The following is a 267,925-nucleotide window of genomic DNA, read 5'->3' on the forward strand; positions in this document are numbered from 1 at the left end:
GCACGCACATACACATACTCACCCACATACAAAAAAAAAATATATATATATATATAAATAAATAAAATAAAAAAGGAGAGCAATGATGACATGTCAAATCGAATGAACAATACTGAGCTATTCATAGAAAAAGAAAAAAAAATGTGAAAGAGCTGCTTCAGGGGCTGCAGAGGAAGTGGTGGACAGATAGGAGGAACCTGTTTCACTCACTTGCCAAATTCTACCTAGCAACCAACAATCTAATCTCTTTGACCTAATGGCCTGTCCGCACAGATAAGAGAGCAAAAGAGCAGAGCGTGTGACAAAGGCAGGCTCCTTACATAACCTGTTGTTGGAGTTCTTGTCATAGAATAACAAGCAGAAATGTATTACACAAGTTAAAATCCATGGGGGAGAAAAAACGGTCCAAACCAGATTGCATATGTACCACGGCGTATTAGGGCCATGTATAGTTTATAAAGTGGTAGATTTGCGTGAAAAAAACTCAAACATACGATGAAAACATGTAGCGTACTACTCAGATGTTTGTGCCAATACTTTCCGGTTGGGTTTTCAAATAAGGACATAATAATTGCTTTAGCAGAGATGAACCATTTGATGTTAAGCATTCGCTCTTGGAGGGTATGGCCAGCGACAAAGACACGTCACTTTGCGAAGGTCCACATCCATGTAAATTCAATTTATTAAATGGTATATTTATTAGTACATTTATGTTTCAAGAATTATTATTTACACATTCATACATTTTGGTATTTTATTTTGTACAAGTATCTAAAGTTGATGTGTCGAAACTGCTGCTCGCCGTCATTCACTTGCATTTACCTCAAGTATGCTAGCTTCTGATTGGTTCGTGTTAGTCAGCTGATAGGGGATCAGGAAGTGTTGTCGCTCTAGCTGCCTTGTATGACGACGAGTAAAGTTTAAATTAAGAATGAATCTGTCTCCATCCTGCCTTTTCATTTTATAAACAGTGTCCCATTAACCACCAACGAATCCTCACATTAGACTATAGCTACGCTACGTGATTTGTCTTAAGTTTTTGAGTTTTTGTCTCGTAAATTTGCCACTTTATAAAGTCGCATTTTTGCAACTTTTTTTTCCGGAATATTACACACTGAAAAACAAATATATATATATATATATATATATATATATATATATATATATATACACACACGTAGCTCTAATAAGCCGTCGTACAAATGAAAAGAGTCAGTTTGTTGCAGACATCACAATAATAGTTATTTTGAAGTCAGCTTCTAAATCAATACGATCCTTGCCCTGATAGAGAACAATAAAACCTAAAAATGATCCGAAAATTGTGCAGAGAAGACTACATGTATTTAAGACACCGTCTTTGTAATATCAATCCCAATAGTATTTTAACTTTGACAGAGAATGTTTCGAAGAAGCTCATCTGGATTAATGTGCCAGGAAGAGCAAAAATTCAAAAGCGGTCTTTCTGTGACATAAAATAACAATTACTGTTTTGTTTTTTCCCCCCTTTTTTTCTTTCTTTTTTTTGTAAAAAAAAACTGAAAAAAAAAACCCAAAAAACAAAAACCTATTACTGGTTTAAAGAACTGACCTTTAAGAATGCAGGTGCAAATAACCCTAAATAATGATAAATATACAATTACCCTTTGAAGATAGAATATTTATTATAAAGTGCTAATGGATAATGTCAATATAATCTCAATGTTTATTTCTTCAATCATTCAAAATCAAAAGTCAAAATTAAGAATCTTAATCAAAAGGTCAGCTTTAACATTTAAAATAAATCTTAATAGTCACAAACTGCTGCTTTTTGTGGCTCCCGCATCAAACAGCCAAACCAGAAATATGAACATTATTACAAGCAGAAAGCCAGCGTGATAGCATCAGGCTACATTTGGAGTTATTCTCCAGCAAGGCCCTGTTTATACCTTGTCATAAACATTTCAACATCCATGATAATTGTATCCATCTGGCCCTCCTTCTTTGATGCAAAAACGGTAGACGCGCGCAACCGCACGACGACGTATCGGCCTCACGACGCCAAAACGTGGCCTTGCGGTTGCGTTCCAGATCGCGCCGATCTGAGTGAGCTTCAAGTATGGCCTCCGCCGCCGCCTTCGGGCAGGTAAACATAGTAATAGGAAACTGTCACAATTGATTTTAGGGGCACGCAGCCCATGATGGCAATCTGTTGCGTTGGAGGGAGTGGATGGAGAAGAATAAAACAATAATGGTGGAAATGGAGAAGTCGGCAGTAGATGACAGGAAGAAAAAGAGCGCGAGGAGGAGGCTGGCAGCGAGGAAGAAAGCAAAGGTGTCAGGGTGAGTGCGGTACAGTGATAATAGGGGTTCCTTTCAGCCGCTGCACAAGGGTAAGGTGAGACTCGCTCACAAACTGTGCTTTCTGGGCAGCGGCCCAAGCCCGGGGCTGCCTCATTGATTTGCGCTGTAGAAAGGTCCGATTGTGCAGCTGTGCCAGAGTGCTTAGTTTGCACCCAAAAAACTGCTCAACCGACTTTCGCTGCAGCGCTGGAAACATGCGCTATAACTTCCAGCGGCAACAAATGATGCATACACACACACAAGCCAGAAGAAAATACTACATTTTATATATCCAGCAAGAACGTGTAAATTTTTATAGGTCAGGCTTCAGCGGCTACAATTGCAAGAGCAAACATGTCAAACTAAGTTCAGCTGTTAGACCACAAAACAGGATGTGTGGTATACAGTTTTTGATGTTACACATTTTGTCATATATGACAAAACTGTCTGCATGAAATGACAGTAGAACATAATTTAAAAAATGTCTTCTTTTTTTTAAAATTGTTTCTCTCTGTTTCCACCTTATGCCTTTAAATTGATCAAAATACTGTTTTAAAACCCACTGTGCCTTGACAAGAATATCCAATCAGAGGCTGGCAATATGGGCGTGGCGGCGTGGCATAACGAGTGTCGTTTGAGATGCAGCTGGTGGAGTTATGGTGGCAAGTTGATCTAAACTTTCGGCCTGCCTATGTCTAAGTACTGGCACATGGTAGACAGATGGGAAATGCGACTTATTTCATTCATAAATACGTGAACAGCGGGCATCAAAACCTCACTGTAGAAATTAATGTATTCAATCGTTACTATTATTATCATTAATATGATATTTTTCATTCAATAATTTTTAAAATTATAATAAAATAAATACGATTAAATTGTATTATTATTATTTTTATTTAATTTGGCACAGCAACACAAATGATTGGGGCTTAATTCTCTAAGTGCCCACTTAACGCAGATGTGCGCCTCTGCTATTTTAATTGCTAGTTCTCCCTTAAAAAAGTTGTATTTGAAATATGAATACACACACTCAAAATTTTTGTTTTTACATTTATAAAATCATACATTTAAAGGACCCTTCTAAATTATACATTTACCCCTTTGGATACGCATGTATTGAAAAAGGGTATGAAAAATGTAAAAAATAAAATAAAAAATAAAAATGAATGGCCTGCTTGAATATAACAACACATGATGGCACATTTTAACTGAACAACATATACAATAAAGGACTAAATAATATGCACTATTTAGGACCAGCATTCTTTTATATTCTATCACAGGCATATGAATCAAACCCTGTTTGATTAGTCAATTCAGGGTGGACAGGATAAGGCAGGCCCCAGGTGGCCCCCTCTATTAAATGACAGATTAGGCAGGGTCCAACTAATTTCTTTAGCCTAATCTTATTAAAGGCAAAACAGCTGTCAACTGTCACCATGTGACTCCAGGAGAGAACCCAAGTGCGTCTGCGTGGCAAGGATAGATGCGACCACTTCATATTCGCCTCCTTCTTTCATTTGTCTCTATAGTGGTCTGTAGTAGCATTTCAGTTCTACACAACTGAGATGTCATTGAAGACAAAATATCCACTGAAGGGTACAAATGTGCGTCATGGTCATTCTACAATCAGAAGCTGGCGTATCTTTATCGTCACTCACCAGACCAACAACCAATCACGGCCCACCTGTTTTCTGAAGCTGAGCCGTGATTGGTCGTTTCCTGAGCAACAGTGATGTCATTTTCAAGCAAGTGGCAAAATGGCTACCCCCTAAAATTGATTAAAAAAAAAAAAAAAAGAAAAGTTTAGATTTTGCTTCTTAATTCATATTCCACAAACTCAATATTAATCAGAATACTGTGTTTAGACTACTGGGGCTGAACATGTTATTGTAAAGAAAATTTGGGTTGACTTCCCTTCTCATCACCGTACTGTAATAAATTTGAGGGAATTGTTTATGTGTGCATATGCCGTATTGTACATGCTTAACTGTAAGCCCTTTATTTTCGACAGCGACGTTGTAGCGTTTGTAAGAGATTCAAGAAGGAGGCTGAGGGTGCCAAGAAAAAGGAAAGCAAAGTGGAACTTGTGGGGTATAACACTGCGGCGTCCAAAACTAAGGCATGGCAACAGGCTGCCGTTCACACTTATTTTTGTCATTGGCTCAGCAACAAATGTGCTCATGCAATCCATGACCAGCAGAGGTTTACACTTCGAATCTGCAAACAGTACCTTTTGGTGAGTAGGGTAGTTGTTGCTGGCTGTATTTGAACCGCTAATTTCATTGGATAAATGTTTGGTTTATGTCACAGGAGATTGTAGTACCCGAGTACAGTACAACCACACACAGTACACACAAATCTTGCCATCAGCACTTTTTGATTGCTCCTCCTCCCTCATAATTGCCAGTGACTGACCCTGGCAAGAGACAAGCCTGGTGAGGGTCCCTCCGCCCTATTTGCTGACAATCCTTGTCAGTGGGCTTGAGGGGCAATTTGGCCGCTGACAAGCCTTCCTCGGTCTCCGGTTACCGGGGGAAGTATACCCCGCATTCAGCCCAGCCATGCGAGACAATCAGAGGTGGCTGAATTCCTTTCTCTTTCTCTTTCTGGTTGTCTTTCCATTTGGCTTATAATTCTCTGGGAGTATCTTCCTCTCTTAACTCTTCTTTTTCCACAATGGACAACGCTGCCTGCTCGCAAGGCTGCAAGGGGCCAGCAAACAATGGGCATATTGTTAATCTGTCCGTAAGAAAGCCTTATCTTGTTGTAGACGTGGTATTAAATTTCGTAGAGGCCCCATGCGGCCAAGCCAGGGGAGGCAGGCGCCGAGAGAGAGAGAGAGAGAGAGAGAGAGAGAGAGAGAGAGAGAGAGAGAGAGAGAGAGAGAGAGAGAGAGAGAGAGATGTAGATAATAAACTGCATAATCTCTTCACCTACTCTTAAAGAGCTTAACCCCATCAGTGGCTGCTGGTCCAGTGGTACCCCGGAATGAGGCAACAAAGGGTTAACATCAACTCATGTAGCTCGTCCTATGCAAGAAGAAGACAGGACTGGATGTTAGAAGGGTTGGAAATAGGAAGTGATGAGGTCACAATTAAGGGAAAACAAGTAGGTGGAATATTGTATCAGGGTTGGGGGCTGTTTAAGATATTATAGTTCGAGGGTCAGAGATGTTATGTTGAAAACGAGATGTTTATTATTGTGTGACGTCTGGGGCCTTCACACCTACATTATTCTACACCTTCAACTTTATTGCTATTTTGAAATTTTATTCCTCACACTTTATTGACGTGCTAATCCTTCAACGATTCTCATCATTCCAACTTCATCATGTTCCAAAAATTCACGGCAGGTGTGCGTGTATTTTTCTCATTCCAAATATTCACGGTTTTCCCAAAATTGCATGTTTTTTTTTTTTTCGATAAAAAATCTCCATTCATTTCCAATGGACTGCTGAACTATTTGCTGTCATTCGAAATTCCAAATGTTCAGATCATTCAATTAACCTTGCAATTCAATCTTATATATACACATTCCATTTAATTCTACATTTTTTACCCAAAAATTCCCCATTCATTTTCATCAATTTAAACAATTTGCTCATATTCTGCATTCAAAAGGTTTATTTAGCTCATTCAGTTCACCTTGGGTATAATGTCCAACATTCCCACATACCAAAATATTGCAAATTTTTCACCAACAGCATTTCACCTAATTCTATATAATAAAATAAATATCATTCAACATCATTGCATATCATTCAAAGTCTTTCAATATTATTCCATATCCTTCAATACCATTCTAAAATGTTATCCAACATATTGCACGTTCTCAATAGTATCATTCAAACTTGTTCTATAATAATGTTCAATATCATTCCAAATCATTTAATATCATTCCACATGTTTGCATAATTTTTCGTTCAGCCACTCAGCTTTCACATGTAATTTCTCCAGAAAGAGAGCTTTTTAATTTTTAACATCAGATCAAATGGTTTCACAATTCCTCACTAGATCATATTAATACCAGCAACTATTAAAATTACTTATGTTTTCAGGAATTAAGCTTTTTTCATTTTATTTATTTTTTTAGCTTTCTTAACTTTGGTTGCGGCCCAGTTGGAATTCCAGGACAGATGGTTTATCAGGGTGAGGGAAAAGAGGATTATAGGGAGCATATTTTATTTAACATTAGACATCACTTCAAAAATACTCATCTGGGGCTCATTTAATTTAAGTTAAAAGACGCCTTTTAAATACACTCAGATGTTTCCAGTTGCTCGAACAAACATGATACCCGATATGCAATTTGATGTATTTATGGACACTTTACGAGCTAATTTGCGTGGGGAAAAGAGACACACAAAAAAAGGGTCCCTCCTGCGGCAAGGATAATTGGGGATTACCTAAATCAGGGGTGTGCATCCAAAGTTCAGATTCCAGAATTCCAACTGGACCCCCACTGTGATTAAAAGAACTAAGATGGTGAATCACATCAGAGGGCAGTAAAGACAAGTGGTACAGTTCAGTTTACATTGCTGTGGTACGATTTGGAAGGATAAACCCGGATCTGACGTCAAGGCGAGCCACCAATGAAACTGACAAAAAAGAATATTATGCTCCGGAAAAGGAAAAACAACAACAATGGAGGACATTGAGAGTTGGCCAATTTTTAGTCAGCAGAGGAAAAAATACTTGAGACCTCACACACCAATTAACGTACCAGTCTAACCCGTTTGTTGCGTCCTGGAGTCCAAAATGCTTACAATCATCAATGCACTGACCAACGTGATCTGGATAGATTGCTAGTCACATTCCCTCTCGTCTCTCTTCAAATTCAACAATAACTCCTTGTGCTGACAAAGCGGGTTAAACAATATTTTCAAAATGTTTGTCTGGCATGAATATGCAATGTATTGTTACTGCGGCTTTTTCGATCAGGGTCTCCTTGGAAACGTGCTGATTTGTGGACTGACTGCTGACAGAAGCTTGGTGGCGAGCCCAGATTGTGGACTGCACACATGCAAGTTAACATAGACACACACACACACACACACACACAAAGATGCACACTGACTTAGCTACTCTCTAGTAGCACCTACTGGAGGAGGTGTGAATCTACAGAGATTGTCTGAAAGGGAATGCAGAGCAACACGCACGTGAAGGTAAATACATGTACTGTATGCCTATTATATAGATTATGATTATACAAGTTATATGCATGTGAGTTATGCATTTTCTAAACTTAAATGCATTCAAATAATGCAGAAAGTCAATGTAAACACTATATATATATATTTTTTTTTAATTTGTGCAGCTCGTATTGTCAACATACATTTAAACTCAAAAACACAATACTTCATTGAAAACTACTTTAATTTACGCATTTTTACATACATTATATTTACATAATACTGTAGTTCCTTCAACTGTTTATACGGCATTTGGAAATAATTTATAATGTGTGCTTTTTGGGGGAGGGGGGGGTAATTTAATATAATTAGTAGACTAATCAGGGATGTGATTTGACCAAAGTGAAATTATCTGAAAATTTAGCCGGGGGTCTGGGGGCTAGCTGGTGGGGGGACCCGGAGCTCATGGGTTTTCCGTGTTTTTAAGTACTTTCAATGCACTCAAATGACAAAGAAATAGACAAAACAACAGCATAAATTTTCAATGTATATTGAACTATCCCATATAAAATGGCAGTTTTAGTCAACTCAAAATCAGTCACATTCAAAAACATTGGACTGCCTTTGCTTTTAAAAACTATCACTGAGAATATCATCATATCTAACTAATGTGATTACTAAGTTAACACATAAATAATGTTGAAGAGTTCAAATTTCATGAACAAATAATTGTATCATGACCAAATGAAAAGTAACTCATATTAGAGCATACCACAAATGTCTTTGTTATAGCAGAAGATGTTATCTGTCGGAGTCATGTGCATACACAATGAACTACAAAAAAACAAAAAAAAAAAAAAATAAAAAAAATCGGAATTTTTTTTTTTGGGGGGGAGATAAAAAAAAAAAGCGGAATTCCGCGAATTAGCGGAAAGATCACATCCCTGAATAATAATTAACAGTATAATTACTTTAATTATTGTGTATTTTAAAATGTTTAATTTAGGAATGTTCGATACCACTTTTTTTTTCAGACCGATACCAATACAAGTACTCAACTCTTGAGTAGTCGCTCATACTGATGCTAAGAACTTATACCACTAGTACTTGTGATACATAGATTTTGCAACAAAAACACACACAACCCCAAAAGACAATTTTAAGAAAAACCTATATATCCCAACATGGCATTTTCCCTTAAAATTGCATGGAATTAATGGCAATTTTTATCCATCCATCCATTCATTTTCTTAACCCAATCAGCCACCATCTCAAATACCAATAATTTGAAATTCGTCTGGGTATCAGCCTGATACCGATACCTGGAATCACTACTCACCGATCTAGTTTAATTATTGGAACTGCTTACATAAATGCTTGGGTTTATTATTTTAATCATGTTTTACGTTAAATTATTATCATGACATAACCATATGTCAGTTGAAAGTATACAAGTGACCCAATATGGTTCTTACTTCAAACGTGGCTACAAAAAATAAAAAGTATGCACATTATACAAATGTCCTATCTAGCAATATCGGACAGGAGAGATAAAGGGATGAATACAGGAGATGCTTCAGATGTCCGGCAAAAAAAAATGTAAAGCTTTCCAAAGCAGTGATGCATCATCCACAGAGGCAACATTAGCTCACATTTTCCTTGAGTGAAATAGAAATGAAGAGAATACATAAACATGGCAGGTACTTATCAGATGACAGCAATACTTCACTAGGTCACTTCAAGGAAATATGAGAGGGGAGCGACATTACCAAAACAAAAATCAATGATTATTCTTTTTTTTTTGTATTGTGCATGTTGACGTAAAAACAAAGCGAGTGTATGGCGGAATATGAATGGCCGCGTGTGTAGAGATGTCGTGTGCTTGTCTTTATTTATTAGAGGACAATCAGGATCAATGTCTTGGAGGCTGTCCATGCACATTACATGCATAATCCCTGCTGCAGGTTCATTAGCTGGTTATTTATGTAGACAGCAGCGGTTGTCTGCTTGCGGTGGTCACGTAAAGTAGCGTGCAGATTAGGAGCTATTGGTAACACGGCAACTCAACCATAAAGTTAGCAGGAGATTGCACAAAAATCTGATTACATCTGTAACATGAATAAATGAATACATAAATGCAATACGATGGAAGTAGCAAAGTCCCCTGAAGTTAGACATGGGTGCGTTTCCATTACCCTCAGTTTGGCACAAAGCAAGTTTCGCAAAAGCAAGCTGGTAATGGAAACAAATGATTTTAGAAAAAACTCTCAAATATCGCCAAAAAGTTTTTACGCTCTCATGAGGTGGTTTTAGAGATGTGTCGAAATAGAAGTATTTCGCAAAAGTGTAACGAAAACACTTTTTGGGCATTCCCTGCAGTCATGTGACCCCCCCCCCCCCCCCCCCAGCAAGTAGGAAAGGAAGTAGGAAGTACGGGGTAGTGGTGGGCATGACAGTTCTTTTAAGTGAACTAAATCTTTATAATCAGTTCATTAAAAAGAACCGTTCAAAAGATTCGTTCATCAAATCGTTCATCGAATCGTTCATCGAATCGTTCATCGAATCGTTCGTCTACGCAACACCCCGCCGGCACGGACGAAAAAAAATATATATATATAGATATTTTTTTTAATTAAAAATAAAACACACAGTTAATGTTGTGTTGCTATATTTGTTGTCATGAGTGTGTTTCTATCAAAAACAAAAGTACGTTCACTCACTGAATCATTCCTGGACCGGAATTGGCAACACGTTCCCTCACTGACTCGTTCACTCGCTGATCCGCGTTGGCTAATGCCAAAAGCATGGGAGTACGTTCACCCGGCCACTCGCTGTCGTGTCGAAGCTGGAGGGGATAACAAGTCTTTTTAAGCACAAAGTGATTCAGCTATGGAGTCAATATGCTGCCGTTCAATGCACCTCCCATATCGCCCCGGGCAACGAGCAAACGAGCGACATACGGCGCACGTTGTCGTTGAAATCCATCCGTCCGCACCATAACACTAAATGCCCGAACCCGCCCGATGATGGGAGGGAGATGTTTTTAAAGTAATATTAAGAACTCCGGGCGTCTGTCTTCCGTAAACATCATGTGCACCTCCTACGGAACTGCGAGATCCCGCGAGAATTGCGCCTCAGAAGCGAAACGCTCTTCAATGGAAACACCGTCAAGTCGAAATTGTACTTTATCGAAATAGTACAATATTGCTTTCATTTTGGCGAAAAACTGTAATGGAAACGCACATATGTTGGAAAAAAACAACAACCCTGCGACTGAAGTGGACCATTTGCAAAATTTATAATTGGCGCCATCTACCACACATCTACCGACACAATGCAACGTAAACGCCACCCTATCAAGTATCAGGTTTTGAGGCTCCAGATAACATATTGTACTGTGTTACTTTTTACTAAACTATAGTACAATTGTGCGATTGTCAAAGAAGAATGCCACAAATAAGAGACAAAAACTAAACAAAAAAGCAGTGGGAATATTATGAGAGGAAGGATTCACCACCACGTTCAAAGATGCATTTTGTTTTCACACATGATGGTTAAAAAAAATAAAAATACTCAGGTTGTGGTCCAGGTTTATAATCCCAACACACATCACATTAATAACAACAACAACAAAAACACTCCAAAGTTGCATCTTGACGCAAAGTAACTGGATTAACGAGCCCCAGAGATTCACTGAAAGGAAATGTCCACCAGGTAGGCAGATTTCTGCCGGCGTAATCTTTTTCGGTTAATGGCCTGACTTACTCAAGCGCTACCAATCAATACGCTGCGGAGGTAAACTTGCTGAAGTTACTCTCTGGTAATGGCACACCTCACAGCAGCAACATGAGTGACAAGACGGGAGGAGTTCATAATCATGTGTGGGACATACAAATGTGACCTTGGTGAAGAAGAACATGTGGCCCGCCCCCTCAAAGCAGGGAAAATGTGTAAAAAAAAATAAAATAAAAAATAAGTCAAGGGGGGTGTGAGGACGATACAAGGGACACATTTGAGAAATATGATGTCAGTGAGATAATTGTGAGAATTAGGGGCCTTTGGGACCCCCTGTGGTCCATTACAGCAAATCCAGGAAGTAGATTGACCCCAGAAGACTGAAGCTTTCTGGTGCTTCTGTATATAGACTGTATGTGTGTGTTTTGTTTGTGCGTGTGTGTTCGACAAGTACTTGCAAAAGTATTGGGACATTCTACCAGTTGGACATAGCATGCAAATGATTAAAATCAACTTCCAATATCTTATGTTTTTACATTAGGCTATTATTAAATGTAAAAAACAAAACAAAAAAACAACAACAAAAATAAGGTATGGATAATTTCAGGTATATTTCTTCAGAAAATTACGGTTGAATGAATTTGACGACTTTTAAAATACCGTTATTCCAAAGATGTTCCATAGTATAAAGTAAGCAAGAATTTAAAGGCACTTAAAGCAAAAGTAAAAATCCAAAATGTCTTAGTAAGATGAAGAATTGAGATTCAGGAGGAACAAAGTCAAACTCGTGATTGATTAGGTGTACGTCTCAAAACTTTTGTCCATCTCAAGTATGTGTTATGTCCATGCCTTCAGTGGAGTCTTAATGCTGCCCGTCTCACACTCCTCAACACCAGAGATAGCACAAGTTGGGATTTTTCTCACACTCACGCACACACAGGAAGTAGAGGTGCTGGGGAAGCCCACTTTTATCTAACACACACACACACACACACACATACACGGATCAGCTCTGCTTTCTGTCTCCAACATTAAAACCTCAGTGGTCTATTTTCATTTGGACATCAAGCGTGCAAGGGAGGAAATCACTCGATACCTCGGGTTGAGAAGCAGTTGTGGTCGTTCACAAGAAGGGGACTTCCACATTTTTGGGGAGAGGAAACTGAAATCAATTCAAGTGACATATGAGGAACATCACTTGCACTGTGCATGCTTTGTGTCCTTCTACATTACACGGGCAGACAAAAAGCACATCACTGAAGCTGTTGCAGAACAATGGCTTGACACTGCAGTGCTGCCCTTAATACTTGACATTTATTATTACTTGGGAAACATACCTGTAATATTGTTTACACCTGTAAAAGCAAGCCATATTTATCCTTTGCTGTCATGCTTCGGTTCTGATTGGGTTTTTGTTTGTTACGGGCGGTCTTTTTGTTTTTGTCATGTGTTTCTGGCTTCTTCCCTTGTCTCGTTATGTCTAACCACGTCCACCTGTGTGTGTCTTCCCTTCCCAGTGTGTATGTGTGTATTTCAGGTGTGTCTCATTAGTGTTGGTGTATTGATGCCCCGCCCACACGAAAGCCAGTTTCAATGTATCCTCACAAGTTTCTTACCGTTTATACTTTTGCAGCAAAATATTTTGCTTCCTTATTCCCACGTTCAACAAGCGGTGTTGTACTTGAATCACCCGCCACTGTCACTTCTCCCGTGTTTGTCTTTTTCATGTTGTTTCGATACATGCAAAGCCATGTTTGTTCTGTAGATTGCAATAAAGTTAGGGGGAAAAAAGTGTTTGTCTTCTACGCTTTCCGTTAACTCCCTGTGGCTGCGCTACAGCGCCACTCCTGACTTGGCATATACATTGCAGCCGTTAAACGTCCTCAGCGTCTTCTTTTGGACACACGCAAGTCTTGAAATGCTTCTGTGTGTACGAGAATTGGTTTAAGGAACCAAGCCGGCTTTGCTTCCGTCTGGACGGGGCCTTAGTCTGTTGTGTTTGTCCAGTCGATGTGGGTGCATTGTCTACCTTCGTCACAGCCAAGAGTCTTCGTAACAGCCACGTCGTCTTAGTCACAGCCGAGTCGTCTTTGTCACAGTCGGGTCGTCTTCGTCACAGCCACTCCACAGCAAGTCAAGTCAAGGTAAATCAGGTCTAGTCGCATCCTGACCAGTCATGGCGACCGGTCTAGTCACATTTTGACCAGTGATGGCGGCCAGTCTAGTCGCGTCCCGTCCAGTCATGGCAACCAGTGCAGTCGCGTCCCATCCAGTCATGGCGACCAGTCCAGTCACATCCCGTCCAGTCATGGTTGTCTGCTCACCTTTTCCCCTATGTTTCATTAACGTACCACACATTTCACTTGTTTGGTGTTTCACTGCCTCATTTTCCTGTATTTGGGTCCACCATCACCTCAATCACTCACGTCCCACATGACACTTTGTTAAAAATGTATTAAGTGTAATATTCTTAACTGTTATACAACTGTCGGTCAGGCAAATGAAGCACGACATGAAAAGGAATTCCCATCCCGTACAAAGGGGCAAGAAAGCGATTAAGCACTGGGGGAAACCCTGCAGGGTAAGAGTGAGTGAGCATCAAAAGTTTTCCATCGCACTCACTTTTTGATCCATTAATGTTATTTTCACTACCATAAGCATAACATCATCCATCCACATGCAGCAACCGCACACCCTCATCAGAGTGTTGTCTTGTTTTGCAACTCAAACCCATACTTTCGTCTTAATGCTTACCAAAAAAAAAAAAAAAACTTACTTCATATTCCACAATTGTGTAGATTATGATATTGATCGTGCAGCTCTCTGTAAAAGCATTATAAATATAAAGAGCATTTCTCCATTAATGGAGAGTAGGAAGCTGGCTAATGCTAATGAGCCTCAGAGTGCCCATTCCAGTCCATTAAGGGCTCTTAGCACTGGGAAATGATGGTGTTGTCGCGCGGAGGGAAAAAAAAACTAACACGGGCCACACGGGCCCACAGTGTGCACACAGCCGGGCTATGATGAATGCTGCTAATGGACTTTCTGTACATCGGCGAGGAGGGGGAAACATATTTATTGCTGTATGCATGAAAAATTGAATTTATTTGAGGATCTGATTTCTAATGGGTGATATGAAAGAGGAGAGCTTTTTTAAAGTTCTGAAAAGTTGCAAGATTTTATGATGGTTGGAAACGTTGTGTGTAGATTTACTTTATTTGGCAAAAAGGAGACATTTTTCATTGCAACTATTGGAAACAATAGTTTTGGTTTCAAATGATATCAGGCACAAAATGAGAATTTTTGATCATGCCAATTTTTTATTTTAATTTAAGATTGAATAATACAATTTAGGTCAAATTCAGATACGTTCAACTGATCTTCCAACTTCCATGGACTATTAATCTCTTCTCATTTCAATACATGATAATGAACAATAAATGGCACGTCAGTTCCTTGCCTGTCTTTAAATTCTTCAAATTATTGTTTGAAATCTGAGCCTGACTGATATTGGATAATACCAAAGGCAATAAGCTTGAGGTATTACATTTCATTCTTACATCGTTTTGTCACCTCTCTACAAGCCATTAAAGCCTTCAAGGCTATTGTTCATCGTCAAGCCTGTAAAGATACAGTTTTGAAAAGAAAAAAAGTGATACTGTAAGACACGACCCTGTCACCTTTGAAATGGCAGAACCTTGACACACCCCTTCCAACAATGATCACTGACTTAGGAGAGACTATCTAAAAATCTGTAATTCTCAGTTTTGCTATTCATTGTGATTTGATGAGGCACAAAATGTTAATTTTGACTGTGACGCTTATTTTAAAAAGCCAAAAGAAAGCAATCTATTTGAAGGGTGCTTTTTTTTTTGTGTCTTGGACTAAACTTGTCTAACTGATTGTGCTTAATGCCTGTGTAAAAAAAAAGAAGGGGGGAAAAAGTGGTGTGTGGGGGTCCCAGTGAAGTACCTGACTGGAGCCAGTGGGGATGAAAAGGTTGGACTTATACAATGAGAACGGAACAAGAGGGTAGAACATGGGATGAGGGCATCAGGGATGCCTGGATTGTGCTGCTGACTGCGTGAAAGAGAGAAGAAACAAATGGATAATGTGGTGGAGGGGGAGGGGGTCGAGAGGGGGAGGGGGTCGAAAAGGGGAGGGTGCTACCTGTCTGCAGAATCCGGCCTGAAACGTTACCCCTCTGCATTGTTCACTGACGGACTCAACAAGACACAGTCAAGAAGCAACCAGCCAAGCCGCGGATCAAATGATTCTCACACAGAAAAGATTTACCCTGCGACCCCTAACACCCCCCCAACTTGCCCCTGTTTAGCCCCCCCCCACATTGCTCTACAACTTCCAGAGCTGAGGTGAAATCTGAAACACAACAATCCCAAAACACTAAATCTCAAAAGCCCACGCTGCCAATGCCCCTTGTCGCACAAAGGGGCCCGCGAGCACACTAAATGCCCATTCAAGCTACAACACGCTCTCTCTCACACACAAACACACACACACGGACGCTCGGGGCTGAGAAGTGAGATGAAGAAGTTGAGAAGAAGCAGGTCTGCGCGTGAGGGAGGTCTGCTCTGATCCAGGATGGCGACCAGAAGGAGAGAGCGTGGGAGGGAAACGCCAAGAGGAGAAGAGAGGCAATGATGTCAAACGCAAGACTGGAAAAAAAGGTATGCTCTAACTTAGATTTGAACCATTTAGTCCCGTGAACAAAGGGTCCTATTCAGTAAGAAACAGTTCTGTGTTGGAGCTTCTGTTATTAAAGAGAAAGATGCACTTGTGTTATTTATCTACTTGTTTCCAACCTATGGTGCATAGATAGTTTTCTGTAGGAAAAATGGTATTTAAAGGGGAATACAACCCCAAAAATGTCTTTACTATATAATCTATGTGCCCCAACTTGTGTAAACATGGTATTCTGATTGTTATTGTGTTTGTGGAACACAAACTAAGCAGCAGAACCACTTGTTTTTCCCCATCTCAGGGGCGGCCATTTTGCCACTTGTTGTTGACTGAAAATGACTTCACAGTTGCTCAGGGAACGACCAATCACGGTTCAGCTTGTGAACGTCACATTACCAAAACCCAGAAAAATAGGTGAGCCGTGTTTGGTTGTTCCCTAAGCCATGAGCAACTGTGATGTCGACAGAAAGTGGCAAAATGGCCGCCCCTTGAGATGGATAAAAACGGCTGGATTTTGCTGCTTAGTTAATATTCCTCAGCGTTAACCAGAACACTATGTTTAGACTAGTGGGACTGCACAAAATATTTGATTTGAATTTTTTATTTTTTTTTTAAAAAATCAGCGAATCAAATTCTATCGGATTCTTACATCTCTTTTGAAAAACAAGAAACAAGAGTTTTGGAGGACCTCCCAAAAGAAGGCTACATATCAATGAGTGAACCTTAGGCTAAGCTCCGCCTCCCTAAACAGGCTTAGCTAGGTGGAGGACTTTCACTGTGGCAGCAGCTAAGCGGCTACATGATCCCTTTGCATTGCTCACATACTTAACCTGCTCGCAGGACTTTCCAGCCTAAGGGCTCTTTGTCACGACTTGCAAATGATTTTTCAGTGATACAAAAAAAAAACGTCTGAATGCTTTGGATAGTTTACAGATGCAGGAGATAGCCAATGAATGAACATCATTATGAATGAGGAGAATCAGAATTACAAAGAGGCCAGCGCGGTCTTTGCATGATGCATTTGGCCACAACCAGAACACTTCAACTTTCTCCACAGCCACGTCAACACCTTTTGTGGATTGCCAACAGCCCTGCACGTCGAAAAGCGACGCTCGGGTGCTTTTTTTTTCACACCTTGATTCAAACAACGATTGAGAATAGGCCTAACGACACATAAAAGTGCATATACGGTTAACCAAACTCATCAAGATAGCATTGGTGATGAACCATAGATAAATATTTAAAGATAAACTTTCACATCCAAGAGAGCATTGATTTAATTGTGGAATTAGTGTATATACAGTAAATATATCTCATAATCTTAACAGCGCTGCATTATTTGCTGTGTCTGACATTGACCAGCAGGTTCTTCATGTCCTTTCTCTGATCATCTGTCTGACCCAAATTAGCAAGGAAACTGCAAAGTCAGCGTGACTGACATACGGCAATTTTATTGGGCTCTGGGGCACAAACGATTGTGATGATTTTAAATGGTCGTGTAAATGTGTAACGTGAGCAGGCACAGAAACCGAGTACCGTATTTCCACATATTTTGACTGGGGGGGGAATTTTATTACTCAACTGCAATGAGGTGTTTGGTACTTTAGTTGAGTCAGTGTCATATTACACAGTGTATAGATTTGCATGCAGCTTACAAAAATCCAAAGGACTGTTATGTAGAATTGAAAAAAAATGACAAGAACCAAGGAATGTATAATCAGTGCCCACTTCAGAGATCTGCGATTTCCACCACATCATCTGCCTGTGGTGGTCTGCTTGGAGGTTCTAATAAACATACATACATACTGCAAATATTTTTTTTTGCTTCCGCCATGTCAAGGACTGTGCGCCTCTTGCTCGCCAATTTTAAACAGAATGAGAAGAGCTGCTTCTAATGGCGAAAATACTAAACCCAAGTCTAACCTGCCCACTGTGATTTAGACTGCATCTTGCTATGAAAGAAAAACAGTAAAAAATAAAATGTCTAGAAAAATCACAAATTACACACATGCTTATTAAAGAGGGGCAGATGTAAGTTTAACTTATTTCTGCCCCTTCAAAAAAAAAAAATTTTTTTTTTTTAAAGAATGAATTACAAATTCTGAATTGAAAAATTGAAAGAAGAGTGCTGAATGTCCATGAGCTTAAGTGTGCAATTGTTCGACTCACCACAGGCACTGACAACCTGTTCTACACCACTTGACAACACAGATTTGGATGTCAATAAAAAGGATCAATCCCAGAAGTGATTCATTAAAAAAACAATGTGTGATGATCCGTCTTCGAAAATTCAAAGTGCAGTTGTTTGACCCACAAGGTCAATGTGGTCATAGCCTGAGGACATTCGAGAACAGACACACAGAGAGGACATCTAATCACACAGCAGGCCCAAAAGACAATATCTCTTTAATGACATACTATTGGCCTGGCTGACCAGCAACTAGATTAGAGGCTAAGTCGGCGAGCAGCAGACCAAAAGACAAACAAGCGAGGTGGGCCGGGCGGGACGGGAAGAGGTGGGTGACACGGCGCGGCCAGTTGTATCCCACGATTAGCCCTTTGTGTCCGGGCCTTCTTGGACCTAATCAAAAGACTAGGCCAGGTCTAATAGGTAGAAGTGATGGCTCAGTAAAAGGGGGAACCGGGTCAGTGGGTGGGCCCCGACGGGGTCTTTGTACTGCCCTTTCCTCACCCCACTAATTAGCTGACATCGAAGGTGGAGGATGGAGCGGAGGGGAGGGAGGAGTTAAGGGGAGGAAGGGGAGGACAGAGGTGAAGATTGGAGGCAACAGATGGAGAACAACTGTGCAAAGCAAAGTGTGTGTGTGTGTGTGTGTGTGTGTGGGGGGGGGGGGGGGGGGGGGGTGTTCATGCTACTGTTACAGCACACTTGACACGGGAAGACACGGCGAGATGCAAAGTGTCACATAATCACGGCCACCTCAACATAACGCCATAAATGCTTAGTCGAGCTGATGAACAGCCCTCAAGTCCTCCAGTAAAAAAAAAATAAAAAATAATAATAATAAAAACAGCCCTCAAGTCCTACGGTTGCATTCACAATAGCCGGAATTATGAATGCACCTGAAACCGTCACGCTGCATCCACGTGTGAACACACTGTATAAGGTTAATGAGTTTATGAGTATCACAAAAGATTTCATTTATTTATTTATTTTTGTGTTCAATAGGCCCTCCCAAAATAATATTTTTTTTTCTCTGTACTTGTGTATAATACAGTCCCACAATTTTCTCCTTTATCAAAGTGTATAATATGAATGGATGAAGATTCCAAACATACCAGTAAAGTGCAACTGCTTGTCAATAGGGATGTTTGATATCATTTTTTTTTTACAGACTGATACCAGTACAAATACTCAACTCTTGAGGAGTCACCAACACCGATATCAGCTACTGATACTACTAGTACGTACTTTTGATACATCAAATTTGCCCAAAAAACAATGACACGCACTGTAATTTTAAAAAAAGAATTATATATCACAATATAGCATTTTTCCTTAAAATTGCATGAAGTTAATGCCAATTTTCTCACCCATCCCTACTTTTAAATTCCGGTTATAAACTATGCTCTTGTGCATGTGCCAATACCAGGTATAGGCATCCTTGCAAAGCCAGTCTTATTTTAAGGTCTCTGTACTTGTGATTGGTCGCTGTCTTGTGGTCGTTTTATGATCAGGGACTAGAAATAAAAAAATTGAAGAATAGAAAATTGCCATTTTGCAATTCCAAGGAAAAATGCTATATTGAAATATATAAGTATTGCCTAAAAATCATCTGCCATTGTTTTTGGGGGGAATTTTGTGTACTAGTGGTATCGGTATTTGGTATTGCATCTGTGACTACTCAAGTTGAGTATTCCTACTGTTTCCCATTTATTAGCAGTTCTAATTGTGAATATAAGTATAAAAATAAGTTAATCACAAGATTACATGAAAACAAAAACTCTATGTTACCAAATCCGTGATAAAGCTTCTTCTCTTCAGACCCGTCTTTTAGTGTCACACACAAAAAGCCGCATGAAGCATGTTATATTAATATTTTGCAAGATTAAATCCATGATGGCAATTTTAACTCAATATCGTGCACACCTTTATAGACAGATTCCTTGATTGGGATCAAAATCTGAATTGTCAAAATACTAAAAACCTTATCTTTGTGATAACGTTTGAGTGACGTGTCCATCGTTTTCCAATAAATTGGTTTATGTAAATATAGGAAGGTAAAAAAGGCAATGAAAAAGGACCTGCTATCGGTTGCAGACTGAGAGGGCCTGGATGGATTCAACAGGCTGACAGCAGCAGTGAAAAATGATTGACATTCAGCCCCACAAACAATTAGCATTCCCGCTTTCCTCATGTTAACTGGCCTAATGCACTAAAGTCTCTAAAAGACGGCCTTGCTCCACGTTCAGTGACGATGCTCAGAAAGCAAAGAAATATTCTGCTTAATTGGAAGCAAATGTCATCACATGTATTTATAGTTCCCCATCCAGGTCCACTGTCTCCACTTCTGATTTAAAAAACAATGGTAAGAAAAAGAAGCTTTGATTCTTCACTGAGCCCTAATAAATGTTGCGCTTTGAAACCTCCCAGTTTAAAGGCTTAAAGGACTCTCACCAATTGTTTTTCACAATAAATAGAAGCCATGCGGTGACCGTGAACTGCCCAGACGGCAGCAAGGAATGAAGAGGGAGTCAAAATCACCTTGGAAGAGCATCCCAGCGGACACCGGGCAGCTCCCAGCATCCAGTAAACACTGTCCATCTTGGCTACCTTTTATTTGAAAGGTGTGACAAACAAAGGCAGACCTGCATTGTAAACACGTGAGCTCATGGCTGTCTCCAGTTGCACGGCGACGGCTGAATTTGCCCAGAAAAAAAAAAAAAAAAAAAGTTGAGCTGAGGGGAACCAAAATGCACTCTGACACAAAATAAACCATTAGTGGTCACCGAGGGAGCTACACCGCCAGGTCACACGCTCGGGCCAACCTAGTAGACACTCTGAGACTAGGGAGGCTCCGAGTCTGGCACGGCAATGAAATTTAGCAAGTGAGTTGACTTTTAACCTTTGCTACCTCCAACGTGTGGCGATTTTGGATATTGCTCAAAATCAGGATGAGGATCGCTTTAAAAGAAACCCCGACTGTCATGACAAGTTTGCTCTATATTATTTATTTGGTTGGCTAACATAACTATGAGATTTATTTTTCAAAAATCATTTCCAGTTTAATACATTTTGTAGAAACTATATTTGGACGTACGCCGCCATTGTTATTTACGTCGTAATGTGAAACGCCTATAAAGAAAGCAAGTTTAGCCTCGTAGCGTTCCTAATGAAACGACATGCGATCGGGAGAGTTCACCCTTCCCTACGCCGTGCTCTCGTCATCAGACACATTCAAGAGTTTTGAACTTCTTAGTACTGTAAAAGGATAGTGAATTTGTGAGCTGGCCTTGAACCTTAGTTACTGCTGACCTATTTTGTCTGATATCATTCAAAAGAAAAAGAACACAAAGAACTGATAGAATAAAAATTAATTTAATACTATGCAAAATCAGAAGGGTTCCTGTTTGACACAAAAAATTGGTTGAGTTTTTTTTTTAAATTACTGGTTAAGGTTGTAGAATTGAAATCCAATGGAGCGGGGTGGGGGTGGGAGGGGGGGTGTGTTTGGGGGGTGGGGGGGGCAAAAGAGAGTAATGTCTATGTTGGCAAATTTTGAGTAGGAAAGTTTGAGGCCATCAGATAATCTAAAGAAAACAAACGTAATCCAGGGCGACTCCAGGACACGAGAGATGGCGGCGAGGTCAATTTGCTGATGTGAGATCATATTAACACAGTCAGGAGTAAATGTTTTATACATATGCTGATGCTATGAAACCAAAATGTCAACCCTCTAAAAACGACTAGTAGAAGACACTCTGACTTCTTCTGTAGTCGAATCAAGGGTACAACGGAGAAATACCGTCTGGGTTTGCAACAGTGACAGCAGCCAGTTTATTGACTGAAATAGATATGTGATCTGGGTGCGAGGCGGGGGAACGTCTCGCCCTTTGACCCCAGCCCTCAGGCATGGCCCTTATGCCCATTGGCAGATGTGACTTACTGGAGCAGACTTTCCTGTAGGGTGACAGCTTGTTAGCTTGACCCTCCCCCTTTTATGACACAAGAACTCTCACGCTGACTTGACTGTGAAGGAGCTAGCATTTATATATATATATATGGCATACTAGAGTGACTTTCAACATTTTTAGGAACTGGCAATCAAGTTTGATTACATTTTCAACAAATTCAACGTAAAATGTGAAACTGACTGGTAGGTTGGCAGCTGAAATGCAGTTAGTAATCATTAGTATTTTCAGCAAGTTTGTTTTCTTGTTTTTTTTTTTTTTTTTTAGTAGGTGTCTCAGCACTTCATTAAAGTGGTAGTCAACTTTAAAAATGTCTTGACAATAATATGTAATATGTGACCTCAGTAGTCTAAACATGACATTCTGATTAATATTATATTTGTGTAATAAAAGAATAAGATTTATGAAGCAAAATCCAGCCATTTTTTTCCATTTCAGGGGGTGGCCATTTTGCCACTTGCTGTCGACTGAAAATAACATCATTGTTGCTCAGAGGCTCAGGCAATGACCAATCGCAGCTCACCTGTGTTCTGAGCAACATTGATGTTATCTTCAGTCGACAGCAAGTGGCAAAATGGCCGCCCCCTGAGATGGATAAAAATGAATGGATTTTGCTCCAATATAACCAGAATACCACATTTAGACCAGTGGGGCTGCATAGAATGTATATTATTGTCAATTTTCTTGGAGGGGAGGGGTTGACATCCTCATTAAGAATGTATAGACAAAGCCTAAAAAAAAAATGGCCGCAGTGGATTTCAAATCTACACCATCAAGTAAACCATAATGCTTAGTGGTCCTTCCTACTGTAAGGTTCCTGCTTTTACATCAATCATTCTTAAGATTCAACAAATAGACAAAAACTGTCTGTATAGACAGCATGAATGAGTTTGCGAGATGTAATAAAAAGGGCACGGATAACTCAACCACGCCTCCTCTACTGTTGCTAGTCCGCCCCTTCACTCCATTTCAATCCCTGGGGAGACTCATTATCGGTGCGCGTCGTCTCCGCCCTCCCCAATGATTGGCACCATCAAGGACGCATCCACTCCGCCCATCAATGATGGGTGTGTGAGTTTCTTGGCTAGTCAGCAGGCAAAGACGCATGAGATTCTTGTGTCATTATTGAACAGGCTTGATATTAGGGACCAAGCAGCATTAAAAACCAAACCAAATTCATCCTTTTAAATCCAGGTTAAGACTATATTTTTTCCCCCCATACCAATGATAGAGGTTTTTAACTCTTTCACTGCCAGACGTTTTCAGAAACGGGTCGTTCCCAGTGCCAGCCGATTTAAGCATTTTGACTGATCTTTCAAGGTCCACAGAAAATGTTGTGTTTGGACTATGGAAACACACAAATTAAAGATTGGACTCTCATCTTTCATCAGAAAAAAAAAAGTTTGTTTCTACCTTATTCCGTTCTTCAGTAATCAACAATAGAAAATGGTTACTTTCACCGAAATGCTCTGTTTTGAAACAAAAAAACGGAGAAAAAGAGCTTTTTGTGAAACGATGTTATTTCATGCACTCTAGTGAATTGTACACTTCTTTTTGTCCATGAATGATGCTACAAACACCTAAATAGTGCTTTACTTCTGTAAAACGCTTTCACCAACAATGAAAAAGTGTTTTTTGATTGCAAAATACGTTTATTTCCATTCAACAGTGTAACAATTTGACAAAACAATTTCGCAAACGATTTACAAATGTGTGCAACTGTGGTACTACTTACAATTATGTGGATGTTTCAAATACAGTTTTTCTTTTTGTAACGCTCTCCTGCGTGCAAGGAGACGCCAGGACTCGCACAACAGTTTACTTTCACTTTCACATTGTGCAACGTGCAAACGTTACACTTCCTTGACGGCCTTTTTTTCCGGGGAATAAATAGCAAGTAGCAGACTGTACACACTTCTCCGGTGAATATGCATTGGACTCGGAGCACTCTCTGTCGTCCGATCGAACGTCCGCCTGCACGTGCTCGATTGTGCTCCGCGTTTACGACGCCGTCATAGCCGCAGCGTCAGCGGTTCCAATTTCGCCGTCAAGCTCGGATTCACCTTCATCATCATCGATGATGATCATCGTCGTCGTCATCAATGTGCTCCTTTAGTGTTGGTCGATCGCTTTTGTCTAGTAAGTGTAGCGCTGCTTTGCAAACGGGCACCTTCTGCGTTTCCTCCTCAGCCATCTAGCTTCCCCCCCCCCCCACACGTATTCTCCTGCCGCGTCAATGCTTTCCAGCCACGGAGTCATCATCATCATCATCGATGATGATCATCGTTGTCATCAATGTGCTCTTTTTGGTCGATGCTTTTGTCTTTGAAATAAAAAGGCTCGGGCGTGAGCTCCTCGCAAACCGGTCGCCATTTTTTTTTGTTTTCCATTCTGATCTCCTGCTCGACGCTCTAGCTCCGCCTCTACTGACGCCCACCCAATCTTGTCAAAAGACAGTCATCGCTGCCCTCTAGGGGCCAAAAATAGTCATTAGGCTCAAAAAACCTGGTTAAAATTTTCACCACATCTCCGGAAGGCTTCCCCCCACCCGTTTCAAAAAAAAAATTGGATGACGTCTTTTGACGTCATTGGCAGTGCTCCGTAGGTTTTTACTTGACGTCTTTAAACGTCAGTGGCAGTGAAAGAGTTAAAAACATTTTAAAAATCCTTTTCCATTTTTTTCTTACACTGTATATTTCTTTACTTTGTAAATGTTTCCCGCCTTTTCCCCGTGTAGCTATTCCGTAACGATCCTTAAAGGCATGCTCTGATCACATTAAACAACTTTAGGATGAAGTGCAACATTCCTACAATATATCAAAAATGCTTGTGTATTAGTTCATTTTTATTGCTGTCCTAATATGTGAGAATGAGAACCTGTCAATTATCTCCACCCGTGCAAGGCATGACTCGACATCTAAGTGGAAGGAAAAGAGCTAGCGCTTAGCAGAGAGAGGTGTCACTTGTTCTCAGTATTAGCGCTGGAGCAGATAAGAAAACAGATGGGACAGGGCAGGTCAGAGGGCCATGCTACGGCTGACAGCTTTGTTTATTTGGCCTGTCTCTGATATCCTGCTTCCAGCTCCCCCCACTGCTTGCACACTCCTCACGCCCGACCTGGAAGTGACCACGGGTGGATCAAGGCCGCTTTTCACCCGAGACTCAACACTACCTGGCCCGCTCACCACTAAGGCCAACTCAAAACACATGGGGCAAGCGTGGGCTTATTACTCCACTTTGACAAGAACAACAATTGGCAAATTTGTTCTGGCTCGGTTGGGGGGGGCGTTAAAATACTGTAGGCTGGGATGTCGGCCAGAATAAACATAGCTGACCTCGACAAATAGATCAGATAAACGTGATGGAAACTCCTGAGATGAAGTCTATGACGATATGTGTGTGACTGAGATGACATCATACAGGGGTTAAACTCCATCTGTGTGACGATTTGTGAGGTCTGAAAATGCACCAGAAATGATAACCCCTCATGGACAGCAGCAGATAAGAACGATCACTGGGATTCCAGTCACACCAAACTAAAGGGGGTCCTTGAGCTAGTGGAAGATAGCGAACATTTTGGATTGCTATGGCGGAGAGCAAAAAACTGAATTTGAATTGCATCAAATTAACTTAGTTACATATTAGTAACTCTTTACCTCGCTTGGCCACATACAAACAGATAATGTTTAATTAGTGGCTAAAACTGAAACCCAGCCTGTCCTAGCCTAAATTCATGTGAAAATAGAACAAATAGAACAAATAGAATTTTACTTAATGGCCTTAATGCTTTTTTTTTGGGGGGGGGGGTATCTTGAAATTGACTGTTCACAGGAATTTCAAAGTATGTACTCACATTTACGAAATATCTGACTCATTGCACTTTAAGACAATCAAAACTCATTCACACCCAGCCATTTTTACTGAAGCAACCCCCTTCACTCCCGGCTGTTTAACTGGATTTTGACAGATTTTGCAAGGCCCACAGAATATTGTGTTCTATTGCTATAAAAACATGGAACCTACCAAAAGAAAGATTAGAGTCTCTTCTTTCATCAGGACAAAAAGTATATTTCTATCTGTTTCCGTTTTGCAGCAATTAGCATTAGAATATAGCTAAGTTTCATCATTATTCACAAATCTGCTTAAAACTATGGGTAAATCAGCTTGTTTGCCACATGACCCTGGTTGATCTCTTATACTTTGCTGCCACCTGCTGGCCGTTTTTGTAATTACTACAATTTCTCTCATGCGTTCTCTGCAGTTCAGAGACTGCATCAAAGCCTTATGTATGCTCTAGCATAAAAAAAACATTTAAAAAAAGTATAAATACGTCTTTGGGACAAATAAAAGACTTAAAATAAAACATTTTTGGGAGCAAAAGAGTTAAGAATCTTAGTAATTTATATTTACAATTATTTCAATAAAATATTAATTAAATATATTAACTATATATAATATGAATGTACAATACAAAAATATACATAACATGAATATAAAATAAAAAAACATAAAAATTGGTAGCCTACTCCAATCGTGCCCTTGTGAATTGAATCGAATCCATTTTGGAAATTTGAATTGATACCCAACCTACGTGCTTTGTCACAGTAGTTTAAATTTTATACATCATTTACACATTTTTCTCTTGTATGAATGGTACGGTGAATAAACTGCTTTTGAATTTACTTCATTCGGACATGTACATCAGTAGCACATGATTAAAATACGTTTATCATTTTCAATTATTTTCGAGGCAAAAAGGGGAAATTACTCAGTCTATCACATTTTGTGCAACCGATAATGAAGTTGTTTTTTTCCCGTGTATAATTATCATAAAGTTACATAAGACATATATACAGATTCCACTGGATGCTGAATTTCTCAAAGACAAGTCATGTATGCCAATTTCTGTTTTTCAATTATTCCTTGGTCTGCAATGAGAGAGCTTTGAAATTTCCACTAATTTTTAACCAAACAAATAGCAACACAGCTCAGATCTCACGGTCAAAATTAACAACTTTTTACTCAAACCAACTCAGGATTGTATTGAATTCAACAAGACTGTCTAAACTAATTGGAATGGCAACAACCATTTTTATAGAGGGATTACAACACAAGAGGCTTAACACTCTTTCAAATGCCCCATAGCGGACAATTTGTAGTCCCCCTCCCACCTCTAAACACAGCAGGAAAAACCAAAAACAAAGTGGCGCCGAAAAACAACCAAAACATCTGCGGGGCATCGGAGCCGCCCCGCACACACACTTTTAAGCCAAGCAGATGGTTTGTCTCCGCCATCACCCTCACACACATACACACGGATCACACTGCAGAGCCGCCAAACTGTCAGAGGAGGGGGTGGTAGCCGGGATGCAGGCTTGAAAAATTAGAAAAATCACACATGAACATCCGTGCTTTCTGGATGTGTGCTGTACGGGGGAGGAGGGTGTGTGTGTGTGTGTGTGTGTGTGTGTGTGTGTGTGTGCGCGCGCGTCTGGACTTCTTCTCTGTCTCTCGGCCTCGCTCAGCGCGATGCAGACCTGTTGAGACAGCGAGGGCCGACTCCTGTTTAGACTGGGCCGGCGCCAGTCGTCCCCTCGAGTCGCCCTCAGCAGCGACAGGTGAGACACTTCAGTCGGCCATCATCACGCTCGCCGCTGACAACGCTGTGACACGCCACAGTCAATCCATCATTCCCGTCACAAGCCCAAAACTCCCCATTTCACATGTAGTGTTAAGGAATTTTCCTTTCATTGATGTGAGAATGTCTCCAATTTTTTTTGTGGATTCTGAAGATGAGAATTGCAGGCATCACAGGACACACAGCAAGAAACAACAGTCTGTTTATTATTGACTATAACGACCAAGGTGCATTTAACTCATTCACTGCCATTGACGGCTATAGACGTCAAAAATTCTTTTTAACAATTTCTTAGTTTCACATTTTTTTCCCACTTTTGTTAACAAGACTATAAAAACCTAGAAGAAAATGTATTGTACGTTTAGAACAGATATAACATTTGTGATTAATCGTGAGTTAACTATTGAAGTCATGCGATTAATTACAATAAAAAAATGTAATCGTCTGACGCCCCTAATTATTTAATAATATTTTCTTTTCTTTTTTATTACTTAATTATTTAAACTCAAGATTAATCACAAATTTTATATTATATATGTTCTATATGTACAATATTTTTTTTCTAGGTTTACATACTCTTGTTAACAAAAGTGGAAAAAACTAATCAAACTTGTTCAAATGAATTTTTGACATCTATAGCCGTCAATGGCAGTGAATGAGTTAATTTACAAACCCCAAAGTTGAGACCTTGCGTAAAATGTAAATAGAATGCAATAATTTTGCAAAGCCTTTTCAAGCCATATTCAATTAAATACGCTACAAAGACCTGGGGTTCATTTCACAAAGCATGTTCAACAAACAGCGAGACGAACCCTGAACAGCAAGTTGACGTGCCCTGAGAAAGGAAACTCTGCGTTTTCAGTTCCAGGACAGCTGATTTGAGGTCGTTATATCAACGCTGAGTTGTTTTACCAGGCTACACTAAAAAGTCCACATCAATGGAGCCCCGATTCGCGGTGGCGCCCTCTGCATCCGCGTCCCCCCTCAACTGAAAATCTTAATGCGATCATACGATCATCGATTGGCCTGGTCCTTTTCTACTTGGGCACGGAGGACGCGACATTAAACATTTGGACTTGTCAGACCACAGCACACTTTTCCACTTCGAGTCATTCAATCTCGTATAAGCCTGGCGGCCCAGAGAAATCTATGGCGGTTCTGGGTGTTGATATGACTTTCGAGAGTTCGAACTTTGTAGATGTAGCGACAAATTGTGTTAACTGACAATGGTTTTCTGAAGTGATCCTAAACTCACGTGGGTCCTTTGCATGATGATGCCGGTTTTTAATGCAGTGCGGCTCGAGGGATCGAAGGTATTCAATGTTGGCTTTCAGCCGTGCCACAGAGATTCTCTAAATTCTCGGAATCTCTTGATCATATTATGGACCGCATCAAAGAGGCATCAAATTCTCTCCTTTTTTTTTTTCTGGAGAGCTCAGTATAGTTCATTCGGTAATTTTACCGATTTGACATGTCATCATCATTGCTCTCTCTTTTTTTTTTGTTTTTTGTATGTTAGTGAGTATGTGTGTGTGCGTGTGTGCATGCATGCGTGCGTGCGAGTGTGTGTGTATTCATTAGTTCACCTAAAACCTATTAAAAAAATCCCATACCGTTCACCTAAACCGAACACTTCCAGCCAGAGTCGTGAGGCCGTCAGGAGACCCGAGGAAGGACCAAAGAAAAGAGAGCAATGATGATGACATGTCAAATCGGTAAAATTACCAAATGAACAATACTGAGCTCTCCAGGAAAAAAAAAAAAAAGAGGCATCAAATTGAAATGAGAGAATAACTGCAACTACGGGCCATTCGGTCCCTGTACGACCGATGTCAGAGTCTGGTCCGCATTGCCGGCAGTAAGTCGAATTTGTTTCCGGTGAGGGTTGGACTCCGCCAAGGTTGCCCTTTGTCACCGATTCTGTTCATAACTTTTATGGACAGAATTTCTAGGCGTAGCCGAGGCGTTGAGGGGGTCCGGTTTGGTGGCCTCAGCATTGCATCTCTGCTTTTTGCAGATGATGTGGTGCTGTTGGCTTCTTCAAGCCGTGACCTCCAGCTCTCACTGGAGCGGTTTGCAGCCGAGTGTGAAGCGGTTGGGATGAGGATCAGCACCTCCAAATCCGAGACCATGGTCCTCAGTCGGAAAAGGGTGGAGTGCCCTCTCCGGGTCGGGGAGGAGGTCCTGCCCCAAGTGGAGGAGTTCAAGTATCTTGGGGTCTTGTTCACGAGTGAGGGTAGGTTAGAGCGGGAGATCGACAGGCGGATCGGTGCAGCGTCTGCAGTGATGCGGACGCTGTATCGGTCCGTTGTGGTGAAGAAGGAGCTGAGCCGAAAGGCAAAGCTCTCGATTTACTGGTCGATCTACGTTCCTACCCTCACCTATGGTCACGAGCTGTGGGTCGTGACCGAAAGAATAAGATCCCGGATACAAGCGGACGAAATGAGTTTCCTCCGCAGGGTAGCCGGGCTCTCCCTTAGAGATAGGGTGAGAAGCTCGGTCATCCGAGAGGGACTCAGCGTCGAGTCGCTGCTCCTCCACGTTGAGAGGAACCAGTTGAGGTGGCTCGGGCATCTGGTTCGGATGCCTCCTGGACGCCTCCCTGGGGAGGTGTTCCGGGCATGTCCTACCGGCAGGAGGCCCCGGGGACGACCCAGGACACGCTGGAGAGACTATGTCTCTCGGCTGTCCTGGGAACGCCTTGGGGTCCCGTCGGATGAGCTGGCTGAAGTGGCTGGGGAGAGGGAAGTCTGGGCTTCCCTGCTAAAGCTGCTGCCCCCGCGACCCGACCCCGGATAAGCGGAAGAAGACGGACGGACGGACGGACGGAGAATAACTGCAACTGTTTTATTTTGAAATGGTGGTAAACTTGTTTGTAATTGCATGCCTTGAATGCTTACATGCCACAAAAAAGGTTTTAGGTGAAAGTTTGAACCTGAAATGATATCATACTGTATTTTATATATTTCCATTATTGCAAGTGAGTCCAAATTCAAACAAACTGGAACTTTATGAGCATTTTGGGTGCATTCAACCAACAAAGGTTCTTTTTGATTTTGTCATTAAGATTTATTTACTGACAAAATTGGATTAGAGGTTAGGGTTAAAGGACAATATCACAAATTACCTCTGGCCTTAAACATTATTACTAACAAAAATCGGGCACATGCAGCTATAGAATGAGTGGTGATTAGGCCTTGAAGGAGGTCTGGCACTACTACTGACTGCCATTCTAGTTTTATACCTCGACTTAATAGGCAGACAATAAACACGCAACATAGACATGTTTTGACAACAGTGTGTGAAACTGTTCAAAGTCACCTAGAAAACAAGAGGTGACGTGTTGCATTGTTGGCTGGCTTCCATCAGATCTAGTTTCTTTTATTGCATGTACATATACTGTATGAAGCAGCATGCCTGCTGTGTGCTGTACAACAAGACTCATCAAATCAGCAGGGCTCCTTCACTGAGTGCTGATCACAGCCAACAGTCGGCCAAATCCCAAGTTCAAGTTTTTGGAACTGACGATTTATTTTCAAAATCTATTTTGTGCAATACTGTAAAACATCCAACGTGTCTGGTTACTTTTCATGCATTTTGTATCATATGGCTTGAATTACAGGATTTGAAACATAACGCAGAGGTTTTTACAATCCTTTTTTTTGTGAACTTGTGATCAAATTTGCAGATACGAATTCCCCAGCGCTGTACTATAATTTGCCCCCTTATGAAGGTGAATATTACACTATTCCCCCACGACAGCTTTACAATCTTCAAGGTTAAATGAGGACCAATTGCTAAGCAATATATTACCTCTAGACCGTTCGCAGTTAAATGGGCTGATGGTTATAAATATTAGTAATCATTCGGGGGAAAACACAAGACTTCTGCGCTGAACTAATGATCAATAAATCAAAACTGTCCCTACGTTCACCCCTGTGCGGGATTTGACGCGCGCAAGGCTTGTCATAAAACGAGATCGCTGAGGAATTTGCTATTTATTGCTGCTTACCAAGCACTGACAGTGGACATCTGTTTAAAATGCGCAGTGAGGGCGCGCGTTGTGTGGAAAGCATTCCTCGCAATGTCGGGCGACCCCGGACGGCGTGCGACCAGACCTTTGAAATGTTGCCACTGAAATGAACGGGCTCAGCCGTTTTGAATGAGCCTCCATGAAGAATATCAGTCAGCCATAACGGAGATGACAGGTAACACAAAAAGACCTTTTGTTATGGATGTTACTACAAAAAAAAACGCAAAATAAAAAAAGCAAAAAAATTCTCCAGGTCTTAACAGTTTGATATTTCGAGATTTAAAATAGTCCGTCTCCGTTTCTCCCATGTATCATTATTTACTAGCCGCTTGGCTACAGTACAGTATGTCAAGCAAGATAAAGTGTTTTTGCCAAGGCCTGAAAACAAAAAAGCTCTAAAACGCCCATAGATCACAAAACCATGACATCATGGAGGCAAGATGGAAAAAGAGAAATTTCCATCACATTATGCAGGATCAACGGTAGCTGCTTCGAAGAATCTACACATTTATACATATTTTAAAAAATATTTATTTAATCACTATACCGTGTATCACATTCCAGATTAATATTTCATCAAAACATTCCTCTTTTTTTCTAAGCATGAGAGCCCACCTTTTCAGTCATCACTGTACATCGTGTGTGGGTATGTTTTAACATGCGCAAGCCGACTTGGAGGCCGCATTTGAAAGCATTAAAAATCATAGCTTTATTAAGTAATTTGACCTTTCATTTCTTTGAACTCTGCACCAGTGAGACTCGGCTCAGTGAAAATACAGTAGATTGATACGGAAAATGGAAATCAATTCGACTTTGCTCTACTTCAATACAAATTGAACGGGGCAGTTGTGGTGTGAATTAAGTGACAACAACCCTCTGGTTCTGCCATTTATGAACTATACTGACACATGCGCACGTCTTCTATTCTCAAAAAGATCGATTTTTTTTAGTATTTAAATAAAAAACATGATGGTTTGAAAAAATTTTTTTTTTTTTAAATGCTCTTTTTTCTTGTATTAATGAGAATAAATGACATAATTATCATGTTGGGATTAAAAAACATGTTTTGATTAGTTGTTTACATGTAGTGGAAATTCCAAATACTCACGGTTGGGCACTACGGATATGCAAATTTGTGGATTTTTAAAAAAAAAACTTCAATACAGACGCTCCCCAACTTACGAACGAGTTACGTTCCGAGCGATCGTTCGTAAGGTGAATTTGTTCGTAAGTTGCTTCAGTGCTATATTTTGTATTATAATTTATGTTTAAAGAGAATACGTACAGTACTGTACTACGTATGTTAGAGAGAGAGAGCGAGAGACACACACAGTATGTACAGTACATGTACGTAATAAGATAACTTACTTTACTTACTTAATTACTTTTGGAAGATGTACTCGATGCTTAAGGATTTGATGGAGGAGGAGGAGGAGGAAGAGGAGGATTTTATATCATGAGAGGTTCTTCGTCGTCGCTGGAATGGGCTTCAAAAGTTACTTCCTCCTCCGTAACTTCAATGTAGGAAGAAGTTGAGGGTCGCGGAGAAGAAGATGAGGGTTGATGAGTATCTTCCTTGGAGGATTTACTAGAAACTGGCCGAAAGAAGCGATCTAACGACGATTGCACAGTTTTCTTCTTTTTTCATCATAAATGATGCGGTAGCACTGTATGGCATCATTCAATTGATTTGCAACCTTTGTGCAAGGTTCAATATTTGGGTCTTGCTGCTCGAAAAGTGCGATGGCTTTATCTATGAGCGACAGGCGTTTCTTCTTCTTCCTCCTCCTCGACACGTTGCTGAGCCTCCAATGCTGGGTGAGCTCTCACAGCGCCAAGCGTCGGTATTAGCGGCGGAAAGAAGCACTACAGTACTCGGAAAAAGGTGCGCAATAAAAAATCTAACTTACAGCATCTCTTTCCGAACATTTTTTGACATGCGCGCAGACATGTTCGTATGTACCGTTGTTCGTAACTCGAATGTTCGTAAGTAGGGGAGCGTCTGTAGTTGAAATTCCAAATACTCACGGTTGGGCACTATGGATATGCAAATTTGTGGATTTTTTGAAAAAAAAAAACCCTTCAATATATGAACTTTTTTCATACAAAAAGCATGTTGAATTTTCATCAGTGTTTTCCGTTTTTATCTATTCGCAGGGTTCCACTCCACTGTACAAGTCATATAGTAACGTAATATATCTTATTTTTTTCTTTGCAGTTTTTCCACCTCTGTTGATGTATCAAGTTAGATTAATAAATAGAATTTTCAATCAGTACAGGAATGCGTATGACAAATTAAATAGGGTACCTTCTACTCTGACTAATTTGTGATATTACTGTTTAGAGTATTATTGTGGAGAAACTCAGTCACATTAATGCTAATGTTTGCTCTAGACAGTAGCCTGCATTTTCTGTATCTAATTTCACACACTCCACTTGAGTCCAATAAAAGTATGATCAATTACAGAGCCCACCGGATGCGCGCACACGCAACAAAAAACAATAACGCACACTGAAATGTCCGCCGTGACCGGCCCGAGTCTCCTCTTGCAGCACTCATTCATAGCCTCTAAAAGCCTCTTCCATTTAACAGTGGGCCCCCAGGCTGTGAGTGACAGCCAACAGAATGGACCGTATGTTGTCACGTTCCCAGCCTGGAGGGAGGCCTGGCACAGCACTCAGGAAGGAGGGAGGAGGTCTGGGCATGTGCCACAGACCAGCAAACTGGAGCAGAGTTTCACATGTCCATGGAGAGAGTTGCTGTTGCCTGCAGGCAGAGTGGCACGGGCGGCTGGCCTTTTGTGTTCAACGTGAATGAAGATTTGATGAGATTTGATCACCATTTGACCAAAGAGCATCGCGGCCTTGTGAGAACATTGTCCAGATGTTGTTTGATCCGCTCTTGTGTTTCCAGTTTAGAAAAACATGCGGTACAGTATGACAACTACTTGACCTCCTATTGAACAGGGCAGAAGTGACTGTGCTCCAGTTTATACAATGTCATGAATGACAGCATGGAGCAAAATATATGTTAGGGCAGGTTTCTATTGTGGAGCTGGTTCTACTGGAAATGGCTAAAGATTTATTTATTAGGGACACTTGCACAATCTAGTGAGCGTCCACACAAGAGCCGCATCACAATTATTTGCCTCTGAAATGAGCAAGTTTATAAATCAGGTTGTAGTAAAGAATTAGATTATGCCGCGAAACACAAAATAAAAAATAAGCAACGCAATTTAAAAATGTATGAAATATAAAACAAAAAAATACCAAATGATATGCATATAATATAAATTATAATGAATGCATACATATTAGATCAATAAAAAAACATAAACAACAATATAATATATATTATAAACAAACAAAATATAATATAGTCGGAAAGGAAAGAATTTGAAGTTGGTTGAAGAACAAAAACTAAAAACTCCGAACAAAAAGATTAAGTAGTCTACAGGCTTGGACTCGCATTCCAAAATCCACATTCGCTATTTGTTTACTGTTTAACCTGTGAGTCCAAAATAAACTCAAATGGGTTACTATTGGTAATTGTAATTTTGCTCCAAAACATGTCATGTTCCAAAAGCATGAAAAATCAAATTTTTGTCTAAATGGAAAATAGGGTGAACTTATATAGCACTTTATCTACACCCTATAATGCTTTTTTCAAGCCTCATAGTCACTTTTTAAAAATATATCAGAGAGTACACTGACGCACTCAATCTAAGGAACGTTTTTCCTTTTAAGTTTAAAATAACTTACTTTACCAGCAAGGATCTTTCGCCGTACACTGACCAACAGCAAAACTCTGTGTGTTTTTAACTTTTTTTTAACTTTTGGTCAAGTTTTAAATCCATCGATGTTCTGTTGTAGCAGCTAGCTAGCGCTAAGCTAACCAGGGAGGCTTCACCGCCTTCAAGTTTGCAAACTCCCGTCGCTCTAGTGCGGCGTCAGAGGCCAGCAGTGAAATCACGACAAAGCCTTGATAAGCTTACTGGTTGATAAACAATTAAATTTAATGCCCATTAGCTGGCTAAACATTCTTGTACATGCACAAACATTATGGTATGGCCCTTGAAGAGCACACGATGCTTTGTGCTCCCCAATTTGCAACGTTTTTTTTTTTATTGTTGTAACATCCACTTTACTTAAACATGTAGTAACAGACCATTAAATAATAATGAACCTGAACTTACCAGAAATTATAGTAAAGAAATAGTAGTCTTAAAATAGACATTGGGGGATAAATAAAAACTCTAAACTAAAAAAAAGATTAAGTAGTCTACAGGCTTGGACTCGCATTCCAAAATCCACATTCACTATTTGTTCACTGTTTAACCTGCGAGTCCCAAATAAACTCAAATGGGTTTGCTCAAAAACATGTCATGTTCCAAAAGCATGAAAAATCAAATTTTTGTCTAAATGGAAAATAGAGTGAACTTATATAGCGCTTTATCTACACCCTATAATGCACTTTTCAAGCCTCAGAGTCACTTTTTAAAAATATATCAGAGAGTACACTGACGCACTAGCGCAGCTATATACTAGTAGTCTTCAAATAGACATGGGGGGGGGGGGGGGTAGAAGAAGAATCAAAGAACAAGAAAAAATGTGAAATTGATACTTCTCCCATTGTCTGGCCCTCATGTGCGGCTACCTTCACCTATAAAAAAAAAAAAATCCCCCTCAATCAGGGTCTTTGAAAGGGTCTTTAGATCCAGCAAACGGTGGGGGGAGGAAGGGGGGGGTGGCCTATTCCGTTCAGGTATGCAAGCGAGAAAGGCGACGTGGAGCGAGGGCAAGGTGTTGACAGTGAGTGGCAGGTGGAGCGACTGTTTCACAGTTCACTTGGAGATTCATCAAGCATTTTGGACGGCCTCCTTTTGCAACGGCGTCGGCGGCGCCGTAACGCGATACCCGGCCCGAGGGATACTGTAATGTTCTTACATGAATCGCCCCTGAACCAAACCATAGCCTCCTGGTGACAAATGATGCGCGCTTCCACTGTCTTTCTTGCTTTCCATTCCGAAGAGCTTTTCAACTTTTGTTTTGCGTGCCCGTGTTGTGACAAGGCCTCTAAATTGATTGAGCCGTGCCCCGGGATCTGACACGACAGCGTGTTGCCTTCTATTTGTTGATTACTATTGATTTTCTTTGATACTTCATTTAAAAATCAATGGCAGGAGCACAAGAAAAATAGGCGCAGTTTACACGTGCTTTAACATACTATTGTGCGGCGGCGAAGGCCGCGCTTTTGGCAGTCGCCGTGATGGAGGCGGCCAATTAGGCGGAAAGCTCTTAACAGGTGAAAGAGAGAGGCCTGGCTCGGATCGATGGCGCGCTTTCTTCTCCAATCACAGAAAGTGGTCATAAATTACGGCGCATCTGTTTTGTTTCCACGACAGCCACGAAGCGTGGAAGCAACTTTTTTTATTTGTTATTTCTTGGGATCCCTCGCTCTGTCCAGGAGTCGCACTTGTGAGCCATCTTCCATCATTAGATGGCATACGGAGAGGACAAGTGTCACATAACAGTGCAGCGGCAGCGTGATATATGTCAGGGAAATTTGACCTGTCTCACTAAATGTAAATTTACAACGGAGGTGTTTGTCTATTTGCTCTAAGTTATGCTCGGCTCCGCATACAGGCCACTCTAACTGTATTAGGTCCGTATGCACATAAACACCTTTTATATGCATTTTGACCTTTCGTCAACACGCTAACTGCTTGTCCGGAGAAACACGGTAAAGATGTAGGCGGGAAATTTCCCTTGTATGACGTGACAACACACCCCGTTACATCCTTAGCAGGTTTGTTACTACTTAATATATTTAGAATCAATGATCGATTTTTCTGTCAATTAATTGATTTTATTTTGTGTTAAACTGCATTATCAAACCATTTTTCCTGATTAATGTTTACTCATTGTTGTTGTAGTCAAATTTGTTGTTATCCACGTAATAGCAAATGTTTTCAAAAGTTATTTCGAGCATCTTACTGGAAGGGATTGTGTTTAACCCTGGAGAACCCAAGAACCTTTTTCTTCTTTGGAAAATTATGAATTATACATTAAATGACTGCTATAAGTTCACTGAACACCAAAATATATGTTTTTTCAATTTTAACCCTTTTTTTGAACTAGCTCAGAGTTGCTAATTTATCAAAATATATATATATAAAACATACTCCTAGGCATTCTGCAACATGATATGAAATAGATTAACAAAAAAAACACAATTTTACCATCTGATGGTTTGCTGAGAAGATGGTTTTGTTTGGATTGATTTCCAGCTCAACAAAACAGCATGTTGCCAGCCATCTTGTCACCACCACTCTGGCTCATGTAAGTGCAATATTCATCCACTAGATGGCCCCATGCAGGGGTCAGAAGTGGCACTCTGGACTTTTGAAGTTAAATTTGTAAAAAAAAAAAAAAAAAGGTCTTTGTTATTTGAGTAGCAGAATTTATAGGGGGCAAATTTGACCCCGTGGGTTCTCCAGGGTTAATGACCTTGAAGGCCCCACTGTACTCCTACTTACAATTCTACCCTCTCATATAACCATCACCATAGCAACATAACACGTAGGATAACCTTAACTCTGTACAAAACAGACAACTTGATTGAATTTTATTCACAATACATTTTCTTTAATGACTATTTTCTAAGAAAGATCGATGTTCTCATGACGCGTTCGAATTTCTTTTCGTCTTGTCGGTGGCACGAATCTTTTCCTCTCTTATTCACACTTCCCTCTCACCACCCCCTTTAGCCCCAAATCAAGCATGCAGAAAGGAGCAGGCAGGTCGTCTCCAGCAGACCCGAACGCTCTGTTCTCAGAGTACTCACCTTTCACCCGGCGTGAATGTGACGCGGCATCGCTCGGGCCCCTGCGGCCCCGCGGAGACCAGAACACAACACCCGCCAAACAAACCAGCGAGGAGATCCAGTGGGGCTGCTGAAAGACACAAGGTGGCATAAAGAAAAGCAGGCAGCGCAAACAAGCCAGCGACATTGTAGAAGAGACAGAGAGATGACACTGAGGTTACATACGGAGAAGTTGAGGCGCCTTCTTCTTACATAAGGAGGCAGGTGGCTTTGTGCGCGGACCAAAGCTGATAGTGTGCTGCGTATCTCATCTCTGTGCTGTAACACAAGCGACATCATTTACACTTAAAAAAAAAAACAAAAACGCACAATTATAAAGTGGAACATTCACAGTTGGATTTGGAGTTTAAGCAATATTTTTGGGACCAACCAGTACAAACCAGTATGTTTGAGCCAAACAATTAAATACCAATTACATACACACATTAATTCAATTATGCACACTCTAAAAACAGTTGGGTCGAAAATAACCCAACTATGGGTCAAAAATGGACCGATCCTCTACTTGGGCCAATTGGACCCAACTTTGAGTCAAGAAATGGGTCTTTTAGTGTCAAACAACTCATAAATATTATTTAGATCCTTTGCGTGGGTCAAAAAATTGGGTCAATGACCCAAGTAAAGGATTTGACCAATATTTATGACCCAACTTTTTAGTTCAAATAAATAACTCAAAAAGATGGGTCGGGTCCCAAAATTTTTTGTTATTTTGTGGGTTATTAATTTGACTCAACTTTTTAGTTCAAATAAATAACCCAAAATGTTTGGTCGGTCCCCCAAAAATAGGTTGTTTTAAGGGTTAACTTTTTGTTTTAGAAAAATAAACCAAAATGTTGGGTCGGTCCCTTTTTGACCCTATTTGGGTTATTTTTGACCCAAGTGTTTTTATTGTGTGTGTTAGGTGTGCTAAGCGCGAGCCAACGTGCCGCCTAACCACTGTATTGTAAACTTTGAAAACACCATTGAATCAAGAAATGGGTCTTTTAGTGTTTCAAACCACTCATAAATATTGGTCAGATCCTTTACTTGGGTCAGAAAATGGGGTCAATGACCCAAGTAAAGGATCTGACCAATATTTATGAGTTGTTTGACACTAAGAGACCCATTTCTTGACTCAATGTTGGGTCAAATTGATTCATAAAGTGGATCGGTCCGTTTTTGATCCATAATTGGGTTACTTCGGGCCCAACTGTTTTTAGAGTGTGCATGCTAAAACAAATAACACAAATCTGAAAGCAAAATGAAATCTTTGCTCTCCATTATGTCTGTCAGGTGTTTTCAAAATTTACAATACAGTGGTTAGGCGGCATGTTGGCTTGTTTTTAGCACACCTACCACACACTCTAAAAACATTTGGGTCAAAAATAACCCAAATTGTGTCAAAAAGGGACCAACCCAATGTTTTGGTTTATTTTTCTAAAACAAATAGTTAACCCACAAAACAACCTATTTTTGGGGAGCAATCAAACGTTTTGGGTTATTTATTTGAACTAAAAAGTTGAGTCAAATGAATAACCCACAAAATAACTCAATTTTTGGGGACCGACCCAGCTCTTTGGGTTATGTGTGTAAAGAGAATAACCCAAAACCCACTATTTGGGGTTGTTTTGTGGTCGACCCATTTTAAAAACCCAAAAATTTTACAACCCAATTTTTGGATTGTTATTCATCTTACCCAACTTTTTGGTTTAATAAATAACCCAAAACATTGGATCTGTCCCTTTTAGACCCAATTTAGATTATGTTTGACCCAACTGTTTTTACAGTGCATAGTTCTTAAGTTCCAATTTTGAACATCCCGGTTCTCTGGCTCCTCCCACATTCCACAGACATGCATGTTGAGTTGACTGAAGGCTCTAAATTGTTCATAAGTGTGAATGTGAGTGTGAATAGTTGTTTGTATGTATGTGCCCATAGCTGTGATTGGCTGGCGACCACCCGCCTAGTGTGTTAAAGGCTCCAGCTCATTTGTGACCATAATGACGAGAAGCTATATAGAAAATGGATGGATGGCTACATTATACTTTACATTTGAAAGTTTTAAGAAATCAGAGTGATGATGATGATCTATGGAAAAACACATTTGAACGTACAAATTGGAAGTCAACCAGTTTTATGGAATGAATTTGTGTCATTTTGGAGTTTTTTTCATGATGGATTATGAAGAAAATTCAAGGTCAGTGAATCATGCAATAATTTATCACACCACAAACCAACTTCATTCAGGTAGATTTTTGTAAATGTTTTATGATTCTCAATTACATAAATTCGCCACTGATTCACTGCGAGTCCTCAAATCAGTGGCGGTTCCTAACAGATGCTCTATCAGTATTAGTTCCCAGGTGCATCATCCATTTAAGAAAATAAACACACCTCCTCAAATAGACAAGTACAAACAAAGGCCTCCCTTCTATGCAGTGCTCATTGTAATGAGGGCTGGATTTAAAAAATTTTAATAATCGATATAAAATCGGGGGGTTTTCTTTTCTTTCTTTTCTAGGCTGATATCAATTCATTATTTTAAAATATATTTTTCCGATAAATTGATCAGAAAATAGAATTTTAAAGGCCCTTTTTGTATCTGACTTTTTTCTTAAAATTTACAGTTCACGAGAATTTAAAAGTATGTTCTTACATTTATGAAGGATTATTGCACTTTATTGCAAATCAGAATCTTATTAATTTATATTTACAATAATCTCATGCTGATGTCAATGTCTGTGTAACACTTAAGTGATTATAATACTTTCATTAATAAATAATAATTTAACCAGTTACTGCCGCCGCAAAATTTTAATTGGAATTGAATGTTTGTGTTTTTTTTATCATGTTTGATATTTAAGAATAACTGATGTTCCATATGTAGTCAATATCAGATTGGATTTAAGTGAATCGAATCTAATAGGAAAAAAAATCTAAATTTAATTGAATGAAGAAATGAGATACCAAGTCCTAATTATAATGTCATCAATCTCGGCTCAAATTGATCTTGGGTTCAAATTAAATGGACCGCCATCGCACCTGAACGGAATTACACATTCTCACCGCTATTTTGCAACTTTATAAGATTGCCGCCATTCATTTGTAAATGTCCTATGTGTGTACATGACTTCCTGCTGGCCTGCTCACAAGCAGCCAGCGGTAGCGACCTCGCCCCCACCCTCCAGCAAAAGTGACAGATGCTCAGTAATCTGTGTGAAAGGCGATCCACCACTTAGTGGGATTGTTTCTGTTGCACCTTCAAGAAGAGGCGGCCGGCAGGCTCGCGCGATGCCGGAAGGCTCGCGCGATGCCGCCAACCCCTGTAACTGCTGTCCTGGGACCTCAGGTGGACACAGCGGGCGATGGGACACCACACGTGGAACGGGGAAGACGAGCGTTCACACCTCGGAGTCATAAAACCGTGGCGAGCCCCCTCCCCGTGGAGTGTATTGTCTTAAAACAGATGGCTGACATATTGACAAGGGGCGGTGAGGTGATATGGTTGCCAAGTGCTTTAAAAGTGTGAAGACCCTCCAACATATGGGAGCCTGATTATCGCCGCTAATGAATAAATTGTCAGGTGCTGTCAAACAGATGCCTCATTGGACGGCATGAAATGAACGCATGGTGGATTAATTGATTGACAGTTTTACAACTTACTTCAACAACCAGCACATCAACAATGGACAGTTGTGGGGTTTGCTCCAATCCAATACTACTTTTCATTATTTAGTTTAGGAGGTTCTATAATGGGGGGGGGGGGGTGCCAGGGTTCTGCCCCATTACTTGCATGGAATATGACGATCGATGGCATAATAATCAAACAGTCAAGAATTTTTTTAAGAATTCTGTCAGTTATGTGGAATTTAGTTTAGTTGTCAAAGTAATTGATAATCAAATTACAACCATTTTATTAAATCGAGTAATCGTTTGGAGCAGTTTTTTTTTAACTGCAAATTGTCAAAACGTTCTGATTTCAGCATCTCAACAGTAATTAATTTGTGTAGTCTTTCATGGAAGAAGACTGATTATCTTCTGTGTTCAATCAAAATAAAACATAAGCAATGACCGAACCGGCAACATAATCACTTTCAAAAAGGTTGACGAGTACATCAATCCCACCCCCTTTTTTTTAAAAAAAATCACTATACGAATACGAAATATAAAATGAACAACAATCACTGGTTTATAAACATTAATCAGGGAGAAAAAAATGCATTTCTAAAACACTTTAATTCAAAATATCAATGTAGGCCTATTCGATTAACCGATTAAATAATCGATAGAATAATAGATTTGAAAAATAATCGATAGTGAGTGACAACATTGTTGTTGAATAAAGTAAAGTTCAGACTGAGCTGCACATTTTCCCCCCAGCTGACCTCACTTTCCTATGCTTAGCTTCCCTTGAAGTCACCAAAATTGTGTTTGCTTTGAGTTTTTCAAAAGCTTCATATTTCAGTGTTAATTGTTAATGAAGCATTATTAAAGGGTTGGATATCGATTCAAAGAGTTCAGTTTGATTCGATTTAGATTTTTTTCCTATTCAATTCGATTCGCTTGGTTCAATCCGATATTGATTAATTATGAAACATCAACTGTTCTTAAATAACAAGGACATGATAAAAAAAAAAATAATTAAAAAGATTCTGAGTTGTCATGAAGTGCAATAAGTCAGGTCTTTCATAAATATAAGAAAATACTTTTAAATTCACGTAAACAGTAAATTTGAAGAAAACAGTATACACAAAATAATTTGGCCTTTAAAATTCTATTTTATTGTTTAATTTATGTCAAAAAAGAGATATTAATATGATCAATTCATGGTTTTATGAAAGAAAAATCAATTCGATATGGATTATCCGATTTTTAAAACCCAGCCCTAATAAAAAAATGTATTGATATTAATTATACAAATCTGCTTAAGCCCACACCTTCAAAATGTTCAAAACATGATGCAATGCCTACAACACAGCCTTCAAGTTAAAGTTGATCAACCCGGCCACAGAAAAAGGCAATCGAGCTGCTGCACAGGAGACGAATTTGAAAGAAGAAAATGTGGTTATGATATGCTAAAATTAGTCGTCACTTTTTTTCTTGTAGCACATTGAGTTTGTTCTCCAGAGCTTTCCCTCAAGATAAGCAAAATTCCACTGATTAGCATCAAACGTGACAACATCAAAGTAGAAACGTACATTTTTATAGAATGTCATTATTTGTAAACATTTATAAAAGAAGCACATATCTGTTAAGTAGCCTACAGTTGACAATATCTTTCATATTTTCAATATTTTTCATACAAGCTCCAGCATTGTGCATGACGATCATTTTCTGTTTACGTCTTTATGTGGCCCAGCTCGGTGAAACACGAGAAGCCGTTTCCTTCCTCCCTTACACCTATGGCGGGAGTCAAACCATCTGTGTCATAACGCCTAAACGTGTCAAAATGATATGTCGAACCACGGCCCGCCTATTATGAAGCACAATAGTCACCCTGGATGGGTTTCCTCCCCGTGTGAAATGACAGATTCCCCCGCTTTCTTGCCGAGTGGCCGCTCGGCTCACTGCTCCTCTTCAAAAGGTGCGTGGAACGTGAAAGACGCGTGAAATCTCCAGTTTCACAGCGCGCCTCCATTCATGCTTATGATTGCTTTGTTTCCCGGACAGATTTCCATAAGGGACGGCAAGGTGGGGACCCCCGGCTTTATAAATGAGCTGCTGCTTTGTCAACACGGGACTGCGGTTATCTCAAGCAGTAGCTGAAAGATTGATGGGCTGAGATCATAATCACTATAGTGACATATAGACACTGTACTTATGGAGGAATGTATTATGTTACACTAAGCCGTTGTGTCATTGACTTATGACTAATTGTCTCGTTGTTAAGCCTTCAGTTTCCGACAAAGGAACATTATTCCCGCTTCAATTTAGTAGCATTTGTTTTGTTAGCATAATTAGCAGAAGACATTTTTGGAACGCAATCTGTTCCTGTTCCTGTAATTAAGTTAACAAGAACCCATTTATAACATGATTTTATCATGAAGACATTATTAACATATATAGAAGTAAAATGAGAATTTAACTACTGAATAAAATTTAAATCAACAAGAGACAGCTTGCTGGCAAGCTTCTCTGTGTCATCGTTATGTTCCACTGTACTATCAATTGGGCAATGCAACCAGGGCCATGTTGCAAAAAAGCTGTTTTCCCAACAGTTTTAAACAGATTTGTGAATAATGAAGAGCTATATTGTAATGCTAATTGCTTCAAAACAGAAACAGATACAAATATACTTTTTTTTCCTGATGAAATTGATTGTATTGAATGATTGTAGTAATTACAAAAACGGCCAGCAGGTGGCAGCAAAGTATAAGAGATCAACCAGGGCCATGTGGCAAACAAGCTGATTTACCCATAGTTTTAAGCAGATTTGTGAATAATGAAGAAACTTAGCTATATTCTAATGCTAATTGCTTCAAAACAGAAACAGATACAAATATACTTTTTTTTCCTGATGAAAGAAGAGACTCAAATGTTTCTTTTGGTAGGTTCCATGTTTTTATAGCGATAGAACACAATATTCTGTAGGCCTTACAAAATTTGTCAAAATCCAGTAAAACAGCCAGGAGCGAAGGGGGTTGCTTCAGTGAAAATGGCTGGGAGTGAATAAGTTAAAATGTAATCACTGCCATTGACAGCTATAGATACCAAATATGCATTGTAACAGGGAGGGTTGGCGGTGAATGAGTGTTAATTCAAGACCCCTTAAAAGTTACCGTTCCAGTTTTATGGTCATTGTTAAACGTTTCCTCTCATTCATTCATTCATTCATCAATGGTGCTGTATATTAATGATTGCACCATTTAGCAGAGACATTCTCAGAATGTTCTTTTTTTTATATTGTAATTTTAAAGCAGATCCTGCAACATGTATTAGGGCCACGTATAAATATATTATTTTTAGAAGGCGGCGGCAATATTCAGAGAAAAAAAACATTCCAAAGCGACAGATTTGATAGAAAAAGTGGCAGATTTGCGAGAAAAAAACTCATAACATAGCTATAGTCTAATCATGTGACGATTCTTTGGTGGTTAACGTTTATAAAATTAAAAGGCAGGATGGAGATGGATTCATTCTTAAATTTAAACTTTACTCATCATTCACCACAGCTAGAGCGACAACACTTCCTGATCCCCTATCAGCTGACTAACACGAACCAATCAGAAGCTAGCATACTTGAGGTCAATGCAAGTGAATGATGGAGAGCAGCAGATTTGACACATCAACTTAAATATTTGTACAAAAACGTACCAACATTTATGAATGTGTAAATAATCATTCTGGGTTAGTAAGTAAATATACATTTTAACACATTAACTTAAATGCTTGATCGTCAGGGTGTGTACCTTGGCAAAAGCATGGCGTCTTTGTCGCTGGCCGGTGGCCGTACACGCTTCAAAGAGCGAATGCTTAACATCATATGATTAATCTCTGCTAAAGCAATTACTATCTCCTTATTTGGAAACGCGACCGAATAGTATTGGCACATTATTGAGTTTTTTTCTCACAAATCTGCTACTTTATAAAGTCGCAAATTTGCCACTTTGTAAAGTGTCTGATTTGCGAGAAAAAAACTCGTAACATATCTATAGTCTAATCATGTGACGATTCTTTGGTGGTTAATGTTTATAAAATTAAAAGGCAGGATGGAGATGGATTCATTCTTAAATTTAAACTTTACTCATCATTCACCACAGCTAGAGCGACAACACTTCCTGATCCCCTATCAGCTGACTAACACGAACCAATCAGAAGCTAGCATACCATAGGTCAATGCAAGTGAATGATGGAGTGCAGCAGATTTGGCACATCAACTTAAATATTTGTACAAAAACGTACCAACATTTATGAATGTGTAAATAATAATTCTGGGTTAGTAAGTAAATATACATTTTAACACATTAACTTAAATGCTTGATCGTCAGGGTGTGTACCTTGGCAAAGCATGGCGTCTTTGTCGCTGGCCGGTGGCCGTACACGCTTCAAAGAGCGAATGCTTAACAGCATGTGGTTAATCTCTGCTAAAGCAATTACTATCTCCTTATTTGGAAACGCGACCGAATAGTATTGGCACATTATTGAGTTTTTTTCTCACAAATCTGCTACTTTATAAAGTCGCAAATTTGCCACTTTATAAAGTAGCAGATTTACGAGTTTTTTTCTCGCAAATTTGCCACTTTATAAAGTGGAAAATTTACAAGGTTTTTTTTGGGAATATTGCTCCCACCTTCTAAAAAATATATATTTATACGCGGCCCTGATACGCCGTCGTAGTATATAATATGGCGTCACAGCATCATTTAATGTTCCACAAAAATGCAATAGTTTTTTAAACACATGTACAGTATACGGGAAAAGCCAACGTAAACTTTCCCTCTACTCCGACAGACAGTGAGACAGATGCGCCGTGTGATGAGTGAAGGCCCCGGGGGTCAAAAGGGAGGAACGTGGGGGCCTCAGATCACAGGGTCCCATTCCTTCTGCAGCCTTTTCAATTAAGCCCCGGCACACTGGCAACAATTTATGAACGTGACCTTCCAACTCTGCAGCTCCCGCTCTCAGCCCTGGAAGACCTCTACCACCCCAAAACGACATCAAACCAACCACCCCCCGATACCCTCACTCTGACTCTTTGACCCGCCCATCTTGACAATACAAATCGAGTTTCACGCGCATGCAAAAAGCATGTGTGTATTATGTATGAACTCATACAGGCGCAAACAGATGCGTGTGCCCGGCGTTCACATTGTGGGGTCAGTGGTTGTTCTTCAGCAGGGGTTCAAAGGTGAGTCATAAAAAAATCCAATACAGTAAATGCACAGGGTCAGCAGCATATCAATATATAATACAGAAAGCGGACGAATGACACGCCATAAGCCGATGGAGAGCGATTGAATCCTCTGTTTCGCGCTATCCGCGGATGCATCAATCTGCGGCTGTTGATAATTGAATTAAGAAGGGGACGTGATTAACAAGTTCTTCAAACAAGGCGGAATTGCCTGCAATCAGATGCCCCGGGACCTTGACGGGCAAAACTATTTGTGACGTCTCCGCAGTTCAGCCGGCTGTCTTCATTTTAATTAAAAATCTTTCACGGCTCCAAGAGTTATGGAAGGCGCCGCTCAGGCCTCCGGCAGCCCGCGGGTGAAATAGCTCGTAACAAATGATGTGTAAGCAACGGCGACGGCTAACGGGTGTGACAGAGGATGCGATTTGCCCAAAAGGGGGCCGTCCAAGGTAGACAGTGGGCAGTAAATGCCGGCGACTTTATTAAAACTATGAAACTTGATCTGGAACTATGGGGGCATGCTGTCATTAACCAGAGCTGATTGCATTACCAGCAGCTTTAATGCTGAGCTTGACTTTGATTTAACCTGAAAAAACGTCAAATGGATCTTCAACTCAAGCTTGACTATACAAGGTTGTGAAATGTTTTATTTTATTAAACAGCAAAGCTCTTGTCATTTTTGCAGCCGTTAACTAACCAAACTTGACTAATTTATTTTATTTTAACCACATATACAGACGCTCCCCTACTTACGAACATTCGAGTTGCGAACAACGGTACATACGAACATTTCTGCGCGTACAGTATGTCGAAAAATGTTTGGAAAGAAATGCTGTAAGTTAGATTTTGTATTGCGCGTAGTGCTTCTTTCCGCCGCTAATACCGACGATTGGCGCTGTGAGAGCTCATTGGAGGCTGAGCAACGTGGCGAGGAGGAGGAGGAAGAAAACGCCGGTCCCCATGAAGCAGGAAATAACTTTTGAAGCCGATTCCAGCGACGACGAAGAATCTCTCATGATATAAAATCCTCCTCTTCCTCCTCCATCATCTCCTTAAGCATCGAGTACATCTTCCAAAAGTAAGTTAAACTTCATTTTATTTATCTTATTACGTACATGTACATACTGTGTGTGTCTCTCGCTCTCTCTCTCTAACATACGTAGTACAGTACAGTACTGTACGTATTCTCTCCATTTTATTAAGTTTTTTTCAGTACAAACCAATGCAGGTTACTTGTACAAACCTTAAACATACTTATATAAACCTTCAATATACTTATATAGGCTTTAAACATAAATTATAATACAAAATATAGCACTGAAGCAACTTACGAACAAATTCACCTTACGAACGATCGTCCGGAACGTAACTCGTTCGTAAGGTGGGGAGCGTCTGTATACTGCTTTCAATTTTGGGTATCTAAGGCACTTATAACATGTTTAAATTTATTGTCAAATTTACATCATACTTTTATGATTACACTCAGTACCAGAGTGCAGGCATAATGACCATCAAACACGTTATTCATCTCCAAATTAATTAAGGACTGATCTCATTCCTTATTATGTCATATGTCTGTGGTTGCTAGTTGAAAAAAAAAATCTGTATCCACAATAAATGGCTGTAATCCAACACATCACCATGTCTATTTATCAAGGGGTTATATTTGCAAATCATTTTAAGATTTTGAGACACAACAGGCTGACCTAACTGTAAGTCTGCGAACAATTACACCTTATCTCCTCACTGATGACATCACAGAGCCCAACCGAGAGATTTAACATCTACGCATACGTTACACATGGGCATAAAATGAAAACTGAACGTCACTTTTTATAGTAGCTTTTAACTATGCAAAACATATGTCCCGGTCTCAAACAAACAGTTGCACTTTGTCATCTTTATTCGAGTTCACTCCACTCAGACCTCCGCACTGTCTGCTTCTTAATAGAACAGGGTCCCGTCTATGACATCATAACTCACACATATCTTGAGCACAGCTATTGTTATATTTGCTTTTATCACTACCATTGGCACGACTCTTTATCTTCCAACCTCCGTGATGAGTGAAATATGACGTGTTATGTCCTAAATGTTCTTTTTATAGTTTTATAACTCAAACTTTGTTTTTACGTACTTCAAAATATTTGATTAGTTGAGAATTGAAAGGACATATTAAAATAAATTGTATATAAAAAGGTATCAGACATCCTTTGGTCAAATATGTACAAAGGATGAAGAATTAGCACAATAAATATCCACTTGTCATACTCTAGTTCAACTTTATGGCCTCTTGACACAATAAAAAGCATTATGCGAAATATCTTTTTATCTCTTGTATCCACTATTGTTGCTAAAATTATGTAAATGTTCCTATTGTGGGAACAATAAAGCTTATCTTGCATTATTGTAAATCACTTGGTTTTGGGGAGGCGGTTCTGTATATGACCTTCGTTACCATAATGAGTAGTGGCGGAATTGGGGCATGCAATGAAGTGTTGCTAACTTAGCAACTTTGTTGCTATATTTAGTGACTCTCTAGAGAAATTTTTAAAAAAGGTCAAAGTTTCTATCGACTTTTTGTGGTGCTATTGGAATCTTCTGGAGATTCCTGAGACTTCCTCCAGAGAAGGAGTTGACTCTTCCACCACGGCCAGACTGCAAATGAATAACACATGAGCAAGTTACATGGTTGTTTACTCTCACTCCGAAAGGTGGGCCGACACTCAAAAGATCTATTTGTATACAAGCGATTAAAAAGTCAAGTTTTGTCCCTTTTAATGTAATTACGCCAAACAATTTGCTATGAATTAGATTCTACTAAATAAATAGAATTTTCATGACTGTATTTCCTATGGGGGCGGGTATTTTGAAATAAGACCAAATTGGAATAGACGATATTGTGTTTCTATCTTCATGTCATGTTCTCAACAGCAACCAGCGCACCTCAGATCAAAACCCGGGCTGGGCTCATAACTGGGTCCAGCGTGGTCATGACCCGGCAGGCTAAGCGAGGGAAAAAAGTAATGAATTAGAGTGGAGCTTGGGAGACATAAGAGATTAGGCAGCGGAGAGGGTTCCGCGCCGAGGAGCGCCGGCGAGGCCAAGGGTCATGCATATACCGGCGACGATTGTCAGGCAAGCTCAGCATGTTTATTCAGCGAGCGGCGAGATCTGCTTACTGCACGGAGCGATAGGGAAGAAATGAAGAGGGTTTTACTGCAAAGCCAATAGTCTGTCCACTTACAAATGTTGCTTGTCCTGCAAAGGTGCAATAAATCACTTTGAGGTCCATGCGGGCCTGCGAGCACATTGGACACAATATTAGGTACATGGAGACAATCTCACGAGGTCCTACGCATAAGCTTGAATGAAGCATTCTGGCTTCATTAAAAAAAAAAAAAAAATGATGTCATGTACGATCAACAGCCCCTTTACAGGTTTCACTTATTTTGCCTCAGTTGTTTCAAGACAAGATGAATGAAGAATCAATTCCACTGTCTGGATTCTGACCTCTCTCATCTTTATAAAAGTTGCCCAACACTGGCAACAGACTCACATAATCTTAAGTGATTGGACTACAGAGTTGAAATTGGTTTTAACTCTAAAAGTGAATGTCATTTCGACACATGGCCTATCGCTCCTGCTTGCCCTTAGATAAGTCAGTTCCTATAAATGTGCAATCTTCAAAGATGTTGAGCTTCCAGGAATCGTAGCCGCAGACTCTGGTCAGAGAGACAAACAGCGTCCTGACTCACACTCGGTCAATAACAAAAGACCTTCAACAGACAGTCCACTTTGCTGCACTGGCACATGCACAGTCTTAGTCATACCATGAAACATTAGCAAGCGCAACCACATGACATAAATAAGTCATAAATAACACTTGTGGCATATGAGTAAACTTCCGAGATCAGGTACACTTGTGATGTCATTTTCTTCTGATGACGAGCAAAAGTCACAGTCCATAACATCCTCCACTCTGTATATCCGAAAAAATACAAACATTTACATTACTTGAAACGTCCCCAAAAATCTCCGCACATGGTTTGTTTGCCAGCCTTTTGTTCTCCGGTAGCAATTTTTCCAAAGCATAAGTCGAAAAGGTGGACGTCCGCATCACGAGCGGCGTGACCCCTCTGTGAAGTGGCGGCTAATGTCAATTAAACAGAGTGGCTCAGTGCCTGTGACCCCGAGATGATCTCTGGTGTCGGCTGCAGGCCAAGGTCGCGCCACAGTGTTAACAAGATTTGATCCTCGGAGGTTTTTCTATTGCGCTCTCCTCGCCTCTCTCAGCTTATCCTGTCCAACAATATTTCACTGTCAGGTGTTTTTTTTTTTTTTTAACCATATATTCTATCCTCTTCCCCCTTCTTGCTTCTCATTGTCTCTCCATCTCCTGTCTGTGTCTAGGATGGTTTTAATCAACAAAATGCCCAGTGACATTCATTCTATCACACAATTCATTTTATGGGCTCGCATGTTTTGATTTGTAGCCTCTTGTCTCTCCTCCATACTTGTAAACGTCAATTCATTTATCATCCTGTCCGCTTCATGTTGTCTTGAATGTATTCAAATACTCATTTAAATATGCGTATGCCAAAATCCAATATATTTAACTATATATCACATGCTCCCCACCACGGATTATTACGTAACCAACCATATTTACTTGGAATGCATTTGAGTGATTAAATTACTGCTGACCCGTTTCAGATGGAAATCTCATTATTAGTGCTTAATTATCCAGTTAAAAGTATAACTCTTTATGGATGTTGCACTAAAATCTCAGCACAGAATTTAAAATTCTATTATTATGCCGCACAGAAAATTATCTGTTTTTAAAATAGGCCTACTTGCGACAATCAGATAACGTCATCTGGTAGGTCAACACCCAACCTCCTCTTTTGTGTTTGTAAGAGAATCAACCTGCCATTAAACTGTATCTCAGTTAGCCACCAATTAGCTATGTAAGCTAGCTTACCAAAAGACAAACAAGTTAGCAATATAAAGTCAGTACATAACCTCCCTTAGCGTGAAGACAAACGTGAGCAAAACAACACTCAAAGACCTAAAAAATAAAATAAAATAGTGGACATCCGAGATAACAAACTTTGAAATATGTGTTTGTCTACAATTGTTGTTTTATCATTCATCTGTTTTGTCTTCTCCTCCTCTTCCTTCTCCATTTTATTGTTCGGTGGTACACAAAGGCTTATCGGAAATAACAATAAACCTCTTCTGAGTCAACAATTTTCATTGAAACTTTGTTTCAATTTACTAGTAAAATGTTTACTCTTAAAAATGTGTATATATATATTATTTGTGATGAGACAAAAACTCTAGCTAATTCTAAAATAAATGTTACTCATAATTATGTTGATTCAATGATTCCAAACACAGTCACAATCAACTTAATAAAATTGCCTATTATAGATTATGGTGAGAACATGTTGTGTTTACATGACGAACAGAAATTTTATATGCAAATAAATAAATAAATTTGGCAGGAACTTGAATGATCATCACACCAACAGGTTCACGTCAGGTTTTCAAAATGTTTTGACTTTTGCACAAAAAAACAACATATTTCGATATACATTTTGAGTGCAAAATGAAATAAACCTACAAGAATTCCCCCGGAAAATAATGTTGACCTTAGCAAATCAAGGACAGTACCTGCAATCGCTGATCCGCTATCACAGAAAGCCATCGATTTTGGCCAGATATACCTCCATCTCTTGGTAAGTGATGCTTAGGTCATCACTCAAGCTCGGTATAATGATTACTCAGCTCAATAAAGACAGTTTTAATATGAAGGGAAGGGAGGGGTGGAACGCATTTGCCAATAAAGCTGCAACCCGACAAACATGCCAGCATATACTGTATACGATGGTATCATTCCCGCACGGTGACTAGGCACACACTTTGCATATAATATACATACCAGCAGAGGGAGCATGACAATATTGACACAGACATCAACAAATATTGTGTCCATACTCTAGATAAGTGGGCGTAAGTAAATATAGTGGTGGTCTTATCAACAGCATCACCATCAGAGGCTGTGCAGGTCTCACTCACATGATGTGATTATCTGCTCCGCTGGCCTCGCTCTCCTGACTGGAACACATTAGCAACCCTGGATATTTCTGCCTGGCAGAGCTGCTACCCCGAGCCTCTCTTAATGTCACTGTGAATGTGCGAATGTGCATCAGTTATTGTGAAAAGGACTGGAATTGTTTACTTCCTTCATCTGTTGTGAGATTAAAGGGAGATTTAGTAGAGGATAAATATCAGGGTGTTAGTATGAGGTGCAAGGATATTTAATTAATTTCCTCCAATAAAACTTTTATTATATGTACTGTAAGGATTTTATTCTTCACTTAACGCCACTTTTTTTAACACCTCATCACTTCTCATGTCATCTTCTATTAGTCCTTGTTTAAGCTTCTTTGAGCAGTGTTGCAAAGTGCTAAAGAAAAATGGTATATTGAGATATGCTGATGCCTCATTTTTTGGACAGTTGCAAAATATCCAGTGGTGTTAATCCCGTGATGATTTCTCAATGGCGTTGACATCACTAGTGATGCCAATTTTAGGATTATTATTGCACACGTGAAGTTGGTGGGGCCCTAATAAAAAAAGGCCTACTTGTCCATGGTCCTCTAAGGCGGTGAGCCCGGCGTCCACCTGAGCCAGCTTGCTGTTGAATGAGCGCTGTGTAAGACTCTCCCCGCCAATTATCCGCCACTCAAGCTTCTGGATGGCCTCCGCTTCACCGCTGCTCTGCCGCTTCCCATGCCAATACTTCCCTCAGCCTCGTCGCTCCTCCCTTGCGCTGCTTTCACTCTTGAATTTATGGAGCCGCCCCTCTGAGGGTGTTTGAGCCACGAGTCTGTCAAGCGATTGCCAAGCAGCCTGTTGCCTAAGGTGAAAAGTCCACACACTCGTCTTTTTCGGTTTCTTCGCACACTTTGGCGTCGGGTTCGCATTTACTTAGATTTAGAGCAGGGGTGTCCAAACCTTTTCTTAAAAAAAAAAAAAAAAAAAAACAGGAAGGTGTGCTGCAAATAGCTCCCGGCCCATAGTTTGGAGATACAGACGCTCCCCTACTTACGAACATTCGAGTTACGAACAACGGTACATACGAACATGTCTGCGCGCATGCGCGCATGTCAAAAAATGTTCGGAAAGAGATGCTGTAAGTTAAATTTTGTAATGCGCACCTTTTTCCGAGTACTGTAGTGCTTCTTTCCGCCGCTAATACCGACGCTTGGCGCTGTGAGAGCTCACCCAGCATTGGAGGCTCAGCAACGTGTCGATGAGGAGGAAGAAGAAGAAACGCCTGTCGCTCATAGATAAAGCCATCGCACTCTTCGAGCAGCAAGACCCAAACATTGAACGTTGCACAAAGGTTGCAAATCAATTGAATGATGCCATACAGTGCTACCGCATCATTTATGATGAAAAAAGAAGAAAACTGTGCAATCGTCGTTAGATCGCTTCTTTTGGCCAGTTTCTAGTAAATCCTCCAAGGAAGATACTCATCAACCCTCATCTTCTTCTCCGCGACCCTCAACTTCTTCCTACATTGAAGTTACGGAGGAGGAAGTAACTTTTGAAGCCCATTCCAGCGACGACGAAGAACCTCTCATGATATAAAATCCTCCTCTTCCTCCTCCTCCATCAAATCCTTAAGCATCGAGTACATCTTCCAAAAGTAAGTTAAACTTCATTTTATTTATCTTATTACGTACATGTACATACTGTGTGTGTCTCTCGCTCTCTCTCTCTAACATACGTAGTACAGTACTGTACGTATTCTCTTTAAACATTAATTATAATACAAAATATAGCACTGAAGCAACTTACGAACAAATTCACCTTACGAACGATCGCTCGGAACGTAACTCGTTCGTAAGTTGGGGAGCGTCTGTACCTGACTGCAATGAACAGCACACATTCACCAACCAGACAGTCCTCTGGAACCTAGCATATGTTTGATGGCAGATGGTATGAATTATTTCCCAGAGTTTTATCCAAGCTTTTTTGACATCTTTTTTGGGAAGTGAAATATTTATGCCATGGCAGACTAGACACACACCACACAGTTTGTGTGTGTGTAAGGATATGAAGCTAGACCACAAACTCAAGGGAGCGGGTCTCTCTTCTAGATGGGCTCTGACTGCTCCCTCACGGGGCTATCAGCACTAACGTGTCAGTTATGGTTATGTTACTTGTCACAATGCTTTGGATCAGGCCCTCCATGCACACCGAGGGTAAGAGATAGGCCGTCTCATCATGATGCAGCCTCGTATCATAACTGCTGCTACGGGAAACCTTAGAACTACGTCAAAGTGGTTTAGGAGTGTGAAAGTGGCTCAGTCAGTAGGGACAATAGTCAGGTTTCCATCCAATAAGTTTCAAAAAAAATGTTTAGGCGAATTTACTGAAAATGCGCAAAACGGACATGCAACTTATGCCCATTTCCATCTGTTCTTCTTTTGCGAATATTGAGAGGGGACTCTGCCGCTGTAGGTGGCGGTATGCACCATAGAGAGATGGTCCAGCAGTAGTTTAAAAAAAAAAAGAAGAAGAAGAAGACCAGGAAGCGACTGTGCCATGCGATTACATCATAAGTTTTTTTTGTGTGTAATTCTTGATAAACCATAGCGTTTCTTTGCTGTTTTCCATCTAAAATAGCATTAATATTCGTTTCTTTAATTAATTCCGAAAAGATTTCTGTTTCATCGTCCCCCCAAAACATACCTCACTTTATCGTCCGACATTGCTTTGGGACTACAAACGTACGTGTGGCGTAATATCCAGTCAAAATGTGCGACGTGTATCCGGGTCTAGCCAGCGGTTATTCACAAAACCTGTTTCCATAGCCAAAATTCACATTTTCCTTTTTTTCCATTCAAAATCCAACCCCCTTTAAGCGTAAAAACTTTTTTGCAAATGTTGGGCCCTTTTTTAAATTTCTAGTGTTTCCATTCAGTTTATTTTTGCATTTCTTGAATTTTTTTATAAAAATGAGAGGATGGATTCCCAACTAATGGCCTTGGTTTCAGGACCAGAAGGTTGCGGGTTTGAGACCAGTTAAGAACTGCTCTGGACCAAAAAAGTCATGAGTTACGAGCAAATCCTTCTGATACCATGTTCTTAAATCATTGTGTCATTTATGTTTTGGTACAGTATTTAAAGTGGAATTGTCACATTATGAGGAATTACACCTATATTATAATTAAAATGTATAAATAATTCACACTTAAATTACGTTTAGGTTACTTCATTTATATAATAAAATATACAGTATATCAATTATGGTACTACAGTCACATATTAAAAATACAGTATATGGTGCATGAATTTAGAGTAATAATACAGTATGATATAAGAGTCAAGAAATGTTCCATGTGCTTCAATTAGAGCTCTATAAGAGGTCAATGCCACTGTTAAATTTGAACAAGTTTAAAGAGTGTCGGGAATGATGAAATAAATAGAAACAAGTGACATGGATATAAAGTTTTTAGTCAAATAATACTTTTTAAAATGCAAGACATTTGATTGTATTACTGCTAATTCTAAACTTAGATACTTTTCCTTCTGACCACTGCAGTTTCACTCTTTTTTTTCTCTTCTTCCTGGTATCAAGTTAGTTTACACACCACTAATTTACCATTGTTACACATCGTTAGCATGGAATGTTTCAGTTGACTGACCTCATATTTGAGAAATTGCACAGAAGAGTAGCTAAAGCATTTTCCCCACCCAAGTCACGACTTCTAAATAAATTGAAAGGCTTCACACGCAGTTACATTTCTTTGTAGTAATTGAAAGTTCTAAAGGAGGCTTTGCTGTCTGAGCTCTGTCGGTTTGGTTTTGAAACTCTTATCTGTGTGTTGACAGAAGAGACTGGAGTTGATCTGGTGGTGACTACCCCAAATTTTCTAACCCCCTCAGACATTATTCCTCTGGTCTGGTGTCTGCCAACAGGTTATGACAGGACCTAATGAGGAGAGACGGGCCTCCTTCTGCACTGGGACTTTTAAGGGCATTTGGTGCATCTGTTTGATGGCAACAAACACCTTGTGAAATATTTCAAGCTATTCTTGCTAACATAGATTAACGGTTCCTGAAAGTTTGACAGGGAGATTGATTCAAAATTGCAACCAACCATGGAGCATGTACGGATTATTTGAAACTTGATCGCTTACCTGAAGCATCTCGCATCAGATATCAAAATCTGTTGGGGTCTTGATTCCTCATGCTATCATACCTCAACCTGTTTGGGGTAAACATTCCTTCCACTTATTTCGCACCCCTTTAAGTGTTTTGTGCTTGGGTGGTACTTATGAGGCAGAAGGTACTTGACTTAAGACCACTGGTGGGCCTGGACACCAGATTGGGTGTCCAAGCCCACACTGATCGCAAAGAGAGGCACAGCAGACTCCTTAGATTAGCATCAATCCCTGAAGGCTATTAAAAAGCCATTTGTCTCAATACAAAAGGCAGCCAGTCATACACAGTCCAAGTGTTGTCTGTTTTATTTTAACCCTCAAGATTCTTCTCTTGAAAACAAACAGTAGGCACAAACGTCAGTCAGTCTGTCTGTAAACCAACCAGGCTACTGACATTACTTACCCGTATGTCTGCCTTTGCATCCCTCCCGACCAGTTTGCCTGTATGTCCAAAGGTCACACGTATCTACTTGTGTGTCTGTTGAGTCTTTCTATTCATGCAGCTACCTCTCTTCCCGTCTGTGGGTCCTACTTACCAACCTTTCCTTCAGTCATGCCCCTTTGTCTTTTTGTCCATCTGTCTGTTGTACCAAGATACCTCCCTGTCCTTGGATCTTACCTAAATACCTACCCACTCATCTTGTCTCTCTGTCCATTTGACCAATGTTTTTGTCCACACCCCTCCCACCTCCTGACCAACCCGTCTTTCCATCATTTTTGAGTCGCACCAAGCTACTTTTATGTATTTACGTCTCTTTCCATCAGCCCAAGCTAGCATCTGTGTGTAAACGTTTCCCTCCAACCCATCTGGATTTGATCCTACCTACCCATTTGCCTGTGTTTCTATCAGTCCATCAAACCAACCAAGAATCTCCCTACACCTGTTCATCGGTTCTGCCAACCGGTCCATCTTTTCATCCAACTGGCTTACCTACCCACCTGTCTGTGAATTAACCAACCTACCTATCTCCTTGTCTGGCTGGCTGTTCCTACTGACCTAACAACAGTACCTGTCTGTCCATCAGACCAATCTAGATTTGTCTCTCGCCAATCTATCTGACCTCTCTCGCCGCAGTCTGAGGGTCCTACCAAACAACATACCTGCCTATCTGTACTACATGCTTGCGTAGTGCGTACCCACGGAAACATCCACCAACCTTCTGGTATATACTCCATCCCCACCTCCCTACCAATCTATCTGTCTTTCAGACCAGACCAGACCAGCAATCTATCTAGTTGTCTATCAGCTCCATCTTCTTACCTACCTACCTGTCCCTGTCTGTGGTTCCTAGATAACTACTTGTCTGTCAATTGTACATACCGGACTAGTCTGTTTTCACCTCCAACCAACTTGCCAACAAATCCTGCAACCTACCTTCTCATGCCCGTCTCTCTATCCGTAGCTAGTCAATCATAAGCATTTACTCTTATCTATCTATGTATCTTTCTGAGCTCAATTCATTGTGACGGTGACCAATGATAGGCGAGGAGGAGTGTGAGACGGATGGACAGAGCAGAGGGAGAGCGTGACGGATCACAGCAGTTAGAAGAGAAGAAAAGGAGATAATGAGAAAGACAAAGGGATGGCGAGAGTATCAGAGAGCAGGCGGGTTGGAGCGTGCTGGACGGGCCCCAGCGGAGTCATCGATCCAGGCTGGTCTTACATCAGAGACAGGAAACCCGAGCCGCATGCTTCATCACCTTCCCTACGGAGTCCTAGCGCTCTTCTCTCTCCTTTTCTTCATCCCTCCTGGCGACTGTCTTCTCTTCACAGTCGTACCCTCGCCATGTATTCTCTGCTGCTGTCCAGAACATGTCAGCTGCTGCTACAAGCTTCTGTCAATTCATCATCTGTGGCTACTCCGGCCGAAGACCGGCTGCACTCCTGTGTTAAGTGCACACTGCCATCCATTCACAAGCGCTCATTCATTATGCTGCCTGTGCACGTGTGTGCAGTTGTGGCTTTCTTTGTGCATACATCAGTGTGTCTATTACACACAAGTTGCCCTCATACAGAGGGCGAAGGGGGGAGGCCAGCGCCATGCGAATTGAGGTAACAAGGTTAGCTTATCGAATTTGTTTCGGCGTCACCGTCTCCTGTTAGAGACAGTGCACCCCCGTCACTCCTACTACTCTGCCACTTGCTCGACCCTCATTTCTCACCCAACTCAGTCTAAAATATCTCGGTGTTAAGAAACCAATGGAGCAGCTTGGGTGTTTGCTTATAAACATTTCGCTTTGAGACTCCATTTACCATACATTTTAAAAGATGCTATCGTTTACAGGTTATAATTGGCCACAGCAAACAGTGGAATGCTAAAGCAGTGCTTTGCAGTGTCTTAAATTTCACCAGTGAGTAATTGTTTAAAAACAAATTATGCTGTTGTACTTAAAAAAAAAAGAAGGTAGATTTGAGTTGAGCATGTGGTTAGCAAATTTTCCTAGTTTTAAGTTAGTCTGCTTCTGAAATGAGGCAAAACAAACTTATGTGGTGCGTCAATGGTTTTGCTAACAATATTATAATTAGTTTGACTAATTGGATTTTACATCACCACCACAATGCATATTCAGTATTTCTACAGCATAGCATACATGTGCCCTGCTGCAAAAGCTAAGATAAACCTAAGATATGACATAACGCTAGTTAACATTACCTGTTCATAGTTAAGTCATAATATGTGGTTTTATGTTATGATTCATTCTAACTCAAATCACAAAATTCAGATGTTTTTAATGGCCAACTTATTTTGAGTCACCACCGATTTGTGCACAGCTCTAATATTTATGGTTTAAACTATTAATATAAGCAATAGTAAAAAAAAAAATAATAATAAAATAAATTACAGGGCGGGGCCAGCAATTTCTTTCTGTTTCATGTGATTCGTACGGGAGAGGACGTAAATGTGATCATTTCAAGATGGTTATGTTAGTACAATAGTAAGAATAAGAATAAAAATAAGTCGAGCCAATTTGGTCACCAATGGACTGAAAGTCATTTCTACTTTTAAACACCCTGGGAAACCCCCATTCAGATCCATTCTTGTCTTCCGTGGCGACTCTCAGACCACACACAGACACACTCTCAGCTTTCAGTAGGAGACGTGAGCCAAACGAAGAACCCAAACAGGACAAACATCCCCCCCCCCCAACCCCCACCACCCCCACATGCGTTATTGATTTGCATTGTTGATATCATACTCTCACATGGACGCTCTTTCTGAGCCGTACATTGTCGCCATCAGGTCTTCAAATCTAAACGTTTTACAGTCTTAACTGAGACAAATCCTCTAGAATTCCCCACTTTGTTCTTTTGTGTCCTGCACATCCTACATGTCTTCTATCCGGATCAATGCTGGATGGAATTCCCTAAACGGGATGGCTGGAAGCAAAATGGCATACATTTTTTTCTATGAATAATACATAAAGTATGAACTGCGATATACGTCAGTGTGGCTTGATCAAACCAAGGTTTTGTTGGTTTCAACTGGAAAAACATTTGTTATGTTTATTCGTAAGGGGTTATAAGGGTTCATCACTTACAACTAATGCAAGATTATAAAACTACTGTAAAATGACACTCCAAGTTTAGCAAACAAAAGTGATAAGGTGCTATATAAATCAAATTTATTATTATTACTACAAGAGTTCAAATCAATTTGAGGTTGTCTGAATGAATACAAGCCTGTCTATAAGGCAACAGGACTGAATCCTGTCTGTTTTGCATTACGAAACAGCAAAAAGTGTGTGTGTGGTGGTGGTGGGGGGGGGGGGGGTCGGTTCTTTGCAAAATCTTTTTTTTCCACAAATGCAATTTGTTAGCAATCAGGCTACTTCCTGGTTTAAGATTATGGGATTGTGCCATTCTTCATTTTGGGGCGGCAGGACTGGTTCTGGTGAAATGTCAAAAAGTTTAAGATTGCACTACATTTGTTTACTGATTACTGTACATTTGTGGTTGGCAGGCCTCTTCCTAGTTTACAAAGGATGGTATGCCAGATGACAGGGTCGTGCCAATTCGAGTCCAGGTTGGCCAAACGTGTTACAAAAACTGAAAGAAAGAAAAATATCGACCCACAAAAGAGTGCCACAATTACATCTTCTAAACGTGACAAACAACAGAAAATAATATTGTTATTTGAATTTGAATAATTAAAAAATAAATGAATCACCACATGTGTAATTGAGGTTAACAAATTCTGAAAAATCAAGCCATTGTCTCCGGTCACAGATAATATGGGTGTGTCCGCTGAATGTGCAGAAGTCAACTGTCAACTATTAGACAACATTTAAAAAAATGAAATAAAATAAACATCCTAAAATATTTCTAATTATGTATTGTACGTATTTAAAAACAAATATTTGAAATTGCTTTACAGGGTCTTTATAAATAAATATGAGTGAATAACTACACTACTAGAACATTACCGGACTGACTGGTACGAGCTTCAAATAGTTATATAGCCCCCCCCCACCCCTTTCCTCATCTCAGCATCTTCATAGATCTTGCTTGGCCCCCACACACCACCAGAGAGTGAGTAAATGGTCATCATGGTCAATATCTATTTCCTGTGGTGTCAGGTTTCAGAATAATGTCCATATTGAACCAATGTTTCAGCAGACTCCCATCACACTTCCCCCCCCCCCCCCCCCCCCACCCGGCCGTCCACTGTTTCCAAAGGAGAGAAAATCCCTACAAATGCGATTAAACAAACGATTTTTGGCCAAGCCATCGATCATCCATCTCGCTCTGGCAGCCTAACTGGGAGATCCTAACAGCGCAGGCGGGGCATCTGAGAAGAGAATGTGCCTTTAATCTGGTTTGTGATTCCTGTTTATCCTGCACAGATCAGCAGTGTTAACTTAATAGGTGGAAACTCTCAAGCTTGGTGCTGGTCTGAGCTCAAGAAAATGCACCCTGACACTGGAGTCACTGATGTGCATGCTCATTTTGTGAATTTTACAAAAAGGTCAAGCTTGAGGCTCAGTGATTAGCATTTCCTAAAGCAGAGAAAATTCTGAAACTTTACAAATATGTTGCGTTGAAGATGATTTTCCATTTCCAAATAATTCAATTCAATCAAGCTCAAAAGGAAAACTCAATTCGCAGGCAGCGTACTTAGCACCATGTGAGTGTGTTTGAGCGAGTTTCCGCTTTGTACCCTCAGGGATTCTCAGCATTACTACACAGCAGCTCATGTAAAATACATTTTACATCTGTAAACTGAGTTATTGCTCTTATGGGAAGCAAAAAAAAAAGCCCGACGGGATGCCAAACGCTCGTGAGCGCAATCAATGTTTGGTTTGTGCTAAAAGCACCGATTGGGGGAGGGGCCACCTACTTAAAAGCTTGCACTTTTATGACTTAATCAATTTATTGGTGTACTGCTCATTCTGTTTAAGCCAATAAATGGCAGAATTACTTTAAAATACTACTTAGCCCTTTGAGCAGCTGTGTTTATGAAGCAGTTCACAGTATGTGCGTGCGTACAAATGAGGGAGAGACATAATGATGGCTGAAATTGCTCAGAACTTAAACGATATGTCTGGAGTAGCTATACGTGGGACACATGTATTGCCCATTAATTAGAAGTATGATGGCTGATTTTTAAAGCTATGTCGCTAAAACATTTTAAAGAAAGAAAAAGGAAGGTACAATTATTCTTTTAAAAGTCCATATTAATCAGAATCCGCGGGAATTATAACACCAGGGACAGGTATAGGGATGTACTCCACCAGATGCATTTGAAAAAGCTTGGCTACATTTGAATGGATGAGAAATGAATGTGTAGACCAGGTGGCAGAGTGGAAAAGTGCTTCACACAAAAAAACTCACATTTCTGAGGTTGGGTGTTCAAGTATCAAGCCAGTCTACACCAATTCATGTGATGCTGTGATTTGACAGCCAAACGGCATCATAAATATCCTCACTTATGACGTCTTACAACAATGGCGGACTGCTAACAATATCACACCATATGAAAAAAAAAGCATGCCAGGAGAATGGTGAGGAAGGAAATTGGGAGTTTCTGGAGAATACTACTCACAGTTAGTCACGGCTTAGGTAACAGCCAATCATTGCTCGGGTTCAGAAAACAGGTGAGCTGTGATTGGTCGTTCGCCGCCCCCTGAGATGGGTAAAAATGGGTAGATTTTGCTGCTTAACTCAAATTCCACACGTGTGCATAGATCATATTATTGTAAAGAACATTTTTGGATTGACTTCCTCTTTAACTCATTCACTGCCATTGACGTCAAAAATTCATTTGAACTATTTCTATTAGTTTAACATTTTTTTCCACTTTTGTTAACAAGAGTATGAAAACCTTTAAAAAAATATATTGTACATATAGAACAGATATAAAATTTGTGATTAATCGTGAGTGAACTAGAGAAGTCATGTGATAATTACGGGAAAAAATAATCGCCTGCGCCCCTCATTTTTAATCATCTTCTTTTTTTTTTATTTTATATTTTTTTAAATAATCTTTTCTTTTTAAAAAAAAAGAAAATACAACAAATTAGTTAGGCAATTACATTTTTTAATCATAATTAATCTCATGACTTCAATAGTTAACTCACGATTAATCACAAATTTTGCATCTGTTCTAAATGTACAATAAAAAAAATCTAGGTTTTCATACTCTTGTAAACAAAAGTGGAAAAAAATGTTAAACTAATAGAAATAGTTCAAATGAATTTTTGACGTCTATAGCCGTCAATGGCAGTAAATGAGTTAAGAAAGGGAATGCTGAGGCTTGCAAAACTAATGAAAGGACTTTAATGAGTTTGAAAGTTTGGTTAATCCTGAAAACAGCCACATCACAAAGGGTGTGCGCACTTGTGCAACCACATCATTTCAGTTATTTATTTTTAAGATTTTGAAAACAATTGGAAATGAGGTCATAATAATAGTAGAAAATGTTCTGAAATTACTTAATGTGGTCTCATTTATTAAATTACGAAATGGAAGTTGAAGTGAGGTGTGTCTACATTTTATATCCGCATTTCAAGGTATGCTTTGAGATGTTGCCGATTCAACCATTTCCCCTTCACAAATGACAACCTCTGTAAAAAGGCAACATGCCCGCATAAACACACGCCCACACACATTTACCTCCAGCGGGTTTCATTTTCGCCTTTTTACACTCATCCTCTTTCTGGTATCTTGCGACATAGGGAGTGTCAGGTGCGTCCTGGTTATTTCAGGCATAATTGAGAGATTGATGCCCCTCCAGAAACCTGGCACCTTGACAGGCCTCTCAACCTTCCGCGCACACTTCCTCCCAAACGGGCGCGAGCCAGACATGTTGACGGCTCGCTGAAACAGAGAGAGCCTCTCGACATTTCGAGGAAGATGAGGATGACACCGGAGGTCGTCGGGAGGTGAAAGGTTACATGTTACCTTCCTGAAGCGACCAAAAGAAAGAGCGCATCCTTGATCGGCCGGGAAGAATGGGGGGCATCAGTATGAAGTAATGGGCCTATTTGTGGGGAATGTCTTGAGGAGAATGGCGGGGGGTCTCGCGGCCGTAACCTGAACCTCACGTCCAGACACTTCTTACAACATCAGCAACAAGCACAGAGTCCAGTGGAGCATGAACGGGTCGGCGCCCTCTAACTTTTAAGTCATTTTCCCACGCCGAGGTCAGTGGCGGAGGATGCGTCAATGACACTCTTTCCATTCAGAAAAAACAAAAGACGGCGAATATTACAATTTCAGTCGCTCTGGAGGTCAGGGGAGTTCTGCACTCAACTAACGGTTGTTTCTGTTAATATGAAATCCAGCAGGTTCAATAAATTAAAGAATACAAATAATTGAATAATATGAATGAATGTCTTTTTTTTTTTCTTTATGAGTTTGACCCACATTAACAACTAACTTAAACAGTCAAATGGTCATTGGAAAATAGACCCAAAAAAAGTGCATTTTCATTTTCAAGTACAAAAGTAAGGTGATGAGCTAACTTTATATATATATACAGACGCTCCCCTACTTACGAACATTCGAGTTACGAACAACGGTACATACGAACATGTCTGCGCGCATGCGCGCATGTCAAAAAATGTTCGGAAAGAGATGCTGTAAGTTAGATTTTGTATTGCGCACCTTTTTCCGAGTACTGTAGTGCTTCTTTCCGCCGCTAACACCGACGCTTGGCGCTGTGAGAGCTCACCCAGCATTGGAGGCTCAGCAACGTGTCGAGGAGGAGGAAGAAGAAGAAACGCCTGCCGCTCATAGATAAAGCCATCGCACTCTTCGAGCAGCAAGACCCAAATATTGAACGTTGCACAAAGGTTGCAAATCAATTGAATGATGCCATACAGTGCTACCGCATCATTTATGATGAAAAAAGAAGAAAACTGTGCAATCGTCGTTAGATCGCTTCTTTTGGCCAGTTTCTAGTAAATCCTCCAAGGAAGATACTCATCAACCCTCATCTTCTTCTCCGCGACCCTCAACTTCTTCCTACATTGACGTTACGGAGAAGAAGTAACTTTTGAAGCCCATTCCAGCGACGACGAAGAACCTCTCATGATATAAAATCCTCCTCTTCCTCCTCCATCAAATCCTTAAGCATCGAGTACATCTTCCAAAAGTAAGTTAAACTTCATTTTATTTATCTTATTACGTACATGTACATACTGTGTGTGTCTCTCGCTCTCTCTCTCTCTCTAACATACGTAGTACAGTACTGTGCGTATTCTCTTTAAACATAAATTATAATACAAAATATAGCACTGAAGCAACTTACGAACAAATTCACCTTACGAACGATCGCTCGGAACGTAACTCGTTCGTAAGTTGGGGAGCGTCTGTATACATCATTAACTTTCATTGTGACACTAATATGCCTTTACAGTTTTCTACAAACTACTTTGTACAAATTCATACTAAATTCCATGGAGTATATAGTGTCTTTATACTCAGATGTAATAACTGCTACGACGACTACCTCAGCGACTTATGTATTTTATGCTTGTTATAGATTTTTTTAAATTGTTGTATTTTATAATTCCACACTTTTTAAGACGTGTAATTTGATGATACAACACTATTTATTTGGCACTTTGTATGTTGTTTGTATGTAATTTTACCTTGATGTTATTTTATGGGGACTACAGATGGAAACTTAGCATTGTGCTAAATCTGGTGCAGCCATTTTCCTAATGTCACTGCACACTGTCCCTTTAATAAACTAAACTCAAACTCATGGTCAGCTCATTTGGAATGTACTGTACTGTTCGCTAGCCATATTGGTACGTGTATGGTATAATTCTGATTGATTGGTATGTTTCATTTTGCTAACTCTAATGACATCTAAACAAACTGAATGGCTTCGCCCACTTCTCAAAATGAAAGCTTCGTTGCTCTGCTTTTCGATGACAAGGCACCAAGTGACAACTCTTCTCCCCACAACCACATCACCCGAGTCCACGGCGAGATACCCATCGGTGACTAGATGGGCAGCTGAAATTACCAATTAGTTTGCCAATTGGCTGCAGCCGATTCGATTGGTTTGTAATTAATTCTAGTTACTGGCCCGTGGAGCAGGACGGATGGCGCCATGTCTTTGTCCTACTGACACACTATCCTGCCGATCTGAGCCTCGAGGGGGAGGCAGTGCACATCAATCCATGGACCCGCAGTTACTGAGCTCCGTGCGCGCGCGCACGCACACACACACACACACACACACACACACACACACACACACACAAAGAAAACAGAAACAGGCTGCTCTCCCTCACACAGACACAGTCCGACACACAATATCGTTCACACACTCCGACACAAAAACCCTCGCAGACGGACGGACCCTCGCAGCAGAGCTGATTTACTGTAGACAAACGAAACCTCCACAGTCTGAGACGATGCTGACCACAAAGATGAATCATATTTGTGTTTGTGTGCCATTTATGTGAAGGGACCTTAATACACTACTAATTTAAACACAGTGGAACCTCTACGGTTGAACATTAAATTGCAGGAGGCTGGCTTTGATTTCATATGATTTGTAAACTTCTTTTTTTTTCATCTGTAATCCTAGAAATGAGTCAGAAATATCAACATGTACTAAGTTCTGTGTAGTGTGCATCCATTTTCTGTAGTTCTTATCCTCATTGAACATAGTTAAAGCCTATCACAGCTGATTTGGGGCAAATTTTGCAATTTAAATAATGATTGAAAATACAGCTGAAATTTATTACTGAATTTGTGTTGGATAATTTTTTTCTCACAGAACTTGTAGATAAAAGCTTTTTTGTCATGTCAAGCCACCACTGTACTGTAAAGGTAGTTACAATTCCGTAGTTTTATTGGAGACCTTTTTTGTTGGGTCTATTGGTGATGCCTAAAAAATGTCCAGTGTGAAAATGGATTTGAGGGATGAATTCTAGCAAAATTCTGCATGTCACTAGTCACTACTGACTCAATATTGGGGGTCGTGAATGTGACTTAAAATAGCAATGTGACAGGTGTCCACCATCTATGTGGAATTTTATTTAAAAAAATAAATTAAAAAAAAGGAAAGAAGAAAACATTTAATGAGCATGGCTCTAAAATCTTCCATGACGAACAAATTCCCACAAAAAAATACTCGACTGTGAAACTGACCTATTCTACTTCACATCTTGCTCTTCTCATAAGTTTATATATATACAGTATATATATATATATATATATATATATATATATATATATATTAGGGCTGTTAAAAAAATCAATTCAGCAAAATATCGAGCTATTACAGCGCGCAATTCTCGTATCGATTCAATATGCAGCCGAATCGATTTTTAAACATCAAATTTTGATGAAGATATTCAACAAAACGTCTTACTTGGGTTAGTGTTCACACTTCAAGCATGGTAGAATGTTATATTAGTGGAACATTAAGCCTTAATATTTTTGTTTTAATGCTGTTCAAACATGAAACCGATTGCAACCTGTTTATTAAATACAGTGTCTCACAGTTATAAGCCTGAAGTATATTTTCATACAAATCTTATAGTGTACATGTACAAGTTTACTAATAAGTATTTTCTAAATTTGAGTTTTGGAAAAAAAATCGGAATAATCAACTTTTAGATTCTTATCGAGATTAATCGGCCTCGAATCGAATCGTGACCTATGAATCGTGATACAGAATCGAATCACCATATTTAGGCATTTGAAAAGTCTGAGTAAATTTGACCTATTGACATCTCAGAATTTAGGCACAACAATGGGGTATATGCCCTGGAGGAGGCGGGATTTCCGACTTCCTGGTTTTCACACATCAGCTTTGTTTCCATTTCCTGTTTGCGACGTGTGGGCCGCGTCCCAGTTCTTGCGCTTCCGGCTTTGTGCCCCTCGGTTGCGCCTTCCCGTCGACGGGTGCGAGTGTGTCTTTCTCAGTTGTCCGAAGCATTTCCAAAGAGTTGACATGGCGGGAGCGCGCAGTTGGGGGGGGGGGGGGGGGGCAGCGGTGGGGGTGCGAGTGTTGGAACGCGGCCATTTGTGGCCGGAAACGATGCTGATGTGTGAAACGGCAGTCGGAAGTCCGTGGCATCTACCCCATAGGTGGATATTTTTAACTGGAACTTGTCAGCAAATCAGAAAAGGGGTTTCCTCGAGAAGTAAACGACACAAAAGTGTTGAGGTGATCATTGAGAAATAATGACCTTATACAATATCTTAATTTGAAGGTGTTTTTCAACCAAACTTTCCAAAGGCAATAACACACACAAAAAAGTGCACAACAACGGCATTTTTCAAGACAAAAAAAACTAAATTTCACCGGACCTCAAAATTCTTGGTGCATTGTACTCGGTTTGTAGCGGCCATTTTGACAAACATTTTTGGGAAAGCACCCCTCTCCAAGATGAAACCACCTGCAAAATTTGGTGGCTTTTTGAGTATGAGAAAACAACATACCGATGGCCAAGAGGCCAAAAATAGAACACTCGACCCTTTTGCTGACTGTGGAGTTTTATAGCTTTACACACTGTAAAAAATGTGACACCCATTTTTCATGAACTAAGAAAAAAAAATTCTATTCACTGGTTGTCATCCAATGAGCATGTTAGGGATGCTCTAGATCCGTACATCAAAACAAAACATACCGTCAAGTAACATTAACTTCATCACACTAGATTTGTACATTTATATACTGTACAGTATGCATGTGTGCATGTTTTTGCTACTGTGTATGTGTGTGTGCGTGCGTATATGCACGTGTTTCTGAGTGCTACCTCCCACACTGAAGGTCACAGCTTCCACAGCCAGAAAAGCAGAAGGTGGATAGGGATGAAGCAGATCGATGCTCCAGATAAAAATACACTGCACCTCAGCCATTGTCTTTTATAAACACACACATAGACACACTCACATTCACACACACAACAAATGACTCGTCGGCCATCCGCCTTTTAATGAAAGCGATATGAAAGGCGAGACAGAAACGGGTGGCTTTTAGGATATAACGACGGTGTAATGGAAGACCATTAAAAGATCATAGCAGCTTTAAACGAGGAGGTCGCTATTGTTGCTCCGAATTCAACTTCCCGCAATCAAGACGGCGATTACGCTCAATATAAAAATAAAAAAATAAAAGGCCAGGTTGGAAGGTAAAATTACTCGACTGGAAGACCGGTGAGCAACAATAAGTAAATCAAGTGTGGCAATAATTTAAGATTCATGTCAGTGGTCATTCATAACATTTTATATTCACTTTTGAATTGAATGACTGAAATAAATCACAATCTTCCATGAAATGCACCTGTCTATAGTAAATAATATAAATTAGGGGTGTCAAAATTAGTGGGTTAATTTAGAGTGTCTTTAACGCAACTAATTTTTTTACGTGCTATTAATGACCAGCCCTTACTTGGAAAGCCTGGACTGCAACGCAGCAGACGCGTCCATGTCAAAATTTAGCAGTAATAAATGAAACAATAATGCTTATATTTGTGGAGACTGGGATCAAGTTGTATTTTACAATTTTAAAAATGTGTAGAATTTCACAAAATACTTCATGTTAAAGATTAGATATCTCTTAATGTAAAAAAAATAAAAAAATGCACTGTGCTGTCCCTGTCTTACAGAATTATGCCATCTAGTGGCGGAAAAATGACCTCAGCACAAATCAATACTACAATCATTTTTACAGGGAAAAACAGTTAAGGTAAAAAAAAAAAATGCACTGAGCTGTCCCTGTCTTACAGATGCAATTATGCCATCTAGTGGCAGAAAAATTACCTCAGCACAAATCAATACCACAATCATTTTTACAGAGACAAACAGCTAATGTAAAATAAAAAAATGCACTGAGCTGTCCCTGTCTTACAGATGCAATTATGCCATCTAGTGGCAGAAAAATTACCTCAGCACAAATCAATACCACAATTATTTTTTACAGAGACAAACAGTTAAGGTAAAAAAAAATGCACTGAGCTGTCCCTGTCTTACAGATGCAATTATGCCATCTAGTGGCAGAAAAATTACCTCAGCACAAATCAATACCACAATTATTTTTACAGAGACAAACAGTTAAGGTAAAAAAAATGCACTGAGCTGTCCCTGTCTTACAAATGCAATTATGCCATCTAGTGGCAGAAAAATGACCTCAGCACAAATCAATACCACGATCATTTTTACAGAGACAAACAGCTAATTTAAAAAAAAAAAAGCACTGAGCTTACAAATGCAATTATGCCATCTAGTGGCAGAAAAATGACCTCAGCACAAATCAATACCACAATCATTTTTACAGAGACAAACAGCTAATTTAAAAAAAAAAAAGCACTGAGCTTACAAATGCAATTATGCCATCTAGTGGCAGAAAAATGACCTCAGCACAAATCAATACCACAATCATTTTTACAGTACAGTACATCTTTTTGATTTTAACTCAATTTTTATGAATTATTATGAAATTGCTGTATCAATGACTTAAAGATGCAGCCATATCTCTATTAGTTTAAAATGTTTCCACTGTGTCATGTTAAAAAGAGTATGAAAACTTAGAAAAAAATATTTTATTATACATTTAGAACAGATATAAAATTTTTAAAAAACTATTTAAATTTAAAAACTATTACGATTAATTACAATTTTTAAAAAAGTATTGCCTGGCACTACTCATCTAAATGCAAAAATGTTGCTTTAAAATGTCTGTGAAATTTAAAAAAGATTTTATGATGGCGGAATTGAAACAGATTGTTTCAAATTCCAGTATTTTTTATAGGGGAAACCGCTTTGATTTGTGAACAAATCACACCACTGGAAATAACAGTGACGGTAATAGTTTAAAAGTAAGACTGATGACCCCTTGGCTTCTCAGAGTGATTTCACCCGATCCCAAATCTCAAACCAGCTGAGCTTATCTTGATACCACAAAATAGCAAAGCTTAGCGCTCCGCGCATGCTCCATAACAATAAAAGGCAAGAGAATCGATAGCGTCTTGTCCTGACAAGAGTCAAGCGCAGCCGAGGTTAAATACATCGCATCAAACACTCCACTTGATGTCCAATGTGATGTCCCCGTTTCATGGGAAAGCAGTGGAGCTTGCCAAACGTAGCGGGGGAAGACAGAGGCAGAAGGAGGTTCGGGGGCGCTCGGGGCATGCCTGCGGCAAAACCTCCGTCAGATATTGTTTGTGTTTAGTAGCTGGGGCCCATGCAGAATTGATGAAGGCTCTCAGGAAGGCTTCTATCGTCGGGCGAGGGGAGGGAGGGAGCGGAATCAGAGCATGGCAAAAGTCCTTCTCGCCATCGCTAAAGCGTTTATGAAGAAGCATGCATTAGCTTTAGACGGTGATCCGTGTGGCCGCTACGCAGGTGGATGCTAATAAGAAGCTAAAGCTAAGGAATCATATCAACATATGTACTGCATACATGCCACCGGGGGGCAGTATAATACCGACATAGGGACATACTATACATGGAGACGGTCTTCTGTTCCTCAGTCAGCTGCAGTAATATTAATCATTCTTTGCTTAAAATGTGCATCAATGTAAAAAAAATAAAAGTATCGATTTGCATCGCCATGTTAACTGTTAACATGTTAACAGTTTTTCCATCGTTTCTAGTCGGACCCTTTTTCAGGGCGGACACGTTTTGTGTATATCCGGTATTGTTCCTAGTGGCTTTCTTTGTAAACGTGAGTAAAAACTTGTTTTTTAAGTAATCAATTTAATGTTTTAAGTTTTGTAAGTGGCTCCTCGTTTACTTAAAGGAGGCAATTTACCCTCTGTGTGTTTATCGCGTGTGGCCGTACACTGCCGGTGAAAGACGTGTCGCTGATTTAGTGTCTTATTAGTCCAGTAGAGGGCCTCATTGTTACATTTGTTGAACAGACATATGTTTAGTCTTTATTTAGGAAAAAAAGAATAAACATGAATCCTCAACAAAGCTTCTGGAACTTCATTCTTCACACTATCTGTCTTGCTGTTAGAAAGCTGAGGGTAGAATATTAACCTTATTAATCACAAAACACTGATAAAAAGACAAAAAATGCAGTTAAACAGTCTAAATTATTAGTTCATTTTCAAGTTTTTTTTCTTTTTTAAATATAAAGTTACAAAAAGTTCATGTTTGTAACAAGGACAAAATGCAGATGTTAAAATAGAAATATATTTTGGTTATCAAATGAGTCATTTTGTAAAAAATAAAAAAAAGATTGTTAGAAAAAATCGAATTTAATCGAAAATCGGGAACTGAAAAATCGGGAACTGAAAATCGGGAACTGAAAATCGGGAACTGAATCGAATTGGGCTTTAGTGAATGGTTGCATTGCTACCTGTGAGTATTGTTACTGTTATTGTTGTCTGTCTACATGTCTTGCTCCATCCCTAACCTAAATGTCTTTTTTTTACCCTATGCACATTTTTTTTTCCCCACAGGATTTTTTTTTCACTAAAATTGAAAGTCATCTTGGAACAGATTCCACTGAAATTGATCAAGATCTGTCTATAGAGACAACGTGCTGGCAGACAGTACAAACACACACGCACACACACAACTGCTCCTTTTCCACATCCTGGCCTGTGCGCAGCCTAACCACAATCCTGCCTCCCTGCAGCGCTGACCGCAAAGCAGTCAACAGAAGCACACCAGGCCTTATCCTGCATGACACGCCGGTCGATAATCATGCACGCCGCCACGCAGCCCAACACCAGTGTAACGCCGATACCTGGGGGCCAGCAGCGCCTGCATAAACAAACACGCCTGCATGGAGCCACACGCGCGCTTACAGTAATTAATCGTCGGGAAATAGAGATTGGCCGGAGATTCGGAGGATTTGCTTCCTTCCGAGTGTGGGGTTCAAGTGGTTCGCTTGCCTGGAGTGGATGGGCATGTTTTAGAGATAATAGAGAAAAAGGATGCTGAGGAAAACGGTGTTTGATTTTATCATCCTGGCAATAGCCTTTCCGTGACATTGACACATGACATTTAAGGTTCAGCATGCAAAAAAAAAAAAGATTTGTGTCCATATTTAAAATAGTAGTTTTACGGACTTTTATGTCTATATCAGAAGCATTACATGCATTGCTTTTACTCAAATAATGTCTGGCCTTGTAATAAACTTGCTGTGTTAAAATGATGTGATCACCACCACAATGCATGTGTGCTTTATGATCCAGCATCAATGCCAGAACTTTATTGCAGAATCTTTCTATTTTAGTGAACTTTTCACATTTTAAAACTTCAACAAACAAATCGCAGGATTTTGAGTTAATTTAGAGTGTCTTTAACGCAACTAATTTTTTTACGCGCTATTAATGACCAGCCCTTACTTGGAAAGCCTGGACTGCAACGCAGCAGACACGTCCACGTCAAAATTTAGCAGTAATAAATTTAACAATAATGCTTATATTTGTGGAGACTGGAATCAAGTTGTATTTTACAATTTTAAAAATGTGTAGAATTTCACAAAATACTTTATGTTAAAGATTAGATACCTCTTAATGTAAAAAAAAAAAATGCACTGAGCTGTCCCTGTCTTACAGATGCAATTATGCCATCTAGTGGCAGAAAAATGACCTCAGCACAAATCAATACCACAATCATTTTTACAGAGACAAACAGCTAATGTAAAAAAAAAAAAATGCACTGAGCTATCCCTGTCCTACAAATGCAATTATGCCATCTAGTGGCAGAAAAATGACCTCAGCACAAATCAATACCACAATCATTTTTACAGAGACAAACAACTAATGTAAAAAAAAAAAATAATGCACTGAGCTGTCCCTGTCTTACAGATGCAATTATGCCATCTAGAGGCAGAAAAATGACCTCAGCACAAATCAATACCACAATCATTTTTACAGAGACAAACAGCTAATGTAAAAAAAAAAAAAAAATGCGCTGAGCTGTCCCTGTCTTACAAATGCAATTATGCCCTCTAGTGGCAGAAAAATGACCTCAGCACAAATCAATACCACAATCATTTTTACAGAGACAAACAGCCATTTTTGGGCAATTTCAAATCTTAAATGAACCTAACATGCACGTGCAGTAGAAGGGAGTCAGACAACCTTGGTGAAAGCTGAAGCCAAAATTCAAACCCAGAATTTTTGTGCTGTGAAGCAGCTGTGTTAACCACTAACCAACATTGTTGCTATTAAAAAAATTTTTTTTAAAAAGTGCACATACTGTACAATAATTGTTCACCATCAAATGCAACTGAAAGCTTCCATCCTCAAGAATCCGAATGTTAGCACCCCACTGTTACTCATCCGCCCTCAACCAGGAAGTGGCCTGCTGGCTAAGAAACCCATCAAGACACAAATATGATTCATTTTCTCCAGACTTGGCATCGACTCCCAAGTGAAAGTATTCAAGTTATATATATTCCTCCTTTTTTTTTTATGAAGTAATGCTCATGCATGAAGAATAAAACGTCAATCTTGAATGCTGTGCAAAACCTGAGATGTTCTCACTTTCAACACGGCAGTAAAATGTCTGGCAAATCTCCCAACAAGTAAGCGCTGCAAAAACAACATCAAAGAGCCACTGCCAAATAAAGCATGCGCGTGCACCATTAAATTACCTCCGCGCCACAGGTTCGGTCTCGGTTGAAGGCTTTGGTGCAAAAACATTGATAGATAGGCCTTTAATTGTGTGAGAGAAAACATATGTACGTGCACGTTAAGATGCTTTCTTTGAGGTTTAGAGATAAGGAATGTGAGTAAATCACAAACATGGACAGAAACACATCCGTTTGCTATCGATCTTCTCATTAGGGGTGGGATGCACCCAAACTGGTCGCCAGCCAATCGCAGGGTAGATGTTGACAAAAAAAAAAACATTCAGACTCACATTTAGAAAATGTTGAGTTTTCAATACATTTTTAAATACAGGTATGGCTTCAAAAAGTGCCCCGTGATTGACTGGCGACCAGTCTAAGGTATGCCTCTTGCCCAAGTGTGCTGAAATAGGATGCCCCCTCACCTGTGACCCTAAGTTTTTGGGGAGGTGTCCCTCCTTTCCGATGTGTGTGTGGGCGTGTGGGAGTCGATACTTGGTGATAATTCTGTCAGAAGGCCTCATCAAGTTGGAGTGAAACTGAACAGAAAACAACAGGAATGCGCACAGAGAGAGAGGATGGAGCCCACGTAGAGCAAAGTACAGAAACTCAACAGCACCACCTTCAGTTGAAGTATAGTAGTACAGAATAGGGACAACCAAATAAAAATATTACAAACAGCCGTGCCTGGCTCTTTTGCCAGTGAAAACGACAAACACATGAACAAATATATTGTTACATTAATTCTCTGGCAATCTCAATCATACCAAATGCTGCAGCAGTACCTATTGTTATGGCCAATCACAGTCTAGCAAATCACAATTGACTGAACCTTTTGAACAGACTTTAGACCTTTTTATACATATTTCTATAACATGAATATGATGTGACACAACAAGGGTCATATTGTGTAAGATTAAACTGTTTTTCCATTTTAAAGATGTCACTATTTTGAGAATCTCGATTTATTTAACTGCAAATGCAAATATAATAGTTTATAGGGGTGTTAGGAAAAATCGATTCGGCAATATATCGCGATATTACAGTGCGCAATTCTCGAATCGATTCGATAGGCGGCCGCATCGATTTTTAAATATCAACATATTATTTAGGGTTAGAATTCACACATTAAGCATGGAAGAATGTTCTATAAATGGAACATTAAGCCTTAATATTTGATTTCAGTGCTGTTCAAACATGAAACAGACGGCAACCTGTTTGTTAAATGCAGTGGCTCAATTATAAGCCTGAATTTTCAGATAAATAAATAAATTATCATACAAATCTTACAGTGTGCATGTACAAGTTTACTGATTAGTATTTTATACATTTGAGGTTTTTTTTTTTTTTTTTTTAAATTGCAATAATCAATTAATAGATTCGTATCGGGATGAATCGGTATCGAATCGAATCATGACCTATGAATCGTGATACAAATTGAATCGCCAGGTACTAGGCAAAAAATCGCAATAATCAATTTATAGATTCGTATCGGGATGAATCGGTATCGAATCGATACGTGACCTATGAATCGTGATACGAATTGAATCGCCAGGTACTAGGCAAAAAAATCGCAATAATCAATTTATAGATTCGTATCGGGATTCATCGCTATCGAATCGATACGTGACCTATGAATCATGATGCAAATTGAATCGCCAGGTACTAGGCCAAAAAATCGCAATAATCAATTTATAGATTCGTATCGGGATTAATCGGTATCGAATCGATACGTGACCTATGAATCGTGATGCGAATTGAATCGCCAGGTACTAGGCAAAAAAAATCGCAATAATCAATTTATAGATTCGTATCGGGATTCATCGCTATCGAATCGATACGTGACCTATGAATCGTGATACGAATTGAATCGCCAGGTACTATGCAATTCAAACCCTTAATGGTTTTTATATATATATATATAAGCTCAAAACACTTTCTAAAATGTGATGCTTTAGATGGGAGGTTTGACTAAGGTAAATGAACATGTCTTAAAAATGTCAAATCACAGGCCACATTTCACTTGACACGTGCGCGCGCGCGCGCCTACAAAGCACATCTAAAAGAAATCAATGATCACTCTTTGAAGAGAAACAACCAAGCAAAATGTGTCTGCGCCACACCTCACAGCCACGTGTGGTGTGACCCTCAACTGTGCCCACTCGGACTCCCCTCGTGGGCCGGATCACAGGAGTGAAGCCAAGCAGAATCTTTGTCCTCTGTCACATGGATGAATCCATTTAGCAAATTAGCAAAGCTTCCCATCCTGCCTTTAAAGCACACACACACACACACACACAAGTGTGCATATAGGCACACCGGCGAGCTGCATGAGGTGGGAAAGGCCTGGTCACCAGAGACTTTCAAATGCACAAGCATGAAGATGCTGGAGAGCAACCAGTTAGAAGGGGAAAAAAAAGATGCCCAGGAGAAGATAGAAAAACAGTATAGCCTACCAGGAACAGAAAATACAGTATGTGGTTAGCGAAGTACACATTCATGGACCTTGAACCTCGCTGTAGCCAATCAACAGCAAAAACTGATCTAACCAACCATTCATATAAAGAATACTACTTTTTTGTCCGCATATTGTGGAAAGCGGCTCTTTACTGAACTACAGAGGCTGTCAGTTATCGATACATAGAGGAGCACTTTCGCTTCAAAATTCAGCTTTACAGATGCCACGTCAGCACGCAAAGAACTATGTTGTGGTAAGGACGTATACAGTAAACAATTTCAATCTACACTTGTAGCCCTTACTATCGCTAAAAAAACAATTCTTGTTAACTGGAAAAATAAACAAACTCTGAATATCGACCAATGGTCTAACCTCCTCATAAATCACATTTTAATGGAAAAAATATCTGCCTCAAATAAAAACCAAATATCAAAATTTATAGAAACATGGTCTACGTATATAGAATTTTTTAACCTAATTCTGGTTATTTGATTCTGTCAGTTAGCGAGAGCCACTGCATCGTGATAACTTACATTGATGTTTCTGCATTTGGCAATTTATTATTATATTATATTATTAGTATGGGATTTTTTTTTAATGGGCTCTAGGTGAACTGATGAATACACACACGTACGCACGCACGCACACACACACGCACATACACATACTCACCCACATACAAAAAAAATAGTATATATACTGTATATATATGTGTGTATATGTGTATATATATGTATATACGTTTAAAAAAAAAGGAGAGCAATGATGATGTCAAATCGAATGAACAATACTGAGCTCTCCTGGGTAAAAAAAAAAAAAAGGACGTATACAGTACTACGACACATAGCGCTGTCAGTCATAGGAAATGTACTGACAGCTGTCTAATGGCAAAAAAAAAAGGGGCGCATCTATTTGAGGTGCGGCATTTATTTATTTTAGCGGAAAACACACCCAGCACAAATCATCGAGATGGCTTATGTCAATAAATCTATTCTGATTCTGATTAATTTGAGAAAATATGCCATGGCAAATGTCACATTACGGGACAACTATAGAATGAATGTATTCAAAAGAACTAAGCATTCAATTAATTAGGGAATGGTTTCAATTATAGCAGACACAATACAGGAAACTATTTATTCAAGTGGACAGCTTATTTAAGTGATTTATTGGGGCACAGCTTTTAGTGTGAGAGCCATATTTTAATCACAGTAGAGGAAAATTCTCAGTGGTGCGGTATTTATTTATTCACACATATGCCAATTACTTGGGTCACAAGTTCACAAGATTAATTGGAGGCCAACATTTAATAGAATGTTGTTTTGTTTGTTTGTTGCAAATTCCATGGGTGTTTGTATAAACCCATAAACATGGGAATGAATTACGGTAATGCCGCTCATCTCAGCGCTAATTCTCAGGATTGAAGCTAATAAATGTTTCATTTGAGGCCGGGTCCGGATCAAAGGTGAGAAAGGCCCCCGGGCTCCTTTTCCTCCTCCTGCTTCAGCTGTTGCCTTTCAACTGTATTATGACAGTGAGTACAGATGGCCTCAGCGGCAAGCACCACATCATTAGACGGCCATCTTTCAACTTTCTAGCAGGTTCTCGCTAATACCGCCAAGGTCGCCCGTTACTTGCATTCTTATCGGAATGTGATTCTGTTCCAAATTCCAATCTAACCTTCTTATCCCACTATTTCTCCGCTCGCTCAGATTCTTATTCCCCTTCCTTCAAAACACACATGTTCACTCAAGGTGTGTGGGGAGGTTTGAGCTGTTATATATTATATTATATTATATTATATTATATTATATAATTGTAGGTGTCAGGCGATTAAAATTTTTTTAATCGTAATAAATCGCATGACATCAATAGTTAACTTTATAACTTTTTATAACTGTTCTAAATGTACAGTAAAATATAATTTTTTAAGTTTTCCTACTCTTGTGCACATAAAAGTGGAAACAAAATGTTCAACTAATAGGATTATGGCTGTATATTTTAGTCATTTCAAAATAATTAATAAAATTGAGTTAAAATTAAAAATATGTCCTGTACTGTAAAAAACAAGTGTGATATTGATTTGTGTTGAGGTCATTTTTTTTCTGCCACTAGATTGCATAATTGCATATGTAAGGCATTAATGACAGCTCAGTGCATTTTGCTTTTCATATTAAGAGCTATCCAACTTCTAGTAAGTACATTTTGCACATTTTCAAAATTGTAAAATACAACTTGATCCCAGTCTCCACAAATATATATGCATTATTATTAAATTTATTACTGCTCAATTTTGACAGGGATGTGTCTGCTGTGTTGCAACTGGAATTCCAGTACAGGCTTTCCAAGTAAGAGGCGGGCATTAATCGCGCGTTAAATAAATTAGTGGCGTTAAAAGAACTTTAAATTAACTCAAAATTAACACACAAATTTTGACACCACTATATAATATAATATAATATAATATAATATAATATAATATAATATAATATAATATAATATAAAATAATATAAAATAATATAATATACACAAGTGCATGTGTACACGTACATAAAGATTAGAGATATACTAATATATTTTCTTTTTCAGGGCCGATGACGATTATTTGTAGTCATGGAGGCCAATAACTGACACTTGGAGCCGATATTCTGATAGTGATGGGAAAATGAAGCCTCATGAAGCACTTGTGATATTTTTTGACTCCTCTAGATGGCACTATTGGTTTAAAAAGGCAGTGGAAATGTAATACATTTTCATTGCACTAGCCTTTATATTTGAACCAAGAGCACCATCTAGAGGAGTAAAAAAAATAGAAAAAGTGCTTCATGAGGCTTCATTTTCCCATCTCTAGATTCACTAAAAAGGAAAATATTAGGAATGCACCGCTCACAATTTTCTGGCTGATCATCGATCCCCGATCTTTAGAAAGTCTGACCTGCCGACCCCGATGATATTCACAACCAAGAGCAGTAGTCGAAGAATGGCAAGCACTTCTATACAGCAGTGGTTGGGTAATGGAAAGGTCATTTAGCCAATTCTCCAGATTGGGGGGGTAGGGTGGGGGTCTGCTCTGACACGGCTCGTTTGTCACAGTTCAATAACTGCCACTCCAGGGAGCGTGAGGGGGGATACAACTGTGAAGTGTGTCTGCACGTGTGTGTGTTTGCGCACTCAGACCTTGCTTGGGTGCGCAGCTGATTCCCAAAGCTTGTCCTTCCATTAGAGGCCTCAAATGGGGTCACGGCGACGGCCAACGAGTCGCAGCACAACTTTCCACACGGAAAACTGACAAGGCGACGAGTCGGGCCTGTGAGGACACGTTTTACGCCAAAATGGTGGACAGTTAAGTTGAAACGGTGTTCAACAGTAGCTGGAAAGAGTGGAACCTCCAACGTCAGACACAATTTTCCGGATAAAACTTGGCATTCCAACAACTCACGAGAGACAAGCATCTCTAAAGTCTCACATTTTCTCTCAGTGTCAACGTGAGTCCTGAGATGTGCATGTGTGTGTGTGTGAGATGCCTCCGATTTTCATCAAGCAGCTGTTGAGACTCTCCTCCATTTGAAAAATCAATAGAAATCTTCAGTTTTGCTGTGTGAAGTGTCAACATGTCCTCCCTCAGAGGCGCCCCGGGCACAAGGCGCTGCTCATCCCAACTGGGTGAACTGATTTGGGCTTTTTCTTCCTCACAAGTACTTCTGACTTTACCGTTCCTAGGTAGAGTTCATAGTCAGGTCTGTGTCGCCCTCTTGTGGCCATTACAGAACCATGTAGCACAAGAAAAAAAAAAAGTCTACCATACAAAGGCTAAGTGTTTTGTTTATTTTTCCAGGAGCATATTTTGAGCATTTTAAAGGGAAGACATGTTTTTATATAAATAGTTGGGTCTCTGGAGTGTCAAATCTTATTTAATCATAATTGTTCTGTGTATTCTTAATTAAATGAGCTTGTGGTGACTTTGAGCAAGCGCCATTCATTTGCAGTCACGATGTAAAAGTGTAAAAAATGTCCCACTCTGAAGGGAGTCTGAGTCTCCAGAACTCTCGATATTACACACGTATCTATAAAGAATATCAAAAAAATATATAAATAAAAATATAAAAAAATCAAATCCGCTTCTTTTTTTCCCTAGGAATACTTGGGATCGTTCGGCTATCCATTTTTCCGCAAAACCGCAAGACCCGTAGAAAATAAAATGAAAAATTGGTGCTAACCAGTACGTTAGCCACACAGTTAACTTTGACAGTGGTGTTTACTAACCACGTGACTAACCAGGTTTTGAACAACACACAATGGTCGGTTAGCTAATGGCGGGTTAAGAATTTTTATCTTAGATTAACGGAGAATGAACAACACAGACCAATTCTTCGTTTTATTTTGCAATGCTTCTGACATTGCTGGTGAAAGTTAATTTATATATATATATATTGCGCCTGACTCAAGATTCAAACCCAGAACCTCAGACTGTGAGCCAGCCATGCTAACCGCTACAACACAGAGTTGCCTCGATGCTGTTATTTACTGCTAAAAGATATATATATACATATATATATATATATATATATATATATATATATATATATATATATATATATATATATATATATATATAAAACATCTACATATTGCATTATTGACTACGTCATGTTACTAAAAAAGGAACAAAGTTATGATGTCATTCTCTGTAATAGAATGTGACATCATTGTTCATTTTTTGCAGCTGCTAAATGGTTAGAGTACATAACGATTTTGAACAACTGGCCGCTTAGGGTGATCAATCGCCCATTTAAGGCAATCGGTGATCAAGGACTTTCTCACTTTACAAAAATCGGCCGATCACAGACGTTCACGAAAATTGGCAGACTGATCACAGCACCCTCAATATCATGAACAAACAACCGTTCACACCAACCCTGCACGCCATTGGACAGTTTGCTTGCTTGGGAACATGGAAGAAAGCCAGAGTGCCCACAGACAACATGCAAACGCCATACAGGAGCGCCTGAGTCGAGATTCAAACCCAGAACCTCAAACTGTGAGCCAGCCATGCTAACCGCTACAACACAGAGCTGCTTCGATGCTGTTACTTACTGCTAAAATTACTGCATACTGTGAATTGACCATTCTTGTGATTAACAGTACACTGGTCAGCAAACCATTTTCAGTGTCAATATTATCCAAGCAGTCGGTTGAACGAACGTTAATATTTGCACAAACTGCAAACAGTCCTCCCAGAGCGTACTGAAAGAGGCCCAGCATGCTGAACACGTGATCAGTGACATCATGGGATAGAAGCTCTTCCTCATTCAAAAAATGACTCACTGCTAGTCGGGGAGTTGAGTTGAGACAAAGTGCCCAGTGACCCAAAATCCTCAAACTTGCGGCTACACTTTTTAAAATAGTTTTCTTACTTTGTGAAAAGAGCTTCAAGAGGATTTCATACTTGTTGGGGAACTAGACGATGACACGTTTGATGTTCAGAGATGCTTTCTGGGTAAGTCACTTTTGTTGTGGTCTCTTACTTTAAAAGTTGGCCGCGGTAAAGGTAAATTGTGTTATTAATAATGACATTATTTCAAGCAGGGGTGGGCAAAAATATATATTTTTTTTAATTTTACTTTATTGACAATATCGTAAAAATGCTATTACCAAAACATGGAACAAGATACATTTAAATTAATATTAATATTTTTCATCTAGTAATATATTATTATTTAAAATAAACCAATTAGTTATTCATGTATTGAGATAAATAAGTGAAATAAAAATGAACAATACCGTACGTACATTTTTATGAAGAAATTCAGGGAGAACATTAATACAACAAATATTAGAGAATTTGTAGTCTTGATAATGCACAGCAAAGGTCATCAACATGGTGCCCATGGAACTGTTCTAAATATAGCTCATGAGTGATTAGACATTGTGATTTCCTCAGAATGTTGTCATTATTTTGAAAATTGTAGATTTTCATTTTTAAAAAAGTGTTGCCTATCAATATTTATCTGCTTCCTAGCTGATAATAGATGATAGATGAATTTCCTTATCATTGATCATAACATAAAATGCACTGGTGATTTTAGCAAATTTGGCATTTCAGAAGCATGTAGCAGACGTTTAAGCCTTCACATTGATCAGCACAAAAAGTAGCTTTCATTTAAAAAAATAATAATAATTGGTGATGCCTACTGTACGTAACTGCTCAGTAGGTCAGATTAAAGAATGGAATAGCTTGTTTGTGGACTGCAGGTCATACTTTGCCCTTCTCTGATTTAAAGTAACCACGCTACTCTTAGCAGTTAAAAACAATCACTAAATCTGCATTGTATGGCACCGTCCCTCAGAGTTACTCAAAAAGGCAAGTTCTGCTTTTTAACCAACGACGAGTGTAGAATTACCTTAAGGACATGTGGCAAGAACTGCTGAGCAATGCTCGTCATTGCGACCGCTGTTTTTACGCAACAGCACGTGGTCTATGCTTCTCACAGGGGTTCGACTTTACCTCCCATGCTGGCTACGAAGCTCTGGTGCAACGCCTGCGAGATGGAAGACAAATGTGCAAAGATGTGGAAGAGTTGTTAAGGATGAGGTATGAATTATTGTTGCTCAAAGTGCATTATTACGCACATGCACAGTAATATACACAGCAATAAACATACAGTGAATCCTCTACGGTCGAACGCCACTGAAGTTGTGCAGTTCGGTATCATGCATGACATCACGTGAGACTTCAGCTCAGTGAGCTTTAAATGAGGGTATGAGAAAGCAATTGTACTTAGGGGACACATTAGATTTTTTTTTTTTAAGGCATACATGTGCAGACATTGTCTACTAGAAAAATAGCAAATGTAAAAATAATGATTGTTTATTCTACAATAACAAAAAAAATCATGGTTAATTCCCAATTTTTTAGTTTTTATTCATAATCAAATATTTTTGTTATGTATAAGCAGCATAAAATTGTTTATTTTACTAATATTTTGTATTGTATGATTTACAAAAAATTATCACCTCTCATAATGATACAAAGAGAGGAAACATGCAAGATATAAAAAGCAGATGTGAATATTTGAGAGGCCCAATTCACTGACTGTACTCGTGTATTTTTGTGACAGAGACTCACTATGCTACGCCTTTTCATCCATGGATAGATGTTAAATTATAAATAAAATTGTTTAGTATGACTGTCAAACAACATATAAACTGTTTTGGCACAGCTTGGCTGGATGCTGCTTCAAATTCGACCACACTTCGCTTTAGTCATGTTTGCATATGACAAAATATAGGTATATATAACAAATTATAGTATTATTGTAAAATGCAACAGACCTCAATGTCTAAGTTAGTTTGAAAATTAGCAAAAATATCTTTATAATGGGCAGCATTTTCATAATAGCTCTTGTTTTGTCCATCATTTTGTGACTGTACAAATGTACCAATATGATTAAGTGTTTACTATTGGTAGTGTTTCATGCACAGGGCGTCAGCAGAGGAAAAGTACGGGCGTGAACTGGTGACGATAGCCCGAAAAGCTGGAGGACATGCAGAGATCAGGTAGACATCTGGTTCTCTCATTAAGAAACATAATTGACCACAATCTCACAATTCTCCCATGCAGCACTCTGAAAGACTCATTCGAGCAACTAAAAACACGTAAGTCAGACTACTTATCCAGCTCTGCCATTCCACAATAAACGCCTTACTCCAAATGAATGATTGACATTCTACTGTAGCTGAATAAATAAATAGCCCACGACCACTGATTGAGGAAACCGTCTTGTGTAAAGAGCCACAATACTACGTGTTATTTTTGGTTGCAGAGATGGAGAACATGGGAAACTTTCACATCCAATTATCGGAAGCAATGAAAGAGGAGGTGAGAAAGGTGGAGGCGTTCAGAGAGCGGCAGAAAGAGCAGAGAAAGAAGGTACACGGTAAATTGCTAGGAGGGAAATTTTATAGAGAACTTTTATAATATCACATGCAAGGTCGTAGTTCTCAGGTTTTTTTCCTCACAGTTTGAAAGCATCATGGAGAAAGTGCAGAAGAGAAAGGTGTCTTTGTACAGGAAAACCACGGAGGTAATGATGACACTAGGAACAACCTGTTGAATGCCGATCGAGAGACAAACAATTCATATCTGTTGCTGCACCAAGCACAAATTCGAAATATTACAAGAATGAAGTTGTCATTTTTCAAGAAAAAAAAGGCTTGCCTTTTCGTGATGCTGATAGAATGACGTTGGAGCTGCTAGCAAGATTTTAATGTTTAGCCTGCTAGCCAGCTTCCTTCCTGACCAAAGCCACGCCCCTCACCAAAAGGCCGCCATCTTACGATGCCTATTTATAAAAACATAAAAAATATCTTCCAAGGGTAACAATAAAATGATGTATTTTTAAAAATACATTTTAAAAGACGTATATACAAATAGAATATAGTACAATAAACACAATAGTTTCATAATTTATACATTTACCGTGTGATGTAAATTTTGTCATGGTGTTTTTTTCTTAGCATTCAAAATTACCCCAAAACTGAATTTTTTTGTCAAACGATGCAACAAATAAAACTTCAGAGGAGCTGGATCTTCAAATGTTTAACTCACAAATGCTCATTATATATACCAATATTGATATATGCCTATGTTTTGCCTATCCATAGTAAATGACTGAACTTTGTCCATCTCAACCCACAGTCAAAGAAAAACTATGAAGCAAGATGCAAGGAGGCGGACGAGGCAGAACAGACGTCAGAGAAGACTGCTATTGCAGTCAAAAATGGCGAAAAGGTATTGTGTGTGTATTAATATGCGGTAATTTAAAGAATACACACAGAAGGTTTGCCCAGTTTTTAAAAAATCTACATTTACTTGTAATGAAATGGTTTCTGTTTTTGCAGGCACGGCATAGGGCCAAGCAATGCAGACAATCAGCGTGTGAAGCAGGTACAATTCTTGGTCATCTGCCCTTTTTTTGTTCACTGCCTGTAAATAAACACTTCTCCAGTCTTGTTTTGTCGAAAGCAACTGTTGCTGAGCAATGATGAATTCAAGCAGGCGTTTGTGAGATTGAATGATCTCCCAACTTTTTGACAGAGAAATTGCACTTGACCAACATCGACCAGCTGGAAAGTGTTCGCCAGGACTGGGAGGAAACACACAGAAGCACGTGTGAGGTAGCTCAACAAGTTTTACACGCCATCACAAGCAGGAAGTTTACCCGCTTCCTCTCTATTGACACCACTCTGCCTCATTTGGGGAAATGCGAATCATGTGCAGTGAATCAGCTAAAAGTGGAACAAATCCCGATGCTGAAAATGTGGATGTGCTCTTGTAGGTGTTCCAGCAAATGGAGGCTGATCGCATCAGCTTGCTCAGATGCACCCTGTGGGACCATTGCAATCACATCTCCATGCAGTGCGTCAAAGATGACGAGGCAAGCACACACACTTGGTGACTTTTGTGTACTAGGTAGTTAGACGGAAGCTTCATTAACGGAAAAAAATTGCCTGAAACAATTTAACTCCACCCAATTTCTGTTACGATTTCATTACATTCGTGTAACCTTTGATTTCCAACAAATGGTCTTTCTATCATCTCCTATCAGTTCTTTGAGGAGGTTAGGAAGTGCCTGGAGCACTGCGACATCACCACCGACAACAACTGTTTCATTGAGATGAAAAAGACGGGCTGGCATCCACCAGGTGATTTCTCACACTTTTCCATCCATATTTTTGTGTGTGGACAAAAAATATTTACACTCTCATTCACGCCTATGGACAATTCACAGAGCCCATCGTGTTTGAAAGCTATTACCAGAGGGAGACCACATCCGATGGAAATGGCCTAGCCCACTTCACAGGGGGCAGGGAAGACCTTAGGAGGACCTCGGATCCTCTTCTGGAAGCTTCTGTGGAGAACAGTGCTGTCAGACGCCCTTCAATACTGCCCTCTAGTGACGAGGGTATGTCCTGTGCCGTTTATAGCAATGATGTATTGAAAGGACAATTCCTCCTCATCCGCTTTATGTGATGTCTTCAGATGGGTCGTATGCATCCCTGCTGGGCCTCCAGCAGCCAGCGGTGGAGGAAGATGCCTACATTGCAATTTATAACTATACTGCGCAGGTCTATGAAAAACATTTATTCCAGATCTTTGAGACACTTCATGTACTTCATGCACTTTGTTCTCACTAGTTCATACAATCCAGCACACTAATAGATATCTAATGTCTTAATTGTAATATTGTTGTTTTTCTAATCACTACTACACTCTAAAAACAGTTGGGTAAACAATAACCCAAATTGGGTTAAAAGTCAATTGACCCAAGTTTTTGATTTATTAAACAAATTAATAATCCACAAAGCAAAGGATTATTCATTTGACCCAACTTTTTGGATTAATTGAATAACCCAACTGAATTTGGTCAAAAATGATCCAACCCAACATTTTAAGTTATTTATTCCAAAACGTTGGGTCAAATTAAATAACAACCCAACTTTTTGGGCAAATTGGGTAACTTAACTGAATTGAGTGGAAAATGAACCAGCCCAACTTTGAGTTATTTAATCCAAAACTATTCAAATTAAATAATAACCCACAAAGCAACCCAATTTGTTGGGTCGTTTTATGGATTATTGATTTGATCCAACTTTTTGGGTGAATTGAATAACCCAATTGAAATTATCAAAAATGAACCGACCCAACTTTTTTGACTTATCCAAAACAGATCAAATTAAATAATAACCCGCAAAGCTAGCCAATTTGTTGGGTGATTTTGTGAATTATTGATTTTACCCAATTTTGGGGGTAAATTGAATAACCCAATTGAAATGATCAAAAATGAACCGACCCAACTTTTTTTGTTATTTAACCCGTCCCCAAAATTGGGTAAAATTAAATTAATAACCCACAAAGTAACCCAACTTTTGGGTTGTTGTGTGGGTTATTCATTTGACCCAACTATTTGGGTTAATTGAATAACTCAAAAAATTTGAGTTGGTCCTTTTTTGACTCAATTTGGGTGGCACTATAGTGCCACTTTTGGCCTAGTAAGTATTAATCCTTACGAGTAAACTAATCTGCACTCATGACACTATTAGGCCCAATGAGTAGGCATTTTTCATACATTAAGTACTGTATCCTCCTCAACATTACTAGTAGCACCAAAATGCTGACTAATAGTTGTTCTATGATCTATTCAGGTGGAAGATGAGCTGACGGTCCAAAGAGGCGATGTGGTTAAGGTCCTGGTGCGCGGTGAGGATGGCTGGTGGACTGTGGAGAGAAATGGGCAGGAGGGAATTGTGCCTGGGAACTATCTAGGCAAACTCTAAACTGGCTCACAGGAATGGGGGGGATGAAATTAAAATAGAGGAAGCTATATGCCAAAACGGGGGAGTCCTTGTCCATAGTAATTGGACATCTACAGCAGTAGGTGGCAGTGGCACTCAATTGTTGTTTGAATTTCAGGTAAATTGATGCATTTTTTTATATTTTCTGTTACAGACTTTTAAAAAAAATGTTACTAAAGTTATTCTTTGTTGTACGTTTTGTTTTTTTCCTTTTCTTTAATGTTCAGGATACAATGTTATGCAGAGGTGTACTTAAAACAATTTTCTAGACAAACAATAAAACTTATAAGGCAAGAAAGTTGGAGAGTGCAAAATGTTTTCCTCTTCACTATGTTAACATGCAGTTCAAAATTTATCCTGAACTAAAACAAGTTTAATGCAACACTGACTCGTAAAAGGCAACATTGTCAGCAGTTGCCATGACAACATTGTATCCTCCTTTTCATATTGGACACCTATCGTGCTGGTAGGCATCTGGAAAAATGGCTGAACTGTTTAACAAAAAAAACAACGTAATGTCTGCTTGAAGAAAAAGAGTGCATCATGACAAAAAAAAAAACTTATTTCTATCATATACGTTGGGCCTCGAAATTTGCTCCAACTTTTTTTTTTGTCTTTTAAATGTTTTTTTTTTGCATGTTAAAAATTTGTTCCAGCTTTTTTTTTTTTTAAGTTTTTTAATGTATTTTTTTGCATGTTACAAATTTTACATTTCCATCACTCTTTCAACTCGTGAATGAAAAAGAATAAATGAGGAGCAGTCAAACTGAAATGTATGACTTTATTTGTTTCCTCTTCAAAGCTATACACAATTTTGTTGTTACTATTTATTTTTTCCGCAGCTCCAGCAAAATATTTTGGATTTAACTTACAGCTCCAAGTAAATGAAAACTTTGCACAATTTCACAGAAAAATAACTATATATAAAATAAGTCATTCCTACTATTGGGTGTATGACTAACAAACTACAAAAATGAAACACAAGGAGGGGGGCGCTTAATACTGATTATACACCCACACTTACAACACTGGTGATCCAACTGGCTCCCACTTTATATATATTCACAGTGCTTCAACAGTGAAGCGGATGCACAACTAAATTCACAGCATGAAATAAAACAGGAAATATAAAATATCTGCTTCACTGCTAAATCAAACGGTTTTTTTTACGGGGAAAAAATAACAAATTGTACTGGTTTTAATATGTTTTACATCAAAACTTTCACAAAATGTCTTCAAAGCTCCAATCACAGTACAAAGTAGCACATAAGGAAAAACCAACCATGCATAGCCGGTTCTCACACAAATTTTGTAGGATTTTGTACAAAAGTAACAAGCTACAATAATGAGAACATGTTGACTGGCTCGTAACTATGCATTTTTTTAAGGTAGTGTTTTGTTTTCATCTCTGCTGTCTTAAACAGTACTTAGAAGCTCTTACCTGCATTTGTTAACATTTGTTCCATTAAAATCATATGAATTTCCCCCCCTATTTTCTTTCATTTCACAGCGTTTCTCTTAGCTACACAGCTTCCAGGACGTGTTATGTAGACCTTAGATTTCTGTCCAATAAGATTTCAGCCTTTATGCGCTGCCATGTCAATGTTAATCTGCCCAAGGCCTTCATGATCAGTGCTGATCATTATTATTTAAAATATGTTAGCAATAGGACTCATTATTTCTTCAACCTATGATTTCAAATTCACCTCACAGGTCCAACAAACTGGCCCGCACTAATGTCAGCATGCCAAATTGTATTATTATTGTGTTTTAGATACCAAACTGATCCCACCACTGATTTAGAGAGTGCACTAATGCGAGGGTTTACTCAATTTCAACCACTATAAATTGCTGTATTTTTCGGACTGTAAGTCACACTTTTTTCATAGATTGGCTGGTCTGGTGACTTTTATATATTAAAATTAGAGCGCAGACTGGCACCCAAAATCCCCATTACCTAATCGTGTTAACTTTCTTTTGAGGGTTGGTACATACTTTTGGTGCATTACCACTGGTGGCCACTAAGGGTGTGACAAAAAAATAGATTCTCATAAGAATCGCGATTCTCATTTAGTAAGATTCAGAATCGGTTTTAAATGTCCCAAAAACGATTGTATTAAAATTTTATACTGCTTTATTGGGAGCGCTGTTCATGTTGTGCACGATTTGGCCACTTAGAGGAAGTGTGGTTCCGCGCATTCTGATACACTGTTAAATTGTAGCCACATGAGAGAGTAGAAGGAAAAAGTCACGATCAAGTTATGCCAATAAAAGTTGTTGTTTTTTTTGCAGCGTTGGAAGAGCATATACAGGTGAGTAATGTTAAGACGCTTCACTGTAAACATTCCTGAAGTGTTTTGTATGAATAGCCGTTCTTTTGAGTGATAAAAGTTCCGCGATTAGCAAATCAGACTGGAGTATATTGTCACGATTCTTTGCACATCTATAAATTGAAGCAGAAATAATTGTCAATCAAATCATTCTGAATTGTAAATCAATTCTGAATCGCAAAAATCAGAATCGAATCATGAGACAGTCAAAGATTCCCTCCCATTGTGGCCACCTTCGGTAATGCACCAAAAGTATTTGCCAACCGCCAAAAGAAAGTATCCACAATAAGTGAACGTTGATTTTGGGTGACAGTCCAAGCGCTACAGTTCTTGGTTTTTGTCAAATAAATTCCCCTCAAAATGCCAAAATTCCCCTCAAAATCTTATAGTCCAAAATAATCTTTTTCTTTTTTTTGTTCAATTTCCTACTAAATTCTCCAAGTGCACATTTGCCTTACACAGTTCCAACCATGATTTCATTTCTAAGCAGCTATTTTTTTTTTTCGGCCATTCTGAGCTCATTTTTATTTTTCAAAAGACTAAATAATGCTGATAGACATTTATATGCTGGCTTTTTAAAGCATGTCGGGAAAGGAACATAAAAAGAGCTTAAAAAGCATGTCAATAATAAGAATAAATAATTGGTCCCTCGTGTTGGGACCACGTCGCCAGTGTTTGCTACTTTATTGGATTGTGCAAGGTGTGCTTGAGCTTATATACCTAAGCTTAAATATAGAACTACAGTTGAAATCTACCATGACGTGGTGACGCTTGCCTTCCGATGCTGGCCATGCGAGTCCTCAAGCGTAGCTGTTGGTGGTGACCAGCAACTCGTACGCCGGATCGTGACTACGCCTACAGAGCACCACGCAAGCGCACAGCATGCCCAGCATCTGGAGGCACACGGAAGAGGGAGTAGGACAACTTTGTGATTTAGGATTTATACTTCAAACTAATTATTTACATTTTGTGACTCGTTTCGTCCTCACCTGTATAGATGCAAAAGTTAGCGCAGCCCAAATGACATACATCATGATCTCCTTTAACTTCTTCACAACCAGAGCTTCACAACCCTAAAAGAAAAAAACAACAAAATGGGTCAGTGAACATTTATTTATTGAAGAAAAACAACACTGGATTTGTTGTGTGTGCATGCACCTCTTGGTAGAGGTCTGCCGGTCGAGCAAGGGTGCCGGTGCAGTTGCTGATGTTGGGCTGACAGCAGCTGACAGGGACGCTGTTGTTTTTGGACTCTTTGAACCAGCGAGTGTTCCTCCAGTCCGAATAGTTGTGGATACCGCAGCAGTGAAGCTAAAACAAAACGCAGGACACGTTTTCACATATCAGCAGAGTAGACAACGGGTCGGATACTAAGTGTAATGATCGCAGTTCATAGATGCCGCTGATAACACAGCATTATTCATATATCACATATCAGTCTCTCAGAAGACATTGACATGCTTTAAAACGATAAATGGCTATCAGCATTATTTAGTCTATTTAGTCAGAATGGCAGAAGAAATAAAATTCTAATAGGCACTTCCCATTATATGTGAGGTCATGGTTGGAAATGTGTTGGGCAAATGTGCACTCATGAAAATTTAGCAGGAAACTAAACATATACGTAAGAGCTTGCTTATTGTGATTGACCTGTAGTAAACTCCTGCCCGCATTAGTGAATTCCCTAAATCTGGGCCATGAATTTGGTTCCTGGGCCTTCAGTAATCCTTCTTGATACTCGGACATACCAGTGTCGGTACCAGATGTGATCGGGCTGCCAGATTGTATCGGTGTCGCCTACCGGCGGCATCACACTACAGGATTGGCTGGAGATTATCTGTTTACAATTGTACAATAAAGTTATTTGGGGAAAAAAATCCGGTTGATGTCAAAACATTGGAAAGAAAATATTAAAGATTGTTATTAAATAACAAAATGTATGGACTGAAATTGTCAAAACGTAAATAAACCTAAGAATATAAAAGCAGGATACTTTAAGAAATAAAAAAAAAATTGATGGAAGCGTTGTCAGTACAGCAGCGCTAACGAAATGCTCGATTCAGACATGTTCACTTCGGTTTGGTTTCATTTTTTAGCATCTTATATTATATTCTTATATTCTTAATGATAATAGGACCACATTAGCAATCTAAACTGACAATATTTGTCACAACTCAGGCAATTAATTTGTATATTTTTCATTTATTCAATCTATTTTATTATTTATTCAATATATCTTGCTTTTATATTCTTAGGTTTATTTACGTTTTTACAATTTCAGCCCGTACATTTTGTTATTTATTTTACATCGTTAATATTTCTTTCCTATGTTTATCGTCAATTGGATCATTTCTAGCCAATCCTGTAGCGTGACGTGTTCGTTAGGCGACCCCGATATTATCTGGCCGGCCGATCACATCTGGTACCGACACCGGCTACACCCAGTCTACCTCAGCGCTTTTTTCTTCATAATAGTCATTTTATTGTTTAGTTTTTTCAAATTCCAGTTACAATTAACATAATATAGTAAATACTGATAATAGTGAATATTACAATAAGCCCTGGCCTCTTAGCAGTTTGCAAATTCACCATTTTGCTGTATTTGTGCTCTTTCTGTAATGCTGTGAGAATCCACAAGATGGCGCCAAAGCCCAGAAAATAGTACCTGATGTCAAATAAACATTGAAGTGATACGCTTTAACTGAGAGACTACCAACTTTATACTGTATTGATATAAAATAGTATAAAGTATTTTGGTGTTGTAATGTCTGGCATAATTTAAAGTTGAAACTACAAAAACAATTAAAACAATTTTTGCTGTTTGTCAACATTTGTAAAGGCCACCCTACCCCCATAAGCATAGCACTGACCTTAGAATTGGTAATGACAAGAAACAATAATAGAGTACTTTGTATAATTTTCCCCACCTCACCTGTCTCTGCACATAGTCGATAGCGCGGCTGGGAGCGTCCGTGTTGGTGCCGTTATATTCATTGTATACCTTCTGGATAGAGTGGTTCACCTCATCTTCCACCTGGAACACGCATACTTTATCAAACCATCTCATCTTTTTTTTTTTGCATGTATTTTTGCGGATTTTCACTTTTTGGAACTTAACATCCACAAAACAAAACAGAAAAACTATAAAGAAGCTTACTTTTGCTCTGTAGATGTAGCCCAGCACCACCACCACACACTCTGTCACAAACACCAGCAGTAAGATAGCAGCGAACTGAGTAGAGGAAAAAAAGTTAATAATTGATCATGTTGTCTGTCTTAATATAAGTGGCAGGTGCGCACTCACGGTGGCCAGGCCGCAGGAGCTCTCGCGTATGGTGGCACAGCAGCCAATCAGACCGATGACGAAGAGAAGCATGCCCACGGCGATGATGACGATGGCCGGGATCAGAGTGTACACGTCCTCAAAGAAGTGGTCGTAGTCATCATAAGTAATAAACACGTAGGCGCCGATGTAGCACAAAATGCCAGCTGCCGCCTACACAAAAATGCATATACAGGTGATGTTTAGTTCTCATATTCTCACACCGCCTTATTTCAAGGTATCAGTACTCACGACGGCGACCGATGGACATTTGCGAGCAGGAACCAGAAATTCAATAACGCTACATCGGCATATCCAGCACAGATCTTTCTTGAAAATTATGTCATTGTTTTTTTTGTGTGTGTGGGGGGGGGTTATGCATCAAAAGTACTTGTGGTATTTTACAGTATTGGTGACTACTCAAGAGTTGAGTACATTCCTTGAATAAAACGTTTATAATATCAGTAATGTAATTTGTCTGTTTTTACAACAGATTCGTGAGTTTTGGTCTTGACTTTTGCGGTCTCTACAACAAATGTTTTTAAAATGACATTACAATAAATAAGTAGATCTTATCTTGTTTTTGTTTGTTTTTTGGGGGGTTGTTTTGTTTTTTTTCAAATTTAGCTTTGCAAAAAGACACACAACCCATTTGGAACTGCTACACATTTAAACTGAAATTTACATTTGTTTGAAATGGCTCCACTGACAATTTCTCTAGACAGGAAAATAGATTTGGCCACTATGCACACTGTTAATTTAAGAAGTAAAAACTGTTGTTTAAATTAAAAAAAGAAAATTGTTCATTGCTGCGAAAAATTACGAAGTTGCTCCTCAAATGAAGTCACTAATTGGCAAAACTGCTCTGCAAAGGAAAAACTATACATACATTTACTTTATAGTTAATGTTTTGTTTTTCCAATGCCAGAAAAAAAGCATGAAAATGCTCAAATGATTGCAATAAATGGGCTTTATTAGTTGAAGTAATCAAAAGGATAATCAATTCTATACGACAGTGACAGTTCCTGATTGAAACAAGACAACAAAAGAGACAAGAGATTTATTGCATTATATTTTTACTGTACTGTACTACACCACTTACAGTAACACCGCACTTACTGGTTTGCATTTGACTGATTTATATTTAAGGCTTGAATGTGATTTTCCGCACAAATGCATGACTTTAAAACGGCACGTTCCGATTTACACATCGCCAACAATATTAGTCGCAATGTTAAATTATATCCACGGCTACCATTAAAATGAGCATTACTAACACTGGAGTTGGTCTGGATGTGAGTCAGTGCAGGTGGCCATTGACTGTTGATATTATGGGATGCTGATCTGCTAGCATGAAGCATCATCCTAGCTTAAGTAGCACAGCAGGTCAACAGCTGCCACGTTACGTCATGGTCGTGGCTCCCAACGCAGTCAATGCATAGCGCAGCACATTGTTGAGCATATTATGCGCTATTAAATTCTGAACTATTTTGCGTACTAATAACCTCAAATACGGCTCGTCCACGAAGCAGAATTGAAAACGCGCATATCTGCTGTCGCAGTGCGCTAGCTTGCTAACAACATCGGTCCGTCCTCAAGGATGCCTGCCGCGCATCGCTCAAAAGTGGTCACATTTGCTTACCCAAAATATGAGATTGAGGAAAACCAGGACGGTTTTAGATGATGTAATCCCACATTGGCCCATCGTTCACTCAATTAAAATAAATAAATAAAATAGAAATCGCTTTTGTCTGTGTGCGAAGGGGAGAAAGCGATGCACCTGCTAGAAGCTGCACTTTTTTTCCCTACTGTTTTGATAATGAAATGGCTTCGGCGGCCCCGCCCACTGTGCGGATTCTCAAGGGATGGACCAATGAAAACGCGGCATAGGGGGACCCAAAGGTCACGTGGTATGTGATGTCACGCCAAATCGCCCCAGCCTAGGTTTCAAATTGAATATCAATGTACGTATAATTGTATATATAATAAAATATTAATTCATCAATTTATTCATTAATTCATTAATATATTGCAATATATTATTTCATTTTCTCAATATATCATTTTATGTTTTATTTTTTTCCTGGTCTCATAAAATATGATACTTTTGTTATATTATTGTTCAACATAATATGTCAGTTGCTTATTTAAGTTAATTTATTATTAAAAACAAATGCTACAGGCAATATGAATTAATCTCACATCATTAATATCTGTATATATCTGTTCAGAAGGTGGTAGTAGAGTATCGCCACCAGCACTAGCCTAATGCTTAAATTATTTAATATTCAGTTTTTAAAGAAAATGGTAAGAAACCCCCAACGTCATCTTCGCTAATACATATGTAACAATCATCATCATCTGAAATCTTTTATTCAGATGCTCCTGGTAGAATATCATCAATCTAACATGGGCATTAGTAACCTTTTGGTGCACTGTCTTTAATGTGTCACACTATTACCAGCAGTAGTTTTACTGAGTTAAAAGTGTCTCTGACCTTGTATCTGTGTCATCTTTTTGAAACTTGTAAACTTTTATATTTGTACCACAGTTAGTCTTACAAGCTGTGTTGTGTTGGCTAAGGAAGTGGATGTAATGTAATACGAGTGGATGAGGAACAGGGATCTGCATTTTTATACACGTCATTGGACAGTAATAATTGCACATGCAGTCACGTAAATTAATTAATACAAGCGCTGTGTCAACACATTACATCAACAGCAACATTGCAAAATAATATTTATATCCAATATATGTATATGAGGGAAAGAAAGCCAAAAGTACAACAGTCTTTTTCATCCATCCATGTGTTTTTATTGGCATATGCTATGTTTCTATTTTATCAAAGTATCCTCAGATAGTGTATACAAGATGAACACAGTGACTGCAGTAGCCAGTTAAATAGAAACTAAAGTCTCCAAAATAAACATATAATGAATTTATAAATAATTTAGAACATAGTGACTATACTGCAGGCTGCCCAATTATAACCCTAACCAAAGTTAAACCACTCAAGCATAAGCCTAAAACGAGAAGCTAAGCCACTTCACCATTATTGATCGAGATGGTAGCTCATCGCTTTTTTACCAAGTGTTTGAAAGTCTATATTGATTTCATACAACATATTCAGGCAAGTAGAAACGTGATTCATATATCTGCCTTATATTTATTTATACAAGTGCTATTTTGGATGTGTTTTTGCAGAAAATGGAAGAAGCTTTGTTGCTCACACAATAGTGATGTCAAAATCCTCAGGGGTCTTGTTTTTACTGCAAAGTGACAGCGGTAGTACCGTAAAATGCATTGACTATACATAAGCAAACAAGACCAAATATTGTAGCATTTGGAAAAACAGAAAGAAAAAAAAACGAGTATTGTGATGGGCACAAAAAATAGAGTAGATTACAATCATTGTGAGCAGTGGACTGTCCTAAATGGCGTTCGCCGTTCATCACTTTCCCTGCGTGTAAATCTCCAAAATCCTCATCAGCATCTCTGCCTCCTGTAACAGTCACACACACACACACAAATACTGTTTTGATAAAAATACTATAATATTCAATAAAAAAAAAATACCTTACCATTTGATGAAAAATACACAAATAAAAATATTAGGGAAATATAAATAATATATATATATATATATAAATATTAGGAAAAATACTAAAATATTAGGACCAAATAATAAAATAATAGAAGAAACATACGAATATTACTTAAACTATTGATACAAATATTAGGAAAATAAAAATATACATTAAACACAGAAAAACATTACAAAAACAAAAAAATATTTGGATGATAGAGGCAATAAAAAAAATATATATATATATATATATATATATATATATATATATATATATATATATATGAATAATGTTAAAATAAAGAAATACTATAGCAAATGAGAAATGAAAACTGCATAAATTCTAGGAGGAAATACTAAAACATTTTAATAATAATAATAATAATAATAATAATAATAATAATAATACAAGGAATAAAAAAACAGCAATGCTCAAATGCAGCATCCTTTCATCGCAAAACTTCAAGCAACAGACCTCACCTGTGATTTTAAGCGGCTCTCTTGCGAGTCCACTTGCGCTTGCATTACCACGCGCACGAAGTCCTGGAAAAGCTCGCTGATGTCGCTGCGTCCCTGCGGTCGGGAGACCTCCAAGTCTCTCACCCGCTCATCCTCAGTGGAGGAGAGCAGTGGGGTTTCCATCACACTCTTTTTGCCCATGAAATGCCCTTAAGGAGAAAAAAATATATATACATATAAATTATCATTAGACTTCAATTAAACATATATTTAATTTGTCCTCATTCAGGTCATGGGTCCCAGCTGACTTTGAGTAAGAGGTGCGGTACACCCTGGATTGATCACAAGTCAATTGCAGGGCATATATAGAAAAGCAACCATTCAAACTATAGATTTTTACATTTTACATTCTTTAATCAACCTAACGTATATGTTTTTGGAATATGGGAGTAAAAAAGATGCATGCCACTTTACTCTTTTACAATCAGAAAACTTTAAGGCAACTATTTTTCATTTGACATTATGGTAGTGGTAAATATGAAATTATTTCTTTAAGTGGCTTTATTTTTGGTTTTACTATAAGCTTAGTCAAAAACGAATAAAAATATTAACCACAATTTAAAATAATTAGTGTAAAAATAAATTTAATTGTAAAAATACTGTTGTATTATAATGCTTTTCGAAATAGTGGAATAAAACATTCTCAATTGTAAATTGTGCTATATTAAAAAATAAATGTATTTACTTATTAATAAGAATAGTAATGTGTGCAATCTATTTTACCAAGAAACCATAAAATCACTAGTAAACATTAAAGAACACTTCAGGTGTATAGATTTTTGTCTACCGAATATGCTCATAAATGTAGGACGATTGTAGTAGTCAATAAAAAGAAGGGTGAAAAAAGAAAGAAAGAAAGGGAGGAAAAAAAGTGGTTAAAAAGGTTGGCTTAATATTATGACAACACTGTACACATTTATTATTTATCGCGTACATTACTTAAACTTTGGCTCCCATACAAAATGCACTTCATTAGTTTTCATGATTTACTATTATCATTACATAATTAATAAAAGCTTGCTCTTACCTGTTGCCCAAAGGTTCCCTCTGGGATTCACTTTAATTTTGGCCACTTTATTCCTCAACTCGGTGAGGTCGAAGCTGACTGCTGTGCTGACAGAGGCGAGAGAAAAGAAGACAAGGTAAGTCAGGAAGCCGCACCAGCACACGCTGTTCACTGGCAGACCCTTCATGGTGTGTGTGAGTGAGTGTATGCGTCTCTATGGAGCATCATTCCCGCTTTTATAGGCACCCATGGCCTGGCCCCACCCCCTCCGCTCATGATGTATTTTAGTCACTGTGCACATCATGAACCATTGTGCATACAATGTCATTACTTTTTAGCCCACACTTTCATGAATATCGTGTTTATATAATTAGGAAATATTATGGAACGTTGACATTTGATTGTTTGTATACAAATAGTTTGGTCTTGGGTTGGTATCCATGCATCAAGTGGATATTAAATCAAATGTGTCAAAGCGAGCCATTTTGAACTTCCACCTCAGTAGTGACAGTGGTGGCTTTACACAAGGTAAGCAGAGCTGCATTGAGTTTTGATGGAGAAACAGCAGTTTCTGATAAATGGCATTTACTCGATTACCTGGTCAATTTGACTTGGTGAGGCTGGGAGCGTAGTAGGGTTTAGCAAAGGTGAGCATTAGTCTACCCCAGCTGACTTCGAGCAAGAGGAATGGTACACTCCGGACTGGCCGCACAGATAAACATCGACACTCATGTTTTCACACCTATGGACAATTTAGACAGCCGTCAATGAACATACAAGTAACATGCAAGGTTTTTGGGATGCAAGGGAGAAAGCGGAGGTCCAGGAGAAAATCTCCTTAAGCATGAGAGCATGTAAGCCAATATTTGAACACAGACACTTTCGACTGTCAGGCAAGAGTGCTAAGCTAACCACTGTCTGACATTACACTACATTGTAAAAAGAAAAAAAAAATCCAATACCTGGATAAAACCCATACAAAACACAAATTGAAAACTACCCAGTCAAGTTCAGGAACAGGGAGCGTCCACAGCTACTTTGTATCACGCCCCCGCTCACACCATGAGCATGTCGCCAGGGTCCCTGACATGACAATGAGCCACGTGACATAATTTGTAGTTGCAAAATGCTGCTCACATCAGCACGCCGGTGTTCTGAGGACACACGCCGACTCTTTTAGACGCTTTGGAGGTGATAAACTGGTTAGGTTTCAGCTGTGTACTTTGCTCTTTCTATAACCTTTGCCATTCTCACACACACACTGCTTTAATGTCAGCCCAATTAGAAGACAGTGAGAACCATCGGGTCATCTTTGGCGACAAGTTCAGTTTCAATGAACTGTTTATCTTCATTTAGTTTTTAATGTGTGATTACGGTTAACGGTTGATGGGAAATTATCAGATGCAGGTGTAAAGGTCACTTGAGATATCCACACGCAAATTATCTCTGGAAAATGTGGGCAAAAATTGAAAAAAAATAACTGTGTGAGGGTTGGACAACTGCTAATCAATTTGTCTCAAAACAAAGCTAAAAAGTGTAAAAATGTCTTCATGTTGATTTGACAATGTGTACGAATAGCTTCAATGCAGAAATCAAGTTACATTTTGCATAATATTGTGACCTCAGATATGTTCATAACACAGAATAAAATATTCAAATTTTTCTCACTCGCTTTTTTAACTAACTAGCTAAAGCATACAATATTTTAGAATTAAAGAGAAAAAAGTCTACCATATGGTGTATTTTTTGTATGGGTTTACTAAATTGAATGGAAACATATTTTGCCCATCAAAATAAGGAAAACGCCACATTTTGCCACAAAATAATAGAGCGGGGGCAACATAAAAGAAATACGGAAAAGGAAAATCTGTCCGACATTAAGAATAATTTACAACGCTTTACAAAGTGCATAACTTCCATAAACACGGAAAACAGCAATAAAAAAAATGCTTCATATTGGATGGTAACCAGATTCCATATTTAATAATGCTTATATTGTCATAAAATACTTCACATCTGTTGTTTTCAAAGACAATAAGTAGACAAGAACGAAACACTGCTTAAACCATGTTTAAGAATCCTCCACTTGAAAATAATAATAGCCTTGTTCCCTCACAAAAATATTTTAAAGCTATTCCCATTTCTACAAAATGTTCGAACAAATGGTACAAAACGAAAAGTTGGACAGAGTGGAACTTAATTGCTGTGTTGAAAGCGTCATGACTGGAGTTTTTTTTTTCTTCTCTTCTTCTCATTACTGGACGTAGATTTCACTCCCGGTGGACCAAGACGAAGAGACCCAACATGAAGAGAACGGCATACTGTGCATGGACATGGCAGACACGTTAGGAGGTTACATTCAGCCTTACGTCGAGTCGGCGGCCAAGAGGTCAAACCTACTTTGAACTTGGGGTAGTCGTTCATGAGGATGGTGACGATTCCAATATACGGCACAAACCTGGAGAAAAGATCATGGGTGAGTCGGCTCCACAGCAGTATGTTAATTCATTTCTAATGTATGAAAGTCGTTTGTTTTTTGTTTTTTTAGCTCAATGAGAAGTTTCCTTTGATAAATTATTGATTAAAATACGTGCTTGAATCAGTCAAGATAATTTAAAATGTAAGCCTGTAAGTCATAGTCTTGTATTGTGCGCTAGGCTTGGGGAAATTCCTCTTAACGGGGCAAATAAAATGAGCAAGCAAGGTCGGGCTGGTCAAGAGGACGTGAAGGAAACGTCCTTGATTTGCCTCTTGGGCATGATGGAAAACCCCCATGAAGAGGATCAATCTACCCTTAATCCAAACCTCTTTCAATGGAAATCAACCACTGGCGATCACAGGCGCGTAATCCCCAAATCTAGTGAAGGACTCAAAATTGACATTTGGTGTTGTTGACCTTGCAGTTAAGTGCTGCTATGAAATGTACTGTGGCAACTTGGAATTTGATCAAAATGTAGATGTTTGCTTCTTTTTTTCCCCCACTGTTGCCATGGTAACCAAATTAAATAGAGCCGCCTCAAATAAAGTTTTTTGAACCAGAGTATCACGAACGGATATTAGATATTAGTGTGTGTGTGTGTGTGCGTGTGTGTGTGTGTGTGTGTGTGTGTGTGTGCATGCGCGCTTTAGTTACCCGCGCGCTCGTCCCACCACGTCCTTTTTCTCCAGCCAGTGTTGTCCCTGCTTGTATAGCCCTCGGTCATCCACAGCGTTATTGTCCCCTTTGGTCAAGAACTTAATGTCTCCATTTTCCCTGAAATTTACAAGCATACGCATAATTTAGTCTCTTAACTTCCACATTGAACTCATCTTCAAACATAATTCAGTCGTACTTTTCATGAATCTTTAGCACTCTGTGTACTATTGGAATCTCTCGGCCTTCTATCCTGAAGACCACGATCTCTCCCACCCGGATGGGGTCCTGCACGCGGTTAGTGAGGAAGAGGAGGTCTCCTCTGTGGAAGGCGGGCTCCATACTGCCACTGAAATTTGACGCAAAAAATAAAATAAAATGTGTTTCACATCATTCTTGTCATAGCATTGCAACAGTGTTTCCTTTTAAACCACCACTGACACACCTGCTGGCTCATTGTCAACATTCTGCCTTCACTGGAAACACATTAACATGAACAGTCACAACAATGCCACTTCTTATTCTTGCTGCTTTTGCGAGCCACTATGGAAATTGTATTTTTTTTGGAATACTAGAAATACCAGAAGACGGTTAAAGATCACTGAAACATGGTCAATAATTGGGATTTTAATTAACTATGAGTCAGTAGTATTGCAAATTCACAATATTATTATTTTCCTTTCCTAAATATCTTAACTTTGAAGAACACTAGACAATCATCATTGTTTTTTATGGGAAATTTTATGTATTAAAAGTACTAATGGTATTGGTGACTACTCAAGAGTTGAGTACTCATACTGGTATCGGTATGAAAAAAGGAAGGTATCAAACATCTTTACGGATTAATGGACAGTTGACAACCAATTAAGCAGATAAAATGACTTCCTGCTGTCGATTAAACTGACATCAAAGTGCCTTCGAGCTTGCATTGCTGATGTCACGGCTCACTTGTTTTCTGGGTTTGGTCATGTGACGCTAATTCAAAATAGCCTACCAATGCTTGTTGGAACCTATTGTATGACCCCCACACAAATGGTCTGGGATAGACACAGCAACCGGTGCATTTTCAATGACAAGGTTTTTTGTTTTTGTTGTTTAGACTGTGGCAAAATTTGAGAGGGTGCTTTTCTGGACGTACCTGAGAACGACAACGATGGGACTTTCGCTGCCGGTGACTACCATCAGACCCTTCCAGATCATCAGAGCAGAGGAAACTATCATGCCAAAGTTCAGCACTTGGTAATAGAGCTGCAACACACATGCAGTTTATCGTTTATTATTTAACAATGCAAAACATGGAATCCTGCACAATTCAGTATTTTTTTTTTTTACACATCACTAGAGCAGTCTAAAACGCTTAAATTGCTAAATTGTCAACATTGACTGTCAGGCGGCACAAAATGATGATTCACTTACTGGTAATTGGTCAGTAACATTTCAGAAAATGAAAAAAATATTTTATGTTTTGCAAAGTAAAAGCAGAATTTTTTTAAATGCTTCATTTTGATTCAAAACACACGAGCCTGCTTTCATGGAGGACTATAGAAATCTGAGAATATTCACACTTGAGAGTTTGACAGATTCACACTCAATCCACACACTGCAGTGAGAGTTAGAGATTGTAGCTATAAGAAGGCAACAGTACCTCAATGCAAATTTTAATGAAAAATAATTATAGAGAAGAATAGTCTGTCTCAATTAAATCTCTAACAATAATATGGGGGGGAAAAGCATTGATATAATATTATATTTTGTACAATGAATATGTATCTTAGTAAAAAAAACAACTTTTGATTATTAAAAACAAACAAACATGTAGCTCTTGCTTTACTGAAAAATAACTGCTTCCCTCATAAAGCTTCTGATAGCTTTTGTTTTGACGGTATGATGTAATTTTCCGTCATGTTTGTAAATGTTACCGTACATAGTGAATGCTGCACTGAAGCTCGATTTGAATTAAATTGTGAAGTTAATCAAAATTACAATATCTGACAGGAAATTTTAAATTCAATGTTTACCTAAAAATCATTCAGCCAGAATAGCAGTCTACACTATTATCCATATTTAAGCTTCTCAGTATTACAATTTAGGCATATCTAGAATTTTTCAAACACCATTGATGTCAATGTACTTTACTTTTGTGCACAAATTGTACAATTACAGTGTGGAATAAATAGATTTACATGCATTACTTACAAAAGACCAACACGCAATTATATTTTTTCTTGCTTAAATTGATGTAAATGTTTTTTTTATTTCTCCTAAATTAAATTGGTGTAAGTGTTTTTTTTTTTTAAATTTCTCCTAAACGTCACTCTTGCATTCACCCCCCCCCCCCAGGTGTTTTTCTGAAATTATTAATCCAAGTGTATATTTGTGAATATTGCTGCTGTGATAATCTAATTTTCCTCATGTGCTATATTAAGCTATTTATGATGCTATTTGATGTTGAGAGGGGGGGGGGGGGAATCTAATGGCATTTTAGGTTGCATGATAATGGTCGTTATATTTAGGATTTTGGTCCAACATGAACGTTTCCAAACCTGCTTGGCAACTTCACGTTAGCGTCACACTAATATAGTTAATTTGGCATAAGAAAAACAAAACACTGATTTGTTTGTAGCTTTTCTTTTCTTTTTTTCTAAGTGTGTCGGCGGCTAGCGACCGTTAGCCCAGGGGGTCGCTTCCCTACACAAAGAGTCAAAGTGACGCCGTTCCACTCACCTGCCGCTTGTTCATGCGACGCACGTCGTCAAGGAAATCAAACGACATCATCGTGGGAAATGATAAGAGCGTAAAAACCAACGAAATTCACATGAAAACGTGTTTGGGGGGGGAGAGCATATGCATGCGGCGTCGGGCGCTGCAAGAACTCACATCCTGTCTTCCGGGTGCGCCGACCACCGGAAGTCCCGCCTACTCTGGCGCGCTGTGTTGAGTTGTCGCTTCAGGATACGAGAGCGGGAAGGAGGGAGGAGGGGAAGGTGGACATCAAAAGCTGCAACCGGCTCAAAGCCAACTACAACGATTTGTTTTTTCTATGTTGTTTGCATCATTTGTGCTTTTGTTTATTGTATTACATGTCAAATTTCTTACACATAAGTGGTTCGGGAAATGAATATGAGTTTGCCACCCTTGCTCTTACAAAAACAAAAAAACAAAATGAAGGCAAACCAACAATTAATATGACCGTTTATCTACTTCAATAGTTGGCTTACTAAGAAAGCAGAAACAAAATGAGTGTTGAATGGAAGTGGGCGTGACCCGGAGCGACTTAGTGACTTAGCGACTGTTATTTTACAAATTAAAAGTTATTATTGCCCATTGAGCCATGGAATCTACTACTTCAACCGAAGTTCGCCTGTCAGTTGAAGTTGCACATTTATTTGGGACTCATAGAGCGCGATATTCACTTAAGTTGGAAATCGCTAGTTTGAAAACAGCCCCTTATCTTCTTTTGCCGGCTGTTTTTGCCAAGTTAATCAAATCGCACTTTGCCAGAATTCACAGCGCATGACCTAAATTATTATGAAGTCAATGCCGTGCAAAAGGTCAATACTTCTTCCTACTCCCTTTTCGAACAAGTACTGTATGTCTAAATTACTAGCAGTGACTGGGCTGACCACTGTCTTACTTTATTTCTTGTTGCTTTAATTTGATGTTTAATTTTGTTTATATGCTAGTTTGAATTTTATTTTATTTTATCATAATTGTATTTACAATGCATTTTTTTTGTCTTTGAAAATATAATAATATAATAACTCTTTAAAAAATATTCAAACTTCTGAGAAGAATATTATTGACACGTTAATGATTTATATTACTCCCAACCATTCCCAATGCAACGCTGATAAAATAGCAAAGGTGGTGTTTGCTTATAATAAGCCAGCTTGTATCATAAAGCAAACATCCCCTGTCTATGGTAGCGAAATGATAAATGATGTCATTTTAATAATGTGGGTAAAGAAATACAGAAGAGAAAATAAATGTTCCTTATTACAAATTTGATCTGACAGAAGAAAAACAAATGTACTTGGTCACGTTTGTGTTCTACTGTTGACATGGTGCAATTTCCTGGAGGGAGTCCTGAGGTGACTACAATAATATCATAATCAAGTTGCTTCTCTTTTTCGTTGTTTGTCAAGTGTGATGTGTCACATCTACTCCCATTTTCATTAATACACGCGGTGGTACTCTAATATGACTTACTATGGTTTTAATGTATTAAAATTGCAAGAATTTGGCTTTTTTTTTCACCTCAGACTTGCACTTTGGCTTAGGAGTGCATTTACAGAGCATGTGCTAATAAATGGTTTAAAATAATCATTAAAGCTTTATTATCATGTTATTACAATGTAATAACATTACCTCTCCCAATGACGTTTTTTTTTCGGTCATTGCTTTTGAGAAAAATTATGCAAACATATTTACAATAACTATATTTACTTCTAAAACACATTTAGTTATGACATTTTGACTTCAGAGTTGGATAATAGTGCAGCATTAGTCTTTATTTGTTTATTTATTTAACTGTTTTTATGGGTAAAAATGTATGATTGTAAAATGAAACATTTTAGAAATGTTAAGAAGCAGGAGCTTTGCATCATTTAATGTATATACCGTAACATTTCTTTTCGCTCCAAATTGGCAGAGGTCCATGAAAATAGTTAAAATCCCACATCTCCATTTATGTCTCATTCATGCATCCATGCCCTTTACTCGTTGCTAATTTCATGTGTGTTTACGACGTAACCCCTGTTAAGTCCGGCAATGGGCCGCCGCATGAGAATGTGTGACCGCCACAACGCGTGAACAGAATTTCACAGTCGGTTAAGTGATGACTTTGCACTCCATTAAAATTACTGTCATGTTTCATACACATAATAAACACATGCGCTTCATGTCTCATCTACAGTACATCATGTTAGCTGCTCTTCCAGCATCCAATCACAAGACTCCACTGAGCACTTAGTAAGGTTATTAAAAGTGTTTACTGTCTAGCTAAAAACATGCCTATAATTTATCATAATGAGCTGTTTTTTAAAACAAAACAAGTCATTGGGAAGCATTAGCCATTGCACAAACATTGGCTAACTGTTCAAATACATTTGGCAGGAACTGTACATCAGTAATAATCCCAAATTGTTTGACTCCCTGGCATTCATTTATATGATATGTGAAAGAGAATGAGGTCCATCACGCACAAGCACGTGCTTGTACAGTGAGTGATTAGGCGCTCGCCGCTCCCATTTCAGGTGCGATTACGCATCAAGGTTGTCTTGTATTGATAGTGGACAAAAGCAACGTTTTGCAGATAAAACTTTGCTGAAATGCCAGCTCGTCTGTGGCATTTAGGCACCTGTGATGCTTTTCATATCGCCCACGTAAATGCTAACACCTAGCGCCCATGCTAATTAAGGTCAGTGAGACAGCAAAATGCGAAGGACTCTCGATATAGAACGCTGGTCTATCTTGTGGACAGAACATCGGCTTTCTGCTTCTATTGCTGGGCTTATCTGTTTAAAAAAAATGACATGCAAATAAGCTCAGGGTATTTTCATCGCTTTATAACTTGGTGTGTCATAAATGCGTTTAATGATGTGCTCAGATTGGCCAAGTCCACATTAGGCCTTGTTAAACATAGAATATCTTCAGTCGCCGACTGGCAATTCATTAATTTTGGTGCTCTTATAATAGAGACTAAATGTTCAGATTGTCCCAAGTGATGTCTTTATTGCATTCCGCCAGAGCTGCTCGTGCCGTAGCAACTTTTTCCCTTTAATTTTCTCCGCTTCGCTAACAGCTTCCTACGTAATGGCATGCGGGAAAATTATTCCCTACGTCTCATTGTTTGACGACAATGGGTCAAATATGAAGAACATTATGCGTTAGGCTCAGTTTTGAATGACAGTCAGAGGGTTATTCATTTAGCAATATATGTAATATAATATATTGGTTACTTTACAGTATATGGACAGAATTCTTTCAAAGCATTTATATTATAGAGTCCTATAATTTTCTTGCATTTTTTATTTATAGTTTTTTTATTCATTCATAAAAATATATTTTTTGCCCCCCTACAAAAAAGCAATAAATAAAAAAAAATGTTTTTTTTTTTTTTAAGTAAATATATACTTGTTGGATGACTGAACAAACAGTAGGTGGCAGGAGTGTCTTATCCGGTATCAGTCACATATCCATTCATACACAAGTCCAGCTTATAATAGACACAAGATACGCTCAGTTAAAGTATGAATAAAAGACCTAAGAAAAACTTGTTGACATGCAAAATGTAAGTCTTTGTTGTGTTTAAAAGATGCAACACTCGTACGGCTGTCAACTTTTTTTTGGGTCAAGATAACGTTCAGTGGTCTCTTACATAAAGGCTGACTCACTAATGACCAAGGAATCACAACTGATTATCATGATGAGGTTAGCCTTTTGCGTTGTAAACAAACACACACGTTGGGCCTCACACGCCAATCTCCAAATTTAGCCAAGGCACCTCACTGGCACAATGTTGGTACAGCTTCATCATCTACATCCCAATGTGCAAACTATCTCACTATTATCAAATATTCCTGATCTGCATATGTCTCAGCTCTTCCACTTAACATGACATCACACTTTTCTTCACATTAATTAATTTTTTTAAACCCTATTTGGATTAGCACCAAATTTGTGATTGAAATAAAGATCCACATATGATTGTTCGATTACGTCAGAAATTTTTGACAAATAGTTTTTATGTATTTTGTGTGTGTCATCTTGTCAGCACTTGAGAAAATTAAATTCAGAAAAACATTTTTTTTCTTGGTAAATGTGTCGTCCTATATGGGTTTCGAGACAAAATGATGACAGTGTAGTTATGCTAAATGACTTGATGTGTTTTATGACCAAAAACAAATGATACGAGCAGCTATCAAAGTACGAGTTCTTGTATTGACTGTAGTGTTTGTGACTCTGCATGTAAAACAATTTGTGAGTACTACAGTACACTGTAACACATTTCTGTAAAATCTTTTTTTTAATTCATATTTTAAAAATACAGTAATGTATTGAGATTTTACAAGAATTCACTGGCAATTTTGTTGCCAGTTTTTTTTTTTTTAATACTACAGTCAATTCTTTACATTGTATGTGTATGTATTTACTTAGTTGTTCCACATGAGGTATGACATTGCTGTAGTTTTTTTTGGGCAAATTCAACTCTATTTGGCTTTTGGACCTCGTTTGCTAGTCTATGGTTACCTTCTGCCTTGCGACTGGCTGGTGGGCAGACGCTAGTCACCCCACCTTTCATCTGAAATCAGCTAGGAGAGGCTACAGCAATATTATTTTCCAGTTAGTACCCCCACAAATCATGAGGAACTTCAATGTGCATAAAAGTAAAAAGTGTAACTAGGCCAAGATGCGTTAAGACAACTTTAAGACCGGAAGATTCACTTTTCCCCCCTAAATTTTCTAACAAGATGATAATGAAAGAATCCACAATATGCTAATAGCTTTACTTAAAGCACATCACACGCACTCTCAAAACCTCTCACAGCTTTGTTTTATTTTACGTCATATTTACCATGATGTGTTTAATATACAATGAGTATTTGTCACTGTACATCTGTGTCACATGACCACACAATGTTTCCGTCTGCGCTTGGTTGGCCTCTCGCTGTACAAAAGTTGACTTTATGTTAATGATGCTTAACATTATCAATATTTATACATGTTCTTTTCATTCACAGAGGGACATACTGTGGTAATCACGTGGAACAAAACGATAGCCAATCAGTAACTGATTCAAGAAAACGTAAGCCTATAACAGTATAACAAACAATTTGCTCCAACTGGCTAAGTATTTTTAAAATATGTTCTACCATTGTAGAAATGACAAGAAGATTTAGTGCGACATTGCCACTGCAGTGAAAATACAAGAAAAGCTGCTACTGCTAATACTACTATTTTTTCTTAATTATAACTTCCATCAATAAAGTCTTAAGACACGGAATGGTGTCTAATCAATTCATGATCTGTACTGCTTCACAATGAGACTTCAACAGCAGCCTTCAGGCTCATTGTGGCATCTTGCTCAGCCTTCCTGAGCGCCCGAGGGCTGCCGGCAGCTCTCCGGCCAGCCTGTGGGCTGCAGGAGCCAGCAGCCTGACTCTTGCGCTGCAGTAACGGGCTCCTGGAGCCTTTGGGCTTGGCCGGTGCCATTAGAGAGTCCAAAAGCTTGAGGGACCTCAAGCCCAGCAGACCGCAGAAGTAGTTACACTGGTGCTGCGAGACAAACGCCTCGAAGATTTGAGGCTTGCCTTCCATTTGGAGACCTTGATGTCTGCAGCAACAACAGCAAAATATGATGAGAAAGTGATACATTTGCTGTTAAATAATTTAAGCACGATATACTAACCCTGCATATTTGACTGTAATTCCAATGTTGGTGATCTTTGTATCAACCCCTGAAAAACAGCACAATGTATAGTATAGTTTTTTCCGCCTACAATTCACAATTGTTCAACTATTTGCAACATGCATTTGGGGAGTGAAAAATCCTAGTTTACCCTCAAGCCAGGTAATAAGAAGATTTCCGTTGGTCCATTGAAAGATCCAGTGTTGCAGAGCACAACACTTCAGCCCCACCTCGGAGGTGGTTCTCATCTCGATCCTCCCCGTATGGTCCATCACTACATATTTCTCATAGACTCCAGCCAGGTCAGCCTCCACCGTGGCATAGGGGATGGTGTTTGCTGGCCGGTACATCAAGTAGACAGGAATAACCCTGGTTTGTTAAGGATCGATGTTAATTTAATGGCACAGCATTGCACAGATAATGAGCAAAAAATAACAAGCATTTCCACCAAGTGCGGCTCAATCAATCAATCTTCATTTATATAGCACCTTTCATACATTAAAATGCGACTCAAGGTGCTAAACAATTAAGGCATCCATAATACAACAAAAAGAAAAAACACCCTTCCCCTAACACCCCCCCCACCCCCACAAACAAAAAAGGCGGGGCACAGAGAAACCACGTGAGGAAAGGCACCCAGGAAACAATGGAGCTAAACACTTTAAAACTCAAAGAAAACAGAATAAAAGGCAAAAACAAAGCTAAAAAATAATATAATAAAATGAACTGGAAACTAAGAAAAGAAATAAAGGAGTTAAAAATATGCCAAATTAAAACAATGTGTCTTGAGCCTCCTCTTAAAAATATCAATAGTCTCTGCGGACCGACGGTTGACACAATAAAAGCATCATCAGAATAAATAAATTGGCACAGAGAAACCACGTGAGGAAAGGCACCCAGGAAACAATGGAGCTAAACACTTTAAAACTCAAAGAAAACAGAATAAAAGGCAAAAACAAAGCTAAAAAACAATATAATAAAATTAACTGGAAACTAAGAAAAGAAATAAAGGAGTTAAAAAGATGCCAAATTAAAACAGTGTGTCTTGAGCCTCCTCTTAAAAATATCAATAGTCTCTGCGGACCGACGGTTGACACGATAAAAGCATCATCAGAATAAATAAATTGGCCCAAGGCCGTTAAGACATTTAAAGACTAATAAAAGCACCTTAAAATCAATCCTGAAACACACGAGGAGCCAGTGCAGCGATTTTAAAACTGTGAGGCAGATGTGCAAACCACTCAGTGTACCACAACTTAAGCATTCATGGAAAGCCTGTAGTCAAACTCACTCGAGAGGAGGCCCAAAGCTCTCGATAACTCTTGTCTCTGCAGAAAAGATTTTGCAGTACTCACGGGCCAGATTCTGAATCTTACAGTCCTGTATGCAAAACAATGGAAAATATCAGGTTCGAATTAATTACAACATCAAACTTTCCGTTTCGAAGAGAGACATACCTGCTTGACTAAGTCCATGTTCCTGTCTGTGAGGCAGTGTTCCTCTTTGCCGCCATATGCGATGTGGCGTTGTGCTTTGATGATACACGTGTGACCAGATTCAAAAACAGGCTCCAGGCCATAGATGACTTTAGCCCTCCATACTTTATGGGTACAACCTTTGCCGATACAGGATTTGTTCACCATCACACGACCAAACAACTTGCTGCCCCAAACACCACTGTCAGCAACACCCTTGCTGAACACCAGGGGCGCCATTTCGATCTCCTCCCCAACTTGATGACAGGACAAACGAGTTGGAAATGCATTCAACGTTTGGTTGTATTAATAGTTAACATCTGACCTTACCACTATGGTCCACACGGAGAGAAATCCCTGCCAAAACTGAAACACATTGGGAGACAGAGAACACGTTTAGTATTATCACAGCTAAACAGTTTACATAAAATTGATATGCCAACTAACTACATACTCTCTGGACCGAGCAGGAAGTCAGTTGAGTCACTCCCGTAGTCATTTGCGATAGTACATTTGTAAACACCAGAGTCTTTGCTTGATGCTTGAACGACGGCCAAATTAACATGGCTTTCATCCGCCGCACTGAGAGACAAGTACAAATACACAGAATCAGTAATCATTTATAAAAATAAAAATAAATGTTTACATGCTAGGAACGTACCTTTTTTTAATCCGGGCAATCTCCAATTGATTTCTGTACCAAGTGATGGTCGAGTCAGTGAGAACGTTGAAGAACTGGCACCACAGTTTAAGGTGCCCCGAGGCATCTGCGAAGTTTTCACTGCGGATCTTACGGATGACTTGAGGAGCTAAAATGAAGAGATGTGACCATGAGGATCACGTTTGCATCTGTAGTCGGGGTGATAATCTAATCACAGAGTAACTAATGATACCATCACAAAATTTTGCCAATGCAAGTTCATGTGATTTGCTGAAAAGACAGTAGCAACGTAACTGAAGAGTAAGTAGAATAGAGTAATGATATCCTGTAGTTTGAACTTTTATCATCATCTGATGTCTGCAAAGTTCTGAGGAGGACTAATTCCCGAAAAGCTGAAAGCATCCATGGCCGAGTTGTGAAGATCTGCTCATCAGAGATGTTGAATGCATTTACAGACATCTTTAACCTGTCAGTCTTCCTATTTCAAATCTGTCACCGAAATGCCCCTCCACCAGAAAAAAACAGCAATCTGTCGAAACGACTACCGCCCTATTGCTCCTCAAAAAGTAGTTATGACACACATTATCAGAATCACTCCAGCCTAAAAAAAAAACAGACACACTGTTTAGTGACTACAGACGCTACCCTACTTACGAACATTCGAGTTACGAACAACGGTACATACGAACATTTCTGCGCGTACAGTATGTCGAAAAATGTTCGGAAAGAAATGCTGTAAGTTAGATTTTGTATTGCGCGTAGTGCTTCTTTCCGCCGCTAATACCGACGATTGGCGCTGTGAGAGCTCATTGGAGGCTGAGCAACGTGGCGAGGAGGAGGAGGAAGAAACGCCGGTCCCCATGAAGCAGGAAATAACTTTTGAAGCCGATTCCAGCGACGACGAAGAATCTCTCATGATATAAAATCCTCCTCTTCCTCCTCCTCCATCATCTCCTTAAGCATCGAGTACATCTTCCAAAAGTAAGTTAAACTTCATTTTATTTATCTTATTACGTACATGTACATACTGTGTGTGTCTCTCGCGCTCTCTCTCTACCATACGTAGTACAGTACAGTACTGTACGTATTCTCTCCATTTTATTAAAAGTTTTTTTCAGTACAAACCAATGCAGGTTACTTGTACAAGCCTTAAACATACTTATATAAACCTTCAATATACTTATATAGGCTTTAAACATAAATTATAATACAAAATATAGCACTGAAGCAACTTACGAACAAATTCACCTTACGAACGATCATCCGGAACGTAACTCGTTCGTAAGGTGGGGAGCGTCTGTACAACTCAGTGTTTAACACGGATAGTAGACTGACTAAGAAACTGCTTACCCTCGGATTACCCTTACCTTTACATGGGTCCCATCTGTCCTTCTCAGTTTTCTCACTTTGGCTGTCCTCATTGGGCGGTTGGCTCGATGCCTTTGTCACAGCAGTCTTCTTTCTTTCCAGCATTGGCGATCTCTTTTCTACAAGAGGAGATCTATCATCGCTAGGCTGAAGAAGAGGTGAACGTTGAGAGGAGTCTGGAGATACGATTGACGCGGGACTGGAGTTAAGCATGGTGTCTAGTGGCGAAACCTCTTGTTTCATAGGTTGGTGATCAGGTAGTAAGTTGATCTCAGGTTTGTCCTTGGAAGAAAGGATCTTGCGACGGGCCCCTGAGGCCAATTCTTGTGGAGTCGCAGGAGTAGGTAAAGAATCACAATTTTCTGTCTGTAATAATGGACTGGCTTCAGTATTTGGATTCGGTAAGAAGTCTTTCCCTTGAATGTCTTCAACCATCCCTTGGATATGAAGGCAGTTTCCTTGTGCATCTGCACCATGAACACTTTTACTGGGAAATCTCAACACCCCCAGTGAACAACTAGTTGGGTCGCGTTGTATTATCAGTGTTTGAGAAGTATTTCCAGTAATTTCTTGTTGAATTTCAGTGTCAAATTTAATATCTGGGAAGAAGTTTTCCACAAGTCCCAAGTTTTTGCCCTGAATCTGATCACTTTTGGTTCTTGATGTGGGTCTTTGAGTTGCTTCTTCCTTAGGATTTATGGGAAGACAAGGGTACGTTTTTGAAGAATTTGCATTGGGAATGGCCACAACATCTTGATTGTATTCTATGCTGAGGGGATCAACAGCAGATAAAGGACAGGGACTAGGATCTTCCTGAAAAGTACGACTCTTTCCTGGATGACTTTGCTTTACAAGATGTACCTTTGGAGAGGTTTGATCAACAAAAGTATTAGGTATGCTATCAGGTACTGACTTCCTCAGCTGAGTTTCTTTCTCTTCAGGCTTCACTGGAACGGAAGAGTAGTTATTTAAAGAACCAGCATCGGGAACGTCTGTGACATCTTGATTGACTTCTTTGCTAAGGGGATCAATGACAGATAAAGGGCGAAGGCTAGGATCTTGATTACGTTCCTTCACAAGATTTCCTTTTGGAGAGCTTCGATCGACATGATTCTTAGGTATGCTCTCAGGTACTGCCTTTCTCCCTTGAGTTACAATCGCTTTAGGATTCACGGGATCAGAACAGGAGTTATTTGAAGAATCTGTATTGGAAAAGGCTGTAACATCTCGATGGCATTCTATGCGGAGGGAATCAACTGCAGATGTAGGACAGGGACTAGGATCTTCCTGAAAAGTACGACTCTTTCCTGGATGACTTTGCTTTAAAAGATATTCCTTTGGAGAGGTTTGATCGACATGATTCTTAGGTATGCTGTCAGGTGCTGACTTCCTCGGCTGAGTTTCTACCTCTTTAGATTTCACTGGAACGGAAGAGTAATTATTTAAAGAACCAGCATCGATAGTGTTTGTGACATCTTCATTGACTTCTATGCTAAGGGGATTAGTGACAGATGGGTGAAGGCTAGGATCTTGATTACGTTCCTTCACAAGATTCTCAGTTACAATCTCCTTAGGATTCACGGGATCAGAACAGGAGTTATTTGAAAAACCTGAATTGGAAAAGGCTGTGACATCTCGATGGCATTCTATGCTGAGGGAATCAACTGCAAATGAAGAAGGATTAGGATCCTTTGGAGAAATCTTATTCGTTCCCAGTTGGGTTTTCTGTACATGTTCCTTTGTAGTGGATCTATCGACACTAATCTTTGGTATGATTTCAGGTTCTGTCTTGATCCCACGAGCTATACATTTATCATTTTCAATTCTAAGGTTTTGAGATTTGTCTGCAGCAGTGGGATGTGTTACGAAGTCTGAAGGGATGTCTTGAGCAGGACTAGTTACTGCTGAATCAAAAGCCCTTATTTGGGCTCTCATAATTTCTGCAACAGATACGACTCTGGTCACAGGTTTGGGGAGTTCTTGGATGTCTGTGGATTGCTGCTCATGTAAACGGGGAGCTTTTTGGTATGGCCGAGCAGTTTCAACTTTAAACTGTTTATTAGACTGTAATTCCGAGTTGGATTTTAAACTAGATACTTTTTTATCCTTATTAGACACAACCACGGACTTAGAGACTTTAGCTACTTTGTTGTCTGGTTGTTGAATCTTTGGTGAATCAGTGGTTTCAGTCACAACTTTATCATTTTTTTCTTTTGGCACCACCAGCCTTTTAACCTCATTAGCATCTACCTTCTTATAACCTTGGCCTTCTTGCGATGCTTTTATCCCTGCAACACATTTTACCACTAAATCAGCTTGGCTTTGTTGGTCCGCAAATGAAAGAGGTTGTGATTTCTGCGGGACCGCGTGGCTTCCTCTTAATCCCTTGGAATGATGCTGTCTGTGTTGTGGTGATATGACAATAGGTGTGACCAAAGAGTCCTCTGATGTAGCTGCTCCTTTCGGTGGGGTTTTCCGCTGCGGTCGCGGATCTGCTGCTGCCAAACGCCGGTCAGGTGGAGGCTGCGGGTTAACAGGTGCATCATTCCCACTCATCCATGTAGGAGCCTGTGTAACCTTAGGAGACAATTCAAGCAAATGTTTCCAGGCTGTAAATGTTAATGATACTTTATCCCTGGCTGTGCAAACACGGTAAATGTGTAATTCCAACAACAGCAACAATGGACCAACTATAGATACTATAAGCTATCACACGCTCATGTGACATGAGTGTCATGAGTGCCTGGTGCTGTTTGTTGGCTCAACTGCAAATCACAATGTATTTATTTTTAGGAAGCTTCTCTTTGAAAGCAGGCCTATATTAGTGCAAATGCTACAATGGTAAGATATGTCTTCTGGAATGTCAATTCAGAATGATGTTCAATTTATTTAGTGATTTCTTTATTACTTTTTCAACACAATTCTCATGTTTGTGTAGTTAAGATGAGAGTTAATTTAATTAAAAAAAATATTACTTAACCTGAGAGATGTATTTGAAACACTATAAGATTACATTACATTGATATATTTTCTCTCTCAGATTTGCACTATATAGCTGTAAGATCATGCCGACTTACATTCTGTTTGGCACTATTTATTTAAATGTTTGCTTCACAACACAATCCTCATGCTTTGTTTGTTCAAATCGTATCTGGTGTTCATTTGAGGGTCGTGTCTATTTGAAAGCAGGGCATGACAGTAAGATGAGAAGATTCAGATTTCAGAAGTATTAAGAACCCAAGACGTGAGCTGTTCTGTGATGTCTATTCAGATATGCTGTAAGAAAATGCTCATTATGTATATTTTTGTTTGTTTGTTTCTAGTGATTAATATATATTTATAAAGCATATTGAATTTTTTTAAACACAGTTCTCAGATTTCAAATATTATACCAAGACTATCATTACACTTCTAATCCTTTGCACCCAACCGTGTTTCTAGAGGCCACATATGACCTAGTGACAGGAGCAACTTATGTAAACACTGGAATGGAAATACAGTCTGATTTAGAATAGGCTGCTCAACCGTTGGATTCTATTGCTGCCAAAGCAAGAGGAGATAGTGAAGATGGTCCACAAATGTAACTTCTGTATCTACTAGCTTGGTTTTGGTATCAGTGGGAAAAGATGAGAAGTTTTGTATCATAGCATTGACCGAGGAAATATTTGGATCCATTGTTACAAAACGTATTGCATGTGCAACAGTTAAAACATGTTCCGGTTAAGTTGCGAAAGGGTGATGAGATCAGTGTATCAGCTCTCTGATTTGTGGTCGAGACAGTGTCAAATCCACATCACGTCTGAGCATGAGTTGGACCCCCTTTTATAATTAGCAAGAGAGGTTCCCTGAGTCACATGACATTCCATAATAGATGAGATAAGCAAGGCTAATAATGTTCACTTTGCTCATTTAATGCGGCAAAAACTGACTTCAAAAGCATCCATTTTGATCGCTCAACTGCAGTATGAAAACAAGTATTTGTTTTAAATAACTAATGTTATGTTATGTGCGTGTTTTATCTCCTTCCCCTCTATCTAATCTGGAAAAGCTCAAGTCTGTTCACATTTTGCTTTGAGTCGTTGACGTGTGGTTACAATGGAATGTCAATCATTTGGAGAGGCACTTCAGTTGAGCTGCGTCTTGTCTCACTGATGTCAGTAGCTGCGCACACGCTTGCGTAAGCCCTTCTCTCTAATAAATGTTCATAATCTCTCAGAGGCAAAGACATTTGACTGGCAATTGCAACGTAACATGACTCGTTGTGTCTACCAATCAGCACCCTCCCTCCAGCCAATCGTCCTGCCCAGGTGTGCCTTGTTGTCTCGTTAGGTTGCTTGTATTTATGCTGCATTCGAGGAAGGTAGGAAGTCGTACTTATCCCATTTGGATTGTCCTAGTTCCGACCTCAAAGTGTTCGAGGCTAATGTAAACAACAAAGATGGCTGATTCTGATCAATTGTTTTGTTGTCCTGGTTGTGTTGTTTCGAAATCAAAGGGGTGTTCCCATGCACATTTTCTGGTATGAAGTCGGAAAAGTCTGAATTCCCACTTTCCTCAAATGCAGCATTAGATTTTTGGTTTCTGTCTGCGTTGCTGTTGTTAGTCACGTTGGTCTAGTAATGTTTCCTTTTGTCCTGTGATTACTCCAAATTTTGCATCACACTAGAACACATCACGCAGCTCCACTGGCACTGCAGTGACATTGTTGCTGCTATAAATAGCATCAGGTTGCTTGTGTTAGCTGGCACGATGCTCCCATGAGCTCATGGGAGAAGAAAAAAAAAACTCACCTCACTCTGCGTGGACAGATTCCTTTGCTTTGCTTTTGTTTCCTTTTGCGGCGGCTGATTTGAGGTCTTCTCGGGTAAAGCATTCCTGTTCTGGAGGATCCCATCCGCTGATCCAGGATCAGTCACGTGCTGCATGTGTCGGCTTGAGAGCTGTTGGGGTGCATTTTGAAGTCTGGAGGGCATGCGAGGATTCTTCTCTGACACTTTCTCATCACGTTTAAAGGCACTTTCCTTGTCTCTCCTCGCACCTTCTGGAGAGCGAAGCGCCTCGGAACTTTGGCTCCTTAAGAATCTTCCCAAAGGCGCTCTGTTTTGATGTTCTGTTATGTTTCTGCAACTCTCAACTTCCATGAGCTCCGCTGAGCTGGCCTCTCTCATCTCCTCTGGCGTCCTCTCACCCTTGGGGCAAATCTTGATCTTTTTCTTGGCAAAGGGAGTCTTGGCAATGCCAGCCACGATTCCATTTTCGTTATTTATTTTCGCACAAGTCTTAGTCAAGGGTGCCGGATTCTCCTCCACCGGTTCCTCTGCTGGTTCCACCTTTGAATCCTCACAAACTGATCGATTTAACTCCTCAGTGACCTCATCCTCCGTGCAGCTGGGCGTGCTCAGGAAGGCCTCCACGGTGGAACGCCGTTTCCTCTGTGAGCATTCGGGGCTGATGGTTCGAATGGGCTCCTGGTTCTCCTTGCCGTCGCCCTCTTTACCTCGGCCCTCCGTTTTCTGCTTGATCTTGGCGAAGTAGCGCTGGTGGATCTTGAACTCGTTCATTCCGCCCACCTCCAGAACTCCAGAGCACGACACGATGCCTTTGTTGTTACTGGCCGATACCTGGTAGATGGCGGCGTCCTCCACAGTACAGCTGCGAGGAGAACACCATTCAAGTTTTTCACGATTTTATAAGTAGGACACAGGGCTTGATTCAGATAAACTAAACATATTACTTAATTCATTGTTGTTAATGTCTCCTTTTTCAAAGTGGAAATGAACCAAAAGAATATGTTTATGAGGCCGCACTAGTCTAAACATGATTTATATTGTATTTGTGGAATATGCATTCAACAGCAAAATCTACCCGTTTTTATCAATTTCAGACTGGGTGGGGCATAAAACATTACTCTAAAGCTTTTTTTTTTTTTTTTACTACCCCTGAAACACTTCAATGTATTCCATACCATTCAGTATACATACTTGTAGATGTGCAGGGAATGAGTTTGCCCGTTGCGAAATATTTCATATTTAGGAAGTCCACAGAATCTGTCCAACTGTTTATCATCCTTATACCAAGTAAGTTGAGGGATGGGATAACCTGAAACACACAAAAGAGTAACAAAAAAAAAAACCATTAGAAATACTACCTTGGTACTAATAATAATACATTGAGTCATCATTTTTTAATATTTTTTTCTTAATAATTATAACAAATCAAAAATAATGTTCCACCATTCTATTTTTGCTATTCACACTTTCTTGATGCTATATCAAATTAATTTAGAATGTCTCTGAAAAATCAACAACTAACTTTTAGTCATTATAATATGCGTACAGATATTTTTCAGGCGATTAAAATATAGAGAGAATAATAATTTCTTTATAATATATGGTATTTTTAACATAATGCGCACTGTAAAAAAACACTGTAAAAAAACAGCTAGTGTTTTGGGGGTTTAAACCGTTATCTAAGTTGGAACAACTAAAACATAAATTATTGACATTTAGGGCAGCAATGTTAGTTAGCACAGCAAAGAAAGGAGTTGCTCTGATCTAAAACAATTTGCTGATTTGTTTTTACATAATCTTTAAGTTGGGGGACAATACAAATGGAAATTATTTCTGTAAACTCTTTTTTTCTTTGTGAATATCGGGAAAGCCAAGTTTCACAACAACAAAACTGAAAGTATTTCGTTGAATTGCCCAGCTTAAAATTTTATTGAAGTTTGTTGCCTTGAAATTTTGAATTTTTTTTTACAGTGTACATCATAGGTCTCAACCTCCGGCTCTCGAGCCCTGCATGTTTGAGATGTTTTCTTCCTCCAACACACCTGATTCAAATGATCAACTCATCAGCAAGCTCTGCAGGAGCCTGATAACAATCCTGATCATTTGAATCAGGTGTGTTGGAGGAGGGAAACATTGCAAACTACAGGACACGGCTATCCGCCAGTTATTATTTCCTGATTCAATACGTGGACATCTGTTGTTCACCCAAATTAGTTGGGAAGTCATGTCACACTTGACAAATAAACGTCGATGCTTACCAGTCACCACGCAGAAGAACTTGACGTTGCAGCTCTCTGAAACAGCTTTGGACTTGAGAGTGGTCACGAAGGCGGGCTGCGTTTCCTGTGTCAGTTGTGCTATCACGCTGCACAGTGTGCTCCTGTGCACAGAGAAAACGTTTAATCGACCTCCGCCAAGGCTGGGTAATTGGAATTTTCTGACATTCCTGCTAATACTGTTGCACCCAGTGCAAGTGGACTATAACCTTGAAATTGACAAAAAAAAAATCCTCATGCTCACCAATTTATACAAATAACATATGCCAATAATTATGCAAATTTATGCAAACAATACCTAACCATTAGGATATACAGGGCATGCTTTTGATTGGAAAAACAAAATCAATATCACTTTGAAACTTCCTATACAAACAAAAACGTAAATAGAAACAAAATACAGATGAAAACAAAGTAAGAAATTCCATTGGCACAATATGTTGAATGGAGCTCATTATGGTTGCGCACACACGTGCACACACATGTGATGTGTCTGGTGTTGCTCTCCTCCATAATGTTGGGGTCAGCGCGCTCTTTCACAGCCCATCGCACGCAACTCATGAGTGAGCGAACCCAACATGACACAAATGCTTTTAAAGTGTTATGCGGCATATAGCCTTTGGCCTCTAGGCACCACTTGATGTTGCTGTTTGATTAAGCAATGATTGATTGCACAGGAAATACTACCGCTAATTGGCTTTAATGAACATCGTGGTCTCTTCGTGTTTATATTTATCGCAAAAACTATACGACAAGGATTTCTCCGCTAAATATTCATCCCGTGTTTTTCTTGGGAATATCAAATATTTATTTCGCTCAATAACATTCACGACGAGATCGGGCGTTCTCAGGGTATTATGGCCGTAAGCTGGATTTCACTTCCCTTTCTTTTCTTTGGTCCTTCCTCGGGTCTCCTGACGGCCTCACGACTCTGGCTGGAAGTGTTCGCTTTAGGTGAACGGTATGGGATTTTTTAATAGGTTTTAGGTGAACTAATGAATACACGCACACACTCGCACGCACTCACGCGCATACACATACAAAAAAAAAAAGAAAAAAAAAGAGAGAGAACAAAGATGATGACTTGTCAAATCGGTAAAATTACCGAATGAACAATACTGAGCTCTCCAGGGGGAAAAAAAAATTATATATTACATTCACGACCTTTCAAAACTTTTATCAAATTATTTTCCTCACTGTCTCTACATTTTATTTTATTTCTTTTTAAAGGATGACAAACACTTACAGTTGTGTTTGAAATGAAAGAAGAAGAAGAAAAAAATATACATATATTTATATATAATTTTTAAAAAAAATTAAATATTGCAGCAATTGATGTTGATACTACATTTTATTTTATTTATTTTTAAAGGATGACAAACACTTACAGTTGTGTTTGAAATGAAAGAAGAAGAAAAAAATTATATATATATATATATATAATTTTAAAAAAAACTAAATATTGCAGCAATTGATGTTGATACTACATTTTATTTTATTTATTTTTAAAGGATGACAAACACTTACAGTTGTGTTTGAAATGAAAGAAAAAAAATTATATATATATATATATATAATATAAAAAAAACAACTAAATATTGCAGCAATTGATGTTGATACTACATTTTATTTTATTTATTTTTAAAGGATGACAAACACTTACAGTTGTGTTTGAAATGAAAGAAGAAGAAAAAAAATTATATATATATATATATATATATATATATATATATATATATATATATATATACAGTATATATATATATATATATATAATTTAAAAAATAAATAAATATTGCAGCAATTGATGTTGATACTACATTTTATTTTATTTATTTTTAAAGGATGACAAACACTTACAGTTGTGTTTGAAATGAAAGAAGAAAAAAAATTATATATATATATATATATATATAATATAAAAAAAACAAATAAATATTGCAGCAATTGATGTTGATACTACATTTTATTTTATTTATTTTTAAAGGATGACAAACACTTACAGTTGTGTTTGAAATGAAAGAAGAAGAAAAAAAATTATATATATATATATATAATTTACAAAAAACTAAATATTGCAGCATTTGATGTTGATACTACATTTTATTTTATTTATTTTTAAAGGATGACAAACACTTACAGTTGTGTTTGAAATGAAAGAAGAAAAAAAATTATATATATATATATATATATATATATATATATATAATATAAAAAAAACAACTAAATATTGCAGCAATTGATGTTGATACTACATTTTATTTTATTTATTTTTAAAGGATGACAAACACTTACAGTTGTGTTTGAAATGAAAGAAGAAGAAAAAAAATTATATATATATATATATATATATATACATATAATTTAAAAAAAAAACTAAATATTGCAGCAATTGATGTTGATACTACTGGAGTCCCACAGGTTTTGGAGGTTTCCCTCTTCCAACACAAGCTGATTCCAATCAACAGGATCGTTATCAGGCTTATGCAAAGCTTATCATATACCAGCTGTGTTGGAGCAGGGAAACATCCAAAACCTGCAGAACTCTGGCCCTCGAGGTCCGTGTTTGCCCACCCCTGCCTTAGGATATCTAAACTTACAAGCACAACTGTTATGTTTTGTTTTGCTTGTCAATCACCTGAGTCTCTATCATGTGAATTGTCTTGTTCACTCTATTAACTGGTGTAAAGCGCATAATGTCACATGATCATACACAATGTACCTGTTCTCTGGCCTAACGTTGGAGATGTAGCTGCAGCCTCCAGGCCGGCTATTGCCAGTGTTCCCGTTCCCGGATCTTCCATTGGCCGACTGGGAGCGTGAAATTGTCCGCCGTGAACCCATTTGAATGTGTCACAAAAGTTCCCCGCCCCCCAAAAAAAACGTTGTTAAATTCCTTCAAGCTCCTGTCGATGAAAGCTGCAAGGGAAAAATAAACATGCTGAGGTCAAACATTATATAAGATCAAATCTATGATATATGCAGTGGCCTTAATGCAGTGCACTCACCGTGGACGAGGTCACGTCCCTCTTTGACGGATGCCCCGCAGCTCTGGCTTGCGGCTCTGTGATTTCCAATCAAACAAGAGCATGTGTACACATCGGCTCCTGCTGCGCTATTTTTAGTGGGCCCTCAAATAGGCACTAGGGTGCATCACCCCCCCCCCCCCCCCCTCCAACCTGCATGCACACCATTGTATACAATAGGATGCATCAGGCAGCCAAACAGCACGTTGACACTAAAGATACACTGCAGAAGAGGAAAGATTGATTTAAGGTTGGAAGTCAAGTCAAGGTCATTGCATATTTGCTAGCTCCTAATATAGAACAATTTGTGAACGTAACTTGTTGCTTGTATCGTTTTATAACTAAGAAATCCGATCTGGTAGCTTAAACTGGATGTTGCCAGTTCTGCAAATTATTGTGAATGTAATGGAAACGGTAAAAATTTAAATTGAATTCTAGGAGTACAGTTTGGATTTCAGGGAGAGCCCTATCAATAATTGAAATACAAAAAAAAATACATAATGTATGATTATATTCCATATACAGAGGCCACTCAGAAGAAGAAATGTTTAAGAATAAAAATATATTTATAGCCAAAAGTATTTATTTTTCCCTTGTCATAAAAAACAACAACTAAAATATGTATTTTAATTGTTTTTAGGAGATTCAACTGTACAAAATTTGGACTCAAATAACGACCAATCATGGCTCACCTGTTTGCTTAGTTTGGTCATGTGACATTTGCAAATTGAGCCCTTAGACATTGTGATGTCATTTTTAGTTGACAGCAAGTGGCAATTAATTTGTGAAGCCATGCGATTAATTACAATTTAAAAAAATAATCGCCTGACACACTGAATTAAAATATATATATTTTTTAATGAATTTATGGCAGTGAATTAGTTAAAAAGGCAGATAGCAAATTTTAAAGAAAAAGTTTATAAAAGAAAATAAATTAAAAATAGACATACAAAACAGTAGGAAAAAGATTAAAGCATGGTTTGTAAAAAATAAAAAACAATTCATTTGTTTTTACAAATGTAAGAGCTGACTTTGAACTCTATTTGCTTGTCTGAATCTACAGATTTTGTACAATATGAACTGAATTTTCTCTTAGTTATTGGTTTGGATGGTATGGATTTTTCAGTAAAAAACAAAATGACAAAAGTGCTTCATCATGATGATGAGCTGGGACATGAAAAAGGCTTCATTGTCCACTGACAATCATTTTGGCTCCCGGAGGAAAAGCAGTAGAAATAGAACGGCCCTAAAAGGACACAACTCACTAATGACTGCATGCTTCTCATCTTGACACACACAATCATTGGACTTGCATACACTACGTGATGAATTAAGAGTCCCTCATTGTGTGTGTATGCGTACTAAATGAAGTCCACGTAAACGTCTCGCATGTTACCACGGTCACGTGACACGTTTCTTTTGGGCCAACCATTAGTCACTGCACTCCTCACAAAATGTGACATGCATGTAATTATTTTTCTAAAATAATACTTGTAACACTTATAGACATGCTCACAGGAATTCGCATATGCTAAAGTAGCACATATTTAGAAGTATTTCTCTGGGCAAAACCTTGCTACCGAAATATAATAAATGATATTATAATGACTAAGAGCAAACAGCTGCCACTTTATTTTGTGAGCGCAGTTACTTCATCATGGTCGGGATATTTCAGACAGGCTGTGTACTGATGGATCAAAGCCCCAGAGTGTGGAAATATTACAGATGTAATGTGACCCCGCCCCCCACCACCCTTCCTTCATAAACAACTAGAGAGGACTTCAATCCACCCCACCAGACATTTTCTGCTGTTTACCCCCCAAAATGTTAAAACTCGTTAGTGATTATCTTCCAAGGGTTCGGGTTAAAGGACATATTCGAATACTCCCCCTTGTGGCTGTGAGCAACATAGGAATGACCTGAGCAATCTGATTGGATGCTGTGATGACATCATTATGAATGAAATTTTTAAATGCAAAAATAATTAATGAGTAATGTCACAGTTAACTCATTCACTGCCATTGACTGCTAAAGATGGGAAAAAAAATCATTTAAACTATTTTTATTAGTTTAACATTTTTTCCCATTTTTGTTAACAAGAGTATGAAAACCTAGATTTTTTTATTGTATATTTAGAACAGATATAAAATCGCGAGTAAACTAGTGAAGTCATGCGATTGATTACGATGACAAATTTTTATCGCCTGACGCCCCTACTTTTTAATATTCTTTTCTTTTCTTTTTAAGAAAAAAAAATGTAAAAAATTTGGTGCGTCAGGTGATTAAAATGTTTTATCGTAATTAATTGCATGACTTTACTAGTTAACTCACAATTTAAAAAAAGAAAAGATTATTAAAAATTAGGGGCAACAGGTGATAAAAAAATTGTTTTTAATCGCATGACTTCACTAGTTAACTCACGATTAATATATTTTTTTATATCTGCTCTAAATGTGCAATAAAACTAATTCTAGGTTTTCATACTCTTGTTAACAAAAGTGGCGGAAAAAATGTTAAACTAATAGAAATAGTTAAAATGAATAGGCGTCAATGGCAGTGAATGAGTTAATAGCTACTCCTCAGGTATTTTAGAATTTTTTTTTTTTTTCTCGATGTTTCTCTCAATACAGTCCTATCTGTCAAAACGGAAGTATGAAGTCACAATTTCTATATTACATGGTTGTTGCCTCATGATGAACTATGTTTAGCCTCCACTCCAAATCCCACTGTGGCTTAGTACAGCAGATTTATAGCTGGGGGATGACAGACAAGACCACGTTTGCGAGGACTGTTGTTTGCGACGTGTGTAAAGGTCAAATCATCTTTAGACTTTGGTGCCACTCGCCGTGCACTTCAGGAGGTAAAGGTACCTGCACAATATAATGACTCCCAAAATGTATTGAATTTTTTTTTTCCCCGATGGCCCTCATTAAGTAATTGATCACTAAAGTAAAAAAAATAATACTTCAAGCAAACATCATGGAGTCATATCTCACATTAAAGCCCATTGCTGAGGGCTTTTCATATCTGTTATTGTATTGTCAATAAACTCTAATAGGATTATAACATTACAGAAGAATGCGTTTTTCTTACGTGAACGCGTCACTAGTAACAAAGTCGAAAATTAACTTGTAACAAATCAGATCGAGTCATATGTCATATTAAAGGCCCTGCTGAGGGCTTTCTAGAGCTGCTATTATATTTTCAATACAATCTTAAATGATGATAGAATTACAAAAAAAATGCTCTTCTTACTGGAAAATATCATCATACTCAGAAGTCACAAAGTCATACTAAACCTAAATTTTGCCACAGTTTATATATCCAAACAGGGTGGACATTCAGTCTTGGAGGTCCATAGCGGCTCATCTGACCTGCTCAAATATGTCACTTGGAACAATGTTGAAAATCCATTCAGAATAAACCACATCAAGTCATACCTCATATTAAAGGCCTTGAGGAGTACTGTTTGGATATATACAAATTGCATGCACATTAAGTACGTCACCAACACAATGAAGCAAAAAGCAACCACACGCAAACACTAACAGGAGCTATCAAGTGACAGCCTCCAGCAAACTAAACTCTTTTGACCTTGCCGCATCGGACAGAATAAACGTCAGCGTGGCTTCGTTTTTCTCTACAATTTAACAACCAGATTTATCGCTGTGTTGGATAACTGACTCCCTCTGTTCATGCAACTTAAACTGAAACAATTGTGATGGATTATCTTATGTGCAAATGCATTCATACACTTGACACAAATTCAATAAGCTCCCGCTTCAAAATAGTAGTGTCTTACATCGAATGTTTAGAATTGTAAGGTGTCGACGCAGATAAACAGGAAAAAGAAAACGGAGAAGAAGGGTGGGGAGGGGCACTCACACTGTTTGGTTGTTTGATGGGTCTCTATGGAAACCGAGCTTAAGCTTTGTGCATCCGTCAAGGCTGTGACATCATCTGATGGATATTCACACCAGTGTCAGGTCCAAGGAAGCAGCAACGGGAGAACACTTGACTTGCTGGGACAGCTGGCTAACGCACACACGCACGCACGCACGCACACACACACACACACACGAGGGATGATTGCGTCACTGTAGTTAAATTAAAGCAAGAAGGTTCTACACCATTGCGCCTATCTTTCTGACACTAGTACAACTTGTTACAGGCTTTTACCTCGTTTTACAGCCAATGGGCGAATAAGCCCATTCAATCAATGAAAGTCACACAGCCTCTGTACTGTATCTGTGGCTGAGCTCTAGACTCAATAACCTCTGAATAATATGAGCATAATTTGGTCAACTGTTTTTTATTTATTTAAACTTTTCGACTGAGCATTGACTTTATGACTGGACTGTCAATAGGACTTTCGCGGATGAAGCCAGAGATATGCCTTTTGCTTTTTAAGAGAATCTTTTAATGAGCAATAAAATGTGCATGTTGACTTCTCCCTGGCACAAATCTATCATACAAGTTGGCATTTTTGCCATAGAGGCAGAAAATGATGTGAAAATGCCACGGAGGAATCAATGTATGATTTAAGCTAGGTGGCCGAGAGTGAGTGGCAATATAAGATGGCCGCCGGAGGCTTCACTTCACTTCACAACGCGAGTAAGCGGCTTTGACAGTCCAGACAGAGGCACCAACCAAGTGGTCCTCTTTTTATGCTTTCAATTTCGACCAATCACGGCTCAGCTTCAGAAAACAGGTGAGTCATGATTGGTCGTTACAGAAACTGTGATGTCATTTTCAATCGACAACAAGTGACAAAATAGCCGCCGCCTGAAATGGACATTATTTTATATATCCTTTAGCTTAACATTTAATATTTAAAAAACGAGTCCAGTATGAATATAATAATAAGTCTTACTAATAATACGTATTGCTTGTTTTTTTGCAAAACCACGCTTGCCTTTATTGTTGTTTTGCGAGTAAAATGCTTTTTTCTTCTTCTTGATGGATGGCTGGGTAATATAAACTATCCTCCAGTCAATTGAGATTTTAGTTAGAGTTAGAGCGTCCTCTAGTGGTATTTTGGAGAATATTTTAAACTTTATGAGTCAAACGACCATAAAGAAATATAATTTAAATGCCAGCTAGTGAAAAGAAGACAACCTTTTTCTTGAACATGGGGGGAAAAAATATATCAATGTTAATACAAATGTGGACACAAACATGACAGTATGGAGAGAACAAAAGCAAAGAGTAGCACACCATCTACTTCCAACTACAAGTAATTACAAACATATTAAAAGACATTATGAACATACCAGCAAAAAAAGAAAGAAAGCACTTAACAACATAACCAATGTAAACAAGCAAACCGATGCAACTAACGGAAGGACCTTTCAAAAATAGCCTGACTCATTTCTTTCCTTTCTTCTTCAACATGTCCACAACGGCGGGCACCTTTCGCTTCACCCCTGCCAGACAAAACACCAGAAGGAAATACATGACTTGATATGGTTCATAAACATTGTTACATACACTGGCCACTTCATTAGGTACACGAGCACAGTCAAAATAACGGCAATATAAATATAAAAACAGTCAAGCAATTATGTTGCATAGTTATTTATTTTATTTTAAAATATTGATCGATGTCTAAAAAAAAAATGATTACATGGTCAAATTATTAATTTTGTTTGTAAATACAAAACTATTTTAGCAATTTTTGTTGCATTTTTATTTATATTATCCAAAAATATTGATCGATAATGTCTAAAAAACTGATTCCATGGTCAAATTATTAACTTTGTTTGTTAAGGTCGATTTAAACATTCTGAACTGTCAAACAAATACGTTTGAATGAATATACAATGAGCATGTTTTTAAATGTGTTTGAGCACCTTGCTTCTTGCTGGGCGATTCGTCGGCATCGGCAGACCTCTTGGCATACGCCAACTTCATCCTCTGCATGTTCTTCTTGCTGATCACCTCATGCTCCACAATGGGACGCGGGTAGTCTTTACCCACAATGCACCCTGCTGCCTTCTGTACACTGCCTGGTGCTTTCCAAGGCTCGTAGATGTACTGAGCGGGGAACTTCTTCAGGATGGGAAGGTACTTCCTAAAAATATTGCAGACATGAGCAAAAATTGTTTGTTTGGATACTTAAGGCGGAACTTTAAGCGCTATAGAAAATGGATGTCTGGATAGTCGTACTTGATGTAGTCGCCGTTTTTGTCGGTCTTTTTGCCAAAGGCCACGGGAGAGTAGACCCTAAAGTACTGGTGGAAGAAAGTGCTGGCTGAAAGCCACTGCCAGTTGCCCGCATTGAGAGCCCAGTCGCCGTCTAACAGCAGCTCCTCAAACACCTTCAGAAATGAATAGAAACGCACAAAAACAGCAGCCGTCAGAGTGCTGCTGACCTCTGCCAAGGCTTGAAGGTGATCGTTAATTTATGAAATCAACAAGTGTAAAATAGTCTAATCTTAATATCTTAAATGAGGTCTCATTGTCAGGGAACAAGAGCCTTTATGATCACAGTAAATTATGTCGAATTTTGTCACGATATACTGAATTTCTTATTTTATGTATTATCGCGACTCTTTATGATGGACATTATACACGTCAAAAATCTGGATCAGATCCAGATTGTTTGACTTTATAGATGTTGACCTTGTACAAACCTGAAGAAAATTGTATTCAAATTCAAGTAACGTTGCAATAATTATGATTGCTTTTTACACTTTTATAGGATAAATTAACTGACTTTTTTTTAACGCTCGTATTTCACATCATTTTTCATGACGTGAAAATCAGGATCAGAACAAAATGAAACTGATTTGGACCTTGCCATGCACGTAGTAACTTTGTTGACTTGAATTAGATTTGACAGAAATATTATAATTTTCATTTTGCACATTTTAAAAGGTAGCCCTCCTCTACTTTTTTTTTTTTTTTTTTGCAGTATGATTCAAACTTAAATCTGAATCAGATCTTGTCTGGGTTGACCTTTGTTTGATTTGCATATTAAATTGTGTTCAAATTAAGTAGGATTAAACCAATTAATAGGGCTGGGCGAGTACATTTGTGCCAAAACATGGCCTTATTTTATTATTTTATTTCATGTATCAAAAGTACTAGTGGTATCTGTACTTGGTATTGGTGACTACTCAAGAGTTGAATACTTGTACTGGTATCGGTCTGGAAAAAAAATCATCCCTAACAATTAAAATAGATTTTTACACATTTAAAGGATAGATTAAAGGATAAAAAAAAAAATCATATTAACTTTTCAAGACAATTTATAAAAATCAGATCAAAATAAATCCGATGCTCACCCTGTTTTTAATCTTTTTCCCTCATTTTGCATAACATGGTAATTTCTTGGATTCACACCCAAATTTGGATCAGATCTGGATTAATTTGGTTTGATACGTGTACCTTCTGCCCTTCCTCCCAGCTGATCCACAGGTCTCCTCTTGTGAGAAAGCAGGCCACAGCATGTCTGGCCAGGTGATGGATCCATCCCTCTTGTCTCAGCTGGGTCATGATGGCATCAATGAAGGGGAAACCGGTCCGAGACTTTGCAAAAAAAAAAAAAACCTCTCATAATGACTTACAAGAAACTGATGTGGTCACATCAGTAACACGTGACATGATAATCATACCTCCCTCCAGGCGGTCAGGTAGTCCTGGTTCGTGTCCCAGTCCACTTGAGTGCACGCGGGGTTGCCCTCCATCTTGTTAAAGTTGGGGACGCCCACACTGGCTGTGTAGAAAAACTCTCGCCACAGCAACTGTCCGTGCAAGGACACTGGTGGATCGGAATGTTTTTTCTGCACACACACAAAAAAAAGCCTCACAATTTAAAGGGTCTGGGTTTGAGTCTCTGGGTAGTCCAGCTTGCTTCTACGTTCCAAAACATGCTTATTAGCTTAATGCTATAGAATATGGATGGATTTTTACCAAAATAATACGTACCCCTCGGTAGACTTCAGTCAGCCTCCACCAGAAGGTGCGAGCAGACAGGCATCCGAATGTGACGTATGGGCTGAGGACCGTCGTGCTCGGGCTCAAAGAGTTGGGAGACGTCTGAGGTTTCTCAAAGCCGCACACCCATCCCTGTAGGTGACAAACAGAAGAAAGAAGACGAAAAATGAGACTTTCTGTCTTTGTCTTGTAGTAAAGCACACCATGTGTAAACTGAAAAAGTCAAACTACTGAATGAGAATTACAGTTTTTTTCATATTTTCCTCCAGCCGCCTCAAAGCTTCTTGTTCTCCTCCTGGGAAAGGCTCCTCTCCAAGTTCCGATGTATCATGACCGAGCTCATCCAATGACGGGATCCCATAGTTGTTTGCGTCATCTTCTGAATGAGGGGTCTTCACGCCTTTGAGGATATGACGCCATTATTTATTGCATTACGTTTATTACATGAAAACCACATGTTAACTAAAAATAGTTACATACCATTCATATCCTCAGCAGTGGGAGCTAAAATTGGCTTCTTCGGGGGGCCGAGGGTCTTCACTAATGCCTGCATGCGTTTGTATGTGAGGGGGGCTTTCCCATTATTTTCCTCGATTATTCTGGGAAAACACAAATGTGTTGTTGTGTTTTCAGCCATTTTAAGGTGCGGTATCTTATGCAACAAGCTGATTGTGATTCCATAAAGCCGTATTTTTATTATTATTTTTTGCTAATACCAAAACATGAATGATAACAATAAATATGTGAGAAAAACGTAAAATAAGAAAAACAGGAAATGTTTTCTAAACTTTATTTTCACACATATACTCAACATTAGCAGATTTAAAAATATATATATGACAAATTATTATTATTTTTAAACTGAATCCATTTAATGTAGTTTCCACAATATTGTAATGCATTGAGATGTATCAACATGTTACATCGTAGATAAAACAACTCTATTGAAGAATTTTGCACAGTAAAGATTTTAAATTACGCATGATTCTTTCTCCTTGTGAAATAAAGGTGGGAAAAGCGCTTACCTGTCTATGTCATATAGCGTGTGGGACACTTTATAGAAGACTTCAACGCCGTGTTCTTTGGCTATGGCGGCCACCTTCTGGTCACGTGACACGCTGTAAGGCTCTGTATCAAACTCATATGTCAGCTTTGTTATTTTCCATTTGCTGAACAGTTTGGGGAACACGTCCTCTGGCTTGCCTCTCACGACAAACAGCCTAAAAAGATAGGAAAGGAAAACACATCAGTGACTTCATTGACCTTTAACATGATCTTAGTGTTAATGCAGAGTGTCTACCTGGAGTTGAGTTGTCTAAGACTGCAGTCCAAGTCTTTGAGCGCCCCCAGCAGGAACCTCCAGCGGTTAATGCCCACCCATTTCTTGTCGAGGAGATGTGGATCGAGGATGAACACCGGGTAGAGCTCTTTGCAGTCCCTCAGAGCGGCCATCAGAGCTGGGTTGTCGTGCAGGCGCAGCCCTTTACGGAACCAGTGGATGCACCTGTGACCCATGTCTGTAATCATGGGACAAAATGCAGTGATGTCAAATACAGTAATCACAAAATACAACTAGAGCAATTTTAAGGATGTGCCACTTAGTATTATAGTAACCACAACGTAATGTTCAGTTTTGAGGTATTGATAATAATAATAATACTTAAAAAAAGAAGAAGTTATTACTGTGGGAGAGATGTGCAAATTACAAGTTAACATGTTTTGGTTTTATTATTTTGTAGCATTTACAATAAATGAAAAAATATATAAGACATAAATAATACTTTCTCAGCTTTACAGAGATTCTCTTTGTACATCGGTAACTATTTCTGAAATTTACCACACTGCCAAAAGTATACAGTTTAAAACTCACGTAAGCTTAATTTATCGTAGATAGCGTACATGCAAGTGAAGAGTGCAGAGTGCAGACGTCAAAATTAAAAACATAATCGACTCGGCGAGCTACCACCCCGAAAAATCTGTTTCCCAAATGTGCACATTAACTGAGCCTTGACAACAAACATTATGCAAAGTCAATGGATTTACCTTTAATTCAGCTTTTACTTCACCCCACCGATTCTTATTGAGGCTTGATGTGTATTTGGTAACAAACACGTTGAGGAGTTATGAAACAGGAAGTGTGCTAGCCAATCAGAAGACGACAGAGGCGGGGCGTTAGCCACGCGCGCAGCATTTGCGATGCACCTAACGGCCACTAGATGTCGCCACAATTCAGGTAACACACGGGAAGTTAGCCTCGACCTGACCTACACGGTACAGTGACAGTCTCGTCAAATGTATTTATACATTTAGTCCCTTAATCGCAAAAGAGTCTCAAAAGGCTTCACCCACAGTTGACAAATATTAACGACATCCCCTGATCTTATTCTTAACCACAAGAGGGAAAGGGGGAAAAACATATCAGGGGAAAATGAAGAAACCTTGAAAAGGGGCCACCGTGAATAAATTGTCTTTTTCGAGTAATACATGGTTAATAAAAAAATAAGTTTTCATAGATGTTTTTTATTTTATTTTTTAAGATAAGTGCTCAAAACCAAAATAGGCTTATAGACAGACAGAAATGGTACTCTTATTTACTAGAAATCTGTAGTTAAAACATTATGAGTATTATTCCCTTTTACACAATATTCCAACTCCAACAAACAAAAACTGTAGCTACTGTAAAGTGCTTAGCGTAAATGAGTACACCCCCTTTGAAAAGTAGCATTTTAAACAATATCTCAATGAACACAAAATGTTGGCAAGACCAAGTTTAATATATAGCTGGTTAACTTATAACAGGTTAATTACATAAATTAGATTCAGTTTTACTCAAATTAGGGTGATACAAAAATGAGTACACCACACAACAAAAATGACTAAATCTAGTACTTTGTATGGCCTCCATGATTTTTAATCAATGCAATCTTTTTCTATTCTTTAAGAATGACCTCTTTTAGAGACTGGATGGATCATTTATGCTGAGCACTGTAGATTTTAGGCTGTTAGACCAGTTTGATGTTCAGTTTCTTCTTTGGCTCTCATCTATTGTATAATGTACTCCTTTTAGTGCCCCCTAGTGTTCAGACTGAGACACCACAAACCTGAAATGGCTTGCGTTACTAGCTGCATTCAAATGAATGTGTGGCAAAAATGATGAATGCAGATGTGTGTGAAGTGTCGATAGTGACGAGTTGTTTCTCTAGAAAGTATTATATTTGAATGAAAAGTGTGCCATGTTCAAGAAAAGTGCGAGATTTGTGTATTAAAAAAATATGATAAAAAACATTTCCAGCACAATTGCAAGACGTAATGTAATTGCATTAAAGTTATTGTTATTAGTGGCATAGTCAGGCATACTTGTGGCTTTCAGTCACGACTGTTACAGAAACTCCGTGATTGGTGGCTGCAACGGCACCATTCAATCACGCCGCGGTGAGAAGGTGTGGTTTCAAAAAGAAAAAAAAAGGAAGGAGGGAGGGAGGGGGTGACACTTGAACGTGGACCACTGAGCAAGCAGCCAGTTACCTCCAATCTCCGGTGCTCCTCATCCAGCCGGAGATGCTCCATCTGCGGCGCAGTTCACGGCTGCCCCCGCCGCCGAGCAGGTGTTGGAGCACGGTGCGGGCGCCTCGTTAACTCGCATGCATGCGCCTCGCGTCGTCCTCCCCGGTCCGGTTCGCAGACCGCTGGGAAGATGCTGAGCAGACTGATGAGCAGCAGCATCCGGAGTCTGGACCGGGAGTGCAACTGCACCGTGAGGCTGCTGGACGACTCCGAGTACACCTGCACCATCCAGGTCAGTGCGGCGACACGTCATGACCACCACTTGACGCATTTTATTGACTTGAATGTGGTTTTTTTTGGGGGGGGGGGTTGTCAGAGGATGATCGGGGTCCGGGGATGGTGGGCTATTGGGCAGTGATGCCAATGCATCCTTTCAATTCTGCAGCAGGCAAAGCGGAAGATGACATGGAACAAAATTTCTGTCTTAGAATAAGTCGGTGCAGCTCACAGGGAATGAAACATGCAGGCTGTTATTTATTTATTTGTTTTTTTTTATAAACGGGATTATCTTGCCTGGATATTGCTTTTCCATGTGTTTGTGTGTTGGTTATATAAATCAATTTTCAATCAAATCAATCGCCCTCCCCAAAGATGAGTTTTCTTAATGCAATTTGATTGCAGTTGATCCGTCACTGGCTGTGAGATTTATTTGGTCACTTTAATTTTGCCTTGTAATGGCTTTCACATTGTGGCAGCCATGGCTCAGGGTGTAGAGACGGTCGTTCAGTAACCAGAAGGTCGGCTGTTGGATCCCCAAGTCATGTGTCGTTGTGTCCTTGGGCAAGGCACTTCACACACGTTGCCTCCAGTGCTACTCACACTGATGTATGGAAGGTGCGAATGTTTGGTGGCGGTCGGAGGGGCCGTAGGAGCACACTGGAAGCCACGCTTCCGTCAGCCCGGCCCAGGGCAGCTGTGGCTACTTAAGTAGCTTACAGTGTGAATGTGTGAATGCATGAATAATGTATCCATTTCATTGTAAAGCGTCTTTTGAGTGTCTAGAAAAGCGCTATATAAATCCGATGCATTATTATTATTATTATTACATGTCTAGCACAAAGAACGAGCAGTCTGACTGATCTTTCAAGACTCACAGAATAGCTATTGTGTTTTATAAACACAGAAACGACTCAATAAAAGATTAGACTCTCACAAAAAAGTTGGTTTCTTTCCTTATTCCATTTTTTTTCGTTTGGTAATCAGCACTAAAATATGGGTTGGTTTCGCCCAAATTACCTATTTTAGATTTTTTTTTTCAAATGGAGGGGAAGAAAAACTTCCAGTCACTTAAAGTGACTTTGATGCTATTTTTTTGCAACAACAACAATGAAAATGTGCAATTGATGGCAAAATAATGTATTGGCTATTCACAATGTATCACCAGTGTAACAATTTTACGTTTGACAAACTTTACGCACTATTTGCACACTATTTAGTAGTAACAAGAGCAGTAGTAGGCTAAGTGTGCATGTATATGCATCGTTTGCACTTGAAAATGTAAATAATCTCTGTCATATTTTCTCCTTTGTGACAACACCCTGGTATATTTTACAAAATATTACAAAAACGGCCAGCAGGTGGCAGCAGAGCAAAAGAGATCAACCAGGGCCATGTTGAAAAAAGCTAATTAACCCACCGTTCTAAAGAGATTTGTGAATAATGATAAAACGTAGCTATATTCTAATGCTAATTGCTGCAAAATGGAAACAAAAAGAAATTTTTTTTTTTTTCCCTGATGAAAGAAGAGACTCTAATCTTTATTTTGTTTTTATAGCAATAGAACACAATATTCTGTGGGCCTTGCAAAATCAGTCAAAATCCAATAAAACAGCCGGGAGCGAATTGGGTTGCTTCAGTGAAAATGGCTGGGAGTGAACAATAACATGTAATGAAAGGTAATTTGGTCAAATTTGCTATTTTTAAAGGTTGTATCAAACTGGTAGCCCTTGCTATGAATTCATATGTAAGAAGTAGCGCTCAGTTGCAAAAAGGTTTGTGACTCTTGCTTAAAGTGTTTCTGAAGAGGCTTCTACGTTTCGTTAACAGCAAATAATGGCGCATACCGAATCCTACGCATATTCTTACTCAGGCCTTCGTTTAAAGCGTTCATCTTTACTCCTGGCACTTGACGCATCAGAGAAAATCAATAGCGTATTGACTGAATGAAGACGAGATGCGCGTTTCTAAGTGGCAAAGATGCAGAGCAGTGAGGAGAAGTCATTAGAGTTTATTATCTGCCGCTGCGTATTGAAAGTCACGTGACTTAAGTGCGACTTGGTGGTGGATGTGTTTGGAGCTTCCTCGTTTGCTTTGGGATTCCGCTTGTGCGCTGAATTGGAGATGATGACAGCACACAACGACCGCGGCGATCTAACGTGACGGCAAAAGCCTTTCAACCACTGACAAGTTACAACTTCAAGTGCTTTTACTCTGGAGATTCTTGAAAGGCTGATCTGAAGTCACCTTGATTTCTTTTTTCCTCCTCAGTCCACAATTTATCAACAAGTGTGAGGGAAATGATTGTCTTACATTAAATATCTCCAATACAGCTTTACATACTTCAGCATTGTTTATGGTGATATCTTCTTTTGGTATAAAACACACACAAAAAAAAACCATTTGGATTAAAACTAGCACTTAGAGGCCGCTTCCCCCAATCAAGATGCTAAATTTGGAAAGTAAAATTGGCTGATTCAACACTTTCATCAACAGAGCACAGCAGGGAAGAATTATTTGATTTCTCTGTGCATATTCAGTTATTCCCATCATGGGAAATAATAGAAAAAGGCATCATTTTACACAGTGGGCTTCATAACGTTAGCATACAGTTGTTTACAAAGGCTGCAGCATTTATTCACATTTCATACACGGGTCAGTTTAAAGAAGTGTTAATATGTTTTCGCTTTTTGGATTGAATGCGACGTCTGCTTCACACCTGAATCAAATGTGCTGACTGTGGCACCAATTATTTCAATTAGCGCATACATGGGATGAATTATGCATGATTCTTAACTTTGGGGATTTATGATAGGTTTAACCTAGTGAACAGCTCCAATTTTTCCTACAACCACAATGTTGATAATAGCCTAAACAAGTCGTCTTCAAACATTTTCTAACCATGTGCCCCCCCCCCCCCCCCAAGAGCAAATACTTCTCTCTCCACCTACCGTAGAAAGTCTATCATCATCAAAAACAAGACAATTTATATTCTGACATAATGAAATGTATTGCACATAAAAGTTAAATAAAAAAATTGGCCCAAATGGATGTTTAACAATGAGCAACAAAACACTTCTGAAAGGTTAGATACAAATTTATTGAACTTAAAAAGTTAAATACAACTGAACTGTACTTACACAGTAGGCAGTAAATATTTCGCATACCACTAGAGGGAGCCAACACTGTGACAAACATCGAGCACTAATCTCATGTTTACTGTTGAGTCTATTTGAACTTTGTTGCTAGGCAAAACAGCAGCACCTACGGAGGGAAGTAAATAGTCAAGCAGATGATGGATGGATGGATTAAACATGATCTTCTGTTATATGGAGACAATTTCTTTAACTATGATAAATTTATAATTATGACATGCGATCACTCCACAATGTTGAAATTTTGGTTCTACAAAAAAAGAAAAAAGAAAAAAAAAAGAAAAAATGCATAAGTGATTTGCCCTTAACTCATTCACTGCCATTGACAACTATCGACGTAAAAAAATAATGTGAACTATTTCTATTAGTTTAACATTTTTTTCATTTAATAATTTTTTTTATGAAAACCTAGAATTTTTTTATTGTACATTTATAACAGATATAAAATCATCATGCGATTAATTACAATTAAACGACCCTTATTTTTAATATATATATTTTTTAATTAGGCCTGTAAGGCGATTTTTTTTAATCGTAATTAATCATATATCTGTTCTAAATTTATATTTAAAAAAAATTCTAGGTGGTCATACTCTTGTTAGCAAAAGTGGAAACAAATTTTAAACTAATATAAATAGTTTGAATAAATTTTTGACATCAATAGCCGTCAATGGCAGAGAAGGAGTTAATGCAATCAGCATGGAAGTGAAAAATTGCACAGTAAATTTAATATTTAAAAAAAAAAGTCCAATGCATTGTTAAAACTAGTGAGCTCAGCTCTTTTCTCCACTGTGGGAGTTTGTTTAATGGAATGTCATATGCAGTCATTTGGGATTCTCTCCACGCACGGCTAAATTGGTGGTAGAATAACATTAACGCGGAAATGAATTACGCATTGGTTTAAAGAATCACCTGGCACTTCATCAGATCTGTATCAGGCCTGGCAGGAAGGAGAGATTCTTTTTTTATTTTCTACTGTCAAGTACAAATTGGAGACTGAACTAAAATGTCCATTCCGCAAATTTCTGCAAGTGTCTGGATGAACTGCTGACGATTTCTACATCCACCTGCTGTTGTACAGTAGTATGATTTTTTTTTTTTTTTTGGGGGTGTTCACAGTACACATGCAAGAGTCTGCTCCTTTTTCCCGGGCTGCCTTCACCCCGGCACAAAATGAATGATAATGGCTAAATTTAGCATAAACTTGCTTCTAAATCCATCCATCCAGAATCAGGCGAGGACAAGTGTCCAAACCAAATCTCAGGGGGGACGACAGCGCATTCGGATAAACACAGTCATGCTGTTCGCGCTTCACGGGATTTGCTCCCAAGTAATTACTTCTCCTCTATGCATCATTTTAAGCAAATTACACATCGTGATTTTTACCATGTTAAACTCTCTATTTTCATTTTGAGGATTTTCTGTTGGAAAAGACACATTTCTTTACACTGAATCACGGTGGCTTTCATTGTTTTGCATGAGGTCATATCCCTGTCATATTTGGGAGGGCGTAATGAGATTCTGCTTTAAAGTGGCACTAAATCACCCCGCTGAATGTTCAATATGGGAGCAGTTACATTTGTGTGATGATGATTAGTGAGGGAGCTCCAAAAGGAGTCTGAAAATGGATGCTCCTTTGCCTTCTGCTGATGTTATTGTTGCTATTCCTAACGCAACCTTTCACCTCTAAGAAATGCACTGCTGCCTTTTTTCCCAGCAAGGGAATTCTCCTCACAGGAAAATTTGTGTCCGACAGTATGCACAATTACGTTGAATAACTCAATCGCGTGTCAAAATAAGAGGTCATTATATTTAGAAAAAAAAAAAAAAAGATGAATTTGCAACAAAAATATATAACTATACTTTGATAATTATGTCAAAATGACTGTTAATGTGAATATCGTTTGAAAAATAACAATGGGCCAAAAAACAAAATATATGTATGGTAATACAGACGCTCCCCACCTTACGAACGAGTTGCGTTCCGGACGATCGTTCGTAAGGTGAATTTGTTCGTAAGTTGCTTCAGTGCTATATTTTGTATTATAATTTATGTTTAAAGCCTATATAAGTATATTGAAGGTTTATATAAGTATGTTTAAGGCTTGTACAAGTAACCTGCATTGGTTTGTACTGAAAAAAACTTTTAATAAAATGGAGAGAATACGTACAGTACTGTACTGTACTACGTATGTTAGAGAGAGAGAGCGAAAGACACACACACAGTATGTACATGTACGTAATAAGATAAATAAAATGAAGTTCAACTTACTTTTGGAAGATGTACTCGATGCTTAAGGAGATGATGGAGGAGGAAGAGGAGGATTTTATATCATGAGAGATTCTTCGTCGTCGCTGGAATCGGCTTCAAAAGTTATTTCCTGCTTCATGGGGACCGGCGTTTTCTTCCTCCTCCTCCTCCTCCTCGCCACGTTGCTCAGCCTCCAATGAGCTCTCACAGCGCCAAGCGTCGGTATTAGCGGCGGAAAGAAGCACTACGCGCAATACAAAATCTAACTTACAGCATTTCTTTCCGAACATTTTTCGACATACTGTACGCGCAGAAATGTTCGTATGTACCGTTGTTCGTAACTCGAATGTTCGTAAGTAGGGGAGCGTCTGTACATGGAATGGTAATTTCTTACCTTTCGCAAACCTAAAATTATGAAAGAGGGGTCTAATTTTTCAATTCAATTTTCTAAATAACCACAATTTCTGCTCCAAGTGATTAAAAAATATGCTTTATTTCAAACAGCAATAACACAATTGGAAAAGTGATAAATGTGACGGTTTCCATTTCCAATGTGGTACAGCTGTATTATTATTATTATTTTTTTTACAAAAGTTCAACGTCTTCCCTATCATGAAAGAAAAACTCCAACATTTCTACCCTTCTCATCTTCGTCCCTTGACAAACTGATTTTCCGCTTCTCGCAGCTTGTCTTCTCCCACGATGACGCATCTACATAAAATCCCAAAGAAATTACAACAATATGCAGACAAATGAATTTTGGATGAAACCGTTTTAACCATTTAGCTCTGACACTTTCTCTATGCTCATTTACCACTGCAACAAATGGCTATTACTAGTGACTATAATTACTGAACATCTTCTTCTTTTTTTTTTTTTTTCCTTTCAGAAAGAAAAAAGAATTACTGAACATCTTCAATAAACCTACCAATTACCTGGACCCAAAGACAAAAACGAATACCTCTCGTCAGTCACGGTTCTATTCTGTTGAGATGATCGTTTATAGTCAATAAAACATAGCCGAATAAAATATCAGACTGCTCTTATAGACGCAAACAAAACTGTAAATAACTCACATCCAATCATTTGGACAAAGGCTGAAATTGTTAACTAGTATAAAGGAGTAGTCACTTACCATTTTCTTCTGTTCAAATAATGACTCTAATATTTCCAATCCAAGCGTGCAATAACATTTCGGTTGACGGTGGAGGTTAAAAGGTCGACAGGATACGCGAGGACGACTTTAGAGGCGAGACGCTTCTCGAAAGGTGTGATAAGGCTTGAAGATGAGGAAGCCGTTTTTTTTCCCGTGTGCACTGAAGGCATCAGAGGAGGTCGGCGGCCGGTGGTTGTCTGCCACTTGTGACGTGAACTTGGAAGGAGGCCGTGTTGAACTTGCTGCTCAGACGCCGCCCTCATGTGTTATTCATCATCCCTGCAGGGGCCGTGCAGCTGATATTTAATCACCAACGAGGTGTTTTTCACAGAGGTGAGCCTAGTCACTGGGATCGTTGCCATGCACAGGCGGGTGTTTCGTAGTCTAAAAAGTCCCAAATCTAACAGCTATAGATCTTTACTTATAGTGAGATTTAAAAAAAAAAAAAAAAAAAAACTTTCCTATGCCTACATAAAAGCTTTAAAATACACATTGCGATATCACATATCTAACTGGCCTTTTCTTCACCTTTCCTTTAAAACAATTCAGTAGCCCAAATAGAACAAGCTGAGACTGCAGATAATCAGCACTTACTTACGGCCTAGTTAACTCATTCACTGCCATTGACGGCTATAAACGTCAAAAATTCATTTGAACTATTTCTGCTAGTTTAGCATTTTTTCCCCACTTTTGTTAACTGGAGTATGAAAACCTAGAATATTTTATTGTACATTTAGAACAGATATAACATTTGTGATTAATCGTGAGTTAACTACTGAAGTCATGGGATTAATTACGATTACAAATTTTAATCGCCTGATGCCCCTAATTTTTACTATTTTTTTCTTCTTTTTCAAATCGCGTCAAGCGATTATTTTTATTTTAATTAATCGCTTGATTTCAATAGTTAACTCCCGATTAATCACAAAAGTTATATCAGTTATAAATGTACAATATTTTTTTTCTAGGTTTTCATACTCTTGTTAACAAAAGTGGAGAAAAAAAATTTAACTAATAGAAATAGTTAAAATGAATTTTTGACGTCTATACCCGTCAATGGCAGTGAATGAGTTAAATAAAGAATCCTTATGCAATGTTGGAGTTATGGTATATTGCTATATACAACATAAACGTCTGGCACTTTTTTGTCAGTGTGAGCGGAAATGAGGAGAAAAGGTAGCATTATGCCGTAAAAGTGCTAATTACTCTGCGGTTGTGACAAAATGCAAATGCACTAGTGATGTCACCGGAGACCTTGCAGTGCAGTGGCTCCACTCGATATGCAGTGTGGGTGTGTGACATATAACACACAGAAGAAACACAAAAGTACAATTCAGCAGTTGTTGCCACGCTTCTTGATTCCAGCTAAATTGCCGCTGTAATATCGAGGTCAGTTGATGGTTAATTTCCTCCAAGACATAAAATGAGAAGATGGTGGAGTGCTTTGTCACTATGGAAACTATAAACAGTAACTTACTGTAATTAGTTGCTTATATATATATATATATATATATATATATATATATATATATATATAGTTCACTTTGAATAAAATTTAGTGTGGGACATTTTAGCTGTTCTTCCCAATCTTAGGTAAAGATTCACTGGTAATATCTTCATGTAATCTTATTTATTGATTGTGTAATTGCAATTAAAGGCTTCCCAATGACACGTCATTCAAGCGATGAAACTCAAAGCTGGATTCCAACATTAGGGACGCAGCTACTCTCTAATGAGAGCCAATACAAGAGCTGTAAAAATCTGCCTTTATGAAGATCATGACAAAAACTGTGTGGCTCACCTGTTTTCTGAAGCTGAGTCATGATCAAGGTTATTTTAGTTAACTAAAACTAACAAAAAAAAAACTAAAATTCAAAAAACAATTTCGTTAATGAAATAAAATAAAAACGAAAATGCTTTTAAAAAAACTAAAACTAACTAAAAATACATTTTATGTAAAAAAAACTAAACTAACTATAATTATAGCAAAAATGTCTTTAGTTTTTGGTAATCAATTTAATGCATGAGCATTTGGGGATGATTTAAAATTTGATTTTTAAGTAGATTTATTATGATATTAACTGGAATAAGGACATTTGAAAGTGTGTCACACAAATCTGACATCATCTAGCAGCAGCCAATAGAAAAGCACCTTCAGATGACGTCGCTCCAATGGTGTTTTTTGAATATTGCGCACAAGTAATACACACTTAAAAAAAACAAAACTAAAACTAAACTAAAACCAAGCATTTATGAAATAACTAAAACTAATCAAAACTAACAGAACCACCCTGAAAACGAATTAAAACTAACTAAATTAAAAAAAACTAAACTCAAAACGAAATAAAAACTAACTAAAAAGAAAAAAATCCAAAACTATAATAACCCTGGTCATGATTGGTTATTATTTGAGCCCTAAGCAATTGTGATGTCATTTTCAGTTGACAGCAAGTGGCAAAATGGCTGCCGCCTGAGATGGATAAAAACAGGTGGATTTTGCTGTTTAACGCTTTTTCCAGAAACACAACTTTAAGGGGATACTTGACTCAGCAGTAAAAAGTTCATATTTGGTCCAGTATGAATTTGATAACTTCATAATTTTTCATGTAGAATTAATAAAAACGTATTCTTCCACTTGCTGTCGACTGAAGATGACCTCACCTGTGCTGAGGAAGTTGATAACGACCAATCATGGCTCAGTTTGCTGACCAAACCCAGAAAACAGGTGAGCCATGATTGATCGTTACCTACTTCCTAAGCACAGGTGATGTCATCTTCTGTCGACAGCAAGTGGAAAAAAATAGGTTTTGAAGGTATTAATTGTATACCAAAAAAAAAATATATAGTTATAAAATTAATTGTGGACAAAATACTAACTTTTTACTGTTGAAAATGGCTCAGTGCGTCAAGTATCCCTTAAATCAGAATGATGCATTAGACTAATGTGTGCAAATACTCTACGACATATTATTGTAAGCGAAAATTTGGTCTTGACTCTCCCTTCATTCCACCACATTCATTTTTTTCCTTTTTTTTTTCTGGAGAGCTCAGTATTGATTATTCGGTAATTTTACCGATTTGACATGACATCATCATTGCTCTCTTTTTTTTTTTATTATTAATTCCACCACATTCATAATGTCATGTTTTTAACCAACCAAGGTCAAAAGCACCAGAACACCAGTCCCATTAGCTCAGTGCACCGTGATCTATTTTTAAACTCTTGCTATAGAGGAGCAACCGTATGTGCATGGAATATAAAGCACTCTTCCTCTTCCAATAGCAGCCAAATGTGGTCGTCATTGTTGCATTTGCAGATCTCATACACTTTTCTCTATGTGAAGTGCCAGTAAAATAAAAAGAGGAAGAGGAGGTGACCATCAGGGACTCTTTGTTCCACTTGCCTCCTTTATTAATTTTTTTCCCCAAATATGTCTCAGAAGGTGGACTGCATGCTAATGGTGATAAGGCTGATATACTCGCAGGAAAATCGACATCAAAAAAGCTGCTTGAGATTCTTCGCGTCTTAACAAGCACACTGCACAGACGGCACTGAAGCCAGGAGAGATTTTAAGATTTCATTTAGATGGATTTCAATTGGATCTGTCAAAGGCGTGCTTATCGCGGTACACGGAGGGCCGTGGGATTGGCAAAACAGCTAAGAAATCAATCATAACAGTTCAAAAAGAAATATAACGGAGCATGTACTGTAGTGTAATTTTAAACAATACTAATTTAAATATTTTCCAGTCATTATAAAACCTTTATTTGCTCTAGCAATAATTTTCATTTAATTGTAAAAATCTGTTAACCCCTCTATTGTAAAAAAGAAACAATAATTAATCGTGTAGAATATCCCATTTCGAATCATTACTGCCACCTGCTGACAAAAAATGAAACTGCACATACCCTTCTTCACATACACACCACGCACATGACATCACATCCGCAGACAGGGCGCGGGAAATTCGAACCCGAATCCAGTCTAAAAACTATTGGCCAGAGGCTTGCAGGGGTACGTACCCATTGTGAACAGTTAAAGTGTTAATCTACGTACTGATTAGAAGACATTTCAGTCATAAATGGTCAAACAAAAAGGCTACTATAAAGATTTTTTTTTTTTTTTATTGCTAAATTTTTACGCGAACGTGTCTGCTGCGTTGTGACTGGAATTCCCCCAGTACAGGCTTTCCAAGTAAGGGGCAGTCAATAATCGCGCGTTAAAAAAATAAGTGACGTTAAAGGAACTTTAAATTAACTCAAAATTAACGCACAAAATTTGACACCCCTAGTTTAATTAAAGCTTACAAAGTGGATGGAAAAAAATAGAACTTGAAACCTAATTTAAGGCGTAGTTTCATGCTATCTTATGCGTTCATGCTGGGCGAGCTGCTTAGTGGAATCAGATCATCATCACCAATCACTTGAGGTAATTGGACGCATAAATGAGCTTGCAGACACCCACAATCGAGTAAATACTTAATATATGTAAGGCATTCAATGCTAATTCCAAGTGTCTGACTAGCATGGACAATCTGTTTAGTTTTGTACTGTGCATGGGATTTATTTGATGAAAAATACATTAGGCATGTTACATAGCAGTGTAACAGCAGCTTGTCAAGCATCTTTATGCCAATGGCTTCGTCTCATCTCAGCAGTGTCCCAGCCAGCCTGCCAGCTAGCCAGCCAGCTAGCTAGCCAGCCAGCCAGCCAGCCAAGCACAGCGACTTTCCACCGCAGCCAGCCAGCCAGCCAAGCACAGCGACTTTCCACCGCCCTTGGATTTTTTGGGAACCTCGGGTCTCCATGGTAACACGATTATTGCATCACTACTCTACAGCTGCTGTCGTCAGGCTGCTGTTTGGCCAAGCTCTGCGGCAGCCACGCGCCGACACACACGCGCGCTTCCGCGCATGCTAATAACCTGACTCTGAACTCTTATAAGAGGGAGCGACCCGTCCCTTGTCGGTTTCTTGTGGCCCAGTTTAGCGTTTGCCTCTGGGATGGTGGCTTCTTAAAAGCGTTTGTCACTTTTTAAATTGGGGTTAATGGCCCTTTTGAGAGCGGGAGGGGGCACCTGTGAAGGATGCTAACCTAAAAACAAAAACCCTCACCTATCTTTTAATTAAAATGCGCATAGGTGAACTAAATAACCATTTCCCGGATTGCATCATTCACCCGCACAGACATGAGGGGCGTCTCCTCCCGCAAAGCATTGCGCACTTGCCGCTAGAGGTCACGGTGACCTTGCTGCCTGGCTGAACCCTCGCTCTGCTTCCAGAGTGCCTTCACTTCAGCCGATGATGAGCTTTGATGTGCATGCTGGATGACGGAAAGGAGAGGAAGGAGGAAGGAAGAGAGGATGTGTAGGAATGGGGTGCGCGGATTGATGGAAAGTAGATGTGGTGCAATGCACTTCACTGGAATTTCATTTCATTAATCTGACAGCAAAAAATATGTTGCGAGGACGTTTCAGCCTTTATAAAGTCCCGTGAAGGCCGTATAGAATTTATTTTAATTGTCCCGAGGTGTAATTGTGAGTGTGAATGGTTGTTTGTCTCTGTGTGCTCTGGGTTGAATCTGAATTATTTCACTAAAACAATATATCGCTTTTCTAATTGAAATAAGAAAAACGACAGATTGTTTTAGTGGTTAGTAGGGATGTAACAATATCCAAACATCACGATACGATATTATCACGATATGAAGGTCACAATACGATATCTATCACGATATTGTGGGGAGGTTGGCGATATAAAAAAGGTCACAAAAAAAAAAGAGCTCATGAAAAAACAAAAACAATATTGTGCTTTTGTACATAACAACAATGCATATAAACAAGCTACAATCTCTAATAACAGTAGCTCCCTCATGAAACAAGTCGAAATGTCCGAAAAGGTGTTCCTAGCTGAAGCTACTTGCTCATGCTACTCTCCCCAGTCACGTATAAACATGAGTCAGCTCATTAATTAGTCAGTGGCTTTAGAATCTCATCTGACTTTGCACAAAATGCATAAACAGACTCTTTTCCTCAGTTTTCTGCTCTGCTACGGCAATTCATCATAACGCGTCGCTGCTTTTTCTAGGTCACACTTCAAAAGCACGCAGGCAGCCCCACAGACACAAACAAAAAACCTTCACGACAGTCAAGTCTCAAACATTCTCGTTAAATTGAAGCAGTCACTTTCAGTCTTTAAAATCATTTTATGCAATGTTATGCTACGCACCTTCAATTATTGGACGGGCAGAATAATTAATGAACTGACAGCTGAGATTTCTGTAGATTGTGTAGAATTTCAATTAAGGCAAACTGAAAATGTACGACCGATACTCTCTTGCAACACAACCACCAGAGGCTCTTGATTCACTTTCAACTTCTTTACTGAGCAAAAAAAGGCAAAACATGACATCAAATGCAAAAGTTGAGCTCCACCTACTCAGACCTCCACCATGGTACAATTCCTTCTGTTCGTCACCATAAATAATAACAAAGTACCATATTTTTTCTGCTCCTGCGACTTTATCTATTCTATCCATTAACTCATTCACTCCCAGCCGTTGTCACTGAAGCAATCCCGGCAGTTTTACTGGATTTTGACTGATTTTGCAAGGCCCACAGAATATTGTGTTCTATTGCTATAAAAACATTGATTAGAGTCTCTCCTTTCATCAGGAAAAAAAAGTATATTTCTATCTGTTTCCGTTTTGCATTAGCATTAGAGTATAGCTAAGTTTCATCATTATTCACAAATCTGTTTAAAACACTGGGGGGGGGGAACCTTTTTGCAACATGGCCCTGGCTGATCTCTTATACTCTGCTGCCACCTGCTGGCCGTTTTTGTCATAACTACCATTGCTTTAAGTTTTCTCTTCAGTTTTTGGGACCATGGTAATATTTAAAATAGAACGTATTTATATGTTTTTGGGAGCAAATGAGATAAAGGAATACTTTACAAATGTTGCCATTTTCAGCAGTAAAAAGTAAAAATTTTGTCTATCAAGAATTTGATAATGTAATTATTTTTCATATTCAATTGACACCTTTAGAAACACATTTTGCCACTTGCTGTCGACTGAAAATGACATCACAGGTGTTGAGGGCTCAACATGTGTAACAACCAATCACGGCTTACCGAAGTTGAGCAAGTTCAAAATAAAATGTCTTTTTCATTCAAAACAATAACAACATTACAAAAAGTGATGTCTTGAATAAAAGGTCCTACCTCTCCACTGGCGAGGGTTGTGCGTGCGCAGCGTGTCGTGTGACGGGAACAAAAAAGAACTAGCGGCCGCGTTCTCAGGGGCTCGTTGAATCTCGACACTTAATTGTCTCTGCCACTGTGTCCGAACGTTGCAGCAACATTATTAATGTCACTGGCTGCTGTTCGCCTTCTGGCGCTGCTGGACGAGACGAGTCCACCTCACCTTTGAAGATTAAAATTGCATTTCATGTTTTTATAATCACACTACATTTGTGTACTTGAGACTCTGCTAAGGCCAAGTAATCAGACTCTTCCATATTCATATCCAAGAAAGTTTGTGTGCGGTGGGCCTTCGAGACCCCCCCGATCATCGCGCCTTCACTGCCTTTAATTAGAGGGAGGGAATCGGGCTCTCGTGCCAACAGCCAGCAGTAACTTTGACTTAAAAAGAAAAAAGATAACTCACAGTATTCGCCATGGATTTTTAATGAAGTTTACTCACAACTAATTTAATAAAAGAGATCATTCGGCACTATTTGGTGATAAAACATGCGCTATTTAACAAAGTAAAAATGATCTTCCATATTTGTGAAGACTGTAAAGACATTAACAACTAATTTGAGCTCAATTGGATTATAACATTACAGTAGAATATTCAGCATAAACAATAGCTGCGTGGTAATTAAGGTCTTTAAATTGCAATTGTTCCACATGAGTAGTTTCAACGTGTGGTTTTAAAGACCACAACGTATCATCATCAAGTAGCATCGTCCGCTTGTTAATGATGCTGCGTTTGCACTGTAAACGTTTGCTGGCAAAATTTGAACGTGTTTCAAGTCATACTGACTCGTGTTGCGCGTGATACGTACCTGAATTGGTGGATAAATGACAACAAATCAAACGTATCCCCAAGTGGGATAGAACAACGTATGCTAGGTCGAATTAGGCTTAACAGACCACATAAAATGGATTTTTATTTTTTGGGGAAAGACATTATGAATTTCTCCATTTTGACAAGGCAGCCACTGAAGTGGGTGGAGGCTCAAGGAGTGTTCCGCTAATGGGATCCTGCAGGCTGAATATATTGACGTGATGAAATGAGACTTTCATCCAGCCAGATGAGTCGAGTCTTGTCACTAGCGATAGATGATCATCGTGTCGGGCGATAGTAGCGTGAGAAAATTGGAGGGCTGAAGATTTGGCAAAGAAAAATCACTTTTCAACTCATTATTCTAGGTCATGGGTGTCCAAACGTTTTCATTCCAGGGCCGCATACAGAAAAATGAAAGAGTGCAAAGGTCACATTGAAATTCTTTGACTTGAATTTATCAAACACATTGAAAACAAGCAATCAAGAAATTATTGTTCATATTTTCTAGTTATTGTTGAAAATATGCTACATAGCAGCTAGCAATTGAAAAGGCAAATAGTTTAGGATTTTTAAGATTTTGGGGTGTCCTTGGCCCTGTATCCAACCATACTAGATCCACCCCTGTACATTCAGAACCAAAAATAGTGCAAACTGTCGCAAGCTGACCATTTTTTAATTAAACAATCATTTATCATAATGTGTCCTGGACAGAGGAGGGAGTGGAAGAAACAATTTTTATTTCTAAAATTGAATTATCTTTATGTGTTTTGATTTTTTAAAAAATTTATATATATTTCAGTCGTAAGTAGTTTATTTGCATCTTTGCATATATTGAACTTTCTACACTGTATTAACCAATTTTATTACTCTCCCCTTCTCTCTATGCCCACCTAAACCTTTTTTTTTTTTTAATTAACCTTGCAGGACGTGTCCAATGTCATTTTTAACAGCTAAAATTTAGGTCAAATGTTGTACGCTGCTTGTTGTAAACAATGCTAAAAGCCATTTAAGTATAGATTATCTGTGGCAATGTCGGCATCAAAAAATTCACGCTTTGATTCGATTCAATTATTTTGTGCAAAAATCATGCATTATCAATACACACGGCTGCATTATTTGATGAACCAAATTTTTTTGATAATCCCCCCCCCCCAAAAAAAAAAAAATTAGTTGAACGAGCATTAGTAGTAGCCTAAATTTGTAATGCTGACAAAACGTGTAATTTCCATATCATTAGTTTCCTTGGACCAATGAATTCCCTATGTTAGCACACAAAGGAATCGCTATTGAACACGCAACATTTAAGTGTTTTTTTGTGTGTGTATGTGCGGTGTTAAAGGTGAGTGGGCGGTTAATCACTGCTTATGTGAGGTGAATACTAAAGTGCGTGCCTGCAGGATAGAAAAGGCACTGGACAATACAGTCGAACACAATTTAACTCTTTGACAGCCAGACGTTTTCAGAAACGGGATGTCGCCAGTGCCAGCCGATTTAAGCATTTTGACTGATCTTTCAAGGTCCACAGAAAATGTTGTGTTTGGACTATGGAAACACACATACGACCAAATGAAAGATCATCTTTCATCAGAAAAAAAAGTTTGTTTCTACCTTATTCCGTTCTTCAGTAATCAACAATAGAAAATGGTTATTTTCACCGAAATGCTCTGTTTTGAAACAAAAAGCGGAGAAAAAGAGCTTTTTGTGAAACGATGTTATTTCATGCACTCTAGTGAATTCTACACTTCTTTTTGTCCATGAATGAACACCTAAATAGTGCTTTACTTCTGTAAAACACTACCACCAACAATGAAAAAGTGTTTTTAGATTGCAAAATACGTTTATTTCCATTCAACAGTGTAACAATTTGACAAAACAATTTCGCAAACTATTTACAAATGTGTGCAACTGTGGTACTATTTACAATTATGTGGATGTTTCAAATACAGTTTTTCTTTTTGTAACGCTCCCATGCGTGCAAGGAGACGCAGCAGGATTTGCACAACAGATACGTTTCACTGCGATTGCCCCTTTCGCGTGCAGACGTTACACTTTCTTGACGGCCTTTTTTTCCGGGGAATACAGTAGCAAGTAGCAGACTGTACCCACTCCTCCGATGAATATGCATTGGACTCGGGGCACTCTTCGTCGTCCGATTGAACGTCCGCCTGAGCGTCCGCCTGAGCGTCCGCCTGAGCGTGCTCGGTTGTGCTCCGCGTTTTCCGGTGTTAGCATCGCTAGCGCGTGAAACCTTTATGACGTCGTCATAGCCGCCGCGTTAGCGCTTCCAACTTCGGCGTCAACCTCGGAGTCACCATCATCATCATCGATGATGATCATCGTCGTCATCAATGTGCTCTTTAGCGTTGGTCGATGCTTTTCGTCTTTGAAAAAAACTGCTCGAGCGTGAGCTGCTTGCAACCGGTCGCCATGTTCTCTTCCCTTCCCCAGCCATTGTCCCCTCTAGCCCCGCCTCACGTCTTCTACTGACGCCTACCCAATCTTGTCAAAAGAGAGTCATTGCTGCCATCTAGGGGCCAAAAATAGTCATTAGGCTAACTAGATCTGCTTGAAACTTTCACCACAGCTGGCCAAGGCTTTCCTCCACCCGTTTCCCAAAAAAAAAAAAAAAATTGGAGAACGTCTTTTAACGTCCTTGGCGGCCCTCCGTAGGTTTTTACTAAACGTCATTTAACGTTTTTGGCAGTCAAAGAGTTAAAGAATACATCATGTACATTTTTTTCCCTGACTCCTTTAAAATGTAATTTTATGTTTACATTTACGTTTATGGTCTACCAAAAGTAGACTAAGAAGTGGCACCACTCAGACCCATAGTCTATGGCGCTCGTCTTTATTAGCTTTGAAGATGGAAATGTTACTTTTTTGGGGGGTCAAAATGTACATTCATGCTAGGAAGTGAGAGTGAGGTCAAATTACTTTTCCGACGGTAGAAGGTTTGTCATGATGTGCTGGAGTGTTCCAGATTTTTAGCACAGATTGGCGGATCCAATCGAGGGTATCCTCATTTCTTAATGAGGCTCCCTTTGGAGAAGCGAACATTTCCCCGAGCAAGTCAAATTATTCGTCAAGTTACTAACACTTTGACCTGAAAATGGCATCACTGCAATAAGTGAAAAGATGACACCAGTAAAGATAACGGGATAGCTTGCTCGTATGACAGATTCAATTCTATTAAATTGTTAAATCCAGGCTCAAATGATTGCCTTCATGAAATCTATAAAATGATGTTGCATGTTCTTCTCATGCAATGATGATGGTTTGATTTACAAGTTTTTCGCTACTACTCAAAAATAATAATAATTTGGTTGAACTCCAAATCTTACCATTGGCCCGGCTCCACTGTACTTGGTAGTCAGATTGGCACTGATAAATGTGACTTCCAATGGAGGTTGGCTGTATATGTTTCCTAAAAAGCGAAAAAAGAAGTGAGTGTGTTATAATGAGTTGAACAAACTGCAGCTTCACACAAATACCAACAAAAAAAAAAAAGATTGGCAGGGAGCAATTGAAGAGATGGCATTTTATTGTCAGCCAAGTAAAAAGTGATTCGGGGACACAATGGCACAAGGGAACCGCAACGACAGACAGAGCAGAAATAACTAAGAGGAGAGCGAAGGAGACTGGAGAGTAAATACCTATCAAAGGATGCCAAGTAAGAAAAGATCATTTGCTTTGTTTCTGCAATTTCCATCCTGCAGCTTAGAAAAAATGACATCATTTATTAATGTGGTGTTTCCCAAGCTGTTATTGAACCCCTCTCAATAATTAATCTGGCACGAGGCCTGGCTGAGTGGAGAGAGTGGCGGTGGTGCACACACACACACACACACACAAAATAATAATAATAATAATAATAAAACACCCCCCCAAAAAAGCATTTGGCCTGATTCCAGTTTATTTTCATCGTTTGGTTTATTACTTTTATTTATGGCTGTAATAAAAACACAGCACGAGTAGCAAATGGGCCTATATTTATTTAAGACATTTTTCTCCCGCTGATTGTTTCTGCTTTAATATATTTTTACACACAAGTCTGTGGTGGATAAAAAGGCACACACACGTTCTTTATTTAAGAATCTGTTTAGGGATTCTTTAGCTCTGCCCCTAGATTTGATTACAGCTGATTTAACCACAAGTTGATAACATCGTTATGTTAGGAAAATGGATAGATACTAGGGGAGTGAATTTCTCACGATTCGATTCCAATTTTTGGGCCTGCGATTCGATTCAGAATCGATTTTTCGATTCAGAGCGATTTTTGCTTCGCAATGATTTGATTGACAATGATTTTTGCTTCAATCTATAGATGTGCAAGGAATTGTAATGATCTACTCCAGTCTGACTCACTAATGTTAATTAGTGCTCTACTCACGGCACTTTTATCACTCAAAAGAATGGCTCCACACTGTAAAAAAAAAACAAAAAAAACTTTTATTGGAATAACTTGATCGTGACTTTTTCCTTCTACTTTCTAATGTGGCTACAATTTAACAGTCTATTAGACCGCATGGAACCACACTGCCCCTCAGTGGCCAAACCGGGTACAACATGAACAGCGCTCCAAATAAAGGCACACACAGACAAAGGCAAGACAGTATAAAATAATTTTAATAAAATCGATTTTGGGACATTTAAAATCGATTCTGAATCGTAATAAATGAGAATCGCGATTCCTATGAGAATCGATTTTTCGGCACACCCATAATAGATACCAATATTTTATTTTTAACACAGAACTAGCATTGTCGACATTCCTGCTTGTATATCCACCAGGCTCAACTTTTATTTCTTCTTTGTTTCTTATCAATAGTACTGTTATTAATCCTCTTAAGTAGTGCCCCCTAGTGTTCAGAATGAGACACCAGGCAACTGAAATACCTTGTGCTCCAGGCTACATGTACCCTGTAAATTCTGTAGAATAAATTTGACTCTATTTAGAATGGGACTAAACAAACTCAGTTTTAGAGTAATATTTACACTTGGAAGAAAGTAAAATAAAGAATTAAAAGTCTCTCAAGGGTTGAGGAACAAACTCACAACCTTGAGCTTGGGAGACAGCCGATCTACTCCCTGAGCCATGCAGCTCCTGCGTTGTTTTAGTATATCGTTCGTGTCAGCTGCAATCTTCCTAACTCTGAGCAAAAATTAATTTGGAGATCAAAAAACGATGTTTTTGGTGTCCTCTTGGAGGTAAGCAAACAGTAGGAGTAGCATATCTCAGGTGGTAGCGTGGCCGTTCCTCAACCCTTGAGTGACTTCTTTTTATTTTTTCTTCAAATCTTTATTTTACTCTTTTCCAAGTGTAAAAATTAGCCTACTCTAAAACTGAGTCAATTTGGTCTCACTCAAAATAGTCAAATTTCCTCTAAAGAGTAAAATGTACTTGTATTTCTTTAACGCTTTGGAGGCAGGTTCATATTCTGATTGTTTGTTTGTTTCGTTAATTTTCACCATTAAGAGGTTATTGATGTTTGTGCTCTTGTCACACTATCACTACTTACTTCTTGACATGAGTAGCGGGCGACAGGGTTCAAAACGAAGTTGCCCGAGTGGAGTTAATCCTCCATCTTGTTCAACATAATTCAATTTGCAGTGGCCTATCTTCACACAGCTGACATCACTCCTCTTTTTTTTCTTCTTAATTTTTTTTTTTTAAATTTTTTTTTTTTTTTACATCACTCCTACCTGAAAAATATATATCTTGTGGTATCAGGGTTTAATATCAGGACGACTGTTATGAGTAGCAGTACCGGTATGGGAGCATTCCTAGTAAGTAGTTGTACTCAAGTCAGAAAAAAAAAGGTACAGGAGGAAATGTGGTAGCACTTATGATAAACTGAGAAGGAATGTGTTGGTGTCAAGTGTAAACAGCAGATGGGGAAGGAGATGAATGCAGTGGAAATGCTGTGGATCAGGAGTTTTGGTCAGAGCAAGAAAGATTACAACTCAGTGTGTGTGTGTGTGTGTGTGTGAGTGTGTGCATCTATTCTTGCTGCTGGGCGAGTCAGCAGGTCTGTCCCGGTGAATAAGGATGCTGTGACAATGACAAAGAGATACGCTGACGGAGTCGCCTTCGTCCTTCCTTGTAGTGTGCAGCAAAGCTCTGCTCGACAAGGCTGCAATTTGAGAGAAGAAAAGTGGCAAGACGTTTTGGATTCCGCTGGTTCCGAAGTCCAAAGGAGGGGATGCAGTGGAACAGCTCAAGTCCAATGCCCCACAATTTAGTGTTGTGGGAAATAGATAGAATAAATGTCGTCATGATTGACTAGAAGCCACGTTAGCGACATTAGCAACGTCAAAGTTGGGGTTGATCAGAGAACCATAAATAATTTAGATTTACAGTAAATAGTGCGACAAAGGTTGACTGTATTAGTTTAGCCTGAACTTGCTATATTATTTTGAAACTCTTCTAAGACAGTAATTAATAAACATTTCAAACAAATGAGAAACTCCCTGCTACTTTACCAAAATTCAAAATCAAAGCATTACTTCAGGGCATCTGCAGAACTTTCATTTATGATCTGAACAGTGTCGTTCTCAAACTCAAGCAATAAATAAATGTGCGTTTTGCACTTCTCAACACAAAAATGAACCAAAGAATAGATTTCCAGAGCGTGCTTTTCCCTTTTTTTCCAGGCACCTCCTCCTCATTTGTCCACACTTAGACTATTTCTTCTCCGTTTTGGTGCAGCTGAGCCGTCACAGATGGCTGCTGCTTCAATATGAATATTTGATCGCCCTCATAATCCTCCCTGGAGGGTGGTGAAATATTTAAACAATGTCTGGTGGCTGTTTTTTCCCCTTAAAAAAATAGAAAACAATACTGGACTGCACTAAACCAAAATGTATTGCCTGACTATGCGTTTTCATATATTATGATGCTGCTATGTGCTCTTTCATTGCATGTTGATGATAAATTCATCTTTGACTTGCGGAATTGGGAGCCCAAAATTAATTAATCTGTGCATTCAGCAAAATCCAATATAATTTTGCTTACCTTTGCAGGATAGTACCTCTGTATGATAGTGGTTCAGACAGTGTAGTCCCTTGAAAGTGGCTTTGGATCTTCACCCAGCTTAGCTCATGAAGACATGTTTGGAGAGAGACAGTTTTGGGGAGGTTATTACTGTATGTAAATTAGCCAAATTTAAATAATAATTTACCAAAATGTAGAAGGTCTTCTTAAAAAAGTCATTTTCAGAAATAGGCAGCTCAAAGATAGTTGTTTAATTTCATAATTGACGGGTGAACTCCGGAGTCCCAACTATTTTTATACAATCCACTAAAAATTAAATTTTCCAATATGATGTTCCCTCTGATATAGAAGTAACGGTAATAATGTTTGTTTCTCTCTCGTAGCGGGATGCAAAGGGGCAGTACCTGTTTGATCTCATCTGCCACCACCTTAACCTGCTGGAGAAGGACTATTTCGGCATCAGATATGTGGACCCGGACAAGCAGCGGGTGAAGAATAAAGACGCTCATATTTTATTCATATCGTTTATTTTGCCCTTTAAAATCAACACTGTTCTTGCATTGAATGGAAAATCTGGTGATGACAGTCATCATGTAAATTACACAAGTCATAAAAAAAAAGTTGACCTTTGTTTTGGTCTTAGATGGAAAACAAAACAAAAGGTACTGAAAATAATAAACAGTTGGACATGTGCCTTTTTAAAATTTCACTCAAAAGCCTATTATTCCTAGGATTTGGCGTGTAAACGAGCTGATCACGTTTCAATTAACAAGGTTATTGCTTTGAATATAAAATAAGTTCCTGAAAGATGGAAGGAGGCCATTTAAGGTGTTAATTATGACAAGTCAGTCGAGGTCGAGCTCGTTGCCTCAACTTGCTCTAATTTTGACACGCCGTCATCTATTGGCTGTCATCCTTTCTCGGACTTCCTGTCCTCCTTTCACTCAGGTGTGGTGTGGGGTTGTACGATTGTGCTATTCTTGTTATTGATTCTATGTCAGCATGTTTACTTGCTGAGCAATCAGAGAGCAGAAGGAAAGGAGAGCATCCCTTTTAGTCTCCATTTGACTTTCCTTTCTACCTTGCAGCACTGGTTGGATTTTTCAAAGTCCATTGCCAAACAAATGAAATGTGAGTATTTGACAAATGATGTGTCACATTCATTCATTCAGAAATATGAAGGAGAAAATGAATTGGGGGCACAGAAAAAGAACATTACATACATAGTTTTACTTTACTATAAGTCTCATTTAAAGAGTGTATGTGTTAGAAACGTAACTATTTTTTAAAGCTGTATTAGACAGTTTTAGATTTAGTATTATATTTTAGCAATGTACAGTATTTGTTTTTGATGCAAATGTAGTTTTGTGTTACAATATTAACATTTTTCAATAACAAAATTAGAATCTCAAGTAAATTTTAATGTATTATTTTTGTCATGAAATTGCTTATTTTTCCACCGTATTTTGCCTTATTTTATTAATAGAATTAATTAATATTAATTAATATTAACCTTTTCTCACAGTATTTGACTTTTTTAAATGTATTTGTTGCAAATGTACAGTTTTGGGTATAATATAATTTTTTTTCTGCAATTAAATTTAATCAACATTTAAATTAAATAAAAAAAACACATTGTAAACATAGTGTACTGTATTTCAGTATTACTTTGTCATGTTTTTTTTTGCACAATATTCATGTTTTTGTAAAATATTAATTTAACTCTGAAATCACACATTATTCCCTTTTTGCCCCCTATATTGTATTTATTTGGTCAAATTTAAAAATATTATAATCTTATACACGACAGTCACAGGTCGCATCTTTTCGCAATTGCTTGATAAATAAAGGTTAAAAAAATCTCATAAATTAAAATGTTGTCTCGTTATATTTGGCCTTTTTTTTTTTTTTGCTCCTATTGTCACAATAATATTACTCAAAATGACTTCACGCTTAAGTGTGGCCCAAATACTAATCGTAGTACTAATGTTCGCTAAATTGACTAAAACAATGAGGCTGTCAAATTCTGTTGCTTCCCAGCTCAGCCTCCTTTCACCATGTGCTTGCGTGTCAAGTTCTACCCGCCCGACCCTGCCGCCCTCCGGGAGGAAATCACCAGGTAGGACATGACGAGATGACACGTCTTCTTTGCATGCCAGCTCGCTTTTTTCTCACATGAATGCACATTTGGACCAGAACGATGCGACATGTTCATGCCTCGCTGGTTCCATCTTGCAGTGTTGCTTTGCTCAAATCCACTTTTAGTCTCTTCAATATAACGGTGTGGGTGAGTAACGACTCATTATTTGGATGTTTTCTTGCAGCAGGTGCAGTAGATCTTAGAATATGCCTCACGCTGGGCTGCTTCATTGTCTCGAGCACATTTCGATTCAGCTAACTGTACCCTGTATGATTATAAAAGGCCGGTGCTTTTTAGACGTCTAATTAAATTCATTAAATGATCCCCGACTTTAGTTAAATGAAGGCGACATGGTGGCTAACGTGCATGGTAGGACGGTTAACACTCAGTCCTTCTCAAGTATTGGGACGGACCCCATAGGTGTCAGTGTCCCAATACTTTTGTCTATGTACTGTCTATAACAGTAACCGACGTCTCTGTTCCACTGCTGCCCCGTGTAAGGCCTACCTGACAAATTTAACAAATGATGCACACAGCCTCTGAGCTCACGCCGTCCCTCTCTAAATCAATCCCCCACCCCCTCCCGCTCCCCCAACCCCCGCCCTCTGCTCACAAATAAATCTCACACAATACTCACAGCTTGGTTCTGCTTTGACGGAGCCAACAAGGGAGAGCAGCTCGCCCACTTCAACTGACTTCACTGACACCAATAAAAGCCTGCAAAAAATAATTAAAGGAAAGTAGCACTCTGTCAAGTGAAAAGGCTTCTTAATATATGCACTTTTTATGACCTCTCTGCTCGGAGAGGCGCAATTTAATGAACAGTCTCCCATGTGAAGCTGCATCATATTTTGCATTATTGTCAAGTTCATTCTGGCATATGTCATGCAAATTAACGGTAAATTCTCAATTGAATTTGCATCAGATATGCGTAGAAACACTGTTAATGGATCTAAATGCAAAGACAACAAACATAGCACACTTTACAAAAGTTCATTAAAAAAAAGGGGAGCACGTAAGCATGAATAAATACAAATAATAAAATGCGATGCGACAAAAAGTCAACATGCAAACAAATCAAAATTATTAACAAGCTATGGTGGGTGACCTTAAAGTCATGAAAGAAAGACACTATTATAGTCAAAACCCGATAACATAAAATCCAGGAAAATGGAAGACGAGAAGTAACTACAGGTAGAACAGTAAACAACGGGAGCAATCAGAAGGGTAAATACCCCGCCGCTGACGATAATGGCCGGCAAATGCGACACAGGAGACTCCGCCCACCAATGCTCACCAAGGGGACCGTAAAAGAAAAATGATTAACAAACCAGAAGAGGGCAGAACTAAACAGAATGAGCCAAACAAATAAAATACCGGTACTTACAGTACCTACAATCCTTATGCTGTATGATTCCTCTTCTTTGTGGACATCTTCTTCCAGGAAAATCACACCATGTTTGTGTAGTTCCATTTAAAAATGTAATTAATTTTTCTGTGAGGGTGTACTTCAGTCGCTCTCAGCCATGTCTGAAATAAAGTAACTCGCAATTATGCAGATTAACCAAACAATAGAGTACTTAAATCTCAGTCTTTGCAAATATCTTCAAACATGATTGATTTATTTTGAAAAGAATGCCTGAATTCACTTAACCAGGTCTTAGAGAGGCAAGTGATAGTATTTAACCAACTGGAGGTGTTTGAGGAAAGACTGGCTGACTCCAAAATAAAATTAATTATACTAATCCAGATGTGATTGTCATGAAAAACTAGATTACTGTTTCACAGTGCTACTGTGTTAGAAAAGGCTTTGCCTTTGTCAGCCGCCTGAGGTGACAAAAGCTGGACTTAACTAGAACACCAATTTTCGGATCCAATTTAGAATCACTGGCCAATTTACAGCCCAGATTTGAGACCGTTGGCTTCACAAAGTGGTGCCAATGGGCTCAAATCTAAAGAAGAGGGATTTACAAAGGGCCGTTGGGACCAAACACCATTTCTCTGGTTTTCTTTTTTTTTTGTAAGAGTTTGAGATGATAAAATTTACAGGCAGAATTAAATGGCTGTTTAATTTAATACAACAAAGCTTTTAAAAAGTAGCATAGTTTTGAAAATTGTACAATGTTCGGGATTCCACTGTGAGTGGTTATATTGGGATCCGGTGAACTCAGTCAGTAAAAGAGAGGCAATACATGAATGCTCAGTAACAGATCCTACCTGTCTTCTTCCACACTGCAGATATCTGGTCTTCCTGCAGGTGAAAAGGGACCTCTACCATGGCCGCCTGCTGTGCAAGACGTCGGACGCCGCTCTCTTGGCGGCGTATATCTTACAAGGTAAGACATCTTGGCTTTAATCACATAAATTAATTAAAACTAGGTGTCATACAAGTATAAAGAAAAGTGAACTAGAATTGGAAAACTAAACAAATTGATAGTTACATACTTCAGTCCTTTAGGGGGCAGTAATGAGCATTACAAGCTGTTTGCTAGCTGCTAAACAAATCAAGGAAAAATAATTTCGTCAACAAATATCACGGTTCCACTCCAGTCCTGTAGGAGGCAATGATGAGCATTACAAACTGTTAGCTGAAACGATGGAGAAGACATATCCACTGTATCGCGCAATTATCTTTCAGAATTATAATTGTTCAAGATTCTGCAACTCACTTAATTAAAAGATTTAGCATGTCAACCACTGCATAATAAAATAAAAGTAAAACCACTCACCATTGGAAGCTGCTTGACAGAAAACTGCTCGCTTGCAGCTTGTGTGAGAAGCGTTGCCTATTAAGTGTACTTAACTTAGAATGTGATGGATTGAATTCATTTGTAGATGTAATTTGTTATGTTGCCCACTGAACAGCCACACACTTACTACCTTATGATGTGGTAAATTCCGTTTCCTGTTCTATGACTATTATCGCCTCTCTAACCTCTTTGCCCTTCTATGGCGACGTCACAAAAATCCCCGAAAAAGCCAAAGAAAAAGCTTAGTCAAAGTCTCTCTACATTAGATGATTTTGACTTGCCGTATGTTTCCACAAAATGTTGATTCATGATCTCCCAATTTGTTTTTTTGCAAGTTTCACTTCAACATAATACCTTGGCACAAATATGGTAATACTTATATATTAGACAGGGCTTGGGCATGAAAACAGCAAATTGGTGAATTTTCAGCAAATAACGGCATATAGCTCCCCAAAAATATACTAAGAGTAAATCAAGGATATGCGTAGGAACACTGAATGACGATACAGTCTTTATCATCAATGCATCCATTTTTTGTTAAATACGTCTCCATTTTCCAGCTGAAATCGGTGACTACGACCCGGGAAAACACCCCGAAGGCTACAGCTCCAAGTTTCAGTTCTTCCCCAAACACTCGGAGAAGTTGGAGAGGCGGATCGCCGATATCCACAAGACGGAGCTGATGTAAGTTGACCCCCGAATATTTTGCGGTCCCGCCTGTCGCGCTTCCAGAGATGCGCCGTGATATACGGAGAAGGTTAAAGCAGCAGCCGTGCCCCTTTATGTTAACTTTAACCTTGTCATCACGCCGCGCGTTCGCTTGTCGACCTTTACGGATGATGCATCAGGTTACACACACAACATGCGCACTGAAATGGACACGCACGCACTGAAGCAGCACACTGGTTCGACTGTGTGTGCCCAAGGAGGCCTGTAAAGGACTGAAAAATACAGAAAGTTTCCTATTTTGGTGAAATACGTCAACGTGTGAGCTGACAGAGGCTTTGTTGTTTTTTTGCAGAGGCCAAAGTCCTGAAACGTCAGAGCTCAATTTTCTCCAGAAGGCTCAGATGTTGGAGACCTACGGCGTGGATCCGCATCCATGCAAAGTGCGCATCAGCCTATGTGTTCATCAGGAAAACTAAAATACATTATGTGCAGATTCTTAACTAAGTTGATGTGTAACTTGATTTTGCTTTTGACCCAACAGCAAAGTGATCCAGTATTCCAGTTATGATCCATTATCAATTGTTTGTTGTTTTTGGTGCCAGGACGTGTCTGGCAATCCAGCTTTCCTGGCCTTCACTCCATTTGGATTCACTGTGCTGCAAGGCAACCGCAGGATTCATATCCTCACCTGGTGAGTGCCACTACTGCACAACAACGGATGGAGATTAATACTGAATACAAAACTTACAGTTTTGTATGTTTTCATGTGTCAGGGATGAGGTGACCAAGCTGAAGTTTGAAGCCAAGACGTTCCATATATATGCAAATCAGACTGAGGTACTGTACACATGATGATCACGCATCTTTAGATCTGAAGTTATTTTAAATAAAATAAAGTATATTTCAACAAGCATCTGATATTTACAACGGCATATATATACAGTGAGGAAAATAAGTATTTCACCCCCTTGTGATTTTGTGAGTTTGACCCTTTACAAAGAAAGGAACGGTCTATAATTTTCATGGTAGGTTCATCTTAACAGTGAGAGACAGAATATTAAAAAAAATCCCAGGAAATCACATTATATTAATTTTAAACATTTATTTGTCTTTTATTGAGGAAAATAAGTATTTCACCCCCTAGCAAAACATGACTCAGTACTTGGTGGAGAAACCCTTGTTGGCAAGCACAGCGGTCAGACGTTTCTTGTAGTTGGTCACCAAGTTTGCGCAGATCCCAGGAGGGATTGTGGCCCACTCCTCTTTGCAGATCCTCTCCAAATCCTGAAGATTTCGAGGCTGTTGCTTGGCAACTCGAAGCTTCAGCTCCCTCCACAAGTTCTCTATAGGATTAAGGTCTGGAGACTGACTAGGCCACTCCATAACCTTAATGTGCTTCTTCTTGAGCCACTCCTTTGTTGCCTTTGCTGTATGTTTTGGGTCATTGTCATGCTGAAACACCCATCCACGACCCATTTTCAATATCCTGGCTGAGGGAAGGAGGTTCTCACCCAAGATTTCCCGGTACATGGCCCCATTCATCCTCCCCTCGATCCGGTGAAGTCGTCCTGTACCCTTAGCAGAGAAACAGCCCCAAAACATAATGTTTCCACCACCATGCTTGACGGTGGGGATGGTGTTCTTGGGGTCAAAGTCAGCTTTTTTCGCCCTCCAAACACGGCGAGTCGAGTTGATGCCAAAGAGCTCGATTTTAGTCTCATCTGACCACAGCACTTTCTCCCAAGCCTCCTCTGAATCATCCAGGTGCTCATTGGCAAACTTCAGACGGGCCTGTACATGTGCCTTCTTGAGCAGGGGGACCTTGCGGGCACTACAGGATTTCAATCCATTACGGCGTAGTGTGTTACCAATGGTCATCTTGGTGACTGTGGTCCCAGCTGCCTTGATATCATCAACAAGCTCCTGCCGTGTAGTTCTGGGTTGTTTCCTCACCTTTCTCATGATCCGGTTCACTCCACGAGGTGAGATCTTGCGTGGAGCACCAGACCGAGGGAGATTGATGGTCAATTGGTGTGTCTTCCATTTTCTAACTATCGCACCAACAGTTGACTCCTTTTCACCCAGCTGCTTGCTAATGGTCTTGTAGCCCATTCCAGCCTTGTGCAGGTCTACAATCTTGTCCCTGACGTCCTTAGACAGCTCTTTGGTCTTGCCCATTGTGGAGAGGTTGGAATCTGATGCATTGATTGATTCTGTGAACAGGTGTGTTTTTATACAGGTAACGGGAACTTAATTAGGAATACCAATTAAGTAAGAGGACTCATGTGTGTACCTCCTGGTCACATGACCGGTCTGTGGGAGCCAGAATTCTTGCTGGTTGGTAGGGGGTGAAATACTTATTTTCCTCAATAAAAGACAAATAAATGTTTAAAATTAATATAATGTGATTTCCTGGGATTTTTTTTAATATTCTGTCTCTCACTGTTAAGATGAACCTACCATGAAAATTATAGACCGTTCCTTTCTTTGTAAAGGGTCAAACTCACAAAATCACCAGGGGGTGAAATACTTATTTTCCTCACTGTATATATATATATATATATATATATATATATATATATATATATATATATATATATAAAATGTATTTATTTCCAGAGTGGGGGAGTGGGTGGGGGTAATAATCCGAGAAAAACTCGCAAATTTGCCACTTTATAAAGTGACCACACAAAAATAAAAAATAAAACTCAGAAACTTACGACAAATACACGTAGCGTAGCTATAGTCTAATGTGAGGATCCGTTGGTGGTTAATGTTTATAAAATTATAAGGCAGGATGGAGACGGATTCATACTTAATTTAAATTTTACTCGTCATACAGGGCTGCTAGAGCGACAACACTTCCTGGTCCCCTATCAGCTGACTAACACCAACCAATCAGAAGCTAGCATACTTTAGGTAAATGCAAGTGGATGATGGAGAGCAGCAGATTCGACACATCAACTTAACTACTTGTTGTAAAAAAAAAATATATATATATATATATTTTTTTATAAAGTGGCAAATTTGCGAGTTTTTTCTCTGAATATTACCCCCTTCTGAAAAGAAAAATATATATATACGTAGCCCTAATACGCCGCCGTAGATATTACATTGCTATCCTAATGAAATATTTAAAGAACTGCGTGTGTATTTTAGGATCAAAAGATCATATTGACCTACTTTGCACCCACACCTGAGGCCTGCAAGCACCTGTGGAAGTGTGGCGTGGAGAATCAAGCCTTCTACAAGTTAGTCACGGGATATATATATACTTAATGTCCTCATAAAATAATAAGCAATATTGTCTGTTTTCGCCATCAGGTTGGAGAAGTCCAGTCAAGTGCGCACAGTGTCTAGTAGCAATCTCTTCTTTAAGGGTAGTCGCTTTAGATACAGGTACCATAAACACTTTTCTCTTTATGCATCGTACCTGATAATATACTGACAGCATGAATATGACAGTGATGTGAAAAACGCGTGGGTTTTTTTTCAGTGGAAAAGTTGCAAAGGAGGTCATGGAACAAAGTGCCAAAATTAAAAGAGACCCGCCTGAGATCCACAGGTTAGAATTCCTACTAAATACCAACCACACACCAACTGTTAGGAAATGATGTGTTACGTATGTACTGCTTATAAAAAAAGTTAGGGATCACCAGTTTTCAGGGGAAAATTTCAGGACGATTATAAATTGCATTACAACCTTTACAGGTGAACTCAATTTGAACATCACTGAACATGTTAGAGAACAGCTGATCGTGCAAAAATGACTGAAACGCCGAACAGTTGGACAAGGTAGACAAGGTCAAATTAAGTTCACCTCTAAAGGTTATAGTGCATTTTAGGTTCATTGTTGATATTTCACTCAAAAGCCAAATATCCCTAACTTTTCGTGAGGAGTCTGTATAAATTCTTGGTTAGATTGTGCAGGTGTACCTCATGTCGTGTCCCGTAATACTTTGTCCAGGGCGGGCATGGTGCCAAGCAGGAGCTGTCCGTCCATCACGCACGGCCCTCGTTTGACAAGCGTACCCAGGACACGGCGGAGAGCGGTACACATCTCCATCATGGAGGGTAAAAAAATGCGTACACGCACACGCATAAATATGCTGGAGGAGGGGGGGGGGGGGGTCATATAAATGGATTTCATGTCCCATGAATTTAAAATTTGCGCAACTGTCGTCACAGGAACATCAAATTGCTCCAAAATAGGCACATAAAAGATACTTTGTTGTTTAATTTCCCACTGCATGATTGGGCATGCACTGCAGTTCCCAACTATTTGTAAACAACCCATTAGTCAATTTCCCATAGTATGTCCTCTTTAATCAAACTGGACCATCTGCACCAGGTTAGGCTCTGACCTTGAACTGAATGTGATCCCTGTCTGGTGTTTTGTCATGTCGCTCTGTTTGCGGTGGAATTCTCACCGGTAATAATAACTGTCCAAATATAACTCCTGCCGTGAGAGGGCCGAGCCGAGTGTGTCATAGCCAACAGGAGAAGGCCTGGGTGGGGTGGGGGGGAGGCGGGGGGGCACATTCCCGGGCCTTGTCTTTCCCGTTAGTCCGTCAGTCTGATTGTTGCCCTCCAATCTGGTAGTGAGAACAGGAGTAGATGTTCGCTTAGATACTTCACGGGAACCCTCAAAGTCGTATCGCTCAGCTTGAACCATGGTCAAGTGCCTGATCCGCATCGAGACCAAGGTGAACGTTCACTTACGAATGGTCAACCACTGCTATCGCGATGTGAAGGTGCGCGTCTTGTCTTTGGGACCCCGACTGTTGGGCAAGGCATTGGGGGCCCTTCCGCTCTTCCCTTCCCTCACGGAAGGGCCTGCACCAGGCCAGAGGTCCAAGGCCGCACTTGGACTAGCTGTACCCGCAGATGGCCGACCAGGTAAAACCAAGACTGCTTTTTCTGCGCCTCTTGGAGTTTTTCTCGTGGTCCCATAATTTTTTTATCGGTAGATATCACAAGCTTAATTTGGGGCTGTTGGGCTTTTGATTGCACGGCACATCTTCCGTGCGTGAGTGTAGGGTGCGCACTCTATTTAAGTCGTTGATGGCGTTCTTACGAAGACCAATAAAAGCTTATCCAGCGTCTCCTACATCCAAATGAGAATTAACTGAACACATGCACTGTGACGCAAGACACATTAGTCTCACCTGGCATGGGCAAATTTATTTTCCTTCTAATTGTCTTTCATCATTTCCCTATTAGATTATTCAAATGTGTGGCGGAGACAAGAGCAATCTGTTAGAAGGAAAAATGAGCTCCGTAAAGGAGCTGTAAGTAACAATCATCCCATTTTATATTTTTTGCACAAGGGCTCCCTCTACATCTTCGATTTAAATTTTTGTGTGTGGCAAAGTGTGTACAGTACAATGTACGACCATCAACGTTAGCTCTGATGCTAATGCTAATCATAAAAAATGTTTCGGAGATTTTCAAAAGTTGTTTTTTTATTTAAATTGGAATTTTAGTTAAATCTACGTCTTAAATATTTCATTTGTTATTGACCTGATCTTTAATATTATTTATATTTACCAAATATCATTAGTTGTATGTAAAATAAAAGTTGTCGATTGCAATTGATTTAATTATGGATGAAATACGCAGAATTTTCAGTATCTGTAAAATAATTTCATTTATTTTGTAATTTAAAACAACTTGTTGACAAAATGATTTCTTTTGTTTAAAATAATCTTTTATTTATTTATTTTTTTAAGTTTGTTTGATTTATTTTAATATTTTTATTAATTTGGTCATTTTCTAAATACTCTGAAATTGTTGGATCTTTGTAAAAATAATTTCAATAATTTTGCAATTTTAAATGGTTGTTAAATTTCAATAAAAAAATTAAAATTTCTTAATTAGAATATTTTCACTTTGTAATTTAAAATGATCCGATGATTTAGTATTTGATCTAATATAACTTTTTTATGGCTCCGCTTTTGCACCCTACTTCCTGCATTATCAGGTCTGGAGTCCCTCCGTGACAGCGCCCACTCCACGCCGGTGCGCTCCGTCTCCCACGGTGATTCCTTCCTGCCCACCCACGGCCGCACGGTGGACGGCGGCGAGGCGAGCGTGTCATCGGTCATCTCGGACGAGGTGTACAGCCCCTCGGACAGCGTCTTGCCTACGCCTGTGGCCGCACACGGGATGGAGATGCACCTCAACGGCGCCCCCTGCAGCGTCGACGAGGATGGCGCATCGCTGGAGGCTTCGGACAAAAGAGCCGGGAGGAAAGCTCCGCGAGCGCTTAAAAGCCGACCGTCGCCCCCTAGTGACGTGGAGGAGCTGCACAAGTTCATCCTGAGCGTTCTGCGCCTTTTCCTGGTCACCATCGGACTGCTCTTCGCCCTTCTGCTGCTCCTCATCGTGCTGACAGAGTCCGACCTGGACATCGCCTTCCTGAGAGACATCCGCAAGACACCCGAATTCCAGCAGTTCCACTTTGAGTACTTCTGCCCACTGCGGCGCTGGTTCGCCTGTAAACTCAGATGGATGGGTGGATTCCTCATCAGCAAGTAAAGATTAAGAAGAAGAATGGAAAAGAAGATGGCCGTCTTTTCCCCAGCTTTTCCTAAGTCACAAGCCACGGATTGTCCAATGTAGGATCTCTCTTTTTGTTTCCTGTGCTTCACGAATAGAATTACAATATAGTGGCCATCCAATTCAAATGTTGTTTGGAAGCTTAAGAAAAGATAATAATGATCACTTTGGATTGACATTTTCAAGGGCCTAAAAAAAAAGGTTGTGTTTTATAAAGTGCGCCTCTTGTGTGTATCACAACTGGTGCCAACACAAAATGTTAAAATAAATAAATATGGCAAACTTACTGATAAATGAATGCCACTCCACAACCAAATCTGAGCATTATTATAAAAATTTGTGTTACAGCTCTGGAGCTCCTCAGATTGTGCAAGTGTCCCTAATGTTGTGGCCAATGAGTGCTGTGTACGTCAGGACATGATCGTAGGTTACAGATATGAGACAATGCGGAAGCCGATCTAAGGAATGCTGTGCTCTGTTTTCGAGCAAACAATGAGGAGGATGTTGAGCGTGAGAGAAAGTGTGAAGGGAAGGGTATTTTGGTCGTTGAAGTACAATTTATTTGATGCGACTATGGTGTAGCAGAATGGAGGGTTTTTTGTGCCACAGTGGAATAAATACAAATGTAAAAGAAATAAATAGGCGGCTTAATTAACGTAAATGAATCCAAATTTTAAAATCTGTTTTATGTATATACATATGAATGTATACAGTAAGTATATGTGTGTATGTGCATATATGTGTCTGTAATTTAACCTGAAAACACAGCAGTTAAAATAGTAAATATGTTTCATTTGAGTTGATGAAATTATTTTTGGCACCAAAAACCCTCCACATATAATGAATGGAATGAGGGATGTCATATTGATAAATGTAGCACTACTGTTCAAGTCATTTTGGCTGATATGAATATTAGTATTCTTTGTGCACTTCTTGCCATCAACCTTTACCATCCAAAGACTTTTGATGAAGGCTTTAGGTTAACAAAAGTGGTATTTTTAAGCTAACTAGCAGCCAAATAATGCTCACAAATACAGTATACAATCATCTTGTGTAACAAGCCGATGTGAGCTGAAGCTAGTCTTGCTAGTCAAGTGTTTGACTTATCTCAATGTGCAATACTGTAACTGTACCCCAACTAATTTGACATTGCAAATGTGCACAGGCGAGTAGAAGTGCAGCTTTTGGTTTGTTAGATGTTTTTTTTTTTTTGGAGGTACACTGACTTGGAATGGATTTGCAATAGAGCCTCAGATAGGTCCTGTTTACTGTTTTGCTACTTTTCATCACCACACCAAAGAAACCTGTTTTTGTGTTGCTTTAGCCTTAGCCTGCAGTGTCTTTGACTGGACAAATGAAAATACTGTAGTGAGTGACAATTGTCCAAAATGCACCATGTGGAAAATGTAATTAGACACCTCTAAAAATAGCTTGCACACCCCCATGTTCATACTAATGTAATGTATGATTCCAAGGTTTCTGTTCCCACATAGCAAGGTCCAGAAAAGTGTACTTGTATGTGTTTGGTGTGTATGAACTTGCCCACATGGGCTCACTCTTAAAATTCTCACAGCGGCTATCTATTCGGCACTTTCAATTAACTGGCCTGGTGTCTCATTGCTTTTGTCCACATTGTGCAAGTTGTCATGGATCAGGAAGACGTAAATCATTTGCAGTCAGAGTAGAGCTCTTGCTCCGCCCCTCCCTAGCCAGCAATCATCGTATGAACGCCCTAATTATTAGCCATCACAGGTTGGACACTAAGAAAAACAAATAATGAATAAAGGATAACATTTTTGCTTCATTTTGGTGAGCATGCTTACAACGGTGTCACGTATGAACTCCCTAATTGCTATCATCCCGCAAAGCACTGGCTAGGTTTGGCGGTTTTTAATGACAAAAAGGCTAAACAAAGGCTTCTGTTTTGCTTCATTATGGCAAGCAAGCATCTTGTATGAACTCCCTGATCGCTAGTGATCTCTATAATGCATTCAGTATGACACTAAAGGAAACAAATGATGAAACAAAAGCTTAAGTTTTTTTCGCCTCATTCTTTGACGAGCAAGTATCAAGTTGGTGACATTTACAGTATGAACTCCCTAATGCATTAGGTTTGGCACAAGGGGGGGGAAAAAAATGAAATCTTTGCAAGCATGCACTAGGCGGTGACACGTATGAACTCCCTAATCACTAGCCACACACATTGGATGTGATACAAAGAAACAAATGTTGGGGGGGGGGGGGGGGGCTTATTACATATTTGACTACTTTATGTAAGCGAACCTTGGGTGTTGACGTGTGAACTCCCTAACTACTAGTATCCCGCAAAGCATTGGGTCTGTTTTCGACTCAAAGGTAAACAAAAGCTTGTTTTTGCTTCATTATGGCAAGCAAATATATTGTATGATTTCCCAGAGCTCTAGCCATCAAATAATGCATTGAGTATGATGCTAACGGAAACAAATGGTGAAACAAAAATGCTGATTATAGGTCAGCAAGCATCACCTGGTGCCACGTATGAACTCCCCATGTATCACAAGATGCAGTAGTTTGTAAGGTTTTGGAGTGCCCTGACACATGAACAAATTTGAGGGTTGCTAAATCTGCATTGTTTTAATTTGTACTTGCAAGACTTAATTAGCAGGTTATTGTGATAAGCTCACTGGGTGTGACACAAAGGGAAGCAAACGATCAAACATATGCATTAGGGTTACGTTTTTGCCTCTCATCAGTAGTACAGTATTTCTATGTAAAAAGCAATAAATAGTGTGGGTCATAAATATGAACCCTAATCTTCAGATTGAAGTTTTTGGGGTCACTGGGTTGTTCTCACAAAGCCTGTGGATGCATGTGTGAAGGATTCAGAGTGTTGCCCCATCATTGATTTACTTTGGCTCAAAGTTTTGAAATGGACACGACAAAAGACGTGCTGCTATCAGAACAAGTAGCATGTTAGCTGCTGGACTTTGTTTCATTGCTGTTAGCGTAACCGTGGAGCCCGGCTAGTATGATTGATAGTATGAATTTATAGCGTGCGCTTTCTCCAATCCATCATGGCTCTGCACATCGAACAGTGTCTGTAAGCATGTCGTCTGCATTTATTGCCTCCTGACCAGACAGATTGATTCAACTGAAGACTGGTTTACTCTGTTTATGAATAAATATATATTCTTGACATGTGTCAACTACTGTACTGTAATCGCCATCTTAAATCATGCAAGAGCAAACTTGCATATCAAGCAGCGAGGAAGAGCTACAGATTATAAAAGACATTTAAGACAATCAGGCCTGACAAAAGTAATTTCTCGAGAAGACGTTTATGTAATCATACATGAGGCCTAATTGTGAAGTGACTCCTGAAGATTTGTAACAAAATGAAGAAAAAAGGGAAATTTTAGCCAATCAGAGGCCTAAAATAAATGTTTTTCTAACTATAAATGTGCTAAAATGACTCCTGAAACATTCATCAATAATGTAGAATCTACAGTATTGATGAATGTTTCAAGAGTCTCTCGCCATATAGATGAAAACGTGCATTGATTAATAAGGTAGAATCAACAAGTCCTCCAACAAGTCTCATCGTATAATCATGTGTGTGGCATACTGGCCTGCTCAGATTACATTTAGAAAGTCTTCATTAGATGTTATTCATGGAAAAGGCAACAAAACTTTTTAAATCCTAAAAACAGCTCCAAACGTTTTAAGTAACCACATACAGTATGTGAGCACTGATGTGAAATTACTCGGAATGTTGATAGACCCACGATACAAATAATCACAATAACAATAATGTGATGCATAAAGACTCTCGTGCAAATTAAAACTGAGCAGTATCTTTGAAAATTTTGAACCAGCTCATGATTGCGCAGATGCAGTTGTGCCCAGGAAACATGATGACACTGCCCTCTTGAGGCTGTCACGGGAAAATGAATGCCAATGACAACTGTTAATTGTTATAAATTCATTAGAAAAACTTAAACCATGTACATACAAGCCCATCACAAAAATAAACATCGGTTTGCACTTTTACAAAATTCAGACAGACACAAAAAGAACACAAAACAGTACTAGCTTTAGAGTTCTGCTGAACGTAACATTTTTTTAAAACTCTTACTTATCTTTGAACTATTGCCACCATTGTCATTGCTGAAACCCCAAAGGCAACCTGGAGTGGCAGGAGTGTCAATCGGAGAAGAGGTGCAGGCGTCCGGACGAGTTACCGCCCAGGATGGCGTTTCGAGTGGGGTGGAAGGCCGTGACGGACAGCACCGTGCTGAGGTTCAACGCGTCTTTGAACGTGTGCAGGAGGCGACCGCTCTCATGGAACACTTGCACCCTGCGAGGCCTTGACAAGCTGCCGACCAAAAGGCAGTCCTCCTGCTTGGGGTCCCACACTGCTGACAGTTTGGACAGCCAGCGGCCCGTCCTCATGTCATGGCTGCGAATGGAAAGGAGAAAAAGTTTCCACCACTTCAGTTTGACAATGTTACAAAAAGGGATCGAAGCTAGAAAAGCACCACAATGCATAGTTCCAGACATATTTAGATGTTCTCCATGCATTCCAATCAAGGTTATTTTAGTTGACAAAAATTAAGGAAATAACTAAAATTCAAAAAAACTAAAACTACATTTTACATTTACAAAACTAACAAAAATTGCTGAAAATGTCCATAGTTTTCATCTTTGGTAATTAATACAATACATGAGACTTTAGGGTTGATTTTAAATGTGATTTAAGTATATTTATTTCGATATTAACTGGAATAAAGACATTTGAAAGTGTGCTAGCAGCAGCCAATAGAAAAGCAGCTTCAGATGACGTCGCTTCTAGGCGACAATTTTACGTGTTTGACTTTTGGCTCCAATGGCTTAATTTAGCTGAAACGCAAACGCTAGGTAAGAAGTGCGTTACTTTTTCATTTTAACATGGTATTTGTTAAGCCTTGCAAACAAGTATTACACTTTTTTTTATTTTTTTTAACTAATACTAAAACTAACTAAAACTAAAACTGACAGAGCCGCCCTGAAAACTGATAAAAACTAACTAAATTAAAAAACTAACTCAAAACTAAATAAAAATTAACTATAATGAAAATTTCCTAAACTATAATAACCGATTCCAATAGACAAATGGATAAAAGAAATGTTATGGCCTCTTTGCACGACACTGCATCTATAACACATCTCAACTCACAAGCTTTTCCACTGGCAGTGCTAGTATCTGGTCCGCCAACATTTTAATATGAGGATACATGCAAGAAAGTAAAAAATATAAACACATATGCTTATCTTACCATGTGCCTAAGAGGTGTACTTTGACACTGCAGTGTTAATTCTCCATTCTTATTTTCTTGTCTTCAGAGTCCTCTTAGATAAAAAATTGTAGAACAGCCGGGTCCTCGGTTTAAGTCCGAGTTCTATTCCAGCGGCGGTGATGCAACCCGAATACAAAACTAAGTCGACTCGAAACGACCAGCAGTCTTTCACTACCGCATTTGCGCCAGTTTAAATCATAATTTCAGTAAAGATTTGAATGGAAAAACACTTCCAGGCCATAAACATAAATCTAAGAAATGAGTAACAGTACGGATGGGCATTACAGAGTAATGGTTGTTTAACCCTGTTCTGTAAAAGGTACCTGATGGATGTCAGCAGGGGGGCTTCGGCCATCATGTTGGACGTGTCATAAACTCTGTTCACCCATAAAAAATAAAAAAGGCGTGAGAAAAGTTGTCCACACTTAAAAGCAGGAAGAAAGAATGTGCTGACCTTATAAAGTTGTCCATACAAGAAGTGACCACTCGGTTGCCTGTGCATGGAGAGAAGTAGCAACTGGATATGCTTAACGAGTGACCCTGGAGCTGGCAGACCGCTTGGCTTCTTGTCTTCTTCAAATGCCGCACGTCATAAATACTCACCACTCTGAGGATCAATAACTTGATTAGTGCACTCAAAGCCAATGACAAACATAAACAAAGTATTTTGTCGACCATCCACACCTGCTCTCGGACACGGCAAAGTATTGTTGTTGTAGAGGGTGAACGCTGACACAGCGCAAAACCTTGGGGTCCAGCGAGTGGAGGGACTCGTGTGAAGTTCTGCTCAGCCGCAAGAATGTTTATTTATGAATGAGCACACACAGCGCACACAGCAGAATACGGCAGAGAACGATACACTACCCTGGGGTACGCCGGTCAACGACGGCGACATTTCCATACCAGTCCCCGACCACTAGTGTCGAACAGTCATGTGACAGGAAGTCAAAGGTTTTCAGGCCATCTTCAATGTCGTATACCTACAGCGCACGCAAACGTTTGATAAATGCTGACATTTTACTTGGAGAGGATTCTTTTCAGAGGTTATTGCAGTTCAGCAGGACTATAACACAACTCACGTCATCAAAGGCACCCTTCTCCACATCCATGCAGCGCAAAGACCCATCATAGCTGAGACTCAGCAGCTGAGCGGGGTGCGCCTTGGAGAAGGCCAAGCAGCCCACGGGGCGAGTGTGGGGCTCGAAAAGGAGAACACCGTCGTCGCCCCAGTTACCGCCCTGAGGGAGGAAACACAGAGGATAAGAAAAGCACACTTTGGTCAAAAACACACACAAACAATCACATTACCGACACAATGAAATACAGGTTGCCCATAAAGTCTCTTTACCATTTCAAAAATTTATTAAAAATGCAATTGATTAGATATTTTATTTAGATTTGTTCTATTGTATTCAGCGTTTATTAAAGTTTTTTTTTTACCTCTTTTAATACACTTCTACATGGGCACCATTAGTTGCACGAAGCACATCAAGACGGTACTCGATTTCTTGCCATGTTTGCTTTAGCATAGCCTCATCAATTGTAGCAATGGCATCAGTAATCCTTTGCTTAAGGTCAGTAATGATAAACACTGTGTTTTTTTAAATACTGAATACAATAAAACACATCTGAATAAAATATCTAGTCAATTGCATTTTTAATAATGTTTTTAAATGGTAAAGAGACTTTATGGACACTCTGTATTATAAAGAAAACCCACCACACTCCAGAGGGCCACGTTCCCGTACTTGTCACCGGCGGCCATTAGCAGGCGAGTGGTAGCAGGGTGGAAGGCTGCTGAGAAAATGCGCGATTTCACAACTTTGACCACCTGCTCGTCACTTGTCCTCATCTTCGACAGCGAAGAGCAGTACCTTCAACAAAGAAATCACTTCTCAGCATTTGTGTGGCCATTTTGGAATCACAAGAGCAAAACAAAAAAAAAAAGGAGAAAAGTTAAGCGTACTCTTTCAAAACGAGTTTCACTCCTTTTTCATTTGAAGAGACCTGAAAAGATAAAAATAAATTCACCGACTGTTCTTTATTTCAAATTAATTCGTAATGTGTTGTTCCGATACTGCTTTCGTGGCCCTGATACCGATTCCTAGATTTGTTTTTTCAACATGGGAAAGCTGTCCCGCCATTGTTGCAGAGCATTCAAGGGCCAATAGGATATCTTGGCTCGGCATGCAGTGAACACGTCACACATCAGTGACTGTCGTGCACGAGCAAGGCACAAGATGCTGCATCCAAAGTCCTATATTAGCGTCGGAAATAAAAGTACCGGCATGCTACTTGTTAGTACTTGCCGATGCAAGTTTTTACCTTCAGACCCATAGATGGTCCCAGTGGACATGACATATTTGCGGGTCTAAACCAATACAATGCATAATTTGGATGATGTCAACACTTCTGGTTCATGATTGGCTCTTAACTAACCAATCACAATCGCAAGTTAATTTGCATGATGTTCATGTTAAAAATGTTGCATATACGCTCGGTAAGTTTACAACACATTACAGCCATATTATCCTGGCCACTATAACAACTAAAAACATGAGATCACCTCCCCCAAAAATGTCCATGTTGTTCTTATGTCGAAAAATTGTCAAAATCAGCAAAAAAAAAAAAAAAAAAAAGAACGGAATTTTGCCCAGCAGAAAAATTGCGGGTCTGAAAGGTCTACTTGCGGTATCAAGGCCTCTCCCGATACCTGTATCGGAACAACACTATTCGTAAACAACTTTTTGGATCGAATACAATGTAGTATATATAGCTAAGTGAGATGAAGACGTCTTACATGTTTTTTAATTTACATGTATGGACTGTTTATGACAAAGCTAACTGTTATCTTCATGCTTGAATGTCTTTCCATAAAATTACACTTAATTCCCATGGAAAGTTTGCAATCTGGAAACTTTCCAGTAATTTACTGAAAATTTTCCACATCTTTGCAACTTATATTTTGAGTCTTTACCTCTGAGTAGAGTTGGAGAAATTCAGGTGGTAGCTGGCTTCCTTCGTCCATGTTGACAGGTTCCATTGGAAGCGGCCCTGCAGGCTTCTTGGGCTGGAAAAGGATTATACCTGATAAACAGAAGTACATACAGCACGAGAGACAATTTCTGCGGCACTACCTGTCTTAGGACATCTGTTTCTCTTGGTTCTAGGGGAAGAGTGAAGAACTCTGCTTGTTTGTTTTGGAGACGAAGGGACTTTCGAGGTGGGAGGACTTCTTTTACTATTGCCAGTGACCTGCCACCACAGAAGATCATTGCAGAGTCAACATATGCTCAAAATGTGTTGGTTTGAAACTGAATCAAGGAGCAAATCCTTAAGGGAAGCTATAACACGCAGAGAACAGCTGAGTCAGCAGTCGCACCTTGTCAGACCCTTCCCCGATGCCTGTCGTTTTGCTGACGATGGCTTTAAGTCCTTGCAGGGAAAAAGATGAAGGATGAAGACAGGACATGTTACGGAAATGTACTTTTTAAATTCTTGTAGACAATTAAAAGTGCTGAGTCACACATCACGCAGGATGGCTAACCAGCCAATCGTACACTGTCATTTACTGACACCCATGTCACTCACCAGGGCATGCCTCGCCTTTTACCGCCAAACACACAATGAATCACAGACCACAGTACAACTTGATGATGGTGACCCCAAGTGGACAAAAAAAAGTGGGGAAAATATTGTGAAATATTGCGCAATCAATTTTTATTCAATTACTCAATTAACGGATACTCGATTCTTAAAAAAAAAAAAAAAAAAAAACTTAGCTGCAGCCCTATTTGAGAATCTTTCATTTAAGAATAGAGATAAACAGGTGGCAGTCTTTTCATTGATGTGCAGACAGGTCACTTCTGTGTTACAATAGGAACAAAATGTAAACCTGACACAGAAAAGTTTCTACTTTCCATATACTGTAAAGAAGAAGAAACTGCTTTTCTGGGTTTTGTTCCCATCATAACAGTTTTTCTTTTTTTTCTTCCTTTTCTTCTGAGAGAGAAATAACAGTTTTTCTTGCCGATAATAAATTTTGGGCAGTTCAAAATTTCTTGAACATGTTATGAACATCTGGTGAACGTCTGTGTCCGTTTGCAACCTTGAACGAGCCCTGACGAAAAATCAACATTCGCTACCCTCACAAACACTCGCAAGCCTTCGCCGCTCAGTGACACGGGTTTTTCGAGCATTTGGTGTTGTTTTTCAATTGACTTTTCTGCAAAAATCCAGATGATTGTGAGATATGTCATGTGCTGAGCTACCTGAAAAAGATTGATAGAAGAGAGGAAAGCTTGATTCTGCCTGATGTTCTCCAGACGCTCCAGTTCATACGCTGAGAGTCCTGCACCCTGTGACAAACAAATGACATTGATATTGTGGAAAAGTTTTATACACTTTGAATCCGTTTGCACTATTACTTACATTTGTGACCTCTGTGTCACTATTTTCCGTAGTTGAAGAGGCCTCCTTTTCTTTATGCTGTTTGTTTTCTATGTTGTGCTCCTAAACATGTTGAGGGGGAAAAAAATGTAAGAATGTCACTTTAGATGATGACTGGCCAGCATGCTACATTTACTTAAAGTCAGTCCACAGAAATTAACATAGAAATGGTGTTGATTCACAAAAGAAAATGGGAAACCTGACAAGAGCTCAATACAAGTACATTTTTAAGGCATGCTTCCTACTTCTCATCTATTCTATTGATAGGGACAGAGTAGCTTCATCTTTTAGAGAGCCTAAGGAGCAGTGAGCACAGATTCAAATCCAGTACTAGACTGTGAGGCGGACATAACCAATAACCACTACCCCAAGATGCAGCCCTCCACAATACAATGAGATCCAATACAGTACAAGACTTGTGCTAAAAACTCAAGCCTGGTTGTAGCAGGTCATGTTAATGGAGTCTCACCTTTCTTCTGCGTCGTGGAGTAGCAGGAGGAAGAGGAGGAGGAAGAGGAGGAGAGTATCGAAGGCGCTTGCGTGCCAGGGCGGTTCGAGATGATCTCCTGACTCCTTCCATCTGGACTGGCGTCTCTAACTGCCAGGTTAACAACAACAGCATCACTTAAAAACAGCTTTTACTCATGTTAACGCCGAAGTAGTACCGAACAGTATCTAATAAACAATAGGTTTAATAATAATTAAAGGACCCACAAAACCTTCATACATCACTCATCAAATTGACATTTAAATAAAAAATTGTTTTTAGATTGTTCTCTAGAGTGTGGGAGGTTTTCATCTTCTTTCTATAGTCTTTTGTGAGTTATAAGTACAATATTTAGTTATGTGTGAAACAACAAGAGTTTATTTATTTTGTTTACTTTAAATTATATCAGTCTGTATTTCTGAATATGAAATTTGTGTGGTAGACATAAAAGTTTTACGTTTTACTAAAGAACCAATTGTTCTTTGGCGTATACTGTACATTCATCATAAGTCAAAGCTGTCGACAAGCAGAAAAGAAACACTCGAAACAGAAGCAGCCGTTAAAACTAACCGCCAAACAACCGTTACCTTGTCGACAGCGTCGCGCTTGAAACGTCCCGTCTCCATTAAAGTGTTTGTTGGAACTTCAAAAAACAAACGGATAAATTTTCAGCAGAACACTGGCCGCTCCAAGTACCTCAGCTGGAAGTCTAGTTTTGTAATTGTTGAAGCGCCTTAGAGTTGGCGCCTTTACGTTGTGTAACGAGCTCGCCGTGCAGTGTTGTGAAACGGAATTCCGGCAGCCCATTGGTCAATTTAATGATGTTGTCATAAATAAAGGACGGCGCTTTTGCTGTCGATAGCCAATGGACGGTCTAGAAATTGAGCATCACTTCCGCATGTCGCTTTAGCGAACGCGTGTGTTCTGTCGTCAGATGACAGTGAAAGAAAGAAATGAATTTTATATTGTTGTAAAATATTGCAATACAGTCTTGAAAAATTATGTAAATAAACTAATTTATATTGATTCCTAAATATCATCACATTGTAAACAACTTCTGAAAATAAGTATTATTTAATATGCCCGATATATAAATTCTGCTTATGTTTCTTCAAGGCAAGATTTCATTGCAAAATAACTTACACATTATTTATCTTGTAAACAAATATATGTACATGTACAAATTATTAAAATAAAAATAATAAAATAGTCATCAAAAGAAAAATCTAAATGTTTAACACATTCCAAAAGTTGTAATACATTCCACTTTTGTTTTGTGAGGGTTCTGATCAGTCTACCTATTTTTTTCAGCTTTAATTTATTAACATTTTTATTAAGGCTCAGTAATTTCTAGCCCTTAGACATTACAGTACAGTAGTACCAATGCAGGGTTAATAGGTTATGTATGGGCATGGCTGCTAACGAGTGAACAAACTTTAGTCAAATCTATACTGACCTCATGTAATTCAAAAAACAAAACATTTTGATCCAGGGAAATTCAGTTATTAATATTTATAAATCAATCTATGTTAGTATATTTTTGTCACATTTGAGGGATTTGTCATAGTGTTATGCAGACATAAGATGGACACCAGTGCAGGAAAGCAGGCAACTAAAGCAAGAGTTCAGTGGTCTCTCAAAAATATGTATTTATTTGCAAAAAACAGAAAACAACAGTACAGGGTAGTGGGTGCGATAAGAATGGTGGGGGGTGAGTGTAGGATACCAACAAGAAAAAAAAGCAAATAATGAATGTCGCACGTGGCGTTTTTAGAGTGTAAATATATAAACTGACATGGGGGGGTGGGGACCCGACCTCCACAGGCATATCAGACCGTTTTGTTATTTAAAGCTACTCGCTTGAAAGCTTTGCACTAACTCAATACAAGCTGGCTTCACAATGTTAAAAGGAAGATTTGCTATGTCCAGTCTTGTCATGTGTAATGGACCAATGGAAAAGTGTTTTGTGTACTTTCTGGGAAAAATGAAAAAAAAAAAAAAACTAGCACTGCAATAGAATACATCCATGACAACAATAATGCAGAAAGGCACATTACATGGTGATTTGAGAGCAACATATTTTGCATTACAGATGTAGACTCCCATACACATGAGTTTGTCATGGTAGCAGGCTTGTTAGACAACAAAACCAGAGTGTTTCATGCTGTTTTATGTTCATAATCCATTTTTCACCAATGCATATCCAAGACCTTGTGACTCTTTTCTCGCTTTTGCAACATGATCCATATTTAATTATTTCTTTGCCATGTTTATGAACAGAAAGTCCTGCATGTTATTTTTCAGACCAAAGGAAGTGGGTAGGAAGCACAAGCTGCCAGTCCACACATGTTCTTTCCTCGCTCGATAAGAAAATATCTGAGGGATGAAAAATAAAACAATGGCAATATGCAGACCTGTGGCAAAAAACAACAAAAAACAAAGAATGGGGCTGAACTATATTCTTACCCATCCGTTCCCCAGGAGACACCCCATGAGTTCTTCACGATCCAATATGGCATCGCAACGTCGTCAACTCCATAGCCCACAGCCAACACGGCGTGATTGACCGAATCGGCCGTGTTCCTACACAGAGTGCTTCAAAGACAGTAACCACTTCAATATAACTTCATGCAGGGGTGCAATAATGAAATACATGCATTAGTATTATACATTTTTGCTAAGTTAGCCGTGTGAAATGAGGAGCCCGTATAGCAGTACTCTAGCAAATGAGGCATGAAAACATGACATGCTCATGTGACAAGACTGTGAAATGCAAATTGCTCATACATTTCTACATGAATCTACATTGAAAAGAAAATTCTGCAATAATAATAAAGTAAAAATGTCAGTAACACTATGTTTTTATTGGTAAAAGTGAGAGTGCCTTTGTAATTCTAATCCCTTTCCATAATTTATAGTGCTTTTATATGCCACCACACTCGATTATATATAAAAAAAAAAAAAAAAACATTCAATATGTGATTCAAGAGTTACAGTTATTTTATGAAAGTTATATGGCTCAAAAACATAAAGAAAAATGTATAGATGTGAATGTAACCATAATTAATAAAAATACATGAATGCAAATCCTTAGTGATAATCGGGACCAAAAAGCCTACTGACCAAAACAACCACAATAATAAACATATTGATAAATTGATATCCCTCTCAATCAAAACTCAGCATTATTATCTTTGTAAAAGCCGAATTGTCCCTCATTTTTCCTCACTTTTATTACATTTGCATAGGCTATCAATATTTACAAAAACAAACTACAACCACAATAACACATACAGAAAACATAGACTTTCCCAGTATTTGGATTGCTACAGATTGTGTCAGGGCGCCTGAATGTGGCGTCTCACCTGGTGTAAACACCATCTTTATAATGCATGAAGTCGTCCATCACCTCAAAGCCAAAAGTCACAGGGTTGAGCCGGGCCACGGCGTCCTCCATATCCTGCTCGTCATACTGCAGACAGACATACAGTACAGTCAGTGGTGCTTTATGAGTTTTATTTGTCCCGTCACCAAGACCCTGACTAAATTTATTCAAATATAAAATACTGGTAATTAAAAAAATAATAATAATTAAAATGGCAAAAAACTGTCTGTAATATAGAAAATAGTGCTGTATTTTGTAAAATAAACAAACAAATAAATAAAATAAAATACAAAGAAATGTAAAACTGTCAAACATATTAAAATAGAACCTAAAGAAATGGGTTTTTTTTTAAACATACTCTATATGTCCTGTAGTATTTGTGTGCCTTTAAGGGGCGTGGCCTAGTGAGTGATGCAAGGCGATGGCGTCAGTTAGCCTGCGATCAAATTTCTGGGCTTAAGTCGGCAACCTGCAGCAGCTCCTTCTCAACTCAACTTTATTCATACTTGTTTGTTAGTCGAAGCTTGTTTGAAAACTCACACTCGTAATGTTGACGACATCGCGGACGAAAACTGCAGCGAGCGCCGGGTGGAAGTTGCAGGTGTCATCCTGAGGTATAACGACACAAAGGTTAATAATTGAAAATCATAAAAAAAAAAATGATGATCGTACATAGCCTTTATAGGGATAGTCTTCCTCTGTCATGAGACCCTTGTTGTACTTAATGTACTCAAACGCCTGGCTGGGAAGCCCACTGAAACAAATGGAGTGTCAAAAATGTCATCCGCACACTTGGATGACGATCATGACAATTCATTTTTAGTAAAAGATAAATAAAATAATAATAATAATAACTACCCCATGCATCCTTGATTGTTGAAGCCCCGTGCACAGTCAATCAGCTGCTGCTCCGACTGAAACAAGAACACAGTTGTTACTCATCTCCATATTACAGAGCTTTGTCAGCTTTCACGGCAACGTCACATAGAATTGGTCAGTAGATGTATCTGGGAGAAACCTGAATTTTAAGCCATTGTCCATGGCAGACCGAAGCTGCAGAAACAAGAAATTGAGATGAAGTCTTTGAATGTTAGATTAGCTCCCTTAAATCAAATTTTGTCCGTAGTTAAAATGACAATGGTGTGTATTGATACTTTTCCTGGCCATTTGCACTCGGCTTCTTTCCATACGGCAATGTTTCGTTTTGTTTTTTTTTCTCCTGTAGTTGGCCTAGAATCTTAAAATGTCATATTTGATAATAATAATAGATAATAATAAAAATCTTGGCAATGGCTCCATAGGCATGAATAGTTCTTTTTATTATTATTATAATTATTTTTATTATTTTAATTAAGGCCCCGAGCAGCAACCGCTGTGAGATCCCCATTGTTTTTGTAGGATTTATTTATTTATTTATTTTAAAGAAAGGCACAGAAAGCAAAATTGACCACTAATGCAGACCGGTACAAAACAAGTCCTACCAGCAGTAGGAAAATTAATATTAATTAATAATAGTTCAAATTAGTTAATAGCTAATATAACAATGAAAAGATGAATATGAGGATAGAAATAAAAGCAACAATAATAGCATGTTAAAAAGTGACAAATAATGTAGAAAAACAGGTGAAGAATTTCTCATGAAAAGGTTTTACCAGTGATATCAGCTTTCCAGTGGCAATGGCGTTCACTGACTCCAAACATCCTGTCGCAGAGAACGTCCAACAGCTTCCACAGTGACCCTCATCAAAGAACAAAATTACGTTTATATAAAAAGATTATCATCCAATGAGAAAAGATAATTGTTGTTGTTTTAGAAATAAATATTTAAGAGTTCATATGCATCCGCGAGTCATATTGGAATTATGGACAAAAAGTTCAACCCTGGTCTCATCAGACCACAGCACATTATCACGAAGATATTTGGGAGATTTTTTTTTTTTTAGAACTAAAATTCCAATTGAAGCTATATCTAAAGTTACATTATTGTCGGTATCATGTTTGAAGATGTATTTTTTTATTGTTTTTTTCTGAAGCTGCTGCATCTTGACATTCACATCTGTGCTGTAGTAGGCTACCTGGTTCTTTACTGGTGTTACAAAATTGCCTTTAGCCCTCCAATCAACAGATTTAGGAAAAGGTCCACTCCCGCTGACATGATTCCCTTTAGTGGCCGAGCAGTTCTGCAACACACCACAATCTCATGTTATTTAACTTCAAATCTTTGTGAGACTGAAGTGGAGCATACCTGCAGCTCCTGCAGGAGGAAGAATTTCTTGAATTCTTCAAATGTCATGTCTGAGAACTGGTTCAGGCCCACTACAATGATAAAAAAAAAACTTTTTTGGGAATGTGGTGTAATTTTACCCAATCTTCCAGTTTTAATGAACAGTACTTGTGAAGGAATGAGTCTTAGCATTGTGGCGATCAACTATCTTCTTGTTCTCTGTGAAGATGTGGAGGCGATGGAAGTACTCCTCTGTGTCATACACTTTGTTATGCTGCGCGATTTAAAAAGGATACAGAATAGCTATAAAGAACAATTCATGAGGCAAAGTGTCAATTCTGTACATGGTGTATTATTTACAGTATTGTGCAAAAGGTTACCACTACTGCAGTTTTTTTTTTTTTTTAAATAAACATACGCGGTACACAAAATGGATGGATGGATATTAGATAAATAACAAAACCGGCACCATTAATGTGCATGTGGCATTGTACTAGTTACAGTAATAATCCAGTGGTAGATTTTGACTTTTGCACAGTACTGTATGCATGATACGTACATGTGACATCCACTGTTTGAACTGATACTCCTCTGATGGAACAATAAAGGAATATGTTAGTTAATTGTAATGAGTAAATACTGCATGCACTAACTGTCCTGTAAAGGTTTTTAAAATAAATAGAAAATTGAAAAAATAATAATAAAGAATTAAATTTGACAACTTACCTTCCAGTAATGTTAGTGGCTGTAAATAAGCAAACGTAAACATGGTGGTGATAAACAAGGTTACCAGCGTGAGCGCCATGATCTCCCTCACAGACTCCTCGAAGCTTTGCCAGCATCACATGACCACGGCGTCTTTTCTTTTTTCCACCCTTGAACAAACCCTCCCTTTGACCTCCCCCCCCTCATAGCATACTTCAGTGTGAGAAACACAAAACTCATTCTCCCCCTGAGAAAGAAGAGCTTTATTAACAAGAGGTAATCAGGAAAGAATACACTTTTTTTTCTTGTGCAAAAAAAGGGAGGAGAAAAAAAACTGCAAATACTGACTCAAGCTGCTGGCACACAATTGGTCGTCGTAGCGCTGCGTATTGCAAATATCTCGTGTGCCTTTTGGGAGGGGGCGACTGTGCTGCAAGATATACATTCTGAACACGTGAAAAAGTGGTACATGCGTGCCACTTAAGCGTCAGGCGCTCGTCTATACAAAGCCTGTAAAAATACATAGAAATATCTTGAGAATAAACACAATTTTACTACTGTATAGGTCCTGCTAATACATGAAATAGACAGGATGCGTTACACTTTAAAGTATCATACACAGAGGAGTTATTACATTATGCTGTACACGGGGAAACATATACTTCAGCTTCATTGGCAAAATAGTTCAACAAAATATTTGTGGTATATATCTGTTTTCATGATTAAGGCTTGTAATGTAACACTGGCCAAGGAGGATCTTTTTCCATGAAACACGGGGAATTAAACTTGCTACATAAATCGCCTTACGTCTAAAGTGGGAAGAAGCAAAAGCCAAACCATGTTTTTCCTCAGTTAAAACCCTAAAGAGTATCGTTCTGCGCCAACAGCTACAAGAAACATGATCGTCCCAACATTTAATTTGGTTCAAACAAATAAGAATATGTACCATATTTCCTCATTTAGTGGTTGGGGGTGTTTATTTGCTCAAATAGCTTCTAAGGCATTTATTAGGGCAAGGACTTTGGCTTGGAGAAATCAATAGATTGTCATTGTCAAATTAAAACTTGGAAGTCAGTTGGCTGCACTGAGAGAAAAGGGAATGAATCATTTTGCATGACCTACTTTTTTAGTTTTTTACTCATAAAGAAAATTTAAAATATTGGATAAATTACTTTCCACTTAACGAGGGTGTCCCATTTTTAGAAGATTTTAAAATATTGACATTCATTCTATTTATAGTAATTTCTGGTCTAAATGTAATAAAAGCTCATATGGTTATCAATACAGTATTGGTTTCGATCATAGTTTTGATAATGACTTCAGGACACCTCGTCGGGAAAAAGGCAACTCATCTTTTAAGGCAAATTTTTCATTCCAGGACATAAAGGTGACTGACCAAATCTCGGATTTACACTGCACGGCTGAAGTGACGCAATTCCAAAATTTTCTTTTCTTTTTTTGCTCTTAATGGCATTGAATCAGATATCTTCGAATAGGAATCAAGCCTCTTTCAAATGTGATAAAAACCCGATACTTATGGCATATCTGCCAATGCGAATACAGTGTAAATACACATATTGGATATTCCGGTCAATGCGAGCTTGATGTCATTGAAATTCACTGATTGTTGATGCACGTATACACAATCCGGTTTTCTCAAATAACACAAACACAATAAAAACACCTGTTAAAATCTAAACTACAAGAAATGCATAGACAAATGAAATCTAAATATGCTACATTAGAGTAAATAATTGCCAATGGTGGCCATTGAAAAAAAAAAAGTGGAACTCACCCGCTTTTAAATCAATGAGGTGTGGTGTTGGGGTGGGATTGTTGGAGAATTAGCTCAGGCCAACTAAACGCTATGTAATGTTAAATATTTGTATTATTTATGTACAATTGTTTGCTACTCCCTAAGTATTGACACTTGTGGAGTTATTTACTTACAATTTGGGTGCATGCGTTTTATTTCAGATGTTCCATCCGCCAAAATGTAGCCAAAGCTAATATTGGAAATGAAAAAAAATCTAATACACTGTAGGAGTTTTTCCCTTGGACCTACAGTGCAAATCAAGCCAAGACATGTGAACTCATATTCTCTCATCTGAAATTAAAATCCAAGTGTACAGTATATAATAAGACCATAAATAACACATAATCTGCCAACTATATGAATAAAACCTGTGGGCGTCTACTTAGCCTCTATATTCGACATTGAGGAGAACATACTAGAAGGGCACGGCCTCAAATACAAATAATAGCGTCATATGTACATTACAATAGAACATGACGATCCTGTACACTTGATATGAAAGTTGAACGAGCTTCTTCACGATGACGTTTTGGGTTCGATTCTCAAGGACGTTTCGTAAAGACGCTCCTCACCCAGCACAGAGCTGTTGTCCAGCAAGTATTTTGCCACCTACGACAACAACAAAAAATGCGGAATTGCACTATGTCTGCCTTTCGGAACACAAAACACACACACATCAAACTGTACTTTAACTTTACACTTCCCTCTGCTGCCAATGAGTCATTTCTGAATATATGTTTACTCTATCATTAGGGTTTCAAATGAGTTAAATTCCATGTTTATGGTAGGCTTGGACAGTTAGTGGTCTACTGATAAAGTAGCAGTGTTTCCCACACCGTGTTAATACTTGGGTGGGCCACCCAAGTAAATTGGCCAACACCCAAGAAGTTTTCAAGAAAATTTATTAAACATATATTTAAAAAGAGGGAAAAAAAGTGTTGCGACGGGATATACCGCATGTAAGGTTAGTTCGCCGTCGCTCACAGGACTGAGACCCACCAGAGTCAAAGTACCAACAATTTATCTCCAATGAACACAGGAGAGGGGGAAAAAAAGCTCACCTTTGGCTGATAATCGATCTTATAGGCCGTCTGTTGGAACTGCCGAATTTCTCTGATGATGTGAGAAATCTGAGAACAAACAAGGGTTGATGATTATCATTTTTCAATATTTCCCAGACATTATTGCAGGTTTGCTTTCATTCTTTGAGCACATAGCTAGAAAACAGCAGAATCATTCTGTGAAGGTCCTTTACCATTCTCATCTTGGAAAAGTTAACCAGGTTGTCCTCAGTGTAGTTGGGCGTTCCTTCCTCGATGAAGGCCAGATCGGTCAGGTACATGCCCAGGTAGGGAACACAAGGCGGGTCGCAGCTGAAGACACAAACACATGATCGTGAATAATTAGTGATAAATATAGAATGTTTATTAACAAAAAATTTTTATCTCTGCAGGCTGACTCACTTCTTGAGTGCCTCCCTCAGGTTTTTGAAGCGGCCTTCTGATGACACCAACTTCTGTAACTTGTCAATCACTGTTTTGGTCTAAAAAAAAAAATCAAACAGAGAGTAATTATTATTATTATAGCTTGACTCAAAACACATGGACAATTGGATTCCAAAATGAGAAAGGCGCGCCTTTAAAAGATATAATACACCGAACGTTACAGTGACAGCCTTTCCATCTTTACAATGTCCATCCATTTGACCTTTCTTTCATTTTTAGAGTCTTTAATGAAGCTAACATGGATGTTTTTGGAAACTGGGGGGAAGCTGGAGTTACTGGTAAAAACTCTTTAAAAAGCAGGGCCTTCAAACGGGAGGGCCTTTTTGGATTTGAATGAATCAAAAAATGACCTTCTCCTTTTGCAAAAGGAAAGTTTGAAACGTTTGAAAAGTCTGTGCTCTTCATTTTGTCTCCAAGTGGATTTTCTGCTTCAACTTTGACACCATGGTGCCACAAGATGGCGCCCAAGTACTACTTTTATTGTTTTGTAATATCCTCATATATGAATAAAGCCCACTTACTGATAATTATGTGTATAGTATAGTATAGTATAATATAGTATAGGTTTAGTACTCTACCTGTTTAGAGACCTTGAGCCAGGTCCTCTTAAGGCGGAAGATGGCGCTGCGGTTGAGCGAAGACGTGATCTCCAGCACGGCGTTGTAGTTGTGCAGGCAGCGACAAATGTCCGCCGCCGCCACCCACTTCTCGATGGCCGCCACCCGCATGTTGACGTCGTCCCACTGCAGGATTTCGGTGGCAATCCTGTCGCTGATCTGATTCGAACAAAGCACGTAAATCGTGGTAAGTCGTTTTGATTCGCTAACAAAATTCTGCCTGTTATTGCTCTGGTGAACGCACGTCGTTGAAGTGCTTGGTGGTTTTCATGATGTAGGGAGTTCTCTCACTCTTGTCGTTCTTCATCCAGCCTTGACCGAAGAACTCCCTGGGGAAATATCAAATACAAACACAAAATTCGAAACATTAGCTTACAAAATGTTGCTAGGCTGCAGGATGCCCAGCATCAACTTCCCCAATGCTGAAGAAGGAGTTACAGCTTTGTTTTGTTTTCTTTATTAGATGCACAGGATCACTAAAAACAGGTTAATTATATATAAACTAAAACTTGGCTTATAATTCAGTTTCAGCCCTGTAAGTTACATTCAGTGAGTTAGCTACACATGTAAAAAAAAAAAAAAAAAAAAAAAACGGAGATACTGACATGCACTGCCACAAGGGGGCGCAAATTCCCTATACAAATTTCTATATTATATATGGTCATGCGTAGAATAGAAAACTATTTCATGTAGATGTTTTTATTTTTTTGCTTTGCTGACTCCACAGTAATTTTCATAAAATGACAAAAAAATTATTGTAATATTATAAATATATTATCCTTCATGCACTCACTCATACGGGATGACCTTGAAGACCAAGTGATCGAGCAAAGTGAGCTGCTCGGCGATCTCCAGGGCAGAGTGGTTCTCAAACGGCTCGTTCCGGCACTCCTCCATCGCCTAAAATACACACACATACACAAACACGATATTATAGCACGGGGGAAACAAATGACACAGGCGGGCTGATTCGTTCATCTCACCGTGTGAATGATTTCTTCCAAGGTGACCTGGTTATCCCCGGGGTCCTCCTGTGCTAGAGTCCTGAATGCAAACAGAGAAAAGGGCTTGAAACGGGTCTGCGTTTTGATAACAGACAGGAGCCAGCGTCACCACTTTGTTTTTCTGATGATGCACCAGTGGTAAATTCAGTATATACAGGGGGTTTATCAGGTAGTTCCATTCTTCGTAGGATATTGCACGTGTAAAAATTAAGAAACACACCTAATAATGTTAGCAGCAGCCTTTCTTTCCTGTGTCAGGAGTTCCGGGTCATGCATCACCTCCTCCAGAAAGCCAATGACCCTCATCTTCAGCTCCGAATTCAGCTCAAAGTCCTGCAGATGAACAATAAGCGTCACTGCTATATATATATTATTTTAATGCAAACGTGCGTGTACCTGGGAGTGTTTGGAAACCCAGTGCCGCAATACATTCAGAACTCGGTTAGTAGCCGCTCTTCTGATAACAAACTCTTTGTCTCCATTTCTCTGGTCTGTCGGAAAGCCTGGCGACAGTTTGAAGATATTTCAGATGGACCTCAAAACATTTTCATATCATGGGAAACTTCATTTATTGTAACTGTTAAATTCAAATAGTGAATTGGGCACGTTACACAAATTTCCACCATACAGAGTGAAATATTTCATGCTTTAATTTAAATGTTTGATATTATTTAGATTTTTAAAGCTTACAGTTAATGAAAATCTTATCTTATCTTAAATACAGACATTAGGAAGAAAATAGCTTTCTGAAAAGTATTCTCCTTTCAGATTAATGACACCTTGGTGCTAGCCACTAGCTAGCTAGCTTGTGGGCTAACACGCTTGTTTTAAAAGAACGCCACCTGACCATGAGGGGCATTTCTGTAGATAATCTGACCTGTGGCGGCGAGGGACATGCGGCGGTACTTCTCCTTGGTTGGCGTGCCCTCGTTGGCACCAGCTGTGGCGATGGCGAAGGCCGAGGCCGCCGAGAGGGCACTGCGGTTATTGTCCAGCTCCCGGCAAGATGACACCACCATGCTGTTGTTGAAGGAGAACAGCGTAAACTCTGTGGGCCAAGAAAAAAAAAGAATGTTAATACTTGTCACGTCCGACACAAGTGAAGGTGTTTCTTTTGAGTTATGAGGCAGAAGTTTTAACCACTAGGCCACCTTTGAAATGTGACAACGCCGAAACTCCGCACACTCGTGAGCATAATGAGGACATAGCAAATGAATAGATGGTGTGTCAAAGCTATCATTGTGTTAATTTCTGACACTGACTGATGCGCATTATCAAAAGACAGCGTTGTCCACCAGAGGGCGTCCTTGAGCCAAGGCTGAACAAATCGTGAGTTTGTCCTACAGCTTGTGTCAGTGACTGTGGTTGCCTGTGCCTCCCACTCACACTTCCTCCCTGCCTTTCTCCATCGAACCGGGGGCGGTATTAGAAGAACACGCACATGGTTGCTAAGGTACAAGGTTTCCTTCCACCTACACTCGCACGGCACTGGCTTCCCTTGTATCCAACACCGTGGGAGGAGAACACACTGGGGATTAATTGTGCCTGACTGCCGACAGGGTGGATGCTCCTTCTCCGCGTGGTAGCAGCAGGTCCGAGAAGCTGTGGGTGTTTATTTGTTTTGTTTTTCCTTTTCTTTCCCTACAAGCCCTTATTTGGTTCTTGTCAGACTTGATCATTTCCACTTTGAAAAAGTTGCTACATGTGCTCTGTTGCTGCCGTCATTTCCAGTCTTTAAATAGCTCACTTTCACTCTGTTATGACACACTGCTTAGGTTAGCACTTTTCTACTTTCATCAATTCCTAACCTGAGAAATAATCAGGTGTGGCATGGGGAATTATTATCAGTTAAATGGGACAAAAAGTATTATGCTTTTTCCGTCATCCGTTTATGCCAGAGAGTCAGCGACATTTAGTGACAAGCAGAACAATAAAATGCTCTTCCACCACATGGCAGAAGTTACAATGAACATTTATATGCCTTTCACACAACTAAAAAATAGCTTAGTGTTTAAAAAAAAAAGGCCTATATTTGACATACTGTACGTATATTTGCCTATGTGCTTTGGCAGAATAAAATTTGGGAGACATATTTATATTATTGGGCAGAGATGGGCAAGTTGCTTCCACAACTTATACATTTCAAGCAAATTAATTTCCACTTTCAAGTGAAATTATATTACAATATTACATAACTCCTGAATTGGCTGGCACCCCCCCCCCCCCCCCCAAACCCTTGTGAGGACAACCGTTTAAGAAAATGGATGGATGGATATTACATAACTTTTGACTTAACAAAGCAACAGTCAAATTCTAAAGTACATTTTTTCACTCAATAAAAGAAACGAAAAATAGTGGTGCTGCTATAATTATTGGCATCTACTTCATCCAATGACTCTTCAGCAGGTGGGCGGGACATGGGCAGAAACTGGTAGATTAGCATGAGGACAATGTTATTGTCATTTTTAAATTGTACAAGAATAAAAGTTAAAACCTATAATATTTCCAGAGAATGTCTAATTTTATAAGAATAGTCCAATTTGATGAAGCTTAATTATATAAAAAACAAGCCAAAATTGTACAAAAATTAAGTCAATAGATTAGGAAAAAATAGTCGTAATATTGTGAGAATAATGCCGGAAAAAAGAACGTACTCGTCTATGAAAATCAATTGTAAATTGTGTTATTGAATTTCGTACCACTGTTTTTTGACTTGACGTTCTTGGGTGTGGATGGCGACTTGGGAGGAGACATCTCCGCTTCAGTCTCATCACTCTGACACGGTTCTTCGTCACGTTCCTCTCTCACTGACAGATCGGATAAAAAGATTGTAAAGGCATTGTAACACGAAACATTAAAATTTGTTCGAATGATGTCTTTCATACACCCAATAGAGAATACTATTATTTTTGGTTGTACTGTTTTTCAAAAATAACTATAATGCCAAAACCATATAAAATTAATTAATTAATGCATGTTTAAATCATTCACTGCCAATGACGGCCATAGACGTCAAATATCAATTTTAACTGGGAATGCAGTGAATGAGTTAGTGATTAAAAAAATGTTAAAGTAGCTTGTGTATCCTTTCATTTTTAATTTTGGACACCCCTAACATGGGACATAAATGCAAGATAAAATGAACATAGTAAAATGGTTCTAACCTTGCTTGTTGAGGACAGGCTCGTCGGCCTTGCTCTCGGCCTTGGCTTCCCCCTCATCTGGAATTTTGCTAGCCATGGTGCTGGACACAAACAGCTTGTTGATGTCCAGGGAGGTCTTCCCAAAAGGGGACATGGCGGTGTGCATGCTGGCATAGCCATTCGGGGAGCAGCTGAGCGCGGCCAGGTCCAGCGCTTTGCCTCCCGTGATAATGGGAATGTTGAGCGAGAGCTTGCGGCGGCGGTTGGGTGACGACGTCTTGGTGATGGCGAGCGGCGGCGGGGACGAGAACTTGCGACTGGCACGTGGCGATGTGGGCGGCTCGCCGTACAGAAGTTTGTTGTTCTGGCTGCTGGCGAAGAAGAGCTCCAAAGCACTGCAGTCAGAGAGATCTCATTTCATTCTTCTTAAAATATACAAATGTACACACTTGATGTGTCTTAGGTATGATCAACATATAGCAGCTGATGACGTATACACACAACTTGTGGAGTTCTACCAATGTTCATCATTGTATTAGCTGTTTGTTATTAATATTAAAACAAACTATTTTGATGTTGTGTCAGCCAGGCATCGTCAAATATGGTTATGAGTAGTGTCAGAGGCTCAGACTTCAAGTATTTGTACTTTATTTGACTGTATTTTTCCATCATTTTTTAATTTTGGATTCCATACATTTGCAAACAGATATCTGTAGCCTTCCTACTTCTGAATTTGCAAAACAGGCCTCTTACTTTTTTTCAACCTCCGCGGTTAGTGACACAACATAAAAAAAAAAAGACAAAGTCAACTAATGTTGAAATATTGATTGATTGATTGATTGATTGATTGATTGATTGATTGATTGATTGATATCTTGGTGTCTTATAAGGAGGAAAGAAACAGGTACAACACTAACGGAGAAACATGAGCCAGATTCAGAGAGCAAAATTGTGCTTTTTTAAAATTATTATTTTTAATTATAATTTTTTTGCTCATGTTGGATATGTTGTTAGTTCAGTGCTGATTATTTTTTCATAATTATCATGTTTTTTTCTCTCTTTTATGTATGAGCACTATGCATTTTAATTAAAAAAAAAAAGTATTTTTTGCACAGAGAAGTTTTTTTTATTTTTTTTATTTTGCTATGTTTCTAAATCTGTAATGTATCTAGGAGACAATAAATATTGCATTTCTATTTTTTACTTTTAGTACTTACAATTACATTTAAGAGTCTGTACTTTTTCCCTTTACATAAATAAAGGGGTTAAATCAGGACTACTTTCACCAGAGCATTTTTCACACAAGTATCTTTAACTTCTACCTAAGTACAGAACACGCGTACTTTTGCCCGCTCTTTATTAAATCTTCCCTGTAGAGTGACTCAACTTGTTTTGATAGTTAAGAGTTATAAGAAATGTTAGAAGTACAGTCAATGTAGGAAACCTTTTTTTGAAAATCAAACAAATTTCGTATTGTATGGGTTCTTTTTCCAAATAGTCTGTTCTTCTTGTGCAATCTTGCTAACAGCCTGCTATGGTAGATGGGATTAAAAAACTACAGTTGAAAAAAATAGCTAAATATAGTATGTTCCTAATGGTGCATGGATAATACACTTGGTGTGTGTGTTTGTGTTTGTGTACACAGAGGGAACACATTAACATACAGCCCATTTTTGGCAAGCTCATTTTCTTTTTTATGGGAGCGACATTGTTTAAGACAGCATCCTCCTTGCACTGAGAGAGCCACCCCCTCTGAAGGCCTATAAATAGCCCATCAAGTGACAGCGTTGCAAGGCACGGGCGCTGCCAACAGCAACCAGCCCGGGGGAGGCCCACTGAGACACGGGAGAGAGCGAGAGAGAGAAGAGCAAGGTGGGAGAAGTAGGCTGGAGTCAGTGACATAGCGGATATGGATTCCTCCACAGCCAAGGATGCTGTGGGGCGGCTACCGCCACTCCTACAATATGTGCTGTGTCTGCTCGCATCGTTTGTGAAGAAAGTCAAAAGAGGTGTTATGATACATAAAGAGGATAAAACAGGAAGTGGATGGATGGATGGAAGCTGCAGACAAAAAGGAGGAGGGGGGTGATGGAGTACAAAACACCACCATCAACATTTAATACTGCTGCAGATGAGAGGAGGGGGCGAGGGAGGATGAGGAGAGGGTGGGGTCCTGCAGCAAAGTAAAGGGTTGTCATGGCGACAGCGCAGCGGAGAGAGGGATGGTCAGACTTGTGGAAAGAAGAATAAAAAGCAAAAGAGCGCAGGGTGAAGGAAAGGTGGGTGGGCTCACCTGGACGTCCACGGGTTGGACAGTGGAAAGAGAACATTTTGTGATGGGGGAGGGGGGGGGGGGATTTTCATGGCAGTGGGGAAGTACGTATATGAAGTTCTCAAACTTGACAGCAGAGCGCTCTCGTGGTTTGCCTCACAGTTTCTAGATTCTGTGTTCGAATTTCAGCTCTTTGCATGTTCACTTGTTTTCTCTCCAGATGACTTCAGACCTAATTGAAGACTCTAAATTGTTCACTGGCACGAACGTCAGAGTAATAATACGCCATGTGGCTAAAAGAACGTGCTCACCGTGCAGGGATGGCGCTGATAGGCTTCTTGTAGATGGTGATGAGCTTGTCCAGCACGACGTCTGCGCTGGTGAAAACGCGGTAGGAGTGAAGAAAGGTGTTGAGGAAGTCGATGGAGAGGAAGCGCAGGTCGGTCAGCCTCTCCAGCAAACGCTCCACGCTGGCGTAGCGGATCTGCAGCACCTTGCAGGAGTTCATCATCTTGCTGAAGCGGATGTCCACATCGTCGCAGTACAAGCTGGTGTCGGATCTACGGGACGGTACAGAATGAGGTCAGCTTTCCAGGACGTTTCACTGAGACGGATGCTTTTCAGTCCTCTGAGGTTCTAAAAAATATATGATGCAACAATTGAACATATGTGGGTTAAATGTTATTCGAGCTTTGTAGGCTAAAAGAGTTCCTCTGAGGTTTTATTGAGGACTGCTTAGAGAGGCGGATCAAATGCCAATGGCCGAAGGTTCCCTCCAGTGTTTTAGGGATGATGATCTTTTCCCTTCTGTGGGGTTGTGCATGTACGGAGTGACTCTCACTTAATCATCTGTGGCACGGAGACTTTACTGTTTTCTTCGAAAGCATTCATCATCAGACCATTGCAGCGGATGTTGTCGATGCACTGAGAGACGAAAAAGAACAGATGGAAACGCAAGAGAGTTAGCTTTGTTGGAATTGAAGCCCAGGACGCTGTTGCTTCTTCACTAAGTAGGCCCATATACATTACAAGTGTAAAAAAAAAAAAAATCCACACTTTCCAATCTTGCAGTATCATTTTTCACCTGGCTGATATCGCTCGTCCACGCCGTCTTCTCTTGTCGCGATGAAGCCACCAGGATGACAGTGTACGGCTGACCCTCTTTGGGCTCCACTATCACTTTAAAGTCCAGGTGCTCGGTGTCCTGGCCACTCCGCTCCGCTTTGGCTGCAGTGCACAAATTGGATCAACTGTTCAAAAAGGCAGTTAAATACTTTGCATGACATATAAAATAGATTGTCTAAAACATGGTGAAAATATAAAGGCTTGTACATGTGTACACATAAAAAAAAATCCATGTTATTATTATTTCCCTCATAATTGGTTTGGTAAAATGCATTTAAAAAATTTTTTTTAATTTAAATTAATTGTCCTCATTAAATAATTGGTTAACTGATTTGTTGTAAATAATCGATTTAAAACATTAATAAAATTTAACATTTTAAAAATACAAATTATATTAATTTTAGTAAATACTGTAATTTGTTGATTTTTGACTGCCAAAAACGTTAAATAACGTTTAGTAAAATCCTAGGGAGGAGTGCCAAAGACGTTAAAAGACGTTTGTTTCAAAACAGAGGTGAAACTAACCATTTTCTATTGTTGATTACTGAAAAACGGAATAAGGTAGAAACAAACTCTTTTTTTCTGATGAAAGATGAGAGTCCAATCTTTCATTCGGTAGTATGTGTGTTCCCATAGTCCAAACACAACATTTTCTGTTGACCTTGAAAGATCAGTCAAAATGCTTAAATCGGCTGGCACCCACGGCATCCCTTTTCTGAAAACGTCTGGCAGTCAAAGAGTTAATTCTAATGAAAACTAATGATAAATGATAGAATTAAAAGTGCATGAAAATGTAGCAGAGAAGGCTGGGAAAGTGCGCTGGACTCCTTGAGGATTACTTTGAAGGGGAAAATTTGTAGTTTTGGATTTGAAATACTGTATATCGTTTGTGACACCAATCCTGAAACTTGTTTTGATACAATTTGTACAGTATAGCCACGTAGCTAACAACCAGGGTCTATTATAACTTACACTCATCATCAGTGCCCTCTGGTTCCTCCATCAGTGTGCAGTCAATGAGGGATACCACACCATTCTGCAACACAGGGTGCATATTAATACGATAAGATAGAGAACCCGTAAACCTCCAACATTCTCCATGACTGAGACAAATAGTTAATAAATTACCCATACATAATGTAAAATAATATATTTTACTGTGCAGAGCGCTCATTCACAATGTTTTACAAGAGATTGTTGCGCTTCGGTGCTACTGTTTTTGTCAGCAGCAGAGTTCAAACGGTCTCAGGACTAACTATTTAATGTCTGTATGTGAACAGTAGTTTCTCTAAACTGAGATGTTTACTGTTACTGCACATTATTTTTCTGATGATAAAAGAGAGGAATTTATGTGCCTTAATTGCTCGACTCAACCAGCATCAACTAATAGGGCAAAGTAGCCTCATGAAAAAATACAAGATTGCCGTGTTTGACAGATTCCTCTCTCATCACAACTTTGTTATTTTTAGAATACAAATGTACAAATGGTTTTCTGTTTTTTTTTTAAATCAAAAAGTATGTTCTTCTGTGTGGTTGGTACCTTGGTGACGTGCAGTTTGCCCCCGGAGCCTCGAGTGCAGATGATGAGATGTTTGGAAAAGAGGAAGCACTGTCTCTCGCCTTCCTTCTTCAGGGACAAAGAACCCATTCGGCCCCTGGTGATCTTGCCCTTCTCGCTCATGGGCACCTGGATCAGAGAACCTGTGGAAGGCCAGTATTGTCAGAAACACACACACTTACAAAAGGGCAACTGCTTCTATAACTAGAAAAAACAACAACTTTGAAATACACTTTACGATCAAAGACTGTACAATCTTCAGAAATGGAAGAGCCATTATCAATGAGTTTCTATTTGCAAAAGACGACCCTAAACATAAAAATGTGTAGCGCCAAGCCTGGCCTGTGAGAGGCAGCATTGTTCCACGGGGCATTGGACTAGTAGTGAAAACAGAAATGGAAGAAGCTAGGCTAACTGTTTGCTTAGAGGGAAACTTCATTGTAGTGGCAAAGCATTCTCTTTGACATTTTTTTCTGTGGTGAATATCTTGAATATTGTACAGTCAACGCAACAATCTGCTATTCTATTTGAGTTTGGCAACGGCGGAAGTTTTAGTTTGCTTCGTAAGGTTCTGTTTCACATCCGAATCCCAGAGTTCGCAGGTTGGTCCAAGTCATTGTTGGCAAGGATTTGCAAATATTGAACAGGATATTTTCTGACTTTGATCACAAGGAAAGGAAATTATTCAATTTTTTCCTGATTGTTTTATATCTATATAGCCTACCCTGGTAGAAAATATTAAATCAGTATGGATGGCTAAATAAAATAAATAATGTCATTGAGTGGCAATAAAACAAACCAACCTTGTCTGACAAAGGTCTGGCTGGTGTCCAGCAGCACTTCACAGCCTTCCACAATCATTCGCTCAATCGCCAGATTTTTCCGAATGTTCTCAGTCTCGCTCACCTCGTCGTGCATTATTCTAAAAGAAAAAAACAGCTATATGATCGGAAAGAAGTTCTGTATGCGAAAATCAAGGACTAAATATGGTCTGTTTCCTTTGGAATGAAGCAATGATATCCCTTTAAATGTACAGTTTTCTTATAAGATGCACCCATCAAGTAGAATAAACAAAAGTTAAAAGTAGCATGTTGTATATGTTAAATTTTGGTTGGGTGAAATCATTTGAAATTATGTTGAATTGAACCAGCCAAGGACTTTTTACTGAGTGTCAAGGTTATGGAATGTTGTGCTATTTTCACACACATCTCCTCATAACTTTTGCAAACATGATTTTGACAATATATAGAAACACTGTCAGTTTTCAATGGACACATTATAGAATGTCCCTCAACCTCTGTCTGAATGATTGACTGACAATGTGTAGATGTACCTCGAAAGCTCCTCCAGTTTGGACTTGGCGTAGTCCAAGCTAGTTCTCTCCACATGCTCATGAGGAGTGTGAGCCAGTAATTCATGGAGGGTCAGGATATAGCGAGGGATCTGGCACACAGAAATACAGACTAATTAATAACTAGAAGTCACACGATCGTTCAATATGTGCTCTCTGTACTAAAGTATTAATTGGCTAAGTTCCACACTTACACTTCACGGAAATACAGTCCATTCTGGTCTATATACTCTCTTTTATTTGACCACTCCCCCCCAAAAATCCTCTTCCCCTCAATTACTATAGCTGTTGTTTAGCAACTGTTGCCACCTCACAAGAAGTTGAAACTCATTAGCAAGCTTTGAGAACCACAGGCTAGCAAACGCAAATGGTCTAATAGATACAATACATTAAGGGCCATAACTGCGCATCACAGATGTGATGATGATAAAAAGTGAAATAGTGCGGATGCCACCCTGCCGCAAGGGCCGTAATTAACAATTAAAATTTCTACACTTTAACTCCAGTTTTCAGTTCATAGGAAACCTGAAGGGGAAATGTCCAAATTTATGCTAGCACTTTAAACAGCTATGAAAAAAAAAATGTAAATATAAATCTTGGCACTATTGAAGTGAAGCAATAGCAACTGGCATTATAATTGTTATTTGGGGGGGGGGGGGGTCCATACTGCAGTGCAGTAATGCGGCAATCCTGTTGTGCATACCTGAAACATAGGGTAAGTTAGGAAGGTCTCCAACGTTCTTTCCTCGCAGTCGGGCTTGGTCTCGTACTGCTTCAGCAGCTTGTCAAAGTCCCGGTTCTGCTTGCAGTGGGCCAAGATCTGCAGGCTGTACTGGTGGTTCCGCACAAACTCTTGGTAGATGTTTAACATGGGCAGCAAAATGTCAAAGAGGTCCGCTATTAGGGGAGACAGAAACATACTTTGTGTATTTACTGGGCAAGATTTTCAGTTCTTGATGTAGAACCAAATGACTAAATTCAGCTCTGAATATAGTCAAAAATCTCCTTCAGCGGTGTGAGACCAGTGTCACGGTTCACCGCATTTCTCTGACCACTGCTGTTCGAGAGCGTCTGAAATTCTGGCGCCGACCAGATTTGAAATCGGCAATCATTCAAAAGTGAGTGGTCTGAGTGTGAACTGGGTTTGAAACTTAATCTGCAATTTTTGGCCTGACAATCATCTGAAATCAAAAGGAAGAAGAAGAAGTAGAAGAACAAGAACAACAAGAACAAGAACAAGAACAAGAGCAAGAGCAAGAGCAAGAGCAAGAGCAAGAGCAAGAGCAAGAGCAAGAGCAAGAGCAAGAGCAAGAACAAGAACAAGAACAAGAACAAGAACAAGAACAAAAACAAAAACAAAAACAAAAACAAAAACAAAAACAAGAACAAGAACAAGAACAAGAACAAGAACAAGAACAAAAACAAAAACAAAAACAAAAACAAAAACAAAAACAAAAACAAAAACAAAAACAAGAACAAGAGCAAAGGACTAGATGGCCCAGGTAAAAGAAGATTTTTGATTTTGAAAAATGACATTTATTTGCCGCACTTATTTAGAAGAAGAAGGAGAAGAAGAAAAACAAGAAGAAGAACAACAACAAGAGTGAAGGACTGGATCACCCAGGAAGAAGAAGATTTAGATTTTTTGATTTTGAAAAATGACATTTATCTGCCGCACTTATTTACATTATTTTCATAACACACAGCTCGGCAAGAGCCATTAAATATATAGATAAAAAATAAATAAAATGCTCTTACGTCAGAACATCACTAAAGATTTGATTTGATTTTGAAAAAATACATTTATTTGCCGCTCTTATTTACATCCTTTTCCTAACACACAGCTCAGCAAGAGCCATTAAATAAATAGATAAAAAATAAATAAAATGCTCTTACATCAGAACATCACTAACGAAGAAGAAGCAGAAGACCAAGAACAAGAAGAAAACCAAGAACAATAACAAGAAAGAAGAAGAACAAGAAGAAGAGCAAAGGACTAGATGACCCAGGTAAAAGAAGAAAAAGAAAAAGAAGAAGAAGAACAACAACAACAAAGGACTGAATCACCTAAGAAGAAGGAGGAGAAGAAGAAGAAGAAGAAGAAGAAGAACGCTAGGCCTCACAGACAGAACAGTCTTCAAGCTAACGTCCATTTGAAAGCAACAAGATTCCCAGCCGTACTGCCGGCTCCAAGTTGGCAAAGACCTGCGTGACTCTCGCACACTCATCTACAGTTTTAAGAGCTTGATTAAAGTCTCAGTCAAAAATTTGGCTGCAACAGGAGAGGCAGATTGGATGCCTGTCTGCGTTTAACCGAGAAGCGCAGTGGACGGACATATCTTACCATTTTGTGGACCTGCATAACTCCAGACACATTTATTGAACAAAGAGTGTCGGGCCAGATGGCTTACACATCATAAATGTTTTATCTCAGCATTATTCAAGTGGTCCTTTATGAAATAAGCAAGTGTAAGCCTGAATTAACGCGAGAATTACAGCACACCTTTCTCTGTGCATACTGTGTGTGTGTGTGACGTTGTTTGCCAGCAGTTCCCGCCATGTGGGTTTTTATTCATTTCTCTTGTATGTATGAACACATGACTTATTTTAACAGGTCTGGCGGATTGTTGTCATCTCTCTTACCCAGCACCAGTGTGGGCCAGCTAGCTATCCTGGCCTTTAACCCCTGGTAGAAGATCTGATGGAGGAACATGATGGTCTCACTGACAAAACAAATAATAACAGTTAGCAGCATTTCATATTGAAAAAGACTGGCGGAGGCCTGGGTTGGGGTTCGGACCCTGGAGCGGCCTCACTTACCTGTTGAGGAAGATGCTGCTGACGTCATCGTGTGTGATGGGCGGCTTCTTGGAGCTGGCAGCCATGCGTAGCGGCCGCAGGAAGTTGTTGACCAGGATATGCAGCTGCTGGACGTATTCGGCCTCGGCCTCCAGCATGCTAAACACAACCTGGTTCCTCTTCCTCATGCTCTCCGCGTGGGGCGAACGAATGTAGTCCTGGATGATGGTTTTCCACTTCCTGCGGCAAATCCAACCTCGCAGGAAACTCTGGACCTGTGAGAGTCATCCATGATATTTGTTTTGTTTCGAAGTTGTGTGTAAATAAAAAATAAAAATAAAGGAGAGCAATGATGATGACATGTCAAATTGTTAAAATTACCGAATGAACAATGCTGAGCTCTCCAGGAAAAAAAAGAAAAAGAAAAAGAAAAAAAAAGAAGTTGTGTATCCCATTTGGAAACGCCGACCAGTTTGCTTAATCATGTGATAATCTGACAATGACATTTTCATTTGAAATGTGCATTTCAAAGGAGCTTCCATAGAGAGCAGCTACTCCGCTGGATGCAGGCTGAAGAGCTCTTGAGTTGACTGTGAGAAATGTTCACCCCCCCCCCCTTTTTTTTTTTTTATTAATGTTAACTGCCTGCATATTCAAATGAGTCCGCACAGCAGGTTCTCCCACCTTTTTTATCTTCTGGATTTCAGTGTCGTCATCACTTGGAGGCACCTCCGGTTTGGACTGGATCTTCTCGTTGTCCTTCAGCAGCGAAGCGATCTAAAATTCAACACGAAAAAGGGAATTACGAAAAATGGCGTCATCCATTAGTGTATTACAAACAAATGCATTTTTCATGAACAGGTTTTTGTACAGTTAAATACTTGTCCACAGTACAGTACACTTTTCAGTATTTATTGTCTTGACACTTTTCCTCATTCCTTTCTCCGACAATCTGGACAAAAACATACTTGAGTGTTTCTTGCTAGATAGCACAGAGCAGGTTACCTCTGATTTTAGCCGCTCTATCTCGATTTCCCCGTCCTCTATCTGTTGCCGAAGTTGCTTGGCAACCGTTTTCTCCGTCTCCACTATTTGTAGTAGGTGCAGATACTTCTGCATGAGGCTCTCATGCTCCGTAGCTAGGTTCCTGTAACTACAGTGACACACATATCGACGCATTCGAAACTTTAATGTATGTTTCGCGGATCTTTATTAATCATAATAATTTCATTTTCTTTGAAAGGGACAATGCACGTTAATTAATGCCAGATTCTAGCAGCAGTTGCTAATTTGCATCTGCAGTCCACTATGCATAAACACATTAAAATACACAAAGCAATACAAAGTAAAAAACAAATAAGCGCTTATGCAAAAGTAAATTCAAAGCAACAGCTGATATTTGTAAATATTATTTGAATAACAGGCTTTTCAACAGACTTGTCCAGGCAATACGCACCAGGATTGTTTACGTTTTAGCTCATAAAAGTCAAGCCATGGTGAACATTTGTGTAAGCGGACAGGTTAGCTATTCATTATCCAACCCAATAAGATGGGACAGCATGCGCCATTCTGGAAGACACAAGCTTGGTATCAAAATAAAACTGACCAATCAAACCTAATATGTGCCCAGAGGTTTATTCATTGCTCTGATTGCGCTGAATTTTGGGTCTGGATTTAGACTTGTTTGGTAGAGCCATTTTTACAAGCCATCTTTCACTGCGGCCTTTAGATTTCATGTGTATATAGTAACTAGGAAAAGGCTAGTTTTTAGTTACCTGGCCTGCGTGATGGCGGCGACCCACTCGTCACAGTCCTTGACGTCTTCTGTGCGCAGCTCCAAAGCCTTCTGGTTGTCATGATTAAAGGTGATTGTAAAGTAATACTAGAAAACACAAACAGAAAGAGACACCAAGAGATGATATTTTCTAAATGCATTCCTCAAAATGCATTCATATAAACGGGAAAAACAGCCAGCCTTAACTATGCGGTGTGCTTTTTGTACAAAAGGTTAAGCGGTGTATTACGCTCAAAATTTCTCCCGGCTGCATCTCAGTAGCATTGAATAGTATGTGTTCATCGGCTTCTTCAGCACATCTCTCATGAGATTCTATGAACAATGTCAGGGCTTAAATGCTTGTCACCTTGTAAAAAATCAATGAGTAAATAGATATGATCTATACAAGATCTGGAAAGTTCCTCAATAGTTTATTCTAGTTCAAGGAGAATAAAAGGTAGTGGGATCCCACAGTAGCACAAGTTCACATAAAAAAAATAAAAAATCAAACTTACTTTTTCCACATACTTAGTGACTTTTACTTGAGTAGTTTTGTTAAGAGGAAAAATTACTTTTACTCTGTTACATTGAGCAACATGCTGCTTGCTATTTTTTTTTTTTTATGGGACTAATGCGAAGCAAGCAGTACCACTAACTCATACTTAAACATATTTTATTATTATCCTTTAATTGTCTTAATTAGATTTCTTTTTCAGCAAGACATATCCACCCAAATGGGGTATTCAAAAGATCAGTCTCTTTTCATGTTTCAGAATTCCATAATAATAATAATCATAATCATAATAACTTTGATGTATAAAGCACCTTTCAATGGACCCAATGACAATTTAATACAATTTATAGATATTTACAAAAATAAGTGCAGGTTTGCCCAAAAAATTACAGACATCTCTCCAACTTCACATAGTAAGTTGATGTTTAAAAGGTAGTTTACATAAACACTTGGGTTTAATATGTAATATATGTGCATTTTTATAAATTTTATTTGTATTAGTTATATTTACTTATATATTATCTATATTATTTATATTTATTTCATTTCTAAGTTTTACATTTACATGGTGGTTTATTCTAAACAATACACTGAATAAAATGTATTGAAAAATGTATAATAGTGACTATTTAGAAAAAGGATCGAGGTGATATTTTTAGGTTTATTAATATTATCAGTTATTGGCTGATGTAATAATTATAATAACTAGCAGAATTCACTGAGGGATTGTGCAACTAAATGTGAGCCTTTTCTGACCCCCAAAAAGCAGATTATTAATCAGTCAGTAGACTGCCATTGTTTGTGACATTATGTAACTTTGCTTTGCACATTTTTTGTCCTTTTTTTTGTGTGACCCACTTTCGCATTAGCACAATTCAAAGTCACTGTCCACCGCCCGTCGTATTTGCCTCATTTGTCTCGTCTCTAAGTGCACAATATCGACTCATATTCTCTCGTTTTATTGGCCCATTCAAATGCCATTTTTTTTCCCCTGATGCAAATAGGGGTTGCCATGGTAACAGTGGTCTTAAACGTAGCTCGCCTTCTAAATGGGGAATAAGAAAGTGGAACACAACAAATACTACAATGAGAAAGGAAAGCTAAATGAGGAGGGGAAAGATGCTTTTTGTTGTTCTTTTTTTTTGGAGTGAATGCAACTATAAAAAGCACTAGAGGCCTGCAAGGTGGCAGTTGGCTTGGCATCGATTCGCTGCGTTGTCCCTTTCCCTGTCACACACACTGATAAGATCCACTCTCACGGCCCTTCCTCCCGCAGCTTTTGAACACGCAGCCACACACACATGTCGTGGTGTGCATGTATTTAACGCCTGAGTCTCCTCACATGACCTCCACAGCCCGCTCATTGACTCAAGTGAGGCTCTTTGTGAGAATCTGAATGTGCTCAGACACCTGGTCTAGTGGTTCCTCTCCTTGTCCTCATTTCACCTCAGGTGGACTCACAACATGAGCTACGACAGCAATGAGACGTCAGACAAGCACACGAGATCCAGCAGATGTTTTGGCTGATGTTTTGCCCTTTTGGATTTGTTTTTGTATAATTACGTAATTTTAAGAATGATTGTAACCTACAATGTTCCTCTGCCCATTTGATTGATTGATTGATTTTAAACGATCTCCTATTCGCTGAAAACTTGTCTATTTGCTGTTTTTGGACTCTTTCTGAAATGCCACAAGATGGTACCATAGCCACGTCTAATTGAAAAGTACTACAGGCTTACAGAGGCTTGTCGCAGTACCAAGACTGACCTGTGGGAGGCAGCATGGTGCAACGGGGCATCCAGACTGACGGAAAATACAAAGTGGAGGAAAGTGGAGCTGATTAGTTGTTGTTGTAATTGAAGTAGAAATACTTCATGGCAAACCATTTGAGGACGTATTTAAAATTTTTGATAGGCTAAAGCAAAGCAATGTCAAAGAAACAAAATGAAGCACTGTTAAATTGTAGTTCAAATGTTCTTACCCAAGTCATTAGTGTTAAATGCCAATAGTAACAAATCATTATCACATGTAAAAAAAAAAAAAGAAAAAAAGAAAGACTGACGCACACAGATACACCTAAACTGTATGCACACACACTCATAAAACAGCCGTCTTCACACCAATAAGACACGCGGTGAAATGCCAGACAGCGTGATGCTAATTGAAGCCTTTCAAATGCATTTAATCACTGTTGAAATAAACGAGTAGGGCAGCTTGCATGAGCAGCTGCCACCTTACATGTCATCAGCTCAAAATTTCTCCCCCCATCGATAGTCTTGTCCTGACATGTCGAGGCAAACGAAACACATACTACGTTGACATAATAAAATGTATATGGGTTAAAAATGACGAGCTTGTGGAGATTTCTGGCTTCTTTACAAGCTGTGCTGCGGAAGACTGCAGCCGGCAGGGCAGCTTTCACACTTTTTTTTTTGTTTTAAGCCCCTCATCACCGTCATCAACATTTCTCCATCCTCCTAAAGCTTTTGCTTGCAAGTTGCCAAACAACGGAATCTCCCTGAGAAGTGATTTGCGTTCAATTTAGAGTGGTGAAATGACTCGGAGTCTTTTCTCATGGTGGCACTGTGAGAGAGATTCATGCTCGAAACGGGCAGACGCGGTTGCCAAGGTAGGATGCTATTAATATCAAGACAAGGAGTTCAATCAATACGTCAAAACTGCAGGGGAAGGGGCAGCCCGCCTCCGCCAGATGGCACACTACAAAAAGTTTGGACGCAAGTTTTTTGTTCTCCCTCATTAGCTTTTCTTCAGCAAGAAAACTGGACGAGCACAAAGTTCATACAGACAACTCATGCACGAATTCCTAAGCATGCAGCCCCCACTCCCACCCCACCCCCCATCCTACCTGCTTCTCCATGCATTCCTTAGCGGAAGGTGGCGTCTTGGGTGAGGGCGCCCTGTCGCACGCGCATCCCTCCAGCAGGTAGAGTCCGGAGGGGCGCGAGCTGGAGTCGTTCTCGAAATAGAAGAGCATGTTCTGCAGCAGGCAGAACCACTTGGGGTGCCATTTGGTGTTGTCCGAGCTCTTCTTGCTCAGGCACCCTCGCCTGGTGCCGTCCTTCCTGGCCAGCAGCGCCAGATAGGTGACATGGCCATCGTTGAGCCTCATGCCCTTCTGCATGTTGCAGCCCCCCGGGAGGACGCGCACTGCCGCTTCTTCACATCTTTCTCCTCTTCCTCCTCCTCAGCACCCACGAGACACACACTCACTTGACGGTCACTTGCGAGAGGGCCCCCTTCTCTTGACGGAGAAGCCCCCCTCCTCTTAAAAAGAAAAAAAAGACGCACACTCAAAAAGAACCACACGCGCGTTCAAGGCTGAGATGAAACCAGAGCATACACGCGAGAGAACCCCTCATTGTGAGGGTGGAAGTGCGTGCGCGCGCACTTGCTTCGACGCATACGCGCAAGGAAGCGCAGTCACGTGACTTGCCCCCCTGAGCGGTAGCTTTCAGCACGTTGGACAGATGCTCCAACTCGCCGTCACACACACACACACAAACACACACACACACACACACAGCTTTTGCACTGAAATATCGATCATTAATTTGCATTGATTTAATGCACTTACAAGGCATAATGATATCATGCACAATCAAATGAGATCCACAGCAAGAACTGTATCAAAACATTAATTTGGCTTCTATGCAAATAATTCGATCCTTGCAGTGCCTACCAATCAAGTGCGAAATCAAAAGTAAGTACATCTTTCTGTATTTGCTTATTTCTGAACATGTCCGTGAGCAAGCCCCACTATACTTATGTAACAATTTAATATACATAAAAAAAAAAACACAACCGAGTTTCGCCACCTGTGATGAGATGTGATGTGATAAGATCGGCGTGACTGGGGGAAGTCTCAGAGCCTCTTTCAAGTGAGCACACTGTCTGATTCACTATCACCCCTGCTATCAAGTCAAAGCCAAAGGGTAAGCAGAGCTGCACTGTATTTTGTTGGCGTTGGCTTAGGATCAGCAGCACAAACTTCCTCAGTGAAGGTGTCAACATGGTGGCAGGAAGTACAGTGAGAGACGAGCTTAATTCATCCTGTGACAATGCTCATATCTCAAAACACTCATGACAATGCTCATATCTCAAAAACACTCATATATCTCATAATTGCAGCAAGACAATAAACAGTGTGTATGAATATTTGAGAAAAGAACCAACAAAGCCTGGCTAAAAAAAACATAGAATGGGTCCATTTTGTTTTACTGTCTCCGAACAGTTCATCTGCTCCATTAACATTAAGTGCTAACTGACATTATTGTTTAGAAATATGGTCCTGTAAAACATTTTTTTAATGATCACCCTAAATGAAATTGCTTTTAGGAGCGTCGTAAACAAGTTTTAACAATAACACAAACAACATGCTTTATAACGGGTGCCGAACCTACGGCAGGTGGGCATCTGATCCAAAAACCTCAGAGGAACTGTTATAAAATAAAAATAAAACACACAAGCTCTTAATGCATAACAAACAAAATACGCAACAAACATTTATTTGGTTATTTCATGATATTATTTCCATACATTTACTATGCTCCTTACAAAAGCTGCTCATTACAAACGCTTTCAATAACTGCAACCAAAAGTGGCAGCCACAAAGGCGCACTTCCTGCGGCTTTGCCCATATTTGCACTTCCTGTGTAATTACTCGGCTGAAAGCGAATTCATCTGTCATGCTGTCAGGGAGACAGGTATCAACTGCTGTGATGAGTGTGACGTCAGTAATCCCGCAATAACCACGTTGAAAACGGCTCTGGGTTGCGAGGCAGCTTTGATTTTTAATTTCGTTTTTTAATAATCTCCGTCGCTGGAATCCCCAAAGGTGAACTCTGATTCATGATTACATTTGCACTCATTTCTGTTTAGCTTTCGTGACCCAGCGAAAACAACGTACTTTTATCATTTCAATTAGTCTTTAGTTTTAAATTATTGTCTGATGTCCTATCACTCAGTCGAAGAATACAAAGACGAAACAAAAGCTGCCACGCTGTCCACTGCTGGATGCATTTCCACATCTAACACAGCTAGAGAGACCCTCATTAGGGCCGGCCCATAATTAAACCCGGATTAGCATACTGGGACAAGGACACACACAATGGTTTGTTTCATCGTAGAGGGATCACAGCACTCTGCCTGGGCGGGATCATTAAAAGCATACAGCCCGGTCGCAGGGCCAAAATATAGAGATTTGCTTACCAGAATCAACTAGTTGGAAAAGAAGGTTTCAATGATTATTTATTTGTTTACCTACAGTTGAAATTTCAGCCCCGGCCATCAGGTGGATGTTCTCTCGGTCTCCCAGACTGGCAACGGAAAAAGGCTTGATCCCTTCTGAGCCTCTGCTTCTTCTTGTAAAGTTTTAAAAACAAATAAAAGAGCCTTAAAACAAATTCTAACGTGAACAGGGAGCCTGTGAAGGGAGGCCAGAATTAGAGTTAAGTTAAGTTTAGAGACGAGCAGCAGAATTTCGGACCAAATGGTGATGCTTGAGGGAGGATTGGCTGACCCTAAAATGAAGTGCAAGACTGTCTTCCGCATAGCAGTACAAAGAAATACCATGTTTGATTAAGATGGAAGCCAGGGGAAGCAAATGCAATGAAAACAGTAGGGGCCCCAACATTGAACCTTGAGGAACGCCATATGACAGTGGTGCAAAAAAATGTTTCAAAGAAATTTTGTTTTACCTCACTGTAGTTAACAATTCAACTCGACACTCTACAAAAAAATGGGAGGGAAAAAAGGGAGGAAAAAATGACAGGAAAGTGATGCACCCATGTGTAGGGATGTGTAATTTAACCTTACCCCCTTTGCAGCACCGTGGACGCCCCACAGGCTCCAGTTCTGAGCTTCTTCCATCCCATAATCGTGCCCTCAAAACAGTGACGGTAATGAGGTGGTGATTCTCCTCCATGACTGACACTGATAGTAAAGATGATTTTTTTTTATTTTTTTTATGACCTCTTATTATAGATGGCGTGAAACGAGAGCGAGGCGGAAGATTGGTGAGGCATTCTGTGGGTGACATTTGACAAAGGTCATGGATGAGATTCAAACGTGCATAACGGACGGCACACCCCACCCCACCCCCGGCCCACAGGCGGAGGTGATTTCAGTCAAATTATGTGACAGCTGTTTTCAAGCATCCTGTAATCATTGTTCATTATGTTCAAGTGGATGAAAAGGAAACTGGGTTCACTTTCACTTCTAATATCTTTTGAGGGGCAGTAGAAGAGTACAGTACATGGAGGGAAAACATTAAGATAACCGTATATGAAAAATGATCACTATTTACAGTAAACATGTAAATATGAACAGCTGCAACATTAGTCTATAGTATTGTAAATAGTTCAATTTAGGTATCAATAAATGAGCTTTAGATCAGCAGCATGCCAGTCACACATGTCAATAGCAATTATGTATATGATGCTAAAAAACACAAAACCGCACCCACTTTATCCAGCGACAATCAGGATCTATTCAGACAACACACGCAAATTGTAGTACTTTATTTGGAGCCCTCAAAATATGGTTTAATTATTCGTGCCAAGATGTTCGCGTCAAGATTGTTCAGAGTGGGCAGCTCTCATGCAGGCTCTGTGATTTTGTCTGTGTCGCCAACTTCTCTGCAGAAAGGCTACTGCTGCATGCTGGGTCACCAACTGGCTACGGCATCCATGGGCAGAGATGCAACAGAACAACCACCCCCCCCCCCGCACCCCCCTTCACCAATACAACGACATCTCATGAATGAACGAATATTTCGACCAGCCATTTAACTCAATTCACTGCCATTGACGGCTATAGACGTAAATAATTCATTTAACTATTTCTATTAGTTTAAAAAAAATGGCCCCACTTTTGTTAACAAGAGTATGAAAACCTAGAGAAAAATTTTTGTACTTTTAGGACAGATATAAAATTTGTGATTAATCGCGAGTTAACTAGTGAAGTCATGCGATTGACTTCGATAAAAAAATGTAATTGCCTGACGCCCCTAATTTTTAATAATCTTCTTTTCTTTTTAAATTACATCAGACGATTAATTTTTTTTATTGTAATTAATTGCATGACTTCAATAGTTAACTCACGATTAATTACAAATGTAATTGCTGTTCTAAATGTACAATAAAAAAAATTTAGGTTTTCATGCTTTTGTCAACAAAAGTGGAAAATATGGTAAACTAATAGAAATAGTTCAAATGAATTATTGACGCCTATAGCCGTCAATGGCAGTGAATGAGTTAAAAAAAAAAAAAAAAAAAACAGCCCGAAAAGGCATAGGCTAAAACTTTTGCTTATTTTCGCCTATACCCTTTTGACCAGATCACCCAATTCAGAAAAAATAACTATAAAACATCAACCTTATTTATTTGAAGATTCATTTTTAATTTAAACATCTAATTCCACAAGCTTTGGCATTTACTGGCTATATCATGTATGCTAATGGCTTGCAAATTCCATGCAACCAATCTGGAGGTGAGGTATATTCATGTCATCATCAGGTATAGGGCAGCAACCTGTGCTTGACATGTGTTTTTAAATGTCTCTCAAGTTGGTCCGTCTTCACTTGAGGCTTTTTGGGCGACATCTGCTACTGTACACACATCGACATGCACACAGTAGCACAAAAACCCCTGTTATGATTTTGGCGTGCTGAAAGACATGTGCTCATTATGATAATCTAGTCAGTGTGGATGCATTTTTAGCAGATCATATTTTATGTTTTGGGGACAACGTGTGATAGAATTACAGGATTGACTGTACTTGCCAAACAAAATAAGTCAGGTCAAATCGTTAGAGGAAGGGCTGCAAGGTAGATTGCAACATCAAAGTTAAAAACAATTTTTTTTAAAACGCTGATGAATTTTCACAAGATTAGATGTTAGCTGGATGTTATCTTGTAAAATATCCACCATCCAACCCATTTATATTGCACTTGTCTTTGTCAGTTGCAAGTAAGCTATTCAAGGTGACTTTGGGAGAGAGGCAAAGCCCCCCCCCACCCCGCCAAAAAAAGTTTACACATGTCTATAGATGCCAAAAGTGTCAGTTCACGTTCCCATGCAGTCTGTTTGTTACACAGTAAAATCTGTAGAGTGAATTTTACTCTAAACATAAACAGATATTTGGTCCCACTTGTCAAATTTACACTTGCAGGATGGCAAAAAAAAAAAAGAGAAGTCACTCAAGGGTTGAGGAACAAAGCCAATCTACTCCCTGAGCCATGCTGCTCCTACTGTGTGTCGTCGCTCGTGTCAAATGGAAACAACAGCAGGAGTGGCATAGATCAGGTGGTAGTCTGAAGTTCATGAGTTGGTTCCTCAACCCTTGTGTAACTTTTTTTTTTTTTAAATAAACTAGTAAAATTTTGTTAAAATCCTTTGAAAATTTGCTTGCAATTTCTGAGTGGAAAATCTTTAATAGGTTTTTTCATGATAGGCAAATTTTCTCATACACATTAAAAGTACCTGGAGTACAAATTTACTAGTATTTAGTGTTGAGTGGGACCAAATATTTGCTTATATTTAGAGTAAAATTTACCCTACAGAATTTACTGTGCACTATTGACTTCTTTATGAATTCATCGTCCAATATAAATTTGTAGACGAGATAATTTTTTTTAGTCCTTTATGATTTTAGTATTTTTAATTCGTAATTTGTTTCATTTTTGTCCGTATGATTTTTTTCCCCTTCAGATTACTCCTGCTCCTCTAAACTTGGGTCCTCCACACTCCGCCTCACAAACCTTGATCCTTGACAAAAAAAAAAATGGTGGAAAAGCACCACTTTTTTATTAGCCACTGTTTTGGCCAGAGCACAAAAACAGTAAACAAGCAAGTTTTTTTGAGTTGATAATGAAAAAATAAACAACAAAATAAATAAAATAACACTTTAAAATACTGTAGTAGCAATGCAGGGGAACACTGCGTTTATTCCCACAATTGTACGCAGTCAAGTTCTTCAAAGCAATTCTAGCTTTGACTTTAAATCCCGGACAATTTACTCATGACAATTTACTCATGGAGTGTGAACTTAAAAATAGCATTTCTAAAATTGCACACTGTATGCCCATGAGCACAAGCACAGTAGTACAAACACTAAAGGCGTACACAAGCACACTCCTGTGGAAAGTGTCATGAGCCGTTCAGCTTCTATTTATTCTCGTTCCTTTTTATGGAAAATTCGATCGTGCTTTTTCTCTCTCAACCGAGGCTCTCCGCATTTGGAGAGTCTATTTGCGTCTACTTCGCTCCGTCGTTGCCTCCGCCATGCCCTGAAGAGGGCTGAGAAAACCCGCCGGAGTGGGCCTCACTCTCTACCTGGCTTGCGGCGCGTATAAGCACGCAGGTGAAGTGGACTAGAGCTGAGGTTCGACATCCTGAAATGATGTTAGGGCTCGACCTCAAATGGGCTGTCAGATCTGACTTCAGCTTTCCACTGTATAAAGAGTTGAAACTGTATGACACTGATATTAGTCCAGCTACGATGCTTTGTATTGTATGCTAGCATTAAAATACAATAAGTGGACTTAAATCTCTTTCTTTTAGGTTTAGTTTGACAATAAACTTCAAGTGGGGGTGGTGATAAACAGCTCAAAGTGTCTTTTTTGAAGAATCAGCCAAACTGCTGCTCCTTAATTGGGAAGTGAGTTAAGTTGAGATATAACACTTATAACTCAAAGCAAAAAAAAAAAATCATCTGCGCAACTATGGAGGACCAAAACTGCCCAAATTAAAAATAAATAAATGAATAAAATAAATAAATGACTAAAAATGAAAATAAAAACGGATATAGAAAATAATTCAAAAATTTAATTTAAAAAAATAATATAAATGTAAATAAAAACAACAAAAAATATATATCTCTAAATATATAAATAAAAGTAAAAAATGAATAAATAAATCGGGATTCAAAATACAAAAACAAATACAAAAATAAATGTCAAAATAAATACAAAGATAAATGTCAAAATAAATACAAAAATAAATGTATAAATAGAATTAAATATCAATTTAACATTGAACAACAACCCAAGACACGCTTAGGACCGGCCCCTCATTTTAATAACATTTCGACCTAACAGAGCGTCTTCATCATGAAATAAATAAATGTGAAAGCAGAGCGTTTCTATTTATCGATGGATATTTATATTTATACATTTATTTGCGTATTTATTTTTAATTTTTCAATCTCGTATTTTTTTTTACTTTTATTTATTCAGGGATTTTTTTAATATTTATTTTTTGTGTTTAATTTTTGAATTATATTTTTCTAAACATTTTTATTTTCACTTTTAGTCATTTATTTTCAATTTTGGCAGTTTTGGTCCTCCATACGCAACAGCTCATACCTTAAAAAAATAAAACAATAGTCAAGTCACTTAGAGCCTATCTCAAGGCACCGCTGTATTTTTATTATTCTATTCCACTTCCTTTTACATCTTAAACGCTGCCCCCCTCTTTGAGTCATACTAATTGTCATCTAAATTTGGATTTCTTCATAGGCAAAGTTGAAGTTAATGGTTCATGTCATACTCCTCGAAGGGATTTTAATGTGCTAAATGCAGCAACTGGGATAATTTTGTTCATGAAGCACAAAATTTCATAGTCACACGTGCCGTTAAAGTGGCCGCGGGGGTGTTTTCAACAGGCTTTGTGAAAGAAATGTTCTGGTGTTTATCTGGAGACCGACCTACCCCAATTTGTTTGGATTTACAATAGCTATTCCCCTGGAGAGATAACAAAAAATAGAACTACTAATCTTGGCATCAGAAGATGAGTGGTCAGCACATATACATACGCCTTACACTTTCAGGTTGAAGGTTTGAATATTTCTTCCCGTACTCGGCGCCGGCTTCCTCCCACATTCCAAAAGAATGTATGTTAGCTTGACTGAAGACACTAAATTGTAGGTGTGAATGGGTAGAACTATTAATCCATTACAAGAAAAAAACGTCAACATCATGGACACATTCATTTTCTGGTTCAATTACATCTGGTATTTAAGGTCATCGTGAGACAAAGATGACACTTAACAACTGAATGGCTGACTATTGTGAGTTGCGTCAGCTAAAGATGAAAATTAAGTGTTCGCAAACAATGTACATTTATAGTTGTTGACATCTGCCATTACAGTTTTAGCAGTAACTATGCCATAAAATAGACTGGTTACTTTATATTTTAGGTAAAAAAAAAAGGGTCAATTAGAGAAATGAGATGAGCCCTTAGTCTCACATTACAAAATTGTGTAAGTGAAGTCTAGAAAGGCAGTCTTTTATTTAAAAAAAAAAAAAGCGCGAGAAAAAAATAACAAGTAGCCTATTTATTTTTTATTTTTTGGGAAATCCAGAAATTTTCTTTTTATTTGGGTTAAAGTGGTGTCTTATTTTGAGAAGAAGTTACACATTTATTCTTAAACCTTATAACGCATTTCCAATCAAGTACTGTATTGGCAAAAGGGGTTGTCATGTTTATGTTAAGCAGGGAAAATAAAGCATTAAAAAAATAACACTGTATAGTATAGTGTTTTTTTTAATGCTTTATTTTTTCAAACACACCATCAGGAGAGAGAAAAAAAAGTCATGCTGACATTTTTTTGCAACATATTTTTTTACACCTGGAAGTGTAACCAATTGGAAACACAATAAAACTAAAACGATTGGAGCATGCAATATGATCCACATTTTAAAAACCCGTGCACCCAATTTGGAGGTTTCATGTTTTTGTCCTCTTAAAATCTTAAGGCTCCTAATAAATTAACGTTGAGTTGACATTATTGAATCATTGTGGAACATTTTAATCCTCGCAGCAATTTCTCTGGCGCCAAGTAGGACAATGGCGCCCTCTAGTGCTGTAATGCACTCAGTAACAGTTCCGTGAAGTTTGCAGTGTTTGTCATTTTTTTTAAGTGTCGGGTTCTCTCCATTCAACCATTCTCTGAAGCTCTTGAGAAGTGCGGTGTACTTATTCAGTCTTTCATCTCATTTGAAATTTTGTTCTTGCCCGTGCCCAAACGTACTCATCACATAATGCAATAACATCAACATATATTGTGTACATTTATTACAGTTAATGTGACATTTGCCCTCTCAACACGACGTTTAGCGTAGTTTCCAAACATAAGAGGCAGTATGACGAAGTGCAGTTTTACATCGCTGCAAACCACAGCAATAAATTTATTGTTACTTGAACAACTTTATGACAACGTCAATCAAAACATAGCATTGTTTTCATTGGCGCCTTTCCCAGTTGCCGCGGGGTGAAAGGCGGCTCCACCCTGGACTAATCACTTGTCAATCACAATCATACTCAATCATACAAACATAATATATTTTCTTGATGCAGTTGTACCTTGACCTACGTGTGCTCCAGTCCAGCTTTAAATAATAATAATAATAATTGTAGCATTTAAAATACTGTAATGCCCTCACAAGGAGAGCCACAGTTAACAATGACCGGGACAAATGATAAGACACACAAATACAAAATGCGAACACCCGCAAGGAGCTGCCGTAGGCCACAAATCAACTCAACTTCACTTCCTGATTTCACTTACCAGGCCACTCCCCTCAAAGGCACACATTCAACACAGATACTACAGTACAGTGCCAACCGGTTTATTTTTTCACATCTGCCTTTTATTATTTATTTATTATAGTGCTATTTTTTCTTGATTAAAGGGAAAATAAAAAGGACATTAGGAAATAAATAAATGTACTTTTGGGGGACTGGAATAGATGAATGCATTTCAATTCTTTTCAGTGGAGAAAATGTAATATAATAGTCCACAAGTGACCCCGTTTAAAACCAATTGCTGACCAAAACAGCAGCACTTACCCAACTATATTGCATGCTTTAAACAAGGTTGCTGTGAACTCTTTAAAAAGTGATGGTGCATATTAATGAACATTTATTCCTAAATATGCCAATATACCAGCCCAGTTACATTCTTTACCAGTAAAAAAAAAATATGGTTCATTTTTTTGGACCAAACCAATTATGGTGAAAGGAGAAAGAAAACAATAGTAACAATATAGTATGAAAATTGTTAACATTTACAGGGTTTCCGCCAGGATTTTATTAACCCGGCAGCCCGTCCTGACAAGACACACAATGTTAAAAGCAAAAACATTTCATATTTTTATTTCGATTTACATTTCACTTTTTTCTCTCTGCGTGAATGATTCGCAGCACGAGGCCCGAGCGGTGGGAGCCGCCGAGCAAAAGTGTCCCAGGAATGTACGCACGCTAATCCCAGAGAGGGACATAAGATGTTTTAGCAGAGCTCCTCTGGTCCACATGAGTGGTCCCGGCATCCGACGCTCCTGCAAACTCCGGAACCGGATAAAGAGAGGCCGACGCCTGTTTGCACAGCAGCAGACTTTCACACTGACAAGAGCAAGTCAACTAAATAATCGACAACAATGCCGGCAGAGGCGCTTACAGCCTTTCCTGTCCCCATGGTATGCTAAGACATCACTAGATGTTAAGAGCACGCTGTTAAGCCATGCGGAAAGCGGGATGTGCGATTAACCCTTTATTGGGTAGGGAACCTTGGTTTGTTTTGTTTTATGTACAGGCCACATCATTAGGTACACCTGCACCATCAAAATTTGTCAAATTCTGTTGTGACAAAAGAGTGCGACCTCAGTTCTGTTGTCATTTTTTGATGTACTAGCATAAAGTGTAATTGCACATCCACTACAGTAGGTGGCAGTGGCGCTCTCATTGCCAGAGTGTGTGCAAGGTGTACTTGCAACAATTTTATACTATTTATAGTCATGCCGGGATGAGGTGCGAGGTCAAATATTCTTCCTGCTTGGGGGGTGTTATTACAAAAAAAATATTGCTAACCACTGCAATGAATGTAAATATGTCCGTCAATTTGACTTTGAGAGTGCAGCGGCTCTTTTGAGGACGTGGCGGGAAAGCATCCGGTGCGTTTGGAGCGGGCGGGGGAGGCTCAGCGTAGCGTGCGCTGAGTGGATGTGAAGGTCCGTCTGACTCAGCAGCTCCTCTGCTGTCTGTGTGCTCGCTCCAGCGTCTTTATCCCCGCTGACGGGACACTGCCTCGGGGGGCCGCGAACACACCTCGCAGCCAGCCCCAAAATCCTCCCAGACTGAGATCTGGATTTGTTTCATTGATCCAGATGATTGCACCGCCTTTCCTTTCCATCATAGCTAAAGTGAATGATGGGAGAATCAGTGGGGGTCGGTGGACCAGTGGTTAAAAAGTTGTTTTGTAAAAAATCAAGAAACAACATGTAGATTTGACATTTATAGACTTAAGAATCATTTGGGCGCTATACTTGTAATGAGGGGATTAGTCACGAGGCAGTTTACTTCATCTGTTCATCGGTCTATGCCAGTGACGTATAGTGACAGGCAGAACAATAAAATGCTCTTTCACTACAATTAACCTGTTTATCCACCTGTTGGATTTAACACGAAGCCGTAATAATAGCTTTGCGTTCAACTAAACAAGGCCACAATTCACACTACGTGTTAAGCACAATTGCGAGAACATTGCGATGAAATCAGTACATCGCTGTCTGGCGGAATCCTCGTATCTCCCACAAAAATGGTGTCCTGATCTTGGTATTAGCATTCTTCTGGGCTGTGATTGGCATTGAACACTTTTACTTTCGTTTTAATCCCTGTGACCGCCTTCAAAGCTTCTGTTTGTGAACCTGAGCGCCAGAAGGCGGATCTCAATCATTCTAGAGAAGAGGACCCCGACCGCATGTGCGTGCCAGACAGTTGCCAGACCAAAGTACAATATAGCGCCAATTGTAATGTGGTATGAGGGTGTGTTTGTGCCCATGGCATTATAAAGCTACGAGGCACAAACAGGTTCTGAGAGCAACAAGTTCTTGTCACTCACTCGCCTTTTCGGGCTTACTCACTAGAGCTGCTCTGATGGATCGCCACGCATGCACAGGCTAGTCCCGCAGTCAAGGCAACCACAATGACGGACGGCCCCCTCAGTTTGCCCGCGAATGCGGTAAACCTGCATTCCCGCACCTGCCTCGGGCGCTCATTGCTATGCTCCCAAAAAAAAAAAAAGAGGGGGGGAGGGCAGTGCAGGAAGAACAAGGGACTTCAACCCCAAAAAAAGGGGAAAAAAGAATGGACATAGTGAGGAGGGAGTGCATACCACAGGGGCAGACAGGACAATCCTTGCCTTCACGCACATTCTCGTCCAAATGTTCTCCAGAGATGAGCATATGTTCTTGTTGGGGGGAGGGAGGGGGCAGATTGCATGCCTCTGCCTGCACCTGTATACTACATACAAATGACATGTACTGTATACTGTCCGTATGTACTGTATACGTGTGCTTCATAGAGTTGAATGACATGTATGAACAATATTTATATATATGTTGTGAGATAAAGAGAGAGAGAGAGAAAATGATGTTTGAAATAAAAAAAAATTAAAAAATCATTTTCACAAAGTTTTTTTTTGTCCGCATGTGCAATACCGTATGTAGAAAATGATTTTTTACATTATAAACATTTTTATGTACACAAGGAATTTGACATTTGTCTGACTTGTGACAGTACTATATTTACTGTACACAGGATGTGTGAAAACGTCTAAATACCGAAAACTGAGTAGTATCATTTATGGAGCTATTTCATTAAAATGTTTTTCACCATTTCAGTTTCTCAAATTTTTTGGGGTGTGACTAAAAAAGTGCCTTTGAGCGCATTTGAGTCTCCACTCCCGCAGAATATAAGTTGAACGCCTTGTATGCGCTATTGTGAGTTACTAAGCTATTATTGCTAGGCCCATAGCAGTTAGCTAGCTAGTTAGGCTATGCCTCGGCTATGCTACAAAAATGCATCTTCCCTCGATTCAGCAATTTATAGAACAGCTGGGCTTCGTTATTTAAATTCACAAGCAGCTAGGTGACACTGCGGGCGAGCCCGCGATTTATCCGCCAGCTGAGAGGAACCATGTTAGCTTGCAAGCTAACTGTCGCTAGCTTCTCAACCCGGTGGGCTAAATTCCAGCCACTGGAGGCTTTAAGCAGATGGCTGGATATATTTTCAGGTCTCAAAAAGGGCTATGTAGACATAGGAGAGTTGTGAAAACTATAACTATCCTAAAATTAACTTTTGACGATTTTGAAGCCTCATTTTATTCTTTTGTAATCATTCAAATTTGGCAGCATTGTTAACATTTTGAATGTTCTATTTTTAGCATTTATTTTTACTATGCAGGGACTTTAAAGGTAAAATTAAAACACGGGACACTACAATTTCGCTGAAAATACTATTTATAACAAATTTGAAAAATCTGCTGACCATTATTACTTTAGCTAATGCTAAATGCTATCTTGGGTGACCGTTCAACAGCACTAAACAAGCTAATGCACTCACTATTATCCAATTTATATATAATATTTTAAGCTCAGTCCCGGCAGCTAAAAAGTAAAGCATTTCCCATGATTCTTAGCCACGGAAGCAGGAATTTAGTTGTAGTTCTGGTAGGACGAAAACGAATGAGAACGCAAATCAAATGTGAAAGTAAATAGGGAGAAATTTGACAGTAAATTATTTTGTAATTGGTTTATCGTATGAATTGCTATGACAACTGCGTGATTGATATATACATGGCCAAAACGATGGGCTTGCTGACTGAACAAAAATAAATAAATAAAAAATAAAACAAGGCTCTGGGACTGTCCCGTTTAAACGGAGATGTCTGGTCACCCTAATCAAAGGTAAACTACACCTGAAATGTACTAATTCTTAACTTCTTGAGAAAGTACCACTGGTGGTAAGCATACCCTTAGAAAAATGTGATTCATTGCCATGACGACAATATAAATATGCAGATGTACACATTGTAAAGAGTTTAGAAGTTCTAGAAGTATGCGTCCAGTCCAGCGTGGCTGGCGCACATGACACAAGTTTTCTGAAAACGACTCGCATGTGTTTACACTTGCAAACTGCCTTCGAGGCACAAAAGCAAGCATTTCCCGTGACATCTTTTCCTGTGACGCCGAGCTCCACCTTCCTTAAGCTGGCGCTTAAGCGAAATAATGCCGACAACGTGGCTATAATATTGCATATGCGTGCAACCCGGGCCTCTTCCTGTCCCTCCGTGTGGGCCTAGGAAAGCAAAAGAGCGGTCAGGACGAGAGAGGTCTCAAACCGTCGGAATACCGGAGGAGCTGACAGGTATGCGCATATTGGAATTTGCACGTCAGCACGCACACCTGCGAGGAAAACACCCGCTGAGCCTACTGGCTCACATGTGTCGGACTGACAGGGACTGGGGAACTTTTTTTTTTTTGTTTTTTTTGTGGACATTATGTGGGCAGGTTGGATGACCCTCTGGACCAATGGTGTGGAGAAGACGGCCTTACATAGGAGGCAGGCGGGGCCTCGCCGGAATAAAACTCCTGAGTGGGGTGTGTCTCCAAAAAGTTTGTCGGCAGTCAAACTGTAAAGAGCAGCAGCCTTTCTTTTTTTTTTAAAGGGGGAGAACGTTTACAGCCTGGTGGAACTTCGACAGGACTCCAAAGCCTCGGACCACTGAGAGCAGGGATGGCGGTTCAAGGAGGGTTCCTGGTTGAGAAGACCTTTTTACATTCTTATTTGTTTGCCAGTTTGTTAAGCTGTTGTTTTGTAGTCGCTCACATCTCCTTATCACTTTTCCAGCCCAGCTATTGATTCTGTATCCGTTGGACGGAGAACTGATAAGGGCATGTGCATGACATTACCACCAGAGAGACAACATCGGGTCCTAATTTGGTCACCAGAACCGCTTTGCACTAATAAGATGCTTAAAATGTTTGGACGAGTAAGCCAGAAAGGGTTTTTCAAACTGAGGATTGGGTCCTAAAAGCGAGTTGTTGCTATTCTGTAAAAACGTGATCAGCAAAAGCAGTTTCTTGGCTTAACTCATTCACTGCCATTGACGGCTATAGACGTCAAAAATCCGTTTGAACTATTTCTATTAGTTTTCCACTTTTGTTAATAAGAGTATGAAAACCTTAAAAAAAATATTGTACATTTAGAACCGATATAAAATTTGTGATTAATCGTGAGTTAATTATTGAAGTCATGTGATTAATTAGATTTTTTTTTTTTATTATTAATCACATGACTTTACTAGTTAACTCACGATGAATCACTCATTTTATATCTGTTTAAATGCACAATTTAAAAAAATCGAGGTTTTCATACTTAGAAATAGTTCAAATGAATTTTTGACGTCTATAGCCGTCAATGGCAGTGAATGAGTTAATCAATGCCCTTTGTACAATGCATGCAGTGTAACTACAGTGCTCGTCTGCTCTTTTAACTGTCATTGAAATTGCTTGCATTTTTGTTGTAAAATGAGTTGAAGGGGGAATATTAACTGAAGCAAAAAAATAATAATTCCCTTCAGGCAGCTCAGGGCACACCTGGTGCTTTGCTCATATTTGTCCAAAAATGCCAGTGAAACCAAAAACAGATCATACTCACAAAGGTCATACATGTACTTTATTTTGCAAATGCGCTTCTTTAGACATCTGTGGCACCAAATGGAGCACGCTGACATGATAAAACACGACCGGCGTGACACCTAATGCGACTATAACTGTGCACTGGGTGCGGGTGATGCAATTCGTAAAGTGGAGTGCACGAATTAGGTGAGTCATATTAACGCGAGCTGCAAAACGCCGGCTTGCGTGTTTAGGTGTTTTTCTGTGCAGTCTTTGCATAGTTGTGTTCTTTTAATGAGCGTGCATCTCATAGTTTGCCCGGTGTGCAAGAGCGAGCATGTTAAAAATGTGCAAATTCACACTGGGCGAGTTGACTGACGTGAGATTTTAACTCTTATTTCATGTGCTTTTTTTTTGTAATTGTCATAAAAGCGGCGGGGAGTTTATTTTAGAGGTGTCCAAAGTCCGGCCTAGGGGACATTTGTGTCCAGTAAGTTACACAATTTTTATGGGCTTTATTTTCTATTATTTATTTAATTAAATGGTGCAGCACATCAGGTCAGAACAGTAGGCCTACTCCAACACACCTGATTCCTATAATCAGATCATCAGCAAGTTGATAACAATCCTGATCTCTAGAATCTGATGCGTTGTTTAGAGCAGAGGTTTTCCATGCCTCCCACAGCCAACACAGGTGATTCATATCATCAGCTAATCAGCAATCTCTGGAGAAGGCTGATAACGATCGCCACCTGTGTTGGCTGTGGGAGACATGGAAAACAGGCTGGATACCGGTCCCTGAGGACCAGGGTTGGGGACCTCTGGTTTAGAGGACGGAAACATTTCAAGCCTGGCTCCGCCCCTCGAGGACCAGGAGTGGGAAAAAAAAATAAAAAAAATAAATAGCTAAAATAAATATATGTATTTATACATATATTTAAAAATATATAATTATTATTATTATTATAGTTAAAAAATAAGAAAACACTTTTTGGCACTTTTTAAAAATCATGATTGTAAAAAAAAAAAAAAAAAACTTTTTACTTTTTTTTTTTTTTTTAAGTTGAATGGCACAAGATACTATGTTATGAGAAATAACTTTAAATGTGCCCTGTGATTAGCTGAAGACCAGATCAAGATGTACACAGCCTCTCGCAGAATAGACTAGAATAGAATGCCTTTGTATGGTGCAGTTCAATAAAATTGACAAAGTTTGTATTTACAGATTTAAAAAAATACAAGATAATAAACAGTACACTAATAAATAATTAATGTTTTGATAATTGAAGTACCAGTTTCCAAACTCTGTCGGGGCCCAAAAACTGGTCTTAAATTAATCTGTCAAGAGAAAAATCCTGTTGTCACGTTGCCACCATTTTTTTGGGCTAATAAAAAAACGTTTGTTGGACTAAATTAATCTCTGTTGTGTTATCATAACATCCATTTATTTGCCAAAGCGCTTGCCTCAATTAGGTTTACGGGTGTACTGGAGCCTATTCCGGCTGACTTTGGGTGAGAGGTAGGGGTACAACCCTGGACTGGTCAGCAGTCATACATTCACACTCTGGACAATTTAGAGTCTCCAATGATCCTTATGTGCATGTTTTTGGATTGTGGGCGTGAGAAGAAGCCAGAGAAAATGCACACAAGCGAGGGGAGACCATAATCACCCCAAGTAAGTTCAATAAAAGTTTTTGTTGATACAAAGACAATTGTGTTTATTTCAAAATTTGGAGCCAGCAAATTGTCATTACGAGGCCATCGCATCTTTAAAACAATATAAAATGCTTTAGCGTGTGTGAACCGGCTGGATGGCGAGCATTGGTGCAAAACACAAGTCCAATTTTTACTGACCTATTTTATATATACGATATATCTTATCCAAGTGTACATAATTAATTGAACTCCGTATCATTAAGAGTGGGCAGCACGGTGGCTGACTGGTTAGCACGTCCGCCTCCCAGTGCAGAGGACGTGAGATCGAGTCCGGGCTTCGGCCTTCCTGGGTGGAGTTTGCATGTTCTCCCCGTGCTTGCGTGGGTTTTCACCGGGTACTCCGGTTTCCTCCCACATTCCAAAGACATGCATGGCAGGTTAATTGAACACTCCAAAATTGTCCCTAGGTGTGATTGTGAGAGTGGTTGTTCGTCTCTGTGTGCCCTGCGATTGGCTGGCAACCAGTTCAGGGTGTACCCCGCCTACTGCCCGAAGCCAGCTGGGATAGGCTCCAGCACCCCCGTGACCCTAGTGAGGAAAAGCGGCCAAGAAAATGGATAGATGGATGGATGGATCATTAAGAGTGTGTTCCTAGCTTTTGTACATCATGTTGTTGAAACTCAAAGTTTGCAAATACATGATGAAAAAAAGATGTACACAGACCACTGCTCAAATGTAGGGTTTTGTGATTTTAAAAAAAGAAGAAGGAAAAAAAGGGCATTTCAAAAGGGTTGTGTAGACTTCCTTAATATATCAAATGTCACAAAATCACATGGAAAAAAAAAATCACAGGAATGACAATAAAAATGTATTGTGAGAATTAAGTCTCAATTGTATGGGGGGGGGTATTAAATGAGTTGTTTTTTTCCAACTATAAAATAAAAATCAAATTAGGTTTTTAATTTTTGTCATTTCATGAATTCATTCTTCAAAAAAAAAAATTACGTTAAGCTTTTTTTTTCTTATAATATTGTGCAAAGTTTCTTATATTATTTTGTTATTGCATGTTTAGAAATGAAAATTTGTTAAAATATTTTCCTAACAACATAAAACTGAATATTTTGAGTAACTTTTTACTGCCAAATTATATTACTTTCTCTTCAAATAAAATGACTTGTTTCTTTCTCATACAGACTTAATTTTTTTTAAATAATATTTAAACTTAAATAATTCCATGAGTTTATTTTCCATTATTTGATTTCCAATGTGACTCTAATAATTTCACAGATGCATGACAGAATGTTTATAGTGCAAAGTTTATGGGTCAGTTCACAGCGGCACATGATTAAAAACTCTGGCAACTGTGCATTGGCCTGAGCGCGCGGCCGGATTTCTGACCTCAGACCGGGCCGACCAGGTTCGAGCTGAGGGCCCACAGTCGCTTGGCTGCGCCATCATCCATGGCTGCTGGGGCGAGAGTCTTGGGGGCGCAGTCGCTGTTTTCAACACAGGGAGACGACTAATTACTTACACCAACATCCAGTATGACCTCATTAGCTTGCTATGTTACCGTGACAATTAACTCTTAACTCTATTGGTTTAATATTTTTGATGTATTCATTTATGGGGATATCATTAAAAATCTAATATCACTATCATATGAATAACCTTTACCAGATAGTCATCACTTGCCTGTAGTAGAGGCCACTAACATTGGCCAGACTCTCGTCCACGGCACAGAAGATTGAGGTCTGAGCTCCTTCCCGGGGTGTTTTGATCATCATCAGGAAAGGTATGAGGAGCGGATTCTTCCACAGGGCCGCTGGGACGAGGTGACGGCCCAGCTCGGTACGGACGACGCCGGGGTGGAGGCAGTAAGCGTTCACGCCGGTGCCTTAAATGATGGGAATCCATCTTTGTTAGAGCAAAAATAAAACACCACCGAAGAAGTGGACGTTTATTTTAGCGCACCTTTCAGCCTGACAGCCAGTTCCCTGCAGAAGAGCACATTGGCCAGCTTGCTTTGGCGATAGCTCACGTCAGGTCGGTAGTCGAGATCCAAGTTGATGTCGTCGAAGTGGATGTGGCCTGAGAGAAGACTTTCTTTTAGCACATTGTAACCAAAGATGTAATGTAGTAGAATTTTTACTGGAGACTATAAACATTTGGGTTTGACATAAAAAAGACATTAAGAACAACATTTCAGCTTCTTTTTTTTCCCACTCAGACATTAATAGTGTTTTTTTGTTTGCAGTGGAAAACCATTTATTGATTAGCAAAAAAATTGGAACATAATTTAAAACAGATTAAAGTCATTAACTCATTCAATGCCATTGACGGCTATAGACGTCAAAAATTCATTTAAACTTAGTTTTAACATTTTTTTCCACTTTTGTTAACAAGAGTATGAAAACCTAGTTTTTTTTAAAATTGTATTAGAACAGATATAAAATCTGTGATTAATCGTGAGTTAACTAGTAAAGTCATGCGATTAATTACGATTAAAAATTTTAATCGCCTGACGCCCCTAATTTTTAATAATCTTTTCCTTATTAAAAAAAAAAAGATTATTAAAAATTAAAAAAATATATATAAAAAAGAAAAAGAAAAGACCATTAAAAATTAGGGGCATCGGGCAATAAAAATGTGTAATTGTAATTAATCGCATGACTTCACTAGTTAACTCACGATTAATCACACATTTTTATATCTGTTAAGTTTTCATACTCTTGTTAACAAAAATGGAAAAATGTGTTAAATTAATAAGAAATAGTTACAATGAATTTTGACGTCTATAGCTGTCAATGGCAGTGAATGAGTTAAGATTCACTGTTGAGATTGCAAAAAATAAAAAATAAAAATATTACCCTTCTCATGCGCCACGCTGGAGACAATAACAATTCGACTCGGTGCGGACTTCTTCAGCATATCAGTGAGAAGGTTGGTGAGCAGGAAGTGTCCCAGGTGGTTGACGCCAAACTGCATTTCGAAGCCTTCGTCTGTCTTCCACTTTGGGCACATCATGACACCTGGGAAATAAACAGGAAACACTCAGTGGACTCCAAGTACTGTTCCACTCTCCTCCTGTAGGTGGCGGTATTGTGTATTAAATAAAACTGGAAAACTGACAGAACAATGACAGAAGAGGGCATCATGTTGTTACCCAGTTTGACAAACTGCTAGCGTTAGCCTAGCGACCCAGTGTTAGCTTGTCGTTGTAGCCCATAAGAATTGGTGCGTGCAGAGTCTACTATTCAAGTTATTTATTTGTTGTAGCCATAGTTTAATTAAATATTTTACCCTCGGAGTAGGGAATTCTTAGGAAACAAACCTGCATTGTTAATGAGGATGTCTAAGCGGTCCTCGTTAATTATAACGTCTCTGGCCAAGTCTTTGACAGACTGCAAGGAGGCCAGGTCAAGTTTCTTCACCACCACGTTGCCGCTGCCACTCTGCTGGCGGATGTACTCAGCCGCCATGTAGGCTTTGGTCAAGTCCCTGCAAGCAAGGATGACTCTGGCTCCTTGGAGAAAAAAAAGGAGAAATCAAAATACATTTAAATTCAAGAACAGATTGTAATCCCTCACCTCGTTGCGCCAGATCCAGTGCTGTCTCCTTCCCAATGCCTGTGTTGGCACCCGTGATCAGCACCGTTTTGCCATCCAACCTGGCCTTGCTCCGACACACTCCGCCCGCCAGCCACCTGCGCAAGGCCAGCAGGCTTGCCCCTGGAAGAGGAAAAACATACCGTTAAAGGGTACAGTAATGTTTGTATGCACTTGAATAGCTGTCAAAACATTTTGGGGATTTTGTAGTATATTTAAGGCGTCAATTATTCAAGACTATACCTGCAGTAGGGCTATCTCTCACAAATTGCAGGGGTACACTGTACCCTGCTTTCGACGTTCCGTTGTATTTTTACACAAAATATTAAACTTTGGACAATCAAAGGTGACTCTTGTTAAAGGAAAATAAAGCAATGATATGGCAATGATGTCACAACAGTCAGAAGATCAGATCGGTTACCGTTCTGATGTCACCTCTTTTAACAACAACCATCTGTCCGCTTTGTCTACTTCCACATTAACAGAAATGGTCGAAAAGGCAGTAAGCAATGTTGTCACTGTTGTAGTAAAACATAATTTCCCTACACAAATAAAAGTGCAGACACTGTGATGCCTTGTGGTGTCCACAATGCTGCTCACAGCTCTGCGTGGTATGTGGGGATTGCTATGATGTGCTGTGATGTATATCGCCCAACAGTTTGCTCTCAGGGGGATTTCTAACACATTTTTGCAGTTATTAAAAAAAAAAAAAAATTTAAATTAACGTTTTTGGTCTTTGTTTCATGCTTCTGCTCGCTTCAAACCGAGACACCAGTTAATTACATTCTTTCTTCTATTTTGCCTCACTCGCGTTGACGATCACAATGGAAACACAATTAATAAACATTGATCAACAAACAAAAATCTGTTTTACCAGCAACAACTGCAACGGTGATGCCGACGGCGTGCGTCTCAACGAACCCTTTCGCTGTCTGGACGCAGTGTTGCATTTTGACTTTTTGTTTGTTTTTGTTTTTAAACTAGCAATTAATTCATTTAAGTTTGAAAAGACGATCCTTGGCAACACTCCTGACACACACTCATTAGATCACTACCTGGGACAAGACGCGATCTAGCTTTAGAGGCTACAAACTTGACGTGATACTTTTATAAACATTGGCACGAAGCGGAAATGACGTATTTAAACAGCTTTTTTTTGTTTTGTTTATTTTTACAAGTTGTTTCAGGAAGCTGAACATTATAGCTTTTTTTGGTATACTTTATTGATTTTTACCTTTGGGATCATGGTATTTTTTGCTCAATTTCTACATTTTAAGAGCGAATAATTAAGCTCAAATGGGACACGTTCGAAAATAGTATCTTGCGGCGCTTTAACTGTCCTTTTATTTTATTCATCTTCGTTTCCTTTTCCGGTTTCATCGTAATTTTATTATTCACCTCAATTTCATTTTCCCCAACATACAACTGTATGTATGAACGCGCTATTTGAAGCTAAAAGGAAAATATAAAAAAAAAATCTATATTTAAAAATAATAAATCGAAACCCGGAAGTGTCGGGCCGCCGTGCCACGTCACAGGTAACCGTCAAGTGGTCGTTGTCATCACAAACTAGTTCATGCGTCCCTTGTTACTGTGACAATGCAACTGCTGGAACCGCTGTGCTGTATTATTCTCCACGTTTTCGTGGTGTTTGCCACCGAGTTCACGTTTGAGCTCCCCGATAACGAGCAAATGTGTTTCTACCAGGAGGTGGAGACGGGTTACAAGTTTGACATAGATTACCAAGTAAGTGTTGAAAGCTGCACCATCTGCTCGCAGCAATAAAGCTGCCTTGTAGTTAATCATTTTGTTATATTTGTGTATTCATCAACGTACACGTCTGTATTTTGGGCAGATGTTAATTCAAACGCGTGACTACACTTCTTTAGTTACTTTTGTTGGTTTGTTATCTTAACAGCTGTCGATGTGATTGGTCTTCGTTTTACGACGGAGCGATGAACGCGAATGTGTAAGTCGGAACGCGCCGTCATAGTAAATTAAAAACTATTGTAGGCCATAAAATGCATAAATAATGATTACGTGGTAAATGATCGTGCCTTCTAGTCAAGTTGCAATTACAGTGCCTATTTGTATGCAAAATAGTTAGACCATAAATTTAAAATCTTCAATGGGTGGTGGTAATCGAGTTTGCTTTCTTTTGGCGCATGACGACGTATCGTCATAAAGCTGCGCTGACGCAGTAGTAAAGACACGATTTGAATTAAAAACACTAACTTCAAAATGTAAACAAATAAACTAGTTCTTAACCAGGTCATTGTGCGGTAACGTCAAAGCCTTGTATGTTGTAACCCTCAAAATGGCTTCTGTTTTCTTCCTTTGAAAAGGTGATGTCAGGAGGCAACTACGACGTGGACTGTTTTGTGGCGGACCCCAACGATGGCATCTTGTACACTGAACAAAAGAAACAATACGACAGCTTCTCCCACACTGCCGCCATGAGGGGCGTCTACCGCGTCTGCTTCAACAACAAATTCTCCACCTTTTCACACAAATACATCTATCTGGATTTCCGCTACGGTGACGAGAATCCTCTCCTGTCCAGCATGACCAGAACCACGGCGCTGACTCAGGTCCAAGACCGTTTCAACGTCATGGGCATCGAGATTGTTCACAAGAACATATTTTAATACCGGTGTATCAAAACTAATAGCGAAATGCGTTTTTATTCACAGTTGGAATCAACATGCGTGTCCATCCACGAGATCCTGAAGGTGATCAGCGAGTCGCAGACCTGGTACCGGCTCAGGGAAGCGCACGACCGCAACAGGGCGGACCACATCAACAGCTGCGTCAGTCTCTGGTCCATCGCCGAAACAATCACGGTGTTCCTCCTCAGCCTAGGTCAAGTAATGTTTCTCAAGAGCTACTTCAAGGATAAGTAAAGCACAGCGGGCGATGGCGTTATGCTCAAGAATTTCCACAATAATAAAGGCTTGATGGCAACCGTCACTTAGTTCACGTTTCCTCCAGCATTTTTTTTTTGTCCCCTCGCTGTCTTAACACGTTTTGTTTTGCTGGAAAGAGATACCACTCAGACTTGATTAAGATTAAATTGTTAGATAGGTAATTTATTTTCATGCGTTTGTTCACAGTACAACACTGAGAAATTTGAACTACCCAGGTTGCCTTATGTAAAATCAACTCAAATGACGCTTAACTCATTCACTGCCATTGACGGCTATAGTCGTCTAAAATTCATTTGAACTATTTAATATTTAACCTTTCTTTTCCATTTTTGTTAAGAGTATGAAAACCTAGAATTTGTTTGGGGAGGTATTAGAACAGATATAAAATTTGTGATTAATCGTGAGTTAAGTAGTTTAGTCATGCAATTAATTACGATTAAAAATTGTAATCACCTGACGCCCCTAATTTTTAAATAATCTTTTCTTTAAAAAAAAAAAAGATTAAAAATAAAAAAAAAATCTATATATTTTTTTAAAGAAAATATTCTTAAAATTTAGGGGCATCAGGCGACTAAAATTTGCAATCGTAATTAATCGCATGACTTTACTAGTTAACTCATGATTAATCACAAATTTTATATGTTCTAAATGTACAAAAAAAAAAATAGGTTTTCATACTCTTAACAAAAATGGAAAAGAAATGTTAAATATAAATAGTTAAAATTAATTTTAGACGACTATACCTGTCAATGGCAGTGAATGAGTTAAGGATCTTTTAGTGTTGGTCCTAATGTATGTGGGGAAAGTTGTTACGAGTTGTAAAATACTGTATACATTTCTACCTTGCTTTTTCTATACAATTAAATTTTTGTACTTTTTGCCTATGGAGAATACAATCCATATCATGCTTTCATGCCTACCCTCCTAAAGAATTACCATAAGCCAATGTTACACAAGGGAAAATGTGAAATAAAAATGATACCAATGACTTTTTTTTTGTCATTATGCTGGTCAACATATAATTGCTAAGAGATCTCGTTAATAAATATCTGATTTACGTTTAACATAAAAAGAGAGGCTTCATCAATCTCATTGTCATTCTGTGTCACGTGTGGATTTGATGGACAAAAGACGTAAAGGCATATACTCACCTCAAAATTCCTGTTTGAACAACCCATGACATAACGGCCAGTGGTGTCCAAACTCGGTCGTGCAGGTTTTGGGTGTTTCCCTGCTCCAACGCACCTGTTTCCAATAAACAGGATACTTATTTGGATTATGCAGAGCTTGCTGATGAACTTCAGGCGTGTTAAGAGAATGGAAACATCCAAAACCTGCAGGACTGCAGCCCTCGAGGACCGACTTTGAATACCACCGTTTTAGGCATTAACTTGATCTTGAAGGTCTGGAGGAAGTGCTAAGCACAAATACTGATAAAACGGGAAATGAAAGTCACAAACATAATAAAATAAAAACAGCACATAAAAAAGGTAGACAACAAATGAAAAACACGATTGAAGATGGGGGGAAAAAAAACATTGTAACTTGTGTGGACCTATCTCTAATGTTGAAATATGTATAAAAATGGCTTAAACCTTGCTTCAATCCACTACAGCACATTGTGTTAAGTAAATCAAAACCGAGGGTGCAATAGCAGATATGTCCACAAGATGGAGCAATGTGTGATTGAAGCACTGATCTGAATACTGTTTATGACTGGATAGCCGATAGCTCATACACCGTGAAAGCCTTGAAGCGACAGGGCGGCCATCTTGCTCCTCCTATCTCGCGAGCAGAATACTGTACTACAAACTAGACGGTACACTCCAGATTAGACATACTACTATAGGAGCGTTGTCACTATTTTTTAACAAGTAAAAAAAAAAAAAAAAGTGGGCAGTATGCGCTGCGTTAAAGACCCTCTTTTTCTTTTATCGCTCAATTCTTTGGACCCCAAAATTAGATTTGGCAGAAGCATCTTTTTTTAATTACTTATAATTCTTTAATACAAATATACACGTTTCCTCCTGTAAACATTATTAAGCATATCATTTATACATGTATTTAAGGCAAGTTATAAAATGTCTGAAGTCCTCTTGTTTGTTTAACAAATGTTAAAACATAAATCATGCTGTTTCTACTAAGTACGGTTTCAAATGTTCTCCAATTACGATACTGTAAATATAGTATCGTATACCGAGAAACGTTTCTCGGGAGGAGCAATATGGCGGCCTCGCGGCTTCAAAAGTCTTAGCCTATCGGCTATCCAGTCATATATTCAGATCAGTGGATTGAATAAAACTTTATATGTATGAGAGTTTTATCATATATTTTTGTAGAAGTTTGTGTATTTGTCTCCTTTTGTTTTGTATTATTGTTTGTTCAATACAAAAAAAGATCAGTGGATTGAAGCCAATTTGAAGGAGAGCAGACTTTTTGTTGGGGGGGATAAAACTGACTTGTGGAACACCGCTTCAAAAGGACATTTTACTTTTCAAAAAGTACTTCTCCAAAGAGTTTGGCGTTTTCCAAACTCAGCTTTTTGCTAAATTGAAATGTTATGTGCATCCTTTCAATTCAAGCACACTACTGGGATATTAGTGGTTATTGGTTAAGTAGCTATTTAACTCATCAATATCATACTGTTTACCCTGCTCCCGAAACAGCTACATGTACCGGTATATTGATTTTTTATTTATTTTCAAACAGTTTTCACCGTCCGTTCATCTGCCCATACAGTAAAGTAAATGTGATGATCCATGCTGCACATTTTTCAACTTTAGAGCTGCTCACTAATAATTATTTATAATAATTGATTAATCTGTCAATTACTTTGTATTGATGAATCAAATGAAAATAACTATATCCCAATTTCTTTACACAAAAGATATTTCAAACCGACAGTGCAGAAAATGCACAAATGATCATTCAGTTGTACTGTTAAGGAAATGGGTCGTTTTGCTACAATGCACACAGGCTGGTCTCGAGTTGGCTGAATGTACAAGTTAGGGTGCTCGGTTTTTGAGATCGGCAATAAGAAACTTAGCACGATCACACGCCACTACTTTAGTGTTGTAGTATTCTACATTTTCTTATTTTCAGCATTGCCCAAATGTGTTCTGAAAACACCGCCATAAAAACAGTAACGCATTTGCACTTGTTCTTAAATGTCTTCTTAGATGAACCTGATTTGCTTGACTTAGTACACATAGTGGGTCTAATTTTTTCAGATGTTTATAGTGGAATTCAGATAACTTCTAAAACTCATACAATAACAAAACAAAGACCCTAAACATGACATTCAGGCAAGTCAATTAAACTAGAGATTTTTTTATTATTATTAAATAATCCATAATCCCACATTTTTGTTTCTCATCAACTAGTCCAGTGATTCCCAACCACGGCGCCATTGCACCTTCGTGTTCCTTGAGAGATCATCAGGGAGCTGCAGGAAATTAAATTCCACCTCATACAAATAATTCTATACCATTGACATATAAAGACAGGCAGAACAATGCATTGCTTTTCTATTAGATAGTAGACGGTATATTAAACTTGTGTATGCACCTGTTCCCATTCCTATAACAAAATAAATCAGGCCTTTTCTGCCAGTACATAAAATTCGTGTTCCATTATGCAGCATTCATCCTTGTGGTAGCATTTTTGTTTGATGGCATGTCATGAGAGTTTTCTCATGCATTGGCTCAATTAAGGTTGGGAAACACTGAAGTAGTTGCCTGAGTGGTTGTTTAGTGTGCATATCAAAGCTGACTGACCTGCATGGCAGGACAGGGGGAGCACACCTCCCCACAACAGAATCGGCAATATAAGCAGGACTTTCTTCAGTCCACTTTTAACCTGCAACCCAAAAAAAAATTCAAACATGTACACAATCGACACTTTAGGAGCTTTTCAATCAAATATCCTTCTGGTTGTCTGCTGAAAACAGACAAACCGCAGTTTGCCAGAAGTTTACAGTCAACAAAATCATATTGCCGGAGCTTTTTAACAATCTAAATTGAACATCACTTTCTTGAAAACAGGGCGGGGAAAAAACTTAAAATATTCATGTGATGTTTTTGCTCAATTATTCCCCAAAAATACAAATAAAAGGTTAGATAAATCAAGTCAATCTAAACTGCGTATTAACTTATTGGGTGAAGATCTAATTGAAAACAAGGTGCTGAAAGTACTTGACTTCAGTCCCAACATCACAAAGATTCCTGGAGCTCTCAAAAAGCATGAAGGGGGAAGATCTTACTGGTGTCCAAATGAGGAAAACACAAAAAGGTGCAAAATAAAGAAAAACAGAGGCTCATTTCCAGATTTCAACAGCAGGAACTCAAACATTCAGGGAGGAGTGCAAGAACTACCGGTATCACCTTCATTAGGTACCAGGAGCCGAAAGAAGACGACGACTGGTACTTTCGAGTGGTCCAGGTACCTTTGGGGCGTGGTCAACATAACTGTATATGATTGGATCCTTTCAGTTCCAAGTGCCAAGAACGACTTCCTGGAAGTTGAGGCGGAAATGCGTCTACAGAAGTGCACATAACTGTAATGTTAACTAAGTGTGTTCAAACCTAAGAATAAGTGGTGACTATGTTTTCAACATGGTGTTTATATATACACTATATAGTGTGAGTACACAGCCGTTCGTCCGTCCAGACAATAAGGATTGTTTGTGCATGACATAAATCACATCGAATGTTACTGATGGACGTGGAATTTTTTTTTCTTTCAGTTTTCATTTTTATAACAAATCCACACACAACATATAAGGTTCTCGAGTCAGTGGCGTCCCAAAAATGAGCAGCTCAAAGTCATTATCAAACCACACAGACACACGCGCACACACACACCCTGTTGTCCACTTAGGGTGTAGCGTAGGTGCTTGTGTCCTTGCCAAAGTTGTAGTACTCCTCCATGTCGTCCATGTTGGCTGTGGTCAGCTTGGTGAGGTTTTGCGAGCCGCTATTGTCCATGTTGTTGTCAGATGTGAAGCCGAAGTTCTGGCCTTCATACTCCGCCTGGCTCTCCATGTCAGGAAGTACTTCTGCGGAATGGAGGGGGACAGAAAAAAAAACAAACTAGGATTAGTAATGAGACATGGCTGCCATTTTTGTGCAATTTTGTTTTCTAATATATATATATATATATATATATATATATATATATATATATATATATATATATATATATATATATATATATATATATATATATATATATATATATATAAATAAAACATGGAATGAGCGCTTATAATATTGTATTAGGTCCAGTGAACTTCTGCACATTCACAGATTTTTTCACTTTTCCCTTCATTCCAGGTTGCCTTGGCCCCGCCCCTGTGGACTTGTTCGTCCAATCACATTCAGCTCTGTCTCACTGTCTCCTTTTTAGGAAGACATTTCTTCACGCTTAAAGCGGAAGTTAACCCCCCCAAAAATTCTTAACTCATTCAAACCCCATAACGTGTAAATAATTTTTTCATACTTGCACTCCCAAAAACGTATTTTTACGTTTTATGCTAGCTAGAGCATACAGAAGGCTTTGATACAGCTTCTGACATGAAGAGGTTGCTTAAAGAAATGCTAGTTATTACAAAAAACGGCCAGCAGGTGGCAGCAGAGTATAAGAGATAGTCAGGGCCATGTTGCAACAAGCCAGTGTTTTCAACAGGAATGAAAATAATTATGACATATAGCTACATTCTAATGCTAATTGCTGCAAAACGGAAACAAATACACAGCTCAGCTTCAGAAAACAGGTGAGCTGTGATTGGTCATTGCCTGAGCCCTGAGAAACTGTGATGTCCTCTTCAGTCGACAGCAAGTGGTCGCCCCCGAGATGAATTAAAAAGAAGGCTGGATTTTGCTTCACATTCCACAAATGTAATATTAATCAGAATGTCATGTTTAGGCCATTGAGGTCACATTTAACATATTATTGTCAATAAATGCTTAAGGTCGACTTTCCCTTTAAGGCACCGGTTGTGAGTTTGCTGCCAAAACATCAATTGCCGTCAAGCTGTAATTGTCATTTAAGTAAACTCGACGCATGGACTTGTCGGTTCAAGCCCGTAACGTGTGGCTCACCTCGTCCTTCGGGCGACACATCCATGCCGTGCTTGACCTTCATGTGCCTGCTTAGGTTCCCCTTCAGATTGAACTTGCTGGTGCAATAGGGACACTTGAAGGGCTTACTGCCAGCGTGCAGATGCATGTGGCCCAGCAGGTTATACATTCTGTTGAAAGACTTGCCACACACCTGGAAGCAAAGCACAAAAATGTTACTATGTTACTCACCTACGTCATCTGTCGCCAGGTACCGACCTTGCATTTGAAGGGTTTGACGGGCAGGTGGACGATCATGTGGGTCTTGAGCGTCTGCTTCTGGATGAAGCTCTTGAAGCACACGTGACACTGGAAGGGCCTCACGCTGTTGTGGATCAACATGTGTCTCTTGAGGTTGGCCGACAGCGTGAACTCGCGTGAGCACACTTCGCACTTGTGCCCTTTCATGCCCTGCAAAGACCCGCAAAAATGGACCATTTGACATGTAGGGTTGAAACAGTGAGCTGACTTAGAAAGGCAACAGTCACATAGTGGCTGACCAGAACATAGCCTTTTTATTAATGGCTGAAACATCTTCTAATTAGTAGATTAACACCTTAGCTGTTCACAATGGGTATTCCTGCAAGCCTCTGGCTAAAAGTTTTCAGCCTGGATTCGGGTTCGAAATTCCTGCCCTCTATCTGCCGATCATGTGATCATTGTGTACGTTAAGAAGGGGGTATGCAGTTAAATTTTTCTGGCCGCAGGTGGCAGTAGCGATTTAAAATCTGTGTCCAAACTATGGCCCGGGGCCCATTTGTGGCCTGTCATCCATATTTTAGCGGCCCACGGCATATCCTAAAAATGGCATCTGCTACTAATAAATTTGTTTTATGTACTGTAGAGCTTTTCTATATAGACACAAATGAACCGTTAACAATTAAACAAGTAACAACATTTCTATTCATAACACTGTGGTGAAAATAAATTATATTTACAAGCAAAAATCTGCTATCAAGGTCAAAATTGTGAAAATACCACATAATATTATGATACAATACTGCTGTTTTTGTTCTGATTTTACTTTAAAATTGTTCAGGCAATAGTTTTTAAAGAAAAAAACACTAATATATAAACAATATGCAATGTTGATTGACTGATTTTGGCATGCTAGATGAATTAAACTGGAAACATTTTATGTATGTGGCCCTCAGAGGTAAAAGTTTGGACACCCCTGCTTTAAAGGGACATTCAGTGATCCTAGCGCCATCTAGTGCTAGAACTAATTATTCATTCATTTTATGTCAAGTCAAGACATCTCAATAGTATGCAAAAAAATGTTATATTCCTTAAACTTTTTTTTTTTTTTAAATATATATATATAAATAATCGTAGGTCTAGTAATCACTAATTATATCACATGACTGTAGTCTCACCTTACTAGAGCTACCATGTTTCGCCACCATCTTCCTGCTACGGATGCCCAAAGGACAACTTCGCGAATGTAGTTAGCCTGGGTGGTATTGCATAAGTGTCTGACCCAATGGGTTCACCTCAGCTTACCTTCCACAGCTCACTAACTTCTATGATTAGGGTCCGTCACTTTCTGCTTTGCTCTCACGAGTTTTTTTTTTTTTTTTTACTAGCTCCTCCCGCTAGCCACCCTTGTTAGCTGCTCCGGCTAATTCACCGTCACTCGCCAAGATGCTCGTTTTGCTCACGCAAAATAAGAATTGGTGATAGGCTGTATAATGTGGTCTCTGAGCCACCGTAGTGTGCGTGCTCCTGCATGCTTGTAATGCTATTCTTTGACCACTAGATGGCGCCAGGGATCACTGAATGTCCTTTAAAGTTTTTGTAGTCACATATAACAAAACAAGCCATTGTCTGCAGAGAGCGGGTGTGCTTTTTTGTTGCATGTTATTGTACGCTTATCAGTTTTCCCTTTAAAAAGATTTCAGTTAAACAGGTCACATTCAAAATAGAAAACGTTTTAAAATGATTTATCTTGGTCTCGCTTTTTTAAAATCACAAAAAAAAAACGGGCATTTGAACAGGGATATGTGGACTTTTTTTAAAAATATATATATATGCATCCACAGTATAGACAGTTCTTCATATGCACGCAGATTTGTGCTCTTCATGATTTACGAATCGTGGAGGGACCACCAATTCAAACCACAATGTACTTGCTTGGTGAAGAGCCAGGAATACCCAACCTGTTAACCTAATGACTGACGCACACACACACACAGATGAGTACCTTATGGGTGAGCGAGTGCTGGCGTAGGTGGTGCAGCTGCATAAACTCCAAGCCACACTGGGAGCAGGTGTAAGGTCTGGGGCTCTGGTGCTTCAGCAGGTGGTTCTGGAGCTGACTGCGGTAGGCAAAGGACTTGTTGCACTCTGTGCACTGGAAGGTGTGCGGCCCCTGGTGGCTGGTCTGGTGGCGCTTGAGGTGGGCGTAGGTGGGGAACTCCAGGCCGCACTGCGAGCAGACGTGGCAGCGGCCGCGCTCGTGCTTGACCTCGTGCGCCCGCAGCTCGCTGGGGTAGGCAAAGCCGCGGCGGCAGAAGCGGCAGCTGTACGGCTTGACGTCCGTGTGCTGCAGCATGTGGCGCTTCAGGTGGCTGGTCTGCGTGAAGCCCTTCTTGCACACGGTGCACTTGTGAGGCCGTGTGCCCTGGTGGGTCAGCAGGTGCGTCTGGAGGTGGCTGGGCTGCTTGAAGAGCTTGCCGCAGTGGGGGCAGGCGTGCGGCTTGATGCCGTTGTGGCCTAAGATGTGCGTGACCAGGTTGTACTTGGACGTGTACGACTTGTCGCACATGCGGCACTTCCAGCGCTTCAGGCCGTCGCCCACGTCCACGCAGTACGACTCGTCGATCTGGATGTTGATGTCCAGGCGGTCCACTCTGCGGCCGCCGTGTCGCCGGGGGGGCTGCGGAGGTTGAGGTTGCTGGTGCTGCGCACCTCCGCCGCCGCCGCCACCGCCGCCGTCTGTCCACATCATGTTTTGGCTGCCGTCTTCGTACTCTGTCCCCATGGACATTTCCCCCGAGTCGTAGCTGCCCACCTCGCTTGTCTGGAAGTAGCTGCTGATGGCTTCATCTTGCTGGTTGGGCTTCATCATGTTGTTGCCCTGGTGATCTACATCCTCCTCACCCTCGACTCCTCGACCGTGGCCCACCAGGGGGCGCTGGCCCTGCAGTCCTCTGTGCTCGGCTCCTCGGTGGGCCACTTGGGTGGGAGGAGGCGGGTGGACGTGGGTGGTGGCTTGCTGCTGGTTGGAGGCCTCCCGCTCACACTCAGAACAGTTCTTGTTGGTTCCTCTCAGGGTGGCCGGGTCCACTTGAACCAAGCCACCCCTGGGAGCCATATTGTTAAGCATGTGGACGCATGAGGCCATGACAGAGTTCACCACTTCCCCTTTGATGTGAGACACGTTCACGTCCCCGCCTTGGAGGACGTGGCGATCGGGCAGCACCATTTTCACGTCAGGGTGCTGAGGTGGCCCTTGCTGCCACCTTCTCTGACTGCAGCTGGGTTGCATTTGTCCGTCCTCCGCCAAGTTGTCGCCGAGGTAATCTCCGTTGGCGCCGATGAGCTGGTCGGCGTACTCGTAGTCCACTCCTTCTACTGGCGGCGCAGGCGACTCTTTGGGCTCGCCGCTGTAGAAGCCGTTGGGAGCGATGGTCGCGCCGAAGACTTCATTCTGGGAAATGAGACCTAGCACGGCAGCCTGGGCCAAGGACAGCACAACTACTGGATCTGTTTGTGTGCCTGTGTCCACCAGCCTGGCCATTACCTTGGGCTCACATCTACCCAGGCGCCGGCTCGCCTCCTCCTGGAATCACACAGACACAGATGCGTCAGTCATGACAGTTTTGCGGTTACAATGTGCAATGAACTAATTTGCGCCCCTTCCTGTATGTAAGCAAACCACACGAGTATAAAAAGTAAGAAATTATTTTTTTGTTACCGTTTTTAGGGTCTGACCGATATGGATTTCTTTTTAGGCCGAATCTGATTTTTTGCTGGATAAAACACAGTTTAGATTAATAAAAAAATGTTTATAATACATGTTAAAAATGTGCTTGCGGCAAGAAAAAACATTAAAACTCTAGGCTAACATTTAGTGAATGCTGCGACCTTGAACGATCCCCAACTAGAAATCGTCTGTCAGTAAAAATTACAGGAGAAAAAAAATCCATATTCAACAGCAAAAGTCAACTTAAACTGAAATTGCATGGCCAGAGGAAGATTTTTTGTTTTATTATTTTGTGTGCTTGCTGCTGAGTCAGCCAGGTAACATTTGCACAAGTTGGCCAAACGAGGAACCCTGTCCACAGTAGCGGGTCATACATGGCGTAAATTTGTAGTGTTTGCAAAAAATACGGTACTTCGTCATGTGCAGTGGAATAATTCCACACTCGTCTTCCACTTCGAAAGCTTGAACCCAAATTTTTTGAAAATCCTGATCCAGCCAAGGTCCCGCCACCCCCCTTACTGGTTCTCCCTCACCTACTCGGAAATTGACGACAATTCAAATCAGTTAAGGTGATTGACTAATTTCACTCACAGAATGTATACAAACTTAGTAATTGAAAATACATTTTCCAGATGTTTTTTTTTAAGTTATTGCGGAAAAAATAGTCTACAAAGTTTCACAAAAGTCAAGGAAATATTATGTGGTTATCAACAAATTAATTTTTTAGACCCAATCGTAGTTATTGTCTATATTTGCCCTGTGAGTAACTGGCGAACAGTACAGGGTGTACCCCTCCTGTTCCCCAAAGACAGTTGGGATAGACTCCCATACAACTGAGTGCAAAGTGGCGCGCTATAGCAAATGGATGGATGGCTAATGTCGGTGTCACAGGAATGGAACTCTTGTCTTACACCAAGGACTTCCTGTATCATAATTCATCTGTTCAGCTCAACTGAAAGCATGCGCTGAATAGTGTGGACATATTGCACATTTGTCTCCCTCCTCTTATTGGTCACAAATATTGTCAACAGGAAGAAGGTTTACTCTAGTTTCGGTGTAATCCTATCACAGTTTTTGCATTTGGTAGAGGTGAAAACAAACTCAGGCTCACTCAAGTCAATGATAAGAATGCATACACTACAGTAGATATTTGTTCTAGCACCAATACGTGACAGGATTGCCACTATAAATAGACGGTACTACCACTAAAACTAGCCAATCTTCCAACTGAGACACCATCCCTGATCCGGCATGCTTGCCATGTGTACTGTTGTGTGTGGAGAGGGATTAGATGACCCACCGAGCTACACTAATCAACAAGCAGCATATGAGGGCAGGAATTTAGGAAGGGAGATTAAGATAAAAACAAAGACAAAAAAAAAAATGTAACAAAACAAAATAGATGGAGAGGAAAGATGGAAGCAGACAGGGAAAAAAAGACAGGAGAGAGAAGGGGGAAGGGAAGAGAAGAGGATGAGAGCCACACTACAGGAGGAAGAAAGATATGCTACGAGGCAGTTAAGAAAGAGGAAGATAAATACAAAAAACAACAAGCAGACTGAAAGAAAGCCCTGCTTGAGGACCAATTGGAACCAACTTTAAAAGCACCCCAGGAAAGAAAAGCAACCATTAATGAAGCCACTGTAAACTCACCACATTTCTTCTGCTGTGAGGCTTCAGGTGCTTTAAGGACCTCATCCCTGAGAGCAAGAGTACCGAGTCAGATGAGACTTGCTCGTTATTTATACGCCAGCGCAAACGGGAGGCGGGACCTGCTTCGGCCTGCCTCGCTTCATCCCGGCCAAACAAACCAGCCTGCCGTGTTTAAAAACCAAACAAAAAGTCAAACTGAAGCCTCACAAATGCTGGCCGAGGCACATCTTCTGTATTGTGAGCATCCATCATGCATCAGTGTGGAAATGTGTTGGGAGGAGACAAATGGGAGAGCGGGAGATCCTGTCAGGTGACTGACATGTGGAAGAGCGAATGAAGGATGAAGGAGAGGGGGGGAAGACAGAGGGAGGGGAGAGGAAGCGAGTGGGAGATGGGAGGAGGGGAGCAGGATGTGGTAGAAGGAAAAGAAAAAAAGAAAGGGAAGACTCCAGCCATCACACCTAATTCATGATCACCAAATGTCATCCAAATAAGGCAGAGAGGAAAGAAAAAGATGTTAAAACTGCTAACTAGCGCCAAGTGTACGCTGAGAGGTTTGTGTTTATCCTGCCAGTGATGAGAGCTTCAAACTAACAAGCTGTGAGACACTAACTGGACACTTAATTAGGTACAATTTAATGAGTTGCACCAAAACTTCCATAGATCAGGTTAGTAAAAAGAAAGAAAAGAAAATCGGGCCATGTGAAGCCCCTCAAGATCAGCTCTAAACCTTCTTTGGGAATGTAGTTCATGCAGGTTCAAGCTTGACATTTTAGGCCTCGAGACCTCAGAGTCCATCAGAACATCTCTCGCTCTCTGTATAGCAGACACTTTAATCACGCCGCGTCCTTACTGGCAGGCCATGTTCATGTCACATTCCTGATTCCCTCTCAGAAAAAGATACATTTACACAACTGATGACTCGGCATTCCCTTCAGAAGCAACCTCGCAAAATGTTACACTCTTCTTATCAGATTTGAGTAGAGTAATTCCTACCAGGCGTCATTCAATTGTTTATTATATGCAGGGTTTGACATTATTGGTGGCCTGATGGCATGTACGCTGCTGTCGGGCCACTTTCAGACACTGGCCCGAGCGAACAAACAAAATGCACAAAAGTGAATGTTTCATTTCAGACTGAATGACTTTTATCACAGGAACAACCCCGGATAAAAGGAGTATGATTTGGTGTTAGCTTCATGTCGCTAGCTTTGGCTAGCTTGATTGCCCCTAGCCTTAATAAATTCATACCAGTGGCAAACAAGGGGAGGCAATGCAACGTCTTCAACAGATTAATATGTCCCATAATACAATAACACATAGACAAAAACTGTTTGCAGGCCCACAGGCTTACTCATTTGGTCCCTGGGGGATAGCTGGTGCCCATGGGAACAACACTGGTGAAGCACACAATGCACCTGGCAATTAAATTAGGCACAATGTCATTTATTTGAGGAGATACAGTCGAACGGTCAAATGGTATTTTTTCCACACACAAAATCTAGTGTGAAGGTGAGGCAGTCACTGCCTTTTTTGTGTGTGTGTGTGTGTGTGTGTGTGTGTGTTGCCGTGAGGGTTATACACATGCAAGCAGCTTGTGAAGTGATGTGGATTAAAAATAGACAAGTGGGAATAATATTGTGCTTATCTTTTTGCGTGACTTTTATTACATGAAGAGAATGTCACCAATGACATTTAATAAGGCAATATGATTAAGAAATTAAATAATGTTACAACACTAAAACTCATTCATAAAAGTGACATGAAAATAATATTTTAGAAACATTTGACAATAATTAAAATAAATAAATAAATAAATAAATAGAATATAATTACTTGTTAAATTAATCAAACTACCAACAGTGAGCTGAGGTCTTAATTTTTAGTATTACATAACTTTTGGGGGAAGCAAATGTACTATTTATGCATTCAAACCTCTTTTAAAAGACGCTGGACAGTCTCATTCTCATAATGCTTCCATTGTGTTTTGCGCTAGCCACTTGTTGAGGGGATATGCAAACACCGAGCAGATTTGACCATGGAACAGGTGACTGGAGGGTTAAATAAGGTGACAGACATGCACAAAACCGCTCAACATTGTGTCTGAAATCTGAATCTTTGCATTCGTCAAAGTTTGGATTTTGAATGTCACACATTGCAGTGGCGGTGGCGGTGGGGGTGGGGGGTGCAATAAACAACAGGATAGAGAGAACATGGAGGAAAGGAGAGAGAGAGAATGGAGGAAGGCTGCAGAGGACAAAATGGGGGCACAATAGCGGAAGCAGGGGAAGAGAACAGATGATTGCACGGAATGAAAGAGGGACTGGCGGGGGAGGAGATGAAGTGAACAGGGGCGGGAGGGAGGAAGAGAGAGAGAGAGAGAGAGAGGAAAAGAGAAAGAGAGGGAGAGAGAGACGGAAGTGGGGGAAGGGAGGATGGAGGGGAAGGAGAAAAAAAAGGAAGGAGGGAGGGAGATTGGAGAAGGAGTGCAGTGCAGGGGAGAAGGGTGACATGATGGTAATGGAGCGAGAGAGGAGGGGAGAAACGAAAGAGAAGGGAGCCGAAAAGAGGGGGATGGGAGAGAAAAACAGAGGAGGGGGGAGAGAGAGAGAGAGCGAGAGAGCGAGCACAAAGCAAAGCCTCACAAAAACATGGCTGCAGTGAAGGGAGAAAAAGGGGAGAACATTGTTGGTTTGGGTGTTTCTTCAATGAAGCACGTGTCACCTGTCACCACCAGGCTGGAGTGCCCATTCAGTGCCATGTGTTCAAAGACCTTCACTGGTCACAACATTAGGAACACTTGCACAATCTAAGAGGTCCAACAAAGAGCAAAATGATTGTCTGGTTTTGATGACCACTGCCTGTCACAGTTTACCATATAAAGCTAAACTAATTAATAAACAATTGGACTACAACCACAACTCAGAAGCCACAAACCTCCACTAAAGTGTACAAAAATAAATAAAATCAATTAATACGGTACAGATTACAGAATAATGTAATTTACATCTACTTGCAGAGGATGCAAGTGTACTTCAACTGAATTTTGGGGTCAATGACCTTCAATAAACAAACTTTACAATTTCAGTATTTTTTTTTAACACAGTGGACAGTACTGACTCGGCTCAATGCGGGTGGTACCAGGCAGTCCTATTTTAAATTTCAGGTCAGCTGGGGATACAAGTGTGGCTACGCGATGCCATATGGGTGCAGTGTTGCCGAGCACACTCACCGTGAGCAGGTTGCTCACATTAGTTTTGCTGCAATGTTTCATTTTCTTGCTTCCATCAGTCTCCTCTAGTCAAAGTTCTATATCATTGCCGCAGCCCACAGCAACAAAACTTGCCGCGTTACACAATGGGAAGCACAGACTGCAAACATGGCAACCGACCATGTTATGCTAAAAACATACAAAAACAATGTATTGCCATCCGTAGTTACACATGGCGTATCCCATTTCACAAATGTAAGAACAAAATGAATTACTGTTCCATTCCAGTCCTGGAGGTGGCAGTAATGCTCATTACGAAGTGGCGAACTGCTAAGCAAAGAAGATGAAGCCCATGCTCATCATCTTTTTTTTTTTCTTTACCTTGACCTGGATCCAAAATTAAACGAGTTCTTCTCTCCACAAAAGGTATTTTGTGTGCTACCTTCTAACACGCACGACTACAAAGTTTACCACCATGGCAGAATTCATCAGTCAATGCATCGCTTTCTCATTTAAACAAACAAATAAGCCACCAGTTACAATAGCTCATCATTCCAGCCAACTGCATCAAAATGGAAACATGACTTGAAGGAAACTTCACTAATGGCTGTGTAGGTGTCAGACAAAACAACAAAATGGCCACAACACAAGTGTTACTACAGATGCCTTGGCAGACGATAAAAAAAAAAAAGTGTGAAAGAAAAGAGGGATGGAATGGGGCGAGGGTGGTAACAATCCGTTAGACACAATGCATGCTCTCACACACATACAAACATGTGCGCGCATACACACGTGCGCACACACAAAAGCTAAAATTACATTGAAGAGGGCACAAAGTGGGCCAAGTCATCAGGGTGAACAGAGGCCAAAAAAAACACAAAAAAAACCACTGAATAAGGTTTTGTCAATGAACAATCCAATCACAACTAGTTGGTTAAACTGTCAGTAGGGTTGGTTCTTAGCTTAAGTTAACAGTTATCTTGTTAAGCTGGTTGGTTAACTCCAAACTCTTATTGGATAAAAATTGCTCCAAACCAAAACAGAAATAAAGGAAACCCTTGGTTGTTTGTTAGCATGATAGCTCATCATTGTAATTGATCATTCAATGGAGTTTTTTGTTGTTGTAATAACCCAGGTAAACTAGTTTGAACGCAATGGTAATTAAACCGTTATCCTGCTATTAGTTAGCTAACAAGTGTGTTGGTTAATTTGCTAGCTAGCTGCAGATTGTTTCTCGTGTAAGCTAAGCTCTAAAGTACTACTTGCAGCCTGCAGTCTGTAAACTGGTTATCTTATTCACTTTCATGGTAACTTGAGCAAATTGGTTAGCCTGTTAGACTACTGCTGGTGAGCTTCTAAGGCTGGTGAGCTTCTGAGCTGGTTGGTGGGCTTGTTATCAGGGTTGCCCCTGTTAGCCACTTGCTATTGACCTTGTGAAACGGTTTGTTGCTGCCTGGTGAGTCTCTTGGTTAACTTGTTAGCAGCTTGGTTCTTGACCATTGTTTAGCTTTTGACCTGACAGTTTGCCAAACTTTAATGGTTAGGTGCGCTCTTTAACTGGTTGGTTTTCCAACATATACAACAGTTAAGTTATAGTGGTTAGACTAGTACTGACAGTAGATTGCTGGTTGTTTGTTAGCTGTGTGACTGATCTAAGTTTTTAAACATGCCAGCAAAAATACACATCACATTAACAAAACCATGACACTAGTTTAGTGAGCTTTCCCGAGTTGCAAGGCTATAACTGGATTATTAGTGGATTTCCCTACATTTTTACATTTTTAATAATGAGGCAATTATGTTCAAGTTGCTTGCTGTTGCCTTGCTTTCACTTTAAGGGCTTCCCAAGCACTCATTAAATAGTAGAGGGCGCTCAGCATGGTTGGAACACACAGACCCGACACATTAGGCTTCTCTGCTTCCAGATTCATCACCCCCCCCCCTTTTTTTTTTAACCCTGCCTGCAGCAAAGCAGAGCACTGCAATGTGCTGACACCGACATCCGCTATTCTAAACTTGTTAGCATGGCTACATTCCCACACACTGATAAAGAACGGTCTGGTTAAATATACAAAAACAAAACAAAGGTGTCTTCAGCTACGTCCACGCTATAGCACAACTGTGCTGGGCATTCGTTTTTAAATAATAAATGCTGAAGGAAATTTAGTCAAATGGTGTTCTTAATAGAGAAGTGTGTCACTTTGTGGGAACGAGGCTTAAGTTCCACCGTGACAAGCCAGTGCATCACTTTTAATACAGCAGCCAGTTAATTAATATTTAGCCAGCAGCCATCAAAAGGCTTTAATGTTATCATCAGTCTTGGCTGTATTGCAGCATTGTGGACATTGAAAAGTGAAAACCAGAGCTGCAGCCACATAAATGGGTTTGGAGTAGAACCCGAAAAAGAAAAAGCATCAGGCTGCCTGGTAAACTGTAGAACCACTCGCGATGGGGGCAGCGGAATACAAGCTTCCTGACCACTGGTTCCACTCTGAGCGACAGTTGCTGACGCCCCCGGCTTCCCTTTGGGCAATGATAGAGAGGATGAAAGTCAAAGTGGCATCCAAAATGGGTCACTTTGGCAACCAGTACAAAATGTGCAGCAATAAGGAACATCTGCACTGTGCTGATACCAGAGTGACATTTTAATATCCATCCATCCATGACTCATAGACAGACAGGAGGAAGAAGAAGAAACAGTGTACTTTTGTTTAGCAGCAGCCACTTTGTTACAAGCATAGCACTAAACGGGGTGCTCAATTAGGCCTAATTTGAACATTTTTCTTCTTTTCTGAATGCATTGTAGTTCTACATAATAGGTTGACTGGTATGTAAATGTGAATTAATTCACTCAAACACATTAAAGCTAAAGCAACAGTCACTTTTAGGCGTCAATTCGAGAAGACAAGTATTACTACACACAATGCTCACGCATCTCAAATAATGCTGTGCCGTGTTATGCACAGGAATGTATCAATTAGTGTAAATCATATCTTAACATTGGAGTACAATAAGAGTCTATGCCAATTTCCACTGCACAGTACCTACCCAATTTCCAGTACCTGGTCATTAGGGGTGTGCCCCCCCAAAAAAATTTGAGTCTCATTTAGTACGATTCTGAATCTATTTTAAATATCCCAAAATCGATTTTATTTAAATTATTTTATACTGTCTTGCCTTTGTCTGTGTGTGCCTTTATTTGGAGCGCTGTTCATGTTGTACCCGGTTTGGCCACTGAGGGGCAGAGTGGTTCCACGCGGTCGAATACACTGTTAAGTTGTAGCCACATTTGAGAGTAGAAGGAAAAAGTCACGATCACGTTATTCCAATAAAAGTTGTTTTTTTTGCAGTGTGGAGACATTCTTTTGAGTGATAAATGTGCCACGAGCAGCACGCTAATTAGCATTAGCGAGTCAGACTGGAGTAGATTATTACAATTCCTTGAACATCTATCGATTGAAGCAAAAATCATTGTCAATCAAATCATTTTGAATCAAAAATCGTTCTCAATCGATTCTGAATTGAATCGCAGACCCAAAAATCAGAATCGAATCGTGAGACATTCAAAGATTCCCACCCCCACTGGTCATCATGCTGAGCTGCCACCATGTTACATGACAAACGATGAAAAAAAACACAAATGCTAACATTGGTATATCCTGTCACCGTTCCGATTTCTTGCTGCCCCCAGTCTCCTTCGGATAAAATATCTCCTAACCAAGACCGAAATACAGAAGACCCTAGGTCGTTTGTTGGCGTGGTAGCGAAACTAGATGAAGGCTGGTGCAGTTGGTCCCTGGTTTACGATGTTACCCAAATTTGTAGCTAGTCAGAACAGCCTGCAGTTTATGACTAACCCACACTAATGAGGCACAGCTGTACAGTTCACTCTTGATTAGAGCAGGGTATTCCACTTCTAGATCTTTTTTTTTTTAAACAATCAAATGGAAAACAGTAAGCATGGCAGTAACTGAGCAGCAAACTAGTTTGGAACACCAAGACCACAAATGTCAGGACTGTGAACCCCTGTACTTTGCAGGTGAAAGTCAACAATGTCTGCCCCTTAAGATACAATACACTTCTGTAACCTATCATGCTAAATATCGGACTAAATTGTATTTCTGTCTGTTCCAGGATAAAAGAACAATGTCAAGTGCACAAAGGTGATTGGTACGACCTCACTGTCAAGCCCCAGTGTCTCGAAAAGCACGATAGCATACTTTTAAATGAAATTAGTCATCGAACATTCCCTACAACAAAAGTAAAGAAATCAATCAAGCATAAAGTTAGCACAGAACGGGGCCTTGTGTGTTAGTAGGCATCCCCGTGTTGTGTGGGGCAGGGATGGGCAGAGTCGGGCTAATGTGGCCTGGTAGCCCCGGCTCCTGCTCCAGCATGCGGCTCGTCCACTCCGCTCTCTAAAACTCGTCTGCGTCTGTTTTTGGCACGGCGCAACGTAAACAAGTACAACCAAAATGCAATCAAAACCACGTTTTGCATAGTGTAGATCAGCTACGCCGCTTGCTTGTGGCACAAAAACAAAAAGAAGCGACTGCGGAAGAGATGTGGTGGTCAACCCCCGAGCGCGAAATCGAACCAAGTTAACCGTTGAAGCAGTCCGAGCAAACACTTTATTACACCTCGTCTCTATGTCCGGGCGGAAGATAACACGTAAACATGGCGACTCACCTGGTTCCAAAACGGGTTTATGGTGGCGACGAGACTGGTGGTGTTTTTTGAGCGGAACGAAAGGAACGAAGGACGGCAGCCGTTTGTGTGAAGCAGGAGGGGAGGGAGGAAAGGAAGAGAAGGAGGGGAGAGGAGCTGACGTGATGAATAAACAAGAGCGCTTCCTCCTTTCTCGACACTAAATCAGCATCCCGGTAATAAATGTCATTTTTCTACTACGTTTGTAGCCGTGAACACAGATTTAGCTGCTTTTTAATTAACGCTCAAATTATTTGCACGTTAGTATGATACTTAAATAGGAGTCAATGTGTTTTTAGATTATATAAATTAAATTATAGCGTTTTGTAAATAATGTTAAATGGCTGCCAGAGTTACATTTATTTGCAATGTATTTGTGATGTTTACGATTTGACGTCATTTGTGATACCTCATGTGTTCCACAAGATGGCGTCCTTTCTCCTCTTGGAGTGATGAATTAAATCACAGTACATAGAATAACATAAAATGTCTACCATTATCATTTAGTGTTTTTATGTGTGATAGAGTCACTTTGCACGAATTAACAAGATCAGCCAATCTTTCCCATTAAAAAAAATAAAAATACAGTGACTGTTAAAACAGGTTATATTTTGCTCGTGTTAGTTTAAGTGTTTAGTCAAAAGGTCAGTGAACACTTTTTAATTTTGCATGTTTATTCAAAAAAAGTAATGTATTGGTCATTTATCGCTGTTAGGTTCATTGAATAGCTATATGTGCACTTTTTTATATACACAGAGCAGTATGCCTAATTTGAATTGTTGGGTGAAATCCGTCCTGTTTTGACTGAGTGGATTTTATTACAGTGATATACGCACGTGCACGCGCTTTACAGAAAGTCTTTAACTCCTTCATGTTTCTTGCCTGCCTCTTGGAAACTCTCAGATTTAGCCCTCTCCACAGAGAACAACCACCACAGAAGAAGGGCCCGAGCCAAGATTGAAATACAGACATCGCCAAATTTGACGCTAGAGGGCATCAACAGCCCATGTTTAGCTTTAACCAAAGGTGCCTCAAGTACAGTACGTCTCAGTGCGGCCTCATTGTGATTAGCATCCCTTCATTAGTTTTCTATTGATGGTGAGGGATACTGTCCCTATTATATTCTGAGGGTTTTGGGTTTATCGTTATCCAGAATCTCAGCAGTTCATCAAACGTTTTTGTGGTCAATGGGTTCACCTTCAGGCAAGATGGCCTTCAGCATATTTACTTTGGATTGTTAAGTAGGAGAATAAACAAGTAAAATTTGCACAATGTGATAGCAAGAATTGCCTCAGAGGATAGCCCCGAGTCGGGTGGAGTACATGTGAAGTTTTTAGGATGCTCATTCAAACTAATATTTGTTGAAATTTATTATCTCATATTGTGGACAGATTTGAAGTCAATAAAAAAGCAAAATTATCAGCCCTTAGGTTATTATTGTTCCGAACATGTGGACTCATAGGATAGGATCATCATTTCATCAGTGTCTTAAGGACCATTTAGTTGGTGCTTGCGTTGGACAGAACAGAAGTAAGCAAAACTATGCATTGATAGCTCGCTCAATTTCTTCTATTACTTTCTTTGCCCTGTGTCACCATTCTGCCTCTCACACGAAAGTCATGGTACTACAACTACATCTGGTTTGGGAGAAGATGTGCCATTTTTGGTGGACATACAGTATGTGTGGTATCGGAGCATTAAACACATGGCGATTTCGTCCACGTCACATGACATCTCGCACATTTCTAAAAATAGGTTAGGATGTTAAAAAATTGGAATATGAGCACCCCCCACTTCAGAGACGATCTACCAGTAAATATTAGGTTGTCCTTCCACTGTGCTGTCGACATCTGGTTGTGAGGATGAGAAGCATGTTGCGTAACAGTCAATGAGAAACAGGTATTGTGCGCGAGGACGAAGAGGGCAGAATTAGCAGTAGGCCCCTCAGACTACATAGACCTGTTGTGTCATCAAGTAGACTTGTTTAAAAAAAAAAAATCATACACATAGCAGATGTACTGTTAAACCTATCAAGTCTGACTAATTCCAAAAAGCACGTGAGCAAGTGTAGCTAGTAAGGGAATGCTACTACTAACAAACAAAAAAGTGAATTCGGCATGACAATTTCAGGCAATGTTATGATTTTTGTGACCACATTATTGTGGTTTTAATACATTTTAACAGTTCCTAGTTTGAGTTGCTGTCCTGCACTTACATATAATTCCAAATAGCATGTACAGCTAGCAACTGTGACTAGCTGTGATGTGTTATGAACAAAACAAAACGAGAAAAAAACAAAAACAAATCCTGCTTGAGGAATCCTTACAATGTTGATTTTTCTCCGGTATTTTATTGCTTTTTAATTAATTATTTTTTTTACACCTCATAGTGGTTAACACTTGTAGCTTATCAAGCTTATAAAGGCTACAAACAAACTCAATAGCTAGTCGGCTACATCAATTTAGCCAGTTAGCAGTCTAGATAGCTAGGTAGCTAGGTAGCTAGCTAGGCAGGTAGGAGGTAAAAAGATAGATGGTTTGGGCATACAACCACAACCCCCATTATAACCCCCCTCCCACACACACACACACACACCCCAAGTTGCTTAGCAAACGTGGTTTTCTTTAATTACCCACACCAATTAGTAACTGTACAATAGAGGGAGGAACATGCAACTGTAGTATCTACTCTGTTTTTCATTGGATAAACGTTTTGTTTTGGTTGGGCGTAACAGCATGAGCTCATGGCGCTCTTGACAGCTCACAGTGCTTTGCAGAGATGTACATACAGGGCGTGTTGGGGCAGCTCAAGTTCACGTTCAAATTCAAAACACATCTCCAGAGAAGGCAGCATGAGATTACATAAAACTCTCCTTCCAAGAAAAAAAAAGAAACGTTCTTTTTATTTGTATTTTTGTACTGCACACACGTTCCTGTGCAGCTGTGCGTGGTAGCTTCGACAAGGGCGGAAATTCAATTTCATATGTTAAAATTGGTTCCGTTTGCTTACATCATAGCTCTTACAGTGCGATGGTGAGGAAAACATACAGGACTTTTTATAACCGGAGGCACCACCTCATAGAAATGTCATGCATGTGAGTTGACGATACACGTGACCTAAGATAGTTGTACATGCGATATTTAATAGATAGTGGTCTAACTGTCTGAATGTCACAAAAGTGCACTCTTGTAGATAATGGCGATTCCCACAAATAAATCGCTTGTTGACATAGCAGCAGTTTTATCAGAGCAGCACATGTACAGTATTCATGAGGAGAAGAGCTTGAAGACTTTTCTGGACAGCAATTTGCTCTTTGACTAGTTGGTGTGACTGGCAACTAATGGATGTGACACACCTTTATCCCGTTATCTTCCACTTTGTTTGCACTTTTCCAGATATTGCTTCTTTATTTTCATGTTATATGATGAAACTAGTGTGTCAGCTTACTAGTAATTGTCATATTTTTACACCCGCTGGTTGGTTGCTCAGATGTCTAGGAAGTTGGTGGTTAGTTAGTTGGTGGGTTTGGTAATTAATTGGTTGGTCGGTTTGGGAGATGGTTGGTTAGTTACAGTTAGTTGTTGAATGGTTGACTGTGTGTTTTTGTTTGGTTGATTAGTTAGTTAGTTGATTTGATTAGTTAGCTGGTCGGTCAGTCGGTTGGTCGATATATTGGTTGGTTATTTTAGTTGACTGATTGGTTGGTCAGGTAGGTGGTTGGTTGGTTAGTTACTTGTTGATTGACTGATTAAGTTTTTGGTTGGTTGGTTGCTTTGGTAGTTAATAACACAAAACCACTGGTTCAAATATGCATATGGATAAAAATGCATGGAGTGTGATTTATTTCCCCTTTGTCGAAATTTAAACAACCATTCGTAAAATACCGAAACCAAGTCTCACTTACCCGTGCAGTTTTACACCAGTCTTGCACTGGGCACGAAAATAGAGCCATGACTTCTATTAACACAGTCTAACTATACTTATTTTATTTCCCATTGGTACATAAATTTCAAAGGCAAAATTCAGGCATATGTATAAGAAGATATCATCATTTGTATAATTTGCCGCTGCCTTGAATTCCGATTGTTTGGCCTTGACTAATGGTTAGGGTTAGGCTACGTGCCATTGCAGTCATATTTTACATTAGTATGTGTGGAGCATATCCACACACAAAAGTCCAAAGACGCCGCAGCAAACGCGGTTAGATCCAGGATTGTAGCAGAGATGTGTGAACTCTGGCAGCAATGTGAATACCACAGCGGGTTCACAGTGGAAGGAGGTTTTCGATTAAGTTGAGGTTATTCTCACCTCTTTGGAAGAGACCATCAATTAACACCGAGGGCATCCCTTGCCTACTTGACTCAGCTTCTCAAAGCAGTGTGTCTATTTAAGGCTACAAGGCTCAGGTTTGGTCTAGTCAGGAGTTCACGGTGTTAAATGTGGCCGTGCAGACAGGCTGTCCAGGGGGAAGATGTCTTCATGAGGGGCCGTCATGGTGGTCTTTTCCCGTCTGCGGCTATGAACAGTGTGTTGCATTTATATACAGGAGTATGTTCCAGGCCCAGGCTAATAAGATATACATTAAAAAGTGCATCTAGTAACTAATGAACACATAAATGACAGTAGAGAGTGCACATCGTGTTTGCTTTCCTTTTGCAAATGCCTCTAAAGGATATCCTCATCAAATGATGGTGGAAAATAGAAATGGCATTGACCAGTCGCGTTTCCATGGAAACGATTGGTCGTCCCTCCACTGACGCTCTTTTCCTTTCGGGGTTGACTGTCTCTTTAGCACTGTTTTTAAATGGTAAATAATAAAATATAAACTCAAGGAATGTATGTCTAGGTGGTATAAGAATACATTTACTGCACAAGGAAACAATTATATCAATGTGTATAAATGTAATTGTATTGGTTATTAAATGGATTAATGGTTGGTTGCATGTATATGCAGTGTCCTCCCACCACTTTGCAAAAGCAAATTTTATAGCAAAGAGCAGCTGCTGTTTGTTGTGTAAGGTATCAATTGACCAGGGGAAGTCCGCCCACCTGTGTACTCACAACATATACTAAACATCTTGAGAGATTTGCTAAGATACAGGCAGAAACACACAAACACGACGTTTTACATGAACAAATGCCTCGTTTTAGACTCACAAAACCATTTATACTGTGTATAAGCTTGTGTGGTGGCAGGTTTATTTTAGAAAATGTTGATTCATTTTTGCCTAAAATTTCCCAAAATAGCAACATAATTGGGGGACTGTACTGGCCTTAGAAGAAGAAAATAAATAACGAGTTAGTTGGTTTTGTACTTCTTGAAATAGTCACGGCAATATATCACATGCTGCAATATCATTGCAGAAGTTACTTAAAAAAAAAATCAATTAATCAACCTTTTATTTAACTACTTTGACTTTTTTACTTTCAGATACTAATAGATAATAATAATAGAATAATAATAGAACTAAATAAAATGTATCCCTTTTACGCCCAACTACAGTATTGTACTGATCGTCGCTGTATTTATTTATTTATTTATTTATCTATTAAATAATGTGGGTTTCAAGGGAAAGCTATTCTGTGGTGCTGTAATGAACCATTCCCACTGATAGCTCTATATGCTTACATCAGCAAAGTGCAGGTCACAAAAGCACGCCATTGCCATCTGATGCATGTGATACGTGCTCTAAAGTGTCCATTAGATCTAACAGTCAGAGGTTATCCTCATATCTGTCGCGTGACAAGATGAGCACCGCTGATCACTCAGTCAGCACATCTTTGTTGCGACGCTAAAACAAGGATTTGTATTCATTAGTGAAGCAGGATATCCTATGCGCTCATAAGACTTAATTGTCAACGGGATTGTGACTCATGCGGTCCATGTTCAAAGCCTTTCAAAGTCTTCCACTTAACTGCGATGGTTGATGTCAGATTTTTGAGGAAAGCTTTTCCGGGTTGATATTTAATGATAATGACACTCTTGAATGCCGCATGGTCACTTGAAAAATAATCTTGCTTTATGATCAGCTTTATGTCTTTTAATGGCCTAATTGGTGTAGAAGCCAATGCTCTGAAGATAATATTTAATTGCACGTTTCTCTTTCATATTTCAAATATTCATGAAGTTTCTCATGTTGAGTCACACAGTAGGATCGGTTACACATTGTACCCATCCAGAAACAAATGTTTGGGGACACGTCAGGATAGTCACTATACGGGTTGTTAAGTGCGAGATCCAAAAGTCAAACTATAGTTGCTAATGTTTACTGTGGCACATCAGGAGGTGAAGGATGACGTTAAAGGACAGGATATGAGTTGTCGCTGCCAAATGACTTTGTTCATTAGTCAGACATGATGTCATACGTATGCATCATGCCCTCGGAGTCTCTGACTGTTCATTCAAGTCAATAGGATGGTCTCAGTCAGCAGGGTTGGACCACTGCGACAGCCCCTCTTCTTAAAAGAAGTGTGTGTTCTCTCCGTCTACCTCTTCACATGTGTCAGCCCATCAATGATTGAAAGCCCTCACCTTCTTTCAACTCGACTCATCTTTCACCTGCGGCTCACCTCCCAGAGGCTCAGTCTGCCGCGGGTTCGTTGTCAATGGGACATAAATATACAATATGACTTGACCAGTCTTCAATGTCAACCTTTTTTAAGTGAAATAAAACATTTATATAGGCCTATAAATCCAGATTTAGTCAAACATTTTAATACTGTCTTACAAATACATTAGTTAGTAATAGTGATTTCAACTGATATATAAACTAGCTCATACTTGACTGTTTCCTGCTATCTTTTTTACAAGCCGTCCTATGAGCAAAAATCCATATGAGCGCTCAATAGTGGCAGATTAAGAACAATTCTTCTTTTTTTTTCTTTTCTTTTTTTTCTTTCTTCTGGAGAGCTCAGTATTGTTCATTCGGTAATTTTACCGATTTGACATCATCATTGCTCTCCTTTTTAAAAAAAAAAAAAATTATTTTTTAAATTTTGTATGTGGTTGAGTATGTGTATGTGCGTGCGTGCGTGTGAGTGTGTGTGTATTCATTAGTTCACCTAAAACCTATTAAAAAATCCCATACCGTTCACCTAAACCGAACACTTCCAGCCAGAGTCGTGAGGCCGTCAGGAGACCCGAGGAAGGACCAAAGAAAAGAAAGGAAAGAACAATTCTTCTTTATTGCCACCCCCAGTTGAAGGTTACTGTCAAACTGAAAATAAAGCAAAGAGAATAACTAACTAAAAACTCAAAACTAGCAAATGCTAACACAAACAAAGCAAAATAGCATAGATAGGCTAACGAGTGGCATCAGTGCTGCGGCGTTACCAGTCTAGGGTGTGGCTGCATTTTTGTGTTTTATTTATCGCTTTGGCAGAGCTCCACTGAGCGCTCTCGTATTTTCTTCTTTATAGCAGGGGACCGCAGTTGTCCACAAGTTGCCATGGCATCCTTGTATAAGAGCCGGTGATTATTCCAACTGTATAGCCCTGCCCCTGTTGACCGCCATTCCGAGCAGCGGGGAAATAAAAAGGCTAATGCGGAGGCTGTAATTCCATGTTGTCGCAGCCTTTTGTGCGAAAGCCGCGTCTATTCTCTTCTCGTGTTGTGTGCTAATGCAAGGACGCCTCGACACGCTCTATTATGTTGAGTGTAACCAGAGAGAATACATTTCCTTACAGGCACATCAGCATCTCATAAGTGAAGGAATGCTGGAAAACCTTCCGGATAAATATTATAATTCATTTATCTCAAACACGACACATGCTCGGAGCGTCATATAATAAGTCAAAGTAGCCAAAAATACTTTTGTTGCCTGTAGCGTTTCTCTTTGTTGAGGTTCGTGTCTGAGGTAGTTGTAGTTGTGCCCACTTGAATTAGTTTTATGATCAATGTACTTATAATTATTTGTAATAATTATGGTCCAAACACCAGGCAGTGTTACTGTGTACAGCATGTTATTATAGACCAGTGGTTCTCAAAGTTTTTACGAGCAGTATCATTATTTATATTTATATCTATATATTTCACTCTTCATTCCTAAAAGAAAACAAAAATATAAATACATTTCATATTATTTGAAGCCAGTGTAATATTATGCACAGTTTGAACATCAACACTGCGCTTAAATATTATATAAGATTTGTTTTTAGCTGAATAATGATTGAATGAAAATGCACTGCACATACAGTAAAAGTGTCATAGAAATTGTACCACCTAAATAAAAGGTTAAAAACAAATATGTAGCAACACAACCTTAACCCTAAAACTCATTCAGTAGCAACACCTGGAAAGTTAAAAAAAAAAAAAAAAAAAAAGACCCTGGCATCAGTTTCACTAATCGACATGGAACAGGGTGGGCATCTCTATCATAACAGAATGCACGAAAAAGTCCCCGGGACCCATTCTTTAAATGGAACACGGCCATTGTGGTTTGAAGCGGCCATTTTGGGTGAATTTTCAAACTCAAACTTTTTTTTTCTTCTTCTTCTTTTTTTTTTCTGGCGTTCAAACTCAAACTTGACAAACTTGACTAACTCCTGCAAGGCAATTCATCCAAATGAGCCCGAGTCTCAAGCAATCAATCAGTCAGTCAGTCAGTCAGGCAGATCATCACTATTCATTACAAATTGAAATTTCTAACTTCTGCGTCTTTAGGGAAAATACATTAAAAGAGAGCACTGCCGCTGTAGCTGTGTTTTTTTTCTTTATTATCAATGGAAAAATGTAGAACATTTGTTGTGTGTTGGGATGATAAGCAGCTGGGTAAAAATCACCCCCCCCACCACCCCCCACAAGTCTTCCCTTCTCCTCCTCCGTAGATGCAGCCGACACCTCCCTGAAGGGAGGACAAGCAGTGCGTGGCCTGAATGTAAAGTGTCACTAATGATGCCATGTGCTCCTTTGTGCACCCCAGTATGGCCTGTACTGTAGATCTAATGCATGAGCTACACCCAAAAAAAAATAAAAAATCTGCCTTTCCAATGATAATAATTTTCACATTTGATTGACATTGCCAAAAATGTGTTAGTCCAGGGATTAGCATTTAATCACTGCGTTTATTTCCCTTATTCCATCTCTGTGTGTCCCTATGCACACCCAAAACTCGCCAATTTTAACAACATGGTTTTTGTAGTTTTCAATGTATCATACTGAGAGATAAGAGCAGATTATTTTTGCAACAGATCTTTATTGGATTTCACAGGATTTTGCAATTCTGCCTAATGTTGCAGCCAGTGAATCAGGGTAAACGTCTCCCCACCCTCTTGGTGTAAAGTCAAACGATTATGCACACACCATGCAGCCACGAGCCAGAATCTACTCCCCATTTAGCCTGGAGCACGTTGACCTCATCAACACGAGACTCCTAAAGAAGGCTGACATCATGGACAATTGATCCACTGCATTAATATTAATCCACTTTTCCACACATTTTCTCCATGATAATCCCTGATCTTTGGTGGAACACATAAATGCATAAACGGACCTCCAAAGTCAAACAGCCCGAAAGTCACACTTTCAAGTCACACATCCATCCATCCATTTTCCATTTTCTTCTGCTTATCCAGGGTCGGGTCCGAAGCTCAGATTTCTCTCTCCAGGTTGTCGTTCGTCTTTCACCCAAAGTCCGCTGGGATAGGCTCGGTGTGCCCAGACCAGATCCATAAATAGATGGACTGGTTAACTTCAATTTAGGCTATACTTGTAGATGCAGAACTTTATCTATACAGTTATTATGGTTTTATGGCAACATTCTGTGCCTGGATCTAATGAATGCACTTTCCATCATTTCCTATGGGCTAAGTTGTGAGGTTGCTGCATCCCCTTGACGTCACACTTACGGGTTACAATAAGGCAAACAGTATCCGGACCTTCCCTGTTGCAATGGCGTCAATGGAAGTCGGCCAGTGTTTGACATTATCGCTTCTCGGCAGTTTAATGTCTTTAACATTTAACTTGGCCCAGTGTGGCCTGGCTGACATTTGCACTTGACCTGCACAGATTAAATACAAGTAACTGCACAGGGGGCCCCGTGTGGGTTACACATTCATTTCACTGGAACGGCTACAAGTTAGGGAAAGCAGCGTTCTCTTGCAAAGTTGCTGAATCCATCATAAAATCCTGATTATAACTTGACTTGACTTACGACTTGATTCAATTACGTAATGATTTGGCTTGCTGGAAATTTGTTGGTGACTCGACTTGACCAGCTTGAATTTCTTCGACAGTAACTTGAGACTTGAAAGTTTTCACTTGAGACTTGTTTGTGATTTGCACATATTGTCTAGCACAGAGGTCAGCAACCTGTGGCTCTGGAACCACATATCACTCTCCTGTGGCTCCCTGTGGATCTCTAAAAATATTAGTATAAATAAAAAAAATTTTTTTAGATGAAATATTCTTTAAATTAATTCCTGATGTAGATTTTAAAAAATGAATACTTAAATATTCAAAAACTATCAGAGTGCAAATGTTTAAGTTGTCAGAAAAAGGGAGACGAGAGGTAGATGAAAAAAGTTTTTAAAAGTACCTAAAAATGTCAATAAAAAAAATGACCAGAAATGAAAACTACCATATAATGCCCATAAAATTGCTTAAAATGTCAGAGAACTGAATAAAAAAGGCCAAAAAGAAAATGTTCAAAGAGTAACCATAAAATGTCCAAAAACAAATGAAAAGCAGAAATTTACCATAAAATAGCTTTCGAAATTGCCCCCAAAAAATGTCAGAAATTAAAGTTAAAAGAAAGAAAAAAAAGGTAGAAATGAAAACGTCCAAAACCAAAAGAAGAAATCCCCAAAATTACCATAAAATGTATACAAAACTGTTCCTAAAAATGAAATAGAAATGTATTTTTTTTTTATAAAGCAGAAAAGAAAATGTTTAAAAAGTAATGTCCCAAATCAAAACAAGAAATACCGAAAATTACCATAAAATGTCCACAAAATTACAAAAAAAATCACAATTTTTTTTAGCAAAAAGGACAGGAAAATGTCAAAAATAGCCATACAAATGTCCAAAAAAAGGAGAAAGAGAGGCAGAAAATTACCAAATATCCTTAAAATTGCCAAAAATGTTAGAAATTTGACAGAAAGGCAGAAAAGTCTAAAAACATATGAAAAACGAATCAAAAAGTATAAAAAAAATTACAAAAAAATTCATAAAATAAATAATATCCATCCATTTTCTTAACCGCTTATTCCTCACTATAGGTCGCGGGGGTGCCAGAGCCTATCTCAGCTAGCTTCAGGCAGTAAGCGGGGTACACCCTGAACTGGTTGCCATCCAATCACACAGACGAACAACCATTCACAATCACAATCACACCTTGGGACAATTTGGAGTGTTCAATTTAGCCGCCATGCATGTGTTTGGAATGTGGGAGGAAACCGGAGTACCCAGAGAAAACCCACGCAGGCACGGGGAGAACATGCAAACTCCACCCAGGAAGGCAGAAGCCTGGACTCGATTAAATAATAATAATCCAAAAACTGAATCTCAATGTATTGGATGCAGCATATTTTTCTGTTATGCTGCAGCTTCTAATGATCTCCTTAACTTACTGTCACTGTTTCTTTCATCACAATGTTTAAATGTTTTTCAGGTCCGGACAGTTTTTTTGTTATTTGTCTTAAAATAGCTCTTTTGGCAGTAAAGGTTGCTGACCCCTGGTCTAGCTTGTCTGAACTCGCTTGTTTTTCCACATCTGTATGAATATTTTTTTCTCCCGCAAGCAAAGGCCTTCCCTCAGCGTTTTCCTCATTTCTCTCATGTGCCCGGCATATAATCGTTCTTGTGGATGACTGGCTGCAGAGCTGATTAATCGGCTGGCTGGACACACTTTTTCAGCCGGGGAACAGCGGCGCGATTGTGTGACAGCGCGGCAGATTTGCGGAAGCGACTGACTGATCCAGGTGGCCGACTGTCGGCTGCCCCGGCTGGCTGACACGCTCATCCGTTTGCTGTCGGAAAAAGACCGGAATGATTGTAGAATGAAAAAGTTTCAGTAGTGTTGTTGGACAAGGAGAATTTAATTGGGATCAGCGCGGTGCCTTGTGACAGTTTTGAGGTTTGTGCTGGTTGAATGTGCGTGTGAATGTTTTTTTGTCATGTGCCCTGTTGGCTGACGACCAGTCCGGGATGCACCCGACTTCTCACCCGAAGTCAGCAGGGATAGGCTGTAGACCCTAATTGTGTAATTATCAGATTTTTCTGAGGGTCAATTAATGTGTGAAATTATGGTGCATTTAGATTGAAAACTCACTAGCTTGTTTTTTTTTTTTCATGCATTATGGACCACACGAGCTCAATGTTGAGGTTGGATCAGTATTGTTTTTGTCTATAAACCACATGTGAGCTACAATCCCTTATAAGGTATGGGTCACGTCTTTGGACTCATGAACCGTTCAGTCAATCTTGTTTTGAATGTTGATGGGAGTGCGTGAAAAGGCTTAAGCAGATAAAGATGATGATATTCCACTCATAGTTTTTTCTTCAGCATTATCTCCTAAGGTTGCACCAGCGATTTGTCTGTCAAGGCCAACGTCAACAAAACAAAATGTTCCGCACGTGACCTCAGTCACAGTCAAGGATCTCCGCGAAACAAGTCCTTATTTGTCCCTCTTTCAATCTCTTAACACACACGCTCTGACAACTCTGAGTCTGTCTGTCCTGGAACTTGACTGAAGACTAAATAATGGCAGAACAAAATAAGATCACGGAATTAAGAATGAAACCGTTTTCTCTTCCAAAGACGATACATTTGTGTTGAAGAAGAATACTGGTAGGTGACAATTAAGTCACTATTAACACCATGTAGGAAACTACCATTACAGCGTGAACATTGTTCAGTAAGTGCTTTCCGCTCTGCTGTTATCAGTTTCACATCTGCTTTTGCTCTTAAAAGTGTGCCAGGACCTTGATGAATTACACTTCCACTCGGAAAGAACAATGTGTTTTGTAAGTGGCTCGGGCGAGAACTCACTCTTAAAAGGTTGGCTGCACAATTTATACAAATATTACATAAGATGTTGGAAATGACTTCTTATTATAGGATCAAAATTGAATTCAAAGTCAAATCTAACAAGAGAAAAATGTAGGCTGAATGTATGTTTAAAAACAGGCAGCAAGATGTACAAGTGATTAAGACGATTGCCAAACAGGACTGAGGTTCCGGGTTTGAATCTTGCCTCAGTTGCTCCTGTGTGATGTTTACATGTTCTCCGTGTGCTCGCGTAGGTTTTCTCCAGTTTTCTCCCACATTCCAAAAACATGCATGTTAGGGTCAATAGCAATCGTCATAAATTCCTACATATCAGCTGGAACCAGAGAGCTCCCCAAATGAGGAAATGTGCTGAAAAATGAAGCAGGAAATAAATAAATACGTTTGTTTTGAAAAGATTAGCGTCTCTTCTTTCATCAGGGAAAAAAGTAAATTTCAATCTGTTTCCGTTTGCAGCAATTAGCATGAGAATAGAGCTAACTTTCCTCATTATTTACAAATCTATTTAGAATTGTGAGTAATTGAGGTTTTTTTTCAACATGGCCCTGGTTGATATGTTTTGCTTTGCTGCTACCTGCTGGCCGTTTGTGTAACAACTACCATTTCTTCATTCTTTCTTTGCAGTTGAGATGCTGCATCAAAGCCTTCTGTATGCTCCAGCCTAAATTTTGTTTAGAATTAAGTTTAAAAAAAAAACAACAACAAAAAAAAACGTCTTTGGGACAAAAAAAAACCATTTAAAATAGAACATATTTTTTACGTTTTTGGGAGCAAATGATTTCATCATACTTAAGAAAAATGTGACTAAATATGCTGTATATTGGAAGGCATTTACAAAGCTTTCCAGTGTGATGCAACCGGAAGATTTCCTCAAGGCTAACCCTTCTGTTTAAGTTCAAGTTGAATTATTTACTTTTATTACATTTAATAAGTAAGAATTGGCTGTGAAATTGAAGCTACACTCGTGAACAGTATATGAAACTGGAGTCAGCAGGCAATTAACCTCTCTTGGCTCCATGCAAAGTTGAGAAATATGCCCAAAATGACCTTGGGGATTTTTGTTATTAACACTGTGATCTGTACATCAACTCAACTCTGCTGGAACTGATGTGAGTTGCTTCATCCAGCTGCTTGCCCGAGTGACGTTCACATGTCTCCTTGAGTTTCTTTAACCAAAGTCTTCATCCTATAAGTGATTTCAATCACAATTTAGCAGGCTCACCTACAGTATAGATGGCATCAGCGTTTGCGTAGCGTTCAGGGAACACAAATACAAACAGACCCCCGTACGCTCATTTGGGGCTGTGTTGCGGTGAACGTTGCTAAAGTGCTGTCTATCAATTTGGTGATGAAAGTAGCAGGCGTATCTTCATTTTTGTGCTTTGATTGCCTGATGACCAATCCAGTGTGTACCCAACTTCTTGCCGTTCTTCGTTTAACGTGAATTTGGTAGAGCGCGAACACTTCTGAACTTCTGCCGCATTCTATACCCACCGACACAACCCCCATACACCCCCCCCCCCCCCCGGCGCATCTCGCAATTTGGTGATGAGAAGTCATTTTTAGACTCGGTAAAACTAGGTCTAAGTGTAAATGCAGGTGGTGAAGCTAAGCGGTACGGAAAATGGATGGATGGATAATACAGTGGACCCCTGTACGAGACCGGCCTGTGAATAGCGAAAATCTGCAAATAATTGACGCCCATAATTACATTTAAAAAA

The 267,925-nt window shown here is 39.3% G+C and overlaps 13 protein-coding genes and 2 long non-coding RNA genes across 21 annotated transcripts; 3 read left to right on the forward strand and 12 right to left on the reverse strand.

Moving 5' to 3' along the window:
* Positions 1-3,539: 3,539 nt before the first annotated feature.
* LOC144050446 (uncharacterized) lies at positions 3,540-84,687 on the reverse strand. Of its 4 annotated transcripts, XR_013293849.1 has the most exons (6): positions 84,548-84,687; positions 38,768-38,860; positions 38,564-38,672; positions 5,263-5,354; positions 3,984-4,093; positions 3,540-3,914 (listed from the first exon to the last, which is right to left on the reverse strand). It is a non-coding gene; the product is annotated as an uncharacterized LOC144050446 (long non-coding RNA). The 4 variants fall into 4 exon arrangements; XR_013293848.1 differs by having other exon boundaries at positions 3,540-4,093; XR_013293847.1 differs by lacking the exons at positions 3,540-3,914; positions 3,984-4,093; positions 5,263-5,354 and adding an exon at positions 36,266-36,379 and having other exon boundaries at positions 38,564-38,669.
* LOC144050444 (proline-serine-threonine phosphatase-interacting protein 1-like) lies at positions 83,486-90,273 on the forward strand. Its single transcript, XM_077563684.1, has 14 exons — positions 83,486-83,643; positions 84,638-84,738; positions 85,629-85,703; positions 85,768-85,802; positions 85,970-86,076; positions 86,168-86,230; positions 86,845-86,937; positions 87,048-87,093; positions 87,244-87,323; positions 87,485-87,583; positions 87,755-87,851; positions 87,938-88,111; positions 88,189-88,274; positions 89,352-90,273. The coding sequence occupies exons 1-14, from the start codon at positions 83,611-83,613 to the stop codon at positions 89,481-89,483; spliced, it is 1,221 nt and encodes a 406-aa protein (XP_077419810.1). The 5' UTR covers positions 83,486-83,610; the 3' UTR covers positions 89,484-90,273.
* On the reverse strand, positions 90,269-96,976 carry LOC144050445 (tetraspanin-3). The gene is made up of 7 exons (XM_077563685.1): positions 96,796-96,976; positions 95,136-95,327; positions 94,989-95,063; positions 94,764-94,865; positions 92,990-93,142; positions 92,821-92,904; positions 90,269-92,724 (listed from the first exon to the last, which is right to left on the reverse strand). The coding sequence occupies exons 1-7, from the start codon at positions 96,856-96,858 to the stop codon at positions 92,632-92,634; spliced, it is 762 nt and encodes a 253-aa protein (XP_077419811.1). The 5' UTR covers positions 96,859-96,976; the 3' UTR covers positions 90,269-92,631.
* Positions 96,977-97,969: 993 nt separating this feature from the next.
* On the reverse strand, positions 97,970-100,464 carry nmbb (neuromedin Bb). Its single transcript, XM_077564290.1, has 3 exons — positions 100,286-100,464; positions 99,220-99,407; positions 97,970-98,655 (listed from the first exon to the last, which is right to left on the reverse strand). The coding sequence occupies exons 1-3, from the start codon at positions 100,449-100,451 to the stop codon at positions 98,605-98,607; spliced, it is 405 nt and encodes a 134-aa protein (XP_077420416.1). The 5' UTR covers positions 100,452-100,464; the 3' UTR covers positions 97,970-98,604.
* A 1,756-nt stretch (positions 100,465-102,220) lies between these two features.
* Positions 102,221-106,318, reverse strand: sec11a (SEC11 homolog A, signal peptidase complex subunit). The gene is made up of 6 exons (XM_077564830.1): positions 106,122-106,318; positions 104,536-104,645; positions 103,597-103,746; positions 103,398-103,517; positions 102,665-102,722; positions 102,221-102,585 (listed from the first exon to the last, which is right to left on the reverse strand). The coding sequence occupies exons 1-6, from the start codon at positions 106,170-106,172 to the stop codon at positions 102,535-102,537; spliced, it is 540 nt and encodes a 179-aa protein (XP_077420956.1). The 5' UTR covers positions 106,173-106,318; the 3' UTR covers positions 102,221-102,534.
* Positions 106,319-110,936: 4,618 nt separating this feature from the next.
* On the reverse strand, positions 110,937-130,134 carry LOC144050008 (alpha-protein kinase 3-like). Its single transcript, XM_077562840.1, has 15 exons — positions 129,289-130,134; positions 125,386-125,441; positions 125,100-125,296; positions 122,360-122,481; positions 121,293-121,410; positions 120,102-120,963; positions 115,311-117,888; positions 113,944-114,091; positions 113,737-113,864; positions 113,613-113,648; positions 113,265-113,539; positions 113,099-113,187; positions 111,959-112,176; positions 111,808-111,856; positions 110,937-111,732 (listed from the first exon to the last, which is right to left on the reverse strand). The coding sequence occupies exons 3-15, from the start codon at positions 125,219-125,221 to the stop codon at positions 111,435-111,437; spliced, it is 5,043 nt and encodes a 1,680-aa protein (XP_077418966.1). The 5' UTR covers positions 125,222-125,296; positions 125,386-125,441; positions 129,289-130,134; the 3' UTR covers positions 110,937-111,434.
* A 167-nt stretch (positions 130,135-130,301) lies between these two features.
* On the reverse strand, positions 130,302-137,201 carry cry5 (cryptochrome circadian regulator 5). 2 transcript variants are annotated; one of them, XM_077562845.1, is made up of 11 exons: positions 136,870-137,201; positions 134,645-134,861; positions 134,370-134,564; positions 133,825-133,943; positions 133,590-133,744; positions 133,336-133,476; positions 133,023-133,190; positions 132,796-132,936; positions 131,572-131,723; positions 131,256-131,476; positions 130,302-130,829 (listed from the first exon to the last, which is right to left on the reverse strand). In XM_077562845.1, exons 2-11 carry the CDS (start codon positions 134,857-134,859, stop codon positions 130,771-130,773), a joined length of 1,566 nt encoding a protein of 521 aa, XP_077418971.1. In that variant the 5' UTR covers positions 134,860-134,861; positions 136,870-137,201; the 3' UTR covers positions 130,302-130,770. The 2 variants fall into 2 exon arrangements, with proteins under 2 accessions (XP_077418971.1, XP_077418970.1); XM_077562844.1 differs by lacking the exon at positions 136,870-137,201 and adding an exon at positions 135,388-135,466 and having other exon boundaries at positions 130,306-130,829.
* Positions 136,832-172,698, forward strand: LOC144050009 (FERM domain-containing protein 5-like). Of its 2 annotated transcripts, none has more exons than XM_077562841.1 (14): positions 136,832-137,140; positions 159,137-159,415; positions 159,842-159,884; positions 160,794-160,872; positions 163,132-163,229; positions 164,204-164,327; positions 164,665-164,752; positions 164,915-165,003; positions 165,086-165,149; positions 167,472-167,563; positions 167,637-167,711; positions 167,809-167,877; positions 168,280-168,386; positions 170,296-172,698. In XM_077562841.1, exons 1-14 carry the CDS (start codon positions 137,039-137,041, stop codon positions 170,850-170,852), a joined length of 1,866 nt encoding a protein of 621 aa, XP_077418967.1. In that variant the 5' UTR covers positions 136,832-137,038; the 3' UTR covers positions 170,853-172,698. The 2 variants fall into 2 exon arrangements, with proteins under 2 accessions (XP_077418967.1, XP_077418968.1); XM_077562842.1 differs by having other exon boundaries at positions 159,137-159,241.
* LOC144050012 (uncharacterized) lies at positions 150,854-159,185 on the reverse strand. Its single transcript, XR_013293757.1, has 3 exons — positions 158,775-159,185; positions 155,101-155,183; positions 150,854-151,111 (listed from the first exon to the last, which is right to left on the reverse strand). It is a non-coding gene; the product is annotated as an uncharacterized LOC144050012 (long non-coding RNA).
* A 2,121-nt stretch (positions 172,699-174,819) lies between the features above and the next one.
* wdr76 (WD repeat domain 76) lies at positions 174,820-181,898 on the reverse strand. Its single transcript, XM_077562843.1, has 15 exons — positions 181,712-181,898; positions 181,107-181,235; positions 180,620-180,700; positions 180,460-180,546; positions 179,571-179,623; positions 179,326-179,443; positions 179,166-179,258; positions 178,155-178,195; positions 177,909-178,062; positions 177,268-177,426; positions 177,053-177,168; positions 176,873-176,971; positions 176,643-176,795; positions 176,512-176,565; positions 174,820-175,311 (listed from the first exon to the last, which is right to left on the reverse strand). The coding sequence occupies exons 1-15, from the start codon at positions 181,748-181,750 to the stop codon at positions 175,056-175,058; spliced, it is 1,632 nt and encodes a 543-aa protein (XP_077418969.1). The 5' UTR covers positions 181,751-181,898; the 3' UTR covers positions 174,820-175,055.
* Positions 181,899-182,824: 926 nt separating this feature from the next.
* On the reverse strand, positions 182,825-187,631 carry ctsh (cathepsin H). The gene is made up of 12 exons (XM_077563994.1): positions 187,460-187,631; positions 187,293-187,324; positions 186,902-187,007; positions 186,755-186,825; positions 186,585-186,689; positions 186,162-186,248; positions 185,368-185,423; positions 185,182-185,263; positions 185,050-185,118; positions 184,490-184,596; positions 183,591-183,719; positions 182,825-183,500 (listed from the first exon to the last, which is right to left on the reverse strand). Exons 1-12 carry the CDS (start codon positions 187,536-187,538, stop codon positions 183,425-183,427), a joined length of 999 nt encoding a protein of 332 aa, XP_077420120.1. The 5' UTR covers positions 187,539-187,631; the 3' UTR covers positions 182,825-183,424.
* A 46-nt stretch (positions 187,632-187,677) lies between these two features.
* Positions 187,678-210,331, reverse strand: LOC144050594 (ras-specific guanine nucleotide-releasing factor 1-like). The gene is made up of 27 exons (XM_077563992.1): positions 209,783-210,331; positions 206,404-206,510; positions 205,634-205,781; positions 205,313-205,405; positions 204,650-204,903; positions 204,473-204,552; positions 202,533-202,726; positions 201,812-201,921; positions 201,282-201,400; positions 200,461-200,621; positions 199,893-199,956; positions 198,880-199,022; positions 198,637-198,719; positions 198,107-198,355; positions 195,545-195,918; positions 195,080-195,187; positions 193,258-193,428; positions 192,777-192,883; positions 192,601-192,713; positions 192,360-192,420; positions 192,170-192,276; positions 191,621-191,705; positions 191,338-191,535; positions 190,718-190,797; positions 190,510-190,627; positions 190,316-190,384; positions 187,678-189,863 (listed from the first exon to the last, which is right to left on the reverse strand). Exons 1-27 carry the CDS (start codon positions 210,056-210,058, stop codon positions 189,771-189,773), a joined length of 3,765 nt encoding a protein of 1,254 aa, XP_077420118.1. The 5' UTR covers positions 210,059-210,331; the 3' UTR covers positions 187,678-189,770.
* A 15,099-nt stretch (positions 210,332-225,430) lies between these two features.
* On the reverse strand, positions 225,431-231,772 carry LOC144050028 (retinol dehydrogenase 13). The gene is made up of 7 exons (XM_077562879.1): positions 231,527-231,772; positions 230,635-230,775; positions 230,379-230,570; positions 229,915-230,076; positions 229,019-229,135; positions 228,740-228,941; positions 225,431-228,543 (listed from the first exon to the last, which is right to left on the reverse strand). Exons 1-7 carry the CDS (start codon positions 231,600-231,602, stop codon positions 228,447-228,449), a joined length of 987 nt encoding a protein of 328 aa, XP_077419005.1. The 5' UTR covers positions 231,603-231,772; the 3' UTR covers positions 225,431-228,446.
* A 397-nt stretch (positions 231,773-232,169) lies between these two features.
* On the forward strand, positions 232,170-234,567 carry tmed3 (transmembrane p24 trafficking protein 3). The gene is made up of 3 exons (XM_077562881.1): positions 232,170-232,398; positions 232,998-233,243; positions 233,346-234,567. The coding sequence occupies exons 1-3, from the start codon at positions 232,252-232,254 to the stop codon at positions 233,553-233,555; spliced, it is 603 nt and encodes a 200-aa protein (XP_077419007.1). The 5' UTR covers positions 232,170-232,251; the 3' UTR covers positions 233,556-234,567.
* Positions 234,568-236,889: 2,322 nt separating this feature from the next.
* On the reverse strand, positions 236,890-253,346 carry LOC144050027 (uncharacterized). Of its 2 annotated transcripts, XM_077562877.1 has the most exons (6): positions 253,180-253,310; positions 245,280-245,326; positions 241,902-243,482; positions 239,918-240,109; positions 239,681-239,852; positions 236,890-238,635 (listed from the first exon to the last, which is right to left on the reverse strand). In XM_077562877.1, exons 2-6 carry the CDS (start codon positions 245,322-245,324, stop codon positions 238,454-238,456), a joined length of 2,172 nt encoding a protein of 723 aa, XP_077419003.1. In that variant the 5' UTR covers positions 245,325-245,326; positions 253,180-253,310; the 3' UTR covers positions 236,890-238,453. The 2 variants fall into 2 exon arrangements, with proteins under 2 accessions (XP_077419003.1, XP_077419004.1); XM_077562878.1 differs by lacking the exon at positions 245,280-245,326 and having other exon boundaries at positions 253,180-253,346.
* Between the last annotated feature and the right edge of the window lie 14,579 nt (positions 253,347-267,925).

This window comes from Vanacampus margaritifer, chromosome 4, assembly GCF_051991255.1.
Source record: "Vanacampus margaritifer isolate UIUO_Vmar chromosome 4, RoL_Vmar_1.0, whole genome shotgun sequence".
Lineage (NCBI taxonomy): Eukaryota > Metazoa > Chordata > Actinopteri > Syngnathiformes > Syngnathidae > Vanacampus > Vanacampus margaritifer.

What these genes read in the sequence shown, in the direction of transcription:
- LOC144050445 (XM_077563685.1), bottom strand. Translation starts at nt 96,858, where the DNA reads ATGGGCCAATGTGGGATTACATCATCTAAAACCGTCCTGGTTTTCCTC. An exon ending in GCTCCTGCGGCCTGGCCACC is followed by an intron (nt 95,064 to 95,135) that starts GTGAGTGCGCAC and finishes TCCTCTACTCAG; the next exon opens with TTCGCTGCTATCTTACTGCT. An exon ending in TCGACTATGTGCAGAGACAG is followed by an intron (nt 93,143 to 94,763) that starts GTGAGGTGGGGA and finishes GTTTTGTTTTAG; the next exon opens with CTTCACTGCTGCGGTATCCA.
- wdr76 (XM_077562843.1), bottom strand. Translation starts at nt 181,750, where the DNA reads ATGGAGACGGGACGTTTCAAGCGCGACGCTGTCGACAAG. An exon ending in TCGGGGAAGGGTCTGACAAG is followed by an intron (nt 179,444 to 179,570) that starts GTGCGACTGCTG and finishes CTGTGGTGGCAG; the next exon opens with GTCACTGGCAATAGTAAAAG. An exon ending in AGAAGGGTGCCTTTGATGAC is followed by an intron (nt 177,169 to 177,267) that starts GTGAGTTGTGTT and finishes CGTGCGCTGTAG; the next exon opens with GTATACGACATTGAAGATGG.
- sec11a (XM_077564830.1), bottom strand. Translation starts at nt 106,172, where the DNA reads ATGATGTCGTTTGATTTCCTTGACGACGTGCGTCGCATGAACAAGCGG. An exon ending in GTGGTGGGACGAGCGCGCGG is followed by an intron (nt 102,723 to 103,397) that starts GTAACTAAAGCG and finishes TCTTTTCTCCAG; the next exon opens with GTTTGTGCCGTATATTGGAA. An exon ending in ACGACTACCCCAAGTTCAAA is followed by an intron (nt 102,586 to 102,664) that starts GTAGGTTTGACC and finishes GTCCATGCACAG; the next exon opens with TATGCCGTTCTCTTCATGTT.
- LOC144050009 (XM_077562841.1), top strand. Translation starts at nt 137,039, where the DNA reads ATGCTGAGCAGACTGATGAGCAGCAGCATCCGGAGTCTGGACCGGGAG. An exon ending in ATCCACAAGACGGAGCTGAT is followed by an intron (nt 164,328 to 164,664) that starts GTAAGTTGACCC and finishes GTTTTTTTGCAG; the next exon opens with AGGCCAAAGTCCTGAAACGT. An exon ending in GAGAATCAAGCCTTCTACAA is followed by an intron (nt 167,564 to 167,636) that starts GTTAGTCACGGG and finishes TTTCGCCATCAG; the next exon opens with GTTGGAGAAGTCCAGTCAAG.
- tmed3 (XM_077562881.1), top strand. Translation starts at nt 232,252, where the DNA reads ATGCAACTGCTGGAACCGCTGTGCTGTATTATTCTCCACGTTTTCGTG. An exon ending in AGTTTGACATAGATTACCAA is followed by an intron (nt 232,399 to 232,997) that starts GTAAGTGTTGAA and finishes TCCTTTGAAAAG; the next exon opens with GTGATGTCAGGAGGCAACTA. An exon ending in GAACCACGGCGCTGACTCAG is followed by an intron (nt 233,244 to 233,345) that starts GTCCAAGACCGT and finishes TTTTATTCACAG; the next exon opens with TTGGAATCAACATGCGTGTC.
- LOC144050444 (XM_077563684.1), top strand. Translation starts at nt 83,611, where the DNA reads ATGACACGTTTGATGTTCAGAGATGCTTTCTGG. An exon ending in AGAAAGAGCAGAGAAAGAAG is followed by an intron (nt 86,077 to 86,167) that starts GTACACGGTAAA and finishes TTTTCCTCACAG; the next exon opens with TTTGAAAGCATCATGGAGAA. An exon ending in ACTGCCCTCTAGTGACGAGG is followed by an intron (nt 88,112 to 88,188) that starts GTATGTCCTGTG and finishes TGATGTCTTCAG; the next exon opens with ATGGGTCGTATGCATCCCTG.
- nmbb (XM_077564290.1), bottom strand. Translation starts at nt 100,451, where the DNA reads ATGAAGGGTCTGCCAGTGAACAGCGTGTGCTGGTGCGGCTTCCTGACT. An exon ending in AGGGAACCTTTGGGCAACAG is followed by an intron (nt 99,408 to 100,285) that starts GTAAGAGCAAGC and finishes TTTCTCCTTAAG; the next exon opens with GGCATTTCATGGGCAAAAAG. An exon ending in AGAGCCGCTTAAAATCACAG is followed by an intron (nt 98,656 to 99,219) that starts GTGAGGTCTGTT and finishes TGACTGTTACAG; the next exon opens with GAGGCAGAGATGCTGATGAG.
- LOC144050008 (XM_077562840.1), bottom strand. Translation starts at nt 125,221, where the DNA reads ATGGGTTCACGGCGGACAATTTCACGCTCCCAGTCGGCCAATGGAAGA. An exon ending in ATTGCCCGGATTAAAAAAAG is followed by an intron (nt 113,865 to 113,943) that starts GTACGTTCCTAG and finishes CTTGTCTCTCAG; the next exon opens with TGCGGCGGATGAAAGCCATG. An exon ending in AGCTTTGGGCCTCCTCTCGA is followed by an intron (nt 112,177 to 113,098) that starts GTGAGTTTGACT and finishes TTAACAAACCAG; the next exon opens with GGTTATTCCTGTCTACTTGA.
- ctsh (XM_077563994.1), bottom strand. Translation starts at nt 187,538, where the DNA reads ATGGCGCTCACGCTGGTAACCTTGTTTATCACCACCATGTTTACGTTT. An exon ending in GCCACTAACATTACTGGAAG is followed by an intron (nt 187,325 to 187,459) that starts GTAAGTTGTCAA and finishes TTGTTCCATCAG; the next exon opens with AGGAGTATCAGTTCAAACAG. An exon ending in CTGGAAAGCTGATATCACTG is followed by an intron (nt 185,424 to 186,161) that starts GTAAAACCTTTT and finishes TTCTTGTTTCAG; the next exon opens with TCGGAGCAGCAGCTGATTGA.
- LOC144050027 (XM_077562877.1), bottom strand. Translation starts at nt 245,324, where the DNA reads ATGAGGTCCTTAAAGCACCTGAAGCCTCACAGCAGAAGAAATGTG. An exon ending in AGCACTCGCTCACCCATAAG is followed by an intron (nt 240,110 to 241,901) that starts GTACTCATCTGT and finishes GGGTCTTTGCAG; the next exon opens with GGCATGAAAGGGCACAAGTG. An exon ending in TCAAACCCTTCAAATGCAAG is followed by an intron (nt 239,853 to 239,917) that starts GTCGGTACCTGG and finishes CTTTGCTTCCAG; the next exon opens with GTGTGTGGCAAGTCTTTCAA.
- LOC144050594 (XM_077563992.1), bottom strand. Translation starts at nt 210,058, where the DNA reads ATGCAGAAGGGCATGAGGCTCAACGATGGCCATGTCACCTATCTGGCG. An exon ending in AGGAATGCATGGAGAAGCAG is followed by an intron (nt 206,511 to 209,782) that starts GTAGGATGGGGG and finishes TGTGTTTTCTAG; the next exon opens with TATTACTTTACAATCACCTT. An exon ending in TAACTTACCCTATGTTTCAG is followed by an intron (nt 201,922 to 202,532) that starts GTATGCACAACA and finishes TCTGTGTGCCAG; the next exon opens with ATCCCTCGCTATATCCTGAC.
- LOC144050028 (XM_077562879.1), bottom strand. Translation starts at nt 231,602, where the DNA reads ATGCAACACTGCGTCCAGACAGCGAAAGGGTTCGTTGAGACGCACGCC. An exon ending in CAGCGTGGCGCATGAGAAGG is followed by an intron (nt 229,136 to 229,914) that starts GTAATATTTTTA and finishes GTCTTCTCTCAG; the next exon opens with GCCACATCCACTTCGACGAC. An exon ending in ACTGGCTGTCAGGCTGAAAG is followed by an intron (nt 228,942 to 229,018) that starts GTGCGCTAAAAT and finishes CCATCATTTAAG; the next exon opens with GCACCGGCGTGAACGCTTAC.
- cry5 (XM_077562845.1), bottom strand. Translation starts at nt 134,859, where the DNA reads ATGGGTCACAGGTGCATCCACTGGTTCCGTAAAGGGCTGCGCCTGCAC. An exon ending in AGGAAAATATGAAAAAAACT is followed by an intron (nt 133,477 to 133,589) that starts GTAATTCTCATT and finishes TGTCACCTACAG; the next exon opens with GGATGGGTGTGCGGCTTTGA. An exon ending in AAAAACGGCGACTACATCAA is followed by an intron (nt 131,477 to 131,571) that starts GTACGACTATCC and finishes CAATATTTTTAG; the next exon opens with GAAGTACCTTCCCATCCTGA.